Raw genomic sequence first — 288,358 nt, 5'->3', positions numbered from 1 at the left:
TCCGAAGGGCATGACCTGATATTCAAATAGCCCATACTTGGTGCGGAAGGCCGTCTTCCATTCATCGCCCTCTTTTACTCGTACCAAGTGGTAAGCTCCTCTAAGATCCAGCTTTGTATATATGCATGCTTTTCTGACTTGGTCCAGGAGTTCAGGGATCAAAGGTAACGGATATCTATTCTTAACGGTGATCTGGTTCAGGGAGCGATAATCTATACAAGTTCTAAGGTCTCCTTCCTTTTTTGGAACGAAGAACAAAGCTGAAGAAGCAGGGGACTTGGAAGGACGAATAAACCCATTTGCCAGGTATTGATCCAGGTATTGTCGAAGGTGAAGGTTCTCAGGCTCGGTGAGGGCATAAATTCTACTACAAGGAGGAGTAGATCCAGGTATCAGGTCTATCTGGCAGTCATAAAACCTATGAGGAGGTAGAGAGTTAGCCTGATCCTTTCGGAAAACATCTTGGTATTCTAGGTATTCGGGAGGTAACTGGGGAGTCTCTGAAGAAATTGCTGCCAGTGCAACACCAGGTGGAGGGTGACAAGTAGAGACACATTCTGGAAACTGGACCGTTCTTGCTCGCCAATCGATCAGAGGATTGTGTTTCTCTAACCAAGGTATTCCTAGAATAATCTGAAACTGAGGGGCCTTGATCACATCGAACACGATCTTCTCATGGTGTCCATCTTGACTTACTAGCGTCACCTCTTGAGTGGTATGCGTTACTGGCCCGGAGGCTATCTCCGTACCATCCACCGTAGTAATGACGTCCTTTACAGCCTTGGGACAAAGAGTTAGATTCATCCTCAAAACCATTTCATGATCCACATAATTGCCGATGGCACCGCTGTCGACGTAAGCTTCAATTGCATGTAATCGATCCGGATTATCAGGGCTAATGAGGACCATAGGTATCACGAAATGCGAGGTCACGGAACTGGTTTTCACGCTCGGCAAGAGGACCTCTATTCTTGTCGGGCGAGGTTGTTTCCCTGCTCAGAGTTTGTAACTTTGGTAACTGCAGCTCCTACTGCCTTCTTGGCAGGTTTCACCGGACAGTCTCGAAGAAAGTGCCCTGTGTTTCCGCAATAGAGGCATAATTGCAACTGTTTTCTCCTTTCCCGCTCCTTTTGTGTTAGAGGACCTTTCAGACCCCCTATTTGCATGGGTTCCCCGGGGTCTACTCCTTTGGAAGGAGTTGGCGGTTTGGAAAATACTCGAGCATCAAACTTGGAACGATCGGCCTTCCTGTTCTGCAGTCTGTGATCTATTTGAACGACTAAGTCTATATAGTCCGAACAATCTTGTGGGGGATTCACTACTTGGGCTAACACATCTTTGAGCTCTCCACGTAGACCTCTATAAAACAGCGTAATCCTTTTGTCCTCAGGCCATTGAGTTTCCACTATCAGTCTGTTGAAAGACGCAATATAAGCCAAAAGGTCTTGATTACCTTGTCGCAACGAAAGAAGCTCATTGTCCAAGGCCTGCCCCTGTGAATGTCTTGCGAACAGTTTTTCCATACTGAGCTGAAAAGCTTGAAAATCATGGAGGACCGGATCATCTTGATTTACTAGAGGGATCGACCAGTCTGCCGCATTGCCACTAAGGTACGAAAGCACGAAAGCTACTTTAGCTTGATCAGTTGGAAAGGCTGCTGGCCGGCATAAGAAATGCAACCGGCACTGATTGATAAATACTGCAAACCTCTTTGGGTCACCAGAAAATCGTTCGGGCGGAGCCAGAGGTACATTCCCAGGTAGGTTGATCTGCACTGGATTCATAGAGGATGTAGAAGGAAGATTTCCCCCAGATGCGGGTAACGGGGTCTGTCCGGCTTGTGACTGTAGCAATTGTCTAGCGAGATCATCTGTTCGCTCCTTGGAAATAATCAGTTCCCTTCTTAGAGCGTTCGTTTCCTGACGGGCTGCATGCACTTCTGCCCTTAGTTCCCCAAGTAACTGGGCTAGCTGGTCGGTATCCGAGGTTTCCATAGCGCCTGGACGGGAGTTTTGTGGTAGGCTTTGCGTTCTGTAATGCTCACCTGATTCCCGTAGAGGCGCCGGTCTTGACTGGGCGTATACCGTATCTTCAAAGGTGATGTGTAACACACGGCTGGCTCTTTGGGCTGGACCTCTGTGCACTGTATGTCTGACTCGAAGGGTAAGATGTCTGCAGATAGAAAATATGGGATTAAGGAACTGGGTTATTGAATGTCTCTCTCTTCTTCCCTTTCTCTTCTCCTGTAGAACCCCAAAGGTTAACGCTCTCACCTTAGGTAAGTGAACGCCGTGCTCTCCATCTGCCTCGGGGCAGGGTGCTGTAACCAGTTTCTTCACTGGATAAGGGGAGCAGGCCTCTTGACTTCAGAGGACTGCTGTCCGTCATTTACTGCACGAACGGTAAGTTTCGAGTAATCCTAATGTCTTTAAAGTCTTTAGTAATGATGTCTCTTGTTTTGCAGGGTTCCGGCGATGGCGGATGACGGGCTTAAGTGAGTTGAAGATGGAGCCCGTGTGATGAATAGAAGCGCCTGGAAGCACGTAAGTAAGCGCTTGTTGCCTGCTTCACGATGCGCTCTAACTGTCTTTTTATTTTGCAGGTACAAGTTCGGAGCGGCTGCAGGGTGCCGGAATACCCACTGGGTTAGATGTGGAAAGGAGTAATGGCATGTGAGTATTAAAGTTCCCCAATGTCTTTAAACGCACCTTGTTTTGTCTTTCAGATGCGGGATGCAGCGCCGAAGGCCTCCGGAGCGTGCGAAGAGTTGGTAAGCTTTTGTCTTTCAGATGCCGGAATGCAGTGTGAAGACCTCCGGAGCGCACGAAGAGTAGGTAAGCCTTTGTCTTTCAGATGCCGGAATGCAGCGCGAGGCGTTGGTGACAGCCGATGGACCAGGTAAGTGAAGAGCTGTCACTGAAGACCGTAATGCTAACCTGTTCTTTCTTGTCTTTATAGGTGTTGCTGAAGACTGGATTCAGGATGGTAAGCCTTTTTCCTTAGGCCCAGGATCAGATGCAGAAGACACGATGAGCGTTCTGCTGCAGAGGATGCAGAATAACGCAAAGCAAGATTCATCCATCGGGTGTGGTTTAAATAGCCTCCTGTAGTGCTTAGGTGTCTCCTTCCACAGCCACGCCTAGGTAAGAAAAGAGTCCCTGCTTTCCAGAAGAGTTCCAGTGTTCTGAATCTAGGGAGTGGCTCCTGCCCCACCCAACAGGAAAAGTAGTTCCAAACAGAAGAGGATCAGAGGCTCAACTGGCAGGCAAGTAAGCAGCATGGTCTGCTGCAGGTAAGTCCACCCAAGCATTATGAGCCCGGCGCTTCCAGCGCTGGGACTGGGCATATTTATGAGCCTGGTGCCACTGGCGCCAGGACTGGGTCCAAAAAGTCCCAATTGGGACTGGTTGGCACTCGGAACCTGGGTTATGGATCTGTTTCCAAGGGAGTTGGGAAAACCCTGACCTTTTGGAAGCAGAGATCATGACAAAAACTCGGTGCAGACACCTCACAAACAACGATGGAACAAGCATTCCAAAAGAAGAAGACTAACAAACCTGCTTCTGAAAATCGATCTTTCCAAAATAAATCGGAAACACACATATCAAAGCACGAATCATACAAACAACCTGTAGAGCTGGGAAAGACTACTCCACAAAACCTACACGAAGTTCCCCCCCCAATTAGAATGGGATCCAACGAAACACCCGGACCGAACATACCGAAGTAATACAGCGCCCCCACCAGAAAAGTCAAGCACTCAAGAACTGCAGATCCCAATCAACTGGGACTTAACTGAAAATCCGCAACCACCAAATAAGGGCAAACCAAGTCAGAAAATAATCCCTATAGCTCACATGGACAAAAACCAGAACCAACAAGAGAAAACCCAAATTGAAACTCAATACGAGATGTCAGAAACAACTAATCAACAGAACGAGATACCAGCAGAACCCAACCCTGCTAAGCCCCAGACAAACCCATCACTGCTGCCCACAAACGAGCCCTGTAACCCCAAACGAATCAAACCAAAAACAGACAATCCAACTGCAGAACTAACAGCAAAAATCCAGCACCAAAACACGATCACCATAAACGATGAATCACTGAAACAACCAAGCCCAATCCAGACTCCAAGAGTGCTAACAGCTGGGATGACAAAAAAAGAAAAGGCAAAACAAGCAAAACTACAATGGCTACAAGCTCACAAAGCACAAAAATTACTGAAGGAATCCTCACATCACCAACTGAAAACAGCAACAGGCAAGTCTGCATGCCTATCCTTAGACATTACCGAAATAGAATCTATCATGAATAGTGCGGAAAGAAGGAAAGAAATCTTTGGCGACCCAAAACACCCAGCAACATCAAACTGCACCTCCATGCCTTTGTTTAAAAACACCAACGCCCAGAATTGCGAGAAACAAAGGTCAAGCAGAGAGCCACCGCACCCGAAAATAAAAAAGGAACAGAAAACGACACAATTTACGTATGACGCTGAAGAATCCTTCCACACCCAGCACAGGGAAACGACACCAACTGCCCAACACCTAAAATCGGCGACCTCGAAAAGAACAGTGCCCTGAATGACGACAACTATAACTGGAAACTACCAACAACCATGTTAGAACTCCAAAACATGCTGCTGGCAGTGGTCTCTCAATCCATGATACCCTTCCTCAAACTACACGAAGCAACTAAAGACAATATACGAGATCAAGCAACAATACTGGCAATGATACATACTAAACAAGTGCACCCAGAAGACTTCATAACTATGATAGAAAAACGCCTAGACGCTGAAGCCGAACAGTCCCACATTTGACAACAAAGACTATTTGAGATAGCACGAGGAGACAGAGAGGAAAAAACTCAATTAACCAAAGAACTCATGGCATGGCTCAAAAGCCAACAACAAAAAACACCTACCACACAGAACATGCCACATGAACACACAGACAATTCTACACCTATCTGCATGATAACAGAAAAACTGAACCTTGACCAACAAAGACACACTCCACTCACAGCACCGGCTCCCTCATTGAATCAAATAGCATATCCCCCAGATGACCACAAATAAAAAGCTAAGGCAACAGACGATTTAGAAAACGCAACGGCTAATGACATCTTCGAGATCTTTGGCCCGGCAAAGAAAACACTCAAAGAACCTGCCAAAAAGAAAACCAAACAAACGCAAAAACAAACTGGCTCGCGAGTGTTTCTATGAAAGCTGTCAATACCAAAGCCCACCACAGAAAAAATACCAAAGAATCAAGCAAAGAAGCCCACACCAAACCAACCCATACGTTCAGTGCCAGCCATAATAAATTCAAACAAAAAACCGACAGCCACCATTGCAATAACACATAAGCAACCAAGCTTGGAAATAGATGACTTACTCAACCTAACAACGCACCAGGACCTACCAACACAAGAAACCACAAAAGAAAAAAATCAAAAAAACGATTCAAGTCTACTAATTATCAACAAATATCGACCAAGTCATTCTGTCAGTTACACCCTTTTGTGTGAAGAAATCTCAGCTAGACCAATGACTGATCCAAGTGACGACTCAAACAACCATGAAACATATAATGAAATCTCCTCAATCTCACTATCCAACGAAACAAGGAGTAGCACCGGAACCAGATACTCTATAACTCGATCAGTGCAAGAAAGATCCCGCATGAAAAGCCAAATAGAACCCACAGATCCATTCGAACTAACATTCTTGAGCCCATTTCGACAAACAGAAAACCACAGCGTGCAGATAGAAAACATCATCTACAGACCAACTCCATTGGTTCTGAATACAGCGAACATCCTAATACTCTTTCAAGCAATCCCGAACCTGAACCAAATACGCTCCAGTGACATCCAGCTGCTCATCTTTGAAGATGAAAAATTCAATGATAAAATATCACTAAAACTACGCGACAAAACAACTATGGAACAGATACTAACAACGAAAGAGACGCTACACAAACTTGGCTTCAGTTAGAGGCCCTGTACGACACCCAAAAAAGAAGAAACCAACACAACGGAAAAACAAAGGAAAGCTCTCAAATCAACTCAAAGAGAAAAACACTCTAAGAAGCAACAAAAGGTGCAAGATACTGACACAAACAATAACCTCGCACCTACGCCCCCCGGACACTCCACGCAGCACATCAACAACACACACAACAACGATCGCACGATCAGACGACAGTATGCTTCAGAAGACAGCCTAGACTACTCAACTGAAACAAGCACGAGCAGCATTTCATAACCACTAACCAATCCAATTGACACCTGGACCATGTGCTTGTGGAATACAAGGGGAAATTCCCACCTGTTCAACGACCCATCACCTGAATTTGAAACGTATCAGATCATCTGTTTCCAAGAAACCTGGCTGTCTGACACTCCATGCTGTGACGGCTTTTTAGCATTTCTCAACCCAGCACCAACAAGACCCAAAGGAAGACTATCATCAGGCCTACTAACGCTAATCAAGATTGACCCGGCATGGTCCATACTCCAAACCACAAATATCAACTCGCGGATACAAAACACTTTCATAAAAATAAAAGGAAGCCCAAATTATGACTTCACAAACCACCAACAAGAAAGAATAATCTCGATCATGAATCTCTATTGGAACCCTGCAGCAATAAACAACAAAACCTTCCTGGATGGTGTCTTCCTAACAATGGACAAACTCATCACCAAGCACACAACAATCAAATTCATACTATGCAGCGATCTAAACCTTCACTTATGGCACAAAGACGGACAACCTTTTCCAAATGAAGAACTAACAAACGTGCTAAAAGATGGACAAAAGAAATCAACATTAGTAATCTCTCACTCATTGATTACCCTACGGACAAGACAAATAAGATATTACCAATTTGGTCTCGAGGAAAATCGTCCGCTATCAACGACTTCATCTACCTCTCAAAAGAACTTACTGCCACAGTAGAAACAGCCAGCATAGTCAAAACATCAAAAGCGACCACAACCAGCTTGTCATACACGGACAAAATATTCTGCGACAACCACAGTCTCATCGAACTATCCCACTGAAAGTCTGCATAGCTGGCAGAAAACTATGCATAACTCAAAAAGCAAAAATAACGCTCACAAATCAATTTCTTCAAACAACTCTGCCTGATGACCAGAAATTAAATTATCAATGGCTGCTTCTACCCTACTACAAGCAAACGATACAACAACCCACGAAGACACATCTACACTCATATAAAAAGGAGCTGAGAGGAAAAGGATGCGACAACTCAAGAAAAGGAAAGATAAAGAATCATTCACAAAAATCAAAGCGGCAAAACAAAATTACAACAACTGGATCAAAACACATTGGCCCTCATTACGACCCTGGCGGTAAGGGGTTTACGCCAGCGTTAGCTGCGCCGACCCCTTACCGCCAACTACGAGTTCCCAAAGCGCCATGGTCACTTTTCCGCCCGCTTTTTGCGGGCGTAAAAATCCATGGCGCTATGGGACCTTGGTGTTAATTACGCCACCATAATGTACGGTGGCGTAATTAACGCCTTCCCCACTCCCATTGAGCCCTATGGGGCCGAAATGGGAATGGGGAAGGGTAAATGGGTCAATGGGGACTTACCGCCCCGCCAACCTCGGAATGGGGCGGTAAGTCCGCCATCCGCCATGGCGTAAACGGACTTTACGCCATGGCCGAAAAGTCCGTCGATGGCGGTAAAAATCCGCCAGGGTCGTAATGAGGGCCATTGTATGACTCTACTACAAGCAGAGGCAATCCTAGAAACCTACGAAACACACAACCTCAGAAATTTATGGAATCCACTGAACAACAACTCAGCTAATCAACACAAACTCACTGGAAACGTGACAGAACAATGATGGATCCAACACTACACAAACATATATAAAGCCCGGCCTTCAGAAACCGAAAAAGAATCACATACACAGAAGCAAAATGGATGGTACTCTGCGACCACCAAGACATCCTAGACATGATACAAAAACTCAACATATCCCGTGCCCTGGGCCCTGATGGGACCTCAAACGCAATGATCAAGAAAGACCCACACTCATGGGCCAATCTCATGAGTAACATCTTGACACTCATAAACAACCTCAACCAGATACCCTCGTCATGGGAAACCGCAACTATAGTGCTCATCAACAAGCAAGGCCCAAGAGACCACTCGACAAACTTCCGCCCAATTGCACTACTAGACCCGCTGGGGAAGCTGTTTGCATCCATTCTTCTGAAAAAACTCAATCAATGGGCAATTGAGACACACTGATTCGCAACCAGATAAACTGGCATCACCCCAAACGTGGGTACAAACATCAACCTACTTCTGCTGAACTTGATTAAACATGAAGCAATTCACAACAAAACAACAATTTATGCAACCTTCATAGACCTGCATATGGCCTTCGATGGAATCTCCTGACAAAAACTATGGAACAAACTCGAAAAATGGAAATGCCCAAATGACATCTTGGGGCCAATTAAACAACTCTACTCAAATACCTCAATATCAATAAGACTCACAAGGGAAGGCCATACAACACCGAAAATATCCGCTGTCAATGGACTAAAACAAGGCTGTCACCTAGCAGCCACGTTATATAACCTCTTCACAGCAGACATCGAGACTCATCTCCAACCGGATGCCCTGAATCCACCAAAGATCAACTCAATACCAGTAAAAATCATGACATACGTGGACAACATCATCCTGATGGATAAGACACCCTCAGGCCTTCAAAATAGTCTTTCACAACTAGACCAAAACATGAAGTTCAATGAACTCTAAATCAACATAAAGAAGACGAAAATCATGCAATTTAGCAGAACATCTAACAAAAAGGAAAAACAACTAAAAATGTACCTAAATGGCAATCAGTTAGATGAAGTAACCACATTCAAATATCTGGGGATCCACATAAATCAATCCAAATCTGAAAAAGAATGGGCAACAAAACTTGAACAAAAGATCCAATCACTGGCGAGGCAAGGATGCGTGCTCCAGCGAAAATACGGAAAATACTAATTCAAACCCGTAACTACATATTACAAGCAACAAGTGATCCCAACAATGGTCTATGGAACAGAAGCAATGATGAACGACACCGATTATGACTGGACAAAACTAGAAGCCTTCTTCTGGTGCAAGATCTTGCAACTGCCACCCTCCTTTCCTATGCCCAGAATCAGACACGAAGTAGCAGTGCAATCAATCAGCTCAATTGTCCTGTGGAAACACCTCGACTTATACCGCAAGCTGCTCACGGACAAAAAAACACTGGCTATCCAAATTCTAATATCTCACCCCGGAGCAATGAACAACGCAAGCCTTGACAAATGGAAAGAAAACTTTGAACGACTGATGATAACTGAAGAAATCTCCTACAAAATGCTTACATTGCGCCCTCAACACGCAAAAGTAAAGCTGATGAGAAATGATTGGATAAAAACTACCAAAGAAAAAACAAACTACAGCCTGACCATACAACGTAAAACAGACATCAGATGAATCAGAACACTTCCAGCCTATCTGACCATCTTCCCTGGCAACAAAATTCGAGCAACATATCTGAAAATCCAGATGAACATCATACCAACTGATTCTGTTCAGATACACAGAAATCAGAAACATTATTCCATCTCCTCATGGAATGCGACAATCTCTCTGAACAAAGAACCAGACTCAGTGCTTACTATAAGATTGCAGAACAGACGATGGAGGCACAAGAAAGATGGATGGAGATGCTCAATGGCAAATCAAACAGACCTATCCTCATGATATGCCAATCCCTCCAGAAATACTAAATCTTGACAAACATGCCACAAACTGAAAGGGAAACTCTGTAAAATCTGAGTCAAATTAAAAGTTTATAATTAAGCTATAACATTAAAAAAAAAGAAAACAATAAGAAAAAAAGGACATTCAGAGAAACCACATTCTCATGTCTAATCGCCAATCTATGGCACACAATCCTGAAGGAAATAAGAAGGACAGAAGTCCAACTCACCATCAGAAAAGAACTAAAAACATGGCTATTCAACTCACAATGATCAACATAAAATGGTCACCACCAGCAATACCAACGGGGACTCAAGATAACCCAATAACAGTACAAATTCCAAAACCAAAAAATGAAACTAACACTACACACCAACTATTAACCCTCCCTGCTCCCAACTCCTCTCCAGCATACCCCACACTTACCACACTTACCTCACACGATGTAACAGATCAGCCTAATCTCACAAAACACAGAACTCACACATCCACCATGAAATGAGCTGCCACAAACATCCCAACCACTGGACATTGCCCTTCTGGAGACAATAACCCCAGTGTACACAATCCAAACACAAAGAAAGCAAACTCGCACAAGATGCTTGTTCCTCCTGGTTCTAGAAGCATCAACAGAAAAGCACAACATCAATGCCACTCCCCCTTGTAGAGAATAGCACTCTGGGTACTTGAGCAGGTGTGAGAACAGACAATCTATTGGAACAATGCCACTTACAAAGATTTGGCTTTTCAAGAAAGGTTACATAAAGGGGCTTAAAATTTAGTATGGTCCCAGAAAATGAACTGTGGGACAGGATATCTCAACAGTCCCTTGTCCTTGATCTTGGGTTGTTTGGAATTGGCAAACTAGACTTCTTTGTGCTGTCCTTGTGGATGAATCAGTTTCAAGAAGTGCACAGTCGTGTTGATCCAGGCATCGAGTCAGTGTCCAGTCAGCTTCAAAACAGGGCTATATGTGGTTTGCTATGGCGTTCTAAGCAATGTGGTTTAAAGGGACGAACAGGCTCAGGTCAGCAGTCAAGTTAGTTCATGACAATGTTAGCGCATGGTCAAGTCGATGTGTGACACAATGGCTTACAGCACTTCGAGTCAAGGTTCGGTCGGGTTAGGGGGCAAGGCCATGTTGGTTCGAATCCAGTGCTCGAATAAGTGGAGAGTCAAATGCGTCTGCAGCGGTGATCCAGTGTTCAAACCGAGGCAGTGGTGAACACTGCTAGTGCAATGCAGCTTCAAACTATTTTGAAGATGCTGGTGAGTCATTCAAAGTTGTGGAGTGGCAAAAGCAGCATCACAGTTTCTGTTGTCTTGAAGGGCTTCAAACGCAGTAAACAGGATCCAAGCTGCTGTTTGGCTTCTGGTTTCTCGGAGTCCCAATCCAGAGGCTCCAGGACCCAGTGAGCCCTTCTTACTCTGCTTTTTCTAAGTCCATGGAGTTAGGCTGGCACCTGATGGGGTTCCTTCACCTCCAGTGGGGAGCCTCATTCAGGTGCAGCCAGCAGAGTGCTAGGTCTTTGTCCAAACATTAGTTCACCCCAATGTTCCCTGGTAATGTTTAGGAGACAGATATTTACTCTGCCTTAAAGGTACCTGTCTTCACCTCTATGGCAGGGGACATTTGAATGGACTGCACTCCCAATAGGGATCTAGAGATGTCTTCTTCTTGGTTTCAAGAAAGAATACAAGAATCAAAGGGGAAACCCCTTTCTTATAATGGTAAAAGCTCTTTGGAAATTGGACAGAATCAACCCTGCTGTAAGAGGTCCAACCCCTGTTGCTGTAACAAATAACCCAGGCCTTCTTGCATCATACCTAGCATTCCCTATTCAAGATGAAATAGAGGGGATAGGAAGAAGGGAGAGCCCCAGAGAAAATAAAGATTGTGGAATTGGTTCTCATGTCCATTACATTATCTCTGGCTACCCTACCTCTGCCCCTTCCCAAGCCTACACTTCAAAGGCCCCTTGGAGTGCAACACTCTAATGTGAGAAGGGCCTTTGATAAGTGAGTTCTTCCATTGAAAGCAGGGTTCCAAGGATATCTCCTGTGGAGAGCTCCTCTGCCTGGTGTTTCTCTTGGTTTTTCTGCAATGAACTGTTTTGGTCTTATTTTCCTCATCAAATGTGTGATTTTGATACTGTTTGGAAGGGATCTTATGTCGCGGTAGGGACGAAGGACAACTCCTTCTGTAGGATTTGTGATTCATAGGTGGTGAGAGGATGTTTTGAGAAATGAATTATCAATTAAATGCTGGTTGCGGCATGTTCTGACCCCTGCTCCTTGTAATCCTGGGGGAGAATGTTTGCCATCTCTGCATGCCTCGGTTTGTACAGCGCAGGCCTAGAAAATGCTGTTGTTGATTACCACCTCCAAAGTTTCCCTTATGTTGTGTCTGAGCATTAAAACGCACCTGTTGCCTTTGATGGTCGACTTGACCGGCTGCTGCTGCCGCTGCTCTGGCGTTGTCATCTGACCCTGTGCTCGAGTTGTTTGAAGAGCCTGATCGTGCATTTCCGAACATTCTGTTTCCGCCTTGGATGTTGAGTTGGTAAGCATCGCGCCTGGCCTGTCTAGCTTCCAGGGTGAAGTAGTCCTCTGTGGTGTTTGGATTCATGAGGATCAAGCCACCAGTCACAGCAGCAGTGGGCTGATTAGCAGGGAAGGGAAAGAGGGAAAGGGGCAGAGAAGACCAGAGTTTTGAGCAGATTCTTGGACCTGAGGAGCTCCGCTCAAGTCTGAGAGGGGCAGGGAGGCTGATCCAAAGGGAGGCGCCAGCCGAGTAGAGAGCCCTGACCAAAGTCTAGCAGGGGAGTATTTAGAGAGGTAATGTTGGAGATAGTGTGGTCCCAGACACCAGAAGGCCTTGTGGATGATGCAAAGCATCTTGAATTTGATCCTTGCAGCCACCGGAGTCAGTGGAGAGATTTTAGGGCTGGAGAGATACGGTCCCTAGGCTTGAGGCCAAGGATAAGTCTTGCAGCCCTATTCTGGATCAACTGGAGGGGGGTGTAGGGAGGAATAGAGGGAGATTGTGAAAGAGCACGTTGCAGTAGTCCAGCCAGAAGAGGACCAAAGCTCTGGAGACATGAGCTTCTAGGTAAGGTGAGAAAGGAAGGATGCCTCTGTGGTGGTGGAGCCGGACGTGGGACTTCTTAGTAAGGTCCATGATGTGAGGGATGAATGAGATAGTAGAATTAAAGATGACCCTGAGGTTTTTGGCCTCATAAAATGGTGGGGCTAGAGGGCCCAAAGAGGGTGGCCAGAGGACAGGAGAAAAAGAGGGCGCAGGTGTCCCAATCAGAAGGATCTCCATCTTACTGGCTTTAAGACAGAGATCATTAGCGTCACACCATGCCTGAATGGTACATTGACAGTCAAGGATAAGAGAGGAAGAGGAGGTAATAGAGGGAAGTTTGAAGGAAAGCTGTGTGTCATCGGCATTACACTGGAAATTAGGAGGGAAGGAGGAAATCAGGTGAGCAAGAGAGGCAAGATAGGTATTGAAGAACCAAAGTGATAGGATAGAGCCCTGGGGGACGCCACAGGTAGAGAGTGAGGTGGTGGAGGAGAAAGGTCCCAATTGCATATGGGAAGGGCAATTAGTGAGAAAAGAGGTCAGCCAATCCAGTGCTCGGTCATTGATGCTGAGGGTGTCATGGAGTCGTTTTATGAGGATGGATTGGTTGACCATGTCAAAAGCACAGGAGAGATCAAGGAGAATGAGAACAGTGGGAGAATTGGAGTCGGGATTTGCAAGCATGGTTTCATGGGTGTTCAGGAGAGCAGGTTCCATGCCTTTGGTACCTGAAATCCAGATTGAAGGTCAGGAAGGCAATCAACGAGATCAGTGTGGAGGGTCAGTTGGGGGAGGACCAGCTTCTCCAAGAGTTTACCCAAGAAGGGGATAGTAGAAATAGGGCGATAGTTAGCAGGGCAGGAGGGGTCAGCAAACAGCCTTTTTAAGAGAGGGTGTACAAGAAGGATAGGGGGTAAGAGCCAGTGATGAAGGAGTGGTTACAGAAGTCAGCAAGAGCTGGCCGAGAGAGGAGATGTTGTCCTTGATGGTTCTGGAGGAGCAGGGGAGCACCTGTTTGCAGGAAGCCTTCATAGAGCAGACCAATTTAGAGACCTCATTCGGTGCTATGGGCAGGACAGGGGAGAGTGAAGGGGTGGAAGGAGAGGAGCCAAGGGAGGTAGGGGGCAGGCATTGAAGTGGAGATGGGAGTGGAGGAGAGTGAGGACAAGATGTCCTGAATTTTAGATGTGAAATGGGAGGCCAAAGCGCTGCGGAGAACCTTGGAAGGGAGGAGAGAGGTGGAGACTGCAGCTGGATTGGCGAGTTCCTTGCAGAAGTTTGGCCATGTTGTTAGTGGCTGTGGAGATATGGGCTTCAATGTGGGCCCACTTCCAGGAGCGGATAGAGAATCGATATTGTCTTTGGAGCAGGAGGCAGGCCAATTTGGCAGATGTCAAGCCCAACGTCTGCCACTTACGTTCAGCAACTCTGCACTTGCAAGGATGGCAAGGATGTTGGAGATGGAGAGGGTCAGGTTAGCAAGGACAGAGTCAGAGTTATGGGTGGGGGCGGATGAAGGTGGAGGCGAAAGCTGTGACTGACACTCGCTGCATAGGTCGGATGACAGTGAAGGAGGCAAGCAATGCTGATGGTGACTCGTATAGAGGGTAAAGGGGTCTGAGGCGGGAGGAAAGGAGAGAGTGGTCGGACCAGGAGAGGGGGGTGGTGACCCAGTTAGAGATAGGGATGTCACCAGAAATGAGGGCGTCCAGGGTGTGACAGGCAGAGTGGGTCTGCCGGAAGGGAAAATAGAGAGAGAGGGGGAGTCACAGAGGACACGGAACTGAGAGGTTGATGCTTCAAGGGAGCCAAGGTGGATGTTGAAGTCACCAAGGAGGAGGAGTTTGGAAGAAGAGTTTGGGAGGCAGGAGGTGAGGTCGGCCCATTCAGAGAGGAAGAGAGAGATAGGGCCACAGGCCCTATAGATAGTGGCAAGTGAGAGAGAGAGAGAGTAGGTGAGACTCCAAGCTTGCAGACGAGGCATTCAAAGGAGGAGTAGGATTGAGTAGATATGATGGAGGCAGGGACTCACTCAGGGACGATCAAAGCCACTCCATGGTATTTGAGACTCCAGTGTTTGGTCCTAAAATGTTAACCTTTGTAATTAAAACCCAAAGAGATCCAAAGAAAGGCATGGTCATGGCCAAGATAATGGCTTGGTCCTTTGGAAAACATAGTGGACATTGTGGAGCGGGCAAAGAGTACCAGTGAATCAGTATACAGTGCCATCTTGGCACAATGGGTACAACGAGCAGTGTGCATGCTGGGGAATGCCAACAGTATTTTGTCAATGGAGCACAGAAGTAGATTACTCCTTAAAATTGACTCCAAGCTAGGCGATTTGTCAGCTTGAGAATCAAAGCCCACAGCAATTCCTTTGTGGAGTTAAGTAGATGTGGGTACCTTTGCAGCCTTTGACAGAGCCCAAGCATCAATAAATAAATGTTTTCCATCCAGAATATTTGGGGTTTCACCCGTGGTAGTTGTCACTCGGCTGGTCACCTCCAGAATTTTGGAAGACCCCAACGATGAGCTAGAACTCAGTATTGGGAGGAGCAAAAATGATATACGTTCTTCCACACCCAGGGAAGAAGAGGGTGTGCACATCAGCAGAGAGGTGCAGTCCAAAAGCCCTCCATCAGAACAGGTAAAGGACCATGTGAAATATCTATCCATAGGAGGCAGGACAGGTCAGTTTTTACGAAACTGGCATATGCGTTCCTCGAAAATTGGTTCTGCAGTTTGTTCAGTGGTACCATATGGCCTTCTGGGAGACAAGAAACCTGATGTCAGAGTCAGAGGAGAGAGCTATAGTGTGGGAGACAGAATCAGAGAGGATAGGGGCAATAGAGAAAGGAGTAGATTGTCCAGGCAGTGTCCAGGGCAATATGTTCTTATTTCAAGAGAGAGTCAGAGCATCGTCAATCTGAAGGACCTCAACAAATGGGTGACTAGAAAATAAAGTATGCCGATCTGACGATCCAACTAGGCTCTCAACACAAGCGGTTTCTCCAGTTCATTTGGAAGGGATTGTTGTTGCTTCCATGGTGTTCACCAAAATAATGAAGCCAGTAACAGCGAGGCTCAGGCAAAACAGAACCAGGTTAATCATCTATCTCAGTGGTCTCAACAATGTGTCCTTAAGACTGGACGTCCTATGAGAACGGGTAGGATTCATCACATCCCAGGCTCTTGAGAAACTGTTGTTTTCTCTTGGAAGCTGGAGGCAATTAATACCTATACATCTTGGCGACAGGAACTAGATTTTAAAAAGTCCTGCTCCATAATATTGCCTTAAGAAAAGCTAGATTTTGGGGAAGGAAGGCTTGCGTAAATGGGCTACATTTATCTGCTATATGCCAGGTGCACCAGATGCAATAATCCCAGCATCCGCGGAACTAACAAACCTAATTCCAGCGAGTATGAGGCCAAACTATGCAACCGGTTATATGGAAATATGGTATGATGGGGACTGCCTCTGGCCAAAACGGGAACTATTTAACATGTCAAAAAGCAAAAGTATAACTGCTGGTGAATTATATAATCTAAAATAAATGTATAAAGAAATATTAAAAGAAAAGAAAAGTTTGTATTTTGAGTCACAATGGAACATGTTGGACAGGATGGTCAGAAACAACACCATAAAAGTTTTCTGCGGCCTTGAGGCCCAAGGATTTGAGAATAGGATAAGTGATGATCGTAGCCTTATCCCTCCAACAGGGTGGGTGTTTCTCTATAAGCAGATTCTGTTTAATGTGGATGTAGAGTTGTCTTTACTTATACTTAAGTCAAGGTTCCTCTCAAGCAGTGTTGCTTTTACATTAGAAGAGGCGTTAAGGGCAATCTTTGGTAGCAAAATAGATAAAGACCCTGGTCCAGATGATAAAAGGGCAGATATCTATATATAAATGGTTCCAGGAATGGACGGCTCTGATTTTTAACGCAATTGCCCAGACCTAGGTTCTCACAGTATCATGGAGTAACAGTGTAATTATACCAGTATACAAGATGTTGGCCATCTAGTGATCTCTATTGTTACCACCCAATATCCCTTCTGGTTAGTGCCTGCAAGATTTTGGTGAGTTGTGTGGCTTTAAGATTGGAGGAGCGAGCTCAGGTGAATGATATAAGGCCAATTTATGCAGCTGGTTACGGAAAGGGTTTAGGACAATCGATCACTTCTTTGTTCTTAATACTGTGCTCGAAAAGTATAATTTAGCTACGCAGGGTCAGCTATATGGATCCTTTTTAGACTTGGCCAAAGCTTTGGACTCCTTGGACCATGAGCACCATGCGCAACTCTGTGTTGCAAACCTTATCAACCAGATGTTCCCATGGGCTTATTGCAGTGGATAATTTGCCTTTATTCCGATACCTCGGCTTCTGTTCATAGCAGTGGATGCGGCAGTGCGCCCACAGAGCTTTGCACCAATAAGGATGTCAGGCAAGGCTGCCCTATAGCTCCACTGCTATTCATTATCTTTTTGTCTGATTTTAATACCCTTCGTCCGTAAGAAATAATAATTCCACCAGTTTGAAAAGGATCTAGCTACCTTGCACTCCTCTATGCTGATGGCATGATTTTGTTAGATCTGCCGCCTAAGGACTTAAGATGTAGTCTGCGGCCAGATATTTTAAGACAAATGGTCTGAAGTTATATCTTTTAAAATCTAAAATTGTTGCCTTTGGTAAAAATCGCTCTAAAAATGTATGGTCAATCAATAACGTGTGTATCGAGTTTGTGGGTTCTTATAATTACATGTGGACTCTGTTCTCAAAAAATTGTTGCTGTGGCCCACACCTTGATATGGAGTTAAAAAGGCTGCATTTTGGATTGGGTGGTTTGGCTTGATTCTATTATAAGTTTGGGGGCCGTTGTTTGCATACGTGTATTAAGGTCATGGAAGCCAAAGTGTGCTCTTTGAGCTGTAAAATATGGGGACACATGGGGCCTCATTACGACCCTGGCGCTAAGGGATTACCGGTACTGCTAAGGGTACCCGTACCGGTAATCGCTTAGCGCCTGATTACGAGGTCCCTTTGCGGGTTGGAGACTTTAACGCCTGCTTTTTGCAGGCGTTAAAAACCAACCCGCAAAGGGACCTTGGTGCTAAGTACGGTGCCGCAATTTGCGGCACCGTACTTAGCGCCTTCCCCATTCCCATTGAGCCCTATAGGGCAAAAATGGGAATGGGGAAGGGCCATGGCGGCATGGGGAATTACCGCCCCACCAACCTCGGAATGGGCGGTAATTCCCCATTCCGCCATGGCGGAGTCGGTAAGTTACCAGCATGGGCCATGGTGCTATTAGCACCATGGTCCAACGCCAGGGTTGTAATGAGGGCCATTGGGTCTCGGTACTAGCTCGCCAAGGGAGGCATTACGGATGGAGCAGGGTGTACCTAGTATTTGACTCCTTGCGAAACAAACATTCTTAAAATTCTTTTTTGAAAGTATCCACTAATAGCTCAATCCAAACATCATAAATGCTATAGGGGAAACAGAGGCTCAATTCCCACACTTAAAGTATCCCTGGTTTACAAAATGTGCTGCCATGTGCAAGAGCTGCAGTGTAGATTGTATGCAGTTTAGTAATGATGGAATAAATAAGTTGGACCTAGGGATTCAAGTTATTAGAGCTTGACTATGTGATGAGACATATAGGGCCTCATTACGAGGTGGGCGGTAAGGGATTACCGGCACCGGTAAGAGCACCGGTGCAAGTAATCCCTTACCACCCTACTACGAGTTCCCTTTGCGGGTCCTCCCTTAACGCCTGGTTTTTCCAGGCGTTAAGGACGGGACCCACAAAGGGACTCTGGAGCTAATAACGGTACTGCAATTTGCGATAACGTTATTAGTGCCTTCCCCATTCCCATTGAGCCCTCTGGGGGCTCAAATGGGAATGGGGAAGGGCCCTGGTGAATGGGGAATTACCGGTCCCGCCAACCTTGGAATGCACCGGTAATTGCTCCATTCACCAGAGTGGAGTCGGAGCGAGTTTGGTCACCATGGCTACCTCCAATTTCGTAATGAGGCCGATAGACTTATTTCGAATGTGAGCTACAACAACTAAACGGATGTCCCCAGAACACAGGGAAATTATTCTAATGCTAAAACTGAATATTTTACCCTTCTACCCTTAAGGGCATGTGTGTCTTGGTTAACTACTCCTGTGGGTCTGGAGCTACAGACAATTTACCCCATTTTATGCTGACTTGCAGTGTACTGATCGGGCATTTGAGACAGTGGGCCTCATTAGAAGGTTGGAGGTAACCATGCCGCTTTTAGCGGCATGATTGCCTCCATACCGCAATCCGGGCCCGGGTTCCTCGAATGAGGAATTACCGGGCCATCGCAATCTTGGCGGACCCGGTAATTCCCCGTCCGAGGAACCCGGACCCGGTCCATCCCCATTCGAGCACCCATAGGGCTCAATGGGAATGGGGATGGAGCTAACAACGGGCCCGTTAATGACAGGCCCGTTGTTAGCTCCCTGGTCCCCTCGCGGGACCCGGTAAGGACGCCTGGTTTTTCCAGGGGCCCATTGCGGGTCCTGCGAGGAGACCTCGTAATAGGGCAGAACGGGTTTACCGGCACCGGCACCTTTACCGGTGCCGGTAAACCCATTCCGCCAACCTTCTAATGAGGCCCAGTGACTGAGAGGGAATTTTACTCATTATAATATTAGAGCTATAGCGGAGGCAATTTCTTTTTTATTGTGTTGTAATGACATTAGTATTACAGTGGATATTTGTGAATATGTTAAAGCTGCTTTTAAAAGATTTGATAGATAATTGTAATCCAATTTTAAGAAAGTATTTATAGAGGTTGTAGTTAGATAGCTTTAGGAACATGTCGACTGTGTTGTGCTATGGTGCACTACGGGGCTCATGTTTATCAAATGCATAATTTGATGGCGGGGAGCCATCTCCCCTCCACCACATTTTCATCATTTGCATTGTGGGGTGCAAATGTAAAGGGCAAAAGGCAGTGTACATGCGATTTTGCCCTTCTCATTTGCACTCCGTAGTGCAAAGTGAGTAAACGCTGCTTGGCATGGTGGCATGTCAGGCAGCGTTTACTTTTCATTGGGAGCACCCCTTACCATGCTCACATTACCTGTGGACTAATTTCTCTAAAAACATTTTTACTGGGGCCCTTCATATGGTGGAAAAGAGGCTCCTTTTCTGCACCAAACACATGCTTGAAAATGTGGCATAACATGAATGAAAGGCGTTAAAGACTTATTCAAATCTTTTACACCTCTAATTCACGTTACACCCCTGACAAAAATTTGAGTTCCTATGCATTGTATTTTTATGCTACTGGCGTAAGCCGAATACAACATTTATTTCTTATTCTTGATAAACTGGGAGAAGGTGCAGCTGGAGCCGGAAAGGGGAATGTAATTCTAAGTTTCTTGATGGACACAATATCAGAAACTCTCAAATTACCATTAGAAAAAGTGAGTTCAGTAAAAATGGAGTTAAAGTCAGCCCTAAGGAGAGAGAGGGTATATCTAAGGGAATTGACATGGGTGGTAGGTTTGCTAGCTAAATCCATGCATGCCACATTTCCAGGGCCTTTTCATTGTCAAGCTCTTCAGAGACTAGGGCCTCATTACACGGAAGGCGGTAAACCATGGTGCTATTAGCACCATGGCTGCTGCCGGTACCATACTGGTACCACCATGGAGAAAAGGGGAATTACCACCCCATTCCAAGGTTGGCGGGGCGGATATTCCCCCTTTCTCCATGGCCCTTCCCCATTTCCATTTTTGCCCCATAGGGCATAATGGGAATGGGGAAGGCAGTAATTATGGTACCGCAAATTGCGGTACCGTAATTAGCACCAAGGTCCCTTTGCGGGTCCCAACTTTAACGGCTGGTCTACACCAGGCGTTAAGGCCAGGTCCCGCAAAGGGACCTCGTAGTAAGGCGGTAAGGGTTAACGGTCACCGGTACCCTTACCAGTGACTGTTAACCCTTACCTCCTTCCGTGTAATGAGAGGGAACTAGACCATGAACTAGTGGAATCTGATTGTGAAATCAACGTTGTTCTGGATTTGTGGCTGCACCATATGGAGGCCTGGAATCGCTGAGCCATCTTTGGGAAAGCTCCGGATGTGACTATAGAACCAGATGCCAGCAAGGCAAACTGAGAAGCTCGACTAGGTTCCATTTTTACCAGAGGGAGATGGTTGCGTGAAGAGCTTGGTCTGCACATAAATTGTCTAGATCTGTTGGCTGGGTCCTTTGCCATTCATTAATTGCTGAAAGAGAGAGTGAGTTGGAGGATGGACATTATCCTGGCAGTCAGATACATCAATCATCTGTGAGATACTCAGTTGACGATGCTGGCAGAATTGACAAAGTATCTTTGGCACTTTTGTTTTCATGAGATTGACAGTGACATCAGAGCATCGGCCTGAACATCCAGTGTTTTGGTGGACTGTAGCCTCTTCTATTTAGAATATTAAGGCTTTGGAAGTTGCAGGGAGAGGTTTTCGAGATTGTCTTTCGAAATTGTGGGGTGCCTCTCAGGCAGTAATTTTTTAATCAAGAACTAACAGCTGCTCCAGTACTTCAGTTGGAGGTCAGATCCAGGGGTGATAGGAACCGGCATGTTTCTGAAGAGATGAACTCAAGGCATGGTTTTCAATTTACCCCATTTTATCTTATCATGAGAACTCTCAAAAAAGCAAGGATGGTGGAAGATGAACTCAAGGCATGGTTTTCAATCTGCCCCATTTTATCTTATCATGAGAACTCTCAAAAAAGCGAGGATGGTGGAAGTGTTATGTTAAAGTTCTTCAAGTGTCTGTCCTTGGTCCACTTCTCTACGCTTGCTTTAATTCGGCTCTTGGTGCCCTGATCCCTTACAGCTTCTGCTATCAACACTTCATCGATGACACTCAAATCCTCTTATCCTTTCCCTCCTTATCCGATGAGCTGTTGTCAAAAGTTTTAAATTGTCTCTCCACCATCAAATATTGGATGACGTCTCACTTGCTCATGTTGAACTCCACTAAGACTCTACTTCCAAGCCAAACACACTATCTCTCCCCCCTTGTCTTCTTTTCTCTCCTGCCTACCTTCCTTACCCTGCTTCCACTCGTAACCTTGATGTAGTCTTCGTCCCATCTCGAAACTTCTTGCCCTTCATCTCCAAATCTGCCACTGCAGCCAGACTCAACCAACTCAACGTCAGAAAAATACATCATCTTCTTCCTTTTAATACTCCTAAACAGCTAGTCTCTTCCTTAGTCTTAGTTTTTAGATCTGATTACTGTGCCAGTCTCCTCTATGGCCTTCCTATCTATGCTTTTTCACCTCTGGACAAAGTCCTCAACTTCTCAGTCCACACAATTTTCAACCTTTCTCACTTTACCTCTACCTCCACTGCCCGTTGCGAGATTGGCTGACTATCTATGAAACAAAGAGCTAAGTATAAACGTCTTTTCAATATCTTTAAAACTATCCATGAACTTGCACCACCTTACCTCTCTGCTCATTTCACTACCTACTCTCCCCCTCGATTGTTATGATCATTTTTGGCTCACCTCCTTTGAACTACATGAGCCCCCTGCAGTCCCTCCCACTTCTGCTCTCTCCCTCTCCTCACTCACCTACTCTGGAATACTCTTCCGTTCTCTCCCCGTACTACTCCAACTCTACCACTATTTAAATCCAACCTCAAAGACCCGCTCCTGTCGAAAGAACCACCTGTTGATTCAAGACGAGTTACTAACCCTACTTCCATTAAAGATTTTGGGGATCGTTGGAGATTTCCAGGCCTTTCAGCATCGGCTACAAAAATTAATTAATGATTCATTGGCCCCAGTCACAGCAAGATGTTATAGGTCAGCTTGGAGGACTTGGAACTTCTGGTGCCTGGAAAAAGGCATTCACCTTTTTTCTGCCACTTTGGTACATATTTTGAATTTTCTGGCTCAACCTTCTCTGTTAAAACTTTCAGGGAGGAACGAGTGTATATATTTGCAATTTTGGGAAAACGTGAGCAAATGGATGGTGTACAAACAAGAGATCAACTGGTGGTAAATACACTCTTAAAAGATTTCAGCCTCTTGTCGTCTCTCGGTCTAAATACTCAACCTTTTGGGAAGTGGATAAAGTACTCTCTTTGATTGAGAGGTTGCCAAATAAAGAGGATTTTGTGCTTACCGACATGTAGGACAGTGTCAAATGTTCAGAGACACTTGATATTCAGATAGATTGTATATATCGCAAACTTTCTGATGGCGAGAAGCCATCACTTTTCTTTGTGAAAGACGGCTTCATTACAAGTACAGCAGTGCAGGTAAAAATGGCAGAAATGCAGCAGCAATTCTGTTACTGCTGCATGATCACTGCATTACTGCACTGCCGTACTATGAGTTTGGGGGTGAAGTAGATGATTTACCGCCAGCAAAAAATGGCATTGAATCTGCTACTTTACCACCAAAAAATGAATTGTAATTGCCATTTGTATAGCGCCTTTCAACATTGGTATGGTCTCAATGCACTGTAAGTGGAACGCCCTGATGTTTGCATTTCATTTTTGTTAGGGATAGAGGTGAGAGAAGACTTTCTTGAAACTAGCATCTATAAAGTTTTGTTGAGTTTTTGCAATTTTTTTTCTGCAAAAACCAAGAAATATATAAAGCCGTCGGTTTCACGAAAGGCTTCTAACCCCTCTCTGACTAACAAATAAATATGTGCAAAAGTCCTGCCCCTCAGCTCACATTTCAGGGGGGTGGGGGGGCTGAAGCCCGGTTAGCACAATGGCGTAGCGCGACTGGTAACCTCTATACTGTATTTCAGCTTAAATGTGCTTACCTATCTGCAAAAAAGCTTACAGCAGATATAGGGTTAAGAGCTGACATCAAGGAAAAGACCCCCTCCACTGAGAACCATGCGATAATTGAATAGTGCATGTGCATAGCCTTCCTTTGCTCCAGTGTTAAAGCAGTACATCAGCAGGGACAGTTACCGACCCAACATGGCTGTTCCCTGAACACAGCCAGGGAATCCAAGTTAACCCACTGCAACGGTTACATATTCTATGTGAATGTGAGCATTTCTGATACATCTATTATGAACCTCATTGTGAATATGGACACACAAACCATTGGGTTTCCATTGTATATTCATGCACAGGATGTGATTTGACTCAAGAGAAAAAGTCACATGTCCCCTGGCACCTGGAACAAGTGAAAAATGGAATGTGCATTGCACAGAAGAATTATTTCCGACTTATAAACAGGATGTGCAATGCTAAGAAGTATGATCGTGAACCCCTTTCCGCATTCATTTTCACTCCTGGCAGCAAAAATATGAACCGATGTTGCTTGCCGGCATTTCTGTCCCTTTGACATGGATGAACATTGTTTTTTTCTTTTTTGTTTTCATTTCACCAAGAAGGACCCTCCAAAGGGAAATGCAAGGTACAATGAGATCGCAACACCCACAAAGGTGGTGGCAATGCACGTGCTATAGGAATGCGTGCAAGTAGGCCAGCATAAGCATCGTTAGTGCTTTTGTATGTCTCCCGTTAAAGAAAATTCAATGAACGAGAATCTAAAAAAAAAAGAAGGATGTCCTTAGAATCTATGTTAATTAACAAATTAACATAATCTAACTTATTTAAAAATCAACCTCCGTCTGGATATCCATTTGCTCAATGGGCTAAAGTGTTATGATGTACCGTGAACTGCTCCCAAGCCCCTGCTGATCAATCAGCCTGACAACCAATGTCTGAGGAAAAGCAAAGCTAACAGACCCCCCTTCTGATTACTTTGAAACAGTACCCATTGCAATGCATAGATCTTAAGAAAACTCCTGGCACACTCATTAGAAGTCGAACTGTTTTTGATCACCTGATGGACATACCAACTTTGGTTCAAAATATTGTATTTTTCAAATTATTAATTTGTCATTTTTTGATTTAATGTCAAAAAATGATATGATGAATTTGGGAGGAATAGACGAAAGATGGGAGCAAATATTCAAGAGATGAGTTTGCATTCCCCTTGGTGCGGCCATTGAAAGTCACAATCAAGTTTTCTTTCCCCCAGTCCCAAAGGGACCGGAATGTGGGGAGCTTTGTGTCTGTGTCATTGTTTTTCCACAGTGCCCCTCCATTGCCGACCTGGACTTCCACTGCTAGTATGTCTGTCTCAGCATATCTTCTGATCTGGGATTTAGGTGATACTGCAACAGCTCCAGGGTAGGTAGTGGGGCGTTGCGCCCTCACACTGTAACACCTTTGGTGCCCGCTGTGCTTGGCTGCAGTTGGGATGATTGCTGTTTATTTGTCGTTCATTACCTACAGTTGTCTTCTTGTTGGAGTGTTGCAAACTCCCGGTTCCACGGTGCCTCTATTACTTGATTGCTCGGGCATGGGTTTATCGATCTGCATTACTGTCCTTGAGCAGAATCTTTCCTTTAGCATTTCCCTGGGCATGAAGCAGGCTGGCATCTGTGAGGACTTGAGAAGGCACGGTCTATCCAGGATGATCTCTTTTCTCAAGGAGTGTATTGACTGCTTGAGTTCTGCGATTGCAGTTGCCATCCGCAGCTTATATCTTGCCACAACTCATCCTGTATGAGTCCCTCTAAATTATACCAGGGCGGTGTGAGATGTTACTCCCAGTCGCGAGTCCTCCGCATCCTCCGGGTCTGTTAGGGGCAATGATTGCAGGTCCCCCGGAGCATCCAGCATACATTCCGTGTTGCGGATCTCCCGCTTGTTTGCCTTTTTGCAGTTGTTGCTAGGGTTATTTGGAGCACTTGTTTGTTAAAAATGATGTCCTCAAAGGTCGGATCATAGCAAACTCCTTGCCTCCTTGCACTGGGGAGCTCACTACCGGGTCCTCTCTTTCGCTGGTTGGTGCAAGATCGGTGCCAGCCAATTTGAGGCAATTTTCCTCGTATAGTCAGTCTATCGACTGACCTCTCAAGCACCTCCAAGATTGATCGATCAGATACTTGTGGCACCTCCATATACTGGTATGGTGAAGGTGCAGATATAAGTTTAAGTTCTGATACAGGTTCTGATACAATTTCCCAACTACCCATGGATCTGCTGGTAGGTGAAGCCTCCCTGTTGCTGTCATTTTGAGTCTGGGTTTCCCCTTGTGGCAGCTCAGTCATTATCTGATCGCTGTGGAGACGGGCCCGCACCTGCAAATTGGAGGCTGAACTGGCCGAGCTTGGTTGGGTGCACTCCTCCAGCCTTCCTCTGTGCAGGCCAGTACAGCACTCACCGGTTGACAGTGCTTCTCCGCTGGTGTCCAAAATCCACAACCTGTTATTTTTGCATTCAAAGAAAGCTTTTATTGGCTGGTGAAAGGGTGAGTTGGAGTACCTCACAGTGTAAGCATTATGTGGGACAGATGCTGAGTTGCTAGTAAAATAAGGGCTATTGACTACGTTAGCAAGAGTTTTGCCATTTTTAAAGTAGGCCCAGTTAGACGTTGCAGTTTTTGTTATTGAGAGTATTAGGCCACATTTTGGAGCTTCTGTTCTGTTAGTTTAATTAAATGTGTATTTGTGCTTCCCTCAGCCAAGGTCCCTGGAGAGAAGGCAGGCACTGTGCAGATAATAACTAATTATACTAGGCCGAGCAGTTCTCAGGAGCTGTGAACAGAACACATTCCCGATGATTAGATTAGTGCAGCAGCTGTGAAGGATGAATATTACTCAGAACAGAGATTACAGACTCTTTGACCCAACCATATGTACAGTTCTCCTTTTTGGGTTCTTTTCTACCCTGTTTGCAACTCTTAGGGGCCGATTCATGGAACAAATGTGCGCCGAAATCCATTGCGCAAGCTGGCGCAAGCGTGAAATAGCAAGCGCACACGCACGCGTGCGATTCATGGATGGCCCTGCGCGTGTTTTCCCCGGGATGTGCACCAAATCCACGCGTGGCGCACACATCACTGCACCATCCTGAACGCTGTGCGTGACGCGCACAGCGAAAGCACACAACGTTAGCGCACGCACCAAAAAGGGGGCGGAACACGGGGCAGAACACGCGGAATAGGGAACAACGCGTGAAAATAAGGGCGTAACTGGGGAAGTACTGCTGTGAAATACACGGAACGCCCACACGCACGCGAACTACACGTATTCATGGAATCGAATAGGGGAAACACGTGCACGCCAAAAGACACGCACAGGCCTAAACATGTCCGCCACCCAAAGGCAGGTCGGAAGCATCCCCACGCAGTATAAAAGGGCGCAGAAACAACAAAGCACGTTTATACAGCTATGAGGAATGTCCCATTCTGTGGCCCCATAGGAGAAATGACGTGTCACGCAATGCTTAGGCATCCCAAAAAACCAAGAAAAAGAGATACGCAACCCCTGTAGCCCATGTGCGTATACAAAAACACACGCAGTATGCTGTGGCAGCCATGAACACAAAAAATGCGTACGTGATCAACACGCAGGCTAGTATGCCCGAAAAAAAGGGGTACGCGACTAACAGGGACACCTGCAGTAGGAAAAATAGCGTGTGCGACTCACCGTCTGCCTTGCACGTAGAAGAAGAACGCATAGCCAACACCCACACCAAAAGAAGAAGTATGCACTGTAGCCGCTGTGAAGTCATCGCGTGTGAACCCCAACGTCTGGAAAACACACGCACCGCTTTCCATGAAAAGCACGTACAGAGTGATGGAAACCCACGTGGGACCTTTAACCCATGCCGAGGGAAACGCCCGTGCGCACGTTACGTCACCTACCTGCTTACGCGCTAAGGGCCTTTCCTCAGAATTAACGCAAACGTGCTGTTTTTCACGTGCCAAATCACTCTGTATCAAGCTGGCCATGCAACAACATACGGAAGACCACGCTCCTGCCCAGAAGGCCGAATTACTGCCCCTCAGAGCCCCGAGCAACCTCCCACGAGCCATATACTGCTGCCTGCCTGCCTGCTGCCACCGTGCCCTGCCATTTGGTGCCTGCACATCTGCCATATGCAAGGGTCCAGTTGCTGTGACCACCCCTGCTGGAACAGAAGACTCCCGACTGGTGTTCCATCACTCCACTTGTGACACGGGATGCGGACCGGCACGCATCTTCGAAATCTCTTCACAGCGGCTTCATTCCACACGCCGTTTGGAGACGGGCTCCACATCAACTGCATACCCATCTCTGGGTTTGACTGATTGACGCGCACGCCGGCTCCTGACATGACTTACAGCATGTCTGTAGCCTTCCAGTTTTGACACATCGGGTTTCTACTCACCCTCTGCTCGACTGGCTTCGGGCCCCCACGGAGGAACCTGCTTCTTGCAACTACGGTTCCACACAGTACCTGTGCACATTCTGCACGGGCCCTCGCCTTGGTCACATTGATCATTGGAGCTTCTTTTCTACACCCCCTCTCTTCCCTGTTCAGAGCGACATCCGCAGGTCCAGATGAAGGTCGCCTTCACTGCCTGCCGAAACGTCTTATTGGACACGTAATCGCTATATGGCCCATTTTTCAAAATCAGCAGGAATATAACCACCGATGTTGACCTAGGACTGGTCTCTTGATAAACTCCCATCAGCTGATCCTTCAAGTTACCAGGAATACCTGACCTCTGGCATTGGTTTGGAACCACGCATGCCCTGGGCTCCAAACCCTAGGACTTGACATTTGGTTCTTTGGCCGTGGCCACTAATACATCAGACTCTGGTGGGGGTCGCATTTGGTTGCTTTGCCCTATAACACACAACCAGGACATGTTGGGGTTTTGCTTTTTGTTGTTTCCTTTTCTTCACTTTGTCTTTTTAACTCATTATATAGACTGTGTATCCAGCTACTCATCTTGTGGATGGTTTTTGTTTGAAAATGTTTATTTCTTGCCAAATACCAGAGTGTATGTTTCATACTATTCAATGCAATTCACTGTGCACTTTAATGATCATGGTTTCTGTTTCTGAAAGTACCATTTTTTGTAAATGCTCCTTTGGGAGATCATGTCTATTTGCTAGACAACAACTGCACAATTAATAAATAGCCACTAAGCTATCACAGTAATTTTCTTTATATATTGTCTTTTGCTCCAAGGCAGCAACACTCGATGCTTCGTGGTAGCCTGAGATATCAAATTATTAGATATCCAGAGTATTTGGGTTCAACATTCATTGTTTCATAGGCGAATTAGTCTTAAGCCTTCTGTTCGTAGAGCACCACACCGAAAAAACAGTGTGTGTTACAAGATAAATATTTTTGATGGGATAAGGTCAGTTCCTTGTTTGTATAACACCATCACTCCACAGCCCAGTCCAAGGACCCAGTTGCCCACCCACACCTGCCTCGGGGGTTGCCATGTCCGACACAACACCTTCCGGCACCAGTGGCAACCCCCCAACAGAGAGGCAGAGGGCTACCAGCTTCAGTGAAAAGGAAGTTGGTATCCTGGTGGAGCAAGTTCTGGGGCATTATGCTGCCCTCTTCACACCATCGCGCGCCAACAAGGAAGGACGGAAGAGGATTTGGAAGGACATAGTGAGTGCCATCAACGCGGAGGGGGTGGCACCCCGTGACATCAAACACGTCCAGAAACTCTGGGAGGACTACAAGTCTAGGACCCTGAAGAAGGCCCGGCGCCTCTTGGAAGCAGCGGAGGCAGTGGGGTGCCGGATCCAGCTTACCACCCAGCAGATGAGGGTCCTGGAGCGCATTCGCCCAGTGCTTCACCACCAGATCCTCAGGATGCAGGCCCGTCTGGAGTCGAGCGGTAATTGGCCATGCATTCACATTTAAAAGAGGGTATGTTGCAGTGTGCTGGTTGTTAGCTACTTGGCTGCATGTGTGACATGGATCATTTTTGAATGTGTGTGTGCAGGGACATGATGGTGCTGCATGTGAGTCCAGTCAGGCGTGACCCACGTGGATCGTGTATGTGTTACAATGCATCATGCGGAGCAGCATGCGGAACGCATGCATGTATGCATGCCTGTGTCTGTACTTTGACATGTTTGGGGTGTGGGAGATGTGTGCTGCTGTCATGGACATGCATAATGTACATGTCTGTGTGTCTGAGTAGTGTGTGCACCATGGATGCATGACACATGTCCGTGATGATGTGTTGATTCACTGATACAGCCTAGTCATCCTTGTACCCACTGTGTCTGGGGTATACCGGGCCAGATGCATGACCCTTCGGTGATGCGTGTGCATGTGACCAGCATGTCCCATGATGCATCTGAGTATCAGCCCACCATTGGATGAATCTACGGTGCCTTGGACATGGATGCCAATGTATGTAGCATGTGCCATACTTGTTCCTGCATGTGTGTTGCCTGCACTGGCCAATGTGTTGTGGAGCGACATGATGGAAGTGACGTTTGACAGTGCCACTCATGTGCTATTGCTTTGTATTTAGGGAACTATCGTTCAGTAGCCTGATGCTTTTGTTCATTGTCTCCCTTTACACAGCGGCGAGTGAAGAAGAGGACGGAGACATCGCTGTGGAGGAAAGCGGCAGGGATACCTCCACCGGCCGGAGACGCAAGGCCCAGTCACCCTCCCAGCAAATTCCATCATCCGGGAGCGAGGGGACTGGTGCCGCATCTGCCACTACGGCTGAAGCGGAAGGGACAGATGAGCCCCCAAAGGGGCTTGCAACGGCGGAAGATGGTGCAAAGCCATCCAGGTTGCTGGTGGATTCCATCAGCCCGGGTGCTGTCGTGGTGGCAGAGGCAGTTGCGTCGGAGGCAGCGGCAGGCTCAGCGTGGGAGGCATCATTGCTCGGGGCCATCAACACCCCAGGGGCAGGCATAGGCCGAGGGGCAGGAGGACCCCGGAGTGGGAGTGTCTTCCGTGTGGCAGCAGTTGGGCCGGCAAATAGATGCGGAGAGGCGGCGGGCGGAGAGGGATTGGCTCAGGATGGTCAGGGCAGAGAACTCCATGCACCGGGCTTTGAGGTGGGCGGAGGGCCTCGAGGAAACTCACAGGCAGTTGAGGGATTCCATGGCTGCTTCCCTGCGAGACCTTAAGGCCAGTGAACAGGCCCGCCTCCAGAACATCGACGTGGAGTTCGATGATGCCCTGGCCCGGAACATCACTAAATGAGCCGTGGGACTGGACCACCGCCTTTGTAAATAGTTTAGTAGGTGTAGGTTTCCTTTCTTTCTTATTTTTCTTTGGGGTGCACAGACTATGCCCTGCCTTTTTGTAAATAGTTGTTTGTTAGGTAGGTTTTTTGTTAGGTTTTATTTGGATTGTCAGGCTCATGGACCCTTGATTTTATATTTGTACATAGTTATGGACCTGATTTTACTGCATTATTTTTTCCATGGAGGAATGGTTTTCTTTTTTTTAACTTTGGATTTTGATTTATGATTTTTGCCTTTATTTTGGACATCCAGACTTTTGTTTATTTATTTTTTACTTGTGTGATTAAATTTCATTGTTCCGTTTTGTATAGAATACATTTAATTTTTTAATTCATTTGTGTGGTCTTCTCTCATTGGTTTTGTGCATGTCACAATGTGGGTTTTCTCAGTCATGTGTCGCCATTGTGTGGGTCTGGCGGACATGTATTCATGGCCATACTGGTTGTTTGGGATCTGTCATGACATGGGGTTTAAAATGTGGAGTGGATGGAATGCTTGGTTGGGTGTTTGGACTTGGGTGGCGTGGGGTGGGATTTGGGTGGCCATAAGGGACATGGGTCTGCATTGTGATGACGTGTTGGGTGGGGGACATGAGTCGGGGCCTGCTGGCAGGTGCCCGTCGATGTTTAAATCCAGGTCTTGTTGACTGGATTATGCGCACTTGTATTGTATTTTAAACACTCCTGGGAGCTCTATCCCATTTATATTTTTTTGTCAAATGTTATTAAATACATTCAGTCCAGAAATTCATTTACTTGTGACTTTTATATGTGTTAATATGTAGGATTGGTGTGACCTTCTCACCCTGAAATTTTGGTTTTGTTCACTCAAGTACGCCCACCTGGGTTTTTCAGGGTTTTGCCAGGTGCCCTTATATTGAATCTGGTGGGTGTGGGGGAACATGAGTCGGGGCCTGCTGGCAGGGGCCCGTCAATGGGGGTGGGAGGGGGGATATGAGTCTGAGCCTGCTGGCAGGTGCCCGTCAATGAGGGTGGGTGGACATGAGTCGGGGCAGGTGTCTGTCAATGAGGGTTGATGGGGGGTAGGGGGACATGAGTCGGGGCTTCCAGGTGCATGGTGCCATGTGGCCTGCCTGTGGGGCATGCTCAGGGGTGATGGGCTGCCTGCAGGACATGCCCAGGGGTGTGGGGTGGTCCCCTGTGGTGTGGGCTGCCTGCGGGGTATGGGGGGCACACCCGGGAGGGCACACACTGCCAAATCACATGTAAAAATCCACACGCACCCCTCGGAATACACATACCCCGCTTGCACCAGCAAAATCGCGTGTAAAAATCCACATGCACCCCTCGGAATACATGTACCCCACTCGCGCCAGCGAAATCGCGTGTAAAAATCCACACGCACTCCTCGGAATACACATACCCCGCTCGCGCCAGCGAAATCGTGTGTAAATATCCACACGAACCCCCGGAATACGTGCAGGCAGCCCATCTACCCTCTCCATGCCCTGCAGGCAGCCCATTACACCTGGGCATGCTGCCCAGGCAGCCCACTCCCCAGGAAGTACTTTTTCCATGTGTTTTCACTGGCACGAGCGGGGTATGTGTATTCTGAGGGGTGCATGTGGATTTTTACACACGATTTTGCTGGTGCAAGCAGGGTATGTGTATTCTGAGGGGTGCATGTGGATTTTTACACACGATTTTGCTGGTGCAAGCAGGGTACGTGTATTCCGAGGGGTGCGTGTGGATTTTTACATGCGATTTCGCTGGCGCGAGCGGGGTACGTGTATTCCGAGGGTTGTGCATGGATTTTTACATGTGATTTCGCTGGCACGAGCGGGGTACGTGTATTCCGAGGGGTGTGCATGGATTTATACATGCGATTTCGTGGTTGGGGGGCTGTATGCTGGTCCACTGGCCTTTGCGCCATGTACTGGATTTGTGCGATGTTTTGGCGCACGGGGCGGGTTTGGGGGCGTAACTGGCACTGCTGCAGGGTCGCTGCGCCACTCTGCGCCACGGCTGCTTATGGATGTATGAATCCATGAATACGCTGTGCGCCGAAATGGGTTTTGGCGCACACGGCTGGCGCAGACTGCCGCACGTGTACTCTGTACGCCAGCCTCGTGCGCCACTTGTGTGCTAAATTCTATTAATTACCCCCTTAATGTGCAGAATTGTGCAGTACCCTGAACATGACAAAACAATGTAACTTCACAATATACTTTGCATGGGGTTTACTTTAAATAACAGGTAGCATCTTGAAACATGACCGCATCATATGCTTTGCAATATACTTTACATGAAGTTTACTTTAAATAATATGCAACACTTTTCTGTTGGTAATAATACATTTGGCATTCGCAGTAATCTTTTTTTTAAGCTCCCTGCACACTTGGCAATACAACAAACTTTTAAGAACAACATATTTTTGTATGCATGAAACCCCTATTCAATGAAAAATCTCTCTTCTATCAGGAGTCACTTCTCACTTTATGCAGAGTTGCCCTTTTAAATCAGTGGCTTCACTCGGTTTAACTTTGGGAAGACACATTTCCTACGCCACAAACCCAGATATGTAGTTATGATTTGAACCCCTCTGCTTTAAGGCAGGGTTCCGAGAGTGCTAAACCATTCAGAATTGCATTTTTACATGCCACCTTTCCCTTTAGGGGCTTTGGAGTTGGCCACAATAAGGTAGGTGACACCAACTTATTTAAAATGACTATGGCCCTCGTTACAACACCGGCGCTAAACCATGGCGCTATTAGCACCGTGGTTGGTGCCGGTGTTGTAACAGGTCCGCCATGGTTCAATGGGGAATTACCACCCCATTCCAAGGTTGGCGGGGCAGTAATTCCCCATTGAACCATGGCCCTTCCCCATTCCCATTTTTGCCCAATAGGGCTCTATGGGAATGGGGAAGGTGTTAAGTACGGTACCGCAAATTGCGGTACCGTACTTAGCACCAAGGTCCCTTTGCAGGTCTCTACTTTAATGGCTGGTGTAGACCAGCCGTTAAGGTCGGGTCCCGCAAAAGGACCTCGTAGTAAGGCGCTAAGTGTTTAACGGCGCTGCAGCCTTTTACGGCGCCGTTAAAAACTTAGCGCCAGGGTCGTAATGAGGCCCTATACCTTTAATCAGCGTAGGAAAGACATTGAAGGGTACAAACTCCCCTGAGCTCACTACGTGTCCTTTGATTATATAGGAGTTGATTAAGTTGTTATCTAGTAAAATGCTAAGGATCTACTTGGCCTGCCCACCCAATCACTAAGGGGAATGTATTAAATCAAACCGACCCCCACAAGACTTGGGTCTGTTGGACAAGTTTACTTACATGGAATATCTCTGGGTTTGGTACTCAGGAAAAGACATCAGGGCTCCTGAATCATCTCATGGGCCACATAGGGACTTGGTTAGATGGCCTGTTCAGGATCAGTAATGGAGGCCTCCCAAAGCAATCCTTCTATTTTCCTTTCCTGATTCTGTATCACCAGTCTCTACTGCTTTTGCAGGTTTCCTCCAATGTGTGTTTCAGAGGCAATGTTAGTTTTCAAGCAATTTTTCAGTAATCCAACTCAGATCATATCAGACAGCTCTCCCCTTTTCCCATTGTGCATCTCATTATAAATATTTAACCACTCCCTCCAAATATCCAAATACAAATATTCAGCTTGTTGGCTCTTGATCTGGACTGGACATCTACTGTCCTCCCCTTCTCTCTGATTAGTCCCTTTTAGTTACTGGGCTCCATTCTTGGTAGTGTATGACTCCATCCCCTGGAATTATCTTTCTGAACAATTTTATAGTTGCAGCTAAAATCTACAACATGGTGTTTTTTTCAATTTATAAATAAGCATCATTAAATATATGTGTCTACATGTGTCTGATCATGCCACTTATTCAACAAATATAACAGTTATCAACATGAGCATTTCTATATAGATATCTTATTCAAGGAGCTACTATGTCCCTGAATCTCCACTTTGTGACATTTTCTGGGAATCTATCATCACATTTTAGCTTATATCTCTTGTTTCCGAGGTCAAATCTGTAGGGGACTTGTATCAACAGATAGGTCTTCTCATAAGCGTTTTAATGATATTTGAACCATCATGGTGCAAATTATGGTTCCCGGTATAATCAACATATGTGATTTCTCCACAGGACCTATGGTAATTTCAAGTCATATGCATGATTTTAACCTCAATTACACATTTCTGTTTCCTCCAGAAACTTCATATGTAAATCAGTCCATTTGCTTCTTTGTTGGTTTGACCTAGTGCAAAACACGTAACATTCATGCAATGTCAAAGGCCTTCAGAAGTGTTTGTATCTTCTTGACCAGATGGGTCTAATTCCACCAGTAAGCATCATGTGGCAGTCACCTGAGGCATCTCCACTGTCATTAGCTCAGGGATAGAGACCACGAATAGAGTTTTTAATTCCAAGTTCAACCCATTAAGTACTGTTTTTAGCACCTTACCCCCAATAAACACCTTCCGAGGCACTGCTGCAGCTTCAAAGACATTTTCAAATACAAGGGGGAAGGTCACTGTTTGGTTGTTCTGTCTGCTATAAACCAATTCATATGAACAGAAACTGGTGATTTTAAAATACAAGTTTATTTCCATTACATGGGGCCTGCTTCCATGTCTTGTATCCCATCAGCCACATTGTGCTTCCATCTTCCTTCTCAAAGCTTATTTACAAACAGTTTTACCCTATCCACCAGTTCCCTTAATGTGTGCCTTTGAATTCCTTTCTACAGTGCAGTTTCATATTTAAAAACATCCTTGTTCCAAGCTGCAGAATGCACATATTTCCATGGTCTCTCAATTTTAGCAAATTAACTAGTGTTTTCGTGGCTTTGCAGTTGAAATGAACTGCAGGCCTTTCCTTTGCCAGTCCACAGTGTGCTTTCCAATTACCAGAAAGTATTTCTGCACTTTTAGGCTCAACGTGGCCAAGGGCAGTTTATTTGTATGTTGGGGCTGCATTTAAACCCCCACAAGTTCCTTCCTGCTCTTCTATGCACAGAGAACTCTAGTGAAAGGGCAGGGGAGAGTGGGGTTTACATTGTCTTCTCAGGTGATCCAGTAGCTTTGGTCTGGGTTGCATCTATCATCTGGCTCTTGGGGTATAGGTTGGACCTCCTTCCTGGATACATCTTGTTTCTTGCCAGGGTTCTGGGGATCCACCAGAAATCCCATTCCTTCAGTCTCCAGGCTGGAAAGAATGGAGTTCATTTTCTAAAGAGAGGAGTAAAAGAATTGTTAAGAACCTTATTCCCCAGGATAACATTTCAAAACAAGACATTGGCCCTCATTACGACCCTGGCGGAATTCGCGGTGCTAAATGCACCGCGGAGCACGGCGGAAAGCCGCCGATAGCGCCATGGGGGTTGGCGGATTTACCACCCCATGCCGACCTTGGCGGAGCGGTAAATCCCCAATCCCCATTTTGCCCTTCCCCATTCCCATTCTTGCCCCATAGGGTATAATGGGAGTGGGGAAGGCGTTAATTACGCCACCGTAAAGTACGGTGGCGTAATTAACAACGAGGTCCCTTAGCGCCATGGATTTCTCCGCCCGGAAAAACCAGGCGGAGAAAGGCTCCATGGCGCTACGGGAACTCGTAGTAGGGCGGACGGGTCCGCCGCGAATAACGCTGGCGGAAACCCACTCCGCCAGGGTCGTAATGAGGGCCATTAACTTTACAATCACAGTCAATATTGATTGACAATCATAAATCATCATTTGATTTTAATTACTCACTGATTCTATATTTTAGTTTCCATCCAGGGTTTTGATCTTAACTTTCATTCCTCAGATGTTTGCTCAGCTCTAACTTCAGTGGGTTCGTCAATTCCTCTTAAATCTAGTTTGGGATGATAGTTTTCTAAATGATTGATATGGACAATTTCTCTTCTGTCTGTTCTCCTTTTGGGATGCAGATCTTATAGGCAACAGGTGATATGTTGTTTACAATCTCAAAACTAACGAGCCAAGATGGAAGACATTTCCGTTCCTTGGTTTGGTTTCACTGGAAATTGTACAAATAAACCTGGTCACCTACCTCATACTCCTTTTTCGTGATCTTCAAGTCCTAATATGATGTCATCCCTTCAGCCGACATCTCTAAGTTGCGATGTGCATAAGCAAAAGCATTCTGGAGGTTCTTGCTTAGGTTCTCAATATACTCATGAGCGGTGGACGCGATAATCAGAGTCTGTTACTGAGTTCTAATAAACAGATGCTGAGGTAACACAATTTTCTGTCAGGTCATAAGTTCAAATGGAGACATTTTACTTGAAAAAGATGGTGTGGACCTAATTGCCATCAGGACAAACAGTAATTGAATGCCCCAAATGGGTCCAGAGTCAGCCATGAACCTCTTCATCACCTCACTGGTAAAAGGACTTCCTCTGTCCTACTCAATCCTTTGCGAGAGGCCAAAACGAGAAAAGATGTTGTTGATCATTAGCGGGGCAGCTGCCTCTGCCTTACAATTTAGGGCAGGAAGACATTGTTCCCACTTTGTAAGCAAGCATATTACAGTCAACAAATACTTTTTTCTTCTAGAGGAGTGAATCACTGGCCCGATGAAATGGACATGCAAATCTGACCATGGCAATGTCATTACCCTTTTTTGTGGGGGAGCTTTGTGTGGGAGGGGGGGCAATTTGACTGAAATTGTGCACACACGAGACACTGCTTTAGATATATTTTGAGGTCCTTGCCCATATGTAGCAAGTATGCAACTTTTTGCAAGATTTCGAATGTCATGGAAAACCCCTATGACTGACAGTGGCCCGTCATGGGTGAATGAGGTATGTCCCACCGATTGCTCACATTCATGTAGGGATCTCTATACCACAAAACCTTCTTGTATTCAAAAAATTTTGGAAAAGGCCATCAACACCCAGAGATCCTCTTTACTGGTATAATCCGATTCTGTTAGAGGAAAACTCACGGGATCTTCAATGAGTTGATAGAATTTTCCAATAATAGCGTCCTCTTTTTGTGCAGCAATCAAATCTGCATCCGGGGTGTCTTTACTCCACTCATAAATTGAGAGTTCACTTTTGGCATGGATTTGAAACATGGTCACAGCTGTGACTTGGATTATAACCAGTAGGGATTCTGTATCTATGCAATCCCCCTGTAGAGCTCTAGTGTTAGCCAGCTGGTCAGCCAGGCCATTCCCAGTCTTATCCAGACCCTCTATTTTGGAATGAATCTTAATCTTTTTACAATAGATGGTCATCCCATTGGATGTCACCAGGAAATCAATAGACTCGATCAGTTTTCCATGTTTTAATGGTTTATTGTTAGCACAAAGCATGCCTCTTTTCTCCCAGTTGATCAGGTGTTCCACGAACCCATTCCTGACAGTAAGAATCAGTAATTATCACCAGTGCTTTGAGCTGGCGGTGTACCACAGTGAGGATGGCTTAATGAACGGCCATCAACTCAGCCACCTGACAACTTCGGGGTCCTATTTTGTAACAGCAGAGGGCTCATGGGTATCATTCACTGAGGCAGTCCCCATACCTGCCACTAGTTCTTTTTCCCTATCATGGGCAACATGGTAGGAGCACCCATCCACAGAAACTGTGGGTATAAACTGACAGGTGTCTTCTTCACAGACCTTGTGTGGGGAAGTTAGGTAATCCTCCATATTATCTTTGGTTATTAGACTTTTGTCCTCGACGCAGTATTATTGAGCACAATCATGCAAGCCCACCAATCCTTGCACTAGAGGACTCTTCGTGTATTGGCCATATCTGACCTCCACAGGAAAGTCTTGGATGGACAGAATTCAGAAGTAATTCTTTAATTACTTACATTCCCAGCCTGGATTCTGTCAATTTGTGAGTACTGCAAGGGTTGGTGAACAGTCTCTACGATGATGTGCTCCCCTGGATAAACAGGTGGTACTTTTTCAATGCCCATACCATTGCCAGGAGTGCCATTTTGCATTTGTTGCATTTTTCCTCCACAGAGGACACAGTTTTGCTTGCATAAGAGATAACTTTGTTGACCTTGTCATGCTTTTGGTACTCTACCGCTGTCAGGCCGGAATCTGAAAATCCTATCTCCAAGCAGAACTCCTTATTCTTAATGGGGTAAGCCAAACAAGCAGCTTGAGAAAGGCTTCTTGTCAGTTGTTTAACTGCCTCGGATTGCTCTGGACCCCACCCCCACTTGGCTCCACCCTTTACTAAATGGACCAAGGGTTGAGTGACCTCTGCGTAGTCTTCAATGAACTTTAAACTATAATTAGTGAGTCCAAGAAGGCTTCTCAATTCTCTCAGAGCTGTAGGGTCTTTTAATTTCAATAAGGCTTCTATTTTCTTCACCTGGGTATTTAGACCCTCAGGGGTGATTTTGTGCCCAAGAAAGTTCACTCTGGTCTTACACCACTGTGCCTTTTGAAAGGACAGTTTTACTCTGGCCTTCTTCAACTGTGCCAGGACATAGTGAATTTCTGGAATATGTTCTTCCGTGGTTGAGCTCTTGATCAATCTATCATCCACGTAGGCCAGGTGTCCCCTTTAATCCAAGTCAGGCATGGCCTTATGAAGGAATATATTGAACTCGTTTCCGTATTTTTTATATCCAAAAGCTGTTCAGGTCCACACATATTGCCGCCCACCAAAGGTAAAGGAAAGCTTTGATTGGTCATCACTACTCACGGGTACCCTCCAGTAGCCATTGGTCAAATCAATGGCTGTGTACACTTTTGACCCTTGGATCTGTGCCAGCCCTTGATCGATATAGGGAAGTGGCCATCTAGAAATGTGGACCCATTTGTTTAACTCTCTCAAGTCTGTGCATGGTCTCCATTGTCCATTTGGTTTTAGTATCCCTAGTACCGAGTTGTTAAAGGTACTGTGGATTGGACAAATTATCCCACAGGATTTCAAATTTGTTATCTCTGTGAGTGACTCCATGGACGTGAGAGCTAACCGGTATTGTTTAACAAGTACTGGATCCATTTCTGGGTCCGTTGGTATGGTGGTTGAATGAATAGATGTACGTCCACAGTCATATGAATCTACTGAGAAGATCTCCTGGAAGTCCAGGAAAACCCGTTTCAGCTTCTGTCTTTGCTAGTCAGTGAGATTGATCCATTCCTTGACCATCTGCATGAAACCTGGTAAGATATTGGGCTTGTAAATGTAAGCTGTATCCTCCAGTTGTGTGGAGAGATTTCTTTTGATGGTACCTGGTCATGAGGTTTCTCGGATTTGAGACAGCTGTTGTTGATTCTAAACACCATCTCATCCTTCTTGATGTCACATGCTACCTCTTTCACTGCATAAAGGCATGAAGCGTACACCAGGAAATTCCCCCAATGATGGGTAAACATATTTTCTGGTGGAATATCGTCACTGATGTGGAAACAGTGGTGAGGAATTGCTCCAAATATGTGGTTACTTAAGTCAACCGAATAGCATTGGGAATCGACCAACATTCCAATACAGGTGTCTGCACCAAAAGTGACACTTTGAGGGTCACTGTTATCCACCAATATTTGAATGGTGTTGAGTTCTGTATCCCCTAATGGTGTTAGATGTAAATATAAACTTTGTTGTTGGAGGTGAGAGTTAGAATTGATGATGGCGTCTTTATGGTTGAAGTTCTGTTATGGATGGTAACATCTTCTCCAGCTTGAACCTCAACTGCATAAGGCATCAATTGAGCTGACCGAAATGCTCTTTCAGTGTTGTCAAGGCCCATGGGGTTACCCCCAGTCATGACCATACTTCGTTGTTTATCAAATCTAGACTAATTGTGAATCGATTGAGAATATCACTGACCAAATAAACATCAGAAGGGACATTTCTAATGACCCAAAAATTGTGTTCTATAATTTGATCCCAAGTGGAAATTTTTAGCATACACATGCAAGGCAGGAAATGTTTAGAATTTGGTGTTTCCAGACGCACTTCCCATTTAGCAGTCAATTTAAATGTGGGAATGGTCTGGTCTTTTTTGGAGTTGCCTGAATAATCGTTTGCTGAAGAAGCTTTTTCCATTCTTTAGACACACTCTAGTGAGCACTGGCTCCTCCCCCTCATTAATCTTAATGGGGAAAAATAAGTCTTTACCCTGAATGTCGGTCAGACTTTGAGCTTGTTTGTCACCTTCATCTTTCAAGGGATTCTGTGTTTCTTCTAATTTTTGACTGGTTTAACATTTCCAAGAGTTCCCTTTTAGTGTGGAATGCCACTTGCAACTGGGAGGAAGCTTGACTTTCAATAGTTGAGAAGAGTTCCCAACACCAGTTGGTTCTCCTAGAGATGATGGTGATTTCTGGGACTTGGTTGTTCTGGCAATGAAATTCCAACTGATCAGTATGCCGCTCAAAACATGGCAGGTGCCAATCAGACTCACATAATTTGTACTTCTCTTTAGTTTGATGGACCAGTGAGTTTGGGTCCACAAGACCTGGTTCGCACAATCGATCAGAGGTGACAACCGCTGAAGGAAATCGGCCCCCAGTAAACAATGAGTGCCCTTTGGAGTCACGACTACCACCGGGTATTTTAAATTATGATGTCCAATTTTTATTTCTAGATCTGCAGTCCCTTCGACAAGAATATCGATCCCATCAAAGTTTTGGAGTTGTCAGGGAAGAGGTATGAGGGAAATCTGGTGACTCTCCTCCTTCCTAAATTCAGTTGATCAAAAGCCTTTTTGGACAGGAGGGTAGCTTGGGATCCAGTATCCACCATAGCCGATAATTCACACTGACCCTGTACCTTGACTGAGGCATAACATCTGCCCTCTTTTTCCTCAAGTGTACAAAGAAAGTTTGAGTTATTTGCCAGCTCAGTAGTCATTTTCTTAATATTGAATTCAGTGTGATCTTGAGCCGTTTTCCATGTTGGAGATCGGGAACCTGTAGGAATTTATTTACATTTAGCATTTTGCACAGCTGAGGGATCCTCTTTCTCCCCAGATTCTTTGCTGTCTCTCTTTGTCTGAAAACAGCTCTAAGAGCTCGCATGGTTAGGGTCTAGGAATCTCTTGACCATGGTCGGTTTCTATACCTACCCTGTTGGATTCAGGGTCTCTTGGGACCCATTTTATTTTGGGAAGGATCCCCCATTTCTGAAAGAGAAGGTTTCCTTACCTGAGTCCTCTGGGCATTTTCTCTTTCAAGGGGAATGATCTTGTTTTCTTTCTCCACAAAGAGAGTTTTTCTTTGACCTCTTCTACTTACCCACCGTTCTTTGGGTTCTAGCTTCCAGGGGGTAGAAGTTTCACTTTCAGGCTGAGAGGTTTCCAGGGGTTCAGTTCTGGTAAGAAAATAACCTTCCTCAAAGGATTGGCATCTCCCTTTGACCAGGGACTCATATTAAGGAACCTGTTGATTGTTGGGACTTTCCTTCAGTCATTTTCCCACAGGGCATCAGACCTGGGTATTGGGACTTTCTGGGAAGCATGGTTAGACTGAGGGTTTAACTGAGTCCTCAGCATGCCAGGTTGCCGGTCAATTGTTGGACCTGTAGCTCCAGCTGTGTAAGCCTTTCCTTGATTCCTGGGTTGTAGAGAGGGCTCTCCTTGTTAATCTGCTGCTTCCTAAAAGGGTAACTGTCCCTTCTAGCGAAGGAGCTCGGGTATTGTAAATTTCGACCATAATTTTCAGTCTTGATGCTCCCTTCTGCTTGGTTCATGCATTGGCTGTCCTGGAACCGGGGAGAAGAAGGAGTATTGTTTTGTAAGTTAGGATTTTTAGGGTACCTATCGAACCAATACAGGTTTGGAGGTGGTGTGGTACTTCTCTCCTGGGGGAACTTTGGAGGGAAGTTTCCTGGGGGAGTGCCTACCTGATTTGACCCCCCCACTTTGCACCATGGGTGTGTGAAAATACCCCAAGATCGGTTTTTGTACCCTTATAGCAAGGATTCACTTAGGAAACAGTGTCAGGGGTCATTATTCTCATACCTTGCCTGGCTACCATTTGATTGGGCCTAAGTAGAGGGTCTGCTCTGCCTCACAATCTGCTTATCAGCTGAAGGAGTATTTTTAAGTCCTTACATCTCCAGGTCCAAATGAGGGGTAGTTTCACCTCCTCCACCTTTGCAGCGGCAGGTGTGGTAGTTGGCTTTTTGGTTTTGAAGTTGTTTTCATTGTCATTGGGTTTCTGAACCTCACTTATCCTGGTGGCTTGCTCTATTACCCAATCCAGTGTCCTGCGCTCATGGAAATCGCAAACTAATTGGGGAATTATGTATTTGGGAAGAGAGTTGAAGTGTGTGTGGTCACAAATTCCATGCAATTCCTAGTCACCTGGCTGGAAGTCTGTGTAAATTCAAGTTTTCATTCTTACACAAACTCCCTAGGTGCCTAATCTTCCCCACACTGTAAATTATATGAAGCCTTCCAGGCCTCTGGTGGGTTCCTGTGGGTCACATTTATTTTCAAAATGGGTAACTTATAGGTGGACCATTTATAATGATCCTGGTCTTCCAGTCCTGCAAAGAAACTGCCGTACTCGGGGGGGGGGAAATACTTCCATTTCACAAACTCCATGCAATTGACATCATTTTTAATTTCAAATGTCATAATTTGTTCATAAAGTTCCAAATGTTCCTACATCAAATGCTTGGCGTTCTTGTGCTATGGGGCCATGAAGCTCTTTATGGCTTTAATCTGCCTGATTGGGTCTTTAATAAATCCCTTTCTCTGTTTTGTATTTCTTTTTCCCCCCTGAACCTGAGTCCATTCACACTCGGAATCAATGCTGCTATTGGCACTCCTGTCCCTGTCTCCGAAGCACTCCCTATCTATAAGATTGGGAATACCTTGCAGAATCATGGCATCTGCATTCCTCCTTTTGTTTTCCTGTGTCGCTGTGAACTCTCAGGGTCACTTTCCCTGTCATCATCTTTTGGCGCAGACTATTGCCAATGGGTACTATGTGAATACTATGTACTATGTGAATGTTTTTCCTTCCTAGGCTGAAGATTTTGTTTTTCTCTTGCAGCAAAGTGGGCTAGGTGGTTCCTTAACAATATAATTTTCTGTAAATCTAACTCTGATTTTCTCATCACATGAGTTGTCAGGGTCAGAAGTACTCAAATGCCTATTTTTGGTCTGCCACGACACACTGGTCCAGCCACCATCCCTTCTGTTGGGTAGAGATGAATATCCATCAATTTCAGATAAGGACTGGCTTTCCTCCTCGGATTGACGAGCACTCCAGCATCATGTTTCCTTGTTCTCTATAAGTGGTTTGCATGAGGTCAGTCTAGGTAAATGGCATGAGATCCTTGGTGGGAGGGGCATCTCTCCTTGGTCATAGGGCCCTATCCCATACCCTTAATGGTCAGGTTGTCTCAATGCCTGTTTATATTTTTTGGATTTCATTATTTAATTTCTCACTCCTATTTATCTCTGCCAGGATTTCCTTCTTATGGTCAGAGAGTTCAACTTTAAACTCTGACACAGAAATTTGTCTCGCTTCAAGCACACTGCTGAGTCACCAATCGATCCCTGATAAAAGTCGTTTGGGGAGTCAACCCCTTCTATAAATAACTCTGTTTTAATGCTTAAGCTCCTTCATGGACTGTTTGAATGCTACAATGTCTTCCAACAATGAACTATTGTATGCAGTTTGATCTTTCAACTTGTGTTCCGGTTTGCTCAAGGATTCTACACACTCTTTATGTGTGTCCCGGAGTGTAGAGAACTGCATTTCTCTCTCAACACTCTCTAATTGATGTTTTTTTACCTAATTGTTGAGTTGCTCAATGAGGTTTTTATATTTGAGCTCTAGAAACTAGCTTTTTTCTCATTTATCTTCCAGTTGCAAGAGTGATTGCTGGGACTTTTATAGGTCTCTTGTCTGATTCAGCATACTGGCCTCTTTGTTTTGCAATCGCTCTTCAATTATTTGCAAATGGAAATATAACTCAGCCGTAAATTGGGCCATTTTAGTCTGTTCCTCACGCATATTAAGAGTCATGTAAAACTTGCACAGAGCTTGTTGTAACATCCCACCATCCTGCCAAATGTCAGTGCCTACTGATGTAACATCTTGTACAATTCTAGCTTGCCAGTCACCAGCCACATGCTCATGCCAGTCTCCCCAAATGAACAGCTTGGCTAAAATATGTTTTCTGGCCTCATCCATTTCAATGGCGATAATTTTTAAAAGTGTAATTTTGCAACCTTATAACTCTCTTCCCACAGGAACAAAAACCTTGCACCTTATTCCTGCACGATTTGAATTAATTCTGCACAATATGTAACATCTGTAGACCACCCTGGTTCTCAGGCTTCAGGCAACAGTGGCACTTTAACAATGCATCAACAACCTTCCATGCACCTCACTGACATTGCACTAAAATGACTGGCCTGTTAACAATGCAAAACAGAATGCTAGATCCTGACCTAAGCCCCCATTTATGTAGGAAATATCTATGGGGCAACAATTAATGCAGGGATTCATTCCCACCCCAATCAAATTTGCCACACCAATATACATGTTTATATAATTCAATTAGCCGTCTCTGTGAACCATCTCATACTATGTAGATCCCTCATGCTTTTCTTTCCTGACAATTCACTTTGTACACACATTGGAAACACCAGTTGGTTTAGGATACCACAGACTCTTTAACTCAACAACATGTATGGTTTTCCTTCCTGGGTTCTTTTCAACCCTTTTTACATAGAAACACAGGTCTATAGAATACTTCAGATACTTGGGTCACTCACAAAATATGCAATTGTGTTGCACCCTGGACTTGAATAAACTATTTAACTTCGCAATATACTTTGCATGGGGTTTAATTTAAATAACATGCAACACTTTTCTTCAGTAAAAAGAAATTTGACATGTGCAACACTCTTCTTTTTAATCTCCCGCATACATGGCAATGCTAGCAGTGTTATAACACAACAAACCTTTAAGAAGAACACAATTACATTATATATGGAACCCTTTTTCCTTCACCCCTTTACAATGAACAGTTCTCTTCTATCAGGAGGCACTTCTCACTTTCTGCAAAGATGTGCTTTTAAATGAGTGACTTCACTCTGTTTAACTTTGGGAAGACACTTTTCCTATGCCAAAAATCAAGATATTCAGTTATGATTTGAAACCCCTCTGGTTTAAGGCAGGGTTCAGGGAGTGGTAAACCCTTCAGAATTTCGTTTTTACATGCAGCCTTTCCCTTTATGGGCTTTTGGAGTTGTCCACAATACGATAAGGGATACCCACTTATTTTAAATGACTATGGGCCTCATTACACGGAAGGCGGTGAGCCATGGTGCTATTAGCGCCATGGCTCATGCCGGTAAAATACCGGCACCGCCTTGGCGGAAAGGGGATTTACCGCCCCATTCCAAGGTTGGAGGGGCGGTAAATCCCCCTTCCGCCATTGCCCTTCCCCATTCCCATTTCTGCCCCATAGGGCTCTATGGGAATGGGGAAGGCGCTAATTACGGCACCGCAATTTTGCGGTGCCGTAATTAGCTCCGAGGTCCCTTAGCGGGTTGGTTTTTAACGCCTGCAAAAAGCAGGCGTTAAATCGCCAACCCGCAAAGGGACCTCGTAGTACGGCGGTAAGGGTTAACGGTCACCGTTGCCATTAACGGTGACCGTTAACCCTTACCGCCGTCCGTGTAATGAGGCCCTATACCTTTAATCAACGCTGGGAAAGAGATTGGAGGTTTCAAACTCCCCTGAGCTCTCCCCACATCCTTTGACTATCTGGGATTATTATTGAGTAAAAGTGCTAAGGATCAACTTGGTCTGCCCACCCAATCACCAAGGGGAAGGTATATAATCAAACAGATCTCCACAAGACTTTGTTCTTTTGGACAAATTTACTTGGACTATCTCTGGGTTTGGTACTCAGGAAAAGTCATAAGGGCTCCTGAATTGTCTCATGGGCCGCATAGGGACTTAGGTAGATGACCTCTTCAGGTTCAGTCATGGATTGCCTCCACGGCAATTACTCTATTTTCCTTTCCTGATTCTGGATCCCTAGTCTCTTTTGCTTTTACAGCTTTCCTCCAATTCCTATCACCCAGGCAAAGTAAGGTTTCCAGCAAGATTTCAATCATTTTTCCACAGATAGGTCTTCTCATAAGCTTTTAATGATATTTGAACCATTATTTTGCAAATTATGGCTCCCGAGATAATCGACAATTATGATTTCCCCACAGCACATATGGTAATTTCAGGGCATATGCATACTTTTAACTTCCATTACACATTTATTATTCTTCCAGAAACTTCACATGTAATCCAGGCCATTTGCTTCTTTGTCGGTTTGGCCTGGTGTAAAACACTTAACATTCTTGCAAAGTCAAAGGCCTGCAGAAATGTCCTTATCTTCCTGACCAGATGGATCTAACTCCACCCCTTAGCATAATGTGGCAGTCTCCTGGGGCTTTTCCACTATCATTAGCTCAGGGATAGAGACCACAAATTGAGTTTTCAAGTCCAACTATTTTCCAAAGTTCAACCCATTAAGGTTTGCCTCGCTGTTTACTCAGTTGTTAGCACCTCATCCCAATAAACTCCTTCTCAGCCACTGCTGCAGCTTCAAAGACATTTCCAGGTACTAGGGGGAAGGTCACTGTTTGAATGCTCTGTCTGCTTTAAGACAATTCTTATGAACAGAAACTGGTGATTTTTACATACATGTTTATTTACATTACATGGTTCCTGCTTCCATGTCTTGTACCACATCCGATACATTTTGCTTCCATCCTCCTTCTCAGAGAGTATTTACAGTTTTATTATATCCACCAGTTTCCTTAATGTGTGCATTTTAATAATTTTATGCAGTGTAGTTTCACATTTAAAAGGTTCCTTGCTCCAAGCTTCAGAATGCACACATTTCCATGGTCTCTCTATTTTAGCAATTGAACCAACATTTTCATGGTTTTGCAGATTAAATGAACTATTGGGCTTTTTGCTGTCAGTCCACAGTATGCTATCAAATTACCAGAAAGTATTTCTGCTCTTTTAGGCCCAACACATCCAGGGGCAGTTCATTTGTGCATTGGGGCTGCATTTAAACCCCCACAAAAGAGTACAGCTGTAAGGTCAAAGAAGCCATTGTGGGTTGCCCACGTGTCTGGTCTCAGGAGGAAGCCCACCTAATTGGCCCAGGACATTAACTTCTTTGTTCACACTCACCCATGATTGGGTCTCTTTAAGGGGCATGCACATCTTGAATTATTTGAAGTTGTTTCGACCAATGAGGAAAGTCCATTGTTGCAACAAGTTACCTGAATATAATTGGCCAATCAGGACCTAGTATTTTCTCCTGACTACACAAATAGGTCATTCAAATGGGGGTTGTACTCAGTTGGGCATGGATACTCCACTGACCAATAAGGTGACAAAATATCGGTGATGTTTACATTTTTGCATAGGGGCTAGCCATTCGGAAATGTGGGTTTGACTTGTAGTTGATAAATGTTGTATATGTAGATGTTGTGGTTTACAGCTATAAAACGTGTGACTGAAATTTGCGTGTCTAGAGTTTTTTTCAGTTTTTCACTTCTACAGAGCTGATTGACCCTCCCGGATGTATTTTCTTGCAAAGACTTGAACCCCTTATTGACCCTGTGGATCATTTTGTATGGATATTTTTTTAGGTCTACCTACACGCTTAATGGAGGTGTCCCCCCAGGGTCCCCCTTCAAATTCAATATTCCATAAGCCAACCTCTTTTTCAGTATGTTATGATGAAGTGCAGTGTGATAATTTCGGACTTACACAAAAAAGAGGAATCAGGTTATCCCAGTCACATTCACTCTCTGCCCATATGAGAGTGAAACAATTAAACATGTTTACTCCTTTTGTCCATTACCTAGAGCCCCAAGAACTGTTTGTCTTGGACGTGAGGTAGAGGTCAGAAGTGTTTATGCTGCACTTCAATAATGAAGAACAACTTTATATCATCATCAATGTTTTGTGGTTGGGAAATTCATTTCCTGCACATGGTTGTTTAGGCTCCAATAAATTAGGTGAAGTCTGCTAGCACTAACTCTTTAATAACTTAAAATAAAAGCAAAATCGAGCCAGCATTGTAGAAATTGCAAAGTGGCATGAAAAGTTAGATGTTCTACGCTTTCTCCCAAATCTTGATTTTTAATATATGTATTAAGGGGACCCGATCCCCTCCTCTGGGATGGTTCTTGTCTGAGTAGTAACCCACTGAATGGATGACAACAGTGGTACATTTTCACCAATGGCTGCAAGTGTATATTTTGTTGTTGGAAGGTCATACATATTTCTCACCAGTATTTACGATCTTTAAAGCATGGCCACAGAGCCACAAGCAGTCACAGGGTGCTCGTGAGATGGGTGGCTCTCATTCTGGGTTTATGCTTAAACAGTTAAAATAACACACTTTTGGTGAAAAATTGTGTAAAAAGCCGTACAATTTGCAATCGGTTTTGTAAGGTAAAACATTAAAATACAATACACGGCAATTCACCAGCAATACACAGGATTATTTCCAGTGTATTTTCTAAATGCCTTTACACACAATATATGCCAGTGTAAGAAGACATGCTCATGCTGTGTAGTCCACAATATATTCATGCTGGTTGTGCCCAACAATGACAATTTTGCCATTGAGCACACAGTCATAAGAATTAGCTCATGTTGGCATTGCCCATAATGCCAGTCAATGCTAGCTTTGGCAGTATATGCCAGTAGTCTCACATGGGAGGAACACTCTCATGTTGGTGCTGAATATAATTCCAGTAATACTACTACAGGAAATCCTGACAATGCTAGCTGGGACAATATATTTACAAACATTCCCACATATGAAGACACGCATGTTGGCTTTTTCCCAAATGCCAGAATGACAAAAAATCTATGTTCATGATGTCTGGGCCATTATATGCCAGGATTCCCATACATGCCAGCATTCCCACAATGTCATGTTGACTTTGACCATAATGTAATTGTAAGAAATCGGTCCATGCTGGCCGTACCCATATGTGCTAGTGACCCCATGTATGAACACTCATAGTGGCTTTGCTCATAATGCCAGTATTAATGCCACTGTAAGAAAGCATGTGTATGCTGGCATTGGCAAAATATGGCAGGATCTCTAGGTGTGAACACTAATTTTGGATGTGCCCATAATGCCATTAATGCAACTGTAATACAAATGTGTCCATGCTGGCTGTGTGGATTGGGCAAGTATACCCACATATGGTATAATGCCAATAATAATGTCATGCTGCTGCAAGAAAACTAAACATGTCCAAGATGGTGTGTACTCCTCTTCATCTAACCCCCTCTCTAGGCCCGCATGATCACAGTGAATGCCCCCCCTTCCCAGGACCCACCCGTGCTCCTCTGATGTCGGCAAGCCCCCACCCCTACCCAGGCACTGCAATGTTTCCTTTGATCACAGTGAATCCCCACACTCTCCAGATGGCCCCTATTGGCTCCTCGTTATAAATGTCATATCATCTCATATCAATGGTGAAACAGCACTTCCCCCAACAATCATATGTATAAGCTCATACCTATATACTCACAGCCATGTGCACACACACACATTGACATGACACTACCAGTTACAGCGTGTATTTGTTTTTTTAATCGTTCCTGATCATGATGATACTTCTTGCGCCTTGTCCATCAGCCCTACTTCTCTACTTGGACCTACTGCTGCAGCAGGACACAGGAAGGGAAGCCCATTAACACATAGTCCATAAGAAGACATGAGAGCAGCATTAAGGTGGATTCCTAAGGGCCATGCCTCCTTGCTGCCATCAAGGGACCAGAATCCTTGCAGGCCTCACTTGTGACAGTGCCCCAAATGTGGGTGTGGAAGGCCTCTGGGGCTGCAGCAGGCAGCTAGTTTATAAAGCGCTCCTAAATTGGAGCGCTCTGTATGGCAGAATGATTGACGGGTGTTTCATAATGAGGCTGTGTTGCGCTGCAACATCCCCAAAGCACCAGCCACCCCTGCCCTGCACTTTCTTTATCGCGAGATGTATTGGGGTTACATGCGATTAGTACTTAGACTGATATCAGTCACAGAGGACTACATTAGCAGGGCCCTTTAGAACGGTGCATTTGGAAATGTTGCAAAGTACTCTATGATTTTCCTTCATACATTCTTTAATTGATGTTCTGCTGGTCTTCCTATTTTAATTATGCAGTCATTATTTGTATATTATTGTACAAATATGTAGTTTATGGACCAAGTGACCGAACAAAAAACATTGACTCAATGACCGAAACAAACTATATACAATAACTGGCATGACACACATACTGCAAGGCAGAAACACAGGAAAAAAGTGAGAGCAAGCATCTGTATTAATTTCGCAAAATTCCCCCCACTAAATGCGTCAATGCACCAACCCTCGTACATGTTTCATTTCCGCAGCGGTAATAGCTAAAATATCACACCAGCTGTGCAGGACATCATTACACCGCCAGCGTTTAGAAAATGAATGAATGTCTCTGAACATCTGCTGACAGCTGGAACTTAATTTTCCCCTCGCTATTTATGGAGTTTACAGAGCACGCTGAAGCTCTGATCTTTTTAGAATCACAGTAGAGAAAGCGTCCTTTGTGAGGGAATACAGGTCTGCCCAGGGCCCATAGGACCGCAGCGCGCAGCCCCGGAGGCGTAGTGTGCACAGCACTTGCCAAGAGCTCTTGCACTCCTAGAAGGTGGGAGTATAGCCTAGTTTGTGAAAGAGGAGGCATCAAATACACATAGAGACGCCTGAGCACCAGTCTGTCCTAATGCCATGGAGCCAGGTCTATGAAGCGGTGCAAGAAGGAGAGATGGACATCAATGGCACAATTTACAAAAAAACTTGAAAACATTTTTTTTTTGAGGAGCCAACGGATGATTTGTGGTTTTCACTGGGCCTCATTACAAGTATTACAAGTATGGCGTTAAGGCAACAACGGCGCCGGTATCGCTACCGGAAGCGTTGCTACCTTCCCGCCATACTAGCAGTTCTGCTCGTGGGTGCCCTTGCAGCCACCTGGTCTGACCACGTGGCCGTACTGGCACCCGGGAGCAGAACATGGTGGTAGCACGGGCTACCACCCTCCCCATTCCCATTGAGCCCAATGGGGCTCAAACGGGAATGGGGATGTACCGGGCCCATCACCCGGAAAAGGGCTGGGCCGGAATAGCCCGGTAATTGCCCATTCACGGTTGCCGGACCCGGATGCGAGTTTGGAGGTAGCCTTACCGACAAGGCTACCTCCAACCTCGTAATGTCGCCCAACGACTTCTTTATGTTGTTTGTTGGATGTTCTTGTGAGCGCTCTGAGGCCTGCGGGCGTGTTGGCGCTATATGAATATTCTATAGAACAGAATAGTATAGGGACTGACGAGGCACGTGCACCGAAGGACTTGGTGCATCAGAAAAAAAAGAGCACGCTGCCATTTGGCTGCAACAAGCAATCACACGGAGAACACTTTCTAAGTTCTTCAGCAAATATGTTTTAAAAGAGAGACTGCATCCTTTTCAGACGTTTGACTTTCTTTTATCCTATTGTATTTACAAACATAAGTAATTAGCAAGTTTAAACATGGAAAACAGCACTATTAGCCTAAAACAGCACCAGTGTCGACAAGCACTGGAAAAGCCCGCAGGTCCTTATATTTGATAGGTTTTAGTATCTGTTTACGAATGGACCGAAGGTTGGATTGTGCAGAGCAGGGGTCTGCACCCTGTGGCCCTCCATACGTTTTTGACTATGACTCACATGATCCCTCCATTTGAAATGCTTCTGGAGGCTGATGGGAGATGTAGTCCAAAACACCTGGAGAGCCAAAGGTTGCAAGCCCCTGTTGTAGATGATGCTCACTGAGCGTGGTTGTTTAGATGTCTGATGTATGACAGTTTGACATCAACATGATTTGGTAGATGTGTCGGATTATTATGATGCGCGTGATAGCACCATCAGGTTTTGCTGGGCGGTGGACATGCCGCAGAGGGTTAGACTGGGTGTTGGGTCTGAAGAAAGACTCAGAGTTGATGTGTGGGGGAGGAAAAAGTTGAACAGTGATGGTTTGGAAGGGCAAGGGTGCAATCTGAACGCAGTTGGTGCATGTGGGCTTGAGGGGCACGTAACACAGCTGGTTTGTATGTGTCGGAGAGCATCCCAATTGTTGCCAGGTCCCCTGAAGCCAGCACACAAAGCCCAGTAGCCGGTGTCACACTACCTCTTCACAGGGACAAATGCACCTAGAGAGTGATCTCACACTTGTGTCAGGAAATCTAGTTATAACCCTGTAGGCTAGTTCATCCCTGCTACCCGTTCAGAATTCACATTCATGGTCACTTGTGAGCCGGTATTCTAGCCCTGTGATCTGGGGTCCACAGGCTCGACTTCCATGCTGACATAATAATTACGATGCAGACACTAGTCCTCAGAGGCATATACAGTAAAATCTGAGCACCCATGGGACGTTAGGCCAAATTACCGGTGAATGCCTGAGCTGGACATTTTTTTGCTGTTTCCCAATCTGTCCAGTCATTGGGTCACTTGCACAGCCCATCTTTTTTGTATTGCCTGCTCATAAACTCATATCTTGCCTCTCACCACTCTATGTCCCACCTTCAACTCACCATTTTAGGAAAGGCCTGCAAAGTCAGCTTCAGTTTACAGGCCGGAAATTAATATTTTCATTCTGTTTTCAATACATTAGAAAGAGGAAGTGAAATGTAAAAAAGAAATCGAATAATTTACAAACAAGATTTGCATTGTTTAAATCCGCTTTGTACTTTAATAGGCACCATAGACTCAAATAGGCAATATGTCACAACATCACCGTCAGCCTGACCTGGAATTTTTCGGATAGTAATTTAGATCCTGGGTATTTAAGTTTCACTTTTAAGGGGCCTACCATTCCCAGTATGCAGTACACTATTGGCTTTAAATCCAGGAATTTCTGAAAATGACCTAAATGGATTATGGTCAGACAGCTGGCAACTAAGTGTTCCAATAATGGGGAGAACCACCCTATAGGTAGCCTGTAAAACAATAATCACAATTGCTTTTTTTAACCTCTGCAATACATTTCCAATTAACATTCTGTCATTTGCCAACTAAATACATTCCCTTCTCAAACAGCATTCCCAGATCACCTCTAGTATTTGTTTGTTTGTTTGTTTATTCATTTGTATTGCGCACCAGACCCGACGGTATGAGAGCGCATGAGCAGCAAGGTTATTCAAAGCTTGGTTACAGGTTGCTTATAGTTTACATTACATAATTACGGTGTGGCAATGAGGAACATGTGTGCAGTTTGGCAGGAGATAATGCAACACATATAATTAAAGAATTACAGAAATTTACAAAAATTTACAAGTTTAAAATTACAGATTTACAGATTTACTTAAGGCATGCAATGCGGAGAGCAACCGAGTGCTGTTAGAGGTATTAATGGTTCGTGTTCTTTAACCAATGGATGTAGTTGCGCCTAAAAAGTGAGTAAGATTGGGGAGTTCTGAGTGATGGTGGTAAGGAGTTCCAGTGTTGAGGTGCTTTCACCTGGAAGCTGTTGCCACCCATTTTGGTGCGTTTAAACCTGGGGGCAGTGAGCAGATTAGCATTGGAGGATCTGGTGGGTCTGATGGGGGGGTGTTTGCATAATCTGTCTGCCAGATAGCGTGGGACAGCGTTATTCAGGCTTTTGTGGGTGAGTGATGCTACTTTGAGCAGGATTTTGTCTGTTGTGCTGAGCCAGTTATGGGATTTCCTGATATTGGAAATGTGTTCCCTCCTGGGAATGTTGAGCGCTGCTCTAAGAGCGTTGTTTTGTAGCGTCTGAATTTTGTTGGTGATTTGCTTGGTGGCTCCTATATAAAGGGCGTTACAATAGTCCAGTTTGGATAATACCAAAGCTCTGGCTAGTGTAATACAACTCTGGGTGGAGAGGAAGGGTTTGGGTGCTCTTATAAGCTTACATGTGTAGGCCGTGGAGGATGCCATCGAGCTAACCTGTTTGTGGAAGGTTAGGGAGGAGTCGAGGTATATTCCTAGAGTTTTTACTTCTTTTGAAACCTTGATTGGGTTCCCGTCTATGATGAAGTTGGCGTAATTGTGGTCGAGTTTGGTTAGGTTGGATGTGGAGCCAAGGATGATGAGTTCAGTTTTGTCATCATTCAGGCATAGACTGTGCAAAGCCAAAGGCCAAATCCTGGTTGTAATCTCCCGTCAACGGGATGAGGATCTGTGTATCATCGGCGTAGTTAGTGTAGGTGATACCCAGGCCATCTAGATCATCAAACAGGGGCTTCATGAACACGTTGTACAGAGTGGGGGATACGCACGAGCCCTGTGGGACTCCACACGTGATGGGGATGGGCTCGGCGGCGGCAGAGGAGGAGAAGACACGCATGGATCTGTTGTTGAGGAATGACTCAATCCAACTGATGGCTTCTTGTGAAAAGTGGGTTTAAATGATTACATAGGATTTTATGGTCGACTAGGTCAAATGCCGCGGAGAGGTCTAACAAGAGTAGTAATGCAGTTTTCCCGTTATCTCTAAGGACGTCTATTTGGGCTTTCAGATCTATCAGGGCAGTTTCAGTTCCATCTTGGGGTCTGAAGCCGGATTGTCTTATTCCTAGAAGGTGGTTTGTTTCAAGATATTTTTGGATTTGTTGGTATGCTGTCTTGTCTAGTATCTTGAGCAGGAATGGGACGGTGGTGATCGATCTGTAATTGGTCGGGATGGACGGGTCGAGGGAAGGTTTTTTGAGGAGAGGGATAACCCAGGATTCTTTAAGGTTAATGGGAACTGTTCCTGAGGAGAACGAGGCATTGATGAGTCTGGTGATGAATGGCGAGAGGTCTCTTGCCGCATCTTTAATGATTTGTGGGGGGCAGAGGTCACCTTTGCAATTAGAGGGTTTAAGGCCAAGAATGATTTTTTCTACTTCGAGAGTAGAGACTTTGGAAAAGCTGAAGCGAGCAGTGATGGGTGTGTGGTGAGAGGGTAGAGGGCTCGAATAGGTGTTGATGGGGTTGGTGAGTTTGGTGAGGGAGTCTTTCTTGTTTTGAATTTTTGTTTGAAGGCCAGTGACTTTGTCAATTAGTGCATTTTGGACACTGGTGCACCATATTTTGTTTTTAATGCAGGTATCTGGGATTGTTACCGGGGTTTCCAATTCTTTCAGGACAGTAAATAATTCTCTGGTGCTGGACTTGGATTGTGAGATTCTCTGGTTATAGGATTCTTGTTTGGCCGCTATGATTTCTTTTTTTATAGTTGGCCGTTATTTTGTTAAGCAGTAGTTTGTTATGGGCTGTCGGAGATTGTCTCCAGACTTGTTCTAGTTTGCGCTTTTCCAATCTAAGGGTTTTAAGATGGCTGGAGAACCATTGGTTGAGGTGCTTTTTTGGTTTGGATTTTCTGAGTTTCAGTGGTGCAATGGCGTCTAAAGCTATGCGCATGTTGTTGTTGTAGTCTTCTATGAGGTCATATGGATTAGCGTCTTGGAGTTGGCTAATCGTCGGAAGAATGAGCGGGATCAGTTTTTCTACTGTAATATTTCTTTTGCTTCTCGTGGGGATGGCTGCGGCTAGTGCCATGTTGGTTGTGGGGCTTGAGGCCTCAAGTGAGAAGGAGAGGAGATGGTGGTCAGTCCAGGATTGGGGAGTGTTGTTCGTGATCGATACGGCACAGTTGTAGTCTGCTATCCAATCAAGGGTTCTCCCTTTGTTATGGGTAGGGCTGGTTACATTTTGTGTGAAGCCTAGTTCAGACAAGGTGTTATTGATGTGAGTGACTTGATTGTCTTTGGGGTCTTTGAAGCCTAAGTTGAAGTCTCCTAAGAGGAGGCATTGTGAGTAGTTTTTTAGGTTGTCGGTAAGGATGGCATTGAGGTCTTCCTCGAACGATCCCAGGGGTCCAGGCGGTCTGTATAGTAAGTAAATGGATATAGTTTGGGAGTTGGCAGTGGGTAACTTGACTGTAAGTGATTCACATGAAGGGAAGTGTGTAGCGGAGTTGAGTCTAATGTTAAGGTGGGTCTTGGCAATGATGGCCAAGCCTCCGCCTTTAGCTTCGGTTCTGTCCACTCGGATGATTGTGTAATCAGTGGGGATGGCTAGCGAGAGGGCTGGACCTGCGGCTGCATGAAGCCAGGACTCTGTTATGGCTAAGAAGTCTAGATCTTCAGCTAGGATGAGATCGGCAATGTCCGTGACATGGGCAATCATGGAGCGTGCGTTGATGAGGGCAGCCTTTATAGGTAGGGTATTAGTTTTGGCAGGGGTGGGGATGGTTGCTGTGGTGAGCGCTCTGTTGTTAGTTGTAATAGAGTTGACTGGTTTGAGGTCAGGTTTTTTAGGTGTAAGGTTAGCGCAGGTGCTAATGGATGTTCGGTTTGTGAGTTTGGATTGTGTGGAGTCCCTGGCTCTAGGCTCATGTATTTTGGGAAGTCTGGATCGCAATCTGGTCAGCCTGTCCGTGAGGCATGGGGGAGAGAGTAGGGTAAGCATGATTGTGGTGCTAGGCTCAATGGGGGTGGGTGATGTGGTGCCTAGACTGGTCAAGTTAAGGGGTGAGCTGGGCAGGCATATGGAATTGATGTGGAGAATGATTCTCAGTAGTATAGAGTAAAGGCCCAGGAGAAACATTGTGTGAGGTGGGTAAGATGCAATGTGTGTCCTGTCTATGGTCAAAATCTAGCAATTCGAATCAAAATAGCAAGCGTTTGTAGATTAGCACAGCATTAGGTTTAGAATGGCACCAGCGTACTAATTAACATCTTGGATCAGAGTAGCGCGTGGGTTCAGAAGTGGCACATAGATTCAGAGTAGCGCATGGATTGGGATTAACGCCTGCGTTCAGCCTAACATCTAAATTCTGAATAACATTAGATTAGATGTGACATGAGTTTGCATTTTAAGCACAACATTGTGTTTAGCGGCTATAAGAATATGTTGCACGAGGACACATTGGGCCACAGGTCAACAGATCTAGAGACAAGCGGATCAGCAGAGCCAGGCAGATGGGCACAGTGCAGTTAAGAATGGCAACTAGAATTGCATTAGGGTAACAAAGCAGCAATGAGGCACCGTGCAGTTATATTAACCACTACAATCAGAAAAAGCAATTGGTAGGTGGGTACATAGCAAAGCAGCAATGAGGCACTGTGCAGTTATATTAACCACTACATTCGAGAAAGCAATTGGTAGGTGGGTGCGTGCACAGGCAATCAGTGAAACAGAGGCAATACTCAAGTCAGGCCAGCTAGGTGGGTACACGTGCAGGCAATCAGTGACTTGGAATCAATATTCAGATATGGCTAGCTTGGTAGGTACATATACAGGCAGTCAGTACAGTACATATACAGGCCAATCAATGACTCAGTAGCAGTGCTTGAATACGGAACAATTGTCAATGTGACAATTGTCACTTAAAGTTTGGGTGGCTACCGTGAGCAAGGTGGGGTGGGCTAGTGTCAGTGGGTAGAACAGGTGGGGTGATAGCCAGGTGGTAGGGTTTGATAATGGGGGTGAGAGATAGCCAGCTTTGGGTCAGTGGGTGCGCATATTATACTGACGCTAGGCTTACCCAGTGCTCTCAGGTGTTGGAGGCAGTAGTAAATAGTCCAGGGGAGCGGCAGGTCCTCCATACTGGTGCACTCCTGTATGGGCCAGGGGGCTGGCAAAGGCAGAATCGGCAGGAAACAGGCAGCAAACAGGTGCCGGCCTTGAGTGAGTGGGCCTTCTGTGATGTGGGCCGGCTTCGCCTGCTGGCGCCCAATCACAGCAATATACACGAACGGCAGCCAATCCTGTCGGTGTGGAGGCTGTGATGCTGTGTTGAGCCAAGTCAGGCTCTGGGGTCAGGCAACAGTGAACGGCGGGCGGCCATCTTGGGCTGTATAGGTACCTCGTGTACCTTAATGGAGAATCTGGGGAGTGGATGCCAAAGAAGGCATATGCAGCCGCTTTTCGCCCTTTCCGCCTATTCTTAGGCAAGAGCGCAGTGCGGGATGAAATGTGAATCCCTCATTGTCATCAGAGGCGATTCTGCATTAGTGTGTGCATCGAGGCTCCCGTCGAGCGGAGATGAGTTGGTGAGCACCCCCAGCTCCTGCAGGGGTTGGATTATATATATATATATATATATATATATATATATATATATATATATATATATATATATATATATATATATATATATATATTATAGTATATCTGAAGTCCATGGTGGCCAGAGGAATCTGCAGAATTGGAGTCACCAACATATAATGCTAGGATCCAGGGAACAAAAGGTGCATTTTAATGGTGGAAAGAAAATGCAATCCAGCATATTGAAATGTGATCACTTAATGATGTCAATTCACCAAAATGCCAATAATACCAGAAGTGACATTGCATATCTGACGGCAACACAGAAAGGGGTGACATATGAACTTTAACCTCAACATCATCTGGAGTGATATCATTTGTTGTTTGACCCTGATGACATCACAGTAAGCAATATTTAAAATATGACAACCATATGTAAGCTTAGTATTGATTAAAAAAACGAGTTCATAATTCAGCCAAAAAGATGATTTTAGTTACCAACCATATTTTACCCATAGTACTTTATTGATATGCCATGGGTGGATTTATGATGATACTGGAGTAGACCCAGAAATAATATTGACCAGGGGTGCTGTCTTCATATGCCAATACAGACACATATATCCAGTTACTGCTATTTTTTGTAGGGTGAAAAAGGGACCTGCAACAAACTGTAGGGAAATCTATAGAAATGAAAAGGAGCACATTAAAAATCACATCACACGCACAAAAATACTGTATTCTGTGCAAAGCATTTAAAAGAAACGCACGTGGGGAAATATTGTGATGTCAGCACACCAGATACAACAAAGGTGTAGTTGTTCATAGTAAATGACAAGGCCCAAAAAGCTGAATTAAAGTATACAGCAATCTGTATTAAATGAAGAACAGTCAATCTGGAATGAAAAGGTCCAGCATGTTACAGAAAAGGGAAAATTGAATTGAGGCCTACATTATTTCTGCTGTCCTCTTTACAGGACTGAGAATCAGCATTATACAATGAATCCTACAGAGACTTGTAGTATAGATTTGTATCCAGAGGAGCCTGATTGCAAACATGTTAAGATGCTCCTGATTAAAGTACAACATAAAACACAGACATTTGAACATGCAGGTGACTTCAAATGCTATATTTGTGAATGAAACCAGCAACCTTGGGCTATAATGTAAAATTGCATTTGCTCTGACCCCAGGAACAGTAATGAGGAGATGGTTATTCAAAGGAAATTAAACCAGGCCTTTGAGGCTGGGCTAGAAAAGCTATGACACTGCCTGGATTCACCAAAGTGCCAAATGTTATTTTTGTTCTCAGGCCTTGGGAGCAACACACCTGATGCCTATTAGCAGTTGCCATGTGTCACTAGGTCTATCCAAAAATTCCCTACAAATACAGAGAAATGTATCCTGAAAAATGGACTTGCACTGGATTTTCACAAATTATCAGCAACTTTCACCAAAAAGCCTTCCATTAAGGATCCCATTCATGCTTGCAGACACATGAAGTCTGACATTTGTGACAGTCAGTTGTTGTATTCAATCAAAAGGCACTGTAGTGTGTCAACAAATGGCACTGAGCAGCCTAATTTCAAAGAACCTACTGACAACAGCACCATGACACCAAGGCCTCTCAGGGATCGTAAATAGCTCAGCTCTGAGTCTAAAAGGACTGACATGAAATGGACATTGCTAGTGAAAAGAGATGTTATTTAATATGTTGACATTACATCTGGGATCACATTTCCCTGAACATCTTTTGATCGTAGTGTCATAGCAACTTAGTTTCTTTTTTAAACTGTTCAGAGTAAGACACTGAATGTAAAACTATATTTTTATGGTATTTGTTTAATTATGAAAATGATACGAATGTAGTCAATGATTCATATTTCCTAGTGTCTGTGGTGGCTAGCCCGATATTCTGAGATGGAAATTGAATATTTGTGTGAAAGTAACAGAGAATAAAAAGCGAAAATCTGTCTCGCACACACATCACATCATTTGATTCACCAGTGTGAGAGCAATCTGATAAACTAATTAGTAACTTAATCACATGTGTGGAACATAATGTTTTAGAAAATTACAATTGTTTAATGTCAAATCTCCAAGATGACATCACATCAAATGAGAGGGAAACTGGGTTAGAATGCTACTCCCATTCGACTGCACACCTCATTAATATGCCCAATGAGTACAAAGAGGATGGTTTAGTGTGTTGTCACTTTTGGAACCCCTGTCCAATCACATAGGTTGACTAATTAAGATAGAGAAATGATAGATGCCTTTAACGTGAGAAGCTTTTAACCTATAATAGTCCAATACTATAGATTTACAGGGACTGACTGGGTATGACTGACTGGAAGAAGGATAGGAAGGAGAATTGACAACAACAGGAAGGAGAATAGAACAGCTTTCTTTTCTTTGGATGCATCTTGGATTTCTAGCAGACCACTGAGAGGGGAATATATCAAATTGAAACACAAGCTATTCTCAGTAGGACAGGTAGTAGGCAGGCCCAATATAGATGGAACGAAACCAGGTGGTGGAGGGAAGCTGACCCATCTTGCTGCCTGCGCACAACTGTTACTAGAGTGGAGAATCAAACCAGTCTTTTAGCGGGTACCTGCCTGTCTGCGAGACAGTCAAAATACCTTTCTATGTAGGTATAATGTTAAGGGGAAATATAATTTATTGAGGAGGAATACTCTAAAGAGGAATGGAGTCAAATCTCTCTGTTTTTATTTGTGAAGGTATTGAGGTAGTCTATAATAATTGATTGTGCATCCTGGGAAATTAGCAAATTTTTCATAAGTGACAATTTTGCTGCTGCCTACTCTGAGTGCCAAGTTGGCTCTGTCTGTCCCTCCCTACCACCTCCACCTCGTCCTCATGAACTGAATGTTCTGCTCAGGAACAAAGAACATTTATTTCACTGCAGTCCAGCAGAGGTCAGGATAAAATGTTTGTTCGGTTAAGGCTATGTTTACAGACGTGCAAATACAAAATGGAAGAAGGGGAAATCTATCTAGGCTGTGATATTTCTTATGGTGTGGGGGCTCTTTTAATTATAAAGAGGGAGTTTGAGGACTGGGTGTCACTGATGATTCTTCAGCTTCTTCTGCCACTGCTGTACCAGAAAAGTGCAGAGGTTCCTCCTAGGGCTCCCAGGGAAAAGAATGGCTTAATTTATGCTGTGGATGATTCCTGATTACACCTTGTATTCTGGTACTTTGCCCACTGAGGGCAGAGGCCCCAGTGTTCTACCCTCCTTTGTTGTACCTTGTTTTCCTCCCTGGGTTTTGCCCACAATTCTTCCCAGGGATTGTTGGTGTTCTAACTGGGGATCTCTTCGGGAGCCCCATGGGATGCAACTTAGGATCTGTTCCGGGCTGATTCTGAGGCTCTACCCCATGATCTGTCCGGCTGCACAGAGGCTCTACCCTATGCTCTGCAGGAGCCTCAGCAACATCCTTGCATCACAAGTTAAAGTCAAAAGGGAGAACCAGTCTATAGCCTCACTCCTGATTGGCTAACCTTTAGGAAAACAAGCCCTCATTGATTGCTAGGGTGGAAAGCACGCAAAATAACAATTACTGCTGTAGCCGATGCATGACACATCATTTCCAGTTGTCATGCCAACCAAATATCCTGCTTCTCAACATCTCTTCCCTTGTCCTCTCATCCCTGTAACATCGTATTGCCCAAAAGATGGTGCTAAAGCACTACCACATGCACCAAACCAATAACTGCAATAACTGCCGTACCACTATCATCAGTTTCTAGATTGAGGTCAAGAATTGAATGGTCAATGAGTCACACCTGTGTTGGCAGCTTGCATGGCTAGATGAATTCCCCTTCCAAAACCTGTCCCAAGCCAGCAACCTAAACAAAGACGTTTTATACGTGGCTTAAAAACAGTGTTAGCTTAGTTTCTAAGCACTCCCAGTGTACAGATACAAGAACTCTGGCAAAGGAAGATCAAGTGATTTTCACAAAGCCATCAATAAATCTGATTTCAAGACTATACTCACTTCTCCTGGATTCGGTTTATTGTCCTAGCCAAAAGCGTACACATTTTCTCTCAAAAGCTCAGGCACAATTCAATGTGCACTGTGTGTAATGTGATAAAACACACTTCATCATGCTTTTCATTATTATTTAAGCATGGAATGTGAGGTTAGCTCAGGGGCAATGCGCTTGCCGTGGAAGCAAGACGATGCAGTGCAACACAGGTTCCATCCCCGGGTCCACGCTTAGAAATCTCTGGGTATTAAGCGTGTTATAAATAACCAATTACAATTACCTTGGAGGAATCATTAGACATTTCCCCCGTTGACTACTAGTGAGATCACTTCTCAACAGACATAGAAGCCCCTCTGTTAGAATTCTACAAGTCTGTAAAAGGAGTCAATGTTGGTTTTACTTACATTTTGGTCAAGGCTGCTTGGATGTACATGTTAGGCTGGACAGATAGCTCTCTGAGGTAAGGTCATGCATCTGAGATTTGAAGGCGACTTGTAGGTCTTAGGCAGGAATCCCAGTTGTGTACATTGAGTCCCTTTATATTCGCAAATAGTAACATTATTTCAGGCTCTAGGAAATTACAAACATGTGTTAACCAGTTGGGCCTCATTACACGGACAGCGGTAAGGGTTAACTGTCACCGTTAATGGTACCGGTGACCGTTAACCCTTACCGCCTTACTACGAGGTTCCTTTGCGGGTTGGAGACTTTAACGCCTGCTTTTTGCAGGCGTTAAAAATCAACCCGCAAAGGGACCAGGGAGCTAATTACGGGTCCGCAATTTGCGGTGCCGTAATTAGCACCTTCCCCATTCCCATTATGCACTATGGGGCAAAAATGGGAATGGGGAAGGGCAATGGGGGAAGGGGGAATTACCGCCCCACCAACCTTGGAATAGGGCGGTAATTCCCCTTATTTTACCGGCATGGACCAAGGTGCTAATAGCACCTTGGTCCACCGCCGTCCGTGTAATGAGGCCCAATGTATTAGTAACCCCTTAAGTGCCAAGGATGTGTAGTGTCACATCATGGATCCATTACATTGCACCACAACATTTTTACCAAATTCTTTTGCATGACTAGTTGAGCCAACTCAGACTGGTCACATGTTCTCGACCAGCCTTGCTGTCTGCTTGAGAACCTGGTGAGTCTTTCCTTACACTTGGTGGATAAATGGCATTTCAACTCTCAATTACTCTGTTCTTTACAAAAAGGTAGTGTTTCTGGACTGGAGCTCAAGGCATGACTCAAAGTAAGTTCCCCTGCTTGGAGCCTAGTTCCACAAGTCCTGGGAATAGCCCAAGCTGCTCAAGAGCAGCAGGCTCCAATTTATGTAAGATAGATCCCTAAGGCAGCAGCTGCTGAGCCTTAGCCCAACTTCAAATAGACATGAATAGTACAACCAGATGGTTGGATTTATGTCCTTGTTTATTTATGCAATATTACCCAAGCAGGTGGGGAATTATTGTGCTGGGTAATGCCCAGGCCAGTTAGAAGCCCAAGCAATGTGAGTGCTTTAACAATAGCACAGGGCATTACCTGCCCCAGTAATGCCCCCCCCCGCAAGGGTAATCTTGCTATTAGTGCCCGGCACGTTCTACTGGGGTAATAATGGTGTTTTGATTTAATTTGAGAAATGACGTGTTCACTGTTTCTCAACATTAAAAAACTACAAAAAAAGCTAGTCACCATGGATTCTGGAGAAGGAAACTACATGTATCCCTTTCTAAGGTGGCCATTGGTCAGTGACACGCCGCGAACAACAGCAAGGGACCAAGCAGTGTCAGGTAAGTTGGGTGGGGGTGGGGGGATACAAGATGTGGAAAAGGGGGGTGGGGCAAGGGAAAACGGTGCAGGTGAGCACTCACTTACCTGGTATCCAGCTCCGAGCAGGCTCAGAGTGAGGCTTTACGATCTGGGAAAGCCCCCGTGCTGACCCTCCTCATTGGCTGGGAGGTCGATGCCATTCCCTCGCCAGGTATTAATGTTCATTAATTATAATAATAATTAATAATAATAATGTTGATGCATAATGTTTGCATATGTAAATCTTTGTTAGGGAAACTTTCATACACATTTGGTTATAGACAAACCATCTGTTTTCTTCGATCCATAAACACTATCACAATGTTTACATTTATGAAAAGTTCCTATCATATAACATGGATAGCTTTAAGTCCTTCATTCTATTGTTGGAACATTCCGATGCTTGTGTATCCATGGTGCCAACTTGATGATGAGCAGGCCAGACCAAGAGGAAAACGGATGTTAGAAGAAGGTCTGGGAGGGCACCAGGACCGATAAGGATTTGTACTTAACATTTGGAGAGATTTGTACTTAACGGTTGGAGAAATAAATAATTGTCATTGACAAGAGCAGCAGTGTGCATCTTTATAATATCAATCTTCACTAAAGGTCCACATGTAGGCTCATTTGAAGTTAGGTTAATAAGGCAGTAAATATATCTGTTCTGGCATCCCACTCTGTCTGTCCAGTGTACGGAGACTACAAGACCTTAGTTAACCTCCTCTGGATTACTTTATGGAGCATGCAAGGAATCCACCTGCAGTCCAGATGATCTTTCATGTCTGAGAAAGAGCTCTAGGAGTGCTGCAAGCAAACACAGGGCACTGCCCTGGCCTGGAGGGCCGCAGACACTAACCCAGAGGGACAGTCCCCATCTAGTCAAGATCTGGCTTGTCCGAGTTAGAGGTTCATGGGGTGGTCGGTGCACTTGATTAACTGTCTATTGTCCAGGTCTTCAGGCAGCCATCCAAGGAGGCAGTCGCTACCCAGTGCAGTATTCTGCAAGCCTTGGGAAGAGTATCATTCTCTTCTGAAGGGTTAAAATCTATGATGTCCCAGTTAGAGATACAACAGGCACCCTTGGGGTGCTGCTACCAGCCTTGTGCTTTGGCTAATGAACCACAGTGGCTATACCTACCCAGTCAATTGGGAAAGAGCTCTTACCTAAGTCACTGCCCCTGAAATTGGGGAATGGGTGCAATCTTGCTGCTGGGGCTTTGGGGAATCTGGAAATGATGAAAGAGAAAACCTGCAGGTCTCTTGGCATGTGCTACCCTTGGTGTTTGAGCAAGGGGAAATCTGGGGCAACAAGCCATTCAAATGTGGAAGTATTGTACAATTTGGAAGCAAGGTGCAATCTGGGGTTTATGAATTGGTCCAGTTTACAGGTTGAGGCTTAGGGCAATACGTAGTGTGGAGCATGTGGCAGTATAAGGTGTGGAGCAGGGAGCAATCTGTGTGGGAGATGAGCAACCTTGACTAAAGTATGGTGCAGTCTAGGAGATGAGCACTGTGCAAGACACTGGGCATTGTGCTACCTTGGGGCATTACATGTCTTCAATTATCCTGGTTATATAGTGTATTGAATACAGTGATGCAAAGCAGGGACAGATTATGTTCTGGGAAGATTTGCGAGTTAAGTGGTGGACAATAAATGCCACTAGGGTGGCACCAATGCTTGCACCACTCCTGCATCCACCTTGATTTCCTTTTGATAACTTTAGCGATTTGAAGCAGACTTTGCAGTGTATGTGCTTTATAAAAAATATTTCCCTTAGGGCACGAAAGTACATGAATGGGGCCAGGCTTTAAATGGAGGACTCATTGTGGTGCAGATCTTTTCTTTTTCTGGTATCATGTCATTACAGGTTAGGATATGCTGTCGAATCCATCTTTATTCTAAAATGGCAGCCACATGCATGTCTGACTTACAAAGATATGTTTCCCTTCTTTTTGTGTACTCTTCTTTTACCAGACTCTGATGTGGATATGATTTTTGAAAACCTTGTCTTATGTATCGTTTTGATTACTACATTTGTGAAACCCTATCATTTTTGACATCTGGCCCCCATCTCTCCCAACCTACACTCTTTGTCACACTTTCACATGCACCTTTTTACAGTCTATTGAACTCAGCCTTGAAAGGGAACTCGGGGTATTTTGTGTGGCCATAGGTGGATATGTGTCACTATACTTGATGGCCTACTCACAATTAAAGCATCATATATTCTCACCTAGCGTAAAATGTATCAATCAATCTCATCCCACATCAAGTTACCAAGCAGAGATCGAGAGCCCCCCTTACCACATCCATCATTCCCTTTTCGGTTCCCCGCATAATCCTTTACTTGGTAACCCTTTGATTCTTGCACTTCTGACAGGTGGCTTGGCACCCCCAGATTATTTTATTTACCTTATTTGCTGGGAGAGGCATTTAAAAGCCTACTGGTGAAGAAGACTATCTAAGACACAATTGAAGAAAAATAGAAGTTATCATATAGCAATGCACTGCCTAATTCTAGTAACACAAAACCACTGTACAAGAAGCCACCCACACAGAAAATGTCTGTGCATCACAGGCAGGTTTCAGTCCCTTTCTTTCCAAACAACATTAATTTAATCCACTACTAATGACTGCACACGCACCCCTGCAACAGCAAGCATACACCATGCCCCTCAACACACTTGTACCTTTCCATTTCTTTGTCTTGTTTCTATCCGACTCATGCTTCTTTTATCTTGTTACACTTTCTCCCAATTTCTGTTCGAGTACATACCACGTTATGTTGCAACATGGGAGGTGGAACAATCCACCAATATCCGAACAAGCCACAAGGCTATAGAATACACTATAGTGGTGATGGGTGCAGTATACAGGTTTTTTAACAGAACATTTCTTAACTCGACAGAGCGACACACATCAGTCCTGAGTAAGAGCTAATGCAGTGTGAAACGCGTATGGGCACAGGCATGAGATTTCAAACAAGAATCATGAACATAACTAATGATTGAACCATCCTTCTTTATGATATGCACTTATTAAAGCCTCATAGAATCTCACTTTAATAGACTGTTTCATGGAATAATGAAATTATAGCACTCAATTTGAGGTCCAAAAAAGTTGTGTGTCTATAACCAAATCCACTGAATGCAAGTAATTTGGTTGTGTCAAACCTGAAGGTTTCTTGTTTCCAGTGTCTTTCAATGATTGCAGCTCCCTGCTCCCACTTGGGGTGGGGCGGGGTGCCAAGGATGGGAAATCCTGGTTGGTTGCTACAACAGATAGCCTGGGAGATGCCCATATACAGACAATGAAGAGTGAGCTGTAAAACCTGGCAAAGATCAAATGTGTTCCCTGGAAACACAGGGAAAGCAGTTTGCTGACTCGAAGTGAATTGATCTCATGATTCAAAGCCCAATGTGGAAAAGTGTTGCATTTTAAGTGTTTACAGGTACAAAGTGTAAGTCATACAGTTTCCCTGCGTCATACACCGGGGCAAATGCTTCCAAAATATATTGTTGTCTACAATCGTGAGATTTGTATAATCATAGTTAATAATAGTTCAGTTAAATAGCTTTAACGTAAACCTATCTACTTTGCCTGAAGAGGGATTTGTACAGCTTTCTATTGGGATTCATGTGCCAACTCTGAATAAATAGAACTGCCTTGATGACCCTTGAGTGCATTCTTTCCACGGGTGCACAGTAGTTGGTAGCTAGTTTTATGTTTCAGATTATTTTGGTGTGAAATATATATAAACACATTGTGCACAGATGTATATCTCCCTAAGGAATAATGACATTTGTTTGTGATTGCTTTAAGCAACACATGTCTGCTGCTAACAGGGAATGGCATCTGTTATATTCCAAAGTGAACATGATTGTTGTTGCACACCAAGAATAATACTGCATGTGCCTCCAAATATTAGCTGCCCTGTGGTTATAGTTAAGTTGCTCAACCCATAGGAAGATTACTTTTGGGGAGGCTTATAACGTCATTCCCATGGACGAATCTTCACCAAACTAAGTATATGGCCCCGGGAAGTTTGATGTGGTTTTGTCAAGGGGGGAGCAAAGGTATACAGGGAGTCCCAAAATGTGTGGGAATTCTCATAGACGCAATGAAAAATATTTTTTGCTCATGCCTAAAGCCCAAATTGCTTGATGGATTTTCACCATGCAGCAGGAGCGGCGGCTTTGTCCTGAAAGCGTGCTTTTGTAAATTTGGAGTAAATCGGTCCAGTCATTTTTTCAAAAACGGCCAAAAAGTAGGTAAAACAATATTTGTGTTCCTGTCCATGGACTCATTTCCCATATTTAGTCTGTGGATAGCCCCATGGACCCAATAGAGGGCAACATGATGTCCACGGAAATCGGACGTGCCCGCTGATTGGATGGTGAAAAACGTGAGGTGCGTCATATTTTTGAAATGCTCACCATGTTGGATCCGTGGTCAGACGACGGTGTCTGCGGATAACGCAGTGGGGAACAAGTCTGGGAAACACATGTGGGGTTATTTGGTGGTCGATAGACAGGCTGGAAAGGGTGGGGCATGGAATAAAGATGATATCAATCTGTTTTCTAGGTTAAAAAAGAGGGCCTGGGTGCTGCCCGCTTTGCAGACACTGTTGTAGTCTGCCAACAGCGCATCAAACAAATGGCTTGGAAAACACATTTGAGTTTATTTGATGGCTGAAAGAGGGCTTGGAAAGGGTGGAGGAGTGAAATAAAGATGATATCGAGCTGTTTTGAAAGTGAAAAAGGGGTTTGCAGATGCTGCTGTGTCTGTGTTCAATATTGACATCCGCTGACATAATTTTGAATGCAGGGGGTTAAAGCGGGTTTTGTTATTTGAGGGTGTATTGGACCTACTTGTTATATGTTTTAATTATATATATTATGGTGGTTGTAGCCAGTGGTCACAACCTCCACAGTAGTAATATGTGTATAGTAATTATAGTTAATGTAGTGGGAATGTAAAGTGTTTGTAATATGTTGAATGATATAATTGAACTGTATATGGCATTTATGATTGTAGTACACTTGAGGATAGTGCTTATGGAATATGCATGTGTTTATACTTTGTATGGCTACTTAGTTGTATACAGTAATGAAGCTGGAATCTCTGCTTCATTTTCTATGGAAACAAACAATATAATAGGTCAAACAGGGTAGTTTAAGAGCTTTAATTGCATACGATTTTACATGTACATTAAATTGTAATGATTTAGAAATGAACTTGAAGGACAAAAGAGTCTTAGCCAGAAAGTAGTTTGTTTGGACTAAAAGAGAGCCCAATTCTTTTATTCACTCTTTCTCAATCTTTTCTCTTTTCTTTAGGTATACTGAAAAGGATACGTCTTTCGATTGTCTTTGCCAGTTCAAGGGAGAGGATTTTCTTTGATAGCTGTAGGAAAAACCACAGGTAAGTTCTTTATGTTCTTGAAATTATTTATATTGTTCTTCGTTCTTTTTCTTTTCCCTTCTTCTTAATCTGAAATTCCTCTCAACCTCAGTTCTTCGCCATCCTTTCTTTAATAAAGATATTGTTTCCCCTCTGTTAGTTGGTCACGAACGTTCATTCATTTGTCTCTAGAGTAGTTAGCCCTCTCCTGCCGCTTTCTGGGATTTTCTCTCTTGAACAAGATATTCTATTGTGGAGCATCAGCATTTCTTGCCTCTGATTGTACGTTATTAAATGTTACGAGCACATAATTCAACTCTTCTCTGTTAAATATACATTTTAATTCCATCCCTCGGTTTCAGCCTCAAATTTCTCTTCGGTCGTACACTCTCTTAAGTGTGGGTCTTACCCCCTCAATAGTCTTTAGCTCAGAGCACTTTTTACTCCGTTTTCCTGAATCAGAGAAAACCCCGCTCCTACCTTCCTGTTCACTCGGTAACACGTTGCAGGCGTTGTTCAGCGGCTGCCTGGACCCTGCTGTGACGCTGGTTTCAGCCTTACTTCAGGGATAACTTCGCTTGGATGTACGGATGTACGGCGCAACGGCGCTGTTGCTTCCAAACCTCATAAAGACGGTCGTCTTATATATTTCCTCTCGTCATCGGGCGCAACGGCGCCAGCTCCTCCTTTAAACTCACAGGGTAACAATGGTCACCTCTTTTCTTCCGACGTCCGGCTGAGCGCAACGGCGCTGCCGCTCCGGATACAAACATGGCGACAACCTTCGCCTTTGTTGTTCTCACAGGACCACTTTCCTCGAAAAAAACACAACGGCGTAACTCCTTCAACGATGTCCTTTTTTACTCCTCACCCTTCGCTTTCCTCAATATGCCCACATCAAACGGTCTTCTCCGGACTCCTCCTCCTCCGCCTACTAGCAACGAGATAAACATCAACAAAGGACCGTCAACAACCGTAACTCTTTCTGGGATTGGTCAATTAACCTGTCAGTCTTTCTCTCTAGCTGGCGAGCAACCTCAACCCTTTGTTGCCCTGTTTGACCTGATATTGCCAGAGCCCTTGCCTGATTGCATCTCTGCTGTCTCCTTTACATCAGATTTGTCACACCCCCCCCTTCTAGGCCCTTACGCTCGGGAAGGGTGGTACTTCGAGATAAATAATCGGCTTGAGCCATCAGCCTTCCAGGAAGATGCATGGTCTTGAAGTTTAAAGGTTGGAGAGAGAGAAACCACCTGAGGACTCTGGGGTTCGTGTCTTTATTGCGAGCCAGCCATACCAAATAGGCATGATCAGTTATTAAAGTGAACTCTCGTCCTAACAGGTAGTATCGTAATGCCTCTATCGCCCACTTTACAGCCAGGCATTCTTTCTCAATTGTGGCATAATGCATCTCGTTGGGAAGCAACTTCCTGCTTATGAAAATAACTGGCCTCTCAGCTTCTCCCCGATTCTGGAACAGTACTGCTCCAAGACCTGTTCCTGAGGCATCCGTTTGTAGGAAAAACGGAGATGTAAAATCGGGACAATGTAGAATTGCTTTCTCCGAAAGTGCTTTCTTCAGATCTTGAAAGGCCTTATCCGTTTCTGCTGTATGCCATTCCTTTCTCGGTGGGGCTGAAGACTTCAAGAGATTGGTTAGAGGTGTAGCTAATGTTGAAAAATGAGGTATAAATCTTCTATAATACCCTATGAAGCCTAGGAAAGCTCTGACCTGTCTGGTATTTGTGGGAATTTGTAATCGTTTTATCGCCTCCAGCTTTTCTTCTTGGGGTTTAATGACGCCCTGTCCCACAAAATATCCTAAATACTTTGTATGAAAGTTAGCCATAAAGGACTTCTTGGGATTTATGTGAAGACCGGACTTTTGTAACAATTGTAGTAGAATACGTAAATGTGTTAGGTGGTCAAACCAGGATTGGCTAAAAACAATAATATCATCTAGATAGGCGCTGATATAATTCTCATGTCCACGAATAATGGAATTCATTAGCCTTTGAAACGTGGCAGGCGCACCATGTAATCCAAAAGGTAAAACTGTAAATTGGAATAATCCTGACGGTGTGGCAAAGGCGGTTTTCTCTTTGTCATCAGGATGTAAGGGTATTTGCCAATATCCTTTCGTTAAATCGATGGTCGTTAGAAACTTAGCCTTCCCAAGTTTATCTAGTAAATCTTCTATCCGAGGCATAGGATAGGCGTCAAACTTTGAAATCTCATTTAGTTTTCTGAAATCAAACAAAATCGGGTTGTACCATCGGATTTGGGTACTAGAACTATGGGTGATGACCATTCACTTTTCGAGGGCTCTATCACTCCCAATTCTAGCATTTCTTGAATTTCTTTATTAATTGATTCCAATTTCGCTTCCGTTATCCGATAAGGTCTAATCCTAATCACGTCTCCAGGTTGGGTCTTGATTTGATGGTAAGCTAGTTTCGTCCTTCCTGGTAGGCTGGAAAAAGTTCCTGGGTACTCGTTAATGAGGTTTAGTAGTTCCCTCTTCTGACTGTCAGACAATTCTTGATTTACATTCAAAGCTTCGCTGCCCAACTTTCCTCTTAATTGAGGAATTGGTTCCATGGGTTCTTCCTTCGTGTTAACTAGGGCTATGCTTGTATCAGGTTCAGTCCACTTTTTAAGCATGTTCACATGATACGTTTGTGTCGACATCCTTCTATCGTTCTGTTTTACTCTATAAGTCAAAGGACCAAGGACCTCTTCCACTACATATGGTCCCCTCCAGGTTGCTAGCATTTTATTTTCGGACGTTGGCAACAACACTAACACCTGATCACCTTTTTCGAAGGTTCTCAATTTAGTATTTCGATTGTAGTATTGTTCCTGCTTAACTTGACTATGCAACAAATTTTCTTTTGCAATCTTCTGTAGGTTTTCTATTCCTTTTCTAAGTTGATATGCATACTCTGTTAATGTAATCTCTTGACCCAGGTTTTCTTCCCAACTCTCTTTTAAAATGTCGAGTAATGTTCTCACAGGTCTCCCAAACAATAACTCAAATGGCGAAAAGCCAGTAGATGACTGTGGTGTATTGCGGAGGGTAAGCAATATCCATGGTAAAATCCTGTCCCATCCTCTATCCCCGGGATCTATTGACTTGCGTAGCATTTGTTTTATCGTTTGGTTATATCTCTCTACGAGACCATCAGTTTGTGGGTGATAAACCGCTGTTTTCAAATGTTTTATCTTTAAGACTTCACACACCTGCTCCATAAGTGCTGACATAAAGTTCGTTCCACGGTCCGTGACAATCTCTTTCGGTATCCCTGCCCGACTGATAAAAGGTATCAACACGTCGCAAATGCTTTGGGCGCTGGTAGCCTTAAGAGGGAATGCCTCTGGATATCTGGTTGCATAGTCAACAACCACAAGGATATACTTATGCCCTCTGGATGATGGGTCTAATGTACCAAAGATATCCATACCAATTCTACTGAAAGGTTCCAAAACAATTGGCATGGGTTGTAAGGGAGCTCTTTTTACATTTGCTCGATTTTTCTTTTGACATTCGGGACATGCCTGGCAGAATCGGGATACTTGTGCATATAGTCCTGGCCAATAGAACCTTTTCAAGATTTTCTGTATGGTTTTATCTGTGCCCAAATGTCCTTCACCCAACTGTACATGGGCGACTTCCATAACCGTTTGGTAATATTTGCTGGGCACTAGTAATTGTTTTATGAGATTCCCAGTTGAGTCTCTACTGACTCGATAGTAAAGCCCTTTCTCCTTCATGAAATAGGGCCCTTTTCCAGAGACATCGTCTTGCACCCCTGACCTAGCATTTGCCAATAATGGGTCCAATTCTTGAGCCAAGCGAAAAGTATCGCCCCCTTCATCGATTCTCCAATCCACCACAACAGGGAGTACATTCTTTTCTCCCCAGTCTTTTTTTAATTTCCTGATTGTCGCTCTTGTTTTCTTTTCTTTGGCTACATCTACGGGAAGGTCACAATGGGAAAATGGGGCGTTTTGTAACCACCTTGCTTCCACTTCCTTCACTATTTTGGCAAAGTTCGGGACATCGGATCCAATAAGGAGTGGCTCTGGCAATACCGGCATTACAGCGGCCCTGACCTCCATCTGCTCCCCAGCTACTTTTAAATTTATTTCTTTGGTAGGGTAAGTTCTCACATCCCCATGAACACATCTTATAGGAATTCTTTTATTTGACATTCCCACATCTCCCACTAGTTCAGTACTTACTACAGTTTGTAGGCTGCTGGTATCTACCAGGGCCCTTGTAGGTCTTCCATCAACTTCTGCCTCACAAGTGTAGGTATATGGTGATCGTGGGGCCATTGCTGGTTCTTGTAGTGCTCCTTCTTTAGCAATCTCCAAATTCCCCACGTCCATCGGTTCTATCTTGACTCTTTTAGGACACAACCTCGCCATGTGTCCCCATTCTCCACACTCGAAACATTGCATCCCTTTTGGAGTCATACTTGGTGGTCGTATTCCTGTTGGACTTTTACTGACAGGTCGTAATTTGGGCGATTCCCACTCCGTCTTCCTGAGCATCGAATTAGGCCATCAGGGATTTCCAAGACCTTTGGGTATGGGATTATTCACGCTGGTAGATGTTTAAGTATTTGATATATAGTTCATTGAGCGGCTCTGACCCGCCTTTTGATATGCAGAGGCTATGTTTACCGCCTCCACCAAACTGGGCCGGTGATGTTGGCGGACCCAGCGTTGCATAGGAATAGGCAGAGCTTCAATGAATTGTTCCATAACAATTTTTTCGGTCATCTCTGGGATTGTTGTGTTTGTGGTCTGTAACCACTTATCTCCTAACTCCTTGACCCGATAAAAAAGTTGTCGTGGAGATTCCTCTGCCTGTAATTTGACTTCCCGAAACTTCAACCTGTAGGCCTCTTCATCAGGGCCTAAACGTTCCAGGACCACTCTTTTCATATCCGAATAAGTCGTCTCGCCTGTTGGATTGGCAGCCTGGTATGCACTTTGCATCTCGCCAGTCATAAGCGGGGCAATATAATGACACCAACTTTCATTAGGCCATTGCGCATTCCTGGCAACCCTCTCAAAGTTGACAAAAAAATGCGCAGGATCTTCTCCAATAGAATATTTTTGTAGCACTGAAGCTGGTACTTGAGAATGCCTACGTACTGCGGTTGCTTCCAATAATTGGGCTTGTTGTACTTGTATTGTCTGTTGAAAAGCTTGTCTGTCGGCTTGTGCCTGTTGAGTTTGAATCTGTAATGCCTGTTGGAGAAGTTGTTGGCCCTCACTCAATATTTTGATGAGTTCCTCCATGGTGTTCTCCTCGATCCCACTTCTGACACCAAAATTGTAATGATTTAGAAATGAACTTGAAGGACAAAAGAGTCTTAGCCAGAAAGTAGTTTGTTTGGACTAAAAGAGAGCCCAATTCTTTTATTAACTCTTTCTCAATATTTTCTCTTTTCTTTAGGTATACTGAAAAGGATATGTCTTTCGATTGTCTTTGCCAGTTCAAGGGAGAGGATTTTCTTTGATAGCTGTAGGAAAAACCACAGGTAAGTTCTTTATGTTCTTGAAATTATTTATATTGTTCTTCGTTCTTTTTCTTTTCCCTTCTTCTTAATCTGAAATTCCTCTCAACCTCAGTTCTTCTCCATCCTTTCTTTAATAAAGATATTGTTTCCCCTCTGTTAGTTGGTCACAAACGTTCATTCATTTGTCTCTAGAGTAGTTAGCCCTCTCCTGCCGCTTTCTGGGATTTTCTCTCTTGAACAAGATATTCTGTTGTGGAGCATCAGCATTTCTTGCCTCTGATTGTATGTTATTAAATGTTCAGAGCACGTAATTCAACTCTTCTCTGTTAAATATACATTTTAATTCCATCCCTCGGTTTCAGCCTCAAATTTTTCTTTGGTCGTACACTCTCTTAAGTGTGGGTCTTACCCCCTCAATAGTCTTTAGCTCGGAGCACTTTTTACTCCGTTTTCCTGAATCAGAGAAAACCCCGCTCCTACCTTCCTGTTCACTCGGTAACACGTTGCAGGCGTTGTTCAGCGGCTGCCCGGACCCTGCTGTGACGCTGGTTTCAGCCTTACTTCAGGGATAACTTTGCTTGGATGTACGGATGTACGGCGCAACGGCGCTGCTGCTTCCAAACCTCATAAAGACGAACACGGTCGTCTTATATATTTCCTCTCGTCATCGGGCGCAACGGTGCCAGCTCCTCCTTTAAACTCACAGGGTAACAACGGTCACCTCTTTTCTTCCGACGTCCGGCTGAGCGCAACGACGCTGCCGCTCCGGATACAAACACGGCGACAACCTTCGCCTTTGTTGTTCTCACAGGACCACCTTCCTCGAAAAAAACGCAACGGCGTAACTCCTTCAACGATGTCCTTTTTTACTCCTCACCCTTCGCTTTCCTCAATATGCCCACATCAACCGGTCTTCTCTGGACACCTCCTCCTCCGCCTCTTAGCAACGAGATAAACATCAACAAAGGATTGTCAACAACCGTAACTCTTTCTGGGATTGGTCAATTAACCTGTCAGTCTTTCTCTCTAGCTGGCGAGCAACCTTAACCCTTTGTTGCCCTGTTTGACCTGATATTGCCAGAGCCCTTGCCTGATTGCATCTCTGCTGTCTCCTTTACATCAGATTTGTCACACATGTACATTTACTTTTTCTTACCCTGAAACAGTACATGCTATGTACTATGATTGGTGCAAAATTAGTGAATGACACACTGCTGTTGTATTGACATTAATCTTTGGGGAAGAAAAATCCATACAGGATTTTAAAAAAAACATTACAATTATGTGAGTGTGACAGTATGTTTGTTTGAAGTGTGTTGTCATTAAGGGAATTTTTGGCATATTCTAAATACGTTAGCCTCCAGAAGACATTTTGTAGTAACAAGAATTCTGATGGCGTATTTCAAGTGTACTGTAATGAAGGATATTTTTGAAGAATTTAGATACCTGTTGGCGTATTCTAACTAGATTGACTTTTAAAAGTACTACTGTAGTATTATGGATGTGGTTAGATACCTATTGGCGTATTCTAACTGTTAAGTATGCTACAGTTTAGTGGGTACTTTTGGGTTGAAGGAATATTAAGTAGGAATTTGTTAGGTGTGCTGGTAACCTATGTTTTAGAGTAACAGAGGTGTCATTACATTCAAACCAACCACTTCTTTTTTGACATATGCAGTATAGTGCCCTGAAGTGGTTATGGCACCACTGGGGTATATTATGCCTACTGTTGTGAAGGTTTCTTTGGCGCCAGACACTTGGCCGTGTGTAAATCTAGTGAGCTTACAGTTATTTATGGTACCATCTGCATTGTACCTTAGAAGGATTAGTATGACAAAATGTGAGTTTATTTGTATGCTGGAACGATTGTCTGAATTGCAAAAAGGGCATAATATGCCATGATTTGCATTCTGCAGAACTGGTGGAATGGAATGGATTCCCAATTGAGTACGGATACATATACAAATCATTCATTAGGGATGGGCTCTTTTGAAACATGGTTGCAGAGAGCGCATGTATGTTTCCAAGTGTATGAAATCTGAAAAGAAGCAAACATGCTATTGTGCAGCCATTTCTTATAACTTCTGCAAATTTGTGATAGTGGATGTTGAAAAACTAAATGTTGTTGACATGTGAATATGTTTGGAAGCCAACAACTGTACCAATTGCTCCATTGACTAAACCTTGTTCTGAGTCAATGTTATCTTTTATAATTACTCTGCAGTTTAGACACAAAGGTAACATTTTCTCCAAATCGAGCTGTGTTGGATATACATTTTTCTAAGTTATTTAGTCGTGCTGTTGCTTGTTGACACATAGGGAATGTCATGCTGTTCGTTTATAGTTTGTATGTGGAGCTGACATGTAGTAAGGGTTGCATTTCTTTTTTAACATTGGGCCTCATTCCAAGTATGGCGGTAAGGCAACAACGGCGCTGGTATCGCTACCAGCACCGTTGCTACCATACCACCATATTAGGAGTTCTGCTCGCGGGTGCCCTTGCAGCCACTAGGTCTGACCTGGTGGCTGTACCAGCACCCAGCACACCATGATGGTAGCAACCATCCTCCCCATTCCCATTGAGCCCTATGGAGCTCAAATGGGAATGGGGATGTACCGGACCCCGCACCCGCAAAAGGGCAATTACTGGGTCCAGCTTGGTGGCGGAAATAGCCCGGTAATTGCCCATTCGCGGGTGCCAGACTCGGATGCAAGTTTGGAGGTAGCCTTACCAGTAAAACCGGCAAGGCTACCTCCAACCTCGTAATGAGGCCCATTGTCTTGTTGAAATGACTACAGCTTGCAAGGGTTGGCATTAAGGCCATGCATTCTAGATTTTGTTGAGTTAATTGTTCCATGACATTAAGAGCAGATGTGTATTGTCCATATAGCTCATGGATTAGTCTTCTATTTAAGATAGATGTAGCACCTTTAGGAAGCAGACCAGTTCTAATGCTTTTTAAAATGTTAGCATAGGTGAGATATGCAAACTGATGCATGTTTTGAGTTAGTTCTCTGTACTGAAAATGTTGCCAGATATATACATTTCCAATGCTGGCGATTGTGTTGCAGCATTGTTTGTTTCCTAATGTTTTGTTAATAGGTTGACCTTTTACTGGTGGTAACTGTAGGAGGTCTCTGAAAACAATAACGTGTTTTCCTCCAAACCATTGTTCGTAGTTGTTTTTTAGGACTGCTTACTTCATCTATTAGAAGCACTTTCAATTGTTTCAGAATTCTGCGTACTTCAGTAGCAACATCTGATAATAATTTAAGTATTCTAATTTGTTTTGTTGTTCTACCAAAAGGAGCAGTAGTTGTTGTAAAGTTACACCTCCTATTTTGTAGGCAGATAAACCTGTGGGGGTTGTTAGAACAGCTGAAAGGTGTTTGTAAAGTATTGTAGAAATGTGCTGATTAAGAACGTTTTACCAAAAACAGCTTCACCACTTACATGCAGGATCAGAGGTTTATCATTTTTACAAGTACAAGTTTTAGTTTCATTTTTAAAACCATGTTCAACTTCTTCAGTGACTTCTAGATACATAGGGAGTTGTTCATCATTTAGCTGTGATTTGAGCACTGACAAGTCTTCTTCAGATTGTTTATACTGATACATGGTATTTTCTACCTCAGTCACGGCTATTTCTGCTTCATTTAAAATGAGTGGTTCTCCAAGTGGTTCTTGGCTTCCTGTGAAGGAAGGTTGACTGTTCTCAGGAGTGTCTTTATCTACTTCAGCTTCAATTTCTTCCTCTTGTTGGAGTTCATTGACCAACATTTCTTGGTATTGTTGAAATTGACATTTTTTGATATACTGCTTTCGTTTGCTACGAATGCAGCTTCAAATGAATTTCAATTCTTCTTCTTTTCTCCAAGGTTTAAAAAGTTACATTAGGGCCATTTAATACAGTTCTCTAATTTGCAGAGATTTAAATGAGTTGAGACTGAAATATTGGCAGTTGTCTCATCTGCTGTGACATTGTTTCTGCAGGAGTAGTTTTGGGCTATGTCGTACAGGCACATGTTTTCCAAAGCAGTACTTCTGTTTGGGTCGTATATATCAATTAAATTGTTTTTATAAATGTTTTGCTGTTGGGATTATTTGTGGTTATTGTATCTATATCTTCGGATGAAGCTGGGCCAAGGTTTAGCCAGATAATGTGCTCAGATTTGTCATATAAGGCTGTACCTGTTAAATGGTCAGCAGCTACATAGCACCCACATTCTCTGTGGGAGAGCATTTTAATAGCAAAACTGTATCATTTTTGTGACAGTGTTTTGTCAGTTGATATGTCATTCCAGAGGTCTTTTAACTCTGTTTTCTCAGCTTTGGTGAGATAGGCTATGACATATCTTGCAACTGTAGTGGAATTGTCTGCATTGTATTGTATGTTTATGTTTGCATTCCCCAAGAGGGCAATGATTTCATTGTAATGATATGATATGAGATGATATTTATAACACGCCTATACACAAGTGTTTCAAGGCCCAAAGCATCAAGTAATCATTGATGTACTTGGATGCTTCTTTCCTTTTAATGTTGTATACGTTTTTACACTGTATCTAACAGAAGACATCAAGCTATTACATTGTCCTTTTTTGCAAAGTGGCCTAGGGAAGCCAAAGCGATATTTGGTATAGCATTTACCTTTGTTTTTATATCTACGTCAGAAGTATTTGCCACACTTATGTTTTTGGAAGAGTAAGATTTGTGTACGTAGGTCACTATTTGTGGTTTCTAAAAGGCAGGTAATGTATTTTTTTATAAACTCTAAAACAGTGGCATCACTGTCATGGCCAAATTTGGGAGCATCTTTTATCCACAAAAGCATGTGGATGTATGGTGCTCCTCTGGTTTTATGAATTCAGGACACGGTACATGTGTCCAGGCTTCACGGTCCCAGGTGCGAGTGTTCGCTTTGTATGGGACACAGCATCTAGCTGCCCCATTCCTTCATCGCTGGCAGTTGCTGAGGAGATGCACTGCTGAAAAAACTTTTAATTCCCGAAAGCAGGTTGCTATGGTTTCACGTCATCACGTGATCGGATTAGCTGCTCGTGCCGCAGACTCTGTACTCTACCTTTGAATAAAAGAGCCACAATCCCGATGAGAGCTGCTTCTGATTGCAGTTAGCTCACTATTTTCATTCTGCATTTCCGCTGTCTACCTCAATCCTCCTCACCCTTGCCTGTCTCTTGGATTCCGTTTGCTTGCTGACTCTGTACTTCCTGACCCATTGTTGCTGATCCTTGTTAGCCTTCTGGCCTCTGTTGTTCGCTACCTCTGCACCTGACTGGCCAAGCCGTTACCAAACCTTGCCTGTCTTTTGGATTCTGCTTGTCACGAACAATTACAGAACGCGCTTGGGACCCTCCTACTTCAAGACATTTTGCATGTACGGGACGCCTTGCCGCCATTCTTCCGTGCACCATCCCAAAACTAGAGCATCCCTCGTGCCGCCGGGGATTAGATCCAATTTTTTTTTTCTATCTGGGTTCTTCTTGCTACCTTTATCCTCCTCAAGGCATGATTACGCCCTGTGCCACTGGTAAGAGTGCATTCCATTCTCCTACAAGTATTTTCTGTATGGTATTCTCCTAGTGTAGGTAGTGACATACACGTTATTTACTGTAAGGAGCCCAGATAAAGATATTGGGTCTCATTACGACCCTGCCGGACCAGAAAGAACGGTGGTGGTAAATCCGCCACCACCGTTCGTTCCGGACCGGCTGATTAAGAGTCCTGCAGGCGGGAGGTGTCACTCCTGCCAGGTCTGACCTGACGGGTTTAACACCACCCGCCTGCAAGCGGACATGGAAACACCGGCTCTGTCATAGATGGAGCCAGTGTTTCCATGGTCCCCATCCCCATGGAGTCCTATCGGACTCCATGGGGATGGGGATTTACTGATTTCCACCTCTGGAATTACTGTGTCACCGAGTTGTAATGCCCAGGTGATTCCGGCAATAACGAAGGTGGAATGGTAATAAGAGTCCGGCGGTAACCTGCCGGAATTTCCGGCACAGTTACTGCCGGACTCGTAATGAGGCCCATTGTCACATACCTGTTTTCTGAAAGGACAAGCGAGTGGAATCAGGTTATTCATTAATGCAAAAACTATTAAATTGATCTTCACTGTACATCCCAGTAACCATTGTGCCTTTCCTTTGGCAGCCTGCTGACGTGGCGGTGTGTTCTACCCGCTCTTTCATTTGATCTACCCCGATGCCTGTTTTACTTACACAGCAGAGGGGCGCATGAAGAGAAAGAGTTCCCTCAAGTGAGGAGGCTTGGGTTAAGGAATAACCCAATCTGTTCCATCAATTGGACTAACCAGGAGTCCAGCACTCACCCTGAATCCATCTGAGTTTCCCATACTGTGAGTGACATCTGGATTGATATTTATTTCTGCAAAAGAAGTGTTGCACTTCTCCGAATTTAGGGTTAGCTCTATTGCAGATTAAGTGCAGCATGGCAATGAGGCAATGGTGAAATTCCTTGATACATTGACAGGGTCAAGAGAACATAGTTCTCCTGGTGTTTATATATCTATTCCATCTTTATTTTGGTTTGCAGTGCCTAAGAAGTTGTGCAAGTCATCCATTGTGTACTCTGCACAACTTAAAGTAACAAACCATGTGGGTGGGCCTAGGGTCCTAAGCGCAAATCATACATCAGCGTGACATCAGAACCAGTATTTTTTTAACCACGCATGTTTGCCAAGAGATTTTAGATACTTGACTGCAAATCGTAATATTTGTCTTTTATTTTTTGAAGCAGTTGGATAGTGATATGTTTAAAAAATCAGAGACTGTTTTTAATGTGTGTGCAACTCCATAACATAGAGTTGCTAGTTCACTTTCGAACAGGAGGTGGAAAAATGTACTATACATTTTGTCTATCTAATTTTGGGGTCTTCAGAATACATTCATAAAGAGCTAAATTCAGATGCACTCATTTGTGTAGACCTTTCATCATATCTGCCTCCTTTTCCTGTAGGAACGAGTAGAGGAGAATAATGTGCTTCTACACTTTTTTCCCATATACTCGTGGATCCTTTGGCTTGACGCATTTGATATTTTCCTAATGCATCTACAATGGTGTCTTTGGAGTGTAGTCGGTGAATAGTATGCCAGTCTAAATGGTTGTCTGCACTAATAGGATCTACATGTTCAAATTGGCCAGTTGCTGGCAAGTCTTGAATTATTTGGGTGGTTTCTTTCAATGTTTCCTCTATGTTTATATCTTTGTAGGTTTCATTGTTTTCTTTCAGATATTGTAGGGCTTGTCTAACTCTGTTCAAGTCGACGAGTTGTTGCCAAATCTTTTTGTCTTTCGCTGGTATACCATTAACTAGTACATTCAAAGATTTATCTATTGGTTATTGTACTCCTAGAGTTTGCACATTTTCTTTAACATCTAATGGCAAATATACCACTTTGCAACGGGGGCCCTTTAGTAACTCAGGTGGAGGTAATTTGGCTGTTTTCAGTTGAAGGAGTATTATAGTTTGAAATGGGTGTGTTGTTTGGATTATAATGCTCTCATACAAGTTACATTGTTGGAGAGCTTTTGGAATTGGCAGTTATTAGTGATTGCACATGAAGGCATTTGGTTATTGTCAAGCTTTGTGTTGCAGTGCGTTCAAAGTATTGAAGGGTCAATTATTTTGTATTTATTTTCTGGTGTTAGATATAAAGCTAATTGGAACCATTGGTATTTCTCATTGCCCTCTATTTTGTAGGCCATATCAACTATTTTTGTGTGTTTTTCATAAAAAATTCTGCGACAACAGACACATACCATGTCTGGTATTTCAGTAGATGTGTTTTGAAACATAGCTATTTCTTGTTTGTATGTGTTTGTTAGGAGGTTGGTGTTTGTGAGGTTTTTGGTAATGTTTTCTGAAGTTATTTACTTTAGATGTGCTCTATTTCTTTAAGGAGTTCTTTGGCTGTTCCATGTAGGAACATGTTATTTAAACTGTGCAGTTTTAGAGCAGTACTTCTTGCATGGTATAGTCTATGCACAAGATTCCGTATAGCAGAATGATGAGTTGCTAACATTGTGATGTGGGGAAGGTGCTTTTGCAAGCACTTCCTGAAATGCAGGTTCATGAATGTCCTAGAAGTCCAGTGTGGCTGCGCACTGGACAAGAGTCCATGATTTGCAAAGTTTTCATTTTACTTTTTTATTTTAGTTTGGTATAGTGATTGAGGAATTGTAAAGATTTAAAGGATTGTTGGCTTATGTTGCACATTGAGCTGCATGTCCATTTGTACACTGGACGGTTTTCTTTTTGTTGCCATATGGTGTCTCCTACCGTTTCAAATCATCCTCAGCAATCACTGTCTATGGCAATTGTTTTTTTTGTCTTGTTTATGAAATCTTCTTTGAATATTTGGTTTTGTGCTGCTTGTGCAAATCCATTCACCTTTACAGAAGATTAAAAAGGCATCTATGTTGACATTGCACATGTTTAGAAGTACTTTTTCCAATGTATAATTAATTTAGTTACTGGTTTCGGTTGTTTAAAATCAATATAAACAATGTTCTCTTCAGTAGAAATGTGCTGTCAGCTAGGGCTTTGAGTATTAGTCTCCTGCAGTAGTTTTTAAGTGTAGACTGTGACGTTCCAGCTTTTTTAATAAGATTGTGAAGAACTCTACTGTGGAAAAATGTCTGAAACATTATTTTTTTGTATTTCTTTTCAGTGGCGATGTTAACACTGGTAGATAGTGTTAGGTTCATTAGTAGGTCTGCTTTTGTTTGTACATTTATTTTTAATTTTAGTTTCTGCAAGAGGTATATTTTCTTTTTTAATTGTGTCTGGTTTAGTTTTGTTGAGTGAGGTTACTAGTTCTTTCATTTTAATGTTTTTGTTTTAGAGGTGAATTACTATATATCTGGCTTTTATTCTTATCGGTTCTATTTTGTCTTTCTTTTCTAAGGAGTTGCATTTTAGTAGGCATTTAGTTGTGTCTGTTGGAAATGTATATGCATGTATGGTGCATGGGTGTGTGGTTTTGATTGTAGAGATAAATAGAGTGCTGTTTGATTTTGAAATGGCGAAGAGTAAGAGTCTGTAGAGGTGTGATGGGCTTGGGCTAGTGAGGAAGGGAGTGGTGGTGTGATTTAATAAGTTGGGGACATTGTAATGTTTTGAGGAAAACAGTGGGTGTTGTAATGGTGGTGGTTAGATGGGAATAGAAAGAGTGTGAATGGTGCAATATAATGAGTTAGAGTGAAATAAATGTTGATGCAAAAAGAATACTCTGGACTAATATATAGTGGAAGTATATTGCTACAATTACAGAAAAATACATGGTGCATTTATGTACTTACTTTGTAGGATGTGAAGGGTATTCTTTTTTCGGCTGCTGTTTTCGGAAATCTTCTTCTTTCCTCAAATTGTAAAAGAAAGTTAGTGGGTATATGTGGTAATGGTCAAGTACTTTTAGTAAGCCAGGTTGTTATTTATGAAGGTATGAAGAGTTTGGGGGTAATGGATTTAATGAAGTTGTCTCATGAATGGTGTACTAAAGTGTGTTAACTATGTTGTTAGAAGTATTGGAATGTAAGTAGTTGTGTTTCAGAACTTGGAAGGAACAGGGCAAACATGGGTGTGAGGAAAAAGTACAAATCTGGGTTTTTTCCTGCTGCTGGTTTTAATGAGGAACTGCTCTGTTTGTGGTGTAATGTATTTGTAGTGTGTTGCAGTGTTTTTAAAGAATAGGGAAACTGTGGACTTGTGGCAATGCAATGACGGATTGTTGTTGCAGCAGTGTTAGTGTAAGGGATGTAATGAGTGTGGTTGAAAAAGTCTCTGTCTCATGCAAGATAGATCCCTAAGGCAGCAGCTGCTGAGGCTTAGCCCAAAGTCACATGGACATGAATAGTACAACCAGATTGTTGGTGTTATATCCTTGCTTATTTAAGCAATATTACCAAAGCAGGTGGGGAATTACCGGACCAGGTAATGACCCATGCCAGTTAGAAGCCGAAGCAAAGTGAGGGCTTTAACAATAGCCTGGGGCATTACCTGCCGCAGTAATGCCACCTGCAAGGGTAATAATGCTTATAGTGCCCCGGAACGTTGTACCGGGGTACTAACAGTGGGGTTTTTAAAGTTGAGAAATTACGTGTTCACTTTTTCTCAACTGACAAAAATGACAAAAAAAGATAGTCTCCATGGATTCGGGAGAAGGGAACTACACATAGGGCCTCATTACGACCCAGGCGGTAAGTTACCGCCTGGGCCGTGACTTTACCACCATGGCGTAAACTACGTTTACGCCATGGTGGTTGGCGGACTTACCGCCCCATTCCGAGGTCGGCGGGGCGGTAAGTCCCCAATCCCCATTTACCCTTCCCCATTCCCATTTTTGCCCCATAGGGCATAATGGGAGTGGGGAAGGCGTTAATTACGCCACCGTAAATTACGGTTGCGTAATTAACTCCATGGTCTCTTAGCGCCATGGATTTTAACACCTGCTAAAAGCAGGTGTTAAAAGCGCCATGGCGCTAAGGGACCTCGTAGTTGGCGGTAAGGGGTCGGCGCAGCTAACGCTGGCGTTAACCCCTTACCGCCAGGGTCGTAATGAGGCCCATAGTCCCTTCTCCCTTTCCATTGTGGTCATTGGTCAGTGACACACGGAACAACAGCGAGGGACCAAGCAGTGCCAGGTAAGTGGGGTGGGGGCGGGGTGACAAGATGTGGAAAAAGTGGGTGGGGTGGGGGAAGGGAAAGCAGATGCAGGGGAGCACTCATTTACCTGGTATCCAGCTCAGTGTAGGCTCAGAGTGAAGCTTTACCATGTGGCAAAGCCCCCGTTCTGACCCTCCTCATTGGCCGGGAGGTCAATGCCATGACCTCACCGTGTACTAATGTTCATTAATTATAATGTTTATGCATAATGTTTGCATATTTTAATCTTTGTTAGGGAAATATTCACACACATTTGGTTATAGACAAACCATTTGTTTTCCTCGTTCCGCAAACACTCTCACAATGTTTACATGTGTTTGAAGTTCCTATCATATAACATGGATGGCTTTATTTGAGTCCTTCATTCTTTTGTTGGAACATTCCAATGCTTGTGTATCCATGGTGCAAACTTCATTGAACTTGATGATGAGCAGGTCAGACCAAGAGGAAAACGGGTGTTAGAGGAATGTCTGGGAGGGCACCAGGACCGATAAGGATTTGTACTTAACATTTGGAAAGATTTGTACTTAACGTTTGGAGAAATAAATAATTGTCATTCACAGAGCAGCAGTGTGCATCTTTATAATATTGTGTTCCACTAAAGGTCCAGATGTAGGCTCATTTGATATTTTTCTAAAGTTAGGTTAATAAGGCAATCAGATACATCTGTTCTGGGATCCCACTCTGTCCGTCCGGTGTACACAGACTACAAGAACCTTAGTTAACCACCTGTGGATTACTTTATGGAGCATGCAAGTAATCCCACTTGCAGTCCAGATTATCGTCATGTCTGAGAAAGAGCTCTAGTGTTGCAAGCAAACATCGGCCACTGCCATGGCCTGGAGGGCCACAGCTACTAACCCAGAGGACAGTTGCTATCTAGTCAATATCTGGCATATCCGAGTTAGAGCTACATGAGGCAGTAGGTGCACTTGATTAACTGTCTATGGTCCAGGGCTCCAGCCAGCCATTCAAGGAGGCAGTCGCTAACCAAGCTAGTGTTCTGCTAGCCCTGGGAAGAGTAGCTTTGTGCTTTGGTTAATGAACCACAGTGGCTATCCCTACCCAGTCAATTGGGAACAAGCTCTTACCTAAGTCACTGCCCCTGAAATTGGGGAACAGGTGCAATCTGGTACTGAGTATTTGGAGAATCTGGAAATGATGAAAGAGAAAACTTGCAGGCATCTCGGCATGCGCTACCTTAGGTGTTGGAGCAAGGGGAAATCTGGGGCAAGATGTCATTCAAATGTGGAATTATTGTACAATTTGGAAGCAAGGTGCAATCTGGGGTTTAAGAATTTGTGCAGTCCACAGGTTGAGGCTACACGTAGTGTGGGGCATGTGGCAGTCAGAGGTAGGGAGCAGGGAACAATCTGTGTGGGTGATGAGCAATTTGGATGTCAGCATGGTGCAGTTTGGGATATGACCACTGTGCAAGACACTGGGGCATTGTGCTACCTTGGAGCATTACATGTCCTCAATTCTACTGGTTATACAGTGTATTTGTGTAGAGTGCTCCAAGGCTTATGTTCTGAGAGGAGCTGGGATGTAAGTGGTGGAAATGTAGTTTCACCAGGGTGGCAGAAATGCTTGCACCACTCCTTCATCCACCTTGATTTCCTTTTGATACCATTAGTGATTTGAAGCAGACTTTGAAGTATGTGCTTTATAAAAATATAACTAGAAAATAAACTAAATTAAATGTCTATTTCACTTAGGGCACAAAAGTAAATCCATGGGGCCAGGTTGTAAATGGAGGACTCATTGTGGTGCAGATCTTTTCTTTTTATGCTAGTATGTCAATTCATGTTGGGATATACTCTCAAATCCATCTTTATTCTAAAATGGCAGCCACATGCATGTCTGATTTACAAACACTGACGTGGATATGATTCTTCAAAACTTTGTCTTATGTATCTTTTTGGTTACTACATTTGTGAAACCATATCATTTTTGACATCTGGCCAACATTTCTCCCTACCTACACTCTGTCACACTTTCACATGCACCTTTTTACACATTCTATTGAACACAGCCTGGACAGGGAGCTCAGGGCAAATTGTGTCACCATTGGTGGCGATGTGTCACTATACTTGATAGCCTACTCACAATTAAGGCATCATACTTTCTCACAATGCGTAAAATGTATCAGGCATTCTTGTCCCATATCAATTTACCAAGCACAGATCGATAACCCCCTTTAGCCCCCCTTACCTCCTCCATCATTCCCTTTTCTGTTCCCTGCATAAACCTTTACTTGGTTAACTGTTGATTCTTGCACTTCTTACAGGTGGTTTGGCACTCCCAGATTATCCTCCTTATTTGCTGGGAGGGGCATTTATGGGAGGGGCATTTAAAAGCCTATTGGTGAAGAAGACTACCAAGGGCACAATGAAGAAAAATAGAGGTTATCACACAACAATGCACTACCTAATTCTAGTAACACAAAACCACTGTACGAGAAGCCAAAATCACAGAAAAGGTCAGTGCATCACAAGCAGATTTCAGTCCCTTTCGATCGAAACAACATTCATTTAATCCATTACTAATGATTGCACATTAACCCCTACAACCACAAACATACACCATGCCCCTCAACACACTTGTACCTTTCCATTTCTTGTCTTGTTTCTATCCGACTCATGCTTCTTTTATCTTGTTACACTTTCTCCCTATTTCTGTTCAACTACATACCACATTATGTTTCAACATGGGCGGGGGCACAATACACCAATATCTGACCAAGCTACAATGCTATAAAATCCAGTACAGTGGTGATGGGTGCAGTATACAGATGTTTTAACAGAACATAGCATAACTAGACAGAGAGACACACGAGTTCTGAGTAAGTGTTAATGCAGTGCGAAACACGTGTGGACACATGCATGAGATTCCAAACTAGAATCATGAACATAACTAATGATTGAACAATCTTTCTTTATGATATGCACTTATTAAAGCCTCATAACATCTCACTTTAATAGACTGTTTCATGGTCTAATGAAATTATAGGACTCAGTTTGAGGTCCAAAATATGCTGTGTGTTTATAACCAAATGCACTGAATGCAAGTAATTTTCAACTGTGCCAAGGTTTATTTTTGGTTGTGTCAAACCTGAAGGTTACTTATTTCCAGTGTCTTTGAAAGATTGCAGCCCCCTGCTCACTCTTGGTGGGTGCCAAGGATGTGATATCCTGGTTGGTTGCTAGAACAGATAGCCTGACTCCCATATACAGGCAACGAAGAGTGAGATGTAAAACCTGGCAAAGATCAAGTGTGCTCCCTAGAAACACAGGGAAAGCAGTTTGCTGACTCAAAGTAAATTTAGCTCATGATTTAAAGCCCAACGTGGAAAATTGTTGCATTTTAAGTGTTTACAACTACAAAGTGAAAGTCATACAGTTTCTCTGGATCATAAACCAGAGCAAATGTTTCCAAAATAGCTTGTTGTCTACAATTGCGAGACTTGTATAATCATAGTTAATAATAGTTCAGTTAAATAGCTTTAACGTAAACTTATCTACTTCGCCTGAAGAGGGATTTGTACAGCTTTCTATTGGGATTCATGTGCCAACTCTGAATAAATAGAACTGCCTTGATGACCCTTGAGTGCATTCTTTCCACGGGTGCACAGTAGTTGGTAGCTGGTTTTATGTTTCAGATTATTTTTGTTGTGAAGTACATATAAACACATTATGCACAGATGTATATCTCCCTAAGGAATAATGACATTTCTTTGTGATTACTTTAAGCAGCACATGTCTGCTACTAACAGGGAATGGCATCTGTTATATTCCAAACCGATAAACATGATAGTGGTTGTAAACCAAGAATAATACTGCATGTGTCTCCAAATATTAGCAGCCCTGTACTTATAGTTAAGTTGCTCAACCCATAGGAAGAGCACTTTTTGGGAGGCTTATAACTTCAACCCCCATGGACGAATCTTCACCAGACTTTGCACACGAAGTATATAGTACCACAACGTTTGGTGTGGTTTCATCAAGGGGTGAGGGGGGCAAAGTTGCACGGGGAGTGCCAAAATGTGTTTAAATCTCATAAACGCAATGGACATTTTTTTTTTATCACGCCTAAAGCCCAAACCGCTGGATGGGTTATTTGGTGGTCGATAGAGGTGCTGGAATAGGTGGGGCGTGGAAAAAAGATGATAGGGAGCTGTTTTCTAGGTGAAAAAAGTGTGCGCGGGAGCCGCCCGCTCCGCGGACACTGGAGTAGTCTGCAGACAGCGCAGCAAAAAAATGGCTTGGAAAACACAGTTTATTTGATGGCTGAAAGAGTGCTTGGAATGGAGGGAGGAGTGGAATAAAGATCATATGGAGATGTTTTTGAAGGTGAAAAAGGGGTTTGCAGAGCCCACGTTCAATATTAGCATCCGCTGACATCATTTCGAATGCAGGGGGTTCAGGGCAGGTTTTGTTGTTTGAGGGTGTATTGTACATACTTGTAATATGGTTTACTTAAAATATACCTCCACAGTAGTAATATGTGCATAGTAATTATAGTTAATTTAGTGGGATTGTAAAGTGTTTGTAATATGGTGGAATTATATAATTGAACTGTATATGGTATTTATGATTGTAGTACACTTGAGGATAGTGCTTATGGAATATGTATTTGTTTATACGTGGTATGGTTACTTAGTTCCATACAGTAATTAAGCTGGAATCTCTGGTTCATTTTCTGTGGAAAAAACAGTATAATTTGTCAAGCAGGAAAGCTTAAGAGCTTTCATTGGAAACAATTTTACATGTCAATTTACTTTTTTATACCCAGAAACAGTACATTCTATGTACTATGTTTGGTACAAAATTAGTGTATGACACACTGCTGTTGTATTGACATTAATCATTGGGAAAAATAATCCATACAGGATTTAAAAAAACATTAAAATGATGTGAGTGTGATTGTATGTTTGTTTGTAGTATGTTGTGGGAATGTTTGACGTATTCTAACTACATTAGCCTCCAGATTAAGTTTGTAGTAACAAGAATTATGATGGCGTATTTGAAGTGTATTGTAATGAAGTATATTTTTGAAGTAGTTAGATACCTGTTGGCGTATTCTAACTAGATTGACTTTTAAAAGTATTACTGTAGTTTTATGGATGTAGTTAGATACCTATTGGCATATTCTAACTGTTAATTGTGCTACAGATTAGTGAGTACCTTTGAGTTGAAGGAATTTTAAATATGCTTTTGTTAGGTTTGCTGGTAACCTATGTTTTGGAGTAACAGAGGTGTCATTACATTCAAACCAACCATTTATTTTGTAGACATATACATTATAGTGCCCTGAAGTGGTTGCAGCATCAGTGTGGTATATTATGCCTACTCTTGTGAAGGTTTTTTTGGCACCAGATACTTGCCGTGTGTAAATCTATCGAGCTTACAGTTATTTTTGGTACCATCTGCATTGTACCTTAGAAGCATTAGTATGACAAATTGTGAGTTTATTTGTATGCTGGAACGATTGTCTGAATTGCAAAAAGGGCATAATATGCCATGATTTGCATTCTGCAGAAGCTGGTGAAATGGAATGGATTCACAATTGAGTATGGAAACATATACAAATTGTTCATTAGGGAGGTGCTCTTGTTAAGCATGGTTTCAGAGAGTGCATGTATGTTTCCAAGTGTATGAAATCTGGAAGGTTTCATTTACAGGGATGTTTTTGGGCTTCAGTACTTGTAGTAAGTACATTAGGAATTCTTGAGGATATTCTTGTGTATGTATGGTACATTTTACCATTCCTGCACAGTATTCCATTTCTTGCCTTAGACACGAGACAGTGTTATGGCAATTCATACCTTTTTTAAAGACTGTGCAGCCAATGTCAATCAAAGTGTGATCTAGGATTATACCTTGCAATATGTGAATAGTGACAGGAAATGTAAGGGGCAGAGTGAATTGTACCCTGCGTACATATATGTCTTTGAAAAGAAGCAAATGTGCTATTGTGCTGCCATTTCTTTTAACTTCCACAAATTTGTCATAGTGGATGTTGACAAACTGAATGTTGTTGTGATGTGGATATGTTTGGAAGCCAACAACTGTACCAATTGCTCCATTGACTAAACCTTGTTCTACGTTCATATTACGTTTTCAAATTACTCTGCAGTTTAGACACAAAGTTTACGTTTACATGTTCTCCAATCCAGTAGTGATGGGGATACATTTCTCTAAACTATTCATTTGTGCTGCTGCTTGTTGACACATAGGGAGTATCATGCCATGCCCTTCTAGTTTGTCTGTGGGGCTGATATGTAGTATGGGTTGCATTTCTTTTTTTAACATTGTCTTGTTGAATTCACTAAAGCTTGCAAGGGTTGGCATTAAGGCCATGTATTTTAGATTTTGTTGAGTTAATTGTTCCATGATATCAGGAGCAGATGTGTTTTTTCCATTTAGCTCATGGATTAGTCTTCTACTAAGATAGATTTTGCATCTTTAGTAAGCAGACCAGTTCTAATGCTTTTTAAAATGTTAGCATAGGTGAGGTATGCAGACGGATGCATGTTATGAGTTAGTTCTCTGTACTGAAAATGTTGCCAGAGATTTACATTTCCAATGCTGCCAATTGTGTTGCAGCATTGTTTGTTTCCTAATGTTTTGGTAATAGGTTGACCTTTTACTGGTGTTAACTGTAGGAGGGCTTCGAAAACAATATCATGTTTTCCTCCAAACCGTTCTTCGTAGTTGGTTTTTAGGACTTATTGCATTCTGAGGTGAATTAAAGCCAACATGAGGTTTGAAACCATGCTTACTTCATCTATTAGGAGCACTTTAATTTGTTTCAGAGTTATGTGTATGCCAGGAGCAACGTCTGGTGATAATTTGAAGTATAATAATTTGTTTTGGTGTTCTACCGGAAGGAGCAGTAGTTGATGTAAAGTTACAATGCCTATATTGTAGGTAGGTAAACCTGTGGGGGATTTTACAACAGCTGAAAGGTTGTTGTTTGTTAAGTGTTGTAGAAATTAGCTGATTATTTTAATTAAGAACGTTTTACCAGAACCAGCTTCACCACTTACATAAAGGAGCAGAGGTTTATAATGTTTACAAGTACAAATTTTAGTTTCATATTTAAAACCATGTTCCATTTCTTCAGAGACTTCTAGATAAATGGGGAGTTGTTCATCAATTAGCTGTGGTTTGTGCACTGCCAAGTGTTCTCCAGATTTCATATATTGATACTGGTACTGCCTACCTCAGTCATATCTACTTCTGCTTCATTTAGAATGAGTGGTTCTCCAAGTGGTTCCTGGCTTCTTGTGAGGGAAACAATAATTCAGCACACATTGACTGCACCACAAATTGCGTAATTTCCTTAGTTCAATATCATCCTGATATTCCTTCAATATTTCATACATTTTTTTGTAGTTCTTTTCCTTGGTAGAATCCAACGCTTTTGTTTCAGCAATTTCTTGGGTGATGGTTTCAATCAGTTCCGTAGCACGTTTGTGTTCTCTTTCAGCATGAACGACTAGTATTCTTAGCATATTCTCAGAGCTGGTATTTAGATTCTGTCCCAATCATTGGCCAAGTCTTGGTCCTCGTCCTTCAAGAAGTCAGGGAAAATAAGTATTCGTAGTCCTCTTGGTATTTGTTGTTTACTGAGGTAGTTCTTTAATGGTATTATTTCCGAATACGTTTGGGTTTGAGAATCCATGTTGCATACTTCCTTTAGGGGTGAAGCTTTTATTGGCATCTTCCTCACGATTTTCCGTATATTCTGCCATTTAAAAATTGAACTATATTGGTCAACAAACTGTTGGCCCCTTGTTACTTAAATAGATTCTTTTCTTGGGGTATGGTTGGTGTACAACCTCTTCTGTTGGCAACCCTATATCAAATCCATTGGGACGCGTCGCGTCGGTTTGGTGATTGGTGGAGGAACCAGTACCCCTACCTCCTTGGTTAATGAAGAAAACAGTAATTCACCACACATTGACTGTGCCACTGTTAAGGTGAGTATCACGAGAGTGAAGCGTACCTGTAGACTTGGATGAAGATCTTGACGTGGCAGCCAGACTGACGACTGTCTTCTGATGAGTAAATGACGTGGGGTACCGGCCTCTCCACCACCCAAGGTTGAAACAGGGTGGAAGATGGACCGACTCCCAACGCCAGGGGACGCTCTCTCCTGATTAGCGTGGCGTCAGGACAGTGCAAGCACTGACAGGAGAGGCAGATGTAGAATGTCCTTAAACAGTAGAGTCCGAAGTACTTTCCGAGAAGAGGTCCCAAGGACTCTGTTCAGAGGAGCGTTGAGGAGATGCTGGTATTGCTGCTGAGCGGGTTCAGGGAGACTGAAGTAGATGGTTGAGCCAGGCACCCGCAAACCACTGGTGAAACGAAAATGACAGGCAGGATGGTGGTCCGACTGGTGCAGCAGCTGGTAGTCTCAAAAGTCCCAAAAGGAACCAGGTAGAAGCACAGGCAGGAGTGTGGGAACCAAACCCAGGAACTGGACTGGGGAACCAAACCCAGGAATTGGACTGGGAAAGGACAGAAAACGGGAACCCAGGAGAGAGGGAAAGGCACCCCTGGATAGGGAACTCTGGCACCCAAAAGGACCTCCAAGCTAACACAAAAGGAGGGAAGGACCAGGGGCCGCAGGTAGGGCGAGAAACCAGGGAAGAAATCAGGCTGGAGCGGGCGGAAGTACAGGACTGGAACGGGAGAGAAAACAAACGAGCAAAGAACACGATCAGGGCGCAACCGCGTTGAGACGCAACTTGCCCCTGATCAAAGCTCGTTTTATGGGATGGCCGGCACCCGAGAGGCTTGAAACGCAAACCGTCTCGTTGCCGGGTGCCGGCGCATCCAAAGCGAGGCTTGAAGTGCAAGCTCTCGCCATGGAGAGGGCCCAATCTACTGCGCATGCGCGGAACCGAGACCGTGGTCTCCCGTGCATGCGCAGAGGACTCCTGATGGGAACCCTAGAAGCTCTCCCCATGGCGGATCCCCGCAAGCGAAAGCGCGGGTAGATCCGCCAAGAGGGAGGGGAGCGAGCAGGTGCGGAGAACCCCGGTCTCCAGGTAAGTGGCGTGACAGCCACACACAAGTTTCAATTTTGTTATCAAGTGATTTATAATGCTAGTGGATAAAACACACAAATTGGATAGATATGCCCTCAAGTTAACAAGTGTTTCGGCTGTTCCAGAGCCTTTTTTTAAAAAAAATGGGCATATTTATCATGTCCATGTTCTAATCACATTTCCATTTCAAAACAACCATAATGACAATATGACAAACAGAAGTATGAGTACACATAAAAAAGTACGAATAATGGAGCAAATTAGAAATAAAATAAAATAAACACCAGAGAGTTAGGATGGGGGTAAGGGTTGGAGTAATAGGGTTTCCACATGAGTCACAAAGAGATATCACAAGAGACAAAGAGAACAAAACATTAAAAATATATAAGTAAATCAGCTTCCATTCCATCCACTAAAGTCATTTAGTGACCCAGGAGAATATTGTGTTCACTCAACGCTATTGTTCACCACTAAGTTCATTTATCAAAGTCATTGTGGTTACATTATGGATACCTTCAAAATGGCAATGATTATAGCTTGAACAAGTTTGAGCTGGCAGAGATTATGCTTGAACATGTTACAGCTGGCACTTAGCAACACAAATAGTAAAGTTCTGAAAACACCTATTAATTCATATTCAAAGACATCACAAAATCAATTGCATGGTTCAATCCAGATAATCCTAATTTGAAACATCCAAAGGTTTTTTATGTAAAAATATTAAAACTCGTTACCATATATGTATTCAAGTGAGTCCTGGGATAATCCCTAAAATGAAAGAGATTTGTTGCATTTTCTCTAAGACAACATACATGTATGCTTCCACTACATGCAGTTCCTATTTACTGTGAGGGAAGGTTGACTGCTCTCAAAAGTGTCTTTATCTAGTTCAGGTTCAATTTCTTCCTCTTGTTAGCGTTCATTGTCCAACATTTCTTGGTATCGTTGAAATTGACATTTTTTATACTGCTTTCATTTGCTTTGAATGCAGCTTCAAATGATTCTCAATTCTTCTTCTTTTCTCCAAAGTTTAAAGAGTTGCAGTAGGGCCATTCTATACCTTTGTCTATGTTACAGAGAATTAAATGATAACTTTATATGATTAGTTAGGCTGATTTTGGTAGGTTTACTAGGCTTCCTCCATAAGTTGAGATTGAAATATTGGCAGTTGTCTCATCTGGTGCAAAATTGTTTTTTCAGGAGTAGTTGTGGGCTATGTCGTACAGGCTCATTTTCCAAAGTAGTACTTCTGTTTGGGTAGTATGTGTCAATTACAATGACCTTGCTGTTGGGATTATTTGTGGCTATTGTTTCTATCGCCTGGTAGGATTTTAGTACTCGTTTTTGAATGAAGCTGGGCCAAGTTTTAACTGGACAATGTGTTCAGATAATGTGTTCAGATTTGGCATATAAGGCTGTACCTGTTAAATGGTCTGCAGCTTCGTAGCACCTGCATTCTCTATGGGAGAGCATTTTTATACCAAAGCTGTATCATTTTTGTGACAGTGTTTTGTCAAAGATATGTCATCCCAGAGGTCTTATAGCTCTGTTTTATCAGCTTTGGTGAGATAGGCTATGACATACCTTGCAACTGCAGTGGATTTGTCTGCAATGTATTGTATGTCTATGTTTGAATTCCACAACAGTCTGTATGTTTTGTTTGTTAATTCTCCTTAAGCATTTGATATTTTTCTTTGATGCATTTGTTAAACAAGATGAATGTGTTTTTGATTTATATGTATAACAAAAACTAAAAAGTTTCATGTTAAACTGAATGCAGAAAACTCTCTCTGCACCTACTAACACTTGCTAAATAAAAAGCTACAGTGGAATCTTTAAGGACTTAATTGCTCGTCTGTTTGATTACATATGTTAGTTAGCTTAATGAAATGGCTTCTTTCATACCAAGCATGCTGAATAACTCAGCCTTTACTAAAATGTATATGTAAAGTGACCAAATTGTTTTATGAATTCCACAACAGGGCAATGATTGCATTGTAATCATTGGTATACTTGGATGCTTCGTTCCTTGTAATTACGTATATGTTTTCAAGGGATTTGTCCTTTACACTGTGTCTAACAGAAGGCATCAGCCTATTTAACTGTCCTTTTTTACAAAGTGGTCGAGGGAAGCCAAAGCGATATTTGGCATAGTATTTACCTTTGTTTCTATGTACGTCAGCAGTATTTGCCGCACGTATGTTTTTGGAAGTGTAAGATTTGTGTACGTAGGTCACTATCTGTGGTTTCTGAAGGGATGTTGCAGGTAATGGATTTTTCAATAAACTGTAAAACAGTGGCATCACTGTCATGGCCACATTTGGGAGCATCTTTTATCCACAAAAGCATGTGGATGTGTGGTGCTCCTATGGATTGATATTCTTTTTTGCAAAAGAAGTGCTGCACTTCTCCAAATGGAGGGGTAGTTTTATTGCTGATGAAGTGCAGCATAGCAATGAAGCAATGGTGAAAGTACCTTGATACATTGACAGGGCTAAGAGAAACAGAGTTTTCCTGGTGTTTTTACATCTATTCGATCATTATTTTGGTCTGCAGTGGTAAGAAGTTGTGCAAGTCATCCCATGTGTACTCTGCACAACTTAAAGTAACAAAGCATGTGGGAGGGCCTGGGGTCCTTAGCATACAACGTACATAAGTGTGATGTCAGAACCACTATTCCTTTGTTCCACGCATGTTTGCCAAGATATTTGTGATACTTGGCTGCAAAACGTACTCTTTTTTAAGCAGTTGGGTAGCGGATATGTTTAAAAAAATAGAGCCTGTTTTTAATGTGTGTGCAACTGCATAACATAGAGTTGCTAGTTCACTTTCGAATAGGAGGTGGAAAATATATTCTACATTTTGTCTAAATTTGGGGTCTTCAGAATACATTCATTAAGAGCAATATTCTGATGCACTCATTTGTGTAGACCTTTCATCGTATCTGCCTCCTTTTCATTTTGGAACTAGCAGAGGAGAAGATTGTGCTTTTACATTTATTTCCCATATACTCATCGTGGATCCTTTGGCTTGACGCATTTGATATTTTCCTAATGCATCTTCATCTTCTTTGTAGTATAGTGGGTGAATTGTATACTGGTCTAAAATATTGGCTGCAGTAACAGGATCTACATGTCCAAACTGGCCAGTTGGTGGTAAATCTTGAATGATGTGGGTGTTTTCTCTTAATGTTTCCTATTTGTTTATATCTTTGTAGTATTCATTGTTTGCTTTCAGATATTGTAGGGCTTGTCTAACTTTGTTTATGTCAAAGAGTTGTTGCCAAAACATTTTGGCCCTCATTACGACCCTGGCGGAGTGGGTTACCGCCAGCGGTAATGGTGGCGGACCCGTCCGCCCTACTACGAGTTCCCGTAGCGCCATGGAGCCTTTCTCCGCCTGGTTTTACCGGGCGGAGAAATCCATGGCTCTAAGGGACCTCGTTGTTAATTACGCCACCGTACTTTACGGTGGCGTAATTAACGCCTTCCCCACTCCCATTATACCCTATGGGGCAAGAATGGGAATGGGGAAGGGCAAAATGGGGATTGGGGATTTACCGCTCCACCAAGGTCGGCATGGGGTGGAAAATCTGCCAACCCCCATGGCGCTATCGGCAGCTTTCCGCCGTGCTCCGCGGTGCATTTAGCACCGCGAATTCCGCCAGGGTCGTAATGAGGGCCTTTGTCTTTTGTTGGTACACAATTAACTAGTACAATCAAAGATTGATCTATTGGTCATTGTACTCCTAGAGTTTGTACATTTTCTTTAAGATATAATGGCAAATATACTACTTTGCAACGGGTGCCCTTTAGTAACTCAGATGGAGGTAATTTGGCTGTTTTTGGTTGAAGGCATATTATAGCTTGAAATGGGTGTACTGTTTGGGTTATAATGCTCTGATACAAGTTAAGGTGTTGGAGAACCTTTGGAATTGGGAATATTTCTAAGTTATTAGTGATTTCACATGAAGGCATTTGGTTATTGACAACCTTTGTGTTGCAGTACGTGCAAAGTATTGAGGGGTCACTTATTTTGTATTTATTGTTCTGCCGTTAGATATAAAGCTAATTGGAACCATTGGGGGTTTCTCATTGTCCTCTATTTTGTAGGCAATATCTATTGTTGTGTTTTTTCATGAAAAGTTCTACGACAACAGACAAATACTTTTTCTTGTATTTCTGCAGATTTGTTTTGAAACATAGCTATTTCTTTTTAGTATGTGTTTGTTAGGAGGTTGGTTTTTGTGAGGTTTTCGGAAATGTTTTGTGAAGTTACTAAATGTTCTTCTAAGTCAACTACAGTTCCAAAGTATTTACTTTGTATGTGCTCTATTTCTTCAAGGAGTTCTTTGGTTGTTCCATGTAGGAAAATGTTATTTAAACTGTTCAGATTTAGAGCAGGACTTCTTCCATGGTATAGTCTATGCACAAGATTCTGTATAGCAGAATGGTGTGTTGCTAACATTTTGATGTGGTGGAAGGTGCTTTTGCAAGCAGTTCCTGAAATGCAGGCTAATGAACATCCTTGAAGTCCAGTGTGGCTGCGCACTGGACAAGAGTCCATGGTTTGTAAAGTTTTAATTTTACTTTTGTCTGTTAGTTTGATATAGTGATTGATGAATTGTAAAGATGTAAAGGATTGTTGACATGTGTTGCACATTGAGCTGCATGCCCATTTGTACACTGGATGTTTTTTTTTCTTGCATTAATGGCGTCTCCTACCTTTTCATACCCTCTTTCATCACTGTCTATGGCAATTATTGTTTTTGTTCCACTTTATAAGCCTCTTCATTGAAATATGGTTCTGTACTTGGGCGAATCCATTCACCTTTACAGAAGTTTGAAAAGGTATCTATGTTGACATTGCACATGTTTAGAAGTACTTTTTGCATGTATCAGTTAATTTAGTTAGTGTTTTCATTCTGTTAAAAATCAATATAAACAATGTTCTCTTTAGTAGAAATGTGCTGTCAACTAGAGCTTCAATAATTAGTCTCCTGTAGTAGTTTCTAAGTGTAGATCCTGACTTTTCAGCTCTTGTTATAAGATTGTGAAGAACTCTACGGTGGAACATTTGTTGTAACATTCATTTTTTGGATTGCTTTACAGTGGGTACATTAACACTGGTAGATATAGTGTTAGGTTAATTTGTAAGTCTGTTTTTGTTTGCACATTTATTTTGACTTTTAAATTCTGCAAGAGGGGGCTTTCCTTTTTTAGTCGTGGTGGGTTTAGTTTTGTTGAGTGAGGTTACTATCACTTTTGTTTTAATGTTCTATACATTGTTTTAGAGGTGGATGACTATATGGCTTGCTTTTATTCTTATCTGCTCTATTTTTCTTTCTTTTCTATGGAGTTGCTTTTTAGTAGGCATTTTGTTTTGCCTGTTGGAAAAAAGAAAGATTGGGTTTGAAAGTTGTGGAATGTATATGCATGTATGGTGCATGGGTGTGTGTGTTTGATTGTGAAGTGTCATAATAGGTGTGGTTGGGAAGGTTGGAAGAGTAAGAGTCTGTAGAGATGTGATGGGCTTGGGTTAGTGAGGAAGGGAGTGGTGGTGTGATTTAATAAGTAGGGGACATTGTGATTTTTTGAGGAAAACAGTGGGTGTTGTAATAGATATTGATATTTGATTTGTATCGCGCTCATACACAAGTGTTTCAGAGCGCAACAAGGCAAGGGAAGCGGAACAGGGGAGAACAAAACAACGATCTTACTAGGCCCAGTGACATTGAGAACGCGCAAGTGCATGGGAGAGGGGCAGGGGGAAAAAGTGCATGGAAGGGGGAGAAAAACGATAGTGCATGGCAAGGAGAAATGGATAAATAAAAATAAATTAGTAAATAATAAAGGCAACAAACAATGGTAGTGCAGCCAGCAAATGGCAAGTGCTGGGTTTAAGGCAGTAGAATGGGGAGGTCTGATGAGTGCAGGAAGAAAAAGGGGGACACTGTATGGGTACAGATACAGACCCCAGTGCAAGGGGTGGCCCAGAGGCAGTGCAGGAGGGTGGCAAGGGTGAGCAGGTACCTGGGCATGGGGGACAGAGGTGTGGCCAGGTGCATGGCGCCGAGGGAGAAAAGAAATCAGCAGGGGAGAGGGGCGGAGAAGGCAGAAGAAAAGAGGAAGGTCTTGAGGTGTTTCCGGAACCGGAGATGGTTCTCCTCAAGTTTTAGAGTGGCAGAAAAGCTGTTCGAGAGGGAGGCCCCAGCCGAAGACAGAGATCTACCCCAGCTTGTTTCTTTGAAAAACGACTGACCCTAAGGGAGTTAGAGGCAGATGAGCAGAGAGCTTGAGAGGGGAGGTATTTGCGGAGGGATAGCTGAAGGTATGTTGGACCCAGGCCCCAGAAAGCCTTGTGAACAATGCAGAGGGTTTTGAATTAAATCCTTGCATCCACTCGGAGCAAATGGAGAGATTTCAGGAGCTGGAAAGATACGATCCCAGAACTTGAGGCCAAGGACAAGTCTTGCAGTCCTGTTCTGGATAAGTTGCAAAGGGCAGACAGTAGAGGCGAGTAGATTTAGAAAGAGGCTGTTAGAATAGTCCAACCTAGAAAGAACCAGAGCTTGGAAGACAGCGAGCTTCTGGGGGAAGGAAAGAAAAGGCAGAGTACCTCTGAGGAGGTTCAGAAGGAAGTTTGACTTTTTTTGAGACATCAGCGATGTGGGCAGAGAAGGAAAGTGTGGAATCAAAGATGACCCCGAGGTTCTTAGCCTCACAGGTGAGGATAGGAGGAGGGCCAAGGGAGGCTGGCCAGAGAGTGAGGGGAAAGGATGGATGATGATGGTGTGCCAATGAGCAGGATCTCTGTCTTGCTGGCATTCAGACAAAGATAATTTGCAAAGCACCAATCTCGAAAGGCAGTTAGGCAATCGGAGATGAGAGAGGTAGAGGAGGTGGCCGAGAGCAGCCTGAAAATGAGTTGAGTGTCGTCCGCATAGCACTGGAAGTTTAAGCAGAAAAGGGAAATGTAGTCGGCTAGAGTTGCCAGTTATTGGTTAAAAAGCCAGGGTGAGAGGTTAGACCCCTGTGGAACACCACAGGTGGAGAGGAAGATGGATGATAGGAAGGACCCATGTTGGACTTGAGAGGGTCAATCAGAGAGGAAAGAGGTCAGCCAGGCCAGAGCCAATGGTGGTGTTTTGATGGGAATAGAAAGAGTGTGAATGGTGCAATATAACGAGTTAGAGTGAAATAAATGTTGATTCGAAAAGAATACTCTGGGCTAATATATAGTACCTGGCTTACTAAAAGTATTTCAGCATTACCACATATACCCACTAACTTTCTTTTACAATTACAGGAAAGAAGAAAATTGCCGTAAACAGACCTAGTAAGAACAGTACAACAATCAACACACATCTACAAATCTATTATATCTGCTTTTGCTTTCTTTAATAAAACAAAAGTTACACACAGTGTTGCTATAAATACACATGTAAATGTTTTAATGGCCATCAAATTGCTCCTAAACAGATTTTTTTTTAAACACACAGCATTGAAAGTATGTACTGCTTCATGTGAGCAGGTGCTGAATGCTGCAATGCATGGATTTTTTCTGGAGTGGTAAAGAAAGAGAATATGCTTATTGAGAAGCTTATTATAGGGTAAGTAGCAGGAACCTTCTATATACATATTTGTATAAGAGTTTAATAAAATACTTTAAAAAATATAAGCATACCTGTACTATGGGCCTCATTATAAGGTTGCCGGTACAGTAACAATGGTACCGGTAAGCTTGCCGGTACTGCTGTTACGGTACCAGCAAACTATGAGTTCTGCTCCCGGGTGCCTTTTCGCCCGCCAGGTCTGACCTGGCGGGCAGATTGGCAACCTGGAGCAGATCATGTCGGAGCTGTAATGTAATAGCTACCTAACAATTCAAGACTTAGTGCACACTTGTGCTAGTACAAACAATAAATATGAAGACCCACAACGCATACAAATCAGACGCATATACAGGGAAACTAAAGGAAGAAAGAAACAGCACCATCAGAAAATGTTAATAACATTAAAGTTTATCTTCATGTATACAAAATAATTGTGAGTTTGAGGCCTGCTTATTTCCCCATGTATGTGCACTATGAGCTGAGACCAAACCCTAAGGAAAGTGCTTTAAGAACATATGACAAGGTTAACGCCTAGATATATAGCACCTTTTGAATTTTAATATATTCGGACTGTCAGTGAACAAAACCACCTGGCCTACATATGTTAGTGAACAAAACAAGTGGCCCAGATATGTGATGTCTATGGTGATGTCATCAATGACATTTGTGATGTCATTTTTGATCTCCTGGATGTTTGCTTAACTTACCATAACTGGCAAATTTGTGAGTTTTCTCAGTTTTACTTGTAACCAAAACATCCCTTTAACAAAGTTTTTTCATTGAATATATATATATACGTTTGTTCAGTGAATATATATATATATATATATATATTCACTTAAAAAACTTTAGTTAAGTTTATCAGATTCAACACAATAAAATCCTTGAAATTTCGTGGATGAGGGAAGTGATGATCATCTTAACTCGGCGTCCCCCCGTTGATGACAACTGGGACATAATGATGTGTTATTTATATAGCGCTTACGCCTAAGCACTTTACGTAGAACACATATACATTCACTATCACCCAACCAGAGTAGGTACTCAATTATGGACCTCAGAAGTGTGAACAGTTGCGTTTTCCTTGATGGGATTGGAAACTATGACCTGCAGATCAGACATGATCGCAGCAGGGAGCGCTCAACCCACTGAGCTATCTTGGCTGCTTCTAATTTTTTATGTCATTTTTTATGTCATTGTGAATCACATCTGTTATGTTTGCACTCATGGGCTTTTGCAACACAGGAGACACTGAGTTAGCGTGATCATCACTTCCCACATCTGCTGAATTTCAGGGGTTTTGTTGAGTTAAATCGGATCACCTTAACTTTCCCTCAACTAAAAGAAATGTCACTGAATTTCAAGGGTTTTGTTATACCATAGTTTATTCAAGGGCAATAGTCAAGACCTTCGGATGTGTCCTGGGGAGGAAGGATAGGTCAGGGGCAATGCGTTTTAGAAACCACTCCCAGTATTAAGTGCATAGGTGAACATTTATAAATAATTATACAAATTTACATATTGCACTAATAGGTTTCTTTGGGGGTCACTGTACATGTTGCACCAATAGCCTTCTTTAGGGCAGTTTAGACATGGCCTTTGGACATGGGCAGTGGCACAAAGACCCTTTACCTCCTGCCTAGTACATGTGGTCACTGTCGGTGTGACATTTTTGTTTATTAACTCTTTTCAGATTCCCACCAGATTGCCCTGATTTTACTGCGATAATGTGTAAATGCTGAAACACCAAAATTCTTCCTTGCCCTAACAGGCACTTACCAAGTGCCCCCATCCTCTTTCCATGGTCCCCCCATACTTCTCAGATGTTTTTTTCCCTCCTTAGCCCTCTGCTGTTACCCCCATTCACTATTCATTTCATGTGATGCAGTTTCATTCCCAATCGCGTCTTCCATTGTAGCCGCAGTTATCTTGCGGATTCCCACAGTATTACCCTGATAATGTGAAAATGGCCAAACTGTCACTGGCTCCCCAGACCACCCCCAACTCCACAACTTCACATGATGTCCTCTTTCTGCCTCCCCACCTCAAGCACGGTGGGATTTCCCCATTTTTCCTCTTCGAAAGAGCTTTTTTTTGCACTTTTCAATTTTGCATTCCATGGTATTACTGTGGTAATCGCTTGCATCGGGCAAAACAAAAATGCTGGCTTTCGTTTCTGAAAAGCCGCTCTACTGCAAAGCACCATGGCAGATATAGCTATATTTTTGGGAGAAAGGGGCACCCCCTTCCCTGTCAAATATTTTTAAAACTACTGGACGGAATAACCCCAATTCTGTCTATGAAATTAAGTCAATGCCTCGTATCCAAGTTGTTTCTAATTATATCAAAATCCCTCCAGTGTGTTTTGCGCTTCAGCTTGATAAAATGTAGATTTTTCTCTATGGGAAAATGAATGTGAGTATGCTGAAAACAGCGTTTGTTTGCTTTCTTAATAACCTTTTCTATTTTTAAGGAATCTTTCCCATAATTTCCAGTCTAGGAGAGCCTGTGAAAAACATTTTGTTTGGAAAATGTTAGTCAAATCCGTCATTCAAGTCAAAAGATATTAGCAATAGATTTTTCGAATTTCCTATTGCTCATGTTACACACATTAACTATAGTGTGGTGACTGATGCCCTATAATAAATATATATATATATATATATATGTATATATATATATATATATATATATATAAATATCTGTATATATTATAGGGCGGTGGTTAAGGTGAGTCAGACTCCCATAGGAAACCCAAAAAAATGAATTGTCAATGCAACGAATTTGGTTGAAATTTTGAAGATAACTAGGTTCGCCCGGGCCCCCCCAGATTGTGAATTATGGGAATGATTAATTAAAAAATGTTATTAAGAACAAAAAAAAACAAAAAACAAGTTGCGGCATAGTCCTCATTAATTTTCCCATACACAAAAAAGGGACATTTTTGCCGGACTGCACAGCCCAAACCACTGGATGGATTTGGACCAGGTGCAAAACAACTTGGGCATGGCTAGTGATATGATATGATATGATGTGGCATTTATAACGCGCCTGTACACAAGTGTTTCTAGGTGCGACAAGACAAGGAGGGGGAAACAAAGGGAGGGCAAAATAACAACCTTACTAGGCCTTGTGGCATTCAGATCGTGCAAGTGTGGGGAAGAGGGAAGGGGAGAAGTGCCAGTGGTGGGGGAAGGGGAAAGTGCAGTTAACTCACACGTGCAGCCAGTGGGTGGCTCATAAGTGCAGAGTGAAGAGACTGTAGGTTTGCAGATACAGATCCTTAAGTGCTCGGGAACCCGGAGGCAGTGCAAGGGCAACTGGACATGCAGGAGCATGGGCCCAAGTTCGTAGGGTGACCAGGTGACCAGTGCATGGATCAGTCAGGTGCATCACCAGGGGAGAGGAATAGAGAAAGCAGAAGCATAAAGGAAGGTCTTGAGTTGCTTCCAGAACTGGAGGTGGTTCTGCTCAAGTCTGAGAGAGGGAAGGATGCTGTTCTGGAGGGGGCCCCAGCCGAGGAGATAGATCTGCCCCCAACTCTCTGTTTGGAGAAGCGTCTGACCCTCAGAGAATTGGAGGTGGATGAGCTGAGAACTCGAGAAGGAAGATGTTTTTGAAGAGAAATCTGGAGGTAGAGCAGTCCCATGCCTCAATAAGCCTTGTGGATGATTCAGAGGGTCTTGAACTTGATCCTTTCATCCACAGGGAGCCAGTGAAGAGATTTCAGAGCTGGTGAGATATGGTCCCTGGCCTTGAGGCAATGGACAATGCTTGTAGTCCTGTTTTGAATAAGTAGTAAAGGTCAAGGATTAGAGGCAGGACCATTTAGAAAGAGGCTGTTGCAATAGTCCAGCCTAGAGAGGACCAGAGCTCTGGAGACAGTGAGCTTCTGGGGGAAAGTGAGAAAATGAAGAATACCTCTGAGGAGGTGCAACTGATAGTTTGACTTCTTAGAGACATCAGAGATGTGAGGAGAGAAGGAGAGAGTGGGATTGAAGATGGCACCAAGGTTCCTAGCCTCACAGGAAGGAGCAGGAAGAGGGTCCAGAGTGGGCGGCCAGAGAGAGAGAGGAAAGGAGGGTGTGGGTGTCTCAATGAGGAGGATCTCATTATACTGGCATTAACGCAGAGATCGTTGGTGGCACACCATTCCTGAATTCTGGCCAGACAGTCTGGTATGAGAGAAGAAGCAGAGGTGGCTGAGAGGAGCCTGAAAGAGAGCTGAGTGTCATCCGCATATCATTGAAATTTGGAGCAGAAAGTAGCGATGCAGTGGGCAATAGGTGCCATGTAGTGGATCAAGAGCCAGGGAGAGAGATTAGACCCCTGGGGAACACCACGAGTAGAGAGATAAAAGAGAGGAAAGACCCCAGTTGGACATGAGAGGGTCGAACGGTGAGAAAGGAGGTCAACCAGGCCAGTGACTGATCAGTAATACCAAGGTTGTCGCGCAGGGGATTGAGCAGGATGGCATGGTTGACCATGTCAAAAGCAGAGGATAGATCGAGGAGAATGAGGACAGAAGGGAGATTAGAGTCAGGATTGGAGAGCAAGACTTCACGGGTGTTCAGGAGAGTATTTCGTGTGCTTCTGGCAGCTCTGAAGCCAGACTGGGGTCATGGAGGCAACCAACAAATTCAGTATGTAGATTAAGCTGTGAGATTGTCAGCTTTTCCAAGAGTTTGCACAGGAAAGGAGTGATGAAGATCAGGCGATAATTAGCCTGAGAGGAAGGATCAGCCGAGGACTTCTTAAAAGGGGGTGCACACGGGAGTGCTTAAGGGGAAGGGAAAGTTCCAGTGGCAAAGAAGTGATTGCAGAAATCGGCCAAGGCTGAAGCAAGGGTGTCAATGTGGTCCTTCATGGTTCTGGATGAGCAGAGGAGAACCTGCTATGATGAGACTTTCATAGATTGGACTTGTCTAGAAACATTGTCATGGGGGAACAGGGGAAATTAGGAGAAAGGAGGAGGAGAGATGGCCTCAGACAGGCCAGGAGTGGTAGAGAAGGAGGAAGAGGAGGTAGAGGAAGAGAGGGTGGACAGGATATCCTGAGTTTTAGTAGTGAAATGAGAGGCCAAGGCTGTGTAGAGGGCCTGAGAGGGAACAGGAGAGGTAGAGACTGCAGCACGATTGGCCCTGCCCCTGCAGATTTTGAAAAGTTCAGCCGAGTTGTTGCCGCAGCGATGTGTGCTTGGATGAAGGCTCTCTTCTTAAATATCACAGAGAGTATGTACTGCCTTTGGAGCAGACGGCAGGCCAGTTTGTCAGGGGGTGCACCCAATGCCCTCCACTTCCTCTCCACTGCCCTACACTTGCGTTTAAGGGCGGCGAGGTTGGAATCATACCAAGAGTTGCACTTGGATTTGAGCTTCAAGTGGATCCTCATGACAGAGGCAAGGACATCCTGAGTGTTAGAGAGATGAAGGTTAGAGAGGGCTGTGTCAGGGTGTGGATCAGCCAATGGTGCAGGAGGAGGAGAGAAAGTAGCAGTGAAAGCCTCAACTGACACACGATTCATGGCTAGGATGACCGAGAAGGTAGGTGGCAGTGCTGCAGTCAGCTTGACCGGTGGGGGAGAGAGAGAGAGGTGGGAGGAAAGGAGAAAGTGATCACTCCAAGAGAGAGGAGTGGTGAGAGGGTTAGAGAAGGGGAGGTCTGAGGAGATGATAACCTTCAGGGTGTGCCCTGCTGAGTGATTCAGGCCAGAGGGAAGAATAGAGACAGAGAATCGCAGAGGTTGCTAAAGAGTCCTGAAGAAGGGCTGGTAGCATCCAGGTGGATGTTCAAGTCTCTGAGGAGAGGTTGAGAGGTAGAGGCAAGGAGCAAGGAGGAGAGGTCAACCCACTCAGAGAGGAAGAGAGCGAACTGGCCAGGCCGCCTGTAGATAGTGGCCACAGTGAGAGAGAGGCCAGGCGAGATGGAGAGCCTGCAGATCAGGCATTCAAAAGAGTAGTCCTGCATTGGAATGATAGAAGCAGGGATCCACTCTGGGAAAATCAAGGCTACACCCCCACCGGCACGGTTAGTTCTGGGTTCGGAGAGGATCTGGTAGCCATCGGGAAGGAGAGTGTTGAAACCCGTGACAGAGCTGGCCGTGAACCAAGTCTCGGTAAGACTGAAAGACTGAGTACATCCAAATCAAGCTCTTCAAGGAGAGGGCAGATTTCAGATGAGTGTTTGATAGCTGAACGAGAATTGAGAGTAGCGATGTGGAGCAAGTTGCAACATTTGAAGGACTTCCGGGGAGAGGTACAGGCCAGAGGTACACCCTGCAGAAGTGTTGGAGGTGCCCAAGGATGGGCAGAGGAGAAAGGAAAATAAGGCAGTGTAGTCAGAGAGGGAGGAGAGAATGCCAGAGGAGTGGCAGCGGATGGAAGCAACAGGGTGGACAGATACGCAGCAGGGGGTGCCACAGAGGTGGCAGAGGAAGGAGGCAGCAGAGGAGCCAGAGAGGGGTAAGAAGGGATAGAAGGAGAGGAAAGGAAGTTGATAAGGCACAGGAAGCATCTATCAAAGAGGAGGAGATTGGCCTGAGGGCCCTGAACCAAGACGGTGCCATTTAAGTAGACATTAATGATGGTCTTATAGGAGGGGAAGGGGGAAAGGAGTGCCTCCCACCGGGTGCCACCATTAACGGGAGCAGATGAAAAAGGAGAGTGAACAGATACCATATGGGTGTCCATAGACCTTGTTAGGCAGAATCCTATGCAGCACCCTTTGGGAACACAACACACAATTAAGACTACAAGTGACAGTACAAATTCACCTTTGGTACAAGCCTGTACTACACAGTAAAGTGGTAGCGATGGCTGAGCAGCCAGACTTATCTCAAGAGTAAAGTGAGCAGTATCAATAGTTACACAAAGTTCAACAATTACTATGGTTCAAACAAACACTGACTCAAGGCTTCTGAGTAAAAGAATATATTTACACATCAGTTGTAAAACAATTCACTAAGTGAAGCAGCAGAAAAATCAGACTCTTTATATACTACACAACCCCCAATCAATTCTGGACAAGTTAGGCTCAAAATGAAGTGTGAGCAAAATGGCACTCCAGCAATTTAAAAGGGAGGGAAAGACAAGGTTATACAAAATTAAGCAGCAACAACAAGTAAGTAGGCAGGGCAAGCTAGAAAAGGCTTACTACAATGAGGATTCAAATCAATAGGCCTGGGCCAATGTTAATGGTTCAGAGTATTTGCAGAGGATCACACAGTTAGGAGTAGTTTGCGGTTAAGTCTTTACAAAGAGTTCGAAACGAAGTTGGTCAGAGGAAAATTTACTTAAAAGAGTAGAGAAGGAGAAGCCCTTGGCTTGGCGAAAGATTTCACTGCAGTCAGACGGAACAAACAACCAGGTTAGAACAGTACCTTAAATGAAGAAGAAGGCTGTAGCTGAGCCAGACATTCCTGGCAAATCCTGCAGGCTCACGGTTCCTGAAGCGACTGTCAGACTGACACGAAGTAGGAAGACTGGAGGGTCCTGCACTGCCTAGGGAAGAAACCAGCAGTCGAGCAAGCAACGAATAAAAGGTGCGCTCCTTAAAACCCAAACAGTGTCCGGTCCTCCTGGCTATCCGGTTCACTGCAGCTGTGCACAGCAAATTCGACCAGGGAGGGAGGCCTTGCTTGGTGTTTGGCAAATTGGTTGGTCCCACCAGCTCAAGGGAAGAAGATTCCTTGCAGATCTTCTCTGTCGTCGAAGTTTGGAGATTCTGATCCGCAGCAGGGCTTCACCGGGCAGTACAGTCATGGTAGTGGTCCTCTTCTTTCAGCTTCTCTTCGGTTCTCTCGATCCAGTGGCGACTCTGCCTTCCAAGCCCCAGAGACCAGCTTTTTATGCAGTTTTCCCCCATTCACACAGCCTGCCTGTCAAACATACAGCAGGGTGCCTGTCCTGGTGGGACAGTCACCACAGCCAATCATACAGAGTGTGACATGGGTATCCAAGGAGACCCTGTGCAGGGAGTCTCAAACCCCTCCCTCACATCCTGTCCCCCTCAGACATTCAGGCGCCTAAGGAGGGCTTCTGTGCAGAAGCCCGCCAAAGGATGGTAAACAAAGGAACCAAACCTGGTTTGGCGCACAGAGTAAAACACGAGAAAGACCTTTACAAAAAGAAATGGCGAATAAACCCAGGCAGAACCAAATAAAAGTAAACAGAGTCCAGCGGATTTAAGTTCGAGGCTACTAATTTAGCCTCAAACAGTACCAAGGCTATTTACATAGACCGCGGTAGGAAAAATAGCGTAGATACTGCTGCCACCAGTCAAATCTTAACGAAAGGGGAACAAATTAATGTTCCATGAGAGACAGACAAAAAGGGATAACTTATAACCCTTTCCAGTACTTTATGGAAGATAGTTTGTACTGGGTCTGTGAATGTAAAAAGACTAATAAAGTCAATGGCAACTTTACATGTTCTGAGAGACAGTAGTCAGTCCCAGAATATGGAGTTTAAAGTGGGAAGACTGAAAAAGACAACCCTGTGTCACTGCACTAAGGGTGCTGTGTAACACTTAGTAAAAAGATGATGCCTATGGAGTAGGTGAAGCTCCACAGTCTATGAACACAAAAATGTTAAACACACACAGCAAAACACATGTAAGAGTTGGAAAAAAGGCTCACACTCTTACCAGGTGAAAAAAATAAATCCTGGAAATCCAGCAAAGCTGCTGCAGGATTCAGTAGGTAAGGGAAATTAGCCATTCTGGAGAATTTTCCCTAACAGCCCTGGATAGGGAATGACAAAGAGTATGTTGGTAAGGGTATGTCTGGAAAAAGCACTGGTATAGGTATCAGCGATAGGGAGGCCTGGGTTGGTACTGGGATGCCCGTTTGAGCTTCTTCTTGCCAAATTTAGTGAGACTGATAGAATAGTCTATAGAAAAGCAGTTAGAAAAGCGCGACAGAGAGCACCATAGGGGTGGAGGGAGAAAAGAGGGGGGTAGAGAGAGGGGAGACCAGGCAGGGGAAGGGCAGGGGGTCCACGCAGGGGGGGGCAGACAGGAGAGAGGCACAAGGGGACATGAAACGATGTGAGGGAACGTATGTGGCTAGAGAAGCAAGGGAGAGCATGCGGCAAAGTTGTGAGGGAGCGCATGCACATGACCAGGATGAGGGGACCTATGATGCAAGTGAGTGCACACAGCTCGGGAAGCAAGGGAGTGCACATGGCCTGAGTTGAAGGGAGGGCAAAAAGAGTGGAAACAAAAGCGCATGGAGGTGGGAGGATCGGTTGCAGGAGGAGCAACACGTATGCAGGAGGGGGAAGAGGTGGAAGGTCAGGGGGGCTGTGTGGAGTGAAGCAAAGCTAACGCTACCCAAACTGTCTTAACTTGCGGCTGAAGGCAGGAGGGTGAGGTTGTCCGTGCTCACAGTCTGCGCCGCTACCCCATCGCCGTCAAGCACATGCATCGCTCAACACCACAGCCTTGTCCTGCGAGGACTTTGCCACAGAGGGTCTGTACCTGATTTCTTATAGGCACGGAAGCGTGGATGTAGCAAACTGTGCTACGCATAATAGGGCAGTGTCTCCTGTGCACCTGCGTCGCTCAACACAGCGGCATTGTACTGCAAGGGCTTTGCCGCAGAGGGTGTGAAAACATCCAGATTCGACTTTCATTAGAAGGAGGAAAAAGGCACGCTTTTGAGCACAGCACAATACAACACACCCAGATTCGACTTTCCCAAAAGGGGAAAAAAAGACTAACTTTTGAGCACAGCACAATACAACACAGAAAGAGACTCTAGGAAATTCTGGCATCGAATTCGGTCTAACTTGGCAGAGGGTGGGTCTCTCGAAAGATGTGCCGTAGAAGGGTACTTTTGGACAACTTTCATTAAGCATAATTATTAGGTAACACAGGACTTTCCGTTGCCTCAGGTCTATGGTTAATACAGAGGTAGGGCAGCTGGTCAGGGACACAGACTTGTCTCTGGTAATAAGAAAACAGACTTCTTCTTGGTCAGATGGCCCAGATGGGCTCTGTAATGTTATCTTTAAGGGCGACCTTGAGTATTGGACAGTGGTCCTGCAGCAAATGTTCTCGCATATTTGTGAGACGGGTATTATTCGTAGGACTTGACAGCAGTCCATCCTAATCCTGATCGATATGAAGGGTCCACGGCATTTGCCATAAAATTACAGACTACTGGCAATGCTGGACAGTAGGCCTCATTACGAGACCAGCGGCAGCCGCGGCTGCCGTGGGTATCATTTTTATTGAAGCGCCCGGGAATGGGCAATTACCCGGTCATTATGGAATAAAATGCTCCCCATTCCCATATGAGCCCCATAGTGCTCAATGGGAATGGGGAGATCGGATGCAGTGCCATCATTCGTGAATGGCGCCGGTGCATCCGACATGCTCTGCTCTCAGATGCCGGTACGCCTGCCAGGCCAGAACTGGTGGGCGGGAATGCACCTGCGAGCAGAACTCGTAGTTTGCCGGCCCGGTAAGAACGGTACTGGCAAGCTTACCAGTACCGTTGTTACTGGACCGGCAAACTTATAATGAGGCCCTGTCTCTTAAATATTTGCAAAGCTGTTACTTGAGTCACTGACAAAATGAGTAAACAAATGTGCCCTGCTTAACCACACCCAGATGGGATTCAGGAAGAACTGCTCTATGGGCCATTCAAGGCGCTGTGCTTGTGCTTTGTAGATTGTAGCTCTACATTCAACAGTGTATATCGGGGGAATTATGGTCTAAATTGGAGAGCTGGGGCATAGACGACTCTGGATACTTCTATTTCCACCAATTGAGGACTAAAGCAGCCTTTACACCCTTTACAACATGTACGTCTCTGATTTTGAAAAAAGCTGAAGAGCTTTGAATAACCATCCCCCTAGATATGGCTCTGAGGCCATCCACTGTCATTTTTGATCGCACAGCCATGGGGCTGCAACGTTATTTGGAGGCTATGGCTGTCTATGTGAGGGAAAATAGTCTCACGGATAATATCTCCAAGACAGATATTATGACTATTGGGAAGCGAGCATACGGCGCTCCCAATTTTGTCTGGGAAATAGATAGCCAGCCTCTGGAACAAGTTGCTAAATACAAATACCTGGTTATGACAATCAAAGCCTCAAAAGATCAGTCACACATTGGAGAGATGGTCACCAGCAAGGCATGGAATAAATGGCTAGCTCTTGAGAGCATTGTCAATAGACAAGGTGGGGGTCTATAGAGGCCTAATTGAAGGTCTACAAGCAGTCTATTATCCCAGGGATCATGTAAGCTCTCGAGGTACATCAGGAGAGTTCTGTTGGCTGGCTGGTACAGCTTGAGCTGAAAATCCTTCGTTCATTACTGGGCTTGCCATGCTCAATACCAGTGCAGGCAGCTAGGTTGGAGTTGGTCTACAGTCGTTAACCTCACTGTGAAACCTGTTGTCTGCCGGTTGTGGGCCAAGAACACACTGGACGCTAACTGTGATTTAAATCTTTTGAATCAATCAGTAGAACACTCACGGAGGGTCACCCGGAGTATGTGGTTTGGGGGGCTTGATAAAACTGTGCTGTCCCATTTTTCAGTCATTGGACTGAGCATTGTCCCTATGACAATGATCAAATTTCACCTAGCCAAAATTGGGAGAAGACGAAAGACTATGACCAGGCATTCACTTCTGACAAATTGGCATTACACCCCAGATGCGTACAATTTACACAGCAGGGCTTACTCGGGGATAGCCCGCGTAGCTATCTGATTAAAAATGTCTCACCTGGATTGGTACATTTTGTACTGTATTTAAAGTTTGATATCCTACCGGTTCTGGCCCATACTGGGGCCTGGACGGGGATACCTTGAGAATCTAGAATCTGTAGGCTCTGTGATGCTATACTGGAGACTACCCGGCATGTCTTGACCCAGTGTCCTAGATTGCAATCTATGTATGACAGGGGGTATGCTCCTAACAGAAATTAAGTTCTGATCAATTCTGGAGCCTTCTGTACAGAGCAGAATCACTTGTCCTCACTGCTAGCCGTATTACATTTGGGAAAAGGTGAAATCCAGATTAAGCGTTTGGGTTCCTTTGTCACTGGGGTCTCCTTTTTCCTATATGCAAATGTTTACAATTAATTTGTTTAACTTTTTCATTATGCTAAATGTGTGTTTTAACTTGTCTGTAAATTATTGTATGCTTTTATGTAGTGAGAAAGATTAATGTACCATATGCACTTAAATAAAAAAAGAATGCAACACGCCAAGATTCGACTTACCTGGTCACCGCAGACACCACTGGAGATGTCCTCAGCCTGCGGTCCTTGATCGAGGGGACTGCCATGGCAAGGGGGACTTGGGTAACTGATTTAAAGGGCCCGCCAACTAATGGGAGCGCGGTGGGAGGGAGGCGGGAGGCCCAACAAACAAGGAAGCAACCAGAACAAAGGGAGGGGGAAGCGGGCACACACACGCTGCGGCGCGAGAATACAACTTGTACAAATGCCCAACTTACTCATCCAGGTGGCCAGGACACGGCCATCACTATTGGATTCAGTTCCTGGGGGTGGACCAGTGTGGGAGGATCACCTGGGGAAGGGGTCTTCGGTGAGTGAAGTGGGACACCAAAGGGTGAGACGCGGTACCCAATTCCTTATGATACCTTTCCCCATCCTACCCCGTAGGGTATCTAGAAACTCAACCCCCCTCCCTTTCTTGACACAAACACTTTCTCATAGACTGATTACCATGAAATATGACAGACTAACACCAGAACCGTATACGTGACATGTCCCAACACAAAGGTCAGGCAGAGTCAGGCAATTGCAGAGAATTACACAAACCTGACTTCCCTTCCCTTTCCCCATAGGGATAAAAGGTGGAGCCCAAAAGCACACAGAGAGCAAGGGCAAATGCATGAGAAAGCAGCTATTCCTGGGCGTCAGTTCAAACGGAGGAGAAAGGCGGCGAGAAGTCTTTGAGGAATATGAAAGTGTGAACCCTAATAAGGGAAGTGTGAAACTGGCGTTTGAGCCTGTATGAGGGGAACGCTGTATGAACTGTGATATTTTGAAGTACGCACTTGCCAGAGAATAGCCGAGTAACCCAGCGAGACTTAATCGACCCTCGGAAGTCTTTGGTTGAACTAGCAAGTTCTGTAGGAGGCCAGTGAAGGAAGGTCTGAGCCCGGATGAGGGGGACCTAACTAAACTAGATGGATGTTTAAAAAGACATTGAGACTTTTGAATACTACAAATGAAGAGATTGTGATTGAAAGGTGGTAGTGAACCCGACTGAGGGTCGTCAAGCGAAAAGCGAAGGAAAGTGAATCCCACTTTGTGGAAAAGCTAAGTGAATTGCATTTTGGTGACATTTTGGTGACAAACGTGAACCCGACTGAGGGATATCCACAGTGAGTGGTTGTTCTGAGCCTGACTGAGGGAGGCTAATGCTCAGAGAAGGATCAGAGCCTGGCTGAGGGGGATCCAAAGGTGAAGAGTAAACCCCCGACATGAAGATAAATAGAATATTTGTTTTCTTGTTTATGATAAATCAGGCCCTCTGAAGCAAGAGACTTTGCATGAAAGAGACTTGGAAACACAAGGTCGTGATTTTGAGAAAAAGAACTGTAACCTCATGCTGGAGAAGCCGAGGAGTGTGCTGTGCTCAAGCATGTGCTAAAAGAACATGGGAAACTTCTTTCTTTTCATGTGAACATTATCCCACACTCTTTTGTAGCATAGTGGTAAGGATTGGCAATATGTTTTTTAGTACAGGCCCTTTTTATTTGACTAAACTCCGCTTAGATGGTATTATTATTATTTGATGGTTGCGGCTTGCTCCCATCTTAGATGTAGGTTTAGATTAGGCATTTATCTCACCCATTTTACAGTTTAATAAACACCCTTGAACTGTGATCACTTGTGTCTGTCTTACTTTGATACCATGCATTCCTTACACCACCTATATGAAGGCAAGGCACTCTTCCTCTGAATATTCACCTATCAGAGGGGCAGCCTCTTTGCCACTCGGGTCTTTCTGTCGCATCAACAACATAACTGCCCATAAGGATATTATTGCACCTTTTCCTTATGGCTTTGACAATGTGAGTTACACAGACCTTTAGGGAACAACTAGCTGGGGTACCCAGCATTGCCCGTGTCCTGATTGAATGGTATCTCATGTACCCTGGAGGATGTTTCTCTTATCCTCTTGTAGGCAAGTCTTGCTTCAGTTTGCTCTGGTGTCTCATGTGCCCTAGAGGATGTTGCTCTTGTCCTCACGTCAGCAAGTCTTGCTTTTGTTTGCTCTCGCATCTCATTTGACCTGGAGAAATTTGCTCTTGTCCTCTGGTCGGCAAGTCGTGCTGCTGTTTATTGTTGTGTTTCAGAAGCTCTTGAGATTGATTTTCGCTTTGTACCGGATGGAGCTTTTCCAAGTGATGTTTGTTTTTTGTGCGGCATAATTCAGTCACTCAATGGCTTTAGCATATTTGAGAAAGTGTACTAGAAAGATTGACTGATTGTGCTCTCTCCTTGTGAAGAAAACCGTAACCTTGCCATTTCCCATATTTGGAGTGGTGTGATAAAAAGTATATATTGGTTTTATTCCCTTTAAAAATGCTTTTATAAACACTTTCGATCTGTAAACTGTAGTAATACATTTCAGAGGAATAACCAACACATTGTACCTTTTGCTTCAGACACTTTGCCAAATTTTGCCTCCTTCGAGTACCTACTGTATTGAATCGGGGTGAGCATCAGGAAATGAGGGTGCCGACGGAGTGAATTTTTCATACACACACAAATCTCAAACATTTTTTGCATATAAGATTTTTGCATCCAAACATAGACTACAATTTTGCCCCAGACAAAAGGGGAATCCATGCACATTTTGGTAGACATGGGTTCAACAGTGTGGATTTATATAGCCGGACAAAAATACATACATACATACATACATTCTGCTTTATATATAAAGAAGATACCATCAACAAGCTTTACATTCTTACAGCCTGGCATTCACCTATTTGTCTCCTTCCAACCAAAGTAGCTTGACTGCATGCCATGTAGTAAGTCTCTTTTAGATTTTAGACACTCTCTCTCCACCTCTTGGCTATGGCAATGCTTGCATCACTCTTTGGGTTGAGAAATACTCACTGCACTCTTGGCTTGGGTAATGCGTGTGTTATGCTTGGCTTGGGCAATGCTGGTTCCCTAAACTGACACTTCTTTATATTCAGTCACTTAACTTCAGTGCCACATTGTTTTCTACTGCTTCACAATTGATTCTCATGTTAGCCTTTACCTTGGAATCACTTTTAGGCACATGCAACCATTCTTTCATCTGTATTCAAGATTTTAAGTATTCAATTAATGTGTTAAACGCGTTTTACTCTTACATGAGTGAACTGAATAATGTTCAGTTATACGAGAGTACTACTTTTCAGACTTCTCATTGTCTGACAATCAACAATCACTTGAATATAGCTTTTACTCAAACACAAATGCTATCACTTGGATACAGTTGCCTTCCTTCATTTGTGCAAAGGATCAGAACGCTCAGTAACACTCAGGGCTTCTGTTTTCCTCCTTTCATGTGCTGTGGGCTTGGACTGCTTCAGGCCTCGTCTGGACCGACACCCTTCCCGGTGAAGGTGTCTTCGGTCCTACCATGCAGTCAAGGAGCTCCTCTCACTCCTGGGACACTCGGCTTCACAACACTCTCCAGCCACAGACTCCGGCACACTTCCTGCCGCGCAATCTCTGCAATTAAGTTCACATGTGGAAAAGCAGTCTTCCCTCATGCCTCCTGCTGTGCAACCTCTGTGCTTCAGATTGTGGGGCACCAGGAACCTCTCAGAATAGGCAGATAAAATCTGCTTGATCACAATCCAGGTGTCCCTTTGTCACACCCACTTCTACTTAGATTGCCCACACAGTGCTGTGCTTCTGCTACTACTCTGACCACTCTGACTACAGCTCCATCTACTTCTGCTGGCTTGCACCTGAGGGGGCCTTTTAAGCCTCTTTGCTTCCCTCATGTGTGAGTCATTGGGCTTAACAGGTTGACTACTCCTGCAGCATTGCTCTTCAGCCTTCGTCCTCGTCCCAGTACTTAGGGGAGTATGGGACTTGTAGTGGCAACCACTAGAATTAGATCTTTTATTTTCTTCTACTTGGCAATAAGCCATTAGAAGTGTGAGATTGTGGGGAAAGTTACACAAGGGTGTTCCGGGGGGCGCTGTTGCGCACAACAAACATGGCCGCCTGAGAGGAGAGCTCCGGCTCAAACATAAATCCTGTCTCTAATTAATCCTTTCAGCGCCGCTTCAAACGCTTGAAAGAGGAAGATTTATGTGGAGGAAATCCTCCGGAGCAAGCACCCGAAGAGTCGAGTGACTACATTGAAGAAAACCTACAATATTTGTCAGGAAGCGTTCTGGCGGATAGGAGGTTCTGACGCGGCCGCCTGCCGGCTCCACAGAACATCTACTGTGTGCCGGAGGTGCGCCGGGAAGAGCGGGCCGCAGTGGGGGGAGGGGTGCTGCGGTAACATTCATGCCGCATCGCCCGTGAAGCGAAGGGCAGTGCTGCCGTCCTCGGCTTGGAACGCGGAGGGGCCGCCGGCGGGGAACATCAACACCCGAAACTGACTACATGAGGAGAGGAGAGCGAAAGGCCAGCTGAGCAGCCGAGGGTGCGTTATACGACTCTCACGGCAGTGCTACACGCGGCCGGTGGCCCAGCCCATTCATCCCCTTGGCAGACTAAGGAGAACACGGAAGAGAAACGCGAAGACACGCGGGGGGTCGTGTCGCACCCCCCACACCAAGTAAGTGAAGCGGGGAAGGGAGGCCCCCCTCATGATGATAAACACCAGTGCCACGCCATAACACTCAGGGAGGCTCAGGGACAAATCCCAGGAACTGTTGCCGGCACAAAATTAAATGAGCATAACGACCTGGGTTCACAACGCATGAAGCATGGCGGAAACCGTTGAAGGGGCATAGGAGGTTGCATCCCCTCCTAGCACTTGTTGGGGCTCGCCGAGCAAGATAACATTACACCCCATGCGGTGGGGTTACCAGTATACTACTAACATCCCGGTGTATATGAGGGCAGACCTAGGCGGCCCCGCCGAGTAAAACCCCATCAATCCTGGAGTGGTGCAGGGAGACACCCTGCTAAGAGCCGTGTGGGGGCAGTCTCTGCAATCAAACTTTCGGGACCCGCCCGGCAAAGATCCTGGCCCCGCAGAAGGCACAAATAAATACTAAATCACCCTAAGGAAAGAAGGTGTGCAGAAGGCCAAACGCTTCCACACTACCCACCCTTTTGCTCTCATTTGAACATTTACACAACAGTATACAATACGTGGAAAGACACAGTCCACTCTCAGGCCGTATACCACACAACATGGGACACACCGAGAGGAAAGGCACAGGAGACCGGCCCGATCGACTCTTCGCCAGCTCCAAGCCACACAGGGCGGCCGATGGGGCGCCACAGGAACACGACAAGCAAGGGCAAGATCCCCTAGACCGCCTGGCGGCACTGGTCCAAAATTGATTCATGGCAGTAAATGTAAAACTGGATGGCCTAGTCACAACGATTGGGTCCCTGAAGGCTCGAGTGGAAAAGGAGAGCACGCGTATTAAAGAAGCAGAGAACAGGATAAGCACGAAGTCACAATTTTACAACATGGGCGCGACATAGCCCACCTCCAGACAGAGCTACACAAAACTCAACATAACTGCGAAGATTTAGAATCAAGATCTCGAAGGAATAACATCCGGATTGTTGGAGTTGCGGAAACTTTTGGCAAGGGCGACATGGAGAGGCAAGTGGAAAACCTGTTGAGAAACATCCTGGGAGTAGACTCTTTCTCCGAACATTTCCTTGTGGAGAGGGCCCACCACACGTTGGCACCACTACCGAAACCTGGGGCACCTCCCCGTACCATAATAGCACACCTCCTCAATTACAGGGACAGGGACTCGATACTCAGACTATCCAGAGAGAAAGGCACTCTACATTTTAAACACAACAGAATCCATATATATCTGGACTTCTCCGCTGGTGTACAGGCACAGAGGCGGTCCTACGAACTGGTTAAAAAACAGCTGCGGATACGCAAAGTACCGTATGCCCTCATCTTCCCAGCGAAAATGAGAATCCAACATGGCGGAGAGCTCACTTCTTCGAAAACCCCACAGAAGCCATGACATTTAGAGAGGCCTCCATTCCGCTACCTCCCAGAGACCGGATAGTCAACCAGAACGCCAGACCACAACCCAGAGATGAGATACCAGACTCAGCTTACTGACCAGAGTAAACTATCTGCTCCCAACGCAGGGGGAAAGATCAGGAGGGAAAGGGAAAAAGGGGTTTTTTTCTCCTTCTTTCTCTTTTTTCTTCTGAAAGCGAAAGCCAGCTCCTTACCGCCCAGGGAAAGGAAAACTCTGTACTATGGAAGGACTGAATGAAGACCTATGATTAGCCGAGTCGAGAGCCTCCGTCGAAGCAAGCCAGGTATGAGCAACGAGCGACCCTCAGGAAGGTTCCACCAGTTTAAGGGAATGAACGTTACAGGGCAACATCGTCAAGTTGGGGGAGATGATGTGGGTGGGGGACCTAAGTGTCACAGGATGTTCAGCTCCGTTGAGCAATGCAGGAAGGGGTGAGGGGGGTCGAGGGTTTGGGACTCAGTTGGAGGAGTCCTACAAGTTAAAAATCGTGGTGACATTGCAGCAAATGGAACTCTCCTGAGCAACAGCAAGTCAAGAGACGCAACAAGGGTATACAGATATGGCTAATCCTGTTACGATGGCCCGAGGGCTCAAATTACAACTTCCGTGGGCTGAACAATCGAGCCAAATTGAACAAGGTGGGAGCCTATGTCACTCGACACCATCCCCAGATAATCATGTTACAAGAAACTCATGCGCTCCAGAAGGTCAACACTGAGCTCTTGAAAGGGTGGGGTAAGCATAGATACTATACTGAATACTCTTCACAAGCAAGAGGAGTACTTGTCCTGATCCACCCCTCCGTTGGGTTTCAATTGGAAAATGGTAAAAGAGACCCTCTGGGTCGATACGTGATAGTGTGGAGCAACATCGCTGGGGAAGAACTGATATTAATAAACACATATGGTCCGAACGTGGATGACCCTGACTTCTACGCAAATGTAATGCATGAGGTTGGCTTCTCTGGAAGCGAGCAAATATTGTGGGGGGGAGACTTTAACACCATATTAGATACTACTCTAGATCGCTCCACCTCCACACACAGGAATCCCACAAAAACAGCTGTTATTTTACAACAAATCATATTGCAACTAACACTGGTAGATGCCTGGAGAACACTACACCCCCATAAAAGACAGTGGCCCTCATTACGACCCTGGCGGAAAGTGACTGACCGGAGCGCCACAGCGTAAATAGCGTTTCCGCCATTGCACGAAGGAGCAAAGTGCGGCCCATTCCGACCCATCAGGCACGAGCACCACGCCACGGCGGAAGTGCAAAGTCCGCGATGGCGGAAATGACCCCAAAACAGCCCACACCGCCGCCGTACGGCGCCCTAGGTGCAATACCGCCACCCCTCTTAGCGGTCACCGCAGTGTGCGCCTACCGGAAAGTACGGTGACCGGAAATATACGGAAACGGAAGTTAAAACATGGGCCCGGAACGGGAAACATCCCGGCGTACACCTATAAAAACACTAAAACCACACAACCACTAAAATCACTACCCTGAAACACACCCCAACCCGTCAACCACCCTAGCGAAACCAAGAAAAATGGGAAAAGTAGCGAAGAAAGCGTGCGACCGCAAGCGGCAGGTCCACTTCTCCCGTGAGGAACTCACCGTGCTAACAGAGACCCTCCAGGAGAATGCTGCCGTCGTCTTCTGCACGCAAATGACCAGGACGGCACTTGCAAACAAGAAGGCCATATGGGCTCTGGTGGCACAGCGGGTAAGTGCGGTGGGGACCGCACCCCGCACCCCACAACAATGCCGCAAGCGATGGGACGCCCTGCGGATACGCGTCCGCAGCATACTCTCTGCCAACCGCAACATTGCCACAGCCACCGGGGGAGGTCCTGAATCACCCATCAAGTTGACCCCCTGGGAAGAAATCTGTGCCTCCACCATCGGAATGGAGAGCATAGAGGGAGTCGGAGGGATGGAGAAAGGAGTGCAGACATCCGAAGATTCAGGTAGGTGGGCCAGATAAAACAATGCCAAATCCACACAGTCCATCCATGTGAAGTACCATGCGTCCACATAGTGCAACAGAAACACATGTCCAGGAGAACGTCCACACACATCGGCCTGATAGCGCACGTTAAAACCCACAATAAATACATAAATAATTAAAAACCCCTAATACACGCACTACACGTGCAGCAGGCACACCCTAACTGCAGGCTGCCAAACAACTGCACCCTCACTCCACACAAAAATCAAAGCACCTCCAAGGCCCCGACCCAAATCACCCTCAGGTACCACCCCAAAGCATGTGATACAATGCCATTCCAATTCCCACAGACCCATCAATAACCCTCGCCCTCCTTTACTCCACCACAGGGTCCGATCCAAACGACGAGCTACAGGACACCCCTACCAGCACACCTGCAAAGAGGGCCAAGACCAACGGCCAGAGACCCTCCACCTCAGCTGCACGCATCAAGACACGGCAGCAGCACAAATCAGGTGGCAGCACAGAGGAGGGAACATCAACAGGCACCCCAGCAGCCAGCATGCCCACAACACCACCACCACAGGTCCCCCCAATGGATGCCACAGAAGGCACTGCCTCTGGTGGCAGCAGCACCATAGGTGACACCCCATTGATGGCAGCATGCTCGGACACAGAAAACGGGGATGCCGAAGTCAGATCCATCCATGACCTGTCCCAATCCCCCTGTCTGTCCCATCCCGTACAACATGAGGATACCACGCAGGGGCACCCACAAGACGACGACTGGCCATCCCCCACAAGCCCTGTGGCAAGGCAACATGAGGACAACAGCCCCTCTGTGACACCCCCGCAAATGGCCATGGCCCAGCAGAGGCAACAGTCCCTCGACCAGTTGATCGAACAACAGCAGCAACTGGCCACACTCCTCAAGGACCATGCCGATGAATGTGGGGGCACTAAGGCAGACATAGAAACATCAACTGAGACACTTAGGGCAGAAATGGAGAGAGGTACAGAGACGCTAAGGGCACAAATTGAGAGAAGCACCGAGAGCCTGAGGGGGGAACTGCATGCGACGTCCAAAGACGTATGTGCCGAACTTGCCGCAGTGCGCCGTGTGCTCACTGAGCTCTCGCAAAACCTTAGGGACATGCATGGACGTGAGCAGGCAGACACATCATCCGTTGCAAGTTCCGTCCAGGGCAGCCCCCAACGTAGATCTGGAAGGAACCTGCGCTCCACAGGCAGGGGTGCCCCTGATACCCGCAGAGGGGGCTTGCAATAGCGACAGCCCACTGACAATGAGCATCTTTGGACACTGGTGTTCGGGGGGGAGGTAGGAGGGTGGAGGGGGTGTGTTGGGCTCACTTGGGTGGCGGGTCGATAGGGTGTTCAACATGACATCACATATGCCATAAAAAGTGCACGATAAACCAATGAGATGTGTGGACATTGATCTTTGTGTACTAGGCCATCATAGGCGTAGAGTCCATATTGTGCATGTCCCAGACACACGCAGTGCCACGAGTCCCGTGTCCATGTATCAGCCACCAGGCGTGAGTGCTAGAAGCATACATCAATGAGATGCTGACGAATGTCACGGGCCTCCGGTGCCTCGCAGACTCCATGAGGTGCTGCCACATCCCCACCCTCATCATGACCATCATCAGGTGCTTGCAGTTCTGCGTCAGGGGGCATGGGCACATTTCTACGTACGCACATGTTGTGGAGCATGACACATGCCATGACCATCTTTGCAACCTTCTCATGGCGGTACAGGAGTGCCCCGCCAGACCTGCTGAGGCAGCGGAAACGGCCCTTCAGTAGGCCGAATGCCTGTTCTATGACTACACGGGTACGTGAGTGGGCATGGTTGTAGTCCTCCTCATGCTGGTCCCGTGGGTTCCGGACTGGTGTGAGGAGCCATCTCTTCAGTGGATATCCAGCATCACCTGTATGTGGACGAGAAACGTATGATGTGGAATGCCATTGATACGTACGCACACCCCCCCCCCTTCCTGCCAGGTCATTGCCAATTCACATACCCCACATCATCATGCATGTAATGAGACTCACCGAGTAGCCAGGATCTGTTCCCTGCGTGTCGCTCCATGTAGCGTGGTATTGTAGAGTTCCTCAAGACCATAGAATCATGGGTTGATCCAGGGAATCGGGCACAACAATGTGTAATGATCCTGTTGGAGTCACACACCATTTGTACATTCAGGGAATGAAATTGTTTTCGGTTGCGGTACTGGGCCTCCATGGCATGTGGGACGACCAATTCAACATGGGTGCAGTCGATGGCACCAATGCAACCCGGTATGCCGGCAAGTGCATGGAATCCCACTTTTGTGTTGGTAATTTCCTGCTCCGAGCGTGGTAGAGAGATGTAGTCGTCTGCGTGCTGCAGGAGGGCATCGAGCACTTGCAATAGTGTCCGTGAGAACAGTGGCTGAGAAATGCCATGCAACTGTCCGACTGTGTGCTGGTAGGTGCCTGTGGCCAGGAAGTGTAGTACAGACACCACCTTCAGTAGGGGTGGGATGGCGGTTGGGCTATCTATCATGCTGACAAGGTCAGCCTGTGTCATGTCCACAATGGCGGCTATGGTGTCCCGGTCCAGACGGTAGAGGGTGTGGATCTGCTCATCAGTGAGGTTGAACGGATGTGCTCGGAGGCGTGGTATTGCGGGCTGCCTGCGTGGTGGTAGTGGCTGTGCTGGTGGGCCTTGCTGGCCCTGCCTTGGCCTCCTCCTCCTCCTGCGTCTCCTCCGTGCGGCTGGTTGTAGTTGGTGTTCGTCTTCTTCTTGGAGTCGGAGCACTTGCAGTGCTATCAGGTCCCCCAGGGCCAACATCACGAGTCCTGCCGGTAGCATTTCGGTGTGGTTGTGGGAGGAGACTGGCTGTGCAATTTATGTGTTTCCAGGCTGTATGGCCTCCACCTGTGGTGATTAATTCCACCTGTGCAAACTGCTCTCCCCTTTGGCCGAGCACGTCCCGCGCACAACGCTGCAATTCGGGGAATGGTATCTTGCTATTGCAATCATGTATTTGTACCCGATGGCCGTGTAAGATTGGTTGATATGTTCATTCTGCTGTGGTCCCATTGTTTCCCATACTATCTGTGCAGTCGCGAACAGACTTGTGAAGGGTCAGTGGAACGTAGTACTCGAGTAACGGTGGGCCCTCATGCATCACTGTACCGAGTTGCAACGACGGGCGGGGCGTCCCATTTGTGGGTGAAGGCAGTTGCCATTTTCACACACAGCCGCACTCGATGGAATAATTAGTGATTTCAAACGGCCACAGATGCCTTTTCGACGTGATGTTGCAAATGAGGAATTCGAAGGGCGGCGCTTTCGGTTTCCAGCTAGCGGCGAGGAGATGCCCACAGGTCTGACTGCAAATATAACGTTCTATTGTTCAATGTCCTTGAGACAGGGCCCATGGCGAGGGAGCAATGATTGATATGAATAGTTTGGGATGCGCAATAGCTACGTGGGCGATGAGGCCGGCCGTTCCCAAATACATGTTATTTCACAACACTGGAATTACGGGCTGGGGCACTGTGGATTTAGCAGGCTGCATAACGCACAGACTCAATGGATGTTTCTAATGTTATGTGAGTAATTATTCAGGCGTTTTGATCCCGGGATGAGGGAATGATGAATGGATGCATGGGCAGGTGATTTGATACAGAGTTTGCCATGTACAGGGCTTCTTGGGATCTATCCGCCTCCCCTACGCTATGTGATGCAGGGCTGCCATAGTGGGACCATCGTCTATCTGGCCTTGTTGAGCCCTCCCTGTCTCGAGGCGCCCTCAGACACTTGTGTCCATGCACGTTAACATTCCCATCTGATGGATTCTGTTTTGACAGACGCATGCACAGGTACACTCGTTTGTGATGGTGTTTGCACCTCGATATAGATGGTTATGAGTCGCAAGTGGTTTTGGGGTGGTGATGATCCTTTTGAGTGGGCTAGAATGCATATGGCTGTGGATTTCATGTGATCATTGAAGTGAGTTGTTCGAATGTAGTTCTGATGGCCATTCTGTTCTTGTTCTTTTCTTTTGGTTGACAGGTATCTCCTCCCCTTTTGCCACTGCCATCTGTATGCCACTCCTGCAGATGGATTTTACTCCCGACACCTGCTGCTTCGTGTTAATCAGTGGAGCAGCATTACGATCTTATGGGACGATCGCCAATGGCCCACATGCCCTTACGCAGTACTGGTGGCTCGGAGCAACATTTCGGCCTTTCAGCTGGACTAGTGCCTCCCCATTGGGTCGGCCCTGCGGTTCTGTGCGCTTCCATGTTGCCTTTTCGTACGTGAATGTGGCTCTGTGTACCATGGGGGAACAGGGCGACACACAGGTAGTGGCTGGTCATTTCTTGCGGATGCAGCCCACAATGGTGATTAGTGTTTTGGAGTTCATGGCCTGATGGCTGTATGGGCTTGGTGACTTTGATGTGCATAAAATTTCTATTCTGATTTGGCCCGTGTAGCGTTTTTCTTTGCAAGTGATGTGGCATATGCCTATTTGGGGGGCGATGTATTGTGAGGAGATCTGCATTGGGTTCCAGCTTCGGGGTTTAGTTGCGTGGTACTGTGCTGGGCGCGTTTGCCTACGAAGCCCAGTGAGGTCAGGGATGGGGGCTGCCAATATGACTGTTTGAATGTTGTCATGCTCAGGGGCGGGGGATTGGGTTTTGTGTAACAGATGCCGGTCAGCCAGGTGGACTGGTGGAATGATGTGATTTTCAGAATATTGCTGGTCACAGGTGCCTGTGTTTGCGTGCGTTTCTTGGTGGGGGACTGTGGTCATGTCCATTGGGATGGCTTCTGTATTCGTGCCATCTGTGCCCTGCAGCTCCCATTGGCCCCTCTTGTGTTTCTTTTGTTCGTTGCCATGCATGGGTGACTTGTACATTTCAATGGTTGCATTGTGACTTCATTGCACCTACGGGGAGTTGTACTTTGTGGGCAGGGAGCGGTGTACAGGCACTCAGTGGGGCCGTTTACGGTTGATTCGCGATGCCGTACTTCTCGCCATGGCGGAATGGTACATTACGCCATGCCTGATGGCGTTAGGTACATGTCCGCTAGGGTCGGAATTGGCGTACCCTTGCGCCATGGTGGTGTTTGCGGTTTGGCATGGCTGCGCGCGCGTGCTTGGTGCAGTTAGCGTTGGCGTTCACTACGGTGTCGCTAATGGCTTCGTACTTTGCGGTGACGGGTCATAGTCGCACCGAGCGCTATTCGATGGGGGTATTGCATTTCCGCCATCGTTTTTCGATTTCCGCCAGGGTCGTAATGAGGGCCAGTATTCCTTTTACTCCTCGGTGCATGACACCGAATCTCACATAGATTACTGGCTGGTTTCCACATCTCTTATGAACCAAATCGACAATACCGAAATTCTTCCCCGCACCCTGTCGGATCACTCCCCCATCCTGCTAGACATGACACTAAGAAACCTGAAACCCCCGGTCAGGAGATGGAGAATGCCTCCCGGCATCCTTAAGGATCCCGCAGTGGCAGAGGAATTACATACAGAGGTAGAATTCTTCCTTGAAACTAATACAGACTCAGTCAACAGCTCTGCGATTTTATGGGAGACATTTAAGGCATGGGTGAGGGGGATCCTGATTTCCAAATCCACGGGGTTGTTGAAGGCGGTCAGGGGGGAACTGGCGGAAGTAGAGAAGTGTTTGGGTGAGTTAGAATAGCGATATACAGCCATACATGAAGACAGCACCCTTGCAGACATCAATAGTAACCTACAAGAATTCAATAAACTGGCTACCAGGGAACTGCTGTATATGGCTACTCCAGTTAGAGCACGCCGGTATGGCGAGGGAAATAGGGCGGGTCGCACCCTAGCCAACCTACTGAAGGCAGAGAGACACCATACTACGATTGCCAGCATAGTAGCAGGGGACGGCACGGTAACCACAAGTGAGGAGGGCATAAACAGAGAATTCTCCCAATTTTACACAGAACTGTATGGCAATCATGACCTGAAAACTCCCAATGACATAAGGGAATACTTAGACAGCATCACGCTCCGACGTTGTCAACAGAAAATAGACTGCTGCTAGACCAGCCCCTAACAGTCGATGAAATAAAGGAAGCGATTAAATCGCTAGCCATCGGGAAGGCACCCGGCTCAGATGGACTGGGGGCTGAGTTGTATAAGGAACTCTGTGAGGAGCTTCCCCGATACTACTGTCCGTGTGGGAGGAGGCCATAGAGGTATGGACACTTCCAACGTCCATGAGAGAGGCCATAATAATGGTACTCCTCAAGCCCAGGCGCCCGCCGAACGAGATGTCCTCGTACCGACCCCTATCCCTTATAAACTGTGATGCCAAGGTATTTGCAAAGATTCTGGCCACTTGACTCCTGCCCAACATGCCCGTTTTGATACACCCGGACCAATGCGGATTTATCCCCACCAGATCGACGACACTGAATCTGCGTAGGTTGTTTGGTGTCATGGCTCAGATTAAGCCAGAAGCCCAGGCGGTGGCTGTATCTTTAGATGCCGAAAAGGTGTTTGATTCAGTGTCATGGACATGCACATTCAGGGTGCTTGAGAAATTTGGACTGGGCTCATACATCCTAAAATGCGTCAAGGTACTATACACTAACCCGGGAGCCAGGGTAATGACCAATCGCACCATGTCAGAATGGTTTGAGCTGGGCAGGGGTAGGAGACAGGGTTGCCCGTTCTCCCCCATACTGTTCGCCCTTACTATGGAACCGGTTGAAGCAGCAACACCAGGGACAGAGGGATATATGGATGTTGGGCCTGACCCAATCAATATCACTATACGCAGATGACACCCTGTTATACATTCGGGAGCCAGACATACACCTGGGGCCAGTGATGGAGACCGTGCACACATTTGCAGAATACTCTGGTTACAAAATTAATCGCTCCGAATCCGAAATCTTTCCCCTGACCCCTGCCACTAGATGTCCAAACAACACGCACGGCCTACAATGGTCCCCTGATAAGATAAGATACCTGGGTGTTATTGTGTCAGGAGACAGAACATCCCTATTCTCGAACAACCACGACTCCCTGTTGACCACGATTTCTACTAAACTCCGCTTCTGGGCTAAACTTTCCATTTCACTTATCGGCCTGGTCGCTACATTGAAAATGGTCATTCTCCCCAAACTGCTATATATAATTACTAATATCTCGATATGGGCTGTTAGGCGATTCTTTGATACTCTCAGATCCATAGCGATGGAGTTTGTCTGGTGCGGGGGGGGGGCAGCCAGAATGAAGAGGGAATAAATGGTGGAAACCTACAACAAAGGTAGTATAGCAGCCCCAGACTTTGATTTATATTATCTAGTGGCACAGGCTCAGTTTGTTAAACACTGGTATGATGAGAAGGACACCTCACCCCACATTTGTTTAGAAAAACACGCCGCACGCCCAACCGATTTAAGGTCAGTCATCTTTAACGGAAAACCCAGAGATGAATGTCCATTCGACCCAGTCAGTACAACTGTGCATGCATGGTCCAAAATTTACCATAGACTCGGTTTGGAAACACTTTATTACGCTGAGGCCCCATTCTGGAAATTCCCAGGTATAGCACCCACATATGATCCAGATGTGCAGAAGACATGGGATCCAGAGGGAGAATTTAAAATCAAAGACATATTTCCCAATGGCAGATTTATAACGCTGGAAGAGTTCAAAACAGGGATGGGTAGGGAACAATTGATGATATTACAATACCATAGAATGAGAATGGCTTTTAAGGCTAGGTGGCCGATGTTCCCAGATGAACCCCCACCGCACCCGTGCCTGGTGGCCTTGTCAACCCGGTCGGGAACCAGTGTCTCGGGGCTATACATGGCTGTGCAGGCCATCACTCCATCGGTAAACATAATAAAGACCTCATGGGAAACGGACTTGGGTGCTGTCATAACTGAAAGATCCTGGGAGAGGTACTGTGAACTGACCAAGAGGGTATCCATGAACGCGGGCCTCCAGCTGATTCAATTTAAGGTGTTGAATAAGCTGCACTACACCCCCCAAAAAATTGCGAAATTCACAAATAGCAGTCCCGACAGGTGTCAGAAGTGTGGGGCGGATCAGGCAGACTCGATACACATGTACTGGAGCTGCCCACACATATGTGTATTCTGGGGGGAGGTGGCGAAAATACTAGAGGAAGTAACTCAGATACCGGCGGACCTCACACCGCAAAAATACCTGTTCTGGGATATAGGAAAACAGTCAGAGGTAACCAGAAGGCTCTTTAATATTGCATACGCGGTGGCAAAAAAGTGCATCCTGCAAAAATGGAAGCGTGCACAGGCACCACAAGTGAGCCACTTTCTTAAGGAACTGATGTACGTTAATGAATGTTAGGAACACTACGTAATGTCACTCCCAAACTCATGTAAACCAAAGGACATTTGGGCCCCGTTCAGAGTATATCTATGCGAAGCGGACACAGTAGCAGCCCGGGTGGGCCCAGTAATATGTCTATTCTGTAATACCGCACTTTATTTTATATAACTGAACTGAAGGTCTCTGATATGGATATATATGGAATGTCGTGTTGTTGCAATGTTGTGTACCACAATCAATAAATAAAGTTTTTAAAAAAAAACAAGGGGGTTCCAACTATTCCCGATATGTGTCCCCCATGTGATAATTCCACTGAACACCAGCCCCACGGTCAGGTTCAGGAAGCATCTGCCCTCCCCTGGTCAGGTTTATGGGGGCAATCATTGCTGATTCCTCACAATACATTGTGCAATTAACAGTTTGTATAGCTGTACAATTTGTACTTTACACAGTTAACATTTAAAATCTCACATCAAAGGCAAGTCAAAGTTGACTTTTATGCCAGTTTAAAGTTGATGGAATATATGTACACTTTTCAAACTGTTCATACACTACACAATTAAGTTCTGAAAAGACAGCTGTCTTTGATGTCAGTTTTAAAATGATGGAATAAATATACACTTTCAATACACGTTTCATATGAAAATGTATACTTTAAGAGGCATACAATGCACAAGCAAAATGGAGGTGCATTTAATATTAAAACCCAAGAGGTACATTTCTGATATTATCATTGTGTATATAAACACTAATAACGTGCTCTTATGACATGCACACCTAATACACACATGCTTACTACACATAACATGTATAAGTACAACATGCCAGTCCGATAGCACAGTGAATAGAGCGCTCCCTTGGACATCTGTGCAGAGCCTGCTTACGCAGGATCAAATCCCAGCATGGCCAAACTCAGCCCTTCATCCTTTCCGAGGTAGGATAAATGAGCACCAGACACTGAGGGTAATAATAAGCAGCGCTCATATGCCTGAGGGTTCGTAGCGCTATATAAATGCTAAATTATTATTATTATTATTATTATTATTATTATTATTATTGTCAACTGTGAGGCTGAATGTCCTGTGGTAACTGGGATTTTACACTGCTTCATCGTAAAGTCAGCCGTGTTACTGGCATTGTACATGTTTGCAATTGCTCTGTGATCTACTGTCCTGGCCTGGAGGCCCTGCGTTGCTCTGTTCTCTGTGCATTGTGCCTGCCTTCAAACTCAAGCGGCACGCACTAACCATAAAAGATCATTTCAAGCGTATCAGCGTGTCAGCGAGCGCGTGGGGTGTGAGGCTGAGTATCCTGTGGTAACTGGTATTTTACTCTGCTGCATCGTAAAGTCAGCCGTGTTACTGGCATTCTATGTGTTTGCAATTGTTCTGCGATCTACTGTCCTGGCCTGGAGGCCCTCTGTTGCTCTGTGCATTATGCCTGCCATCAATCTCAAGCGGCACATACTAACTATAAAAGATCATTTCAAGCGCATCAGCACGCACGTCGAGTGTGCGGCTGAGTGTCCTGTGCGAACTGGGATATTACTCTGCTGCATCGCAATGTCAGCCATGTTACTGGCATTCTATGTATTTGCAATTGCTCCGTGATCGATTGTTCTGGCCTGGAGGTCATTCGTTGTTCTGTGCTCTGTGTATTGTGTCTGCTTTCAAACTCAAATGGCACGCACTAACCATAAAAGATAATTTCAAGCATATCAGTGCGTGCGTTGACTGTGAGGCTGAGTGAACCCCCTGCCTTCTTTTCTTCAATTTTAGGTAAGAGCTTGCTCTATTTGTTTCCACATTGTGATATTGTCTTATTGACATATTATGATGCGCAAAGCAATTATACGCAACACTGCTGCCTTAAACACACATACAATAAAGAAGAACAATGCTAGACGTCTTGATAGCACCAAGCAGGGCAAGACTTCCAACACCTTGCTTACCCCACTTTCACAATCTGAGATTACTGCTTTTTCTTGCCTCAAAGCCTTCTTCTAACTCTTGCCACACATCAATAGTAATTAACGAATCCTCCGCCCAGTCCTTATCTCACGCAATTGATAACAACAACTCTCTGTTGAAATTGGTAAGGTGAACAGCTCCCAATCGATCAAAACATCTTGGACAATATCATTGAAACATTAACCTGTCCAATTCGCCAGACATGGCTGCATTCGCCTCAGAATCTTCGGACACTCATGAGTCAAGTGGTGATAGTGAAGAGTGTGCTTTAAATGCTATGGGCTTAACGGGCAGAAGTGAACTTAAAAATAACATCAATGAAATTGCTTCAAAGATTGAAGCACAGACCTCCTTCCTAGCTTCTCTAGTGAAGGAGCAATGTGAAGCAAAAGCACTTTTGTTACAAGTGCTTGAAATCATTCCACTTCTGTAAAAAAAAGCCAGTTATAATTGAGTGACAAGAAACAACAAAAAAGCTGGAAACAATTCTGAGAGAATGCTAGTAACTCTTGCAACTGCGTTACCATGCTGCCCGTGAACGATACACCGCAATCTCTGGACAAAAGTAAGAAAGTAAGAAAGTAGTCTCTGTGGGGTGGGACTTCGAGGAAATTCATATTCCTCCTCCCACCAAGCTAAAAAACGCTCTAAAAAATAAACAGCATCCTCGAGGTTTACAGGCTCCTTTCAAGAGCCTAAGGGACGCTGACACAACAGTGAAAGTAAAACAACGAGGTGCTCTCTTTACAAATAAAGAAAGCCCCCTTAAGCGTACCCTAGTGGAAAGAGTGCAACTGACGGCAGCATTCGACAAGCATACTTACACGGCCAGCTCAAGATTGGAGGAAAAAGACTGCCTGAGTACCCTTTACACACGCTGGCCCCACAAAATAAGAAGGCATATAATAAACATCTCGGCACAGTGGCACATGACCAGTCCTCTATTGCCACAAGAACACTAATAAACGCGTTGAAACCAGAAGAAAAACTACAAATGGAGATACTAATAAGCAATACTGCCATTTATTTACCTATCATTACCCCAAATGCTCTAAAGGATTTATGTAAATTGATTACCCAACTGCTTCCAGCCCATTTTTTAATAGGTCTGTTCTTTTGACTATTTTTCATCAGCTACCTTACTTCAATGTAATTCAATCTCCTGATATTTTGAAAATTGAACAGCCGTACTAACTGGGCCCTAGTGGAATTTGCCTCCTCTTTGATTGAAAACTTTGATAGCTTTCAGAAAGGTTAAAAGAATCCTTAAAGCTCTCCCGGATTACGAGACCCATTTAAATAGCCACTCTGCCTCTCACAAATCTAACCAAGAGGTGCTTTGAGCCCTTCAACCTCAAAGTGCTAGAGCCAGAGAGTGTGCACCTGACACCGAATACTGGATGCCTAAGTGTCCTCAAAATGGGGCAAACTGACCAACTGCTCCCATTAAGTGACATCAATGTATTTCATGGACTACCAGGGGGTTTCGACCTTTTTTGGTATACTCTGAGGGGCACAAATTATTAGAGGCTGCAGATATTTATCCTACAAGAAACCTGGTGTACCAAACCAATTTCCATCGATGGTTTTCATATCCTTTCACAAAACTTGTCTACATTTCCACACTCACCAAACTCTCCTTATGTGATGATGGGAGTCTTGCAATCTTCTTCTTCTGAATCAGAGGGTACTTTAATTATTAATTTAGTACGACGCCCCCCGGTTGGCTCTCAGACGAGAACAATTCAGGGGATTTTGGATACTTCTATCTCTAATTGGTTTGAAATCTCCCCTGCAGGTCACGTTCTGATTGTGGGTGATTTTATTTGGCAGCCACGTCTGGATCTTTATTTTCCAGTTCTTGGCTTAAACTAATGGAATTTTTCAATCTAAAGTTTCTTAATTTTCTTTCCATTAGTTCACACAGGCCCAATTATACTTGGTCAAATGGCATTGTTAAATCCCATATTGACTATGTCTTAACAAACTCAGCCCTGAGCACTCATTGCAGCCTTATTACGATTAGACATAACAGGTTGAGCGATCATTTGGTTCTTGGTTGGTCTATGGAAGTGAAAAGTGATTCTTCATGTTTTTTAGGAAAACTTGATTTAGACTCTAACTATCAAGGCTGCATTGGTCATCCAAAAATATTCAATACACAAATGTGATTTTACATCACAATCAACCCAGGTTGGCTGATGCTTTATGCTCCGCTGAGTGGGATTTTGAAAAAATTGTAAATGCCAAAACACAGGCACTGCGAATAAAGACGTGGACAACTAGAAATAATAATATCACTAAAAACATTGCTCCTTTTGACTACATCATAGACGATAAAAAAAAGATTACATCGAAAGGAACGTGCTGTTGTTGGATCCAATCTTAACCTGAATATTCAGGAAAAACAAAAAGTTTTTACAAACTTGTTAACTAAATATAATAATTGGCTCAAACAGCACACGTTTTCCATTAGAGGCTCAGACTAACAGAGGCTGTTTTATTGGCTAAAAACCCTTAATGCAAGGACATTTTGGTTGCATTACTACGACTTCCGTAAATCTTCTCTCCACAAGAATTGAACCCGATACTTCCGGAGACATGGTTTACACACATTCAGCAATTATATTATACTCGGCTTAAACCATCTCCTGATTCTTTGTTTGACAGATATAAAGCCTCACTGGTTGATGTAAATGTGACACAGTGGGCCTCATTATGGATACGGCAGTAACCGTGCTGGTAAAACCGGCAGGTTGATGCCAGACCCGTAAATATTTACTGGCGCCTGACTTGCTGGTAAGACCGGGGGATTACAACCCCAGCGGCCGGGAAGTCAGGCGCCGGTAAAATGTTGTTCCCCATTCCCATAGAGTCTATGGGAGTGGGGACCACGGAAGCACCGGCACCGTTAAAAACGGTACTTTGTAGACTTGTACTTTGCCGGTCCGTAAACAACGGTGCTGGTAAGCCTACCAGCACCTTTGTTTCCAGAGCGGCAAGGTTACAATGAGGCCCAGTGTTTTTCTAACTTAGATTTAGAAGAGGGAAATCTATTTAGACTAATTTGTAAATCTAAAGCATCATGGTCTCCCGGCCCAGATGGTATAACTAATATAGTCTTCAAGGATAATCCGGAACTGTGGGCAAAAATATTGAAAGCACTTTTTCTGCATATTGTGCAGACTGGTACTATTCCGGAAAGTTAACAAAGATCGATACTGGTTCCCATTTTTTAAAAAGGTAGCAGATTAGAGCTATCAAATTATCGTCTTCTGGCCATGATGAACTCTAGTCAAAAGATTTTCATCAATATATTGCTAGAAAAATTCACCATCAGGCTAGAAGACAGAAAGATTATTAGTATTTTCCAAACAGGCTTTAGAAAAACCTTTAGCACCATTGCTAACATTACTACACTCCAATCTCTTCTTTCAGGCTGCGCCAATATTAAGTGTCGCAGCCGGTTCTGCTGTTACATGGACTTCACCAAGGCTTTCGACCTTGTCTCCAGACCCAAACTTTGGGAAAAATTGAAACAATGAAGAATTGACCCACTACTGCTTTACTTTATACAGCAACTATATTCAAACACCTCAATTTCCTTACAGCTTAGCTTCGAAGCATATCACTCCAATTATTGGGCTTAAAGCAGGGATGTTTACTGGGCCCCATTCGTTATAATGCCTACACTGCAGATGTGGAACCTACCTTGCATCATGTCCGAAATTTCCCACCGCAGATAAACGGTACTAAGATCGTCAGCATGTCATACATTGATGTCATTATTCTCTTTGATCAGACTCATATCGGATTACAACGATCAATCACTGCGCTTGCGGCTTACGCAAGGGAGAATTACATGATTATTAACAAATCCAAGACAAGGACGATGTGCCTTGGAGGAGTCCACAGAGCCATAGAAACATTTAAATGGAGAGTTGATAATAGTGTTTTGGAAAATATACAGGAATTTATATACCTGGGCTTTCCAGTTAAAATTCGATCATCCGCTTCTTATTACGAGGCCATTGGCAACGAGAACATTTGGAAAAAATGGCTTATTAAGAACTACATAGAACACCGTGGAGGGCACACCATCGAGGGGTTCGCAGAGATATACAAAGTGAGCATTATCCCATCAATATTGTATGTATTGGAAGTTCTTCGAGCAGTGCAGGTAAACTGGCTAGAGAAGCTTGAGGCAAAACTATTGCGCTCCATTATCAATCTCCCTAAAGCCTTACCTGTCGAAGCATTAAGGCTCGAATATGGTTTACCATCTCTCTACTCGCTGTGGTGCATTCAAAGAGTCCTGCTCTACACTAAATTTCGCAAACTGGATCCCAGCTCCTTCGCCTTGTTACAGCTTTTGGGTGAAGGGCTGGTTTATGAGCGCAACAAGCCATTTATAGAAGAACTACAAATGTTTACCAAAAACCATTTGTTAAAATTAGGTATTGAATTAGAAATGTTTGACTTCAGCCCTGATTATGAAAGAATAATTAAACTTAAAACCCAGCAGTGGGACGTTGCCTCATTACAAGTTTGGCGGTAGCCTTGCCGGAATCTTTCCGGCCCCTGTCAATGGGGAAATTCAGGGCCATTACAACCCTGGCGGACCCTGTATTTCCCCATTGCCAGGGGCCAGAAACCTTTACTCCCCCTTCCCATTTCAGCCCAAAGGGCTCAATGGGAATGGGGAGGTTCGATGCACCGGCACCATTCAGAAAGGTGCCGGTACATCCGACATGCTCTGCTTGCGGGAGCCATTCCACCCGCCAGGTCCGACCTGGCGCGTGAAAAGGCACCCGCGAGCAGAACTCGTAGTTTGCCGGTCCGGTAACTACGGTACCGGCAAGTTTACCGGTACCGGAGTTACCAGACCGGCAAACTTGTAATGAGGCCCCTTGTCTTTAATATTGAATTACACAATTATAAAAGGTATAGATACTTTTCATATCAGAGCTTCACAGGTAACAGCTCGCATAGCTATTTAACTAAATGTTGCAACATTGAGTTAAAGCGATTCATCTTACACCTTTGCTTCGATATCCTTCCTACCAAAAAATATATTAGCTCATGGCAAACTTCTACACTGCAAGATATATGTTGCAGACTCTGCCAGACAGATGTCGAAACTTGTCGGCATGTGCTTTCCTCTTGCCTGGCTATGAAGGATTTCTATTTGATGGGTTATGGGGGGTTCATCAACTGCATAGATGATATATGCGAGGACCAATTTTGGTCAACACTGTTAGGGGCCCAATCTGTAGTGATCAATGCGGCTGCTTTTGCAATTTGGAACCTTGTGTTAAAGGAAGTAGAGTATTGATAAATAGATATATTATTAATTAATTTCCTCCACTGACTGCTTTTGATGTATTGCTTACTATGATAGTATGTATCTTTTTTATATGGATGAAATCATGTCTCTGTATATTTTGTTTCTGTTTTTCATTTTATGTTAAGGAGTATTTATGCTAAATTGTTTTTTAATATTTTGATATAAAGATATGTGCTTAAAGTTTTGCAATTAAACTAAATGCACAGTAAAAAATAATTTAAAAAAAGATGTACAACAAGCGCTCTCTATGTACCTAGGACACATTCGCGTAGGGCGCATTTTTCATTTTATTTATTTGATTTGATTTGAATAGCGCCAATGCAACCAGACCCAGAGCCATAAGGGTGCTAACACCCAAGAAGTACAAACAGCACACAGAATCAAACATAACATACAAAAACAGTCAAAAACAATCAAACTAATCAATTGTCAAGTCGAACAGCAGAAATACAGGCACAGGCGAAAAAATACATATTCTGCCTCAGTTTAGATGTTTCCAGAGGGGGAAGGCTCCTTAAGTCCAGAGGCAAAGAGTTCTACAATGTTGGTGCCACAGCAAAGAATGCTCCTCTGCTAACCAGTGACAATGTAGTCCTTGGGACAAGTAAGAGGTCTGAGTTGTTAGATCTCAAGGTCCTCCAAATAGAAGGCCTTGAGAGACTTTCAGCCAGGTACTCTGGACTCATGCCAACCATGCATTTGTGGGTAATAGTCAAGAGCTGGTGCGAGATCCTAGCATCAATTGGGAGCCAGTGCAGATATTATATAGCTTGTGATACATGCTCACACCTACTTAGCCCCTCCACTGCTTTTACACACTGTTTTGTATGACCTGTAGCCTGGCACAGTCTCCCTTAGTAATGCCCTGGAGATGACTGCCGCAATAGTCATGTTTAGTGCTCACAATGGCCCTAGCAATGGTGGCACAGTTAATTTTGGTGAGAAATGGGTCTGCTCAAGGAGTTTGATGTAATATGCTGAGGTCGAAACAAAGTTTTTGACCTGTGCCTGCATGTTCTAGAATTGGTCAAAGTATACCCCTAACGTTTTAACCTTAGGTTGAGTGGCTATCTTACAACCAACTATGGCAAAGTGCTGGTACTTGGGACAAAGCAAGCTACACCAGCAATAATAAGCCCGTTTTTTTCATCATTCAATGCTAGTCGATTTTTCACCATCCAAGCTTGAATGTGGGAATAAACCCTGTTTATGTCCTCCAGGTCCCTTTCATATGTCCCAGACAAAGGGATTACACACTGCGTATCATCAGCGTAGTTGGTACATTTAATTCACTTGTCCTCTAGTAGTTGAAAGTGTGGCAGAGTAAATATGTTATACAGGGAGGGGGATATGCAAGACCCCTGTTGAACTGTGAAATGAATTTTCACTGGCTCTGCTGCTGCTTCTCCAATACAAACCCTAGCTGAGTGCTTCTCAAGGAAAGATTTAAGCCAGCACGCCGCTGTAGTTGAGAAGGCTGAAAACTAACAGTCTCTAAGTCAGAAGGGTGTGATCCACTAAATCAAATGCAGCAGAGAGGTCTATTAGCGTCAGCTGCACCGCTTGCCCACTGTCAATACATTGGAGGTCATTATGAGTTGGGCAGTATCCTGGCAGTAAATCCACCAGAATTCTGCCCAACGCAATTACCGTTACCACCACTTAGTCCAGTGGTATTACTGCCAGATTAAAAGTGGAGGTGGCGGTGTAAGTCCCCATTTTCCGGTAATGCGTCAGTAACAGTATTACTGATTCATTTGTATTGCACCGCCCAACTCATGATGAGTCCCATTGTATGTAACATGTTGCATTTTAAATCCAATAAGGCTGTTTCTGTCCCATTGGCGGGCCTAAAGGCTGATTGCCTTTTTCTCAAGATATTGTTACTAGGCAGATGTTCCAAGACTAGGCAACCCGTTCCAATATCTTGAGCAGAAGTGGCACTTTTGTAATGGGCCTATAACTGGATCGAATAACAGGGTCTAGAGCAAGCTTCTTCAACAGTGGAGTAATCTAGTAATGCTTGATGCATTCTGGAACCTAGCCCTCTGCAAAAGATATATTACAAATTTTATAGATGAAACTAAGGTGGCTTAACAAGCCTTGACCAAAAACGCAGGACAATCATCTCCCTTACAATTAGTTGGTTTAACCTGAGAGATGCTCTGTGTCATTTCTGCCTTAGTAACAGGTCTGAACTCAAACGATATCTGTAATTGACCCACAGAAGAAGATGGACGTATTTCGGAAACCTCAACAGTGATACAAGGGCTATCGACATTGATAATGCTCAGTTTAACATTAATGGTATCCTTTATCTTATACAACCTGTAAAGCATGGTCTCTTGGATGCAGATGCACCATGGTTTATCCCTGATAATTATAATTGTCCAGTTATTTAAGGATTTTAAAGAGTTCTTGTGTGTCAGACCAGCATTCAAAGTCCTCAAATTATACTCTGATTTTTTTTCCTTAACTATCTATCTTCTGGAGATCCTGTTTTAACCAAAATATTAAAGCATTTTCTCTTATACACCTTCAACCCATGCATTTCAGTAGAACACCATGCATTCAATTTTTTGCTAGGCAATCACAGAGTCTTTAGTGGGGCAATGGCATTTTACTGCTTTAGTCAGAGTTTCATGATAAATGAGAGCCAAGTCCCTGGTTGACCCAAATGTTGATTGCGTTCTGCACAAGTGGTGAAATAAAGAATTCCATTGATTCTGTTGCATATTTGTGCATATTTCTGAAAATCCTACTGATTCTACTGGGTTTGGCCATCCTCAGTCGGCTTGGCAGCAACAGATCAAAAGTAACAAAACTGTGATCCAACCAGGGGCACTGTGTATCTCTAAGTTCATTGATTTGGGTATTAATGGTGTCAACCCAGTCCAGAATGTTACTTTTAATATGTGTTACTTCATTTATTTGGTGTGTAGATTTCCTCATGTTCCCACTGACTACTTACCAGCATTGCATATCAAGCATAGTATAGTCAAGGCTACACCTTGGCAGGTAACAAACATCAATCATTGTATATAGTTAATGTTAGGTTTATACATGTAAATACAGTTCACTGTGGTTCTTATAAGATGTTCACTCATGTAACCTGGAGTGTTGGCTAAGGTCTAGAGTGTGTGGCAGCTCCATGTTCCAGCAGAGTCAGTTGAATGGTGCTGAGCTGGGAGGTCGCTGCTCAGAAACTCACCTTAAATAAATGTGAGAATTAAGCATCAATCTTTGTCACTTGAATCATTTATGATACTCACAGCAAAGCCCAACTCTGTAAGAGAGAAATTTAGCAATGCAGCTATTTGATGTGACAACAACAGACTAAAATCACCCAACATAATGACTCTAGAAGAAGGTTTCAATAACGGGATCAACCTGTTAGTAAATTGCTCTGAGAAATCTGGCATCGGTGAGGGAGGTCTGTACAAAAGTATAACATTTATAAGACCTTGATCTCCATCCAGCAAGTCCCTATATTTTCACCTTGTGCACATTCAATGCAGATCTACAAATGAATGTCTCCGGCCTCCCCCTTTGCCATTAAGCCTAGGCCTAAAAAAGAAAAAAAAACATCTGAAATAGCCATCAAAAGTGTAGGACCAGCAGCCTTATGCAGTCAAGTTTCAATAATGGCACAACTATCAATTTGATGTAAAATAATGTGATCTGCTATTTCAGAAGTGTTTTTTATTAATGAACAGTACATTTGATTGAGTTTTACCTGAAGGTTTGAAGATTAGCCTGCGGTATCTGAATTTTCATCTACAGTTCCTTTTCCTACAACCCTACCTCTAGTGAGAGTCCCCCCCCAGAGGTGGCATCTGCCTCAGATGGAACGGTAAGGAGAAACTGGTCTAGACTCGTACATAAGGAGGTACCCTCAGTACGAGCTGTGTGATTAGTCTCAAGTACTGAGGGGACCTGGTCCCTAACCAAATCGCTGCATAAGGTAACTGTTATGTCTAATTTAGAAGATAAACTGTACTCCCCATGTGCCTTATTGCCAGACTCATATGCCGGTCTGGAGACAGTATCTGCCTCCAAGTTCTCCCCTATAATGATGGCCTGCTACCACTCTGTACTCTGCCCATTATTAGCTACATGTGAAATAATGTATTGGTCAAGCAGCGGGCCTCTCTCTGACTGCTCAACCTTGATGCCTTCCACAACCAATCTTCAAGGTGGCATAGAAGGGACCAAGGCCATCGATAGGTACTATTGCAACACACCATTAGCTCTCTTAGATTTAGGACACAAGCGCATGCGACATGTGCATCTATGGCACATGCACCCACGGTACGTGCACCTATGACACATGCTCCCATGACACATGCTCCTATGACACATGCTCCTATGATGCAGGCTCCTATGATGCAGGCTCCTGTGACACATGCCCCTACGACATACACCCTTAAGACACATACGTACCACACAATCTTATGACAAACATTCCTGCTCCTATGATACACACTGCTATAAGAGGGATTCCTGCAACACACACTCCTATAATACAGTTTCTGATGACAAGCACACCTACTACACACATGCTTGCTACACATAACATGTGGATGGATGACATGTGCTCTTACAACACATGCTCCAACTACACACACTCTTACAACAAACACCACTCCTACAAAATGCGCTGCTACAACACACATACCTACGAAACATGCTCCTATAACTTGAGCTCCTATGGCATGCGCTCCTGCAACACTTGGTCCAATGACACAATTCTTGCAACACATACTGCTACCACACATGCGTCTACAACGTGCCCTGCAATCACATACACAGAGCATATGAGTTTTACAGTTGGTACATTACAAAATTAACATCTCCTGAAAACTCACATTAAAAGCGAGTCATGCGAACTGTACACAGAGAGTATGAGTTTCACTGTTCCTAAATTACACAATTAACATCTCCTAAAAGCTCACATGAAAAACAAGTAAGAGCTGACTCTGATGTCAGTTTTAAAGTGATGGAATAAATGTACACTTTCAATATGAAAATGTACACTTTCCATATGAAAGTTTTAACTTTAGGAGGCATGCAATCCAGGAGCAGAATGGATGCATATTTTATATTAAAACTCTACACGTACATTTGTTATATTAACATTGTGTGTATGAACACCAATATTTTGCCCCTATGACACACACACATAATACACATGCGCTTACTACACAGAACATGTGGATGTATGACACATGCTCTTCTGACACATGTTCTACCCACAATCACTCTCACAATGCACACTTACCCTACACTCTTATGACACACACTTCTACATCACATGCTCCTATGACATATGCAACTCTTGAGAAGCAGATGAGTAAGTCACACATAGCTTCTGCCCCTCCCCAGCCCAATACCGCACAGGTGAGAAACATTACTCATTAAGACAACCATACTGCCCTTATCACAGGCAGATACAGCAGGAAATGGGCACGATCTAAGCTGAAGATGGCAAGAGTAACCAAACTACTATAGTGAAAATACACATGCTTATATTAGACACAAAGCAAATGTGCACTCAGCATGAAGAACACATACACTAAGTAATATATGCATGTATACATGACGAATATTAACATAGCATCCATAAGACATGAAGAATACTAGCATAAACAGTGTATAAGCTGAATGCAACTTGAAAGACACATGAATATAGCTAACTAACATAGAAATGCAACAGTAATTGGCAGCCATGTTTTCCAAAATGGAAGCTGCAACATGCTTCTAAGTAACTGACAGGCCTCAAGGCTTCTTCACGAGTACTAAAGATGCTGAAATCACAGAAATACAGATCCGTGCAGAGCTCAGGCAGTAGCCGGCAACCAGAGCCAAGGTTACTGCAAAACAAGGAAAAGTCATAACGTTGCAGAGAAAGGAACAATATAGCAATTCCCAGAACACAGTAGTATACTCGCAGATTAATTAAAGTTGAGACAAGCACAACCAACCATTGTTAGCCATGTGCACACAAACTATAAGCCAAGAAAAGTCCACGCAGAATAACTCAATAGTGTCCCCAGTAGTAAAATAAACCATAACAATCACATTTATATGAGCTAATATCCTAATAAATGCAGGGTAAAATAATTCCAACCATGGTCCCATCACATGTGACCCATAATTGGCAAACACTGCCTATTCATTAGAAACCAACACAGATAGGACACCTGCTGTACTCCCTACACATGCACCCAGACAAGAGACATCGTACAAGGCCAAGTACAAAGAAATCACCCTGGCTCATGGCCTGGGAATAAGGGATGGTATCTTTTTTAATTAAATGGAAAGCAGCCCGTGGACCACTCTCCCCCTACTCCTGTCTAGCTCATGTCTTAACGGCCTGTTAATCATTCAAGTTTGGTTAGCAGAATGCCAACCAATTAGAATCTCCTGTGTTAGACTGGCCAGAAAAGTATATGGCAACCAATAATGGGGTGTAGAGAAAGTGTATTTTATTTTTTATCAATTTAGAGGTGGTCCCAGGTGGAGCCATCAGATTGTCATAACCCAATGAAATGTTTTATACTTATAGAGTCAATATATAGCCAATCCCCTTAACCAATCCCTATTCCCTGTAGGTTTTGTACTGAGAGATTATGTTGTGAAGTCAGCAATGACGAGTTTTGACTATTTAGTGCATTCTTTGCATCAAATTAATCGAGAGCTCCAAGATTTTGATGCGTGTATGCTGACCCTGCTTTATTTCCGATGTCAATAAAGCTGGGTTTTACCTTGCACTCAGTCTACTTCTGTTATTTAGTCTGGTTTTAACTGACTCCATATCCTCTGGGTACTCTAGCACTTTCCTGGGCCCTCTTAACACAGCTACTTCATGCGCTACTACTAAACACAAACACACTCCTATGTCACATGCTCCTAGAACATGACCTCCTACAACATGCGCTCCTACAACACATGGTCCTATGGCACACATTCATAAAACACATACTCCTACCACACAGGATCCCACAACATGCACTGCAATCATGTATGTAAACAGAGTTCGAAAATTACAAATTTAATATCTCCAGAAAACTCACATCAAAGGCAAGTCATAAGAACTGTACACAGAACGTTCATACATTACACATTTAACATTTAAAAACTCACATCAAAGGCAAGTGCCAGCTGACTTCGATGTCAGTTTTAAAGTGATGTAATTAATATACGCTTCAAATATGAAAAAGCATGCTTTTCATACAAAAATATACACTTTAGGTGCCATACAATGCATGAGCAAACTACAGATATTTTTTATTTAAAACCCTGCATGTACATTTGTGATATTAACATTGTGTATATGAACACTAATAACTTGCTCCTATGACACAGGCACCTAATACACAAATGCTTAATTCACATAATATGTACACATATGACAAGTGCTCTCACACATTCAACTAGGACTCATGCACCTATGACATGTGCACCTACAGCATGTGCACAAATGACATGTGCACATATGACACATGCACTTATGACACATTCTACTACGACACATACTCGTATGAAACATGCTCCTATGACACATGCTCCTACCACACACACTCTTGTAATGCACACTTACCAATCATTCTTATGACACACACTCTAACGACAAACACACTTCTATGGCACACACTGCTATAAAATGTGCTCCTACAACACATACGCCTATAATACATGTTCCGATGACAAGCACACCTAATGCACATGTGTGTACTACACATAGCATGTGGATGTATGACATGTGTTCCTATGACATGTTACAACCAAACATACACATGTACGATGCACACTTAACACACACTCTTATGACAAACACCCCTACAACATGCACTCCTACAACATGTGCTTCTTTGACATGTACAGCTATTACACATGCTCTTACCACACACACACAAACACACACACACACACACGCTCCTACGGCACATACTCCCATGACACACCATCTGACAATGCACACTCTTATAACACAGCTCCTACAACACATGATCCAACAACACGCACCTCTACTCACATGCTCTTTTAACACCTCCACCTACAACACATACGACACATAATCTTACAACACACGGTCTTACAGCACAGAAACTTACAACACACAGACTTATGATATGCACTGTTACTCAACATGCTCTAATGCAATGGACACATTTATACTGCATGCTCTTTCAACACACACTTGTATGATAACAAACACTCAAAATCAATAATCTTGTGACCGTAAAAAAAGTTGCAATTATTTGAACACATTTTATTTTTCAAAGAGTTAAAGTTAACTAACAAAAACATAAAGTGTATAAACATAAGAAAAATAACGTTAAGGGGACAACATAATACACTGTATTCATGTTTTTACATTAACATCAAATATCATTGTAACCTTAATTCACCCCTACACTTAAAAGTATAAAATATTATCATACTATTGTATCAATTTCATATATAAAAACAAATAATCCCATAAAATGTAAAATCCTACAAAAGTACATTAACTATAGACAAATAATGTATGTTAAAAGAAAGTATAACATATGTGTGTAATTGAAAATTACTACATAATAACAAATTTAAAATATGATATACGCAAGCATAATTTCACCCAAAAATTGCAATAACTAAATACGCAGATTATTTAAAAAATAAAACTACAATAACAAAATGTACATGAGTATTCAAGTGTCATACTGTCCATATATAACAAAATAAATTAACAAGGTAAATGTCATTGTAAATACATATTATGAAAAGGAAACAAACACTAAACAATTACAAAAGTATTAAAATATATACAGTGAAAGCTTAGTAACATTTACTTCTACAAATAAAAATATATACACAACATTTATAGTCATTATAGTATGCATACACATTGCAAACATGTAATGTGTGCTAAATTAAATTGAGTAAATAATAAAAACTGTAAATATTACCAAAAGCAGCATAATAAAGAAACATTATAAATAAAAACAGTTTAAGAGTTGTATTAAAAACAAATATTCACACATTACTTTCACTATAACGCATTTGCGATCAAAAACAAAATATTACAAAACAAAAACAGGTTGAGTTAAGGGTACTATGATATTTTATTTTAATATAATATTTTGTAAAATGTATTATTAAAGTTTATTGTGTTGTTACTTTAATGTTACTATTTTTTATGTTTGTAGACTATGTTTTTGTTGGTTTAACCATATCTCATGTTTGTTTAAATAATATACATATATATATATATATATATATATATATATATATATATCATACCTATATAGGCATGTATACATGTAGATCTGATTTATATCCCTGATTTGTATTTGTGTATTTATATATATATATGTGAACTCACACTATCCCCTTCACATGCTTAAACACATTCTGCCTTTCTCATCACATCCCACAACACTGAACTTTTGCAGGGTCATGGTCCATTGGTTACTGCAAGGAGGGGAGGCTTTGTATTTTTGATTGCAACCAGTACAAACCATCCAGTGTTTTTTGTTGAATGAAGTGTACACCTCTACATTGGGCAACCTGTCTGATGGAAGGCAAAATACCTTGACATGTTTGCTAATCTATTTTCTTTCACAAGTCATTTTTCCAATTGAAAGGCGAAGCGTATTGGTTGTTTAGTAGTTTGTACAAAATAAGTCTTGTCTAAACACATTTGGGGTCTAGGGCAACTTTTTTTAAATGTTGTCGCCGTCATCCATGCAATGAGTTGTTAACAGCGAACCGGTGTGAGACTTGGGCAATGTATTGTCCCAGAGTTTGTTTTCGTAAATGTGTGAGTTGTATGAAGTAAGTTAAAGTCAATCATCTTTTCACACATCCAGACATAAATTTTTTGATAGATGCCCTGGTGTGGCAATGTCCTCCTGTACTTCAGCACACCACATAGAGGGCCAGGCAAAAATGCTCTATAGTTAATTTAAGGGATATTTCAGGAGGCAAATACTAATTTGTGTATTCCATGTAGCTTGAATACTTTGCTGTCCTATAATTATGTTCTGTGTGTGTAATGGTAAAGCTTAATATTTGGATAGCCAAAACACCTCTGTCAAATGGTTGTTGAGTTTCAAGGCTGAGAAGAGTGACTTCTTAAGATCCTGGCTACATCTAGAGATTATACATTCGATGCTACCATAGTCATTTGATGAGCATTTTACAGTTATGTTGTGGAATACGTTCAAGTATTTGTCCCAGTGGTCAAAGTCTACTGTTTTGTTGGAGATTGACATGAGTGGGTCTATGTTCAAGTGTGCCATTTATGTGGTAATCATTGACACATTAGTACTAAGAATCTTGCTACATGACTCTTGGAGATTTATAGAGTAGGAGCTCATGTCTTTTCACTCACTTCAGTTCACTTGGTAGCCTGAGATGCTGCTGTAATCCCCAATAACCATTATTAAGACTAACCTGGACTAGTGAGGCCCAGTAAGGCACACCATCACATCAATACTATAGAGAGAAATGTATTTTCCACACCATCTAGCTACAGATCCTTGATATTTTACTCCAACTGATGACAATGTATTGTTTGTCAGTACTAGAGTCGGATGTAAAGAGGTGAATACCTTCTCATCATCTGTATTTAGCAACACATATGGCTCTTTTTATTGTATTGTACACAATCGGGGTCAGGTTGTAGATTAGGCCTGAAGTGTCTAGATCATGGGCCTTATCACAAGTCCGACGGTAACTGTGCCAGTAAAACCGGCAGTTTGCCGCAGACTTGTGAATTTTATCGGCGCCTGGCTTGCCGGAAACACCCTGGTGTTCCAGGAAGTCAGGCACCGGTAATTGTAAATCCCCATTCCCATTTGAGTCCTATAGGACTCACTGGGAATGGGGAGCACGGAAGCACCAGCACCGTTAATAACGGTGCCGGTGCTTCCGTGAAACTCTGTGGGCAGTACAGCAGCTGCCTGCAAAATCGTGGCGGTCCGGTAACGACGATGTTGGTAGACTTACAGGCACCGTTGTTACCGGACCGGCATAGTTAGAATGAGGCTTCATGTATCTTTAGGATAAAGCCAGTTTGATTTTGGTCGATCATGTTACACAATCTGAGAGTATATGTGTTAGTTATCGATATCAAGCAATGAAATTGGAGTTTAGCTACAAGCACTCATATTTATCTTGAGCCAGTTTTCCAATAAGTGTAAATGCCAATGTCTTCATATCCACCGGGTTCTACCTTTGTTGACATGGAGGTTGAACATTCAACAGAGGTAAGGTCCATACTATCAGTGAATCTGCCTGGGCCCGATGCTTTCCTACTAGTCACACACTTTTATGCATCCTGTGATAAAATGACTACAGCTCTTCTTTAAGGAGTTCAGGGATGAGTAGTGGCTAGAGCACCTACTTAGCCCCATGCTACTACTAGGCTGGCTGTGATCCCAGTAATAAAGGTGTAACAGGCATAGCTAAACAGGTATGCCACCTTCACCTCTTTTGGTAACATGCAACGAGGACAGGCTACACTCTTGGGTGTGATCTGGCACATATGCAACACATACAACAATAGTACAGTGGTACCAAAATAAAAGAATGTCCAGCCACTGTTTGATCAAAAATAGGATTGCTAGTTAAACTAACAAAAATGTGCACAAATAATGAAAACACAAATCGCCAAACCCCAGTAAGAGAAAACATACAGAAAGCAGATAAGTAAAGGGCAGTCTGAGTTGGAAGACAAGAGTACTCAGGCAAAGCTTTCAGCAGCAAAATTAAAGTGTATGAATATGTCTCTCAAAAGGCAGAGAAGGGGTACTTAAAAGTCATGATGGCCCTTTAAGGTGGACCAGGGGGACAGGCTCTCCTTAAAAACGTAATTTCTTATCTTTGGGACTCAACAGCACTGAGGCAGGCTTTTCAGCATCAAACTGGAGTCTTGGCGCTTTTGCTCCTGAGCTGGGGTTGAGTTGGTGAGTGGTGGCAACACGTTCCACTGATCGAGTTCTTTTTGGCATTAGCAATGGCTTGTGAGTTGAACACCCTGGGGATGGCAGGTGATGCTGGGTTTGTGATGCTGGAAGACTGAAGAGCCTTGGGTGTGCAGAAGCAGAGACTGGCCTGTGTCAGTGAGTGGGCTTGGCTGGCTCAGGATGGTGTCAGAATACAGAGCAGTGATAGTGTGGAGCTAGTAGAGGCTGACAACCAAGTAGGCAGATGCTAGAAGACTAAGTGGGTCTTAGATGTAGGGACAGAAGAGTTTTGGAATTTAACAAAACTCAGAGATGAATAGATGGTCGAGCATCGAGGTCAGAGATGAAACCAGCAGCAGCTTGATAGTGTTAAAGGTGCCCAAACTGATGCCAAGGAGGTTTGAAGATGCAGGGAGAGCCAGTGGTCACTTCCATTGTTCTGTGGTTGCTGTGGGACTCAGTACAGTTTCATCCCCAAAAATGTAATTGGGATGAGTTGGAAATAACGCTTTCCTCTTTCCCAGAGTCTTCTGTCTTCACCTCTCTGTGCAGAGGGATTACAAATAGAATGTATCCCCAACAGAGTTCCAGGTTAATTCTTCTACTCTTGAAGTGTAAATATGAATCAACTAAGGGGAGGGTCACCCTCTCACTCCTTATCTATGCAAAATTCTATAGCAGATTGGTCCGCAGAAATTATTTGTCAAGGGTCCAATCCAGGCTGCTGTAACAAGTACCCTTTGCCTGCTGATACCATACCCACAGCACCTTTACTGCAGGAAGTGGGGAGGGGAGACAAGACATTTGGCAAGCCCTAGCAAATCCAATCTTGTGAGACTCATCTGTCATCTGAACCTCTCCTGTGGGCTTCTATAACTCTGCCCTTTCCTCTGTCTACCTATATCAAAAGGTCTCCAGTAATCAGCACACTGGTGGAAGAGGATCAGTGTGGAACTCCCAAGAATGTGTTCTGTTCCCTGGATGTAGGTGTCAACTCTCAGGGAAATCATAGAAGGCTTCCTGGGCTGGAATCCAAATGGTTGTGGTTGGTACACCCAGGCCAGATAGCTAATACACACCGACCCTGTCATAAATGAGTCCCCTCACATAACTGACAAATATTATAGCTTCCAATCCTTTTGGCTGTACAATTGGGAAAACCCAGTAACAATGTCATAACTTAGATTATAATAATTGTCACCAGGTGGCTAAGGTGCACATTTATAATATTTTCAACCAGAGGTGCAGAGGGTTAATAAGCCACCTCTGCTTGTTGGACCTTTGTGTTCTATGAGCTATGTTCAGGACTGTACATGTGACCTTTGAACCTGCCCTATTGCCACTGCAGGGCAGCTGCTGGAGAAGTTAGTAGACTGTCACAAAAAGTAAATGGTTATACCATGCCTTTTTGGTAGGGAGCATTATATGAAAGTGGGGTTTGATTAACAGAACCTGCTTTCAGAAACAGAATTACCTGCATCATTTCCTTGTTAAAAAATATTTTTTTAAACTTAGGCTTTTACCCCATCACAGATAGCATTCTGTCACAGATACATTCCTTTGTATATTGTAATATTCTTCTTTATAGGATGTTTGCCAGGTTCACACAACTTTGGTAGGTTTAGAGAATCTAAGAACTTCCTTTGTGTATCTGCATTCAGGTCATCTGCTTTATAAAGTGCAGCATAGTAGTCTTGATTTCCCTGTTCACAACTTATCATTTATAACATGTATTACTTTGCATGTTTGCTTTTTTCTTACCTGACAGTCCTTGTGTTTGTCGGATCTTGCTTTGTGATATCCTATCTAGAATCCTCATTGAAAGGGTCTTACTTTTCCATTTCAGTTAGTTGTCCTTCCAAAGATATTTCCTCAGCTAAGCAATTGTATGGTTGTCGAAAGGGATTGGAATGAATTTCTTAACACTGCTTTGAGACCACTTTCCGTTTCTATTCAAAGAACATTTTTCAGTCCCAGATTTTTTTAACAACTCAAAACATGTACTAATTAAGTGCTTATATCTCACCTAATTGGCTCATACAAAACCAATCCTGTTAATCTCCTGTTCAAAAGCACTAGGAAAAGATTCCGCTAACAACTATTTGAAGATCCAACTAAACAAAATTACTAAAATAACTACATCAGGAGCAATAAAGGAAAAAGTATCGACCCATATCTGCTTCACCCAGAACATGCTATGGCGGGGTCAAACATATGACATTCTTCTAAATTAATGTCATCATCTAAATCGAATGAGGGATATCAGGTAATGCTCCAAAGAATTGTGAAGTCACTCTTTGCATGAATGGCATGTTCATGATCCAGATGAACAACTATTGCCGTAAACAATTCCTGAACATCTTTTATTATCATTATTAGAGTATTTATGTGGACCTAGCTTTTGGAAGCAAAGGAGCATTTTACAATCATAGGGAGAAGAATATGATGAGAGAATGTTACGCTCACTTGGTATCCACAGGGACGCCACACAGCCCTGGTTGGATGATTTGCACTCTCAAACCCTCTCCCGGTCCCTTGGTAATGCCTTTGGTTAAAGATGGGTCTGCAATAGTTGAGAGCCGGATTCAATACCAGATTGTCTTTATGTTTTCCCACCTCCCTTGGCCTCAACTCCTTCTTCCCCCTTGGGCCTTCTCCTCACCTTAATATTGTAAAAGGTGGATTCTCCGTCCTGCTCCTCATGGCGACCAAGTTCCTTCACTGGTGCAAGCCCCCCTGTGGTAATCCAGGCCTGCTGCGACTCCATAGGTTTGCTGCTTTACAGTCTTTATATGCAGTTCTTATGTTCCTCTTAGTTCGAATAATAATGTCTTGCTTCTTTCCTTTTAGGTATGTAAAGGTATTTTGGTGTTGTCATGCAGTTTGAAGATGAGCATGGGCTGGTAGGCAAAAGCGGAGTGTGCACGATGATGTCCGTGAGTAATGCACGATGTGCAGTGCTGTTTCGCCTTTTATATTGCTAACCTGTGTCTTTTCTCTCCTTGCAGGTTGCGATGTTCCTCGCCATGCGCCATAATGTTCCAGCAATGATACTGACCAGGAGATGACTACCCAGGTAAGAATTGTGTGGCTTTCTTCATTCGGGAGGAAACGTGAGTAAACGCCTTCTAATGCTGTCTTTCTTTCTCCTCTTTCCAGGTTATTGCATTCCAGGATGCATGCAGTGCCGGATGATGGAGTTCGTACCTTCAGGTGAGTGGAACTGAAGTCAGCGATGGATTGAAGACAGGATACTGTTCCAGGTAAGTTTTGTAGTGTTCTTTCTCTCTCTGCAGGTCCTTGGTTTCAGGTAAGCTGGCATCAAAGAACTGGACATGGTGAGCGTTACGCTGCCCACAGCAGAATAATGCAAATCATGTTCTGCTGTTTGGGTGTGGTTTAAATAGTCTCAGGTAAAGTAGTCCAGGTAAAATATTCCCAGGCCTGCCACACCCAAAGTAGTCCGGGTAAAGTAGTCCAGGCCTGCCACACCAAAAAGACTAGACCGCATAGCTCAGTTCCTTGTAACTGAGCTACGTGTGTGCCTCCATGTTGGCTGAACCCCCCTCCCCCCCCAAGTTAAATAGTCCCAAGTAAATAGTCCCATTCTAATGTTGGTCTTCGTGATGGTTATGAGCCAAAGGCGCCAGGACTGATTCCAACAGAGTCTTGGATGAGGTTTTAAGGTCTTTGACCTGGCCCTAACTGGAAGGCTGACTTGCCAGTGAGGGCCAGGGGCAAGGGTCATGACAGGGAAGCAGAGAAACAAGGGAGCTGGGAGCTAACAGATTAGGAGGGAGGCCAGTTTGGTAGCAAGAGATCTACAATCAATCAGGGGAGGAACCAGTGGAGAGCAGACCACCCAGTCTCAGGTAGGGTGGGGTGTAGGGTGTGTTAACATAGGTGTTAGGGAGGAGCAATTCATTAAAGTGGGGGTTCTTCAGCTCCTCCCAGACTGTAGAAGCAAGGGGCGAGTTTAATGTTGATGGGATGGGTAGGTGGTTCCAGAGTCTTGGGGTGTAGACAAAAAAGGTCTGTCTTCTAATTCTTTCCTTCCTACACACGCGGAGTTCAAGTCTGCACATATTCTTACTTCTGGTGGATCGTAGGCCTCTGGAACGCGAAAATGGGTGCGAAAGTGTTTTGCAGTGTTTGCAGCAGGACTATTTCAGTTTGGAGCAGAAATCATAGGAGAAATAAGGATGTGTCTCTTTAAGGATCCAAAGCGAGATGCAGGCAGCTTAGAGAAGGCGGACTTCACATCAAAAACCTCTTCCAGCGCAGAGTGCGAAATGTTTGTGGATGTTTGTGCAAAAGTGGTCTGCAGAGGTCCGCTGCTGGCTTGAGGCCCAGGTCTGGTGGATTACAGTTCATGTGAAGATTTTTTAAATCAGCTAAACTAAACATTTGGTTGCCTCCAATACCTAGGGAGAGGGCTCTTCATGGGCTGCTCGTATGGAATGGTCTTCATTGGGAGACGCTGCACGCTCCATTCCATCTGGTAATGCCCGTGAGCGTGAATCTTTGGTTTTGAAACTGTTAAAAATATCAAATAAGGTTGACTGAAGAAATCCTTTGATTAGAGAAATTGTTTGCATACTTTGACAACAAAATTGCCCCAGCTGATAAAGGAAGCCTTGACCATGGTCTCAATTCTGTCCCCCTTGACTCTATCCAGCAATGTTCAGGAGCGCAATATGGTACCAGTTCAGGGTCCTTTAAAGTCTTTCCAAATTACTTCAAAGCAAAGAACCTCAGTGGCACTGAGGCAGGGCTGGATCTTGCCATTCTATTTGCAGCCAGTGTCCGTGGTGCTATCTGGGTTCCTTCATCATTGAACAATAGCATGGAGCATGATAAGCTCTCCCTGGATGCCTCAGACTTGCTTCAGTGGGCATGACATGGGCGGAGATGATGGCTCAGCCCCTGACAATATCTAAATAAGTTACACCTGTTAAGATACTGTCCCGAACGGGGTCACATGAGGTCGAAAGGGTGCCCTCTGTCCTGTCTCATAGGACCTCTGAGACGTACATCCAGGGTTATAGATTTAGCAGGCAGGACAAGTCTCAGGATCGGGTTTTTGGCATTTTGGCTCTTGGAAACATTTGTCAATGTTTCTGCATTAAGGATAATCTTTTCAAGTTATATATACTGTGTATGTGGATTTTCCACTTGAGGAGACAGTGGATGTAGTTCACCTACATATTAAATATTAATCTATTTTTGATCTACTGATGTGGGAGGCTGCCGCTCCGAGAGTCCAGAGTTTTGATTTATATCACAGTTGTTCTCCTGTTACTGTAACATTGGGGAAAGGGTGAGCGGCCAGGCGTGTGGTGTGACAGTGAAGCAGGCATCTGTTGTGGAACAAAGGACCTCAGTGATGACTCTAATGTGGGCCATGAATGGTTTGGTTACCAGGATGTCTGGCAGGCGATCATACAAAAAGGGTTGTGAGATTTAAGAACTGGGATTCGTATTTCAGGATCGCCTCCATGAATTTAAGGGGTTCTTGCCATTTGTTTGACCGTGGCTGTGACGACTCACGCCTGAAAAACATCCACATTTTTAACCTGCAAGAAACGTGGCTTGGGAGTCCCCGGTACTAGATGGGTTTGTAGTCCACTCGTTGGAAGGCTCACAGAGGGAGTTGGGTAGGCCCTCTGGGGTCTCCTCACTTTCTTTAGAGGGCACTGGGGATGTTCATGTTATTAGATAAACTCTTGTCATCCAGATATACTAGCAGTGGGTTTTGTCTGGTATACAACAGGTATAGTAAGACTGAAGAAAACACAGTGAAAGAAAATGGATTTAAATGATCACCATTAGTGTGTCATTGTTTCATTCAGCCTCCCCTTCACCATCCAACATTTGTACCTCTTACAGAACATGGTCAGCCATTGGCACACCCAGCCCATTGCCTGCAAACAAGTCTGAGCCTATAGCCATTCATACTCAGATCGCGATCAAGCTGGGCGTTTGGGCTGCTTGGGAATGGTTTTTATATACCCAGCAGTCTATTGAAATGAATAATCCCTGTTCATCTGAGAGATAGCCCAGTGCTATGTTATACTGGCTTGATATAACCAGGGCTCAGGTTCGAGTCCCCAATAGGGATAACTTTTTTAAAAAAGATTTTTTTTTAAATGTTGCTGTCCTGGAACGGTATTCTGGGTGGCATAAAGTTAGGGAATGTTGGTGGGTTGCCCCGAAAAGTAATGGAACGTCGTACCCTTTAGTTCCCGCCCACTTTGTCCACTGCAGCCCACCGACCTCAGGCACGATACAGGCCATTCTCAATGGCCCTGCAGGTACAGTCACACGTTTCCCTTGGATAAGGCAGAGCGGCTGTTTGGGGGTCAGTGTGTTAATCTGATCAGGTACTGTGTTGTAATGTGCCTACTGTAACATTATGTTGATGGTTGCTGTTACATTATTCCTATGGTGTGTTTGATGAATGAACGGGGGAGAAGTGTAGTAATGTGCCTCCTGTACATTACGTCATGCTTAGCTGTTAGTGGGATGGATGTCAGTGGAATGTGATGGTGTCGCTTGGAATGTTGGTGTGGTTTGAAGGATGATGTTCTGTGTGACAGTTAGAATGACCTGAACTGGTGTGCGGATGGGACAGTGTGTTTCCTGTTCCACACTAGGATTTATGGTGTACACTTGAGCACAAATAAACTACCAACTTCCCTGGTTTCCTGTTTGGCGTTTGGAGAAAGAACCCCATCTTGGTTACTTCACTGGTGACAACGATTTCTTGCGAGGACCAGGAGCTAGCATATGCACAGAGCCACTTCCCCTGAAAAGTTACCCATCCACTGGGTCATCAGCAATCCAGGCTCGAATACCTTGCAGGCCGGGCAGCTCAAGGAAGTGCTGTCAGGCATCCTGGCATGACAGTCTGCCCGAACAGAGTGCACAGTGTGAGTGGCAAGGTGCCTGTGGACAGCAGGCGCAAGCACCATCTCCGCTGTCTTTGGGGCGTTGTTATGGAGCCCGTTGGAGCAGGCAGCATTTCCACTGTCAAGAGGGCGAGGGGGAGTCCTGTGGCCGGATGGAACAGGAAGAGTGCGCCCCCTGCAGAAAGGGCATCTGCTGCATTCGGTGCCTCTGAAGAAGGGGCAGTGCCATAGGAGATGTGAGGCAAGCTGTGGGCCAGGTGTCACAGCGACGAAGCTCCATAGTGTGTTGTGTTGAGGGGTGAAGGGGCATGTTGGTTATTGGCGAACACATGAGGGGCAGAGATGTTCCACTCCCTGAGATCGCAGGAGAAACGGTGACATCATCAGCGCTGATAGGAATGTCCCAGCGGTGTCCGCTGGAATGCAGTGCGAGAGCTGTGGGACGCAGCTCCTGTTCCACGTTAGTTTCGGGTCCTGTTGCCAGTGATCTTCTGGGCAGGCAGCAGATGGAAAGACCAGTTGCTGCAGGCCCTGTCGATGTAGTGGAGGATGGCGAGTGGAGAAGGGGTGTGAAGTGTGTTAGGAAAGATTTCCCTTAAGTGCAATTTTCCCTCCACGTTTGAACCACCCAAACGTTTTGCTTTTGTTTGGAGTGCCTAACCTGACTTCTTCCAGTGGAGCAAAGCCTTCAATTTTGCTCCTCTGGGCTTTCGCGCATTTGATATGGAGAAACTGACACGTCCTTCAGGCTGTCAGTACTGGGAAACTATGTTTCCCTTAGTCTTCGAGTTTGTTGATATTTCTTGGTCATTTTTTATCTATGTGCCAAACACCTTTCAGTACCATGCATAGGGGTCTTTTTGTTTTATGGCCCTAGCCACCCTCTAAGGTTTTTTGGTGTTTGTACATGTGTGTCTAGGATGACCTGGTGGCAGCAGTTTACTTTTAAAGTATTTTAGTTCATTTTTATGGACCATACCGCGTTTACTGTGTTTTGCCCAAGACTGTGGCCAGTGCCGAAAATGACCATGCCTCAAAGTATTTTGTTCTGTCGTTTGGCCATTTCATTCCTTTTCCTTCCCCCAGGTCGAGAGACCTGTGTATTCCTTATTTGGGCATGCAGCCTCCCACGAAAGCCGCAACTTTTGCAGGCACCTCTATGTCACTTGTGCTAGTGCCCTGTAAGAGGGTCGGGACTGTCTGATCCCAATCAACTCTACTGGTGCCAGTATGTCTGGTAGCCATGAATGACTGGAACCACTGGGGGCCACGATTGGCTCACATCTGGCATGCATGCAAGGGAGCAAATCTTCCATTGGCTATCTGAGATTTGAGCGTGAACTGAATCTTGGAAAAGAGAAGGGGTTCTCCATCCATTCCATGTCGATTTACTGAGGTTCACACTGAACCTCATAAGGAGCCAAGTATCCTTAAAAAGAAAGCAGACTCGAGGAACCGCCAGTGACGTGCTTGGAAGGTTTGGCACCCTGACTCCGATGGTGTCCCATTGGACCCCTGTTTCTTCTTCACACCAAGATGGCCTGCAAGGGTGCTTCGCCCCTTTGGAGTAGTGAGAAGAACTGCACTCAGCTTCTCCTACTTACCCTCACAAAGAGCTGCTTTGGAAGTGTGAACTGATGAACTCGAACCCAGGGTATCGCACAGGAACGCTTCCATCCCGAGCTGAGACTCGAGACTTGGAGAATTGCTAGCTTGTGGTCGTGGGCTCTTTCCTGGCAAAACTCGTTGCTCTAGTTCTTCTGGGTCACGATTTACGTGAGTGCACCACTCCGCAAGCATTTGTGATCCCTGTGTCACCCCGCTGTGGTGACATCACTGAAAGTGCCTGCAGTTCTTGCCTACTGTGTCCCGAGACGAGCTGCACCAGAACAAACCTTCTTCCTCCTTCAAGGGCTGAGAAAAAGCAAATGTCCTGTCACAGACAATTGTCCCATACCACAGCCGCTGAAGCCGGAGCGTCCTGAAACTGCAGGGTTAACATCAACAGGTAAAGTGGGCTATAATGCCAAAGTTTGGGCCAGACTGTGTCGATGGTCATTCACAACATACGCTCACAAGATACTCACCTTGGCTGGGATAACCTGCACTCCCCAGCTATTCCCGAACTCCGAAAGTCGCTATTTCTGAAAGGGTAGACCCTCTTCTAGGAATAGGAACTTATTTTTCATTATCTCAAGCCCCTTCCTGAGCAACTAAAGCCCCCTCAAGAGAATCTGCTTTTTTGCATATGCACGACCGCACTTTTTGAATGCACAGCTGTTATTTGAGCGCTAGGCTCTTCTCTTCATAGGACTGGACTACATAAGTTAGGGATTGTTGATGTTTGATGAAGGACTGCCTAAACTGATATCTCTGTTGATTTTACCCCTTTCTAGTTACAGGTCATGGTTATTTTCTTCCCCCATCATCAGCCTTAGGCTAATCGCATTATTGTATATATGTTAGTGTATGATCGTGTATGGTATTGTTTCTTCATAACTGTGGTTTATTTGTATTTTGATCATAAGGCCTCTAATAAATGTATGTTTTATACATCTGTCTAAGAGTAATCTGTGGTGTTTTACTGTGTGTGCTCATTATGGGCTTCCGATCACTCTCATCCCCTCCTGAGACCTAGGGCCTGATTCACAGATCCTTTTGCAATGGGATTGCGCCATTATAAAATGCTTCCGTGAATGAGGCCCTTAGTCTTGACCGCCTGCCAAGCTACCGTAGATTGGTCTGGTTTGTACAGAAGGTTCCCCTGTTCCACTAAACTAGGGTGGCCACCTAAACTTCTGCCCACCAGGTCAGAGTTTAGAAATCCACCTTACCAAAGTGGCAGCAGCCCGTTGTCATGGGCATTCCGATGAGGCAGCAGACTGCGGTTGTGGAGAACAGTGTTAGGCAGAATTATATGCAGTACCCTTTGGGAACACTGCACACAATTACGACTACAAGTGACAGTACAATTTCACCTTTGGTACAAGCCTGAACTACACATTTATAGTGGTAGCAGTAGCGGAGCAGCCAGACTTATCTCAACAGTAAGTGAGCAGTACAAATAGTTACACAAACAACAGCAATTACTATGGTTCAGGCAAACACTGACTCAAGGTTTCTAAGTAAAAGAATATATATTTACTTACTCAACAGTTGTATAACATTTCACTATTATAAGCAAGTTAGAAATCACAATCACAATCAAAAATACACCACACTGCTTCCCTTAAATTCCAGACAAGTTAAGTTCACAAAATGAAGTGGGAGCAAAATGGCACTCCAGCAATTTAAAAGAGAGGGAAAGACAAAGTTATTAGAAATTAGGCAAAACCAACAGGTAAGTAAGCAGGGCAACTGAACAAGAGAGGGTAAAATTAGATAGAAAAGGCTTAGGGCCGAAGTCAAAGGTTCAAAAGTCTTTTGCTCAAGATAATAGGTTCAATGTAGTTTGCAGTAAAGTTTGTGGCACAGATTCCGGACGAGGTTGGTTGGTATAAAAGTTTGGTAAAAAAGAAGAGAAGGACAAGGCCTCGGATTGGAGAACGATTTCAAACACTTTCACTGTGGCTGAGCGAAACACACAACCGGATTTGCACAGTACCTTAAAACGGAGAGGGAGCTGTAGCTGAGGCTGACGGTAATGGTGGTTCTTGCAGGCTCACGGTTCCTGAAGCGGCTGTTGGACTGACACGAAGTAGGAAGACTGGAGGGTCCTGCGCCACCCAGGGAAGAAACCAACAGCAGAGCAAAACAACGAATAAAAGGTGCGCTCCTTAAAACCCAAGCAGGGTCCAACCTTCCTGGCTATCCGGCCCACTGTAGCTCTGTACAGCAAATTTGACCAGAGGAGGGGTCCTGGCTTGTAGTTTGGGTGAACTGGTTTGTCCCACCATCTCAAGGGAAGACGTTTCCTGGAGGATCTTCGCTGTCGTTGGATTTGGAGATTCAGACCTGCAGCAGGGCATCACCGGGCGGTTCATTCATTGTAGGGGTCTTCTTCCAGTTCCTCGTTGGTTCTTTCGTTCCAGTGGCGACTCTACTCTTCCATTCCCAGAGACCTGTTTTTTATGCAGTTTACCCCCATTCCCTCTAAGATCCCTCCCTCACATCCTGCCTACCTAGATTATAAGGCGCCTTAAGGAGGGCTTCTGTGCAGAAGCCCACGAAAAGACAGCGAACAAAGCAATCATCCCCGGTTTGGCGCGCAGAGAAAAACACGAGAAAGACTTTAACAAAAAGAAATGGCGAATAAACCCAGCCGGAGCCAAAATAAAATGTATTTGGTCAAGCAGGTTTATGTTTGAGGCTACTATAATTGCCTGGAGCAATACCACGTTTAAATAATATAATCGCGGTAGGAAAGTTAGGGTAGATACCACTGCCACCAGCCAAGTCTTAAAGTTAAGGGAGCAAAACAAGGCTCCAAGAGGCACAGACAAAAAGGGATACGAGTTAACCCTTTCCAGTATCCATGTAAAATGGGGTGTACTGGGTCTGCAGTTTAAAGTGACTATATAAACTTAATGGCAACTTTACCTGTTTCTGGGGGACAGTAGCCAGCCCCAGAAAAATTGAGTCAGGGGAAATCCCAAAGACAACCCTGTGTCACTGCACTGAAGGTGCTGTGTAACACACACAAAAAGTGGTGCACTTAGAGTAGGTGAGGCTCCAGTGCCCAAGATCACACAAACAGTGAAAATACACACAGCAAAACACATGTAAGAGTGGGAAAACGGCTCACACTCTTACCAGGTGGAAAAAATAAACCCTACAAATCCAGCAAAGCTGCTGAGGGACTGATTAGGTAAGGGGAATCAGCCATTCATTAAGAATTCTCCCTAACAAACCGTAAGAGGCAGCAGCCCACAGGCATGTGGTATACATTAGACGAATGTGGCCTCCCAGATCAAGACCAAAAGATGCGCTGAGTGTCTGGGGTGTCTTTGGGAAAGGTGAGCTGTCCCATCTGTATGGTGGGTGAGCCTTCTTTTGAAGAATTTCGTGGAGGGTGCAGCGGTCTTGTGAACAACTTAAGGGAATTGAACCCGGACCTATGGGGTTTTTATGTTCAGCTGAAAGCTCTTGCCCTATCAGAGGACTGACGGAGTTAGGTGTCTGGGTAGGCGGGTAATGTTTGTGTGTGTTGTGGCGTTGGTGTTGTGGCCTCTGGGTTAGCATTTCCTTCGCTGGGTCGGTTATGGGTTAATGTATGTCTGGGGCCTGCGATGTTATCAAGTTAGGGATGTTTATGGTGTGGTTCCTGGCTTCCTTGGTTGTTGTGGTCAGGATTTGCCATATGTGTTAACTGTTGTTTTCCTTTAAAGGATGTGCACTTGGGACATGTGAGTGCAGGTAATTTACCTGTCTATGTGGGACAGTAACTTTTGTTTTCCTTTAAGCGGGGCAAACTCTGGACATGTGGGTGTGGGGGTGTGTTCTCATTTGGGTATTGTGGATATTCCTTGCTGGACTAGCATTTAAAGTGATCTTTACAGGATGTGCATTCAAAATGTTCTTTGCACTTATGCTGTTTAGTACTCGTATGGTCTCTATTTGTGTTGTCAGTGGTGTGCAGGGTGGTGTTGGAATTTTGATTGTAATTACAGTTGTGGTGGTGCGTGATGGTGTTAGACTGTTACAGTTGCGGGGCGGTGCGTGCTGTTTAGTGCTCGTATGGTCTCTATTTGTGTTGTCAGTGGTGTGCAGGGTGGTGTTGGAATTTTGATTGTAATTACAGTTGTGGTGGTGCGGGTTGGTGTTAGACTGTTACAGTTGTGGGGCAGTGTGTGGTGGAGTATAGACTGTTGATTATGGTTAGGAGGTTGACTGTTGGTTACAGTTATGGTGTGTGGTGTGTGATGAGTTTAGACTGTTGGTTACAGTGTGGTGGTGAGTTTAGATGGTTGGTTACAGTCGTGTTGGTGTGTGGTGAGTTTAGATTGCTGATTACAGACAGAGGTTTTAGCTGTTGGTTATAGTCGGGGAGTTGTGTGTGGTGAGTTTTGAGTATGGAATGTTGGTTACAGTCAGGGGTTTTGATTGTTGGGTATAGTTGTGGTGTGTGGTGGTTACAGTCAGGAGATTTGATGGTTAATTAAAGTCGCGGAGGTTGTTTTTTGGTGAGTTTAGAGTTAAGACTGTGAGTTACAGTTGTGTGTTTAGTTTAGTCTAGTTTAGTTTAATATTTGTATCGCGCACCTAACCCTGAGGTAACTGGGCGCTGAGAACTTGTGAGACCATTACAGGCATACATAGGATAACATCAGACAAGTCGACCAATGTTACAGGTAGGTCTAGTAGCGAATAAATACAGATAAGAGCATAAGGAAGTCACCAGTGGTTACAGATGGGTGACAGTACAATGAGGACAGATACATTTGTAATGCATAGTGTGAATCGAAATGGGAAAGTAGCATCCGTGGTAGAGAATAGGCCTAGAACTCAGTTAAAGATTCTTATCAGAGAGCCAGCTCTTTACTTTGTTTCTGAAAGACCAGAAGTAAGGTTCCATTCTGATGGCAGGAGGTAGGGAGTTCAAGCATTTGGCAGCCAGAACTGGGAGTGGCTCCTCCAGCTATTTTTAGATTTAACCTCGGTATAGTGAGGCAGTGTGAATAGAAAGATCTAGTAGGTCTAACTGATTGGTGTTTGGAGAATTTGTCTGACAGGTATTTAGGGGCAGCATTAGACAACCATTTGTGGGTGATAACTAGGGTGCGTAATGCTATTCTGTCGCACACCGGGAGCCAGTGGGCATCCCATATGAGACTCGAGATGGTGCTGGAACTAGGGATGTTTAACGCTGATCTCAGAGCGTTATTTTTTAGGACCTGTTGAGGTTCCGTTCAGAGGATCCTAGGAAAAGTGTTACAATAATCAAGCTTTGAAAGCACTAGAGCCCTAGCTAGCGTAATGCAACTAGTAGGGGACAGGTATGATTTACAAGCATTGATCAACTTGTTGGTGTAGGCCGTTGTAGAGGCGGTGGCGCTAACTTGCTTCTTTAGCGACAGGGTGGAGTCTAGATAAACCCCCAGGGTTTTGACTTCCTTTGCAACTTTGATAGAGTTCCCATCGATATCAAAGGACGTATACCGAGGGTCCAGTTTCTTTAGACATGCCTGAGAGCCGATGATCAGGAGCTCCGTCTTTTCGCCATTGAAACAGAGGCTATGGGCTGTCATCCATGCCTGGATTTCCAAGTAGATTTCGTTAATTAGCTTGGAATCATCTTCATAGCACCCAGTCAGCGTGATGAGAAGCTGGGTGTCATCTGTGTAATTCATGTGTGTTGTAGGTTTGGTTGCCATGTGTTTGGCATTCGGGTTGGACTTTCTGTTCTATTAGATTGCCATTGTCCAATAGGGTTGCAGTATGGCGTGATCAATTGCCTAGGATGGTGTGTCCAACTGTCTGGTGCTGGATGTTTTTTTCCAGTGTCGCGAATGGGGGGGTCAGGGAGATTTTCACTGTTAGGCATCTGCCATCTCCCCGTGCCCGGTCGAGGGTGTGGGTTGTCTGTGTTGCAGTGCTTGGTTAGCTGTTGTGTGCTATTCAGGCTGCTCAGTTTTCCAATTTGTTAGTATTTCAACATCTTGATTTGACCCGTGGTGGGCGTACGGCTTACGGTGGTGTTTTGTGCCAAAAATGTTCTGGTTGTGCCGTGGGTGGATGTTCCATTTGTTTCTCACCTTATTGTAGTTTTTGCTGGTAGGTATGGTGGGTTGCTGGAAATGCGGCAAGAGTTTGTGGCAATTTTGCATTTGGGCAGTATGCCCTGTCTCCACATTATCCTGGATTGTGTTCTTTAGGGCAGGTCTAGTGTTCCACTTTGGCGTGTGTTGTGGTAAACAAACGGGGAGAGGTGTGATAATATGCCTACGGTTGCTGTTACATTATTCCTATGGTGTGTTTGATGAATGCACGGGGGAGAAGTGTAGTAATGTGCCTCCTGTACATTACGTCATGCTTAGCTGCCAGTGGGATGGCTGTCAGTGGAATGTGATGGTGTCACTTAGAATGTTGGTGTGCTTTGAAGGAAGATTTTCTGTGTGACAGAGTGACCTGAGCTGGTGTGCAGATGGGCCAGTGTTTTTCCTGTGCTACACTAGGACGCATGGTGTACAGTTGATCACAAATAAACTACCAATTTACCTGGTGTCCTGCGTGGTGTTTGGAGAAAGAACCCCCACCTTGGTTACTTCATAATGCAAGTGGGTCACTGTGCCCGTCTGCTGGACAGAGACATTCATTATAAAAAGCACTAAGGGAAGCAATACACTTCACTTGGAGGGGCGTTATGGTTACAGTAAACTATGTTTTGGTGATAATGAGGTTGGTCACTTCAGGACACTGGGAGGCAGTGATGGATGGATGAATGAATGAATGGATGGACAGATGGATGGAACAAACAAATAATCTATTCTAGTCATTGCAGCAATCAAAGAAAATTAGTCTACACACTAGTGGCAGTAAAAAAAAACACAATTTTACAGAAGGGCTAGGATGAACACGTTTTACATTTTCTAACTGGCAAATGCCGAAACAGTTAAGATGTCAATTCGCTTTTTTTTTTTTTACTTCGATGAGGGGAAGCATTTTCACAAGTGTGATGTGTCATGTTTTTTGTCTCAGTTTAACGGGATGTATTTGACTCCAGTCCAATTCTTAAGTGACGTGAAATATGGTCGGGAATTTGCTTTGGCTCCATTAGCGAGATCGGCTTCACAATACGCGGAAATTTATGACGAAAAGTGCCAGAACGAGGCTATTCAAATAGCCGTCGTGACATAAGAAAACACTAAACACTCTGTCATGGATAGTTGAACTGTGATGCCAGGTCAGCGTTAAGGGTACAAGAACGTTCCAAAAGTATGTACATATCTCACACAATTGAGCCTAATGGAATAACAAAGGTCAGGATAACAAACCATTACAGCCTTGCTCTTGGCAACTATCTCCCCAGGAAAGTCTCCCTGAACCAGCCATCATTCCTCCTGTGTTATGGCATTGCATGACAGGAGCGGTTCACGGCTGAGTCATGGCGGCCCAGAGAGGCAGTAGCAGCAAAGCTGTTAGGCATCCATTATTCCCGCGTTTACTAAGAGCTTTCTTTAGCGCAAGACAGAAACCAGAGCTTCAAGCAAAAGAGTAGCTAAACAGCTGTCTTTGTGTCCCTTGGGCCTGTGCTTGCCGACTAACAAGTTTGCTTAATAACTATTTAAGTTATCCGCCTTGCTGCGGTACAGAACGTCCTGAGGCCAATTAGGCAGAACCATCAGGTGGGAAAATTCCACAAGGATCACACGGTGTTTAATTCAGCAATGACCCACAATGCAACGCGTGCCTGGAAACGAAAATGTTCCTTAATTCTGCTGCATCTGTTTATTTCCTCACGATTTGATTTAATTTCGGCTCATTATTTTTCTCTGCAATCATTATTAGTCATTATTTTGTTTCGTTTTCTTTCTAATGGTTTATTCCATTTCTGTTGGTTTTTGGTGGCACAGCTATGAAAACGTCGCCATCGCCATTGCTACAGAGAAGAGAGAGACTAAAGGGATTTCAGAAAGTTGATTTTGTGGTTGGCGTGTCAACTGGAAATGCTGCAGCATAACTGGCAGACACACTATAAGATATATCTTTTTCCAAAGTGGCTTAACTAATTTTCTCCCAATAAGAAGTTCCGTACCATGTCATGTGACTGTATCACTTTCAAAGCTGGGATGGTGTAGTGATCGTTCATTTCTCTGCCACAGGGATATGGGCTATATTTGACTACTTTCCTGGCCCCGTTGGGCTACATGTAGGTGTCCCTTTCTGGATACTGCTACCATACAGGCGACTATTTTCCTCCCCTGTTGCTGCCTTTTGTTCCCTCTCATGTTGTCATGTCTTCCTCTCTGGCCTGTCATTCCACATTAATTCCCACCATACTAAAAGTAAAATACAATAAATAACTAGAAACACCCAAACTATTGGTTTTGCCAATGCTTGTTTTTTTTATAACCTGTCAGATAGACTGTCTGCTCTTGCACCCCCATCATCGCTGTTCTGTTTATGCATTTCTTGAATTCCTATAATGCACGCTCCTCCATCTCTGCCGCTGTGGCCCTCAATTTGAAGCATGTTCGTTTTCATTCATCCTCATTGCAAGTGGCCACTCCTGGTTAATACTGCATAACTAAAATAAAGCATGAGGAAAATAAAGCATGAGGAAAATACAACATGGGAAAATACTGCGTGTGGACAATACTGCATTAGGTGAGCATGGAGTGTTTATGAGTAGTGCTGGGCGATGTTTCTCAGAATTACATAGATGTTCTGTGTTTTTTATTCCCAGCAAAGTCACACTTTTCTGGAGAATGGCATGGAAGTCTCCCAGAGTTTAAAATTAGGGCCCTGCAATAGAGGGTAGGCTATTATCATATATATTTTTAGTGGGGGGCAGGGGGAGTTCTGCATGGACCTAGCTTCTGGAAACTTCTTGCTTTACAAGTAATAGGAGGAAGTACCCGGAGAGAGAAACAGTTTGCGATGGATGAATACAATGGAGTGGGGAGCTTACAACAGAGGAGGAAGATGGCGGGCAATTTTGCAGTGAGCTATCGACGGGCAACCAGGGTAGGAGTCAGGGAGAAGCAGATCGCTCAGTCTCAGGTTTGGTGGGGAGAGGAGGTGGTGTGGACCTAGGTGCTATGGAGGAGACATTCGCCACAGGCTCTCAAGTGTAACATGCACCACTGCCCTATAGGGGTCTGCCAGTGCCTTGCACGTCAATGGGATACCTTAAACATTGTCCTATAGCCAGCATTGTTGCCCTTGAAATATAAAAAGGTTTAAATTATTCTTGGGGTGCTGGCGGGTCACGAGCAACAGTCAGACAGTGAGAGGAAGTGGTGGTGGGGGTGGGTAGAAGGGTGCTTTCACATGGTCACAGATTCAGAAGTTCAGTGACCATCGAATATTTGCAGGTCAATTATGCAGGAGTTGGGCAAGATTACATTCTCAGTATAAAAATCTATGGTAATAACTTAGATGATATGTCCACCCAAAAGGTGGAGGCAGTCACTGCCAGAGGGGGCCCAATGATAAAAGAGAACATCAGTGACCCTTGTAACCCCACCCAGAGCCAGATTAAGCAGGAAGAAGCAAAGCTCCTTAACTTAACAAAGATCAACTTCATATTCTCTGTATGGATGAACAAAAAAAGACCTTCCAACTAAAAAGAAAGTCATTAGTATACACTTCATCCATTGTCTACTAATAACAAGAATGAGTGGACAGTGAAAACAACTATCTAGTCATTTTGAGGAATCTGCACCAAAAAATACATCCATCCAATTGAGCCATTGATCTAATTGATCTGCATATATACATATACATGCACATAATATGTGTGCTAATGACATCAGTTCCGAGATAAATTCATGTCCTGATGAAGGAGAGACTAGAAGTGCCAAAACACGACACATGGCCTAGTCCACGATTCAATAGGATATTTGAATAATATGGGCTAACCCCGATAGGAGCAGGTGCAATAGAATAGGGAATGATTCGATAAGAGACTCTCAGAGGCCGTCGATTGGCTGATAATGTACACAGATATTGGCAATATTGTGTGGATATACATAATTTAAGTGAATGAGCTAGATACAGGAATTGTATAAGTGATATGTTGATAAAGCAAGTTCAACAACGGATTAAATAAGATGTATTTATGTTTTTTAGATCTTTTGTGCTGTTACAAATATAGGGATACTAAGATCTTGCAAAGTGAATTCAGCATCTGTCACCTGAACGTTGGGATACTAAGATCTTGCAAAGTGAATTCAGCATCTGTCACCTGAACGTTGGGATACTAAGATCTTGCAAAGTGAATTCAGCATCTGTCACCTGAACGTTGTTCCTGCAGGTGATCATAGTTGTGTATCACCACAAACATTTATGACATATTACAGGGAACTCTATATGTGCTTCTTGCCATGGCTTTTTACCAGGGATGTCATTTGGGGGTCACCTGCAATCTCCCTTGCTACCCCTGTAAAAAAAAAAAAAAAGAAAGTTTAAAAAAAAACTGAAGCTCCTGCAGTAGCAGGGTCTGGGGGTGCAGCAGCGCAGTTTTCACCCGTTAGGGTGAAGGCTGGGCCAGGGCTTGCAGCGGGAGTAGGATGCGCTCTATCGGGGTTGGAGCTGACCCTTACATGTGGCACGTGTCACATGGCATTTTCAGCTCCAACCCCTTCTTGCGGCTCATATACAGGAACCGTATGTATGTGCTATGGGTAAGTGGGTAAGTGGGTAGTGGGTGAATGAGATGAAATGTGGTAGTGTGTGTTTAAATGTTCTGGGTGGGTGTGTGCCTGTGTAGATAATGCAGTGAGAGCGGATGTAAGAGAAGGTGCATGAGTGAGTGACTGGTGGGTGAATGAGTATGAATGTGGTATTGTGTTTCAATGTTCTGGATGGGTAGGTGCCTGTGTGGAGAATGCAGTGTGAGTGGACGTGAGAGAAGGTGTATGGGTCAGTGAGTGGTGGGTGAATGCGTAGGAATGTGATAGGGGGTGTTCGAATGTTCTGGGTGGGTGCGTTCCTGTGCGGAAAATACAGTGCAAGTGGCCGTGAGAGGTTTATGGGTGAGTGAATGGTGAGTGAGTGAGTATGAATGTGAGTGAGTGTGTGTGTGTGTGTGTCTGAATGTTCGGGGTGGGTGGCAGCCAGTGTAATGTATGTGAGAGAAGGCGTATGGGTGAGTGACTGGTGGGTGAATGGGTATGAATGTGATTGTGTGTGTGAATGTTCTGGGTGAGCGTGTGCATGCCTGTGTGGTGAATGCAGTGTGAATGAATGTGAGAGGAGATGTATGGGTGGCAGAAAGGAGTGTGTGTGTGTGTGTGTACTTGAGAAAAGCCAAGTTCATGTGTGTCATTACCTGGCTAGACTGGCTTTTTGGTAAGCCAGTCTATCATTGCCTACTGTTGCAAGATATTTTTTACTCAGCATCTTTGATAAAGCAAGCATAATAAGTAGTATTACCTCACTAGACTGACGTTTTGGTGTAGCAGCCTGTATGTTTCTTACTGTAGCATGACATTTTATTAACTGAGCATCTATGATGAAGCAAGAATGATAGGTGTTCTTATGGCTCTAGACTGGCTTACATTGGAACCAGTTTGGACATGTTTTCTTATTGTGACATGCCACTTTTAATAGCCAAACCAACAGGAGTATTTCTTACATAGGAGTGCTGGCATATATTGGCAGAGCCAGCTTTGTGCATAGTACCAGTAATGATACTATAAAATAAATCTCAAAGCAAACATGAGTATGTTCTTATATGGAAATAATAGCATATGTTCGTGGAGTCAGCTTGGAAATGTATGGGCACATCCAGCATGACAATGATTTTTATACTGTCATATATTGAAGGGACCGGCATCACAATGTATTGGGAAATGCACATGTGCACTTTTGGTGACTTGCATCTATTGTGCTTTTTTCCATGAGTTACCCTACAAAACTGACTGGCCTTCTACCCATATTTTCACAGAAAGTGTGCTGTGTAATGCACCATTTTAACCCATCATTCAAAACATTTTCTCATGGGAGGGGATAGAATTCCCCTGACCCCCCACCAACCCGTTTTTGTTAGTTTGGGCCCCCACACTATGCTCAGTCGCAGTCGGATATTTGTGGCAAATATTTACACCCTTCAATAAAACAACTCACCAGCCAACACTGGTGGCTGGTATATTTTGGGACCAGGCACTGCCCCCTTTTTTCTACACTAGGTGAAATATTTAAGCTTTGATTAAAAACATATTTACTTCTTTCACTTGGAGAAGTTCATTCCCCTGCAGCGGCATAATTATCATGGACATTGCGCACAATGGTGGTCCGGGACGGCCCAGGGTGTGGTGTGCCCTGTGCTTTGTTAAGGAGCTTGGAGGGGCTCAGTATGGTTCGCAGGGGGGCTCCCACATTTTGTACTACATCACTGATTGGGGTCTGCTCACCTTGAACGCATTCAAGTGTGATGTGAATGATTGAGAGAGGCACAAACCTGACCAGGAACCTCCTCTGGTGCAACACTCTTTAAGAAAATAAGCGTTTGACACAGAGTCTCAGAAGTGAGAGAGACATGGCGTGACCCTCCCGCCCCCACTCAAACTCCTTCTTGAAAATGGCTTTGTGGAAGCTTCATTCACAGGTGGTCTGAGGGCAGGATAACATGTGGTTGCTTATCACATAACGTGAATGCACACAGAGACAGATGGCCTCAGTTTACACCTGCACACAAGGTCTCTTCTATCGTAGTCGTAGCTGAGTCATAGACACATTTATAACCAGGGAATTTTGTTGATACTAAATCCTGGTCAATGACTTAATTTTCAGGCCTTGCTCATACAGCATTTAGCTCCTGAGTAAACAGACAGTACACGCCTCCCAGGTCAGTGTTTTTAGGCTTGTTTAACATATCAATGCCACAGATAAAGAGTACGTCTGTGTCCATTGATCTATAGATGTTTCATACACTAGCTGTAGCCTGCATTAGAGATTTTAGTTACCCTTTTACAAGTACTGCATTGTGTATGTTTTATATATAGGCTCCATGTCTAATCTGGAAAATGACATTCCCCAAATATGTGATTGTGGACAAATCTCGCCTCCCTCTGTGCCTCGTTTCTTATATCTGGCTGAAAGGAGAGTGCCTGGAAACATGGGTGTTAGACGCATCTGAAGGTCATGTTCCACCACTTCCTGTGAAGTCACTTGTGGGCTGGACCAAATGACATCACTTTCTGTGATATCATCGGAGGTCACGGGCCTTGTGATGTCACTTCTGCTACCCCTGGAATTTTGGTGAAATGACATCCCTGCTATTTACACCTGTGTGTTACCTTCATAGACTCGAAGCAGCATTGGGCAGACATTTAGCCTTCAAAGAGAACGATGTGCTGGCAGTACTGGACAGGAAGCACCCTCAATCTATCTGAGCAAGGGAGGGAACATTGTGCAGTTGTGGTGTAGGCTGTAATTAGCAATTTCTTGTTAGAACAAAACAACCATTTAACATTTTTGCGACTGACTAGACATGATGCGATGAAATGCTTGGTTAGTAATTAAACATGAGACCAGTCAACAGCCCAACTCAGTCCACTGGAACCCAACACACGGCCAATAACAACCCATAATGTATCCTCCCTACAGCTTCACCCAAGCACCCCCAGTGATGGTCTGGATACATATCTCTATTACACAGCCCAACACACCCTCCAATAGAACTATGTTGTTTCTTGCATGTCAGTGTTTCAGGCCCCACCTCATGGTCTGGGGGTGAGCCCTGCGGCCCTTTCTAAGGTAGATTTAAATCTCTGCTGAGGTATGTTCTATCCTATTGGGTATTTGTTTCATCACTTTATAGTCCCAGTTGGTCTTTGGCACATTTTAACCCACTCATCTGCTCTCCACCAAGTTTGAGGAACACAGGTAGTTAATGGGTCTGCACAGATAATGGCTATTTATTTATTTATTTATTTATTTATTTATTCATATACGCATTGCCGATTTGGATTTGTATATACAATACACACAATTAGACATATTTTACAACCACATAAAACAACAAATGGATCCAGGATATCAATTTTCGAAGTACCCAAAAACAAAGTAACTCTACTTTGTTAGGAATGGCGCTTCTCAGTTAGCCCCATGCGGTTGCTGTTGGATTTCTAAAATATTAAGTACGCCTAACAGTATTGATCAAAATTAAGTAATTGATTCAAAAAGTGTATCTCTTAAAGCAGGATATGTTTTATTCACATTCCTGAAATTTCCTTAAAATAACGTAATTGTGCACATCGACAGATGGGTTTCCATCTTGTATTGCCTATAATACACTAGTGCCAATGCATTTCGGATTAAACCTTCTTCAGGGCGGTATTACGGCAAAATCAGTATTACATAACTCATATTATATTCATAGAGTTAGAGTGGATTAATCACCACACGAAGAAGTTCTTGACCAATCAATATCCCCGAATACCACACTTCTATACCCTACCAAAGGTGCATAAAGATCCAATTAAACCCCCTGGGAGACCCATTGTAGCAGGGATGAACAGCATATTAGAACCCCTTGGCAAATATGTGGATTATTTTCTACAACCACTCATCCAAAATACCAACACATACATTAAGGACTCAACACATTTTTTACAACTGTTGAATTTGACACCATTTGATTCTAACAACATTTGTTTCACCATAGATGTTAAGAGTCTTTACACCTCGATCCCCCACGATCAAGGCAGTGAGGCCGTAGAATGGATGCTTCTCAAAGCCGAAGAGATACTAGCACAGAAAGAGTTCATAATGGCCCTTCTGGAATTCATAAGCACTAACTCATACTTTCGATACAAAGACCGATACTATCTTCAAGTAGCTGGTACAGCCATGGGGGCCACTATGGCTCCCTCTTATGCAAACTCATTCATACACAAATTTGAGTCAGAACACATATTACAGAACGCACAATGGCACCCCAAGCTGTGCCTATGGATCAGGTACATCGACAACATTTTTGGAGTATGGAAAGACACAGAGGGAGAATTACACAATTCTTTCAAAAATCTGAACAGTATAGATGCAAAAACTCAATTTACATATGAATACTCACAAGTAAATATACATTTTTGGATGAAGATATTAAGATTACCAATATGGAATACCAGACTACCATCTTTCGCAAACCAACAGACTGAAATAACTTGCTACAATGACTCAGCTTCCACCAACCGAGTCTTATTAAAAATCTTCCGTATAGCCAAATGCTTAGAGTAAAGAAATTGGTAAGCGATCCAGAGGACTACAACATTGCTATCAAAGAAATGGGCAAGAAATTTCTGGATAGAGGATACTCAGAGGAAGAAATAAATGCAGCACAATCACGTGTAGCTACTCAGAACAGAGAAGACCTATTGAGAGTGAAGTCTAAACAAGATGAGGTTCCACCACTGGTCTTTGTGTCTAAACACTCGTTACAGAGCAATCGCATTAAATGTATCATCAAAAAGCATTGGAACACACTACTATGTGATCAACGAGTAGAACATTTGTTTAAAGAAGTTCCCACATTCGCATATCAGCGCAGCCAGAATCTTAAAGACAGGCTGGTCCATACTAGACCAGCTCTCAAGAAGAAAATCACAGAAAGGATTGGGACTTTCCCTTGTTTGAACTGTAGCAACTGTGGATATGTTATGAAAGGCGAATCAGTGAAGCACCCGCATACGGGGGAGACAATCCGACTTAAGAGTTTTGCAACATGTGACTCCTATAACGTGATTTATGCTATAAAGTGCCCGTGTGGGTTGTACTATGTGGGCCAGACCTTAAGGGTAGCTAAAACAAGATGGAACGAGCACAGGTCCTGCATAAGGAACAATAACCCCAATTCAGATGTGGCGCGACATTGGGATGACAGAAAACACAACCTGGCACAGATCCGATTTGTGATTTTGGAAGTGGTAACCAAAAGAGATATCCACAATAACTTTCAGAAAAGGATGGACCAAAGAGAATCCTTTTGGATTGACCGCCTGAGCTCCTTGACTCCAAGGGGGCTCAACGAAGAAATTAATTTCATGTGCTTTTTGTAATGCTTGTTACATTGTAATGTTATATGGGTGTAAGTCGCACAACATAATGTTTTGATATTTGTTACTTATGATATTCTAACTACACAACTAGGACCCAAAGGTGCTCTACCCGGTGGCCTGTTTTGGCTTGACTTGCAATTGTGACCAACGTAAAGCTTTTGTACATACCATGCACAACTAACTACACCCACGGATACTCACGTGGTGAAACTTGCCTAGTTCCCTGAGCACAATACAATCTTACTATCATACTCCCATGATACCGCATTTTTTTGATACACGCATTTATACATGTTACATCACACGCACATTCTTTAACTTTTTAAGAATACGAGTACATTGATTCCTGCTAAAGGCGTTAGTTTCCATGGAGACATCCCCGCCCCATGGCTTGCACCAGGGGGTGGGGCCCGAGTCGTACGTACTCCAGCTGCACTACGACGCCTTGTACCATCTCCATGGTTACATACAAAAGGAAAGTGAACCCACCGCGAGGGCACTTTCCAGCGGCTCTCTCGGTTCACAAGACTCGCGAGCAGAAGCTGATCGGTAAGAATGGCTCGCACAATAGACCCATTGTGCTGTCTTCTTTTACACTAGAAGTAGGGTGACACCTGATTTTTCTATCTTATAGATACATCTTTGTACAGGCACGTACATAGACAAGAATTTAACATGACTCAGGTAGGACAAGTTTATTAATTGAAATCTCTGGACAGAATGCATCATACTGCAAGCTAACTAATCAGTGCTTCCATTTTGTTTTTCTTTTTCTTTTCCTATGTGCATGGACGTTTTCTACACAAGATATGGTATGTGTTTCCGTATTGATTCAATTGAAATGTTATGGTTTGTTGTCTGAAGATTTACAAGATATGAATATAATATGAGTTATGTAATACTGATTTTGCCGTAATACCGCCCTGAAGAAGGTTTAATCCGAAATGCATTGGCACTAGTGTATTATAGGCAATACAAGATGGAAACCCATCTGTCCATGTGCACAATTACGTTATTTTAAGGAAAACTTCAGGAATGTGAATAAAACATATCCTACTTTAAGAGATACACTTTTTGAATCAATTACTTAATTTTGATCAATACTGTTAGGCGTACCTAATATTTTAGAAATCCAACAGCAACCGCATGGGGCTAACTGAGAAGCGCCATTCCTAACAAAGTAGAGTTACTTTGTTTTTGGATACTTCAAGTTTTGACTGGTCCTTGTCTATGGGACCATTACGGACTGGCAGCTCCAGGCAAAAACATTTTGAGTATTGAATTTGACTCATTCAAAGAATCCTACTACTAAAAATTGAATATAAGTGGTGCCCTCCTCTCCCTCCATCCATACATCCAGGATATCAATTCCCATCAAAGCCAGCAATTTCATCAAGATTCACGCTTCCCATTCAAAGTAAAAGTCCATTTCGTCCTCTGCTTAAAACCAAAATTACTCGTTAAAGCACAATTATAAAAGTACAATTTTAAAATCATGATACATTCGTAACCTTTAAAATATCCCTAAAGACAATCCACACGCAATCTCATTCCATTTTCAATAGAATCTAACCATATGAAAAATAAAATGTAAATAATTTCCTTCAAGGAACATTTGCCACAAAACCTGCTTATTTGCACAGTGCATTGCATTGTTGTATCATTTCAAGTATCGATACCTTAGCTGTTCTAAGCTCTCACATTGGACCGTGATGTGTTCTACTGACTCTATATCATTGTTTCAACATAGAGGACATTGGCGATTTGTATGAATATTTCCAATGTGTGCACCTTTAGTTTCTAGCACTTGGCTTGAATTTAATTTTAACAACAGATATTGTCGTATCACACAGCTGTTGGGAAATGCCAGAATATATATGTCATTCAATAATTAATGTATTGTTCGCTCTTACTTATGGTTGCCAGTTGTACTAGATCAGTTTCATAACTGAAATCTACCATTTTTCATTTGAGACAGCTTTTGCATCTCGTCAACTGATAAAGCAGCTCCTTGTACGCCTAGGAGACCATCTCAAAATGTCAGCGCAATGTGGTTAAGTTTGTGCGATATTAGAAACCATTATGGAATCTCCAATTTGGGTTGTTAGAACTTCTGGGAAGGGGTTGGTTTTTGTTTGGGGGATCAGGCCCTCTTCCCCAATGATAGTTTGTGGTTTGTAGTTGGGTTTACTTGGAGGATGAGTGATTTTATGATTACTGATTGAGCTTAATATTAGTGATAGCTGGGAGTGACCGTGATGGGTGGGGGCCATCTGTTGTAACTACTACCAGAATTGTCTGGTTACTCATGCCCAGTTTGGGTGTGGGTTTCTTCTATTGTCTTTTCCTTTCTGTTTCCTCTCTTTTCTTTCTCTCTTTCCTATATAATTGTGTCTCTTATTTGTTTTATTTTGAGATATGCAACATGAATTCCAGGTCTATTAATCACCTTAACATGGTATAATGCAATGTGAATGGTTTTAACAATGTGGTGAAACGAAACAAGGTGCTAACTCATTAGAAATCTGTGCCATGTGACATTGCTTTTCTTTAGGGAACACACCTGGGTGTTAATGAAGCTGAGAAACTCAAAAGGGGGTGGGTTGGACAGACCTACTTTTCAACACACTCAACCAGCAAGAGAGGTGTCTCGATACTTTTCAAGAAAAACTTGCCTTTAACTGTCTTAGCCAGCAAAATAGATAAGGAAGGAAGAATTGTTTGTGTTACAGTTAAAATACACGGCATGTACTGCTATTAGGTAATATATATGCAACAAACACAGATGATGCTCTTTTTTTTCACACTCTTGCCCAAATTATTCAGAACTGCAAAGTTGACTCAATTGTATTGGCTGGTGACTTCAACCGGGTGCTGGACCCAATAATTGATCGTTCAAATGGTGATTGTTCTCAGAATCCTAAGAAAAGCAGGAGGTCTCTGGAGAGCTTGGTTACTGAATTACATCTGGCTGACATATGGTGTTTGGAACACCCATCGGAGAGAGACTACAGCTTCCTCTCCTCATGCCATGATACTTATTCTTGCATTGACTTTTTTAAAACTTCTGGTAAAAAAACAAGTTGCTTTGGTTCTAAAATCGTTCTCATTTATATCTCAGACCATGCACCGGTATCACTATGCCTCTCCCTTCAGTATACTCTGGTCAAATCAGCAAGGTGGAGAATGAACTCAAACATTTTGCAGGATGAAAAAAGCAAAGGTGAAATTGTGGAGGAGATTGAGGAATTCATTTGAATCAATAAGGCAGAAGATGTTGCAGTCTCTACAGTTTGGCATTCAAATGTTTTATCAGAGGTGTATTGATGTTCAAAACTGGTAGATACAAAAAGATGAGAGAAAAAAAGATGAAGATGCTATCTGCAGAAGCCAAGAGATTGAAAAAAAAATTTGTTATGAGCCATGATGAAGGAGTGAAAACAAAACGCAGGGAGGCAAAATATGAACTAAATAAAATAATGACGGATCAAATTGATTACGCTTTGTTCCGACAGAACTATTTTGAGATGGAGAGAAGGCGGGTCGCCTTCTTGCGCACAGGCTGAAGGTGGCTGAGAGTGATTGTGTCGTCACAGCAATCCGAACTCCAAGTGGTGGGATGGAGACACAACAAAAAGGAATTAATACCATGTTCCATCATTTTTATGAAAGCCTCTATAAATCGGACTTGAATTGTGAATTGGGCTCTATGGCGTCTTTTCTACACTCCCTAGAACTTTCTTGCCTAACCAATGACCAGACAGCAAGTCTTGAGGGTATCATACAATTAGAAGATGTTCGTTTCGCCATCTCCTTGCTTAATGTGGGCAAGTCTTCTGGCATCGATGGGCTACCTGTGGAATTCTACAGGATTTTGCCTGACAACACCCTGCAGCTACTGTGCGATGTGTATAATACATCTTTTAATACTGGTTCCCTACCAGATACTATGTGGCATGCTTTGATAACTGTACTAAAAAAGAAAGATAGATCCTCTACAATGTGTACTAATTATAGGCCGATCAGTTTGATTAATACAGATTGCAATATTTTTGCCAAAACATTAGCAAGAAGACTGGAACCAGTGATACCTCCATTAATTCATGGAAATCAAGTTGGCTTTGTCACCAGAAGATATGTTGCTGATAATATGAGACATTTACTATTGGCAATTGAACATCGACATACGCAAACGACTGCTGCTGCTGTGGTCTCACTGGATGCCGAAAAGGCGTTTGACCGTATTGAGTGGGCCTTTCCTGTTTACTTGCTTAGAGAAGATGAGGTTTTGGTCAAGACTTTATGAAATGGGTACGTCTTCTGTATATGAATCCATCTGCAGGTGTGCTCACTAACGGTCTCATTTCAGAACCATTTTTACAGGGGTACCAGACAGGGGTGTCCACTTTCCCCATTGTTATTCTTCTTGACAATGGAGCCGCTGGTTGTGTTGCTGCAATATGATACTAATCTTTTGCGCAATAATAGAGGAGGATCATGAGAATAAAATCTAGCTTTACACGGATTACCTGCTAGTGGATCCAGATCTCGGCATCCCTTATCTAATGCAAGATATTAAAAGGTTTTCAGCTGTGTCAGGTTTAAGGTGAATTGGGATAAGTCTGAACTCCTCCCAATCAATAACTTGTGTATGCAATATACCTGCAATCTGTTCCAGTTTACTTGGTGTCAGGAAAGAATGAAGTACTGGATAGTACTAAAGGTGGTGGAGTTATCGAAAATGAACTTTGAAATGATCTTGCCAAAACTTCAGTCAGACTTGGATAGATGGGGACTTTTGAAACTTTCAACATGGAGGAAAATGTATTGTATCAAAATGAATTTAGCACTGCATGTAAATTATTTCCTTTAGATGCTTCCCATCAAGGTGCCAAAGCATTTTTTCAAAGAGATTGTCAGGATTATGCAAAAATTCATTTGGGATGGCAAACCACCAAGGCTAGCGTTGTGGAAAATGCAGCTTCCACAAAAATATTGCAGGATGAATCTGCCTAAATTTTCCAAATACCATTTTGCTTTCATGGTTAGACATCTGTGCAAAAATCATCGACATGGATGAAGATACAATGGCTGAAATAATAAGGGAAACCAATGCATTGTTTCAACTGGCTCCCAAGGCTTTATTGACTACAGTGACAAAACATTCCAAAGGACAAACCCGCTGACTGCTTTTATGAGGGAATACTGGTGTGGCATATCTAATTGTGTTGGAACGGATCTGTATTTGTTCCCGGATGCTTCTATCTGGCTCAATCCAGCTTTGAAAACGCAAAGGAACGTTCTGTTCTGGCCGGCGTGGTTTCTAGCGGGAATCAGGTACATTAAGGATCTAGTTGAAGGTGATGAATGGATTCCATTTCCGCAGTTGCCCCGCACTTTTGACATGAGTGAAGGCACCTATGCGGAGTATAGAAAATTGAAGAACATCATCTCGACGAAAATGGACCCTCCATGGTTGGCGACTCAGGGCAAAGCTTGGTCGGCGTGCAGTTCACCCTGCTGCCACTATGTATGGAATCCTGCAAACATGTCGTAAGGGGGACCCAAAGGTTGCGAATGATTGGGCTGAATAACTGGGGGAAGTGATTGATCAGGGTTGCTGGCTAAGATGCTGTGGTAATGTTTGACTGATGAGCATGGACTGGAGCCTAATGGCATCGCAAACCAAACTCCTTTTTAGAATTTACTGGAGGCCCGTGCGCATGTTTAAGAGACACCTGTTGGAAAATGAACTGTGTTGGAAATGCAAAGGCACACTCAGTCATCAGATTCGGTTCTGTCAGAAAACTAAAACATTCTGTGAGTGAGTTTGTGAAAGAATAGGCTTGGTCCTGTGCTGTACAGTTCCAATGACTGCGACTCTTTTGGTGCTTGGGAATGTATCATTGTGAGAGGATATTGAATTCAGGAAAAAGATATGGTTCTTCAGAGCATGTATGATTGCAAAAAGGATGCTTTTGAGGGCCTGGAAATCGTCTGCCTCTTTTTGCATCAACGATTGGGTTATGAAACCCAATCGTGAAAACTTATTTTCACTTATGAAAGGGCAATTCACAAACGGAACGGAGACACTGATAAATGTATGGACATATGGGTGAGCTTCCATGATGTGTACCGCTAATGTATCAGAGCTGATGTCATATACTGACCTATTTTGTCATAATTCAATGTTGTTTGCAAGGTACATTGATAAGTTTGAAAGGCCATATTGGCCATTGGAATTTTAGCCCTTGAAATTGTCATGTTGGGATATGTTTTGTGATTATTTAGGAGTTGTACAACTGGTATGACTCATAAACGTCATCAATGGTAATTTTAAGTTTCTTTCTGATTCCTCTTCTCCTCTTTCTCTAGTTTCTTATTTCTCCTCTTTATTTGCTTTGTTGTTAAGTACATTCTGATAAATTCATTTTTTTATAACCTAATCTTTGATTCAATCTGTAACTGTGTGTTATTTATCCAAATGTAATTGTTATTTATCTAAATGTAATTGTCATTTATCTTATGTTTATGTAAAATAAAAATGTTGAACACAACTGTGTGCCATTAGGTCTTTGTTCAAAACCTTGTAAGCATTTTGTGTGAAGCATCACGATCTAACCAATGTACCTATATCCGTGGATTGGGTTAACAAATCATTTTTGGAGATTTGACCAGGATGGTCTCATTATCGAGGTGTTAAACTCATTCATACCATAGTGCAGCTTTGCATAGAAATTCAAACCATATACATTTGAGCTCGAATTCTAATTGGATGCATTCTCTCGATAGCATTTTTGGCATGCGAAAAATACAGCGGAGGAGTTTAGAGTTTAGATTCAAATCTTGACAAATCTGTTTTAAAATTATGTCCCCACACTTCCATGTCATACATTAACACTGGTACAATTTTAGCTGAGTACAGTAATAGGATAGTTTTCACAGAGCATCCACCATTTTCTCCAATGAAAGAGCTAATGGTATGCACCATCTTCATGCAATTACTCTTAATTTCATCCCAATGTGCATTCCAATTTAATTGATCATTGATTATGCTCCCCAAATCTTTATAGTTCTTTACACATTCGATGGGTACATTATCATATTGGCACACACCACTGGGTCTGTTTTTCTTTCCATTACAAGTGAATGCCATTTTCTTCGTTTTACTAATGTTAACTTTAAGGCCATTCAAATTTGCATAAGTAGAGAGACCACCAAGCATGCTTTGGAGTCCCTCTAGGTGTATGGTGCAACAGTAGTAGGTAATCGGCATAGCCAAGCCAACTAATTTTGAGTGCGCCCACTTTCACTGGATAGTGATTCACGCTATCGAAGACAGCTGCCAAATCACCAAGATATTAATTGAACAGTGCAGCTGCCACTATAGATCCCTGTTTGACAACTCTGTATGTGGGGATTGATTCAGATAACATTTCCCAACCGTCCAGGCGTACCCTAATACTAGTGATAACAAACAATGGGTGTAGAGGTGCACTCTCTGTATATTAGATTCGTAACTTCACATGCGTTTTTTTTAATATTTTCCTTGCACGTTTAGGTGCTCCTGTGTAAGTCTTGGCTACAAGACTTGTGTGAATAGCAAAACAAGGAGAAGGTCCACCAGAACCTGTTGGGCAATCACAGGGCACACTTCTGGCTGACCAGTGTCAGTAAGTCTATTTTTATAATGGTTTAGTACAAGTTTCTTCTTTCATTGATTTACATGAAGCACTTTCGTCAGTTTTGAGTTGAAATGTATGTATACAATATTTTCAGACTTTATTTCGAAAAAAAGAAATGCATGATAAATAATAAATCAAAGGTAGTATCAATTCTTTTGATGTTGAATCACTTTTTATTTTTACTACTTTTTCAAAACAGATAAAAAGTATCCAAAGCTCAGTTCATTTTTCAATGTTGATTGTGAACATTATCTCATGTAGGTTTAACACGTTTCGTGCATAGCTCTTCATCAGGTACAGTATTTAATTATGATCCATAAAAATAAGCAAAATAAGTGCTGTTTTAGTGACTGAAGTCATATTCTAATTTCCATTAAAACGATTCTTGTTTTTCTTTCATTTAATTAAAGAATAGACTGACCTGTGTCTTTTCAGTGTCCACCAATTAATTGAGTAAATTCAATTCAGTGTGTTTCAAAGTGTTAGTCCAAGGATAGGTGGGGTTTTGGACTATATTCTGGTAGAGAGATGACGTTATCAGAAACTTTTCATGACAAGATTTTTTGCATACACCGTGTGTGGGATACAGTCGCTAGGATAAGCGCTGGGCCCACTACACGGTTGTGTGATCTACAATTGTGCTGGTAAAAAATAGTTATACTCACCGTCTACACGGTGGTTGTTGCTTGTTTATTAATGTCTATTCGGCATCTGGAAGAGTCCGGGTGTTGTTGCTGATGGTGTCTCCCTATGTTAGGAGGGACAGTGTTATATGTATCTGTCTAGATATTTCTGAATCGTCCTTTCCCAGTCTCTGTTTCATCCCATATGCAGTGAACCTTACCGCTTTGACTACATGCTGTCGGGTGGTGTATTTTCCTAATCTCACAGACCATTGTTCTGCTAACTGTCTCCGTATCTTCGGATTGCGTAGGATCTATGAATTAAAGTATGCGATTTATACATTTAAGTGGCCGCGTCCTTGTTTCATGATCGAGCGAGCGAGAGTGAATCAAGCACTTACTTCTGTGTGGTGCACGTATCCAGATGCAGCGATTCTGCGAATGAACTGAACTTTGGATACTTTTTATCTGTTTTGAAAAAGTGGTAAAAAGGATAATATATTACATGTCATGATTCAACATCAAAAGAATGAATAAAACCTTTGATTTATTATTTATTATACATTTCTTTGTCGAAATAAAGTCTTAAAATATTGTATACATACATTTCAACTCAAAACTGACGAAAGTGCTTTATGCAAATCAATGAAAGAAGAACTTGTACTAAACCATTATTAAAATAGACTTACTGACTCTGGTCAGCCAGAAGTGTGCCCTGTGATTGCCCACCAGGTTCTGGTGGACCGTCTCCTTGTTTTGGTACTCTAATACCAGTGTCTTGATGAAGCAGCATAATCATTTGCAAAAGGCCACAAGGGATATGCAGGGCGATACATTTACTCCATAATCTGTTTCGCATCACAGTGTCTAAAGTTGCGCTAAAATCAATATAAGCCCCATACACAGATGTTTGGCGTCTCAATCAGGCATATTCAGAGGTCGAAGTGTACGAAAAAAAGTAGCGGAACTATATTTTCTGCTGGCCTGTCCCTGCTCCCCACAAACCCCATCGCCACGGCACGTCCCAAGCGCAATCCAAATCCCCAAGCACATGTGACTGCTGTTTAAGGGAACGTTCAGTGCAGTGCACTGAAAGTGCAAGTTTCAACTTCTTCATACACTTTTATTTTAAAACGAAACCATTCCGGAACGGTTTCTTTTTAAAATAAAAGTATATGAACAGTAAAACGTAATTTAATAAAGTAGAGGAGCACCGCTCCCAACCGCTCCCACCCACTTCGACCACTGGGCATATTCGACAGCAGACACTAGGATCACAAGGTTATGTGTAGTGTTAGCTTTTGACCTGGTTTAGGCAGCAATTTTTTGAAATCTTTATTCCACTTAGTGAATTCATACAGCACAAGCTCTGCGAAGCAGCCTATACTTAGAGGAATTAGCCCAATAGCCTTTCTTGTGGACTGGGAGTATGTGGCTCTCCCCTCCATGGCGTGGGGAGTATACCACATTCTCCTCTATGATTAAAGAGCATATATAGTTCCTGAGCCCACATGCCTATTTGCCTCTCCTGTTTTTGGATCAGGCCTAGAGCCTCTGCCATTCTGGTCATGGAAGATTCCACTGTTGCATTGATAACACCAAAGCTATAATTGGTATTGCCCACACAGATCACCTACTACAGTGGATTGTCTCCTTAGGCTGATTGCCTCTCTTCCATGGCCTATATCCATGCCATGATGCAGGCCTATCTGTTGGAATTGGTCATAAAACCTGTGCCCGCCTTCATGACTAGAAGACTCTTTTGATGTTGGATTGTCCTTTAGAAGGTCTGATGCCTCTACCTGTTTTGAGATCTGGATCAAGGTCAAAGGATGACAGGTTAGTACCATCTTCTTCCCTATGCTCGTGTCCATTCAGTTCCACTGGTAATGTGTCCCCTGTCTGAAAGTGTTGTATAATATAATAGGGAACAATTACTGGGGTGTGGCCAGGAGTGGTAACCCATGTAGTGGGCAGTCACTCTGGCAGCACTCCTGTTTTGCTCGCCAGGGCTAAATTGTAATAGCTTGCTGTAACAAGCATGTTGCTGAAGGCAGTGAGAACGGTAAAAGTGGAGGCTGTCCTGCTGTAGCAGGCAGAGCTATGGTGGTTATTGTGGTAGAGGATGTGAAGATAGCGGCTTTCTTTTGGTCATTTCAGATCTTTGTCACCCAAGGAGCACCACTTCTACTATGGAGCCTTTGTTAAGACAGGCCAATATATTTAATTCCTTCTTTAAGGGACAAATAGTAACTATTCAGGGCAACATTATGTTGAGTCTTCAATCCTCCACTAAGACGGTTTTAGAACAGACAGGGCCTCTATTCCCAGTGCAATTAGTGGCTCCTCAATGCCCAGCTCCCTTTGACTTTAGCCCTGTATCAGAGAATGCAGTCTACTCATTAATAACTCTCCATAAACCAACCAATGATCTTTTCTTTCCACTACCAGCCTGCACCACGAGGTGAATAGCACTGGATATCCTTCCATTTTGCACAGATTTCATAAACACATTTTTATAGTGCCTATAGAACTTAAGAAAGCTATTGGCAGGCCCCTGCTGACAAAACCTAACCTAGATCCATCTACACTGCAGAATTATCGACCAATTGCAGGACTCCCCATGGCAGGTAAACTGCTGGAGAAAGTAGTTACCAGCCAACTACAAGGGTACGCAGAGAAGAAGTCACGGCTTGGCCCTTTTCAATCAGGTTTCAGACCTAAATTTGGAGCTGAGAATGCTTTGCTGGCAGTGCAGACCTATTGGAGGCCGCGGATAGAGGAGATCTTTCAATATTGGTAATGGTGGATCCCTCCATGACCTTTGACATCGTTGATCACTCAATCCTATTTAGCCACCTCAGAGAAATTGGTAATGTCTCTGAACACGCATTGAAAAGGTTCAGGTTAAAATGGGGGCCTATCTCCCAGATCCTGTTACTGTGGAGTTCCACAGGGATCTTCCCTGTCACCCATACTTTTTAACCTTTACATGAGGCCATTGATGGACATCCTGAGGAGTCATCGGAATTCATTTCCATGCTTACGACGATGACACTCGGGTCTTTATCAAGATTGGGAATGTTGATGAAACATTCCTCAGGGTGGGACAGTGTCTTGATGTCGTCAGCCTGTGGATGTCGAAGAACCAGTTGCAACTTCACCCGGCCAAGAATGATGTTGCCCTGTTTGGACCAAAACATCTTCTCGCTGCTGGGATACGTCCTCATAATTCTTGTTTATTGGGGGCCTAGTTAAAATGAGCTCCCAAAATTAAAAATCTTGGGTTTATTTGGCCAGTGAATCTTGGCAGTGAAGGCCAGGTTAGCGCCAAGGTTCTGGCGATGTTCTACTCCCTTGTGCATGTTGCAACATATTTTGCCATTTATTCCAGACAAGGATCATGGTGTTACAGTAGGTTCATTAGTGAATTTGCATTTGGACAACTGCAGCAGCCTACTCGTAGGAATTCTGCCCAGTAATGCCAGAGGCTGCAAGGGTGCAGAACGCCACCGTACGATTGATTTGTCGATTAGGCAGGTCTGCCCATGTCTCTGCTGCCCGCCAGACCCTTCACTGGCTGGCAGTGAAGACAGAATTAATTTCAAGGTGGCCTGCCTGATATTCAAGAGTCTGAAGGGATTTGCCCCATCTTATTTGGGGGATAAACTCAATTGGTATCAACCGACTGGCACATTACGTTCTGGGGATAAACTGTTGTTGAAAATTCTTCGATCATGTTATGTTAGAAGGAGGGATAGAAGTTTTGCTGTCTATGATCCTATATTGTGGACCAGCATCCCCCGAGAAATCAGAGCTCTGGAACCCATCTACCAATTCCGATGAGCTCTAAAATCTTTTCTTTTTAAATAAATAAAGAGGCTCTATTAGAGGATTCTTAATGTTCCCTTTTTCAATAAATTGCCCACTGTACTGTTTGTTGCCTCTATCTAGTATTATCATTCTATCTGTGACTCCATATGATTAAGTTCATCCTTGTGCGTGCATATAAATGCCTCAAATTCAAATTCATTCTGCACTGGAAAAGGCCACTGGTCCTTCACCTCTGCTGATATATATTATTGATTGGTGCATGACCCATTCATTCTTCATTTGATACAGTGTTGCTGGCCTGGCATTTATTAGCCCATATATATCTGCTGACTGTTTCAATAAGGCAACATTGCAGCACACTGTCGGACAGTAATGGTATGGTTCTGTCAATGTGGTATGCAGGCTGGGACTGGCCTATAGGGCAATAGGCCCATGGCCGAACCAAAAACACAAAATGCTTGTGTAGCCCAGTTGTGTGGTCAAAGCGGGCTACTTTTTTGGCCAATTTGGCCCAGTTTAATGAGTTAATTCATTCTGCGGCTATAGTTTTAACCAGTGTTGCTGAATAAATATTCTTTAAAATGCACAATTTACATCACACTTCATCAAAAAACTCCCCTTGGTTACAAAAGGAATGAATAGCCATTTGCCATGGTGGGCCACTTTTTCATTGGTGCCCGAGACAATTTTATGGCCCAGCCTGACCCTTGTGGTATGTAGTTTAGGCCTTATCCTGAGGCAGCTCAATTTGGCTGGCTACGCACTCCTGTGCAAGTACTCACCTCCACCAGCCGGTGAACTCCTGAACATCATGGCTGCTCAATTCCTCCAGGTCTCACATGTCCAGGATTGTCAAGGCCTTCTCCCCCCATGACTGTGCTACCAGTGCTGGCATGCTGCCACCCCCTGTGACCATTGTCTGGAGCCTGAAACAAAGCCGCATACTCAACTTCTAAGGTAATTCCACTGCTTCCTGGAGATGGCCACTTCAATTAGATGGTGATCAATCTTTCACTTTACATCCAAAAATAGGCACCTTTACCACAGGCAGAATCACCACCTTTGGTAAATCCACCAAAACATCCCAAAATATTGCTGTGTGTAATCTGGTGGTAAATCCATCAGACCGAGTGACGATATCAGTAACTGAGTTTGGTAGTGTTTCGACATAAATACTGCTAAACACGGAATGAGTCTCACAGTTGATACTTTTTGCATGCATTACAAGAAGCACATTTATTCTTCAGTACAGTAAATTGCAGTGTATTATTTACTCTTATATTTACTCTTATATGTTAAGGTGGTATTTCAGTCAATTGAAATACAGGTTTTTACCTATGATATGATATGATCATTTATATAGCGCATATACACAATGTGTTTCAAAACGCTTCACGTCAAGGGAGGGAACAAGGGAAAATACAATGACATTCTTACAGGCCATGAACAACAAAAATGTGAAATTAACTATCGTACTCAGCCTGACGACATTTCTGGTAGAGCCGCAGATTAACAAGAGGCGATGGCGTGTGGAAGAGAACGGAGGGAGAGGAACAAAACAAGCGACTATAGTACTAGGCCTGACGACATTTCAGATAGTGCCGGGGGGGTGAGGGGGACAAGTAAAGTGGGGGGGACAAACATTTGTTGCTATCATACTAGGTCCAGGGACAATTCTGATAAAGTAAGTGCATAGAAAAAAGTAAAGGAGGGTGGGAAGAGAGAGGAGGAGAAAACAGAGGATTAAACAGTAAGAAAAAAATATATATATATAAATATATGAAATGCAGGTGCCAAACTTGAAGCTGTATTTCTGTGAAGTTCCAACACATCTTAACTTCAAAACTGCAATGTTCAGCCAGTGGGTCTGCATCACTGTTCTCATCTGAGGCTGTTCCTGGTATGGGCAGAAGGGAATCAGGGCAGGAGCAGGGCATGATGGGCACAGGGAAAGGAATCAGGGCAGGAGCAGGGCATGGTGGGTACAGGGATGGGAATCAGTGCACGAGCAGGGCATGGTGGGCAAAGGGAAGGGAATCAGGACAGGAGCAGGGCATGGTCGGCACAGGGAAGGGAATTGGGGCCGGTGCAGGGTGTGGTGGGCACAGGGAAGGGAATCAGGGCCGACCTGGGCATGGTAGGCACAGGGAAGGGAATCAGGGCAGGAGAAGGGCATGGTGGGAACAGGGAAGGGAATCAGGGCAGGAGCAGGGCATGGTGGGCACAGGGAAGGGAATCAGGGCCAGAGCAGGGCTTGGTGGGCACAGGAAAGGCAATCATGGCTGGTGCAGGGCCTGGTGGACCCAGGCAAGGGAATCCCAGCCAGAGCAGGGCATGGTAGGTACAGAGAAGGGAATCAGGACAGAAGTAGGGCATGGTGGGTATAGGGAAGGGAATCCGGGCAGGACGGCATGGTGGGCACAGGGAAGGCAATCGGGGCAGGGCATGGTGTGTACAGGGAAGGGGATCAGGGCATTGGTTTGGTTCATGGCTTCATCAATGGAGGACATCATTTGTCATAGTTTAGCAGCCTTCACACCGCTGCACCAAATGTGGGTTTAGAAAGATCACTTGGACCTCATTGCGAGTTTGGTGGTTATTGGGAGGTAAATCCAATGAATTACCACCAAACTTGATTACCATTACATCCACTTTGTCCCATACCATTGGATTAAAAGTTTTGGTATGACAGTGTTCATCCCCATTTTTAGAGTCCATAGAACTCCATGGGGATTTCTGTGTAAATAACACAGGCAATAATTCCACTGCAGTAATTTGACCGAGATTTGGGAGGTCATTATGAGTTAGGGGGTAACCATGCTGCCATTAGTGGCATGGTTACCCCCTTACTGGGTACCGGGTCCGGGTTCCTTGAATGAGGAATTACCGGGCCATTCCGACCTTGGAGGGCCCGGTCATTCCTCATTCAAGGAACCCATCCCCATTCCCATTCGAGCCCCCAACATAATAACGGGCCCGTTGTTAGCACCCTGGTCTGCTCGCGGGACCCGCTAAGGGCGCCTGGTAAAACCAGGCGCCCTTAGCGGGTTCCCGCAAGGAGACTCGTAATGCGGCGGTAAGGGCTTGACGGCTCCGGCACCTTTACTGGCGCTGTTAACCCCTTACCGCCACACTCATAATGACCCCCTTGGTCTTAAAGTGGAGCATTTACTTCCAGCATGATGCTGGAGGAAAATAACACACTTTAAGGTCAAACCTATAGTTTTGCGGTGCTGTGAAAAAAGTTATGATTTTGTTACTGCCCCAAAAAGTGGCAGTAACAGACTTACCACCTGGTCTTTCTCACACCGTCAAACTCATAATGAAGCCCACTATATCTTACGAGTAAAATACAGCGCAATATAAATTAAATTTGCATCAGAGACAGCCATGTATTTTTTAAAAACATCTTGTCTCAGAAAAGGTCTTCTCTTGTCGACCCCATGTAAGTACCACAGTCTGCAAAATGCTTATCCTCTGTTTTGTTATTTTAATGGCTACACCAAGGGCCAAGTGTATACATGGGCTCTGAGTCTCCAAAAATGTGAAATGGGTTAGTTGCTTGATAACTGTACATGTATACATACCTGATGAGTAGCATCTCCCTGAAGATAGACTAGACGCAGAAACAAACAAGAAATTATTTTTTTTTGTTTTCCACGGGCAGCCACATTATTTAAATGGAAATGTAAAATTGGAGAAGACCCTACACACCACAAACATTGCGCTTTAAAACACAATTTGCTTGCTGTATAAGCGCCTTACCAATGCACAATAAATAAATAAATACATGCTATTTCCAGATTGCTTCTTTATTTTCAACTCGTAATTTCTCCAATGTCCCACTCTTATTTTATTACACAGTGTACGGATTATGCTTTACACAAAGGTCTCTTGCTCGCACACTGTAAGGTCATCACTGAAACTGTAACTTCTCTGAGAAACACCATTAATAAGTGCCAAGGACGAGTATGCTCGTCCTTTTTGCATAGACGTTCATAATAGCCTGGCAGTTAAGGGGTTAAGCAGATCTAAAACAGTTCTTTGTGTCTGTGGCCATGACCTACTTCTAAATTGAACCAACAGAAGACAAGCTCCCATAAACACAAATATATCTTCATTTGCACGTGCACAGATCAGTGCATTTAGGAAAGACATTTTGTATCAGAATGTTGCAGAGGAATGTTGCAGAGGAATAAGACAAAAAAGAACGAATACACATGTTATCCATATGGTCACCTAGTAACCAGGCATTTTGGGAGAGCATGGACAACAGGAGAAAAGAAACATCACCATCTTTTTATTGTGGCCCAATAAAGTTCACCAATCACCATCATTGTTCTGGTTTCGTGATAAAGCATAGATATTATGATACAATCTTATACACTGGATCGCCAACTTTCAGCATCCATTTTTTTTTCAATTCCATAGTATTGACCAAAACGTGGAGATGTTTTGAAGTGTTTTTGGTCAGAAGATACACACAGGTGATAGCTGCAATAAGAAAAGGTAACTGTTAGGCTGATCAAACACAGAATGTACACTTTAGTGAAACTACTGTAATAGCATGAAATGATCAGGATAATTTACAGAGCTGTTATATTGTACATCTGAAACCGGAAGATGTGAATTAATTTCTGTTATGCTCTATTTTTAATGGCAAGTCACGCACCATGACTGGGACCAAGAAGTAAACCAAGACCAAAAGTGTTTAGTTCCAAGTATTTTATTAGGGACACCTTACACAGGATGTCAATCACAGTTAAGCACGGTCTGTAGTCAAGAATCAAATAGGAAAATCAGGGAGTCTATATACAAGTCCTGGAGAGGACTCCTTGAGGTGCAGGAATGTCGTCAGGGAGTCTCAGGATACTCAAACTTCCAAAGCAGTTTCTAAACCAATCCCTTTTCCCCAGAGGAACAGACAAGCCACCTTGCGAGGCCAAGATGCCGAGCCGAGTCGGGACTAGGATTAAGAAGGCCGGCTGAACTAGAGGATTGACTAGTAGGAGAGATGGCTCCCCCAAGCAAAATGAAAATGGAGTGCATTACGTGACACCACAGGAACTGCACCTTCCCGGTAGCCATGGAACCAGCCTAACACCGGAATCAAATGGGTCCTTTCAAATAAGAGACTCAGTAAGCTGAGGGGAAGTCATCTTTTCACACTTGTTACATTTTCGATCCTGGATTTTACCCTAGAGGATGGCAATGTGCATACCCCCTATAGACTTTGCCCAAGTAAATATCTTTAACAAAGAAATGTTGCCAAGTAGGCACTTGGCAATTATTCTTCACATTTTACCCTTCTGCTGCTAGAGATAAGAGGGAAGGGTCAGTTACTCCAGAATCACTCTTCAGTCCTAGAATAACAATTTAGAGGAATCAGATTCATGACCTGAATCTACAGCAGGGGCAACTATTCTATAACTTGGATCGGGGAGGGGAGGACCGCCACTGGTTCATTCTGTTAGTTGAGGGAAGGGCTGCCACTGATGTTGCGTTAAGGACTCGCAAAGGGACTCGACTTTCAGTTTGCTGCTGTCCACCTGTCAACTGACCCCTTGCAGGCAGTCATTGGTAACTAAGGTGAATGCAGCGGTATTACAGGCCACGGAGGTGTCAGAGCTGGGGGAGAAATCCCAGATGAGCTCCGTCCTACTCTCACCAGATCCATCCTGGGCAGCAGAAGCTTACACAGTTGCACTCATCAATCCTTCTTGGGCAGGAACAGCTTGCATAGTCATGACAGCTGACAAAGAAATCAGCCAAGCACAGACGCACAGCAAGTCAGGTGCACAGGAACAGGAAGTGCTCCTCCTGAGGGAAACCTTAAATTATACAAAAACAAGATTTGTTTGAGGTTGCAATATCTTAGCAAATGCTGTGACGGTAGACTCAAGAGGATGATGCTGTGTCCTGGTTATGACTGTGCTGTTAAATCTCATGATTTTGGATTTGGAATTTGATTCGATTTTTTTTTTCATGAAGATTTTTGTACAGGTGTGTATAAATTGTGCAGCTGCATGTCACTGAGTCTTAGCTTTTGAATTTCACAACACACATTCATAGTCTTGACCATCTGAAGCAGTGCAATGCTAAATATATTTGATTGACGCATGACCCGTTCAATCTTCATTTGATACAGTGTTGCTGGTCTGGCATTTATTAGCCCATATATGCCTGCGGACTGGATCAATAAGGCAACATTGCAGCACTGCATGCTTTACGGGATTATCACCTGGAGTTACACTCTGCAGAGCAGCTTTGATGATAACAGGCATGGTCTGAAGTCCACCAACAAGTTTCATAACCCGCCACCCCGCAGCAGGGATATTGTGGATTTTGACCAAGCTCTCTCATGTGCAAGTCCCCACCTAGGGCATGAATACACATGAGGGAATGAGGGTGGCCCTCAGGGGTGTTCATTGCTCTGGAGATAAAAACCTGTCTCTTTTTTCTCCGCAGGTCCTAACCCTAATGCAGACGCCTGGGGATTCCTTGGGGGGTCACTGTTCTATAGTATCTCTACCCAGTGTCCTCCCTCAATCATCTCCAGTGCATTTAACTTGAGGAACAGTGGACGGATAAACTTCCTTGCTTCAAGGTATGAGGAATTTCCATCTGCCAAGGTTGTAGGATCCCTGGCTTTTTTATTTTCTATTAAATATAAAATGATGTGGATGATTCCATCTCAGAAAGGGTGGTCTTTTAAGCAGACCTACCTTTCCTTCAAGATCCATGCCAGAAGCATAGTGACACATGTGCCCTGCTGCATCAGTCTCCTGATCTGCAGCACCTAATCTTCAGTGGCATACAACAGGTTACAAGGTCACAGGTGCCTTCTTGACAGCTGGGTTTGCAGCCAAGTCACTCCAGCACAGAGGTTGCATTTTTAATGTGCACCTCTGTTTGAAAATGACATAATTATGGTGTATTATCATCCTGATAGAAGTTTAATCTTCAAACACATGCCTTACCCGAGTTTGGGGTATGGTGGCTGGTAGTTCACATAATTATTAAAGTGACATCTGATTTCAATAATACACATGCCAATATTGTGAGACCAGATCAGCTGTGGAAGGTCTATGTGTGTGCTCGTCAGACAGCCAGTCTCTGCCAGCAAGCAGGTCAAGAGACTGAATGACTGACTATCCCTCTCTTTTGATACTTTGTAAAGGTTGGGTACACCTCCCTCAGCAGGAGCTGTCCTGGGAAACAGGAATGAAAGGGCACACCATAATAAAAAAAGACTAGCCTCACACCAGGGTTTTGCAAATCAAAGGGTCCTTAATGCTATGGGTCTGAGAAGGGGCAGGGATTAGTGCAGTCAGAGAGAGCCAGCACAGTTGGGGAAGGATTAGCATATCATGTTTCTCTCTTTACCTCTCCCTCCTTTGTGTCTCCTCCACTTGCCTTAGCAAAACATACTTTCAGCATGATGCAAGGAGGCAAGGACCACTTGTCAAAGGCTTGCTTTTGGTCCTGTGGACTTTTGCCTATAAAGGAGCGAGTCTCCCACTGCTTCTTTAATTAATTCCTGGACTGCAAGAAGAATTCCCTTTGGACCTCTTTTGGGAGAGTTCAACTTTCCAGATCCCTCCACCAGTGAGGTGAACATTGAGTGTTCGAAGGCAGAGGCAAGCTCTGCTTCCTAAACACTCCCAGGACAGATTGCCAGCTACACTGGTATCTAGAACCTCACTGGAGGTGCAGGATCTCTGCAGGTGTTTGACAGCTGTCCACATGTCGGGAGAACGAAAACACATGCTCTATTTGCCGATTACCTGGATTGGTAATCATAGCATCCTAACAGCTAGAACAGCCAGAATCCCAATTGTCCACTGTCAAACCACTTTAAGCCATGCCTGAACCACATTCAACACCCTTCGAATTAATGGGACCCGCCGGTGCTGCTTTTGGCACTCTCTTGATCTTCTAACTACTGTCAATGCATCTGCAAACAAGTTTACTGCAGCACTGCGCCATTTCCTTGGCTCCAACCAGAAGCTTGCCGCAACAGGTAGACTTTCAGCCACTACATCTCAAACAGCATCTTCGTCTTCGGCCTGTGATCCAACATCGAACCAACACTGATGGCCCCATTAACCCATCTCATTAGAACACTGCGTTGAACTGCATCAAGCCTCTCTTTGAACCAAACTTGACAACTTCTCCCTATCTGGATCAACATGACTAACTGCCCCTGAACCTGATTCGAACCACTCAAACAATGATAAGAAGCATGGTTTAACACTGTTGAACCACCAAAAACGGATTATGGTACTGTTAGAAGGCCCAGCCCCGCTGGTCCATTTGTTGGGGCACTAGAGATTGGCTAAGCCCCATTTTGCACCTTTTTTTACCAAGAAGCATATCCTTTTTGAATATTTTGGTACTGTATTGCCTTTTTTTCTTCCCTGCTAAGTATCATGAGTGCTCGCGTCTTTACGTTCATTCTTTATGTCTCTGTTTTCCTTTTCAGGGGTCGGTTTTTAATAGTGTTTTTCATAGTTCTATATTGCTGTGTTTAATTAAGGTATTGTCTTAGAACCTTGATTTCACTATTCTTTATTTTGGACTGTTCTACTATTGCTGTTTGGTTTGTAACTGTTTCTCATTCACACCCCTTGTAAAAGTATAGTCTTCCCTCGACCCACGTCACCACAAAAGGTGAAGGAGGCGCATCTCTTACCTGTGCCAATTTTGCCTTTATGATTGTGATCACTCTTGTGTTATAGAAGTGTGAGAGCCCAGTAGTCGGTTTAGCCACTGCTCATCCTTGTACTTCTGGGGGGCAGAAGACATTTCATTAGAGTTCCTAGAGACATCTAACAACTGTTAAGGATCATGAGTAAAGACAAACCTATCTGGTTGGTTTCCTTTGATTCTGGAATAACCTTGATTAACCAGGGGGCCAGTGGTGTTGGTCTGGACATTGCATTCTAACTCCCTGTCTATTCTCATCATTTATATACCTATTCTACTCTGCTAGCTTGCCTCTGTCCTTCACCCAGGGTGACAGCTTCATTCCCCACATCTCGAGTAAGAGGAGAGCAGGATTTGTTACACACAGTATGGGTTTCTACCTTTGTGATTTTGAAGTGCTGAGGGGCCATCCTGAGGAAGATCTGGACCAAAGCTAACAATGCTTCTTGTGTTGTGAATGATTTCAATATATATTTTCTTCAAATCTTTTATTGAAATGGGATATGATTGATGTATAACAATATTTAAAATCTGTCACATACCTTTTTGAAAGCACAGTTTTGCTATGACTAATACAGGTCACATGATCTTCTCTGACTGTGTTCTATCCCACACTGGGTCAAAAGTCTTTAAGAAGACTTTTGTTGTGCTTCTTAAAGTATATAGGACTTATAACTCTGATCACCCTTTTGCCACTGCATTTTCAGATGAAGAGCAGATTTGGCACTAGCCAAAGCAAAGCTTAAAGTATTGGTGGGACATTAACACCTGGGCTGGCCAGCTATAACTCCTGCATATACCGAGTCTTTGCTATTCATTTTGGAAATCCTAGGACTCCATCAAATGTCTCATGGCTCTACTAATGCACTGGATTTTATTTTGTCCCCCCAAAAATGTCTGCCCATATCCTGTCCTAAAAACCCCTACCCAAGACGCTGAGTGTTCACTGACCTTGGAATTGAGTTTCTTTTACAGACATGGCTGCCACTCATTTTGTTTTCCAGTTGCCGCTCTGGATCAATCTGACACAGATAGCAGAATCACCCCATACACCACCAGGCTTCCGACTACAGCGGATCTGTTTGCTTTGTTGAAGCCACCTAGTCTCACACAAGCAAATTCATCGACCCCTTGGTATTCTGCCAAACCACAAATTGCCCATTAACAGATCAGATATCTAAAATGAATGTGTCAAATAAATTAAACATCTGTTGATCATATTGTTTTGAAGGCTGTCCTACACTGATCTTATCCATGATGCTGACATTTATTTTACTTATATAGCATTTTGCAGTCTGCGGGAGGAAGAACTTTCTCCAGTTATGTGACAGACATGTCTATTCAATCCCAATCTCTGTGTAATGATCTTTATCGTTTGTTTTAGGATCAAATCAAATTAATTACTTACAATATCGTGGGTCATCCTGTCCACACCAGCCACAACCTCTGGCTGCGTGAATTAACAATCTCAAAAGACCACCAGCTCATGTCTTTTCTGTTACTTACAGCAGATGACACTGCTACATGCCTGGCTGGTCTCAAACCTGAATCTCTGTTGTCTCCTTGCACTGAAATGGTGCTGGCATTCCATTATTGACATTACTACTGAACACCTTTCTTAGTAATAACATTAAACAAAGCTATGCTAGTTCTTTTTCTAAGCCCAGGCTTGACTCATTTTTTACATGTCAATTGGAGGTTTATCCCCTCCTTTATTCCTGAGAAAGCCTTCACTTTTCTGAGATTCTCTAGGCTACTATGATGCCTTTTACCCTTTCCAGGCAGTCTTCCTCTGAGCATGGGAAACAGGCCTTGTATTGGTGTTTGTATTGGTGGGTGCTCTGGATGACATTGGCCTCTGATAACATCAGTTGCATTGCAATGAGCAGTATCACAGCAGCATCTGGCACTGTGAACCATGATCACCTTGTAAAATGGCTACTTGGGGCAGGTACTGATATAGCCAATGCCTGATGTAGGTCCTTTTTTAACAGGGAAGACTGAGAGAGTGCCTTTTCCCCCTCAATCCTCTCAACTTCACTGCTTGATTGTGGGATCCCTCAGGGCACCACCTTCTCCCCTCTCCTGTCTAACATTTGTGTTCTCTGTGTGGTCCAGCTCATCCACGGTTACGGCCTTCGGTTCTATTCATATGCTGACGGCACCCAGATCTTGGTCAAATTAGACCTTGTTCAGGACTCAGACATCTGTCAGTACAGACTGTTTGGGGAAGCCATTCACTGCTGGATGGGTCTTACTTTACTTAAAATCAATTAGGATAAAACAATTCATATGCTGGTGGTTGTGCAGAACTTTGGGGCCCCATCTTTGGCCCCTTAATATAGGACCTTCCAGTCAGAGGGTGAATGCAGTTTCTAGAAGCTGTTAAGTACATTTCTTCCCCCTCTCGTAGCCAAATCACCAACCATATCACGGCTGTAGCTTCCTCTGAGGTTATGCAAATGCTCTGTACCTTTGTCTAACAGATTATTTTCCTCAGTATCTTCAGCTCATTTAGAGTGTAGCCACCAATTTGGTTTTAGTTCTAAACGCACAACCAATACCACTTCTCTTGTATCCTAGTCAAATTTCTCAAACTTCTGATATGGAAGAGAATATTGTCTAAAGGCAAGTGCATGGTTCCCGGGACCTCAGTGGCACTGCCCCACTTTTTGTGGTCTTTCACTACGGTCAGCGAAGGCTTACATTCTTCTAATAAACAACTCCTAGCAACATGTTGGTTTCACCAAGTTTACCAAGGTGGCTGTATCTTTTCCACAATGGCTGTGAAAGTACAGAATAACTTGCCCTTTCACGTCCATTATATTGAGAATCATCTCTATGCTGGACTTTACATATGTCACTCTATGCTAACCTTCCCCTTGTCCTCGCCTTTCATCCTAGTCATTTGAGCACCAAAATGCCAATGCATACCAGAAAAACCCTTATCCATAGAAATGATGATGCTCCTAGTCAGAATTCAAGTCAAAATGGAAGCCTTATTTACACAAATTATGTTAATTCATACTTGTGCTTCACACCTTGAAAGGCGTCAGAGTAACAGGGGCAAGTCAGAGTTCCTCAAAGCAAATTCGAGCCTGAATGCTAGGTGTTTCATGGAAGCACACAACTGCTTTGAGACAGCTGTCCACCCAAAGCATAGTGTTCCGTTCACAGACATCAACTGTTGTTGAACAGTAGGCACTTAATTGAAAAGCTAGACACGTGCAGATGTGCAAGCGGTCAATACTTCAGATAGCCTCAAATCTCTCAGCTGTGCCTGTTTCCACTTAGGCACAATTTAGACAAAACCAAACAAGTGGTTTCCTCCAAACCAGACACTTTGTATATGGTACAACCAAGATATAAGATAATGGGTCTCATTACAAGTCCGGCGGTAACCCTGCTGGTGCTACTATCGGGTTGCCGCCAGATTTGCAAGATTTACCGGCGCCTGGCTTGCAGAAAACACCGGGGGATTATGACCCTGGCGTTCCGGGCAGTCAGATGCTGGTAAATGTAATTCCCCCTTCCCATTTGAGTCCCATAGGACTCAATGGGAATGGGAACCACAGAAGCACCGGCACTGTTATTTTTCTGTGAAACTCTGCAGCCGGATGCCGTTCCGCCTGCCAGGGTCAGACCTGGCAGGCAGAACGGCACCCGCCCGCAGAGTCGTACTGTGCCGGTCCGGAAACACTGGTGCTGGTAGGCTTACTGGCACCAGTGTTTCCAGACCGGAACAGTTGTAATGAGGCCCAATGTTTCCAATTAGACATATCACCAGAATTTGCTGGAACCACCATACATAGATTAGTGTTAGAATTCCATATGCAACTCTTCTTAAATCCACTGTATGTACACCTTCATGTACACAGAGCTCTTTTGACTTCCAATTGCACCATGGAGAGGTCATTGATCTGGTGGGTTTTTCAGAAGGAGATGGAACCCTCCATTCTTCTATCTGTAAATTGGCTTTTTAAAATCTAATCAAGGAAAGGAGAGTTGTGACCATATATCTTCAAGTCACAAAGTACAAGCCATTCCTTTTGCAAACCGCTGCAATTTCTAGTCATGTCGGTCTAACTGAAACCAGTCAAGACTATATTTACCATGTTCTGCTAGTTTGTTAAATTAAAGGCCATAACTTACAACATAGTGTATGAGAGACATGGACTCACCTAGTCATTCTAGATATCAAGCAATCATAATGACTGCCAGGCACTGAAATTGGAAAGGGCTGATAAATCGTCTCTGATTAATGAATGTGGCAAAAGTATTCAGAAAGACCTGGGGGCTGCAGAAAACTCCTGTAATTGGAATGACAAATGTCAGCTAATATATATAAAATATATAATATAATAAAAAATTGCAGTTTTGATACACTGACAAAGATGCATCCTGTGATGCTACCTAGAGGGACAGCCCATAGGCACAGTCCCATCCATCCCCCCAAACATCACACATTTTATATTTATTGTGGAGAAAAGAATATGGGTGTGGAGTTTCTTCCAAACATTAATGTGCAGTGCTTTGTTATGGATGTCTATGATTTGATTGAAAATATTTTACCTAATGGAGAAGTGACCGAATCTATTTTACCAAAAATCGAAATTAACTTTTGACTTTTTTTATATAATGCTGGGGAGACCCACCACAGCCCCCCACCCCTCCCTAACCTAACTGTTACCAATTACCCCACACCCCACCTATTATGCACTATACATATACCACATTACCTACCATTTTCTGTCAAATACATTTGGTCATTTCTCCTTATGTAAAATTGTATTCGGTAAAAGGTTCGGACCCAAAAGCGGAGTTGTATGACGAGTTACTGCAGTCCGTGCAGTCCGTGAAGGGAGAAAAACATGGAGGAAACCATTAGGTACTTTGATGCTGGGAATGATCATTCTCACATAAACAATGCCCCAGTGCCACTGCTTTGTTCAGGCTCCATATACTCGACTTACGTTGTTCCTATCTGTCATCCTACATACGGCACTTAAAGCAGTTGGTCTGTCTGCCAACAACACTCACTGTGTCCTTCTTATTCTATCACTACTGAAGGCCTCCATTTCCATCTGTTTGACCAAGAGTGACTGCAAGCTTATTGTAGCTTTTGAGCTCTCGGGTGTACAATGGTCTTCTGTATTTTCTTTTATCTGCACCATGTCTCCATGGAGTGACTGCGGGCTGACCTAGCCTTTGAGCTCTTGTGAAGTATGATGGTGTTTATGGAAATAAAGACAATTCTCAGACATTACGCTCTGGCCACCCAACGAAACACACCACCAACAACACATGGCCTACCTTCCCGCGTCCACACATGTGTCCCGATGAAAACGGTACCACACATGTGTGGGTGCACCTACCTGGGGCGCAAAAGGAAAAGGGTAACCCACTGGTAACCCCAAGCCTTTTGGCAAAGCACATTTTGTTCATGTGGGCAACCTACGGATTTGGGCCCAGGGTGTCGAAGCCAGCAAGGAAAACAGGGAACACCATACATTTCCAAAAAGATGACACCCTTGGGAATCCGCAGAGGTCTACCTTGCACAAATCGGCCCAGAATCTACTACCCAGATCCCCCGGCAAAGTCCAAATTTGGGGGTAAAAAACACCATTTTCAGACATTTCACTCTGCTCACCCACCGAAACATGCCGCCAACAACAGATGTCATACCATCCCGCATTTCCACAGGTGTCCCGACGAAAACGGTCTACCTTGCGCAAATTGCCCCAGATTTTATTAGCCACAATAACAGACTTGAGGTTAGGGGTCTTTTAGGCTTTCCCCTTGGTGCCCAGGTAGGTGCACCCACACATGTGAGGTACTGTTTTCATTGGGATACCTGTGGGAACGCGGGACGGTAGGCCATGTGTTGTGGGTGGCGTGTATAGGTAGGTGAGCCGAGTGGAATGTGCGGAAAATGGCTTTTTTTGCCACATTTCGGACTTTGCCGGGCTTTCTGGGTAATAAAACGGTACATCATGTGTGGGTGCACCTACCTGGGCGCCAAGGGGAAAGCCTAAAACATGGGTAACCCCAAGTCTTTCGGCACAGCATCATTTCAGGAATTCTGCTCATGCGCACACCCTACAGATTTGGGCCTAGGGTGTCCAAGCCACCACGGAAAAAAGGGAATCCCATGCATTTCCGAAAAGAGGACACCCGTGGGAATCCATAGAGGTCTGACCTGCGCAAATCGGCCCAGAATGTATCACCCAGTAAGCCTGGTAAAGTCCGAAATGTGGCAAAAAAAGCCATTTTCCGCACATTTCACTCAGTTTACCCACCAAAACACGCCGCCAACAACACATGGCCTACCGTGCCATGTTCCAACAGGTGTCCCGATAAAAACGGTACCTCACAGGTGTGGGTGCATCATAGCGCTATAGCGCGCCATCATCTCCCGGTGAGAACCAACATATCCAGTTCTCCAAGCGGACACTCAGCGCTCCTAGGGAGATAAAAAAAGAGACATTTAGAACAGAGAAAAGGCATGCAAGAATTACGACGCCATCACTCGCAATAAGACCTACCTGAAAGACACTACAAGGGCAGCAGTCAGTGAAGTAACTGGACCACCAGCGCCCACAAAAGACAACACGCCCCTGCCAAGAGAGCAGGACGGAGAGCCCACCGATTCCAACAACCAGATGAGGAGAGAACCTGGAGGGGCTGGAAACACAAGGGAGGTGGGGGAAAATTTACCTTGGTCGCCCAGACCTAATATAGTCTTCATTTCCAGGCGGAATCACATCGACACCGAGACCACACCAGGGAATCATTGGGAAGGGCACCAACGACCAACTGGCTGGGTGGCGTCCCCGTGGATACCAGGTGAGCGTAACAGAACGCAAAGCCTCACATAAATAATCCACCTGGGCGCCATGGAAACATCAGAAATCGACCAATTGGCCCAATTGTTGGGGGACCTTCGTGCTGAGATTCATTCAGCCCGACAAGAGACTAATGCACTCTGGAGAGACCTAATAGTGACCAAGGAGCGCACCAATGAAATCAGCAGACAATTCTTGCAATCGCAGGCAGGGCAGACTCCTCTGCCTGGAGGAAGTCCACTGATGCAAAATCCTATCTCACCATTTTATACCCCCACACCAGTACAGATCACGCTGCCTGCAACAGTTCCCCTGGCACCACCAGAAAGGTTTTCGGGTGACCCACAGAAGTATGCAGCATTCATAAATCAGTGTCGCCTTCACTTCCTTTGTCGCCCTAGGGCATTTCCAAATGACCAAGCTCGGGTAGCTTTCATCCTATCATACTTGAGTGGAAGTGCAGCGGATTGGTCGGTGCCGTTGGTGACCCATAATGATCCGTTGTTACAGGACTATGGGGGGTTCCAGAGAGAAATGGAAAAACTGTTTGCTCGCCATACCCAGGAACAAGCAGTGGATAACAAACTTTTATCCCTCCGACAGGGAAACCAAGACTTGTTAACATACATTGCGACTTTCAATAGACGGGTTGCTGAAGCCAGGTGGCCAGAAAACAAAAGAACCAAGTTATTCCATTGAGGCTTACGAGGCGAATTAAAGCACGTCTGGGCCCAGTTAGTTGATCCCCCCAGAGACTGTAAGGAATTCATAAATCTGGTCGTGCAGCTAGACCATTAGTTGCAGGACCGAAAAGCAGACCGGTCCAAAGCAGACTCTCGAGTAGTTTATGTTCGGCCTAAAGACAATGCGCCACGGGGGCCAGACAACACCGTAGAACCCATGCAGATGGGAGGGATACGACCTCCATTAACAAAACAAGAGCGGGATAAAAGAAGACAACAGCAACTTTGTTTGTATTGTGGAAAACCAGGACATTTTCTGAAAGACTGCCCAATAAAACCCCCAAGGAGGATAGTCGGGGCCACAGAAAAGGATGAAGTTAAGGAATCGGAAAACTACCAAGCTCGGCAACCGTAGAGGTCAGTTTGTCGAGTGATGAGAAAGAGCCAGTGACCTCACACTTCTCGATACCCGTGATCTTAATAAATCACCAACAATCGTCAAATATGCATGCCGTAGAAGCGTACATCGACAGCGGAGCAGTTGGGAACTATATAGATCAAGAGTTGGCCGCAGAGATGGGGCTCCCTTTGTGTTCTAAGTCTACCAGGGACAAGGTGACTACCGTGGATGGGACAGAAATCGCCTCCAGACCAGTAACCCAGTGCACAGCAGTAGTAACCTTGCTGTGCCAGGATGGACATCGGGAGTGTATTTCGTTCTATCTTATAAAGGCACCTCAGTTCCGGTTGATACTAGGGATGCCATGGTTGGTTGCTCACAACCCTTTGATAGACTGGCGGGCACAGAAATTAACCTTCTCCAGCAACTGCTCCCTAACTTGCTACTCTCCTGACCCTGAACCCAAATCCTGTGTCTCCAAGACTTCCAATACTAGAGCCTCTACTCTGGGAGTAACTAATACTTTGCCAGATGTATATCGTGACTTTCAGGACATATTCCAAAAAGACCAGGCTAACACATTGCCGCTGCATAGGCCTTATGATTGTCAAATTTACTTAATCCCTGGGGCACAAATCCCTTGAGGCAGGATCTATGCTCTTACCGAACCAGAAAACCTTCACCTGAAATCCTATTTGGACCAGTACCTTGCAAACGGATTTATCCGCCCATCTAAGTCCCCAGCAGCCAGTCCTTTGTTCTTCGTACCGAAAAAGGAAGGGGACTTGAGGACCTGTATTGATTACTGCGCAATAAACCAGATAACCGTGAAGAACCGCTACCCCTTGCCTCTTATCCCGGAAATGCTAGACCAAGTCAAAGATGCCCAGATCTATACCAAATTAGACCTTCGGGGAGCATACCACCTGGTCCGGGTCAGAAGCGGAGATGAGTGGAAAACCGCTTTCCGTACCAAATATGGCTTGTTTGAATATCAAGTCATGCCTTTTGGCTTATGTAACGCTCCCGCAGCGTTTCAATATTTCATGAATGATGTCTTGAAAGAACTGATTGACGCTTGCGCCTTAGTGTACACTGATGACATCTTGGTCTACTCAGCCTCAAAACAAGATCATATCAGGCATGTTCGTTCAGTCCTCACCAAGCTCCGCCAACATCATTTGTATGCAAAGCTGGAGAAATGTTTTTTTCACGTCACCAAAGTAGAATTCCTTGGTTTCATCCTTTCGCCGAAAGGCATCAGAATGGACGTACATAAGGTTGACGCTATTCTAAAATGGCCATCACCAACATCTCTGAAGGGGATATAGAGCATGCTAGGCTTTGCAAACTTTTACCGCCGGTTTATCCCAGACTTCTTTCAGGTTGTGCACCCGATCACAGTATTTCTACGAAAAAGCAATAAAAAGTTTGCTTGGACTGAGGAAGCAGAAAGAGCCTGTCAGGAACTGAAACAAAGGTTCACCTCCACTCCAATCCCGCGGCACCCATGTCCCGACCTCCTTTATGTCGTAGAAACTGAGGCTTCCAGTATGGAAATGGGAGCGGTCCTTTCACAAAGGGACCCAGAAACTGGCCAGCTGCATCCTGTGGCCTTCTGGTCAAAAAAATGCTCACCTACGGAAATTAATTACGCTATCACAGACAAAGAACTCCTAGCCATCAAGTCTGCTTTCAAGGCGTGGCAACACTATCTTCTGGGAGCTAGTCACACCATTACAGTGATCACAGACCCCCGGAATCTGCAATATCTCAAAACAGCCAAAGCCCAGTCTTCACGCCAGTTACGGTGGGCCCTCTTCTTCGCCGAATATGACTACGTGATCACCTTTCGACCAGGGGTCAAGAATGGGAAAGCTGATGCCTTATCTTGAATGGGCATCGATGAAACGGTGTATACAACTCCAGACCCGGTACCCATCATACCTGAAGACAAACTCTTGGGTATCACAACAGCGTTATCACAAGCCGAATTATGAAACAAAATTCGACAGTCAATGAACCCCGGTGCTTTCCTCGCATGGCAAACTCAAGGAGAACAATATTGCATCAAGGATCAGTTACCTTATTTTAGGGACCAGTTATATGTACCCGAGAAGGAATTACAACAGCATATCATTTCAGGTTATCATGACTCTCTGATCGAAGGACACCCTGGAATCGCTAAAACTTTAGCCAAGGTAAAAAATAACTTTTGGTGGCCTACCTGGCGTAAGGACATTGTCCAGTATGTTCAGTCCTGCGGCGTCTGTGCACAAAATAAATCACAGAAACAGAAAGCATCGGGTCTCCTACAACCACTGGACATCCCTCCCGCTCCATGGCACACTCTTTCCCTCGACTTTATCACTGATCTGCCTCAGTGTCAAGGCTTTAACACCATTCTTGTAATCGTGGATTTGTTCCCAAAGATGGCACATTTTATTCCTCTCAATGGCCTCCCGGACACATCCACCCTAGCAGAAGTATTTTTGGAAAACATTGTCAAGCTGCATGGCTTTCCATCAGTTCTGGTCTCCGATCGAGGCAGCCAATTTGTATCCAATTTTTTGAGAAAATGTTGCGCAATGGCACAGATTAACATCCAGCTATCCACCAGTCACCACCCCCAGACAGACGGCCAAACCGAGAGGACCAACCAGAGCCTAGAGCAGTATTTACGGTGCATGCTGCACCATGAATTGAGAGATTGGAAGGACTTACTGTGTTTAGCCGAGTACGCATATAACAACTCCGTACATTCTAGCACGGGCCAAACACCTTTTTACACCTTGTATGGCAGACATCCACGTACATCTGAACTTGACCTTCCTGCCAGCTTGGAAATGCCTGCAGTAAAGACTTTTCATACAACCATCACTCAGGCATTCAGAAAGGCGAAGGAACATCTTATTCATGCTAAAGGAAAACAAAAGCACTTTGTCGACCAGCATCGGAAAAAGGCCCCAGACTATCAAGTAGTAGACCAGGTTTGGTTAGCCGCCAAATACGTACCCATCAAAGGGACCCGGACCTTCCATCCTCGATATTTGGGACCCTATACCTTCAAAGCAATTATCAACCCAGCAGCCGTCAAATTGGACATACCACCTAATCTACAAATCCATCCGGTATTCCATATGTCCCTCTTAAAACCAATGCAACCCGGTACATGAATCAAGACACCACCTCAACCTATACTAAAAGATGGAGAACCAGAATTCAAAGTCAAGGGCATACTGGACTCTAAGTACTCTAGAGCCAAGTTGCACTATCTCGTCGACTGGAAGGGGTTTGGGCCTCAAGATAGATCCTGGGAACCCAGTGACAACATCCATGCACCACGTCTGATCAAGAAGTTTCATCAGAACTTCCCAACTAAACCTGGACCACGCAGGAGACACACCTTAGGAGGGGCCTTGGGGGTGGGGGGGAGTGCTGTCACGACCCTCAGCCCTGATCCCCACTGGCAAGCCCATTGGTTAGGTGGAATCAGGGCTTGGATCACTAATAAGGCCTGGCATCCACTTCTCAGGCCCTCTTGGGGCCAGTCCTGGCGCTTTTGGCACCAGGCTCATCAGTAAGGAAAGACATCTGCTTGAGGAACTACTTTAGTTAGGCTTTCAGCCAACATGGAGGCATCCACATAGCTTGATTCCTAGAACCAAGCTATGCAGTCTAGTGTTTTGGGTGTGGTGGCCTAGGGACTACTTTACCTGGACTACTTTACAGTGGCTGTTTAAACCACACCCGAACAAGACAACACGCTTCGCGTTACTTTGCTTCTAGCAACATGACGCTCACCGTGTCCAGCTTTCTCACAAGCCTGGTAAATTCCAGATCTGCAGAAAAAACCAAGAACATCGTTAGCAGCAGAATCTTACCTGCATTCATCATCCTTCACTGCTTGCAGCTCCTGAGCAGCTCTGTTGGTGGAGTTCACCACCCGGATCAAAGGACCTGAGAAAAGGAGGAAGACATCATTAAAGGAGGTAGTGGAGACATTACAACCCCAAAGCGCTTAAAGACTTACCTGTTTTTTTCGGCCGGCATAGCGTCGGAACTCCATCTGCGCTGGGAACTCACTGCAACCTACGAAAAGAGAAAAGCACAGGTCAGTGAGGACAAAACATCGCTGCGCTATGCAAAGCGCCTCCTTACCGCATCATAGCGCTAAAGTGCGCCATCATCTCCCGGTGAGAACCAACATATACAGTTCTCCAAGCGGACACTCCGGGCTCCTAGGGAGATAAAAAAAGAGACATTTAGAACAGAGAAAAAGCATGCAAGAATTACGACGCCATCACTCGCAATAAGACCTACCTGAAAGACACTACAAGGGCAGCAGTCAGTGAAGTAATTGGACCGCCCGCGCCCACAAAAGACAATGCGCCCCTGCCCAGAGAACAGGACGGAGAGCCCACCGATTCCAACAACCAGGTGAGGAGAGAACCTGGAGGGGCTGGAAACACAAGGGAGATGGGGGAAAACTTACCTTGGTCGCCCAGTCCTAATATAGTCTTCATTTCCAGGCGGAATCCCGTCGACACCAGGGAATCATTGGGAAGGGCACCAACGACCAACTGGCTGGGTGGCATCCCCGTGGATACCAGGTGAGCGTAACATTAGGGCCCTCATTAGAAATTGGTATCGGTACATAGACAATGTGTTTGCAATATGGACGAGCACCTCAGCAGAACTAGAAGCATTTCAAATATGGCTTAACTCACAATACCCCTATCTAAACTTCACCATGACATCGGATAAGCAGACGTTGCCTTTCCTTTCCTAGAAACAACTCTATACCGTAAACCCACCGACAAGAATACTCTTTTGCATTATGGGAGTTACCACCATACCAACCTAAAAAACAATCAGCCATACGGACAGTTCCTACGCATCAGGAGGAACTGTACTACTCATGCACAGTATGAAGATCATGCTAATGATTTGGTCGAACGGTTGACACAATGAGTATACCCAAGAAAGGATATAAAGAATGCAAAGAAAAGGGCTAAAAACACTCCACGAGAAGTTTGTCTAACCAAACATATAAGATCACAAGAAGCCAAAATTACCTGTGTCACAACCTTTAGCCCTGTGAGTGATGCCCTAAAAAGATCATCTTGAAACATTGGTCCTTAATAACAACCCCGGATTTCCATCCACAGAAACCCAGGTTTGCATGGAGGAAAACAACAGCGAAGATAATCAATCGACCCTATGGGGTCTTCCCCGAGTTATAAGGCACTTTAAGTGTGGACAATGTTCCGTTTTTGGACTTACCCCAAACATGAATATGGTTGCCCTCAAGAATATTAAATGGGTGCATACGGAAGTTACAAACTGCAAAACAACGTGGGCTGTGTATGGAATACGGTGCCCCTGTAACTTGATATACATTGGCAAAATGAAGAGAGCATTGCGTCAGCGCATCTGCAAACACTGGTCATGCGTGCGAAACAAAGTAAAAGACACACCTTTGGTGGAGCATTATCAGGCCAAACAACACACTCATGCAGATATTAGTTGGTTTATTATTCAAACCATACCAGCGAAAAAACATGGTGGTGATAGAGATCTATCCCTGAGACGCCTGGAGCAAAAATGGATCCAGAAATCAGACAGTGCAAAGAATGATCTGAATACGAGCATTGAATGGAATGGAGCTTGTTTTTTTAGCATTCACCTGACGGCTGCCATAACAGCCGATGCCTTTGACATGCAATACCAAAGGGGGTGCCAATGCGAGACTAATACATCATATATGTCTCAATGTTATAACGAACCTGCATGTAAGCATCATAATTACCACTCTAAAACTGTATATAAGGAAGTAGTTTGAAAGAGACTCACAAACCACAATATTTGCGATTATAGATCTATCCAAGGGAGAAGTTTGACCCAGTCTTTTAAGAACCAAGTGGGAAGGAATACAGTCTAAATAAATCATAAGAAGGTTATTCCCTGTTGTTATGACCAATGGACATAATGCTACATATATACATGTAGAGCACGGGCAGTGACCATCAATAATGATGTATGAACAATATGAATATTATGTGTCATAAACAATTAGTGATGTCTTTGATGCGAAAGGAATTAATGTGATTGATCTGGTGCTAAAAAAATGTCATCTGTAAGTTACAGGAATTATTTCATATTCAAGAGCTGGTAAATAATTGTATGAAAAGAATATTTGGTGTAGGCCTTTGAAATCATTGTTATGTCTAATGACACACACACTTTGTTATTCATACCAATATCTAGGAGAGCTATACTCGTATATATCTAAAAAGCTCCCACCAAACATTGACAAAAACAATAGCACTACATTACCAATGACTATGTGCAATCACACAATAATTTTGAATCAGTAGATAAGCCAATGGTCTTTTTCAAATATTTTTATTGATACACGTAAAACAAGAATTGTGACAATTTATCAGCTCTGCAGGGAACACAGATAGCAGGCAGTACCGATCACAGTCCTCTCTGTAGCTCCATGAACACGAGCTATGCCATAGACACTGTGAAACTTGCTTGAAATAGCGGCGACCTAATTGTTCTGGGCTTTAATCCCCATAGATATTAAACGTACGTTATCGGAATACCGAACAGGGGTCTTAATCTTTCAATCAAATAATGTATTTCCCTGCTGTGTAACTAGTAATGGAAACTTCTGTTCTGTGAGTCTGTCGTCTATTTCCATATATCTCATCAATCTGACAATCTGCAGAGGTTCGAAGAGAAGCTTACTCTGTGTGCGCGAGAGACTGATCGCATCACTGTCCTCTGCTGTATAGAGACCCGACACTGCAGCTGTGATTCTTTACACCGTCGCAGCAGATAACACACAAATGGCAGGCCTGTACACTGAAAGATAAGGTTGCTACATATCATGATACTGTGTTGTGTGCGGGCCAGGCGGAAGGGTGACTCCCTCCCACGCCGGCCATGGTTCTTGAAATTAGACCAGATTAGATAGTGCCCTGGACCACAGGTCTGGTAGAACCGTGAACTGTTAGCACGCGTGATTTTGGGGTGTTGAGCATCCTAATGAAGCTGCACCACTTGTTCAGCCTAATAACCCCTCTCAAGTGTCTCAAACACTCAGTACATGTACTTGTCATGTGCTTATGGTACTAAAGAACCCTGAAATAGCAATGTATGACTAGGTGTGCCTATAACACCAGACTTATAAACACAGGGGTTTTGTGATTACAGGACCCGGAAGCACCAAGCACAACCAGCAATTTTTTCCGCATTAGCAAGACGCCGAATCAAAGTACCTCGTGATTCTTTCGCACAAAAGATATGGTGTCTCTAAAGATGAAGGCACTGGAGACTGTATATGAATAACCACTGCACATAACCATATACATCATCTTACTTAAAGATATCAAGGAAAGGTAGGATTTTTAACTCTTAATACTAATTCTGAACAATTTCCTCTAGTTTCATGTCTAAACATACATGGCCAAGTGACTGAACTAGGACTCCATGTGATTCACTTTAACAGGTACTGGTGCCGCAGTGCTGACCTGTGTGACGCCTCTACACTACAATCTGTCCTTGCTTTGTCTACTAGAAAAAAAGGTTAGTGGATAGACCCGAGCTAGCACCCATATGCTCTATACAATAAGAGCATGTTGACCAACCACAAAAAACATTTTAGTGTGTTTTTAATTTGTAGATTACAAACTCACCTGGGGTTAGAAGACTAAAGACCTTACAAGAATGCTCATCTCTGTACTGATGAATGCCTGGTACAACCAATGAGAAGACTAAGTTTGGATGTGGTCTATCTCTACCTAAGGGGCCGAAACGCACCATATCAACATCTATAGATATATCCACTGCAAATTAAAAATACAGTAGAGGTGACAGGATGTGAGCACCTCCCAGAGATAATAAAGGGGAGAGAGCAGAGAAGCTTGAAACAATATCTCAAAAACAAGAATTAGAGCATCCAATAGATAAGATTTTTTCATCACTATATAGGTTTTAAGATAAGAACAACATTGAGTCTCTCTATATACCTTGTGTCAAGAATTATGTATATGATTGCTCCTCTACTCTGCTGAAACCCTGTATATGTTACTCTGTGTAAGAAGTTCAAAAAAGAAACACGCACTTCTGTGACTATAGAGACAGTAATAGCTGGTACTCTACGGTACATGGCAGTCGCCATTGGCCACACTAACCCAGAATTTATGGGTGAATAAGTAAATGTGTCAAATGTGATTTTGTCTATTGTTACATGTTGTATGTCTTTTAAGGAAAGGAAATGGTTTTGTATAAAACAGGAACTTGAATAGATAAAGGAATAAAAGATGGTTCCTTTGTTTACATTTTTAAATTGTGTTGTTTTGGTCTAGAAGAGTAAAATGAAATATTAACTCTTGTGCCACTAGCTTCATTCTGACTACAAAGAGTCATTTTCACACACGAGCAAGAGGAAGTCTGTGATTCACCCCACCCCTTGTCTTAGGCCTGACACAGACAGATGTATCCACTTGGGAACCTGGAGAGAAAGAGATTTGGTAAATGAGGCAATCTCAATGGTAATTATTTGTATCTGGTTGATTACACTTATTCAAAATGTATATGATGATATTTGCATTAGTGACAATGGGGAAATCGAGTGAATCACACATATTTTGAATCTTCTTACTGAATGCTTCTGCAGTGACTCTTTGGTTAGGTCCCAGCAGACACAAAGAGATGTGTGTGGGAAAAGAGGCTCTGAATTTTAGCTAAGGTTCTGAAATTCAACAAAAATGAAAACTGTCCCCATTTGTGAATAAGAGTGCGAGAAAAGAGTGTGAGACTCTAGGCTGAATCTGGTATATGCCAGTATTTTGAATGTACAGAGCACATACCAAAAAGGGGGGGTTGAATTTGGCACTGCATAACAGCTGATGTTATCATGACACACCACACCACAGTAATATGGAATGAGTGCAATGAAGAATAAAAACAAAGACTTACTAATTCTACTAATAACCCCAAAACTCTAACTTGTCCAATTACTAATATTCAAGGCAGATCAGTCCATAGCCATGTGGTGCAAAATATCGGTGCAAAATATTGATGATGACAAGCCGGTTCATTTTAAAAGAGAATAAATGTGCAGGGTGGAAGCTGCATTTTCAAGGAAGATTTCAACTAAGTGAGGTGGAAAGTTACGCTGTTCAAAGTAGCTCCATTGTTCATTTCAGAGAAAAATACCAGCGCATAGATGTAACTTTTTGCTTCCATTTTCCTTCTTGCTGCATCACAGTCAAAAGTGCAGGCTGATTGGGGAGGAAGGGTGGCTCAGGGGAAATGTGTATGTCTTGGAAGCAAGACAACGCAGCGCAACACAGCTTTGAATCCCGATCCCACGCTTAGAAACCACTCGCTGCTATTAAGCGTGTTATAAATTAATAATTAAATAAATCAAATAAATCACGTGCTTTCTGGAACATTCCGAACAATGGGAGGTAGTTTGATTAGCATATGGAATCATGGTGCGAGGCAGGCTTTATTCCTACACTTTATGTACATTTATGGGCAGCTCAGACAGAGGATTTGAAAAGGGCTGTCAGTCAGAGGGAGGGGGCTCTCCCTCTTTTTCTTCTCCCTGGCCTCTCAAAGAGTGCTGTTTTGGTTGAGAGTGTCTGTGCAGGCTGGCTTCACTGAGTTCATCCTGACGAGTGGAAAGGAAAAACCAGATAAAGAAATTCACCAGTGTGGGCTTTGTTCAGGCAGATGGATGGGGACATGACCAAGGCTGTACTGAAGGCATACAGAACAAAGTGTGTTTTTGGTGAGTTGCAGTAAAAATTGAGGTGCATGGAGTGAATTAATGGTTTTACACAAATAATTTACAGGCAGTTGTAGGCTGGTGAATCTTGTCATAAGTCAACAAACGTGGGTAGTTTATTTCAGGTGCTGCGCAGAGCAATTTGCTTTATTTCATGAGTTTTTTGATAAGTACAGTTTACAAACAGTTGCAACATAGAAAAGCGCTTTCATGTTCATAAATGTAGACAGCTATTTTTAATGTGTTTTTGATCACCCATGTGACAATCTTCAGATGTAATAGAAGGTTTAAAAGCTGCCAAATTAAGTAACACATTTCAAGGTCAGTTTAGCAGAACTCTTGGCATATATCGCAAAGAAGACTGAAGTCTGTTGTACAGAAAAGGCTATTCACTGCAGGGGAAGCAACTGTAAATGAATTGTATTTGTGGATATTTCATCTTCATTTTTGAATCACAGGAAATGTGGTGAATCAGCCTCAGACTACGTATTATGTGTCCTGGTTTCTTGTGAGAACATACAGACAGTTGTGAACCAAGTGATATTTTGCGTTACCACAGGCAGTACCTCCATCGGACCGCAAGTGTTAAAAACTCAAAACCAAACTGCTCACTGTGAACTGGGTCACTCAAAGGGGCTGGTTATATGGATAACTGTTTTCAGGTACTCTGATAAGTATAGTATGGGTTACCACCAAAGTGGTATTGTAGATGAAATACCACATGATAATGAAATTGTGATTTAGGGCGCACCAGGTCTGGATTTTGCTTACCGTTTATGATCCCAGAATAAGAATAATACAAGCAGTCTTGTATATTTAAGGCTCACCAAAATACCACAAAATAACCCTAACACCACCACATTTACCCCCAACCAAACACATGGCCCTTTGTAAAACTTAAGGGAATGATTTACACTATCTGGCAAAAATGAATATTTACGTGAAAATGTTCCATCATATATTGCAGAGATTCATTCACTAAAATATATTGTTGCATGGCACAGTTTAGAGTTGTAACATACAGCCAAAATGGGCACATAATTATTACCGACCTGGCACACAGTAAACATTAGGTGTGGCCTAACTTTCCAAGATTGCACCCATGAAAATATTGCTTTGGTGAAGATTCTACGGCCATTGCAATGTGAACTCTGCATTATGAAGCACTTGATTGTTATGATTTGGAGCCCCATCATTAAAGGGCCTGAAATAAACAAATATTAATTAGCAAAGGCAGTAGTAGTTTTAGGTATGATTTTTCAAGAATCTCCCGCTGGACAAAACAAACTTCTGCTCTAAATTTTCAAAACCCAACCTATTTGCTTTACCAATGTTTATCAATGTAGGTGTATCCTTAAAGAGAATACCCAATGATGTGTGCATTTTAACTTGAACTGTTTGACACACAATGTAATGGTATATTATAGTGAATGAATAACTGCACAGTATTATATAGGATTGACTCTTATAGGTTGTTCTTGGAAGATAGTGTGAATGACCTACAGCATATGGTGATTGCTGTTCAATTTAAACACAAATAAGACTGCAAATCAAATAGGTCTCTTGGCAATCTGGCATTTTATAATGTATACCAGATTGCCAATGCCCTTATTTGCTCTGCAGTTTAATGTATGTTACAATTGACCAGCACCTATCATGCATGCTTCAGACATCATTTGCATTCCCACAAATCCCTGTAGGATTAGGCACTGTTGTATTCTGCAGAAAACTATGCTACTGGTCACATAGGTTGGATTACACATGAATGAATAAAGAGAGAGTTGAGGGGATGGACAATGTTTTAAGAATAAACATGGCCACCCTAAGCATGAAATGGTTCAGAAATATTTGTCTGTATGCGCGTGCGCGCGCACACAGACACACACACACACACATTTGTTCTACTTCAGAAAAGGCTCAATAAAATACAGTGACTGCATTCTGCTTCAAACAAACTAATGAACACCTCTCCCCACTCCTCATTTGTTTTGTAAAATGTCATAGAAACAATTACACAAGGGATGTACACTTACTTTTTCTGGAGGGCAGACTACAATTTACAAGTCTTTAAGGTAGGCGTTGTTGTCTAGCAGGAGTTTTATAATCCAGAAAGTTTTTTTTTTTTTTAAACTTGAAAGTCCCTTTGTGGTCTATTTATTTACTTTATTACACTACTTTTAACTTCAACATTTCTATTACATTGTATCAATAACGTAATATTGTCTGATAAAATGTGTAATGTTTCCTAGAAACATGCAGAAAACATCTACAGGGTAATTAATAGAAATTCGCACAAAAGTGGCGCACGCGGCTGGCGCACATGTCCCTGTGCGATACACTGCGCCAGCCGTGTGCGATAAAATCCTTTTCATCGCACAGCGTATTCATGGATTTTAGCCTCCAAAACCAGCCATGGTGCAGAGTGGTGCAGCGACCCTGCAGCAGCGCCAGTTACGCCCCCAAGAACGCCCTCGCGCAAGGAAAAGCCTTCAAAATTCCCAAATCATTGCAAAGGGCTGCGCTAACCCTGGACCAGTTCACAGGGCTGCCAAACAGCAAATGCCAAGCGGGAAACGTGTATTTCAGTGGTTCTCGGGAAGTTTCAGATGCGATTGTCCTGGGTACGTGTACATCAGGGGTGCGCGGGAAGTAACTGTTAGGCGGAAACCTGTGCAGTTCCCTCTGGGACCACTGCAAAAGATTTAGGACTACAGGCGTTTGGCGGTGAACCCAGAGGGAACTGCACAGTTTTCCGTCTAACACTGGTGTACAGCGGTGGGATTTGTATCAAGTATACAGTTTAGAGTGCTTTTCGACACTGTAGGATAACTAACCACAAAACCTTGCACAAAAAGCAACTTTCAAAAAACATGTCTACGATGGAAACTTACAGTCAAGAGTCCTTGTCAGGTGAAAATACTGAGAGTCTGCGAGCTCTCTGTAGGCAAGAGAATCTTCCTGTGAGAGGCAAGAAGTTAGAACTAATCGAGAGATTGCTGGCGAACCAAAGTCTGGGTACTGGTTCAGAGGAACCAATCTCTCCAGCGAATGTAGATAACAGTAATGGTGTTGATCTGAATCGTAATTCTGATGATAGCGATGAAGAGGCTGATGAGGACGGAGAGGCTAACGAAACTGTCTCCCCTGCTCCTCTACCTGCCTTACCAGCTGTGCCTACGGGGCCCATACCAGGTCCCACAAGTAACCCTGCTTATTTTGAACTTGAAAAAATGAAGCTCGAACTAGAATACAAACGGTTCTTGGCTCAATCTGAACGAAACCAAGAGCTCGAGTTCAGACGGATGAATGCCCAGGCTGAGCAGAAGCAAGCTGAGTTAAGACTCAGGGAAATAGAACTTAATCACGAGTTAGAGATGAAAAAGTTGTCTATGGAAAATGCTTCTCTCTCCTCTGGTTCCTCTAGGAGCTACAGTCCCAAAAGACCCCGGATGCCGAAGGAATTAGTGGGTATGTATGAACCGAGATTGGATGTGTTGGATTGGTTGAAACTGTTTGAATACAATCATGGGCTCCAGGACATCACCGGGAATGCTTTGCTTCCCTGGTTGTTCTCTAGGCTCCCTCCTGTTGCAACTGATGTGGTAATGGAGTTGGAGGAGGCGGATAAGACGGATTACGAAAGTGTGAAACTAGCTTTAATAGCTAGATACTGGAAGACCCCTTCCCAGTATCTTAAGAGGTTTAGAACCCTCAAAAAGCATGATGGTACCCCTTGGGCTACCTGGGTGAGTGAAGGGTTGAAAAACTTAGAGGGATGGATTAAGGGTTACAAAGTGAACACTTATGAGGGTATGAGGAATCTTTTTATGTTGGAGTCTATTTATGATACCTGTTCTCCTGAGCTCAGACAGCACTTGGCTGATTCGAAGGAATTGGATTCCAGGGAGCTAGCTAAGGCTGCTGACTTGTGGGTTGCCAACAGGGCTACTCATAAGGATTCTGGGGTAACTCAGAAAAAGGATGAGGGAAAACAGCCTAAAAAAGACTCAAAAGAGAATTCTAATAACTCACATTCCAAAGAGGGCCCCAAACAAAACCAGAAGAGTAAGCCACAGGGAAAACCACAGCAGAATAGTGTGTCTTCTGGTGCCAAACTGGAAGGAGGTCAGAACAAGCCACCATTCCAGAAAGCATTCGGTAAATGCTTTGTTTGTGGCTTGACTGATCACGTGAAAGGAGATCCCAGATGTAAAGGTAAACCTTCCGGGGTCCAGCTTGTCTCCTTAGCCTTCGCTCCAGAGGAGGAAGTCCAAATGGCAAGTGGAAACTTTCTACTGCTAGCTGACGAACCCATTGGAGTCTCAGCCAGCGTTTCTTTAGTATCTCTGGGGTTGTGGGAACAACAGAATTTAGATGTCTATAATTCTATCCCCGATAATACTAAAGAGTATTATAAGGACAGTGTCCAGGTGAATGGCCAGGAGACTCCTGCCATTAGGGACACTGAGGCCAGCATAACTGTGGTGGATAAATCGTTTTTTCAGGCTGAGGATGTTGCTAAGGCACCCAAACGCCTCACCAAGTTAGCTGGAGGGCCTGTGCAGATGCTTCCCCAATTACCAGTTCTCATCCAGTGTAACGACATGAGTGTGAAGATACCTGTCAGCATACAGAGTGAGGTACCAGGACGCGTACTGTTGGGTAACGATTTGAAAACTCTCGGAGTTGTATCGCATACTCCCAGACCTCCTAGTAAACAGTTACAGGAGCTAACCAGACCTGCAAGAGAGAGGACCATGCACGGAACTCTCCAGGAGATGATGAAGAAAGATATCACTCCTGCTCCACTGGAATTGTCGGCCACTGTCTCCAAGAAATCAGAAGCAAAAGGGAAACCTAAGACTTCTATCTCGAAACCAGCAGCCAGCACTCCAGTGCAGCCAACACGGACTTCCCCGCGGTTGTCCAAAGTTACACCCGTAACTCCACCTCCAGCCGAGGCTGAGAGGGAGGTACAACCCTGTGTGGTAGAATTAGACTCTGAGGAAGAGCTAATGGAAGGCCAGGAACTCATTGGAGATCTGGATCCTGTTGACCATCCTGAGCTGCAGTCTTTACTGGCAGAAGGTGGACCCAGCAGGGCAGACTTCAGTAAGGGACAGAGAGAATGTCCAACTCTGGAAGGTCTTCGCCACCAGGCAGAAGCTCAGGCTGAAGGGCAAGAGCCTGGGAAATACAGGTTGCACTGGGAAGATGGCCTCTTCTACAGTGAACCGACCGAGTCTGCATCTGGAGACTACAAACGACTTGTAGTACCCCAAGAGAACAGACCACAGTTCTTGCAGTTAGCCCACGAGATTCCTTTGGCTGGTCACTTGAGTTTCAAGAAGACTAAGGAAAGGCTCTCTCTCTACTTCTATTGGCCGAAGATGGGGGCCGAAGTAGAAAAACACTGCAGGAGCTGCCACACCTGCCAGATCTCTGGTAAAGTTGGCTCCAAGAATGTGGCACCTTTAGTGCCTCTCCCAGTCGTGGGAGTCCCATTTGAGAGAGTAGGGATTGACATCGTTGGTCCCCTTGATCCTCCAACCTCCTCAGGCAACAGGTTTATACTTGTTGTAGTAGACCATGCTACTAGGTATCCTGAGGCAATTCCTATGAGGACTGTTACAGCTCCGGCTGTGGCTAAGGCCCTCCTTGGTATTTTTACTAGGGTCGGGTTTCCTAAGGAAGTCATCTCTGACAGGGGGTCAAACTTTATGTCCCACTACATGAAAGCCATGTGGAAAACCTGTGGAGTTACTTACAAGTTCTCAACAGCTTACCACCCACAAACCAATGGGTTGGTAGAACGGTTCAACCAAACCATGAAGAGCATGATAGGTGCTTTAGAGGAACCCCTTAAGCGTAAGTGGGACCTTCTACTGCCATGCCTTCTCTTTGCTTATAGAGAAGTCCCTCAGGAGGGCGTAGGTTACTCGCCCTTCGAACTACTCTATGGTCGAACTACTCTATCCCGTCAGAGGTCCATTGGCCCTGATTAAGGAGGGGTTGGAGAGTGCTCGTTCCCCCAAGCCAGTCAGAGTGACTGACTACGTGAAAGGTCTCCGGAGGAGAATGTCACACATGATGACGGAAGCAAGCGATAACTTGAAAGCTGGACAAGCATTGGTCAAGCACTGGCATGATCAAAAGGCTAACATGGTTGAGTTTGCTCAAGACCAGCTTGTTCTCGTTATGATCCCAACAAGGCAGAGGGCCTTGCAAGATAAGTGGATGGGACCCTTCCGAGTCGTGGGTAAACTCGGAGAGGTTAACTATCTGGTGGACTTGGCCAATCCCAAGGAGGCTCCGACAGTCTTTCACACCAACCGACTTAAAGCGTATGTCTCACGACCTGATGTAGGAGCATTGCTTCTCGCGTCATCCGAGGAAGAAGAAGAGAGTGAAGCTCTTCCAGATCTCCTCAGAGGCTTACCTTTAGATGAACAAATTGAAGGAGTAAATGTCTCCTCTAATCTGACACCCGAGCAACAAGAAGAGTGCAAATCTATGTTGAATCAGTTTGCCTCTCTGTTCTCGCTTTCACCAGGCTTGACCCCTTGGGGCCAGCACGACATACTCACTGGTGACTGTCTGCCAGTCAAAAGCAGAGGATACCGCATGTCAGAAAACGTACGAACCCACATCAAAGGTGAGGTCAGCAAGATGCTCGATCTCGGGGTAATAGAGCCCTCTACTAGTCCATGGTCTAGCCCGGTTGTGTTAGTACCAAAGGCCGGATCTAAAGAACTTAGATTCTGTGTGGATTATAGAGCTCTTAATGCAGTCACCAAGACTGATGCCCACCCTTTGCCAAGAACAGATGAGTTGGTGGATAAACTTGGCGCCGCCAAGTTCCTCAGCACATTTGACTTGACGTCAGGCTATTGGCAAATAGCCCTGACAGACCATGCCAAGGAGAAAACTGCATTTTCTACCCCCGTTGGCCTATACCAGTTTAAGGTAATGCCTTCCGGATTGAAGAATGCACCTGCTACGTTTCAACGGATGGTAAACCAGGTTCTAAATGGGATGGAGGACTTCTGCATGGCATACTTGGATGACATCGCAGTGTTCAGCAATTCCTGGGAAGAACATGTAACTCACCTGAGAGATGTTTTGCAGGCTCTTGGACGAGCCAATCTGACCATAAAGGCGAGCAAATGCCAAATTGGACAGAGTAAGGTAGTCTATCTTGGGCATGAGGTAGGCGGTGGAGAAATAAGGCCTTTGCTCAGTAAAATTGAAGCTGTGCAAAATTGGACAACACCGACTACTCAAACCCAGGTGAGAGCCTTCCTAGGCCTCACTGGGTATTACAGGAATTTCATAGAGAACTATGGGACCATAGCTTCTCCACTGAATGTCATCTCCTCGCCCAAATTTCCTAAAAAGGTTAAATGGAACGAGGAGTGCAAACAGGCTTTTGAAAACCTGAAAAAGGCTCTTTGCCAAGCCCCAGTACTCAGTGCTCCTGATTACCGCCAACACTTCATTGTGCAGACAGATGCTTCCAATGTAGGAATAGGTGCCGTACTCAGTCAACTGGATGGGAAAGGTAGGGAGCACCCCGTTTGCTTCATCAGCCGCAAGCTGAAGGATCCTGAAACAAGGTGGGCAACAATCGAAAGAGAGTGCTTTGCTATCGTGTGGGCTCTGAAGAAGTTTAGGCCGTACTTGTATGGTTCTACTTTTGTCATTCAGACTGACCACCAACCCTTGAGATGGTTAATGCAAATGAAAGGGGAAAACCCAAAACTATTGAGATGGTCGATCTGCCTGCAAGGGTTTGATTTCACCATTGAGCACAGGTCAGGATGTCACCACCAAAATGCTGATGGTCTCTCTAGGATGTATGTCATCGACTAGAGGTATGAGATTCATCCAGGAGTGGATTAAATCCTCCTGTCCCTTAGTCTGGGGGGGCGAGTGTTAGGGAGAATTCTCTGTTTAGGCTGAATTTCCTAACCTACTGAGTCCCCCAGCAGCTTTGCTGGATTTCGGGAGTTTGTTTTTTTCCATCCTGCCAAGAGTGAGACTCTTTACCTCCCACTCTTGGACATGTATGTGTGTAATTCCTTTAAATGTTAATGTGTTCTATGGGCTATGGGGTCTTTTACTCCATAGGGTCTCATATGTTTTTCTATGCGTGTTACACCGCACCCTTCGTGCCGTAACACTGGGGCTTCCTAGCGGACCTCCACCATAGACTCCATACCCGGGGACTGACTACTGTCTCCCCGGGCATTTAAAGTCACCATTGGCTTTACTAGACCTAAATTTACTAACAGGACTAGTACAAACCATCTTATTGAGGACGTACTAGTAGGGGTAATTCGATTACTCCTGGATCTGTTATTCGAGGGGGCACTGTCCCGTCCCCCCTCGTCGAGTTTTGGCTGGTGGCAGTGGCAACTACTTGTTATGGTCGACCCCGAACATAACCCTATGGGATTCGTCCCATTGTTGGAGACTGACCCTTTTTTTCGTTAATCTCTAACGTACCACCGATCTACTTATCTTAAATAAGTTTATCGGATGGTATTTTCTGCCAGAACTCGGTTTGTAAAATGGCGTCTGTGTTCGTCTCTGTGACTCCTAAACCAAAGGTTGAGCCCTTTGTTCCACTTTTGGCGGGCCTCTGTACAGAGACCCTCCAAAGTGGTGCCATTCTGTCTGGGTTACCACAGGGGTATGGGAGGGGGTTTAGGCACCCTGGACCGAGTTGCCTTGCCAACTCCGATCGCACTCTGGAGTGATTGGCCCAAGTGGTGAGCCTTCCCGCTCACCACTTAGCATGTGTTGATTGACAGCTAGGCTGAATGAATGGGGGTTTTCTGCATAAAAGTGCAGTGGTCGAATTGCCCGTGCAGAGCACCTCGGCAACCGGATAGCCACTATCCCTGTACCGCGACCAAAAGGTGGTGCCTTGTGATGGAGCACTCTGCGGCTGGTCTCTTCCCTGGTGGTGCACCGGACTTCACTTTTCATCGACGACGAGATCATCTCTACTCTTGGCAAAGACCCGACGTGCATCCACCACCAGGAACAACTGCCCCCGCCGGAGCTGCCCTCCACAACAAGGTACTGTGTCCGCCTGGCTTCCCTTTCGATCGGTTCGAGTGAGGTGTCTTAATCCTTTCCGTTCCGTTGGGTCGCCTCCAAGCTTTTCTCATTTATTGTTCTGAACTGGTTCAATCTGCCGATAACCATTTGCTACAAAGACTTGAATGCATCTCCACTAGAGACTTTTTGGGACATCGTGCCTTGCCTCTCTCCGAGTGGGCCTGGCCTCTGAACTTTATGATCTATTGTGATTCTTGCCTTCATGCCTTGCATTTTATCCGCGAAGGATTGAACTGTGTTGATTTCGTAACCTGCTTATTTTTCTCTCCCGTCCTAACCAATATTAGAGTGTCATCTAGGTTGAGGTATACACCGTTGTCTGAAAATAAGTGGTACCAGTAGAACCTAGAGTTGTCAAAATATTGCTAGGGGGATTGATCGTTTTCTGCTTCGTAGAGTAATTGTGTTGGATTTGTTTGCCGTGATAGTGCTATAGTGTTTTTCATAGATGTTCTGTTATAAATAAATACCTTAATATCTTTACACTAAGCTTCGTTGCGTGTTTGCTTGTCTTGCTGTGAAGAATTGCCCTATTTTGTATACTCCACATACTGCTCAACTCTTCTTGATGGAAGTCTGACTGCTCAGCCACAGCTACCAAGTGAATCTGTGTGGTGCAGACTGCTACCAAGTGGGTTCACCGCCAAACGCCTGTAGTCCTAAATCTTTTGCAGTGGTCCCAGAGGGAACTGCACAGGTTTCCGCCTAACAGTAACACCCGCGATTCCATCAGGGCACGTGTATTCCAGGGGTGCGCGGGAAGTATCACACGCAAAAACAGCAGGGTACGTGCATTTCAGGGGTGCGCAGGAAGTATCACACGCGATTCCATCAGGGTACGTGTAGTCCAGGGGTGCGCGGGAAGTAACACATGCAAAAGCAGCAGGGTACGTGTATTCCAGGGGTGCGCGGGAAGTATCACACGCAAAAGCAGCAGGGTACGTGCATTTCAGGGGTGCGCGGGAAGTATCACACGCAATTCTATCAGGGTACGAGTATTCCAGGGGCGCGCGGGAAGTATCACATGCAAAAGCAGCAGGGTACGTGTATTTCAGGGGTGTGCGGGAAGTATCACACGCGATTCCATCAGGATACGTGTATTCCAGGGGTGCGCGGGGAGCACTACACATGAATTGCCCCTGTGGGTCCTCCCAGGTGTTCCCTCTACACCCTCCACGGCCCCTGCAGGCGGCCCACACCAAAGGGGACTACCCTGCACATGTCCCGCAGGCAGCCCATCCACCATGCCCATGCCCCCCAGCCAACCCGCATGTCACCTTGCACTACTGCCCACCAACGCCTGTCCCCCTGCACCCCCACCCCCAGCAGTGCAGGGCACCCTCCACCAGGCCCCCACTCATATCCCCCTGCACCCATACCCCCCAGCAGTGCAGGGCACCCTCCACCAGGCCCCCACTCATGTCCAACTCAGGTCTCCCAGCACCCCCACGGCCCAGCAGTGCAGGGCACCCTCCACCAGGCCCCCACTCATGTCCCCCAGCGCCCCCACCCCCCAGCAGCCAGGGGCACCCTCCACCAGGCCCCCACTCATGTCCCCCTGCACCCCCACCCCCCAGCAGTGCAGGGCACCCTCCACCAGGCCCCCACTCATGTCCCCCTGCACCCCCACCCACCAGCAGCCAGGGTCACCCTCCACCAGGCCCCCACTCATGTCCCCCTGCACCCCCACCCACCACCAGTCAGGGGCACCCTCCACCAGGCCCCCACTCATGTCCCCCTGCACCCCCACCCACCAGCAGCCAGGGGCACCCTCCACCAGGCCCCCACTCATGTCAAACTCATGTCTCCCAGCACCCCCACGCCCCAGCAGTGCGGGGCACCTGCCAGCAGGCCCCCACACATGTCCCCCAGCCAACACGTCATCACAATCCAGATCCCAGGCTCCTATGCCCATCCAAATCACCCCCCACGCCACCTCAGTCCAAACACCCAACCAAGCTTTACATCCATTCAAAATTGAAATACCCATTACATGATATATAACAAATAAGCAGTATGCGCATGAGTACAAGTACGTCAGACCCACACAATGGCAACACATGACTGTGAAAACCCACATTGTGGCAGGCATGAAACCAATGAGAGAAGTCCACACATTGAAGTAAGAAACAAAAATGTATTACAGTGTAACTGAAGTGAATGAAAACAAAAGAAACAATAATGGCAACAAATATCAAAATGCAGCATGTCCACCAAAATAATAAATAATGAAAATGGGAATCCAAAATAACCGTAATGAAATTGTGTCCAAAGTCACCGTCCAACAAAGCAAATCCAAAGGGAATGTAAAGTGAAAATCCATTGCTCTGGTGAAAAAAATAATAAAAGATGAAGGCCACAAATCCACTGTCAAACTATGTACAAAGAGCAAATCCAGGGTCCATGATCCCAACGATGTAAATGAAACCTACAATAAAACCCACCTAACTAATAACTATATACAAAAAAGTGGGGCATAGTCCAAGCGCCCCAAATAAAAAAGATAAAATAAAACCTAACACTAATTAACTATATACAATGGCAGCGAGCTAGTCCACCGGCTCACTTCTGGATGTTGCGGGCCAGGGCATCATCGAACTCTGCTCAATGTCCCGGAGGCGGTCCTGTTCCATGGCCCCGAGGGTCCGCAGGGACGACGACATGTTCTCCTCCAACTCCCTGCGGATTGCCTTGAGGCACTCGGCCCGCCTCAGGGCCCTCCGCATGGAGTTCTCCGCCCCGACCATCGTGAGCCGTGCCTCTTCTGCCCGCTGCTGCTCCGCATCTATGGCGTGGCCCAACCACTGCCACACGGAAGACACTTCCCGTCCTGGGTCGTCCTCCTGCCCTCCGGCCGATGCCTGCCCCTCCGATGTCGAAGGCCCCGAGCCATCGTGGCTCCCACCTACAGTCTCCTGCTGCTGCTGCTGTCCATGTACCCTGTCCGATGGTGCCTGCACATCCTCCTCGAGCTGGGGTGCAGTTGTTGATGTGGCCACCCCTGCTGGACATCCGGCTCCCGACTGTGGCAGGGATCTGTTGTCCACCGGCCTTGCCGCACGGTCAGAGGCAGCTCCACAGGGCACCCAGGTGATACATGTGTGGGAAGATGGCATAGAGGACGACTGGGGCATAGGGGGTTCCGTTGAGGAGGGGGTCGGAACAAGGTCCAGGAAACGGAGGAATCCGGCCATGGTGAGCTGTCCCAGTGGGTCAACGCGGTCAACGAGCCATGCGAGAAGATGTGCAGTCTCATCATGGAAAGACTGCAGGTCAGCTCGCATGGCCCGTTGACGCAACGCCACCCCACCCTGGACAGGCTCAACCTGTTGCAGGATAGCCACATCTGCAGGGAGAGGAAGGCCAGTTGGTGTAAGCCAATCCCCTCCCTGAGAACGGGTCTGGAGGTAGGCATCCCTGCTGGTGCAAGATGATGCAGTGAAAGGAGCAGGGACAGGATTGCACACAGGCACCTCCGCGGCGGCCTGTGCTGCCACCTGTCCCTGGTCCTGCACTGCACCACTAGCACCAGTGGAATCCCCACCTCCAGACCCCGCCTCTGTTGCTTGCACGGCCTCCTCCTCCACCAAACCCCCCACCAACCTGGATGACTCTGTGCCATCTTCCTCCGTTGTGCCCTGTGGGGTCCCAGCTGCCCCTTCTGCTGCCGAGGAGTCCAACTCCAACCTCCGCCTCCTTGACCTCCCCTCGGCAGCTGCGGCCTCGGACGCGGCACCGGACTCCTCACTCCCCGACGAGATCACAACCTGGGAGTGGAGCCGGGCCTTGCGTCTCCGGCTGGTAGTGCGACCCCTGCCGCTGTGCTCCACAGCACCTTCTCCGCCCTCTTCATCAGTTGACGCTGCAAGGGGCGTGGCCAGCACGCATGCTGTAAAGACAGGTTCCCGTGGAGCTCTGTCCGAGATCCTGCTGAAAAGACTTATTAATGCTTAAATAGCCCTGCTACACTCGATCTAACTGCATGATCCAGCAGGGGAACCAACCCCCAACCCTCGACCAGACTCCTGACCCAAGTCGCAAAGGAGAACTCGAAAAACGCGGAGCCTAAAGTCGAGCCCCAGGGGAAAGCAAGATGGCGCCGCCCGCCGCGAGATGAGACTGACGCGGCAGCCGACCCGAGGCCCTGAGGAGCCCACAGCAACAACCGACAGACTGGACCAGCTGAGCCGCGGCCCATCTCGGCGCCAAAGGCCGAAAGAGCAGAACGCTGCGAGCCGCGGACCCTAAAAGGCGAGAGCGGACACGACTATCCGGGGCTCGCCACGCGGGGAGACCTTCGGCCCCGCAAGCAGCGTACACCTGCGTATTATTGCACACCGTTGGGGGCGCCGGGCCTGCAACCCGAAGTATAGCCCGAGCGCCAACCCAGGAGCACGTAGCGGAGGCCGAGAGTGAGCACTGAGCCACCCGGATACACCCCCCGGCGAAAGCGACGGTGTGCAGACCTTCTGATTTAGGCCCACGGTGAGACACTGAGCCGCGCCGCAATCCGCGGAATCCGAAGACCATCAACGGAACGGTACCTGCGGAGCTGGCACGATTCAACGTGATCACATCTGAGGGACACACAGCGAGAGGGGAGAGACCCCCTAACACACGGAAGGCCACCCAGCCGAGACAGGACAACACAAGGGGCCCGCACCGCGAACATTGGGGGTGCTAGCCACAGACGGGCCGCGGAGCATCGCTCGAAGACCCCAACAAGTAACACCGGGACCGTGGCATTAACCGCAGGAGATATCCCAGCACCACATAACCTGCGAGTCAAGAGCAGGAACGGGAGGGACCCAGGGAAGGGGATGTCACCCCACAAGAACAAACTGAAACTGGTCACAATGGACTCATTTACGACGGCTAGAACCCAGAGACAACCCCAACAGGACCAGGAACCTGCGGGGGAACCCCCACAGAAGGAAGAAGACCTCAAACACGCACAGGTACTCCAGGCAATATCAGCCCTTCGCACATCGGTGGAGGGGAAGATAGAAGAGGTGAAATCGGACATACAGCTCATGCGTCAAGATGCACGGAATCTCACGGAAAGGGTCAAGACGGCGGAAAGCACACTAAAAGACACGGTGGAGGACACCCAAGAACTGCAGTCGAAAGTACTGGAGCTTGAGCAGAGGGTGGTGAGGCTGGAGGCACGGTCAGAGGAAGCAGAGGGCCGAGCCCGCCGAAATAATGTTCGCATATTAGGGGTTCCCGAAGACATGGAAGGCCCGGACCCGACCGACTTCGTCGAGACGCTACTACTGCAGGAGATAGGCCCAGGGAAGCTCACCCAAGGGTTCTCAGTGGAAAGAGCCCACAGATCACTCCAAAAGCGCCCACCGCCAGGCTCGCACCCACGACCAATCATAGCTAAAATCCTGAATTTTCGAGACCGTGAAACCATACTACGATACTCAAGAGAAGGAGGAGAAATCAAACGAAACGGCTCAACGATAGTCATTTATCCAGACTACACGCCCACTGTGCAACGAGCAAGGAACTCTTTTATCCCAATAAAGGCGCAATTACGAAAACACAATTTAAAGTATATGCTGCTCTATCCGTCACGCCTCAAGGTCCTCTACAAAGGAAGAGCAACATTCCTGGAGACACCTGCTGCAGCAAGCCTATGGCTGGAACATAACAACCTGGCCGACGGCAAGGAAGATCCAGCGAAATCGGACAAGGGATAACATCACACCCACCAACACAATAAGCAAGGGGAGACCCCCCCGCACAGAGCCAACAAAGCAGTCACTGAGACCCCAGAGACATATCATTAAGCAGATCGCTGCACCGGACGGAACTCGAAGGACCACACGAACACTGAAAAACGACCCACCCCTACGGAAACTGTGTGGGTAACCCACCTACACACACCCTGATCCGGAAGGCCAGGAACGGCCTGGAAGGCTCGGGACCCCCCGAGCGTTGCAAGTTGGAAGCAACTGCTGGGGACAGTTTAAAGTTACATGGTTTGCTGTTCCCATTCAGAAGAATGGAAGTTACTATTTTTGGTAAGTCTCCGAGATCGATCAGAAGGGGTAGAGGAGCAAGATGGAGGGAAAAGGAAAATCGCCTCTTGTCACACACAGGGGAGGGGCCACCTACGCCTGCATTTAGCACGCGAATACCGGGGAAAAGGGAATTGAACGGACACTATGCCCACTCCAAACCACCATGACTACAACAGCAGTTAAAATAATGACTTGGAATGTGCGAGGTTTGGGGACATACATTCGCAGAAACAGAATTAAGACTTACCTGAATAGAAAAGGGGTGAAGATAGCACTACTACAGGAAACTCACTGCACGGCAGACTCACTAACCAAACTTCAAACGCACTGGGGGGGGCAGGGTTTTGGTACTACATACTCCAAATACGCCAGGGGAGTATATACCTGGATACACCCACAGCTCCCTTTCCGCCTGAGAAAATCAGTAGTTGACCCAGAGGGTAGATTTGTTATATTATGGGGACATATAGAGCAGACAGAAATATGCATAATCAACTCTTACTTCCCCAACAGCAACATACCGGCTCACCTGGACTCACTATACCCCAAAATTGTGCAACACAGAGATAGCTTACTCCTGTGGGGAGGCGACCTCAACTGTGTATGCGACCCGACAATTGACAGATCCATCCCCCACCCGAAGGGCCCATCGGCAGCGACAACGGCACTGACTACAATGATAGAGAGACTGGACCTAGCAGATGTGTGGCGTGAAATGCACCCAATGCAGAGAGGCTACTCATACTATTCATCCCCCCACAAAATATACACGAGAATAGACCACATCCTCATAGGTAGAGAACACCTGCCACAGATGGAAGGAGCGCAGTATTTGGGAAGAACCATATCTGATCACTCCCCACTAATGGTGACATGGAACCACAGTGGCCCCAGGCCCCCGATCCCCATGTGGAAAATGCCAACAGAAGCACTCAAAGACCCAGGCTTCAGGGAGGAGCTAAAAGAATCCATAGACAACTACATAGACAAAAATGTGGGAAGTGTGGAACACAGCAGCACGATATGGGATGCCCTGAAAACAGTAATAAGGGGAGAAATTATTGCTAAGGCCGGGGGAATGAGGAGACAGCTCAGGAAAGAACTAGACCAGCTGGAAAAAGAGATAGAAAGACTAGAGGCAGCCCAGGCAGGCAACCAGAACAGGGAAACGGAACTTCGAAAACTCAGGGGAGAAAATGATTCGGCGTGGAATAGGCTGGAGAAGCTCGACCACGCGACAAAAACAAATAGGGCACACATAGAGGCGGACAGACCGGGAAGGCTGCTGGCCTGGCTATGCAGAAGAGAGCACCCTAGACACTCCACCACGGCATTACAAGACGAGGAAGGGAACACACATCACACACAACAGGGCATAAACGACACCTTCAAACAATACTACACAAAACTCTACTCGCATGCAGAACAGGTCCCTCCAGAACAGATCTCAAACACACTTGAAGAGATAGGACTCCATAGGATATCACCCGAGCAGGCCCAAATGCTAGATGCTGAAATCACACTCGACGACATAACAGAATCTATCCGGTCACTGGCAACGTGCAAAACACCCGGCACTGACGGCCTGCCCCCAGAATTCTATAAAGCATATGAACCCTCCCTCACACCCCTACTACATGAGGTATTCCAGGAAGCCTATGAAAGGGGAGAGCTGCCCGAAAACATGAGGGAAACACTGGTGGTTCCGGTCCTTAAACCGGACAAACCTGCGGACCTGTGTGATTCTTACCGCCCACTAGCAATGCTAAATTACGACGCGAAAATACTAACATCAATACTGGCAAAGAGGCTATCCAGAATCATAGAGGACATAATACACAGCGATCAATGTGGCTTCATACCGGGCAGGAACACATCAATGAACCTGCGTAGACTACAACACATTATGACCCAAACCAATGAGGACAGAAGCCCATATGCGCTGATGTCCTTAGACGCCATAAAGGCGTTCGACTCCATCTACTGGGAGTGGCTGGTGGCGGTACTTAGAGAATTTGGATTCGGGCCCGGGTTCATCAGATGGGTACAGATATTGTACACCGGACCAAGGGCTAGAGTGAAATCTGGGAAACACATATCAGAAGCATGGGACATACAGAGAGGGACCAGGCAGGGCTGCCCCCTATCCCCAATGCTATACATACTTGGGCTAGAACCTATAGCGATCTATTTTCGGAAACAGTTTTTCGATGCCGGCATAAGACTGGGGGGGGTAGATCACATCATTTCACTCTATGCGGACGATGTCCTCATATATGTTAGAGACCCACACCTCAACGTACCAGTTATGCTGGAGGTCTTGGACAACTATTCCAAGGTGTCCGGGATCCAATTCAGCAAGTCTAAATCCTGTCTGTTCCCCCTGGCGGCCTTGCAACATGTTGAGATAGAGACACTCCCAAAGGTAGGGATAAAATGGCAAACCACCAAATTCAGATATCTAGGGATCCAGATACTGCACACCCCCACGCTGATGCACGAACATAACACGATGATGACGCTACGGGCCCTACGCAAATCCACGATCTTCTGGTCGCGGCTCCCCCTGTCAATGATGGGAAGGTTAAGATGGTTGTCCTACCGCGCTTCCTGTATGGGTTTCAAAATATACAATGCTATATTAAAAAACCCTTCTTCAGACTGCTGGAGACACTGATAAAGGAATTCCTATGGGGAAAGCACAGACATAAAATAGCACTGTCAACATTAACCCTGCCATACACAAGGGGTGGCATTCAGCTCCCTAACTTAGAAAAATACTACCTAGCAGCACAGCTAAGCTTCACGACCAAATGGTTATCAGACGAACCGACTGAGGAAAACTCCCTACTACAGGCCATGAGCCTGCCACAACGCCTGAAAGAATTGGTTTGGATACCACCGAAACTGATGGGAGAAACACCGCACATAGTCAACTTGGGGAGGGAGATCTGGCGCAGGGCGAGGACACTCACCAATACACAGAGGGCCTACTCACCGGAGATCCCACTGCTCGCAGACTTATATACAGTAGCCACAGACCTGAAACAAATCAGATTATGGGAAAGAGAAGGGGTCTACACCTGGGGAGACCTATACGAAGAAGGCACATTCAAGGACTTCGACACGCTGCGAGATAGAGAGGGCATACAATCGGGTCAGTTTCTCTGGTACCAGAGGACCCGTGCCACTGCGCGAAGCAAATGGGAGACATGGCCCGAAGAACCGGACACAGACCCACTACTAACACTGCTATATAACCTGGGGGAGGGTAGTAGACCAATATCCCAAATATACAGGCAACTGAACGACACACCTAATCCCCGAAGCGCGGACATGAAAAGGAAATGGGAAGTGGATATAGGCAGGGAGATGACAGAGGAGGAGTGGAACCGGGCGCTCACGTTCCCCAAGGAGGTGTCGAGAAATCACAGGTTTAGGCAAATACAGATGAACACGCTATACCGAACCTACCTAACACCGAAGCGGATAGCCAAATTTAATAAACAGACACAATCGAACTGCACTTGGTGCAACAAGGAGGAAGCAGACCTAATACACATGATGTGGGAATGCACCAAAACAAAGACACTCTGGGGAAAGGTGAAACAAGCATGCGAGAAAGCAGGCATGACCAAGTATAAATGGACGCCAGAGGAGTGCTTACTGGGAACCTACCCTAGATTGGCCAAGATAAAACACTTAACCAGACTCATGGACATAACATGCATTTTAACCAAACGGTCCATAGCCATGTCCTGGAAAAAAACAGCCGGACCACAATACAAAGCATGGCATGGAGAAATGATAAGATGGCTCCCGGCTGAGACCAAGGCCTGGGAAGAAAGCGTGGCCAGATCAACTGAAGAGTCCAGCGGAGCCTTGGAAGCATGGAAGGAACTCATTGGACATATGCTTCTCCCGTCGGATGACAAGCCCCCCTGAAACAGCGGCTAGCACGGATATGCCTGAGAGATATAAAGGATGGCTAGAGGAGAGCCACCAAGAGACACCACAGACCTCTGGGAAGCTTCCCCCTCACACCCTGTTAACAATATGAATGCTTCCCCCACAACACCCCTACCCCTCAGTGAAGTGATGAGCCACACAAGAGGACACCATAAGGAGACGGTTGTTATCGTTAGTTAAAGTTGAAATTAAATCAAATATATCTTGGTTTGCATGAGAATAAGGCACAATATGGAAATATGTAAAAGATTTTATTAAAAATGCCAATAAACAAATTTGTTAAAAAAAATCAGTTGACGCTGCAGACAGGGAGAAATAAAACACAGGCATCAGGGCACTGTATAATGGACTCATAAAGACATGACAGTTGTACATGAGTGGCATTGGCAAACCTCAGACATGGCATCACAATCCCCAACACACATGTCATTTCAACTTGCACACATGAGCTATACCACAGCCATATTGCAACAGCCAGCACCATCCATACACATACAACAGCATGAGCAGGCAAAGGTGAGCCAGACATCACATGTGACACAGGGAGTGCACTACATATGCACACACACCACCACACTTGCATGCATGTGTACACCTCCGCCAACTGTCGCAGTGTTCAGATCGGCATCCATGTCACACCTGCCAATCATTCTTCCACATCCTTTGCCATGCAAGCCTACACACACAAGCACCATCCATGTGTCACACATGAGAGCCCTCGCATGTGTCAGCCTCACGGCCCTGTACCCCCCCCATACTTGGCCACATAAAACCACATGTGCAACCTGCACACTCCTGCCACACCACCACATGCACAGCTTACAATCAGTATGCATGTACACTTTCCGCTCGACTCCAGACGGTTCTGCCTCTCAAGGACCTGGACGTGTAGTGCTGGGGATATGCGTTCCAGGACCCTCATCTGATCTTCCGACAAGTGGCCCCGGTGCCCCTTAGCATCCACTGCTTTCAGGAGGCGCCGGGCCTTCTTGAGGGTCCTGGACCTGAAGTCCTCCCAGCGCTTCTTCACATGATGGAATAGTCGGACTGCCACCCCCTCCGCGTTGATGGAAGTCACGATGTCCGTCCAGATCCGAGTCCGTCCTTCCTTGTCGGCGCGCAACCTTCCAAAGAGGGCATCATACTGCCCCAAAACATGCTCCACCAGGACACTAACTTCGGTGGCAGTGAAGCTGGTGCCCCTCTACCTCTCTGGCCGGGGGTTGCCACTGGTGCCAGATGTTGCAGTGCCCGACATGGCAACCCCAGAGGCAGGAGTGGCTGGGCAACTGGGTCCTGGGGCTGGGCTGTGGAGCGATGGTATCCCAGTCGGGAGTCTTCGGTTCCAGCAGGGGTGGTCACAGCAACAGCACCCCTGGCTGATGTGCAGGCAGCAAATGGCAGGACACGTGGGCAGCAGGCAGTCAGGCAGCAGCAGATGGCAGGTAGGAGCGTGCTCAGAGCTCTGGGGGGCAGTAATTCGGCCTTCTGGGCAGGAGCGTGGTCTTCCGTGTGCTTACGCGTGGCCAGCATGATACGGAGTGATTTGGCACGTGAAAATCCAGCACGTCTGCGTGTAATTCGAGGAAAGGCCCTTAGCGCGTAAGCGCATCAGCACATGTACGTTAATTCATTAGCCCAAAGGCCCCCAGGCGCGTTTATGATGTCACGTGCATGGCCGTTGAGAATGGCGCGTGTTAAAAAAAAATACACATCTGAGTGTCAAAGCGTGTAATTGGTGGAAATGGCCTCAGCGCGTATGCGCGTCTGTGATGTGTGTATAAAAGGTACGTGTAGAACACCATTTCCTTGTACGTGATGTTTGTGGAGAGCGAGTGGGTGAAATCTGTACTTCTTGTCGGTTCACACACGATTTACTTCACAGCGTTTCAAGTTCGTACTCCCTGTTACCTCTGACAGCTTTTTCTCTTTTCCTCTTTTTCCTGGGCCTGTTTCCTCAAACAGCGTTCCCTTCTACTGTTGTGCTGTCTCCTCAGACAGCGTACAATTCTTCTTTTGGCGGGGGTGTTGCCAACGCGCACACGCGTGTCTTTTTCACGCTTTTTTCCTGGCAGACGGTGAGTCGCACACGTATTTAACATCTGTGCTTGCCCCGTGTGTCGTGTACCCCTTCAGAGGTCATTCTAGGCTGCGTGTGACACGCATACGTTCATTCTTGTGTTTCTGGGTGCCACAGCGTAGTGCAGGTTTATTTTTCCACACACGTGGTCTAGGAGGGGTTGCGTGCACCTTACTTCCCTTTTTGGGGTGCCTGTGCGTTGCGTGACCCGTCATCTTTCCCCAGGGGTGACATACAGCCTTGCTAGAGCACTAGGGTACGATTACCATCTGGTACCCAACCCCTTTGACCCCCAATTGCCCAGGACAATAGTTCACAGCGACTCCCATACGCACAATAACATCAGTGCCATGGCTGGGAGGCGAACAAGCCGTAAGGGTGGCAAAGGTGGCCGAGCCCCAAGTGGTGGCCGTGGTGGATCCGGTAGGGGACGTGGCCGTGACTTGCAGGGTGCCCCTGGCCCCCCATGTGTGGAGGACCAGTCAGGGACACCCATCCCCCCCGCCCCCCCTGGTTGAGGGTAACGTGGCTGACACCATCCATGCTCAGCCCTTGTTGGACCAGCCCACTGTGGCACCAGACCTGGCACAGGGTGACTCCATGGCTGACTTCCAGGTCAGCAGGTCTAGGCCACGTGTGCCGGTGCAGGTCAGGCCACGTGGATCAGGGGCAGCTAGGTCATCTGCTGCCCCGAGTAGGCAGGGTGGGGAGGCTGCAGGGGCAGCTGCGGCTCCATCCACCCCACCTCTCACACACCCAGCCAGGACAGTGTCGGTCCAAGTCCATCCTGCTGACATTCCCCCTGACACCATCACACTTGAGCTAATGCCTACACCAACTCTCATGCTGAGTGTGCAATCCCACACTCCTAGTACAGAGTCCACTGGGGCTCCTGCCCCTAGTGTCCAGAGCGGCGTAGGACACTCAGGATCCCCACCACCTTCCAAGCGGAAGAGGAAGAGTGCTCATCCAGTAGAGGCTGAGGCCCCAGACACGGCTACACAGTCCGGCCCGTCAAGGAAGCCCAGCTTCAATGAGGCCGAACTGAATGCACTTGTAGAGTATGTGTCCGCACATGACCGCAAAATGGTGATTGTTGCAGGATCCAAGACCACACCTGCACAACGTCTGGCACACTGGCAGACCATCGCGGACATCATAAGTGCCCTTGGAATCGTAAGGTGCACAGCTACTGAAAGCTACATGCGCTGGAATGACCTGAAGCGCAGGGCAAAGAATAAACTGGCCTCAAGTCATGCCGCTACTCTAGTGACTGGAGGTGGGTCTCCAGCAGAGGACATAGAACTCACTCCACATGAGCATGTTGCTGGGACCTACGTCACGGAGGAACAGATCCAAGGTGTGGGAGAACTGGCAGATTACGAGGCATTGTCCGGTGAGTGCACATGCATGTGTGTGTCATCCATGTGTATGGTGTGTGTGTGAGGGCTTCTGTTTGGGTGCCAGGTGAGGGTGTGTGTGTCTGAGTGGTTTGGGTCACCCATGTGCCTCATCCAATACATTCTGCGCACCAGCATTTGGGTATAGCAGTATCCCTTCTGCCAACAGTAGACATCCTGCCCAACACCACACCAGTTGCCCTTGAAGTGTCATCTTGCCACAACATTGTTGCTTATTTTTCTCTGTTTATTCAGGCAGATTGTTTGCATTCCACCACTTTTACTAGGCATTTATCAGTCCTATTGTCACATGTCTGACATGGCTATGGTACAGTGGACTGACTTTGTTTCCTGGATATCATTTGTTTAGACATGTCCCTGTGCTATAGGACCACTTTGGACTGGCAGCTCCAGGTTAAACATTTGAACCATTTCAATTAAAAAAGCAATTTCATGAGCAAACTAGACTGAATGAACAATTGGTGCCCTCCACTCCCTCTTCACTTTATGGCTAGGGTACATGCCATCTGTGTGATGGCATGTGTATTTGACCTGCCAATCACAGGCCAATGTGTGATGCCACTGCTAGGCAGCATGCAGCAAATGTGTTAATCTTCCATCTTGGTGTCATCAATGTGTGCCATCTGCCTCCCCTTCATACACAGTGACGGTGCATGCATGGGAGGGTTTTAGTCATGTGGGACATGTGTCAATCAAGTACTGGTTCTGAAGCTTCTCAGCCCTAATTTTGTGCCATAGTGCTAATGCCTGTTTCCATTTCTTTTCTTTTATGTCTTTGCAGGGGATGACGCACTTGATACTGCTGGGGTTGTGGAGATGGTGCAGACACAGGAGGGGTCTCAGGGCCGACCGACCACCAGTGATGGACGTGGTGTGGTGGTGGGTGAGAACCCACAACTGCTGCAGGTCGTGCTCTCAAGGGGTGTCTCTGGGTGCACCTCCCCCGAGCTGTATTCAGGTGTCGATTCGGATAATGAGACCTATGTGGCGTCGCAGGTGAGTGTTCCTGGGAGGGGTTCTGTTCTGTCCGACCCACCTGCACCAGGGGTAGAACCCTCAATGGGGATGTCAGTGTTGGCAGGTAAGCCTTTGGTGGTTACGGATGCAGGGTCACACTCCGCAACATCTGATCCTGTTCCTGGGCCAGCAGATCAGAGGGGGAATGCAATCCTGCAGCCTCAGGCCGTGCCGGCACAGCAAGGCGCAGTTCGCCTTGCCCCAGACAGGTGTGGTGCCCGCCGACGTGGTGGCCGTACGCCACCTGGCAATACCGCATGGGAGCAATCCATATATGGTATGGCAACCCAACAGGCAGCATCATCAGAGATGATGGCTCAGGCCATGGATAGGGTGGCCACTTCCATTGTCCCCCCAGAAAGGCTGATGGAGCGACTACAGCAGGCAACAGACTCCATCTGCCAGTCACACAGGGAGGACATGATGGCGTCCGACAGGGACAGGCGGGCGGCACTGGCGACTCTGCGGGAAGCCATTTCCATAGAGTCCCAGGGCCACAGGGAAGCCCTGACGGTGGAACCTCAGGACGACTCTTGTTGAGCTTGAAGCTTCAACAAACACAAGGACAGAACAGCAGCTGGAGCGTGTCACACGTACGCTCTCAGCTGAGATGCAGGCAACTCGTGAGGAGGTCCGGTCATCCCGTGAGTTATTGCATGGGGACCTCCGCACGATTATCCTCCAGAACCAGACCTTCCAGACCCGCATGCTTGCTGCCATGGAGGACCAGACTAGGGCTTTGCGTGGGCTGCCTCCCATAGTGCCACCACCTCCTGAGGCAGCTGCAGAGTCTGGGAGAGCGACAGCAGTGATTCTCTCACAATAGGGTAGCCGTGCAGGCCATGAGCCCATGGACGTGTTTTTTTTCTCGCAAGATCCACACAGGTGGGTTTTGGTGTGCACCCTGTCCTCGGACCTCCTGGGTGGCCTCCCCCACCCACCCCCCCGGGCCCATTAATGGCCATTTTCTATTTTTTTTCATTTTGATTTTTTTAAATTTTTTGGACAGTGTGTTGCCTTGTGTGGCTCCCGTGGGCATACGCTGTATTGTGGCTGGGCATATGCAGGCTTGTCCTGAATTTGGGTCAGATGCTTGGGTTTGTGTGACACACACCCCTCCTGCTTCCCGTTTCCATGGGCTTGCAAAGGGCGTGCCCAATTGACATTGACGTACACAGTGACGTTGGACTCCCATATGATGTGTGGGCAGTCTGTAGTCAATACTGTGTATACATTCCTAGTGCATATTGTTGTTGTACTGTGCACTGCATGTTGTATTGATATGTGCCTCTGCATCCATCTCATCCTCCTAATTTGCAGGTCCATTTCTCATGTCTTCACAAGGCGGTCTACTTTGTAACTGGAGTCCATGTTGTAAGCAGTGCACCTGCACTCTTGCGTGGCGCTAACACTGTATACTTGGAAGTGTTCGAAGTGCTGGAATTATCAGGTAGTGAGGCTACCAATTTTTTAAGTCTGTACTGTCATGTTTATGGTAGGTTGGAGGTTGTGTAGGTGATTGGTATTCTTGGTAAGTATTTGGTAATGTGTGTTGTTGGTCCTGTATTACTGTGATCATTTCATGTGTGGCCAGTTTCCATTAGGGACACTGTAGTTGGTGACACTTGGGGCATGTTGTGGGGATTAATGTGTTTGCTCTCACATTGCATGACATGCCATGGTGTGTTGTGTGGCCGTGCCGGGGAGGGGTTGGGTGACATGGCACTGTTCTCATGTAGTATTTTGCAAGTGGGTATTCATTTCTGCTGCATGGAAGTGTGTCTTTTGATGACACTGCATTAGTGGTGTTTGTGTAGGTAGGGATGCACACATTGTGACACTTCCACATGAACAATCTCAGGCTGCTATGGTTCTGACAGTTGACTGTCCCTTTGTTCGTCATAATTGTCAGGTCGAGTCATCATTGCTTATCAGATGGTATGTGCCAGGGCTGTGTGCACTCCACAGGGGTGTGATTTCTATGTGAAGTAATTAGCCACCAGCTGCGTACGGGCTGCCTCACCCCGTGCCCTTTCCCCTCCCATGCGCAGCGGGCGTGCATGTGGTTGGGGATGTGGGGGCACCACCATGTCCACAGCCAGGCCCCGGCGTCTTGCAACATTGTGCAGGACACATGCTGCCACTATGATCCTGCACACTACTGGGGGCGCATATAACAGCTGCCCGCCAGAACGGTCAAGGGAGCGAAAGCGTGACTTGAGCACTCTGAATGTGCACTCCACTATGCCCCAGGTTGCAATATGGGCTGTGTTGTATCTTACCTCGGGAGGCGTGATGGGGTTCCGAATTGGCGTCATCATGTGGGTGCTCAGAGGGTAGGTACTGTCCCCTGGTGAGGAGGTGATGGGTATCATTAATGGGGTAGTGGCATAACTCTGCATCTGACATGCATGCATGTGCAGTGGCATTCATACTCACCAAGCAGCCATGTATCGCCATGCCGCCCAGCTTCTAGTTCCCGGTTTAGGGTAGCCATTCGGTAAATGAAGCTGTCGTGGGTGGACCCTGGATAGTTGGCATATACTGAGGCGATGATTCCCTTGGCATAACATACTACCTGCACGTTGATGGAATGCCAGTGCTTGCGGTTCCTATAGATGTGCTCAGATGCCCTGGGGGGACGTAGTGCCACATGGGTGCAGTCAATGGCACCTAGCACTTTGGGGAATTGTGCCACACCGTAGAAATCCAGGGCGGCAGCCTGCCTTTCTGCAGGTGTCCTGGGCAGGTATATGTGCCTGTGGACTGATGGGCGTGCAGTGATGATGTTCAAGACCTGGTGTAGGCAGCGTGACTGCGTGGCCTGTGACACCCCACCCACTATGGCACTTGTCCGCTGAAATGATCCAGTGGCCAAGAAGTGCAGTACATTAAGGACCTTCTCCAGGGGGCTGAGTGCTTGGGAGCACAGGGTGGGTGATGTGTGGTCATCCGCCCACTCACTTACCAGGTCCAGTATTATGTGAGGTGGAAACCTGTACCTCCCATACACCTGGTCATCAGGCATCCCAAAAAGGCTGGTTCTGGGTGTGAAAATTCAGGCCCTCACTATCCTCCTCCTCCTCCTTTGGTAACCCACGGCCACTACTGCTAGGAACGGTATATTCATCCTGGCGTCTGAGCTTGTTTGTTGTTTGCACGCACTTTTATGCTGCGCGGGTTGACGTACGCCTGCTTCCTGCTGGCGTACGTGTTTCCAGGTTAGCACGTTTTTTTGTGTGCATGCCTTAGCCCCGTTCAATTCCATGGATACGTGTTGTTGGCGAGCGTGTAAAACTTCCCGCGCACCCCTGTAATACACGTACCCAAGCAAAACGCGTGTGAGAATTCCCGCGCTCCCCTGTAATACACGTACCCAAGCAAATCGCGTGTGAGAATTCCCGCTCACCCCTGTAATACACATACCCAAGCAAATCGCGTGTGAGAATTCCCGCGCACCCCTGTAATACACGTCCCCAAGCAAATCGCGTGTGAGATTTCCCGCGCACCCCTGTAATACACGTACCCAAGCAAATCACATGTGAGAATTCCCACGCACCCCTGTAATACACGTACCCAAGCAAATCGCATGTGAGAATTCCCGCGCACCCCTGCAATACACGTACGCAGGCCAATTGCGTGTACGCGCACTTTCATCCAATTACACGCAATGATACTCTGACGTGCAGTGTTTCCACATGTGTTCTGTCATCACTTGCTATGAGGGAAACACCCGCGCGCGTCATGTCACAGACGCACTTACGCGCTGAGGGCCTTTGGTCCAATGGAATCGCGTATGCGTACGCACTTACGCGCTAAGGCCCTTTCCTCGAATTTCACGTTGACGTGCAGGATTTTCACGTGCCAATTCACTCCGTATCAAGCTGGCCACGCGTAAGCACACGAAAGACCACGCTCCTGCCCAGAAGGCCGAATTACTGCCCCCCAGAGCCCCGAGCAGCCTCCCACGAGCCATCTGCTGCTGCCTGCCTGCCTGCTGCCACTGTGCCCTGCCATTTTGTGCCTGCACATCTGCCATCTGCAGGGGTCCAGTTGCTGTGTCCACCCCTGCTGGAACAGAAGACTCCCGACTGGTATACCATCGCTCCACAGCCCAGCCCCAGGACCCAGTTGCCCGCCCACTCCTGCCTCTGGGGTTGCCATGTCGGGCACTGCAACATCTGGCACCAGTGGCAACCCCCGGCCAGAGAGGCAGAGGGGCACCAGCTTCACTGCCACCGAAGTTGGTGTCCTGGTGGAGCAAGTCCTGGGGCAGTATGATGCCCTCTTCGGATCGTCACGCGCCAACAAGGAAGGACGGGACAGGATCTGGGACGACTTGGTGGTTGCCATCAACGCGGAGGGGGTGGCAACCCGCAACATCCAGAAAGTCAAGAAGCGCTGGGAGGACTTGAGGTCCAGGACCCTCTTGAAGGCCCGGCGCCTCGTGGAGGGGGGCCGGGGCCGCATGAGTACAATCCAGCTGAGGGTCCTGGAACGTGTAGACCCAGCGCTCCACGCCCAGATCCTTGCGAGGCAGGCTCGTCTGGAGTTGAGCGGTAAGTGGACAAGCATTGCTGTGTGAGACAGGGCATGTTGCAGTGTGCTGGTTGTCTAATGCTTGCCTGTATGTGTGACATAGGCCATGTACGCATGTATGTGTGCAGGGACATCATGGTCATGCATGTGAGACCAGTAATGTGTGAACCACACGGTTGGTGCATGTGTTTAAATGCAACATGGGGAGCCCTATGCAGATTGGACACATGAGAGCATGCCAGTCTCTGTTCCTGGACATGGGTGGGGTGAGGGATGGGTGCTGATGCCATGTACATGTATGGTATCCATGTCTGTGTGTCTGACCTGCGTGTCTGTGACTTGTGAATGCCATGGATGCATGACACATGTCTGTGACAATGTACAGATTCACAGATGCAGCCTAGTTATCCTTGTATCCACTGTGTCTGGGGTGTACAAGGCCAGATGGATGAAATTATGTTGATGTGTGTGCATGTGATAGGCATGACCCATGATGCATGTGAGTTCCATAACAACATTGTATGTTTGGAGAGTCCCTTGGACATGTATGCAAATGTCCATAGCATGTGCCATGCCTGTTACTGCGTGTGTTTTGCCTGCACTGACCCATGTGTTGTGGAGGGACATGATGGAAGTGATCTTTGACAGTGCCACTCATCTGCTATTGCTTCCTGTCTAGGGGACCATTGTACAGTATCCTGATGCTTGTGTTCTATGTCTCCCTCTACACAGCGGCAAGTGAAGAAGAGGGCGGAGGCGGCGCTGTGGAGCAAAGCGGCGGGGATGCCCCCACGGCTGCAGCGGAAGGGGTGGGTGAGCCCTCACAGAAGCTTGCAACGGCGGAAGACGGTGTGGAGCCATCCAGGTTGGTGGTTTCCACAGAGGAGGAGGAGGCCGCTACTGAGGCACACATGGGGCCTGGTGGGGGCATCCCTGCTGGTGCAAGTGGTGCAGTCCAGGGGCAGGAGGCAGCACAGGTCGCCGTGGAGGGGCCTGTGCATGTCACTGTCCCTGACACTGTGACTGCACCGCCATGCACCAGCAGCGATGCCCCATCCCAGGCCCGTCCGCAGGTAGGGGGGATGTCCATGTCATCTGACTCCCCTCCACCTGCGGACGAGGGGACCCGTGGCCATATGGAGAAGGTCCTGATTGGTGTCGCGTTGCGCAAGGGTGTCATTCGTGATGACGTGCATGCTTCCCGGGAGGAGCTTGCACGTCATCACGAAGAGCACCGTGCCAACGTGGCCCAGTTGGGATCGGCCATGGTCGGGGGTTTCATACATGTGTCGACCAATCTCCTCCTCTGTGGAGACTATACGCCAGTTGTTCTCTATGCTGTCTTCCGGCCCAGATGCCACCAGGGCCCCCTGTGGACCTGCCCTGACCGACGCAGCCAGCTTGGTGGGGATCCCATCCCTGTCACAGTCGGGAGTCGGAGGTCCAGCAGGGGTGGACACCACAGCAACTGGACCCCAGCAGCTGGAGGATGTGCCGGCATCATTGGGCAGGGCACGTGCACGACGGCGTCGGTGGATTCCATCAGCCTGGATGCCGTCGTGCTGGCAGAGGCAGTTGTGTTGGAGGCAGCAGCAGAGTCAACGTGGGAGGCATCATGGGTCAGGGCAATCTACATCGGAGGGGCAGGCATCGGCCGGAGGGCAGGAGGACCCAGGACGGGAAGTGTCTTCCGTGTGGCAGCGGTTGGGCCAGCAGATAGGTGCGGAGCGGCGGCGGGCGGAAGAGGCGCGGCTCACGATGGTCAGGGCGGAGAACTCCATGCGGAGGGCCCTGAGGCGGGCCGAGTGCCTCGAGGGAATCCGCAGGGAGTTGGAGGGGGACATGTCGGCGTCCCTGCGGACCCTCGGGGCCATGGAACAGGACCGCCTGCGGGACATCGAACAGGGGTTCGATGATGCCCTGGCCCGGGACACCACTGAGTGAGCCACTGGACTAGCCCACCGCCTTTGTATATAGTTAATTAGTGTTAGGTTTTATTTCTTTTTTTTAATTTCGGGCGCTTGGACTACGCCCCACTTTTTAGTATATAGTTATTAGTTAGGTAGGTTTTCTTTTAGGTTTCATTTACATCGTTGGGATCATGGACCATTGATTTGCTCTTTGTACAAAGTTTGACAGTGGATTTGTGGCCTTCATCTTTTATTATTTTTTTCACCATGGAGCAATGGATTTTCACTTTACTTTCCCTTTGGATTTGCTTTGTTGGACAGAGACTTTGGACACAATTTCTTTACGGTTATTTTGGAGTCCCATTTTCGTTATTTATTATTTTTGTGGACATGCTGCATTTTGATATTTGTTGCCATTATTGTTTGTTTAGATTTCATTCACTTCATTTACACTGTAATACATTTTTGTTTCTTACTTCAATGTGTGGACTTCTCTCATTGGTTTCATGCCTGCCAGAATGTGGGTTTTCACAGTCATGTGTTGCCATTGTGTGGGTCTGACGGACTTGTACTCATGCGCATACTGCTTATTTGTTATCTATCATGTAATGGGTATTTCCATTTTGAAGGGATGTAAAGCTTGGTTGGGTGTTTGGACTGGGGTGGCGTGGGGTGGGATTTGGGTGGGCATAGGAGCCTGGGATCTGGATTGTGATTACGTGTTGGCTGGGGGACATGTGTGGGGGCCTGCTGGCATGTGCCCCGCACTGCTGGGGGGTGGGGATGGTGGGAGACATGTGTGGGGGCCTGGTGGAGGGTGCACCACAGTGGTGTGGGGTGGGGGTGCAGGGGGACATGAGTGGGGGCCTGGTGGAGGGTTCCCCCGACTGCTGGGGGGTGGGGGTGCAGGGGGACATGAGTGGGGGCCTGGTGGAGGGTGCCCCTGACTGCTGGGGGGTGGGGGTGCAGGGGGACATGAGTTGGACATGAGTGGGGGCCTGGTGGAGGCTGCCCCCGACTGCTGGGGGGTGGGGTGGTGGGAGACATGTGTGTGGGCCTGCTGGCAGGTGCCCCTGACTGCTGGGGTGTGGGGGTGGTGGGAGACATGTGTGGGGGCCTGGTGGAGGGTGCCCCTGACTGCTGGGGGGTGGGGGTGGTGGGAGACATGTGTGGGGGCCTGGTGGAGGGTGCCCCTGGCTGCTGGGGGGTGGGGGTGCAGGGGGACATGAGTGGGGGCCTGGTGGAGGGTGCCCTGCACTGCTGGGGGGTGGGGGCGGTGGGAGACATGTGTGTGGGCCTGCTGGCAGGTGCCCCTGACTGTTGGGGTGTGGGGGTGGTGGGAGACATGTGTGGGAGCCTGGTGGAGGGTGCCCCTGACTGCTGGGGGGTGGGGGTGGTGGGAGACATGTGTGGGGGCCTGGTGGAGGGTGCCCCTGACTGCTGGGGGGTGGGTGTGGTGGGAGACATGTGTGCGGGCCTGGTGGAGGGTGCCCCTGGATGCTGGTGAGTGGGGGTGCAGGGAGACATGAGTGGGGGCCTGGTGGAGGGTGCCCCTGACTGCTGGGGGGTGGGGGTGCAGGGAGACATGAGTTGGACATGAGTGGGGGCCTGGTGGAGGGTGCACCACAGTGCTGTGGGGTGGGGGTGCAGGGGGACATGAGTGGGGGCCTGGTGGAGGGTGCCCCTGACTGCTGGGGGGTGGGGGTGCAGGGGGACATGAGTGGGGGCCTGGTGGAGGGTGCCCCTGACTGCTGGGGTGTGGGGGTGGTGGGAGACATGTGTGGGGGCCTGGTGGAGGGTGCCCCTGACTGCTGGGGGGTGGGGGTGGTGGGAGACATGTGTGGGGGCCTGGTGGAGGGTGTCCCTGGATGCTGGTGGGTGGGGGTGCAGGGGGACATGAGTGGGGGCCTGGTGGACGGTGCCCTGCACTGCAGGGGGGTGGGGGTGCAGGGGGACATGAGTGGGGGCCTGGTGGAGGGTGCCCTGCACTGCTGGCGGGTGGGGGTGCAGGGAGACATGAGTTGGACATGAGTGGGGGCCTGGTGGAGGGTGCACCAGAGTGCTGGGGTTTGAGGGTGCAGGGGGACGTGAGTGGGGGCCTGGTGGAAGGGGCGCCTGACTGCTGGGGGTGGGGGTGCGGGGGACATGAGTGGGGGCCTGGTGGAGGGTGCCCCTGACTGCTGGGGAGTGGGGGTGCAGGGGGACATGAGTTGGACATGAGTGGGGGCCTGGTGGAGGCTGCCCCTGACTGCTGGAGGGTGGGGGTGGTGGGAGACATGTGTGTGGGCCTGCTGGCAGGTGCCCCTGACTGCTGGGGTGTGGGGGTGGTGGGAGACATGTGTGGGGGCCTGGTGGAGGGTGCTCCTGACTGCTGGGGGGTGGGGGTGGTGGGAGACATGTGTGGGGGCCTGGTGGAGGGTACCCCTGGATGCTGGTGGGTGGGGGTGCAGGGGGACATGAGTGGGGGCCTGGTGGAGGGTGCCCTGCACTGCTGGGGTGTGGGGGTGCAGGGGGACATGAGCCCTGCACTGCTGGGGGGTGGGGGTGCAGAGAGACATGAGTTGGACATGAGTGGGGGCCTGGTGGAGGGTGCCCCTGACTGCTGGGGGGTGGGGGTGCAGGGGGACATGAGTTGGACATGAGTGGGGGCCTGGTGGAGGCTGCCCCTGACTGCTGGGGGGTGGGGGTGGTAGGAGACATGTGTGTGGGCCTGCTGGCAGGGGCCCCTGACTGCTGGGGTGTGGGGGTGGTGGCAGACATGTGTGGGGGCCTGGTGAAGGGTGCCCCTGACTGCTGGGGGGTGGGGGTGGTGCGAGACATGTGTGGGGGCCTGGTGGAGGGTGCCCCTGGATGCTGGTGGGTGGGGGTGCAGGGGGACATGAGTGGGGGCCTGGTGGAGGGTGCCCCTGACTGCTAGGGGGTGGGGTGCAGGGAGACATGAGTTGGACATGATTGCGGGCCTGGTGGAGGCTGCACCTGACTGCTGGGGGTGGGGGTGGTGGGAGACATGTGTGTGGGCCTGCTGGCAGGTGCCCCTGACTGTTGGGGTGTGGGGGTGGTGGGAGACATGTGTGGGGGCCTGGTGGAGGGTGCCCCTGACTGCTGGGGGGTGGGGTGGTGGGAGACATGTGTGCGGGCCTGGTGGAGGGTGCCCCTGGATGCTGGTGAGTGGGGGTGCAGGGAGACATGAGTGGGGGCCTGGTGGAGGGTGCCCCTGACTGCTGGGGGGTGGGGGTGCAGGGAGACATGAGTTGGACATGAGTGGGGGCCTGGTGGAGGGTGCCCTGCACTGCTGGGGGCTTGAGGTGCTGGGAGACATGAGTTGGACATGAGTGGGGGCCTGGTGGAGGGTGCCCCTGGCTGCTGGGGGGTGGGGGTGCAGGGGGACATGAGTGGGGGCCTGGTGGAGAGTGCCCCTGACTGCTGGGGGTGGGGGTGCAGGGGGACATGAGTGGGGGCCTGGTGGAGGGTGCCCCTGGCTGCTGGTGGGTGGGGGTGCAGGGGGACATGAGTGGGGGCCTGGTGGAGGGTGCCCCTGACTGCTGGGTGGTGGGGGTGATGGGAGACGTGTGGGGGCCTGGTGGAGGGTGCCCCTGACTGCTAGGGGGTGGGGGTGGTGGGAGACATGTGTGTGGGCCTGCTGGCAGGTGCCCCTGACTGCTGGGGGGTGGGGGTGGTGGCAGACATGTGTGGGGGCCTGGTGGAGGGTGCCCCTGGATGCTGGGGGGTGGGGGTGCAGGGGGACATGAGTGGGGGCCTGGTGGAGGGTGCCCCTGACTGCTGGGGGGTGGGGGTGCAGGGGGACATGAGTGGGGGCCTGGTGGAGGGTGCCCCTGACTGCTGGGGTTTGGGGGTGCAGGGAGACATGAGTTGGACATGAGTGGGGGCCTGGTGGAGGGTGCCCTGCACTGCTGGGGGGTGGGGGTGCTGGGAGACATGAGTTGGACACTAGTGGGGGCCTGGTGGAGGGTGCCCCTGGCTGCTGGGCGGTGGGGGTGCAGGGGGACATGAGTGGGGGCCTGGTGGAGGGTGCCCTGGATGCTGGTGGGTGGGGGTGCAGGGGGACATGAGTGGGGGCCTGGTGGAGGGTGCCCCTGACTGCTGGGTGGTGGGGGTGCTGGGAGACATGTGTGGGGGCCTGGTGGAGGGTGCCCCTGGATGCTGGTGGGTGGGGGTGCAGGGGGACATGGGTGGGGGCCTGGTGGAGGGTGTCCCTGGCTGCTGGGGGGTGGGGGTGCAGGGGGACATGAGTGGGGGCCTGGTGGAGGGTGCCCCTGACTGCTGGGGGGTGGGGGTGGTGGGAGACATGTGTGTGGGCCTGCTGGCAGGTGCCCCTGACTGCTGGGGGGTGGGGGTGGTGGGAGACATGTGTGGGAGCCTGGTGGAGGGTGCCCCTGGATGCTGGTGGGTGGGGGTACTGGGAGACATGCGTTGGTGATCAGTAGTGCAAGGTGACATGCGGGTTGGCTGGGGGGCATGGCCATGGTGGATGGGCTGCCTGCGGGACATGATCAGGGGTGCAGGGTAGTCCCCTGTGGTGTGGGCTGCCTGCAGGGGCCGTGGAGGGTGTAGAGGGAACACCTGGGAGGACCCACACTGTCAATTCACGTGTAGTACTACTCGGCACCCCCGAAATACACGTACCCTGCTGAAATCGCGTGTGGAACTTCCCGCGCACCCAGGAATACACGTACCCTGCAGAATTAGCGTGTGGAACTTCACGCGCACCCCGGAATTCACGTACCCTGCTGAAATTGCGTGTGGAACTTCCCGCGCACCCCGGAATCCACATACCCTGCTGAAATCGCGTGTGGAACTTCCCGCGCACCCCGGAATCCACATACCCAGGCCAATCGCGTGTGGGACTTCCCGCGCACCCCGGAATACACGGACCCAGGCAATTCGCGTGTGGGACTTCACGCGCAACCCGGAATACATGGACCCAGGCAATTCGCGTGTGGAACTTCCAGCGCAGCCTGTAATACACGTACCCAGGCCAATCGCGTGTGGAACTTCCCACGCACCCCGGAATCCACGTACCCGGCTGAAATCGCGTGTGGGACTTCCCACGCACCCCGGAACACACGTACCCTGCACAATTAGCATGTGGAACTTCACGCGCACCCTGGAATCCACGTTCCCTGCTGAAATCGCGTGTGGAACTTCCCGCGCACCCCGGAATACACGTACCCAGGCAAATCGCGTGTGGGACTTTCCGCGCAGCACAGAATACACGCACACGCTATTTTTCACACAGCGGGTGTCCGTGTTTGTCGCATACCCCTTTGCACGTCATTTGTCGTAGAGGGCCACAGTATGTAACATTCATCATAGCTGTATATAAGTGCTTTTTGTTGGCGCACATTTTGGCACACATTTATTTCAGGGGCAGGGACACTACCGCCTGCTTTCTTGTGGCGGATGTGTTTGGGCCTGTGCGCTAGTTTGACCGTGCGCTGGTTTGCCCTATTGGATTCCATGAATATGTGTTGTAGGCGAGCGTGTGGGCGTTCCGCGCACTTGCCTCCTGTACTTCCCCCGTGATGCCCACATTTTGACGAGTTGTTCCCCATTCCGAGTGTTAACCCCCGTGTTCCGCCTACTTTTGTTGTTTGCGCCGCGCTATGTGCGATTTCGCTGTGGCCGTGGCGCACGCTGTTAGATATCCTTTTTCAGCACACATCCGATATTTTTCTCGTGCACGGCCTTCCATGAATCGATGTGCGCTGGTTTCCCTGCGATTTTCGCACTTGCACTGCGATTTTCGCACTTTTACTGCGATTCGCACGTTTTGGCACCTCTGCGCGTGAATTTTCGGCGCACATTAATTCCATGAATCGACACCTTAATGTAGGTACTTGAGGAGTATGGTCAATGTAAATAAATGCTATTGGCATGATCCCCGAGCCTATAATTTACCACTGGCAAATCGCCATTTGTAATTTAAAAATCGGCTTTTGTCATTTTTCAAAAAGCAGAAATGTTGCAAGCACAGCTAGGATTTTCTATGGGCCATTTTAAACTGCAGGCTGAGGAGGGAGCAGGGGCAGATTAAGGGACACAATTCCCTCCGACCATTGTGCAAACCCCTGAGTCTTAGGCCTGACCGCAGGCAATACATTTCCCTGGGGATGGCAGGCGAAGCTGGGACCCATTTGTAGGATCGGCTATGGTAGATTGTGGGTTAAGCTGAGGAGGAACCACCATACAGGAAGAAAGGTTCCTGTGCAGAGCTGTGTTTCATAACAGAGAGTGAGAGCTCATAATACCCTGTTTGCCTATTGAGGGCTATCCCATGGCTGGAGCATAAGAACTTGGAATATACAATTTGCCAAAGATTGCTGCCTGAACCTTGTTACCTCTGTGTTTGGACATTCCTTTTCTTTACTCCTTATGGAGAACAAGACCTCAGAATATTCTGCTTGATCATGTTCACGAGGTTGTTTCTGTGTGCTGGGGAGGAGCTGGCATCACTGGCAGGGATGGGGCAGGCCTGGAAGGTAGCTCAGGGGGGAATGTGCTTGTCTTGGAAACAAGGCGACACGGAGTAGCATGGGTTTATTACTTGGTATAACTCTTAGAGTCTGGACACCAGCTTGAAGCGCAACATAAAAGCACAATTCATGTATTTGTAACCATTTTAAGGCCACAGATTTTATTTTTGCATTGCAGTGGCCGTTTAAAAGAGAATGGTAGCAGGATGTAGCCATCCACTTCCTTGACAAAAGAGCACCTAAGCCAAAGGAGTGGATGACCACATCTCAGCATTTCAGTCTTCAAACGCACATTTCATGTACTGTTAATCCTCCTTTTAGGATACAACTGAAGTGTTGTCTGCTGTGAAAGAATGTTTTGTATGTTTTGGTTCGGATATTTTGTTTCTCTGACATGTATGAAAATTAACACGAAGAAAAAGTAGGATGTGGCAACATGTTTCAATTCCTGTCGTGCTTTGGTTGCTCTGTAAAGTTTAAAGTGCCAGAGGCAAGGTCTTCATTTTAAACCTCCAGTGACTTCAAAGACTTAAATCATGCCCTGAAATGCTGCATATGGCCCCGTGGCATTTGCACTATCTCCCAAAAACAGCCTGCTAGAGAAAACTATCCCCTATAATACAGTGCAGGCATTCATTCACTATAGCATATCTTTAGGTTGCATGTCACAATGCGCAAAGTTAAAATACACACAGCAATGATGTTTTCTGACAATATCATGCAGTAGGTCACTTACAATAATGTATCATTACATAACGATAATGAAAGTTGTAACACACAAGCACAAGTCGCACAGATTACCAACAATATCACAGAGCTGACACACAAAATTAACAGTAAAAGCGTCAGCAATGTCTCACATTCAAGGATAGCACTCATGGAAACACTAATACTTAAATCCAAAGACCCAAAGGAACACCCTCTGTCACAGAGCAGCTGGTTGTTATAGGTTGGGAGCTCCTTTATTATATCTTTTCTAAAATGATAAAGCAGCACAAAACTGAAAACACCTCACCGTATCAAGTAGCATGGAAACGAAAAACACTCTTAAAAACAACCTTCAACAAGTGACTCTGCAACTTTCAAAGTTGCTCTAGCTTCACCAGAACGGTTGGCACTATAACACAGATTTAACCATGATCACTCTTCATGATCACAGAGTATGTGACTGACATCAATACCACGCTTTCTAGGAAGTCTCATTAATGATTGCACCTTCTCAAGTGCATTCATCCTTCTTAAGCTTGCCTTATAAGGAGATGACCATAGCGATGGCCCTGTCAAGGTTCCACACCTGTAAAAGCCTTCAGAAGGGCCGCCCTAAACATTTGCTCCAGTGCAGGCAATTCAAAACAGTGGCTAGGTGTATCTTTGTCCACAGAACCTACAATCACATCACTCCCACCTTTAAATCTCTTCACTGTCTACCAGTAGGTACCCATATCTCCTTCAAAGCCTTTTGTACTATCCAACAGGCCTGATGGGTCATCTGTTGCACATGGTGTCCAATTACCACACTGTCAGGTCCCTGATATGGACTTATTCTGGGTCACTTTATGTCAGGCATTCCAGAAGCAGGAAGCAAGGGGCAGGTCTATAAGAGTTGTCTGGTCTTGCTTTGCAACACTCTACTAGCATCCTTCAGAAATTAAGAAAGCAACCTTAGCTTCAAGAAAATAATTAAAAATGCCCTTCTTCGAGGAACTCTTTGACCCAGTCCTCCTTTGGGGACTTCCTGTTTGGCTGGTTCTCCATTAACACTTTATTAGCTGCAGGAATCCATCTCCATGAATCCTTGTTCTTACCTCCCGCCCTTTACTGTCTCAGCTGGCGCCTTCTAAAGTGGGCCACAATCTCTGCGCGCTATGGTCTGTGCTTTAGATTCTGGACTCTTCTGTGTGTCAAATTCTCAAAAAATCATATTTTCATATCTTCTCAAATTTTAATAAGCTTTCATAATTCATTATCATAATATCTTCATTAAACTGTCAAATTCTCAGGTCTTCTCATCTAAATGGCTCATCAGGAGGATTAAGATTTCTAAAGATGAATAGGCTGTCAGTCACTTTGATATCTTGCAAATATTATTTCATCACTGTTGTTTATGATTTTGAAAGTTAATCTGGTATTGTATTGATTTTATGGAAAATAGTTTCTCTCTCTCAGAAGCTTGTACAATTGCATGCCCCGTCTCCAACTTTGATTTATTGGAGGATTTGAATATTTGAGAAGACATGAGAATATGGCTGTTTAATGAAGATATTATGATAATGAACTATGAAAGGATATGGACATTTGAGAAGATATGAAAATATCATTGTTTTGAGAAAACCCTATGAAATGAAATTACAATGACAAAGGATGCAATTATTTGACTATTGATGACAAACGTTATGGTGATATGAACATTAATATTGGAGCGCAATACATATCCATAAAGATGTGAGAATAAATATATCTTTGGTTGCTTACAACACATTAATAATTTGTTGACTTCTCTCAAGCAAGCAAAATCCTCAGAGTCTTTAAGCTCCAAAACCTCTTTCTCTTCTTAAACGTGCTTATTTCAGAACAGTGCAGATGGAGTCTCAAATGAATGTGTTTGCAGCTATAGACCTTAATGATTAAGTCAAAGCGGTTTTTGCTCCTTCCCATCAGTGTAGTGAACCTGCCAATGTCGTTTTGCCTCCTGACCCCACATTGGGCAAGCTCTCCAGTTCTATATCTCGATCACACGGAAAGAGTTACCCCACTATATGTGCAGTCATTCCATTTACTGTGTTTCGGGACTTTGCATATAAGTCCTATGACAGGACTGTACCTATTTGTCACTGATTGCAGGAGAAGCTCACTTGCTTCTGTGACTGCTTACTGTGTTTTCACTAGTGTGTATATTCTATAAAGGAAGGCAACTAAATGGCACTGCAAAGAAGATACTGAGAAGCATTCAGCACAATCACCTAGACAGATGTGTTGGGCATTAGCAGTGGCAGTGGAATATAGAGTTTAGCGCCAGTGGTGATCACTAATGAAAGTTGTATGAGTTTTCAACAGGGACTACAATTCAAGTAAAATACATTTGTTTTGCACTGTCTCCTATTTTCTCTCTTTGTCCATTGTCCAGACATATTTGGAAGGCAACACGTTTTGGAAGCAAGACTACGGGCGCAACACAGGTTCGAATCCCTATCCTGTGCTTAGAAACCGGTTGCTGGTATAAAGCGTGTTATTAATTAACAATAAGTCAAATAAATAAATATGATGATACTGTTAATGAAAGGCAACAGAAAAAGCAGCTCACTGAAGAGGCATATTCATTAACATATGCAGTAAGCACAATTGCAAGTTGCGCAACTGAAAAATAAATCTGTGAGAGTGCCCATAACAGTGCTATGCTGTATAATCATGACAAAATTGGGAGATATGAGATGTTAAAACACAAAGAGCTGTGGGGGAAGTATACAGCACTTGAAAAGTATCTGGTGGTGCCAAACGTTCCATGCAGTTAAAGCATATCCCTACTACAAGGATGAGAACACAGACCTCTGATTAATTTTGTGAACATTTGAACAATTGCTCAATGGATTGGATTAAAATTCAAACTCAATATCCTGAGTGATCCCGTAGGAAACCAATGACTTGAAAACATAGTTAGAAGATGAACATTTGTCAAAATATCAGGGGAAGTACATATAATGGATGCCTCAAGGTTCATGAGAGTGGTGGCATCTCTTCGTATGCCAGAATCTATGACCACACACACCAAGATATTTCTCATTTTACAAAACCAATGCAAGTAGAGTTGTGGACACCTATCTCAGCTGATATTTGTCTTTCCAACGAGGAGCACATTCTATGAACTTAGAGCAAAAATATATTTTAAGAGGAAATTCATTTGCTTTATTCTGCCAAAGTTCTGGGCAGAACTCAGGAAAGAGGAGACAAATGAAGAGAAGACCCCAAAAAGTCAAATAAAGTTAGCCAGAAACCAAGTGGAGATCAAACCAGATAAAAGAATAAACTGAAGCACTGGTACTTACCTCTAATCCCAATGCTCTGATAATCATACACAATTATCCACTAACAGATAATGGGCCTCATCACGAGTCTGGCGGTAACCCTTAAATGTGGCAGTAGCGCCATTACAGCCGCATTTAAGGGTCCGCCAGATCATGGCCTTGCCGGATTTCCCCCCAGCTATTAGCTGGGGGGAAATCCGTGGCAAATTTGCCAATTTTCAGAGCTATTACTGCCAGCGGGAAATCTGCCGGTGGTAATAGCGTGAATTTTCCCCATTGGGCTCAATGGGGAATGAGGAATTCCCAAATGGGCCCAATGGGGAATGGGCACTAACCGTTCTGCCAAACCCGTGATCCGGCGCTAATAGCGCCAGCGGTTTGGCAGTAGTGCTAATAGCGCCGGCGGTAATAGCGCCAGCGTTACCGCCCAACTCGTGATGAGGCCCAATGAGTTTTGAGTGTAGGACTAACCTTTTGACCCCACACTGAAATGTGAATTTGTAATCTCAAGATTCAACTCTTTAGATCTTGTCCTAAAATAGGGTTAATAAAATATCACGTTATAGTATTGAAGGGTAAGGCCAAAAATCAATATTATAAAAATAATCCAATGAGTCAATAAAAAGTTCACGGAAGCAATAAAAACCAAAGGCTTATTACATGCAACCACAGCCGGGAATAATCCATGAATCATTCAACATTACATCATTATGTGGTGGTTTTTATTTTAAGAAGTGGAGTGACATTTTACACAATGTTTCAAGATGTATGTAAATTCACATTCACTGATTGGACAGTCTTGGTTGCTCTATCAGTGATTCTATGCAATACCTAGCCTTATTGGCCTATCCTATCCCTCATTACTATTCTAATAATAATAATAATTTGGCATTTATATAGCGCTACAAACCCTCATGACCACACAGTTTTGATTGTACAGTTGACAAGTTAAAATGTTTCATATACAAGTTGATTGCTGATTGGCTATGGCCCTCCGGATGTCATGGGGAGTGTTGCTATCCATCATAATCAACCAATATGTTTGTGAGATTTGAACAGTGTGGCAACAAAAAAGAATACTTCAGATCCTTTCCCATTAGACTCAAAGGTTGGCACCAACTTACTGTTCTCACCCTTGTGACTGTCAACTCACAGTTAAAATTGCGACTTCTCGTTGGAAACATGTTACTGTTCTCCTTCCTTTCTCATGATGTGTCTGCATGACTTCATCGGACGTGCTTCTTGGCCTTTTGCTCTGGGACCATGGGCACGTCTATCTTGTGTATTTCTAAATGTGTGAAAGTGAATGGGCCTAATACTTATGCTTATCTGTAATTCAAGGGTTGTCAGGAATCAATCTATAAACTTCAATATATTCTCTTTGATGTACTAGGACCTCTTGGTCTGGTATATTGATCTCTTCCTGGGCTGGGGGCTCAAGTTGTTCTGTATTTGTGATTCCCCTCCTAGGTGGATGATCGACTTGTCTTGTGCACTCGTCTGCTCAGTTCCTAATCTTTGCAGCTATGACCTTATTTTTGTTAGTTTCTAAAGCAGAGGATATGCATATTACTTATTATATGGTTCATTTACACTGAGCCTGGGAACCTGTTGCCCTTCTGTTTCTTTCCCTTCCTCTATGAATCTTTTGAACTCTTCCTCATGTGCTTACCACAAAGTTGTAACAACTAATTAAGTCACTGCTCCTCCTCCGGAGCTTGAGAATTTACTTTGCCTCTCCGCTCTGACCAATCGCAGCATGCCTTTACACGCTGTCCGGGGCTGCTGACATTATGAGTGTGTCTCTCTAATGTGAGTTGACACTGAATGCATTTTACTGTGTGGAATTCTGAGGCTAATGAATCTACATGACCTATGAATCTACCTTTATTATGAGGGCTTCTCTATGTGCTATGCACGTAAGGGATGTTAAATATATGTATATTGCGTCTTATATTTGCTACCTTGCTGTGTTCCTAATGAATGCTTATATAAGACTACTTGAAGCACTCATCTTGTCTTTGTCGGTAGCCCATCTTTCCATCGAAAAAGTTTCCAACATTTTTTTTTAGATTGAAACGTGTCCATCGAAAACATATGCATCAAATGTACATATGTGTGGGCTAAAGGGTTAATTTTTGTTTGGGTGGGTTTTTAAGTAAAAAACGGGCAGTGGCCCACCCCCACCCCACCAAAAAAATGTACAAAAAATGCATTTGATGCAAAGTTTTTACATGGATAATTTTCGATGCAAAAACTTTTGTTGGAAAGTTTTCGATGGAAAGACCATAAACCGTCTGTGTCTTGCTTACGTTTGTGTCTGGTTAAGCCTAATGTTTGCCTACATCCTCTCAGGAGGCTAGCTCAGTGACAACATAACTTGGCAGCAAGACGACACGGAACACCACATGTTCGATCCCCGGGTCCACGCTTAGAAACCTCTGGGTATTAAGAATGTTATAAATAACCTATCCTATCATATATATCATACATGTCCCATGTGGCAGAATCATTAATACACTAGCGGTGAAGTAAAATGTGCACCAGGAAAGGATACCCATCTTTCTTGCTAAGAACCATATTATGTACAATTCTTTTTTTTTAATGTCCGGTTGATGTTTTATGTACATTTCTCAAGAAAATGCAACATACAATCTTGAAACAATAAATCTTAAAAATTACCATTAGCCTAAATGCTAATCAGATGATCATTGCCAACATATTGGATGTAAACAGTAAATAATCAACAACACATAGGAAACTGCAACGCGGTAAAGGCCAGAAAGGCAATGAATACCTCCTGAGGGTTTCCAGTGGCTCCTTTCCATCAAGGATTCGTGTGTCCGGATCCACAGTTGTGAAAAGGCACCTGCACAAATAGGAAACATAGCATTCTGCCTTAAACATAACAATTACTCAATTGACTGGAAAACTGTACCCTTTCATGTACACAAAAAAGTGTGTCTTTCTGTAAATCCACGGTTGCGAGGTGACATCAAGAGGTAATCTTGAGTTTACAGGTGCCTACAGTAATCTGGGACTTGAAACAAAATGAAAAGACACTTGCTTGCCCTCCCTGGGACAAGCCATCGCTCTGTTCAGTTCTATGCCACCAATGTTGATTTTATCCCACGAGTCCTAGAGGAAGCGTTCAGAAAGATCTGATCACATGCCAGAAATCCTCAATCTTTCATCAACATTTCTTAGGCTTGTTTCATTCTGGATATTTAGCAAAGTGGGTTGTTCTGAAAAATCTCTCATACATAGAAAGAAGGCCTCTGCCAGACCCAGAATATATGGTACAATGAGTAGTCCCCGGCCTTACCAATACAAATCACTTGTATGTATCAGGAGCATAGGTTCAGTCTGTTCAAATGTAATTAAACAGGACTTCAACTCCCAGAATAAATTAGCTTCTTAAATGAAAACCATGAAACAGTAAAATGATATCCGGGTCTAATGGAGTAATCTGGTCATCCTAGCAGTCCTTTAGGGAAAGGAAATCACATGCAAAGTGCAGTCACATGCAAACTGTTACACTAGACACGCCCTGAGAGAAAGTTATACCTTTGAAAAATCAGAATTTTCTTTAACACACTTTGAGAATTATTTTTTGTTAATCAAAATAGTCTGATTGTGGTTCAGGAAATTAGTAGGCCTTATAACTCAATCAATTAAACATGGTTATATTTCTGTCTTCTACATTTAGAACTAAATGCAAAACAAATCTGATATCCTCTTCTTTAGGACCAACATTCCATGGTAGCTCTTTTTATGGCTCCCCAAGCATGTACATACTTTGTCATTAAACAGAGCCAAGGATTTAAGAGTGACTGTCATTTCCAAACTTACCTTCATCCACCAAGTGAACACAGGAACCCAAAACACTCACCACCAACTTCAGATCCTTAAACTAATCCTCCCTGTTCTTGACATGACACACAAAGTCGAAGTGATTACAAAAATGATACTATCTAGGCTTGACAAATATTATCATCTCTACCTGCTGGGGTCCCACAATAAGGTTTCATCTCAACTACATCCTCTTAGATACGATTGGATAGGAGGCCCAGGGGCTGACCACATTACTCCAGAACTGATGGCACTACTTTGGATACCAATGAAATGGAGAAATGAATTTATTTAGACTGGGAAATAGGGCAACGTTCCTCTCCCATTACTTCCAGAAGCACATGCTCTCAACATCTTTGAGATTGGTGTCGTAGTGAAGGTGCCTGAGCCCTGCATTAAAGACACTTATCAGACCATGCGAGTGACTTGAACCCAAGCCTCATTAATGAGATGAACAACACAAGATTCAAGACACAGCCCAAAATCTTAATTCAAATCCCGGTTTTTCCCGACTAACAATTCCCAAGATGGTGAAACAACCCTCAACTGTAGTGCTCATGCTTTCCACCTTGTGTAAAATGTATGCATCCCGCCGTAAATTCTATGCACTGTGTACTACTAGCTGTAATGTGTACTTGGATAATCTGGAATGTTTGTATTCTTAAATTTAGTGATTGGCTCTGTTTGTCCCCCAACTTAATTCATCACCCTTTTTTTCAGTCCCAGCTGGGGGGGGTGGGGTGTGTGTGTGTGTGTGTGTGTAAACACCTGCATGTGATGTTCAATGTGCAATATGTGGAGTGTGCATGAAAATACTCACTGTGCCTATGTTGACCCGATCCCTAATTTGATGTAATGTAGGGGGGTTACATTTCTTGTCTTTACACCATTATTCTTTCAACCAAACAATAAACAGGTCACAGTAAATATTCCCTTTGCATGGTGGAGTTCTCGTGCATCCTCTAGAGAACTTCCGCAGACAAATCCGGTAACTGATTTAGATGAAACCTCATACACATTCCTCCAGATTAGCAGGATGACAATTCAGTGGGTATTTCTGTGCAGGGTCATGCATACAGAAAAGAGATAGTCTTTACAATATGAATTGGCACTCTTAAGATTTCAAGCAAGTCCACCATAACTATGCGCCCCCTGTTGCACAGCGTATGATCACAATGATGACATCACAGATGATATCACTAATTGCATCACACAGCACATCGCTGATAGCGTTACTAATGACATCACTGATATCACTGGTTGGATTAATTACATTTTGAAATATGACAACTCTGTTTTGTTAAATAACATATGCGTACATATTTCATACTTACAAAGTACATTGTGTTCTGCCCTTGTTTCTTTAAATGTAGTGTAGAGTGCACAAATGTAAATGCATACAGACATTATTACAATGAAGAGTAGTATATAAGCATTACATACTTTAGCGGTTCATCTGTTATATATTGGAAGAAGAATTCATAATTTATTTTCCAAATAAATGACTAAAAATATTAGTAATACAATTGCCATGTCGCTATTTCTATTTTTACTTTCTAATCTTCATTTCTTTTCTATAAATGCAATTATGTAGTATAAGTAACTGATTTTGCTTGGTGTGTATATTAAGCAAACTTCAAATTCTTAGATTCTATAGTATCACATTGCACATGGGCACATACCTTCATTTATATGTGATTATTTTTGTATAAATATATGTGCTCAAGTAAAGTGATTACAGTAAGGGGAATGGGAAATTTAAATGTGTACATTTATTATTTTCCTAACACTTAGTATTAAACATGTTTCTACTTCTTGCAATTATTACTTTCTTTACTATTACATATTACATACACTTATTATGTTTTGTTTGAAATACCTGAAATAGATTTACCTGAATGAGGTACTTGCCCTGCAATGAAGTACTGTTATTGCTTACTAATACATGAAAGTTCACACCATTTGTATAACGTTACATATTTGTATTTTAAATTATATACGTTGATAAGTACTACAAATGAATGCTTTATATGTAATAGTATGATACTTCTGTATAAGTGTATTGTTCCAGGTCATGTTGATATTGTTAATGTAATAAAATAAAATATGTATAAAAATAGGTGAACAAAGATATCCTAACACATATTCAATAATGTCATATATGATGTAATTATTTATCTCATCAGTGATGTCATGTATGCCATTATTGACACCATCACCAATGTCAACAGTGATGTCATTGTGATGTAATAAGTGAAGTTGCCAGTGATGTCGTATGTGATGTCATCATTGTGGTCACACGCTGCGCAACAGGGGTGCATAGTTAAGGTGAACTTTCTTGAAATGCGAGTGCTGAATTTCAGGGGTTTTGTTGCATTAAATCTGATCACCTTAACTCTCTCCTAACTAAGGTTTTTTCACTGAATTACAAGGGTTTTGTTATACTATAGTTTCTTGTGGTCTCACTAGCTATGGCCTTTGGCCATGGCCACTATACATGTTGCACCAATAGTTTTCTTTTGGGCCCACTAGCAATGGCCTTCAGCCATGGCCATTGACCAAAGCCTTCAGACGTGGCCTTTGTACATGTTGCATAGTTTCTTGAGCTCTCACTAGCTAAGGTCTTCGTCCGTGACCTCGGCACAGATAGCTTTCTATTGGGCCCACTGGTCTCAGACAATGGACATGTCACACCATTAATTTCTTACCAAACATCCATTGCCCACTGCCCAGTAGTTGTAGGTGCTGCAGATGTTAAACCATTTTTTCTAACTCCTTATTCCCACAATAATTTCACAGCAATCATTTACAATAACAGAAATTCCTGCGGCAGAGTGGCAGTTCGCGATTCCTGCGACAACAGGAAAAAATGCTTGGAATTTAAATGTATTCCCTGTCCTCATAGACACTCAACATGTGTACCCTTCTATTTTCTAGGTCCCCTCACTTTACTCATTTGCTTTTTCTCTCCCTAATCCTCTGCCATTACCGCCTTTATCTCACTGATTCGTGACACACACATTTGTTTCTTAGCGCAACTTGCAGCATCGTGAGATTCTGCGGTCATCCCCAGATAAACCAAAAATGTTCTACACGTAACTAACTCCCCAGACCCACCCCAAATCCCATCTTCAGATGGTATCTTCTTTTCATCTCCCTACCTCTCGCCTGATTTGATTGCTATTGCTATTCCTTTTGGTAATGGTATTTCTGTAGTGCCTACGGCGAGGCCATATAGGTACTGTTGTTCAAAACAATCAGTGTTACCCTAGGATTGACTACATAAAAAGAGTTTTGAGTCTCTTTCTGAAGTCAAGAAGGTTATTAGATTCTTTAAATTCATGTGGGAGTTCATTCAAAACATTGATGGCATCCCTTTTCCTCCTTAAATAGTTTTGAGTTCTCAGATTTTCGGCTTCTCCCCTTATCACAGGAATCGCTTGCATCAAGCAACAAAAGAAGGCAGATTTTTATTTCTGAAAGGCCTCTCAGCCTCTATGCTGTGAAGCACCTCGGCCAATATATATAAAGGTTTTAGGAGCAGGGGACCCCTCCTCTGGCTCTGGCGAATATTTTAAAAACTACTAGATGGGTTTACCCAAGCAAGTAAAGGAAATTAATTCAACACTTTGGGCCTCATTCCAAGTTGGGGGGTCCGGTAAAAAGTGGATAACAGCCCTTTACCGGACTGCCTGACTACGGGTTTGCCCATGGCACACCTGGGTTACCACCAGCTAAAAGCTGGAGGTAAGCCAGGTGTCCTACCCACAAAGAAAGCCCTCATTACTGGCACCAGCATTTCTGGTGTCGGTAATGATGACAAATCCTATGGGACTGCATGAATGGGGATTTACACTGTCATGCCGGCGGACCGAGGACCGGAAATAGTAACACTATTTGCAGGTATCCTGGCGGCTCTACCGAGGGGATATCAGGAAACTCAGAATGAGGCGCTTTGTGCCTAAATTGTTTCTTATTTGGTCCAAATCTGGCAAGTGTTTTTCGTGCTACGGTTATTCCAAAACTGCACTTTTTCTCTATGGGAAAACGAATGGGAGTAGGCAAAAACAGTGTTTTTTTGGTTTCTTAATGTTTTTCATTTTTTAACGTATTGTTCCCAAAATTTCGAGTTTGGGGATGCCTTTGACAAGTCTTTTGTTTTGAAAATGTTATCCAAATCAAATAGAATGTTGGGAAAAAATGGCTGATTTTCATTTCTGAAAAGTCTTTCAGGCTCTCTGCTGCAAAGCACTATGGGAGACATAGGTACATTTTTGGGAGTAGGGGGCACTCCTTTCTCTGTCAAATATTGCTGAAAGAAATGTGAGTAGGCCAAAAACAGTGCTTTTTTTTTTCTTAATAACGTTTTCAATTTTTCAAGAAATCTGTCCCAAAATATCCGATTTGGGGGGGGCCCATCTGAGCTGCGAGTCAAAACATATAAGCAACAGATCTTTGTGAAATGTATATGTACAATTGTCTCACCTTAAATTTTGGCCGGCTAATAGAGAGTTAAGGTGACCATATTTAATGCAACAAAACCCTTGAAATTCAGCACTCTCATTTGAAGCAAGTCCATCTTCACTGTGTACCCCCTGTTGCGCTGTGTATGACCACAATGATGACATAACTGATGAAATCACTGTTGACATCTCTAATGACATCATACATGACATCACTGCTGACATCACTGATGGTGTCACTAATGACTTCATACACAACATAATAGATGAGATCAATAATTACATCATATATGACATTACTGATCATATAAGTTCGAATATTTGTGTTGCCCACTTTTAATACATATTTTAACTTACTACACTTAGCAATAATAACATGACATGGAACAACACATCATACACAAGTATCATCCGATTACGAGTGGAACATGTGTAGTACTTATCAACGTATACAATTTAAATTAAACATATCTAACATTATAGAAATGGTATATTACATTATACAAATAAGTATATTAGTAAGCAATTACAATACTTCATTGCAGGGAAAGTAGCTGATCCACCTAAATCTATTTCAGGAATTTCAAAGATAATATAGTAAGCATATGTAGTGGTAAAATAATTTAGAACAGATAGAAGCAGAAACATATTTAGTAGTAAGTGTTTTAAAAATAGTCAATGTTCACACTTAAATTTACAATTAATAACATTACATGTACACATTTGTTTCCAGATGACAATCTTAAAAAAAAAAATCTCATATAAAAGAAAGTATGTGCCTGTGTGCATTGTGATAAAATAGAATGTACGCATTCGAAAGTTTGGTTAATATACAAAAGAAATCAGTTACTTATACGACACAATTACATTTATAGAAAAGAAAAGAAATGAAGATTAGAAAGTCAATATTCAATTATAGACATAGCAATTGTATTGCTAATATTCTTAGTCATTTCTTTGAAAATAAATTCTGAATTTGTATTAAAGTAACAGTTTCCTTTCAAAGTACCAAAATGCGTATATATTATTCTTCTTTGTAATAATGTCTGCATGTACTAACAATTGTATACCGTATGTTCCATTTAAAGAAACAAGGGCAAACTGCAATGTGAGTATGAAATATGTACATATATGGTATGTAACAAAGCAGAGTTGTCATATTTCAAAATGTAATGAATCAAACCTGTGACATCAGTGATGTCCTGTATGATGTAATTAATGATGTTACCTGTGGTGTCATAATTGTGGTCATATGCTGCGCAGCCTGGGGTGCAAAGTTATGGTGGACTTGTGTGCTATATCACCTTGAAGCATCTTTTGTGCTCGATGGAATTAAAAATAATGGTCTCAGACCAAATAATCAGACAGACTCAAAGAATATGTCAAAGTACTACTTTATTATCAATTTAATAAAGCAGGGTAACTGGCAGACATCAGACTGATGCATGCACTCTCACAAACAAACTTGATTGCGTGGAGGTCTTATACCCCAATATGCGTCATCTATGATGTCATTCTACGTGGCAAAATACAAAATCTCTCAAGAGAAGGGATTGCTCAAGGGAACATATCTACTTATAGAGCATGTACGGACTAGTGCATCATTGGCTATCCCTTAGCTGTAGGACACGACTTGAACTACCTGTAAATACGTATAGTACTGATTATAGTGGAAACAACAACAGTGGATTGGCTTCTGCAACATTGTGTGTTAGGTTGTCCTCCAACCCCACTGATTGGTTGGCATACTATTCCAACCTTGGACTTTTGGATCCTTAGCAGCACGTACCTGAAACGAAACGTAGTTGTTTGAATCCCATCAGACTACTCTTCATTTTCCAAATTAGTCCATCATCCCTCATCAGTCAAAGTCTGCCGTTTGTAGTTGATCTTGTTGTTTGCTCAATGTCATGGAACATGCAAGCGAGTGTGAGCACAACACTATCTTAGCTTAAGGCTCTAATGAACAGTCTTTGTTTTTGACTTCTGAGTCCCAGGTGAAGAGAACATGAATTTGTCCCTTTCAGCCTTCCATTCACTGCTATTTAATTTAATTATGATGGGTGTTGTTGCTTTTCTTGGCCTATAGAGACTGGCTCACTATCTCTTGTGAACTTTGTATGCTTTTAATTGACCAACGGTTTGGCTCTCACAGATGTTTTTCGGCTTCTTCCATCTATGAAACATTCTCCACATTCAGAGCTTATCCATGTAGTCCCTTAGTGCTGTGTGCTTATCCTTTGAAAATATCATTGTTAACTCAGGGCCAACCTTGACTCATGTGGTCTGCACTTAGAAACCTATGGGTATTAAGCGTGTTATAAATAACCAATTATAAATTATTAATTTGACAGAGAAACACGTTGCAACTTTGTCCACAATGTTGACATTCTTCAGACTGAATGTTTTTGGGAAAGAAATGTACACGGCAGACATAAAACCTTAATCATTGCTGCCATGTTGCATGTCAAAACTGTCCTGGCCACTAATTAACATCTGACTAACACACATATGCGCTTTATGACTGGATGATCGTTTTAATATGTACTTTGGAATAATTCTAACCAATTAACCAAAACATCTGTATTGTTCTTTTCCCTTCTGTATTGTAGTGATTACTAAATAGACTGACTTTATTAGCCCTCGCAATCTTTTTATGTTATATTAAAAAAAGTTATTTGTTTGATTTATGTAACACAGGCTCTATTCGTGCTACGTTGGTATTGTTCTTCACTGCTGTATTTGTCTTTTGTAACGGTTTTAATAAACCATACACAAATAAAATAAGCCCATCTCATATTTGTGCAAGGATAGCCCAGGGGAAACGCGTTTGTCTTGGAAGCAAGACAATGCAGCACCACACAGGTTTGAATCCCGATCTCACGCCTGTAAATGAACAAATAAATCAAATAAAAATACACAGTCCACTCTTAGGATCTAAAGTCTTAGTACTGCTTTATGCTCTCTGTTGTCATGTGTTCTCATTTGTGATGGTGCAGGCTGGCTTTCACATATTTGCTCAGCTGACCTCCCAATTTACCGATTTACGGTGTCAGCACTTATTAAACAGCGCTTATTAAACAGCGTGGCCATGTGATGGATGCCCAGACCCCAAGGTGTACTTTGACAGCTTTGCATCAAAATCACAATGTTGCAGTGTTCCTGTGGCTCTCATCACTGGTGTGGATTTGCGTCACCCAGACATGGTCCCAGCAATAGTTGAGGAGTGTTGACTTGCCCTCTGTGTAGTTTACATGCATTAGTACCCGGCACAGCAAATCCACGGGATACACTTGTTGTGAATTGGCTCGTTTCCGAGCCTTACCACAGTGTAATCCTGTGGACGCACTTGCATGCATCGCTCACCGGGTGTCGTTGTCTTTTTTCTCAGGTGACACATATTCCCTTCTCCCCTTCCATGGTTGCCATTTTCTTTGTTTACTATGTCATCATGGACTACGTTTTCTGTCCGCAGCGGCCATTTCTTTTCTAACTTTTTGCAGCCGGGAAAAAAACATTAGCACCCCGGTCTAACAGGCCAGGGTACTAATGGCAATTAGCCCCTCGATGGCGGGCCATTACCGCCTGGAGTAATGCCCCCGGGGCCTTCATTAAGGCGCAAGCGTATGGACCCCGGGGGCATTACTTTGGGCGGTAATGGCCCGCCGTCTCTGGGCTTATTGCATCATTATCACTTGAAAACGTTTTCATACACGCAGCACGATACATGTGTTTGCCTGCGAAATGTTGCGCTTGAATTTTATCTGCCAACCAAAGCTGTATATTAGGTTTTATTTCATGAAGAATTGGAATGTTTCAGGCATATTACTACCATTCTGTAACATGTGCCTCATCGCTAAAAACATTTTGGCTTAAGAAACGAATACATCTCCACCTTATAAGCTCATTACATAGATTGCAGGGGACATGCAACGCTTGGTCATAAAATGGTGGCAGGTGGAAAATGGTATGAGTCCCTGGGCATAGGATGGCAGTGACAGGCACATGCCTATGCAAATGCCAGAATGATTGGCTTTCACAATGCTGGTTTATTCTCCAGCTTACCTTGATTCAAGTCGCATTATCAGATACTACTATGGCTTCCGCCCTATGTGGCTTTGTATCTCCAAGTCAGTGGCCCCTCCACCATGGAAGTAGAAAGGGGCCTCCTTCTTTTATTTACCTTGTTGCCCATGTTTTGATATTTTGTTTTCATTTTGGGGAGAATGTTCGCACTTCGACTGGGTTGCGTTCGGATTGTTCCCTAAAATGATAATCCAGTACCCAGGAGGTCAACCCAGATGCTAGTATCTTTATAGCATGTAACTGCGTTATGTACCATCATGGCTTTGAATCCTCATTAGGTGCCAAGGCTCCCCTGAGACCAGTCACTCGGGGTTCGGGGCTTTGCCATCCAGTATACCCTGCACTTTTACATCATTATGCCAACCCCTCCATTTCCTAGGGAAGTGGCATTGCTTCCACCATTGCAGCAAATTGGGGAGGATGTGCTTACATACAAACACTAAGGGCCTGGTTCAACAGAGGGCTTTCCAAATGGATTGCACCATTTAAAAACATTTCTGTGAATCAGGCCCTCAATTAAGGACATATAACCATCATATGAAATTGCCTATCAAACTAGAAGAGAGTATCATAAAAATGATACTATGTATGAAACCCTGGTAGAAACCGAACATGTGTGCATATGAATGGTAGTATGGTGCTGTTTCTGCTGCAAATGAGTATTTTCAAGATGTTAAGGAGGTGCTGAGGATCACACAATAGGTCAGGAAAAATACTCCATGATGGAGGACTCAGGTGCACGCCCAAAATCCAGCTTTATTCAGACACTGAATCTAAACTGCAACAACATTCAAGCATTTCCTCTTGTAGCTCTCGTATTCCAAATCATTGCACGCTGGTTTTGTTGGATGATTACGTCTGCAATGAGGCCACATTAAATTATCAATATACAAAACCTAAGGCGACTTAGGGTTGGTTAGTAGGTCGCGCTACATATAGAATGTTTAGGGGTTTATCAGTCAACTGATGGATACCTATCTGATGGCTCCACCTGGGCCCATCCTACTTACAGATATTGTTTCTAAAACATCACTATAGGGCCAATTGATTGGTTGGCGCTATCCATCATGGGCAGTGGGTCTAGGTGATCTCTTATTGGTTGGCATCTAGCTTACCAACCTTGGACTTTTTGACAGGACATCAAGCTACAACCCAAACATTGAGTGAGGGGAGATATGCCATGACTGCTCTTCTTCCAATTAAAAGTTACCATCCCTCATCCTCAGACCACGAGACTGGGCAATTCCTTTGTACTTGGCCTTGTGTGGGTGGATCTTGCAGGTGCCCTATCTGTGTTTGCTTGTAATAAATGGCCAGTGTTTTGCATGTCTGGGTCATGTGCTAAGGGACCATGTGTGAAATTGAATTACCTTCTATTTACTGAGGTTTTAGCTAATATTAATGTGTGTGTTGTGTTTTTTCTTGTCACTGGGGACACTCTTGAGTTATTCTTCATGGAGTCTTTTGGTTTACTGCTCTACTGCACCTGATTATAAAAGGTTGTTTGTGCCTTCCTGAAACCTTAATTAATCTGGGAGTATTTGTATTTATTTATTTATTGAGTATTTATAATGCGCCTAGACAACAATTGGTCCTGAAGAATAACAAAAAACAGGTCCTACTAGGCCTTTTTATCATTCAGATTGTGCAAGTGTAATTACAAGAAGTGCAGGGGATTGGGGAGGAGAGGGAAGTGCCGGTCACAGCAGAATGTGCTAATGCTAAGGAGGGGAATGGAAGTGCAGGTAGGAGTAGATAGCATGAAGGTAGTGGGGCGGTACTGGCGGAAGAGGACCTCTGGGCTAGGTGAGTGCTAACGGGGGGCCAGGTGGACAAGTGCCAGGGGAATGCAGAACGTGCAGGGGAAAGGAGGTCCACATGCTAAGTGCGAGGAAGGGGCTGAATGGACTCAAGGGGTGCAGGCCAAGCCAGGTTAGTGCAGGGGGAAGGAGCCTGGAGGGCAAGTGCAGGTTAGGGGAGCGGGGAAACCGAAGAGCTGGGGTACCTGGTGTGGAGGGCCTGCTGCCAAGTAGAATCAGAACGAACCAGGCAGCCAGTCAAAAATGCGACAGATGGGGACATTAGCAGGGGAGTGCGACAGGGAAGGAAGAAGAGAAAAGGAGGGTCTTGAGAAGCTTTCAGAACTTAAGGAGATCTGGCTCAAGTCTGAGAGGGGCAGGGAGGCCATTCCATAGGGAGGTTCCAGTGGAAGAGAGAGATCTACCCCCACTCTCTGCTTGGAAAAGCATCTGATCTGCAGAGAGTTGGATGTTGGAGCTTGAAGACCGAACGGTTCTAGCAGGGAGGAATTTAGGGAGAGAGAGTTAGATGTAGCGGGGTCCCATGCCCCAGAAGGCCTTGTGGTGATGCACAGGGTCTTGAACTTGATCCTTGCAGAAACCGGGAGACAGTAGAGAGATTTTACAGCTGGATAGATGTGGTGCCTGGGGTTTGAGGCCAAGGATCAGTCTCACAGTCCTATTCTGGATTAGTTGAAGGGGGCGAAGGGAGGTTTTAGACAGATTGAGTAAGAGGCTTTTGCAGTAGTACAGTCTAGAGAGGACCAGAGCTCTGGAGACTTTGAGTTTCTGGGTGAAGGTGGGGAAAGGGAGAATGCCTCTGAGGAAGTGCAGCTGGAAGTGGGCGTTCTTGGCCAGGTCTGTGATGTGAGGTGAGAAGAGGACAGAGAGGGGTCGAAGATGACACCAAAGTTTTTTGCATTACATGTGGGTGAGGGGAGGGGGTCCATGGAGGGCAGCCAGGCAGTAGGAGGGAAGGAGGGAGCAGGGGCCCAAATGAGAAGCATCTCAGTCTTACTGGCATTAAGGAAGAGATTGTTAGGAGTATGCTGCTTTCATTCTGGGAACCATTATTGTATCTCCGTCCCAATCTTCTCTTATTTCCCTCTAACCTTGGCACTTGTTGCCCGCTACTGCCTGAGCCCTGCACAAATGTGTGTTTCTGTGTATTAAGCCTTTTGAGTCTCCCGAGGCCTTGAGGCCTGTGCTCATTCTGAAACATGCTGCAGCTTCCATCTTTGGGAAGATTGCTGCCCAATTAAACTTACACTTCCATGTTAGCACGGTACATTTACGTGTCGTTCGTGTTGCATTCACTTTATACATGGGTTATGTTAAAGCTCTTCATGTCTTATGGATGCTAGGTTAGTATTCTTCATGTCTAAATGCACATACAACATACTGTATGTGGAGTGCATGTTTTCTTTGTGCCTATTGCATGCACTTCTGCAGTGTATACTTCATGTGTATGTGTCTAGCCATCTAGTTATTCTTTATCTCTATTGTGGTCAATAATCCATGTAAGTACATTGCCCCCTTACTGTATAGTGACACGTTGCATATAGTGATACAATCTCCCCACCACTTCATGGAAGTAGATTTCCAACAATCACTTTCCTCTATAACCTTTATATTCCCTGCAATCTCTATCCCCCTCTGTGCCTGAGGGATCGAGCGTCCAGAGGATCAGGAGCTCCTTTCTCCTGGCTGACCGGAGCTACCCATAGCCAACGGCCGCGCATCCCGTTACCACAGGTGTGCGGGAGATCTTTCACCGCTACCCACGAGGATGGCCCCTCTCACCCTTGGTAAGGCTCCACTCCTCAAGCCTACCCTATCCGCACTCTTTGCCCAATTGGGTAAATTCGATTTCAGACGCTGATACTACTGCCACCAATTGCCCCCAGAACTGTCATCCGAAGCCTAACGGTGTTACCTCAGATTCTAATGTTAATGTTGGGCCTCTGGTTATACAGGCTACACTTGATTAATGTGCTGTGCCTTATGGCCGCCTCAGACCACATTTGTTTGATTTATGCTGTGCCACATGGTCGGCTATTTACCACACTTCATGGTTTTATGCCTCATGGTCGCCTACAGTTTACATCTGATTGATTTGTGTTGTGCCTCATGGTCGCTAATAGCCCACACTTGATTGTATCTTGCCATATGGTCGCATACAGACCACATTTGATTGATTTGTGTTCTGCCTTACGGTCGCTATTAGACCACATTTGATTGTATCTTGCCATATGGTCGTCTACAGACCACATTTGATTGTATTATGCCACTGGGTCGCCTACAGACCACTTTTGATTGATTTGTGTTCTGCCTTACGGTCGCTATTAGACCACATTTGATTGTATCTTGCCATATGGTCGTCTACAGACCACATTTGATTGTATTATGCCACTGGGTCGCCTACAGACCACTTTTGATTGATTTGTGTTCTGCCTTACGGTCGCTATTAGACCACATTTGATTGTATCTTGCCATATGGTCGTCTACAGACCACATTTGATTGTATTATGCCACTTGGTCGCCTACAGACCACATTCGATTGATTTTTGCTCTGCCTAAGGTCACCATTAGACCACATTTGATTACTTTACCATATGGTCGCCTACAGACCAAATTTGATTGATTTGTGTGTGCCTTACGGTCGCTAATAGACCCACTTGCAATCCCTGCCTTCTAGCAACCCGACCATCATCATGTATTGGTGCCTATCTACTCTTATCCACCTACTGTACATCTACACTAGACGTTGGACTAGTCAACCTAACCCAGATCCTAATCAAGACACTTTCACCTACACACGTATGATAACTACCACCCTCACTTCATGGCCTAGCACCATGACACCTGCTAACCCGTATTTGGATGATCCAGCACTCTGGATACGCCACTTCACTACTAGACCAATACCGAACCAACCTTGTACTATTGCTATTAGAAATACCAGATTGAATTCTAGAACCAGCCTACCTACCTTTCCATGCTCTTCCCACCCTAGCATCTTAACCAGAAACATTAGATTAAGAGCCCGCAGCATGAAACACTTGCATATTGACCACAATCTTGCTAATCCAACCACTGACTCAGACAAGTTAGCCCATACCCATTCAATTGACCTACCTATACCACCGGAAAAATCACCCCAAAAAGACAAACTTATCAAAGCAGCCTTGGTGAATGCCAGGTCTCTTCCTGCCCATGCTCTCGACATCGCTGACTTTATATCTCACGAAAAGCTCGATCTCCTTGCAGTCACGGAAACCTGGCTTAATGCTGCTTCCGGTCCATCGCTGGCCCTTGCTATACCGAAGGATTATGCTATTATTAGATGCGACAGAAACACCACTCAAACGAAGGGAGGAGAGATTGCCCTCATATTCAGAAATACATTCGATATTAAAGTCATCCAGGACGCTCAAATCCTTTCTGCTGAATCCTTGTCTATCAAGTTACCCTTATCACCTAACAACACGGCAACCATGCACCTTATTTACCGACCACCAGGACCCATCTCCTCTTTTATTGAGGACATCGCATCACTCATAACCGTAGATACCAAACCTAACACTCAAACCATCTTACTTGGGGACTTTAACCTTGGTTTTGACGACCCTACGGACACTAACGCCCATGACCTAGCCAACACCTTATCTGACCTGGGTCACACGCACATTATTCACGAGCCCACTCATGTCAAAGGCAGAACACTGGACTGGCTCACTCACTCCAATTGTTCTATTGACCTTCTATCCAATGACCCATGCATTTGGTCGGATCATCACAAATTAACCTTTTCTATCAAAGCCAACACACCTCACCCGGCACCTATCATCGCCCCAGCCACCAGCACGAGAAATAAGAAAGATATTACACCTGACAAACTCTTACCCATACTACTGCCCATCCTGAATAATATCAACTCAGATGCTGACCCCACAGTCTTAGTGGATATCTACAACCAGGCTATACTCCAAGCACTGAACACCATTGCCCCACTAAAATTGAGGAAACCCAAACCACAGCGTCACCTTAACACCTGGTTCATGCCACAGTTAAGAGAACTACGCAAAACTAAGAGAACCGCAGAAACACATTGGAAAAAACATCCCACTGCATCCAATAAAACTGAGCTAACCCTAGCCTCCTCTAGTTACAAAGAAGCCATCTTTCTTGCCAAAAAAGACACCTATAACAAAAGGATTACACAAGAGGAATCCAACACAAAGGAACTCTTTAAGATTCTGAAAGAACTAGAATCCCCCATTGCCCCCATAGACAAATGTGTTACAGATGCACTATGGTGTAGTAATATTCAGAAGGCCTTATTAGATAAAATAGCTCGCTTACAATCTAAAATCAATGCAAAAAAATCCCTACTACTAGCTGACCCTGACTACAAACAATTGCCCAACAAATCACCTACCTTTAAGTCAACTTGTAAGCCTTTCAGCTTCTCACCCCTTTCAAACTGGGAAGTAGAAAACATCATCAAGAAACTTAAACCTTCAAATTGCCAAGGTGATGCCTGCCCTGCCCCGATCATCAAAGCTGCTGCGCACGACCTAGCACCATTCATAACCAACCTCATCAATGCCTCCTTTAAAACTGGAGTAGTACCTGATAACCTAAAAGATGCATGGGTCATCCCACTTCTTAAAAAACCTACTCTCGATCCAGTCATCCCGGCTAACTATAGGCCGATAACAACTGTTCCTTTCTTATTAAAAATACTGGACAGAGCAGCCTATTTACAAATACAGACTTACGTAGAATCAAACAATCTCCTAGGACTTAGACAATCAGGTTTTAGACCGAGACACGGCACAGAAACTGCATTAATAGATCTCACTACCCAGATCCAAATCCTGAAAGACAATGGCAAACTTGCACTCCTATTATTGCTTGACCTGTCAGCAGCGTTTGACCTGGTCAACCACCAAACACTCTGTCACCGCTTGAAAACTGCGGCACACTTTTCAGACGCAGCCACAGCTTGGATTAGCTCCTTCTTGGCGAACAGAACCATGAGGGTCTTCTCTCCCACTGATTCTGCTGAACCCTCACCAGTACCCTGTGGAGTCCCGCAAGGCTCTTGCGTGTCCCCGACACTTTATAATGTATTCACAAAGCCCCTCTTTGATATCCTTGACTATCTGGGTGTCACGTATACCAATTACGCGGATGACACCCAGATACTCATTCCCATCTCGGGTAACTATGAATCAGACAGCAAAACCCTTAACGAAATCTATTCAGTAATCCAAGCATGGATTGCACATCATGGACTTTGTCTCAATGACGATAAAACTGAGTTGATCATCCTTGGCACTCACGCCAAACTCAAAAATCTCAATCCCGCATTCAATTCCTTCACCATAGATGGCAACCTCATCCCTGTGTCAAATAACACCAAAACCCTTGGTATCTACATCGATGCCACCTTATCCTTTTCAAAACAAACTAATGCAGTAGCATCATCAGCCACTTACACCTGTAAGCTGATCACGGCATGTAGGCCGTTCATCTCCTCACCTAATTGCATTACTCTTGCCAGAGCATTAGTCCTATCCAAGATAGACTACTGTAATGCCCTGTACTTAGGCACTAGGCACAAAAATATCAACAAACTGCAAGTAACTCAAAATAATGCTATCAGGGCTGCCCTCAACATCCCCAAAAGGGTGCACATCTCTGAGACCAGACGGAAACTACGCTGGCTCCCAGTCAAGCACAGAATATCTCTTAAAACTTTGGCCCTCACACACAAAGCTAGGGCCAACCTTGCACCAGCCTACCTCACCAACCAACTTACACGTCACACTTCCTCAAGACCACTGAGATCAGCACAAGCTAACACTATTTCCATACCGAGATTTAAACTCCATAACTCGGGTGGTGCTAGCTTCCCTGTACAAGCCTCTAAATTATGGAACACTATCCCTGCGCCTCTGCGAGCAGAACCGTCATTTAACCGATTTAAACACAACACGAAGTGTTGGCTTCACAACATGGTCTCTATGACAGCCTAACTGCCTGATCCCAGCATGATTGACTGCCACCAGCACACTTTTGTAATTAATATATTTATACTAGACTATGTATGTATGCATATGCATTACCAAGTTTGTACCGACGTGTAACTGTAATGTAACGTAACCCTTATTGACTGCTTTCAATTGTAACTGTAACCAGATCTAACTTATGCGCTGGTATGCCCCTGGGCCTGGCTGCGCTTTACAAATAAAATAAATACAAATACATGTACATACTGACATCTGCCTGTTGCTCTACTAGTCACACTATCTATTCTATCCAAACAGACATCTTAATGCTCTTAGTTACTTTCACCCCAGGCTCTTGTGTTGCCAGGGCTGTCTCAGCTTGGATTTTTTCTCACCTGGACGATACTGGCGAGGGGTAGGAATAGAATTGGTACTTGCATACTCCTTTCAGTAGGGACAGCAGGTATTACCTGAGTAATCATCTGCCCCATTCCAAAAAATCTGTGGTGCCATACCTCCAGTAGAAGTAAGTGTGATCACTGGCACATGAAATGCTGCTCTCTAGGTTTCAGCACATGTCCTTCAGCCCCAGAAATGTGCTACATGAGAAAAAATACTACAATAACCACATATTCTTACACTGCATCCCACAGGCTCATGACCTCCACACAGTGGCGTGTCAGGACCTTTAAACTCTTTTAGTTGCTTTGGGCCCAGGGTCTGTAGGGGGTTGGTCCCCTAGTAGCTGTTCCGTGTTGGCAGTCTTATGACACAGAAACACACTACTTTAATTCAGGGCACTAAACATGCGCAGCGCACACTTTGCAGGCTGCCGTTGCAGCCAGCCTTTCCCTCTTGCAGTCTCTGGTAACGTTCTCAGCACCTCGTTGCCTTCTTATGCAGGTTTCCCGATATCATACTACCCCGCTGTCTAAGAGCAATTAATAGCTTTTCAGCAGACATTTAGTGTTTCAGTCACCTGCTGGCTGACTGTCCGTTGATAATCTTCAACTAGTCACCATCTTGCAGCATTCTTTTGACGTCATTATAATTTGAACAACCCATGGGCACCTCCAATTGTTTTTCCCTGGTGTGGGGAAAGGGGGCCAGACATTATGTTGAAATGAGCCCCCACCCCATAGCCCAGACACATCTCCATCCAGCCCTGCATGCACACAAACCATCGGGGTAATGGCGATTACATTGAAACCCAAGAAAGTTTACGATTAAGGAATTTTAATTATATAAGTTTCTGTGTTCCTATAGATTGGTAAAATTGTGTACAGGAAGGTAATGGAATAATGTTTATACATATATTTTTGACAATGAGTTCCCTGAATGGCACAACAATCAGAAGTCCTGCGTGCAGCGCACAGTTTACGGCCAGGCACATTTGTGTTTTAAGGTGTTGCTGCTGTCAGTATGTTTTAAATTCTGAGCCACCTCAATCGCTATATGAATAATAAATGTTGCAGTCTCTATGTGAACAAGTTAAAGGGTCCTAAGGTAGTGGAAGGGACTCCTAAGAATATCCGTTAAAAAGCTTTAGAAAAGTCAAAAGGATCAATTGTAAACCCCGTTACAACTATTAGCGACTCCTCCCACTACTCGAAAAACGTTTCATTTCCCGACTCATGTATCGCAACAGCTTTGTTTTAGACAGTCAAGCGGTCTATTTAGACAATCATGGTCAGTGCATGAAAATGTTCAGGAACAGGTGTACCCTATTTCGCCGCTGGGGGGCAATGTTGTCAAGTCAACAAGTTAAGTCACATTTATTGGTTGCTCAAAATAAAACTCATGAGCAAATGTTAATAGAGTATATTGTAAAATATTATTGCTCACTCACAAGCACTATTCACAAAATAAATTTACAAGCTAAAAGGTTCTCTCATCATTCGGTATTGGCAAGGAGGGAACTTGGGGCATTTTGCGTAAAGAGGGGTGGTGAGATGTACAAAACAAGCATTGGCAAAGTCAACAGCAGTGTGTGTGTGGGGGGGGGGGTGTGTGTGGTCATGCTGTAAGTACTGTGAAACCTTGTTTATATTGTAGGGAACGCAGTTTCCCTAGTTTTGGATTGCATTTTGTTTTGGGGAAACCTTTCGTTAAGAAGAACTCTTGTGTTTTTTTCTTTTATTTGAAGAAAATAGTAGAGTGGGAGACTTAAGATGCTGTGCTGTCCGTCAGCGATTACAATGCTCTTGATATGGAGGTTCAGGTAGATGTGGAGCCGTGTCCCCCCTACCTTGAGTTAGAAGAGGCGGAGGCACAGTAAGATATGGCTTATTGTTGTAATGAGGCGCACAGACAATCCTCCTCCTCCTCCAACCAATGCTGCCGACGCTGCGATTGATGACGCCAGTGGTGGTGTCAATGGTGATGATGGGGCTGCGTGTCATGGTGGGAAAGGTGGTGGTGATGATGATGAGGGGAGAGACGCCCAGGGACAGAGAAAGAGGACTATGCAGATGGGAGTGTGGTGGAGGGGGAAGGGAGAAGGGAGAAAGAGCATGCAGGAGTGGTGGCAGAGGAAAAGAAGGAGGAGCCTGCTGAAGTGGTGGAGGAGCAAACTGAGGCTGAGCGGCATGTGAAGGAGAGGTAAGAGGGGTGCAGCAATTAGCGAAGGGGTCAGGAGGATGAAGCAATAAGCCCAATGAGGGCGAAAGGCAGGCCAAGCGTCCCCCCAGGGGCACATGGTGGGACGGATGAACTCCTCCCTTTACCATCAGCTTCTACGGTCTGCGATTATTTGAAGGAGCCTCAAGGGTTTAACACACAGAGAATAAAATGATCAAGTGCGCCTTGAGTCAGGCGTTAGTTAGGAGAGTTAAGATCCTGGAAAGCCTTTCGGTGGTTATAGCTGCCCTCCTAAACCACCTGCAGTGCTGGCACAGGGAAGCGCATGATACTGTCCACCCTCAAACAAGTGAGGAGGAAGCTGACAGCCCACAGAACACTGGGAACCTACATCACCCTCTTAGGTGAACATGTGTCCCTCTGGTGAGTCCAGTTATTGCAGTGACAAAGGTCCCAAACTATTCCAGGCAGCATCCCAGGGTGTGCGAGCTTGAGAGTCCATGTAGCAAAGGACAGAGACTCTGATAACATTGTCCTGCAGCTCTGAATTTGCTGCTTAGTTCGTGGACACGGTATTAGCCAGCGGGTATTATTGGAGGATGGAGGATTAGCTCCAGTGCTTTAGCATGTATTATAGCAAAACCAGATTCCATTTGAAAATTCAGATATTTTTCTAAACTGCTTTTTGTGGAGTATTTTTAATGTTGTTTTAGTTTTCTCCTGCATTCCCTACTAAACAAATACCCCATATATGTTGAAGATATTAAAACCTACCAGAAAAAAAGACATGTTAAACTTTGATCAATGTTGTGTGGTGTACATTTTGGGTGCTGAGAAAGAGACTTTAGAAATCAGCAAGCTTTTTGGTTTTATAACAGTAAATCATTCAGTGGGGCTTTTTATAGGCTGTCTATTCTCTTCTAGTTAGGTAGCGCTCCATTCACATTTCTAAGGGGAGAACTTCAAAATAGAGCCAGTTCTCTTTCCAAACACAGCACTAATAAGGAGTACATCCGATTCCTATTGTGGGAGTGGAACGCAGATAATTGCAGAAGTGAATGAAGAGGTTCCCACTGTCTGTCTCCCATCCACTGGATAGTATCAGAAAGGCCTCTTCCTACAAATGCCTTGATGGCACACAACAGTACAGCATTTTCGAAGTCCTCTCCAACTCCATAATCCCGATGGGCTAATGCATATATTAAGGTGGCTTAGCGGCTCTCACAGCAGAGGGTGATCTGCATGAAGTGCCAGGAAACTGAGGGGAACGACCTCTGTCACTCATGCATTAAGTAGCTTGGCACTGTCACCTAATTCTGAACTATGAATTCTTTCCACCCCCTCCTCCCTGAGTCATTGCCCTTACTACCCTCCACCAGTAGCAAGGAGGCAAGGAGGAAGAGGAGGCTGTTGTTGAGGACACCAAGAAGGATAAAGGAAAACAGCATCACTATTGTATATAGCGTCCTCCCTGGTGAGCTGGCTGATGGAACAGTGTGTAACCTTGATGCCTCCTCCCGGATCAGATCCCAAACCTGGGGATTTGGATCGCAGTGTCAGTGTAAGAGAGAGAAAAGATGGTAACAACAACCACCACAATCAGTCTAGGAGAGATTGCCTAGTTATGATGGGAAAATAGAACAGCTGGTGAAGAGTTGATGAAACGATGTTGCTGAGCCTGTAACCTCTAGCAAAAGTGCAGTATGTTTTGCTGACGTTTCATTGCATTTCGTCATTTGTATTGCGCCTTTCACCATGGGTATGGTCCCAACGCTCTGTAGGTTGGAAGCCCTCGGAGGGACCGAAGTCCGAAGTATGGGAAAGTAAGTAGGTGCTTGTATGCGTGTGTGTATAATGGCCATGAAAGGCTATGAGGGCCAGGTCCCTGCTAGCCACCCATGCCTAATGGGTGGAGAGAGGTACACTAAGGAAATAAGTTGGAAGGGGTGTGTAAGAGCATAGTCAGTTATGTGTGTAGCTACAGTTCAACTTTTTTGCTGTGAACGGTACCTACATTTTTCTGGCTTAAGTGTTGTGCAAAGTGTCATTGTGTGATGAATCAACTTTCGGGGCACCTGTGGTCCAGGGATGAAAATCGGTTTCTAAACCATCAATCAACCCCACACCTCTAGTACACCAGAAGGGATCTGAACAGATTGGAAACACAAGCAAATCATAAACCTCCTTGTCTAATTTTGGCAACGTGGATGGAATGGCAGGCTTATCTCCGAAAGGTAGTGGATCGCTGGTGAGTGGCAATACAGCAAAAATACAATTATTACCGAATGGTAAAAGTGACTGTCCAGTTAAGGTTGTATAAAATATCTACTTTATTATTATCACAACAGACAGTTCTAGCACATTACGAAATACAACCCACCCTGTAAAGGAATGCAGAGGGCAGACAGTTTGAAAGAAGGAAAAGGGATGCACTCTGGATACTGACAGGAGGGTAGTCAGTATAGTAAATTACAACAGTTCAAGCATACTTGGTTTCAGCACAAGGGAGCAATGGGTCATATAATGTCTCTAGGAACCTTTGCGAGGCTCCTGGGGGGCAGAACCACAATGTACCTTGTGCTGTAGATGTTCTTGCGCTCGACAGGGTTGAGTCCGTTTCAGGGCGCTTTGCAGCTTCTGCAACAGAGTTCAAGACGGGAGACAGCTGCGGGTATTTGGGGGCAAATGGTTCGGAGAGCGAAGCTGGATGGACAACTGCAGACTGGCCTACACAGCATCTCAGGGTCAGGAATCATTGTCTCAGTGCTGGTTGGCGGTTCTGAAGCACTGGTCTAAACGTTTTGGATGGCTTTAAGTGTCTGCAGCGTAACAACAGTCAGTATTACAGTCGATGCAGCTCACTGGACTCGACTGGCTCGAAAATGGTCTTTGAGGTGGACGTCGGTAGATGCTTGTCGAGTCACTTCTCCCAGCTTCTTCAATGGGCTTGCGTTGTCCTTTAAGGCAGGTGGCCCAAAACTGAGGAGTGTGTTGCACAAGCTACCTTGTTCTTTGTTGTAGGTCCAGGGACCTTCTGGCACTTCCCACCTAGGAAGCTTGCTGCAGAGCCTAGCAGGGCATGCTTCCTGCTAACTGGGTACCGGTTCTGGAGCAGCTGGGGGTTCGACTGGATTCAGTATCTCCCTCTGTTCTATGGTAGATGTTTACGGGAGATATCTTGCTTCCCTCTTTGGAAGTCCTGGCCTTCCTTCACTGGTGGAAGATTTAAGTCAGCCTGTACTTTCAGCCAGGCTCCAACGATGAGTTATTCTTGCTACTTCTTGCAAAGTCTTCAGATGATGTGTCAATAAAAGATGGTCAGCCTTCTTTTAAAGCCAAATGGACCACAAGGATTGGTGTAGGCTAAGCCTACCTTAATGAACCAACCATGGGTCCCCAACAGCAAACTCCTGTATGTGTGAAGATTTAACCAGGGTGCTTTGCATTGGAAAAGGTAAAGGGGTGAAAGCATGTAATACTAAGTAAGTCCCACCCATCTTCCTGGCTGTTGTGGATCAAAGGGTTTTCTGGATAATGAAGCTCTCTGTGGTTCCTGATTAAAGCGGTAGGTCTCCCTTGAAGCTGAGGCGAGACCAGACTTTCTGGCTACGTCAAACCACATACTCGTACCTTCTGAATGGGGTCCCCCGTAGGAATGATTAATTTAAACACACAGTTCCAGGCATGACATTTCACTGTCAATCGATACTGAGGGCAGGAGCCAACTTCAGGTTGACATAGTGCATATGAAAGGTTGTGGGAGTTTCCTGTCTCCCCATGTGAGCCAGTTTGTAGTGAGCTCTATTAGTATGTTAATTATGTTAATTGATGCCACCAGATGTAGGGCTCAACAAAAGGACATGACAGATCCATGGAGCTTTTCATAGTTAATTAGGCTGGCCACGGCAGGAAGAAGATTCAGCCCTCCCCTTTCTGGAGATTCAGAGTGTACTCCTCCTATCATATCCCAACTAAATGACAGGGTGACTGCACCTGTAGATTGTGACCCCCCCAGAGTAAACAGGTCTATGTGTATGTCCAGCAGTGAGCATAGGAACATGAGCGCGGATTAGCCCCACACATTTTCAGAGATTAATCTACTATCAGTCAATTTCCTAAAAAATGTTTTTAAAAGCCCAGGCAAGCTCACGCCCACTGTGTGGATGGTTGAATTCCTCACACATTCAAGTTGTATGAGAAAGCAGAAGCATGCAGGAGAGTGGTCACACCTTTGGCTAACTCAGAAAGCACAGAGAAGAAACATTTATTGGTTATAATAAAATAGAAGCCTAGAATTGGTACATTCAGCAACATTCTAAAACATCAAAATTATTGAGAATATATTCTGCATGCTTCCAACTATCATTAAGTGGCTAAATTCAAGACCCCACTTAACAGTAAAGGCCACGTTCTGCCAACACCTGCATTTCCTCTAGTGGAACACATTCTACCATCACCTAAAATCATTAACATGGTTGGCCCCCTTCCAGGTGCTATGCAATGGCTATCACAAGAGATCCTCTGGTGCAAAGGCTACAATATGTGAAATATAATGGCTATCCTCACAGAATCCTCAGAGAGATACACCCAGGCCACTCCCCTGTATTAGTCCAAGTGCAGCACAAGGACCACCCACACAAGTCTTCTAAGTGTAACATGGTGGCTACCTTAATTGACGTTCGCAAAGCAAAAACTTTGGCTACACCTATAAATCATCTAGGGGCAGAAGCAATGGTCACCTTTCTAAGGATGTGGATCAACATGTTGGCCACCCTCACAAATACCTCCACTACAACACATTTCTCATTTCCAAAATCCACCTGAGTGCAATGCACTGCCTACCCCCAAAATCCATCCAAGTGTAATACACTGCCCACCCCCAAAATCCATTCAATTGTAATACACTGCCTAACCCCAAAATCCATCCAAGTGTAATACACTGCCCACCCCCAAATCCATAAAATTGTAATACAATGCCTAACCCCAAAATCCATTTGAATGCAATACACTGCCTACCCCAAAATCCATTTGCGCGCAATACACTGCCCACCCCCAAAATCCATCTGAGAGCAATACACTGTCTACCCCAAAAATCCATCCAAGTGTAATATACTGTCTAACCCCAAAAATCCATCCAAGTGCAATACATTGTCTGCCCCTAACATACATCGAAGTGCAGCACTCTTTCTGCTCCCAAAATACATCTTAAGTGCAACACATTTCCTGCCCCAAAATATATCTAAGTGCAACACATTTCCTTCCCCAAAATTCTTCCAAGTGCAATACATTGCCTACCCCCAAAATCCATCCAAGTGCAATGCATTGCCCACCCCCAAAATCCATCCAAGTGCAATGCATTGCCTACCCCCAAATTCCATCTGAGTGCAATACACTGCCTACCCCCAAAATCAATCCAAGTACAATACGCTCCCTACACTAAAAATCCATCCAAGTGCAATACATTGCCCGCTCCCAAAATATATCTAAGTGCAACACCATTCCTGCCCCCAAAATAGATCTAAGTGCAACACATTTCCTGTCCCAAAATACATCTAAGTGCAACACATGCCCTTCCCCAAAATAAATATGTGTGACCCACTGCCCGTCCCCAAAATGCCTCAAGTACAACACAACATCTGCCCTCCAAAATACATCTATCAGGCTATCTAAGAAGTGCAGCAGGTAATCTACACAATGTTCTGATTTGAAGGTAGTAATGAAGTAGTGGCAGGGTTTGGATTGAGCACAGTAATGGCTGTGCCCACCGCCCATACCACTTTACTTTAGTTGTTGCTGTAGGGTGCTATGTCAGGCATCTAATACCTTCTTATAAATTCTTACAAGAACCAAGCACACCAGTCTAAATTGATATTGGCTTTGTCCGTGTTGCCGTGAGTCTCAATCCAGGGGCTCCTAAAAAAGGTGAGTCATTCTGTTGCATTCACATTCCTGTGCGCTTGAATGGCATCTTCACCTTCAAGGAACAGTGTCCAGGTACTAGTACAGCTACAGTGAGGCCTTAGTCCAACATCAGTCACCCTCACTGTTAGTTCCCAGGGGATAGTTAATGGACAGATTGTTCCTCTGCCTTGGAGGACGTCTGTTTTCACTTCCCCGGCAGAGGACTTTGGAATGGACTGTGTTCACAACAGAGGTCCAACAGTGTATTCTTTTTGTTCTTCCCAGAGTCCAGGAGTGAAACAAATAATGAGGGGGTGCACCTCTCCTTTCCCTCTTACCTGACTCTAATCTGGATGTTGACCTTCCCATTCCACAGAGACTGCTCTATTGCACATCTCCAATGCCCTCGACCCGGCCCGTTATTCTAAATTCTCCTCTATTGTATTGTTCTTGATCGTTCTGCTGCACTTGATACTGTCTATACTGTGCTATGGCCCGGACTCTGCAGGCTTTACAGCATTCGATCACCTTCATGAATCGATTAGACCTTTATGTGAACTCCACTAAGTCAGCAACAATGTTGTGCTCGCTAAAGATGAGACAAGGTAAAATGCCTGAGATGTTTAGTAATCAATGTATCGTACACCAGAAATCTGAATTTGACTACCTTGTTATTAGACATTCTACAAGTCTAAGGGGCAGCTCCCATATTACTAAGTTATTACAGAGGATGAACCAAGCTTTAGGAGGTGTGATACAATTTCTGATAATGCGTAAGCTACAACCATTGAATATGATTTTTAAAATGTATACGATGAAAACTAAATCAATTGTAATATATGGTGCCACCTTGTGGGGGGTTTCTAATGTTGCTTACTTACAAACGGATGAGAATGAATAAAAAAATTGAAAAAAACCTTTGGGTCTTCCAAGATCGGCTCCCATCTATGCAGTACATCTCATCTTTCTGCTCCTTGTATGTTAGACCTATCTACAAAAGTGAATCTTATTTATTTATTGATTTGGCTGAAAAATGCAACCTTTCAATACAAAATACAAAATACAAAATGCTCTGATCATTTACATTAAAAAACAATTTGAAATGTTTTTTTCTTTAAAATAACACATTAATCTTAGAAAAGAAACACAATTTAAGTTTTAAATGAACAGAAATTCACATCAAACCATAATATAAAATACTTCACTAAAAGAAATAATTAAAAAAAAGATAAATTAAGGGTAAACATGACAATTATAGCATCCTATCCATTAGTTGAAGGAATTCCATTTTTGCACTCATCATTATCTAACTTCAATTCACTCAGATAAGTCATTGTTGCATATCCCACTGACCTTGAATACACATGAAATACATATTTCCATAATGTTTTAGTTTCCATGTGTATCATATTTTCAAACAAGATTTTGAAATGCTTGCTTCTTATACTCTTTAATTCTCGGCATTCAGTGATGATATGCTCAAGGGATTCTAAGCTACTATTACAAAATCTGCAAATGTCGATCCCTTTACCCTCTTTCTCCCAATTTGCTGTGACTTCCCGTGTTTTCCATAAATGTAATCTTAGACGCAGCAGTCCTGCTCGATGCCTGACATCAGGTGATTTTATTAGGTAAGTCTCAGGGGTTCCGAATGATTTCAAAGCAAAAGGATTTTGTTTGAAATTTTTATACTTATAGCATGTATCTCTGGTTCTAATCCAGTCCATTTCCCACATTTTGTACTTTGCTTTATCTGGGTTTTTTAGTAGTAATTCCTCCATAATATCTGCTTCTCGCATGAACTCCTGCGCCTTAGATTTCCATTGCTTTATAAATGTGTCCTCCGATGTCCCCACATACTCTGTCAGCTGAGTGATCAATCCATTCTGATGTGTATCTAATGCATATTTCCTATAGAGCGTACAAACTCTCCATTGATAAACGGCATAAATAGAAATTAGGCCCAGTTCATTCCTTATTAGGGCTATTGGACTTGTTTGAGGAAGGTTTAATAATCTCCTCCAATATTCACCTTCCTTTTTATTCCAATAGTTGCCTGATTTATATGCTTTCGTTTCAGCTCCATACATAAAGATTGGCAATGCCTTTTGTTTGTACTACGTAATTACGGTAGCAATAGTACATTTACAATATTTGCCACTGATAACCCTGGACTGGGATATTAAGCTCTTCCATTTTAACATAATGGTGGTTTTGTATGGGGCATCGCGGGAATCATTATTAATATTAACACCCAAGTATGTGTATTCACACACTGATTGAATTTTACGATCATTTAATTTCCATCCACACTTTTTATTCCGCTGTTTTGGGTTACCAAACTGAATGATTTGAGTTTTCTTGATGTTTACAGTCATTTTGTTGCAATTGGCATACTTTTCCAATGCTTGCAACATATTACGTAAAACCCAGTGGGGTTTTGGACAACAAGAGGAGGTCGTCAGCGTATAGTAACCATTTAACTTCTTTTTGCCCAATTTTAGGCGAGTCAGTTATGATATTGGTAAATTCCTCGCCCAAATCCGAAATAAAGAAATTAAATATCGCTGAGGCGAGTATGCACCCTTGTTTCAGGCCTCTGGATGTGTATCAATTGGGTTAGACAACAAACCATCAGATGCTAATCGTATTTGAAGCAATGTTTGCTTATGAAACTCAATGATCCATTTTAAGATGTTCCAAGGACATTTTTTTTTCATCAATTTTATGATCAGGAGTTCTCTTAGGATGGAGTCGAACGCTGTTTTGAAGTCGACAAAAGCGACGTATAATGGTAATTTCCTGCTCGCTTGTTTAGCAATTATCGAATTTATACATAGCAAATTAATGCCTGTTCCTAATCCTTTTAAGAACCCCGTCTGCCATGGATCTCTTAGGTTCTCTTTCTTTAACCACCCAGTGAATTTGCGAAGAACTAGGCGGGCGAATATCTTCCCTTGACAGTCCAGAAGGGCAATAGGCCTATATGATCCTGGATGCAGTCTGTCACCTTTCTTATACAACGGAATAAGTACTTACTTTTTTCATGAATCAGGTATTTTCCCAATGCGCATCACTTCTTCAAATATCTTCATTAATATTCTGGCCCATATCACAGGATTTTCTTTAAACATTCTATTGTCGAGCCCATCCGGGCCAGGAGCTCGTGAGTTGCTCAATTTGGAGATATAGAACAATATATAATTTTGATCAAATTGAAAAGAATAGTTCCACTTTTCAATTTGGAGGGCCAAATAATAGTTGGGCAATATAGTCTGGTATATCTCAGTAATCGCACCAGGTTTTTTCAGCAATTGAATTTACCTGAACAGAACTCTGATCTTTATGCGTAGCCTGGTTCAAAACACCCCAAATTTCAGCAGACAATTTGGAAGCAATTTTTTTTCAACATATATTCGCTATCCTTCTGGTGGCATAATGCCTTCCTTCCTCTTTGCCAATTTTTGTAGACCGATCGAAGATGTTTTACTTTGAATACCCTCTCATCTGAGATGTTGTGAATGACGTATCTGGCACCTTAGCTCAGCTTTTTTGAGCTTTACATCAATGTCATACATGTGCGTAAGCTTGTAACTGTGGCCTTGTGCAGAATTATTTACAGGGACATACTTTTGTATACATGATGCATAATCCTTTCTATAGCTTAACGACAGTTGCTTCTCAAAGTTATTTAACTTATTGTGTGACCATTTCACTCTATTTCACATAGTATTTGCTATTATTTTCCCTTTATCATTTTTACTGTTTTTCACTGATTGGAGTTTCTCTAGTTCCCATGTTAAACAGGGTTGACTGTGGTCACTATTATTGTTGAGTTTCACATCTAAAGTTTGGATGATATCCATCATTGGCCTGTTCACAAATATATAATCAAGTGTAGCTTCATATGGAGCATTATGCCATGTACTGGCTGCCGGCACATCACCCATCACTGCGCCGTTTAACATTAGTAATTGCATGTCTTTCATGATTTGGAGCCATCTTTGTTCCTCTGCCAATGTTTGCCTTTTCCCTTTTGCCAGAAGATGGAGATTAATGTCACCCAAGACTATCATATAGTCGACACCCTTTTCAGCAGATATCCTGACAAATAGTTCTTCTATTAGTTCAAAAAAACACACTGGCGACAAATGTGCCCTACCCCAATATATATTGACAATCAGAATTGAGTATACATCATTCACCAGTTTAACGGATTGTGTAAAGGGTGTATACAGACCATATGTTGATACCTTAAACCCCTTTGATTTTCTTATAGTTACCATGAGACCTGCCATCAGACACCCTCTAGGTATACTTATTGCAGGTTCTGTTATAATCTCATAGCCATCCCATATCGGGGATTCTACTAACCAGGTTTCCTGAAATACCAGTATATCAAAGAGGTTAAGCTCTGTGTTTTGTGTATTAACAAAATGTGAGAATCCACGTGTATTCCAGCATAAAAGCTGGAATCTTTCTTCCTCCATGAGTTGTTATGCCTGGTTTACATGGTGATTTCCCTCATTGCTCTGGCTGCTCGAACTAGACCCATAAATACGCGGGGACCATTTCTTTTGACCCATTCTGTCATTCTCCATCATTTGTGCATCATCTTTAAATAAGTTGAAGCCCATGTATTGAAGGGTGTCCCTTGCAAACCACAAGATGTCAGCCAACAAAGCCGACCGAATGGTAATGTGTGATTTTGATAAGTCCTGATCATTCAAAACCTCAACTCTATCAATATCTGATGTTGTTATGTTTCTCAACTCAGGAAGATCCTTACATATGTTTAGGACACTCGACCGATTAAGGTCAAACTG

This window comes from Ambystoma mexicanum, chromosome 4q, assembly GCF_040938575.1.
Source record: "Ambystoma mexicanum isolate Mex_15411 chromosome 4q, UKY_AmexF1_1, whole genome shotgun sequence".
Classification (NCBI taxonomy): Eukaryota; Metazoa; Chordata; class Amphibia; order Caudata; family Ambystomatidae; genus Ambystoma; species Ambystoma mexicanum.
The sequence above is the reverse complement of the archived record's forward strand: the minus strand, read 5'-3'. Positions refer to the sequence as shown.